Below are 247,100 nucleotides of genomic sequence, written 5' to 3' on the forward strand. Positions count from 1 at the left end.
CACAATGGTAGAATTTAGTAGTTCTGACAGTGAACACATGTCCCACAAGGCCTAAGATATGTCCTTATCTAGCCCTTTACAGAAAGTTTGTTAATCTCTAGCCTAGCCGCCCATTTGTCTAGCTAGAAGTTGATACTTCTACCCTATGGACTGTAGCCCACAAGGCTCCCCTATCCATGGAATTCTCCAGGCAAGAATACTGGAGTGGGTTGCCATCGCTGTCTCCAGGGAAACTTCCTGACCCAAGGATTGAACCCATGTTTCCCACTTTGCAGGTGGATTCTTTATCATATGAGCCACCTGGGAAGTCCCATTACAATGGGAGTGGAGCACAATGAGTATTGTTATTTTTAAGCTTATTATAAAATTTCTCAAAAAGTTACAAAAAGAAGTAGAGAGAGAAAAAAAATGAACCCAATTTACCTGCCGTCTAGCTATAAGGATGGATATTAGAGGATGTATTGGTCCCCCGGTGGCTCAGTAGTAAAGAATCTGCCTGCTGAGAAAGAGAGGCAGGTTCAATCCCTGGGTTGGGAAGATCCCCTAGAGAAGGAAATGGCAACCCGCTCCAGTATTCTTGCCTGAGAAATCCTACGGACAGAGGAGCCTGGAGGGCTACAGTCCGTGGGGTCGCAAAAGAGTTGGACATGGCTTAGAAACTAAACAAAAGCTTCCTAGTTTCCTAGCTGTAACAAGCTACCACAGCTGGATAGCTTAGTGCAACAGGAATTTATTGTCTCACAGTCTGGAGGCCAGAAGTCTGATATCAAGGTGTCAGCAAGACCTCAGTCCCTCTGAAGATGCTGTTTCAGGCTTCTCTTAGCTTCTGATAGCCTCAGGGATTTCTTGGATTGTAGACAATCATCTTCTCCCTGTGTCTCTTCACATTGTCTTTCTTTTGCGTATGTCTATCTCTGTGTCCAGATTTACATGGACACCCAGTTGTGTTGCCTTAGGGCTCACTCTAACCATCTAGTTTCAACTAGATTACCTCTACTAAGACTGTATTTCCATATAAGGTCACACTTTGAGGTGCTGGGGAGTATGACTTCAACATATCTTTTTTGAAAGGGGACACAATTCAACTCAGAACAGAAGAAGGGATAGCAGTCTCTGACGGAGACTTTATCAGCATCTTCTAAACCAAACTGATGTCCTATGCCATGTCCTTGAAAAGTCTGGGAGGAAAAAAGACAAAAGAAAAAGTTTGGGAAAGAGTGCACACAATACACAGCTTCCTGAAGATCCATCACATGCATTTCCTAAGCACTGAGAAGTCTTATTGAAAAACCGGTTTAACTCAAAACTTCCCAAATTATCTAACTATCAAACCCTACAGTTGCAGCTTTGGAAAGAAGTGAATGACAGATGAAAAGAAAAGCACAGAGCTGGAAACATGAGAAAATCATTAAATGATGATTAGATCATTAGAGGATACAGATTAGAGGAGTCCTTCCTTGCTGACTCAGAAGGTAAAGAATATGCCTACAATGCAGGAGCCCTGGGTTCAGTCCCTGGTCAGGAAGATCCCCTGGAGAAGGGATGGCTACCCATTCCAGTATTCTTGCCTGGCGAATTCCATGGACAGAAAAGTCTGGCAGGCTACAGTTCATGGGGTCGCAAAGAGTTGCACACGACTGAGCAACTAACACACTCAGTGACAACGAGGAGTTTAGAATGAAAAGAAAATTTCATAAAATTAGCTGCTGCCTGTTCAATGGACAGGAACTCTGATATGTATTCTGTCTTTTACTCTTGAATAGGCGTGCAGGGTACCACCTTTGCAGATCTTGCTCCAATTCTATAGGAAAATATTATGTGCCCTTTAAGCAATACAGCTCCATAGGTTTGGAAGGAATCCTGACTCCCAATTTTAGAGAAAAATTTTCTCCCAAAATTTTCTATTGTAGCTATCTTGGTCTCCAAGGGGAAGACCTCTCTGAGTGGGAAAGGCAAGAGAAATTCAGAGATATAATAATCCAGTTGTTAGACATTTCATCCCTCCATAGTTTAGGGTCAAGTCAGTTCTCCCGCAAATTCCATTTCTGAGTCCATATGTGTTTACCACAAGGTATTCTTGTATTGGGTTGGCCAAAAAGTTCATTTGGATTTTTCCATATGATGTTACAGAAAAATCCAGATGAATTTTTGCCCAATCCAATATGTGCATATGGGCAGCGGTATATGTAATCTACAAAGCCCTGCAAAGGTTGAAAAACAACTTCTATCTGGGCATTGGTACGGGGTGAGGGGGCAGGTAGGGGAGAAGGACATTCCAAAGGTGTGTGACAGGCAAAACTGGAGGTTGGAAAGAGACAGAAATGAAATGACATATTAGTAACCAGTTTCTGCAAAGGCAATCTTGGTGATTCAGTCTTCAGCGTCCATGGCCAGAGGATCAGGGAGTCATGAGTCAGGTAACCTGTGAACTGCTGTGTGTTTCGTTCGCTCAGGGAAGCGTCACCCTAGAGGCAATGATGAGTCTCATGCTGTATAATGAGAAGAATATTCATGTCCACATCCTCAGGGCTCCCTATGCAGGTGAGGACATCAGAGTTTGATGGTTTGTGGAGATGGCCCAGATGGAAGAATGGGTCTCAGGTATAGCATGTATAACACCAACAGTGAACCCTAATGTAGCCAATGGACTTTGAATGATTATGATGTGTCATTGTAGATTCATCAATTGTAACAAAAGTACAATCTGGTGGAGGAAGTTAATAATGGAGGAGGTTGTATCTGCATGGGGGCACAGGGTATATGGGAACCCTCCATACTTTCTGTTCGGATTTTCTAAATTGAATCTAAAACTACTCTAAAAAATTAAGTCTGTAGAAAAAAATTGCTGTAGCTTTTGAGATTTCCAATGTCTAGGCCACACCCCAGATCAATTAAATCAGGACATACAAGGTTGCAATCTAGATATCAATAAAGTTTTCATACAAATTTATATACAATTTTTCATACAACCCATGTAATCCCAATGTATGGTCAAGACTGAGATTTACTGCCCTCAGTTCAGTTCAGTTGCTCAGTCGTGTCCGACTCTTTGTGACCCCATGAATCACAGCACACCAGGCTTCCCTGTCCATCACCAACTCCCAGAGTTCACCCAAAGTCTTGTCCATCGAGTCGGTGATGCCATCCAGCCATCTCATCCTCTGTCGTCCCCTTCTCCTCCTGCTCCAATCTCTCCCAGCATCAGAGTCTTTTCCAATAAGTCAACTCTTCGCATGAGGTGGCCAAAGTATTGGAGTTTCAGCTTTAGCATCAGTCCTTCCAATGAACACCCAGGACTGATCTCCTTTAGAATGGACTGGTTGGATCTCCTTGCAGTCCAAGGGACTCTCAAGAGTCTTTTCCAACACCACAGTTCAAAAGCATCAATTCTTCGGTGCTCAGCTTTCTTCACAGTCCAACTCTCACATCCATACATGACCACTGGAAAAACCATAGCCTTGACTAGACAGACCTTTGCTGGCAAAGTAATGTCTCTGCTTTTGAATATGCTGTCTAGGTTGGTCATAACTTTCCTTCCAAGGAGTAAGCGTCTTTTAATTTCATGGCTGCAGTCACCATCTGCAGTGATTTTGGAGCCCCCCAAAAATAAAGTCTGACACTGTTTCTACCATTTCCCCATCTATTTCCCATGAAGTGGTGGGACCAGACGACTGCCCTAGGAAGTGATAATTTCACAGCAGTGAATCTCAGATCTGGATGTCAGTTAGACTCACCAGCACTTAAAAAATATGTAGATATACTCACTCCCTGAAATTCTGATTCAGTTGGTCTAGGATGAGTCCTGGGCACTACTGTTTTTTAAAAAGCTCTTCGACTGATTCCAATATGCAGCCAAGGTTGATCTGCAGCAAGAAGGGCAACTTCCTGAACATATGCTTTAAACTCTCCAGTCCTGTCCCCAAGGGAGACATCACCAATCAGTGCCAGTGAGCCCAGACATGGCCTTAGCATCCTTCTCTACTCAGCTCATCAGGCAGTCACCAACAATGGATCAGAATAGCCAATGGAATCCCCTTTGGCAGCTCTGTGGGAAAGATTTACTCCCTCTCCAAGCAGAGCCAACAAAGCCATCTCTGGTTTGGAGATCAATTCTGCCTCCATCTCCATAACTTGGAAAGTCTGACACTTTCATAGAAGAACTCGCTAAGGCTGTGACTCCGTGACAGCTATTCGGGCTTTAGAACAATGTTGTACCTTCATACTGTGCCTATGGTCTTCAGATCTCAAGGACTTTTCTGCAAACATTAACTCATTTGTTTGAAAAGCTGTGGTACTGTAAAGACTAATGAGATAATGTTTATGAAACACTCCTGTGTTCCCAAGATGAAAGGCAGCATGTAAAAGATTCATGTAAAAGATTCAGAGGCCACTGAAAACTTTCCCAGGAACTGGCAGTTTTTTTGCTTTGCTGTGAATATTGTTTAAGGCCAGGAGAGGGGCCACACCACTGTTCTTTGGAGAAGGCTCAGTGATGTGGGAGGGATAACAGCAAGAACAGCTTGGTAGAACCCCAAGCTTTGTCACCTTCTAGTTTTGTTACCTTAAGCAAGTTTCTTAATGCCTCTACCCTCATACGTCCAGTGGGAGTGATGATGCCTAATATGTGTGAGAATGCTGGCTTGGACCCTCATGTCAGCTTTTATAAGGAGCTTAGAAGGCGCCTTGGGCTGGTGTGGAAGAGCCGTATGTGCAGTACATTTTCTCATCACAAAGGGGAAATGTACAGGACAGTGCTGAATAAGAATCCAGAAAAGAGGGACTTCCCTGGTGTTCCGGTGGCTAAGACTCCATACTCCCAATGCAGGGGGGGTGGGGGGTGCGTTCAGTCCCTGGTCAGGGAACTAGATACATGATGTAACTAAGGGTTCCCATGCTATAACTAAAGACCCCATATGCCTCAACTAAGATTCAGCATAGCCAAATAAATAAATGAGAAAGTGAGGGTGTTAGTCACTCAGTCATGTCTGACTCCTTGTGATCCCATGGACAAGCCCACCAGGCTCCTCTGTCCATGGAATTCTCCAGGAAAGAATACTGGAGTGGGTAGTCAATCCCTTCTCCAGGGCATCTTCCTGACCAAGGGATCGAACCTGCATCTCTTACATCTCCGACATTCTATCATTAAAAAAAAAAGATCATTAGGCACTATGTGTAAGTGTATGTCAGTTGCTCAGTTGTATCGGACTGTTTGTGACCCTATGGACTAGCCCACCATGCTCCTCTGTCCATGGGATTCTCCAGGCAAGAATACTGAAGTGTGGTGCCATTCCCTTCTACAGGGGATCTTCTGGACCCAGGGATCGAACCCACATGTCCTGCATTGTAGGCAGATACTTAATCGTCTGAGCCACCAGGGAAGCTCAAATAAATAAATACTTTTTAAAAAATCAGAAAAAAATTCCCTTGACTAACATGAGAATTGTGAGAATTTATGTCTTTTAGAATTTTCCCATGTAGATCTATAATTAAGAACAAAATCTATGCTGAGTCCAGCTTGGCCCTAGCAATCATACTGATCTCTCTAGTGAAAATAAAACCTCTCAACGCGTAGCCACTACACAGAAAGCTGAATAATGGGAATGAATAAGAAAGCTTTCATTTCTCCAATATATTCAGAGAAACTCCTGCCTTAAAAAAGCAGACAACATGTTTTATCAGTTCTAAGATGCACATTTGATTATACTATAACATACCTGAGCTTGGAGCCTATCTTACAAGTGAAGGTAAATCATAATATAACAGCTATTCTTTCCTTTCCTTCTTTTTTTTTCTAAAGAAAAAATTTTTTTTTGATGTGGACCGTTTTTAAAGTCTTTATTGATTTTGTTACAATGCTGCTTCTGTATTATGTTTTGGTTTTTTGGCTTCGAGGAGTGTAGGATCTTAGCTCTCCAACCAGAGACTGAACCCACACCTCCTGCATTAGAAGCCTAAGTCTTAACCACTGGAAGTCCCTCCTTCCTTTCTTAATGGTTCATTGAATAAATGTGGCATCATGAAATCAACCTTAGAATCTAAGATTGAATCACCTTAGGGTCAGTGAAACATGACAGTAATAATCCCTCAGGGCTGTTAGAGGCTTAAGTGGGGGTATTATTGGAAAACACCTGTATTTATTATTAACTGCTGCGTTGAAGATTACACCCAAATTTAGTAGCTTAAAGCCATAAACATTGTCTTTTCTTCATGGGGGTCAAGAATGCAGGAGCAGGTTAGCTCCAGCTCTAGCTCAGGATCCTTCTTGAGGCTGGGGTTACAATGTCATCTGGGTCCACTGTCATCCAAGGCTCGACTCGGGGTGGAGAATCCACTTTTGAGATCACATGGCCCTGGGCAGGAAGCTTCAGTCTCTTGCAATGTGGCCCTCTCCACTGAGCTGCTGGCACCAAGGCAACTGGTTTCTCCTAGAATGAGTTATCTGAGAGAAAGAGAGAGAGAGACCAGGATGGAAAGATGGGAACTGCAGAAGTCACACGCCATCTCTTCTGCCATATTCTATTGGTCACAGGCCCTCCCTGGTGTAAGAGGGGAGAGCATGGAAGGCAGGGATCCCTGGAGCCATCTTGGAGACTGGCTACCACAACACCCAACACATGGAGTGATGAAAAGGAAATAAGGAAAAAAAAAATTAGGTTTTCTCCCTTGTACAGCATTTTCCTTTTTACTTCATATGAGTTTTGTTGGAAGAGATTGAGTCTTCCAATCTCTTGATTGATTGGTACTACTTTAGGTTGTATCACCGTCAAACTTATAGTTTCAGTTTATTCAGCATATAGCTATAGTGGCAAATGGGATGAAGGTGAAAGGATGTTGAAAAGAACGTTTTTTTTGGTTATTTGGTATATCTGGAGGTGAGAATCTTTCCTTCTGGCTTCCAGGTGCAAAATGGAGACTCTTATGATTTCAGTAATCTCTCTCTTGAAAGAAATGTGTCCAACCTCTAGGGGCTAGTCACCCAAGAGAACTCGGGCACCCTGGTTCTTCTGACCTTTGTAGAGCAGTGGTTTGGCACCAGATGGGAGCTCTAAATACAGCAAGAGCTCATAGGACCTCAGACCTAGGCTCCTCTGGTTGAGCATAAGGGGATCAGCTAAGCAAATCACCGTCAGTTGGCATAGTGCAAAGAATAAATATGTGCATTATAAAATTCTGGAGCCATTTAACCCTGATTTTCACAGTATTCTTAGAAAAAAGAAGCCTGGTTGCTATAAGATGAATTTATGACATCCCTGGATATTATCCCACATATCCTGAGTATATGATTCTCAAAGTGTGGTACTAACCCAGGATCATCAGCATCACTTGGAAACTGGTTTGAAATGCAAAGCCTCAGTCCTCACTCCATATCTAGTGAACCACAGCCCACATGAAAATGGAGCCCAATGAGCCATCTGTGTTTTACTGAACCCTCTAGGTGATTCTGATGCTCATTTAAGCTTGAGAACCATGCCCTGGAAAGCTTGAAGAGCACTGCCCACTGTAAAACCCTCTTCCTTGGTGTAAGACATATTATTTCTTCAATACCACACCCCACTCACCAAATACACACACATAAAGGCAAAACTAAATTTTAGTATATGGGGATGCACTTGGGTGATAAAACTATAAGGAAAACTAAGAACATGATTACTATAAAGTCAGGATAATGGCTCTTTTTAGGGAGGAGGGAAGGACAAGCGGGCTGTGCAGGAAAAGGCAAAGGGAGGGCTCCGGATGTGGTGTTATCCATTTGAAGGAGAGTGGGAACACCCATTGTGTGTCTAGCTGGGCTTCAGGAAGACAGACAACACAAACATGATGGCTGGGGATCTGATACACATACATACCTGTTCCCAGCACAGAAGAGCTAGACAGCTCTCCTCATAAAGCTAGAGTCTCCAGCAAATGAAACCCAGTATATTTTGACAAAATATGGGGTGTTTTCCAATTCTCTGGACACCAGTTAGGGGTCAAATAATTAAATACAATTCTGATACTAACTCTCTGGAGTTAATTCCACAGATTTAAGGGTTTGGTCCCCCAAGACTGCCCCTACTTCAGATGCCAGTTGCAAGTCTTGGCCACTCACACTTCTGACCAAATGGCTATAGTTTGGAGGTTCTCACCACCCCCTTCTTAAGCTTGATAATTTGCTAAAATGACTCAGAGAACTTGAGGAAACACAATGTTTGCTAATTTACTATTAAGATATAACTCAGCAACAGCCAAATGAGAGAGATGCTTAGGGCAAGGCCCAGGAAGACAGACACAGTTTCACTCCATCTCCGGCTGGACCACCCTCCCCAGCACCTTGCTGTGCTCACCAGCCTAGAAGCTCATCAAATCTTATTGTTCTAGAGCTTTTATAAAGCTGCATCTCCAGCCTTCCTTCCACTTCCCAGAGGCTAGTGGGTGGGGTGGGGCTAAACCTTCTAACCCTCTAATCGCTGGGTTTTTCTGGTGACCAGCCCCATCCTGAGGCTCTCTAGGGGCGTTACCCTAAGTCACTGCATCAGCACAAACTCAGGTCTGGCCAAAAGGGGTTAATTATGAATAACAAAAACATTCCTATCACTCAGGAAATTCCAAGGGTTTTAGGAGCTCCGTGCCAGAAACTGGAGACAAAGGCCAAATATATTTCTTATTATACAGCACAGAGGAAAAATCTGAAAGGGGAAATATGTTAAATGTGACAGAAACTGGACTGGGAAGTCAGTGAGTTCAAGAGACTCCAGGCCTCACCCAGGGCTGTCTACACATCATGTCCTCTTCCTCTCTCCCATCTTCCATCTCTGCATCACATGCCCTGCTGCCTTCATTTCTCTCGTTGCAGATGACCCTCCTCCATGCAGTAGTGTGTGGGCAGAACGCATGGTGTCACATAATTTCCTGAATTAAATGATTTATCATCCCAGCTTAGGGACGCCAGAGGAAAGCATCATCTCTTCCAGTGTCCATAAATAAAATTCCAGGGAGGGGCCATATTTGCCTTGCTTGGGCCACAAAACCAACTTGCTGTGGCCCTGGAGTTTGGGTATCTTGACTGGTGTAGAAGGAAAATAAAAATGAAACGAATATTTCCAAGAGAACACTCTAAAATAGAGCCAGAAGGCCGTTGAAAAGGTCTGACGTATACCGTCTCAGCCTGGATGGAATTTGACCTTTTGACCATGCATTGTCCTACTCCAGATACTTATCAGACCCTTACTCTAACATAACTCATGGTAGCCTGTCTACTTATCAAACTCCTACCCTAAAATTATTTTCTGACGTGCGTTAGAGTGGATCACAATCTTCACTGGGCAACTTTAACCACCTTGTGGCTTTTGTCTTTTTAAGCGTTTGACCTTTTCTTTTCCCCAGAACACTCTTTAGATTTATTTGAATCTGTGTCTTCTGAATTATAATTCTTAAGGCTTCATATAAGGCTCTCTATTCTTTGTGGCCTCAGTACTGGGCATGGATCATACAAGTGGGTGATTAGGCGTGGCTGGGACTGGCCAAACCCACTAGGATCACATGGAATGCTAGAGGGCAGTTCCCCAAGGAAAGAGAAGAGGAATTCCAGGTGGCCAAGACAATCATACATGTTTGCTGTAAGTTTTGATGGAAACCACACATGGGGGTATTTTGTACCTGGGATAGAGAGAGGGACAAAGTAGGGAGGAGAGTGAGGTTATTCTGAAGATAGGCTACAGTTTGAACTCATCAGTCCCTGGAAAAAAGACATGTGTGTTCAGTGGAGGGATGCAGAAAACTAGAACAGATGCCTTGAGGTCTGCCTTGCCCATCTACCTTGAGTCATTTCTACCTCTCATCAAATGTCTAAGAAAATCCTTGACCTTCCCAGCCAGGAGTATTCTCCAGAAATGGAGATGCAGTGTTGTGTGGCGGAAAGAGCTCTGGACTAGAAGTCAGGGCCCTCCGTCCCTGACTTGATTGAGTTCACTCCCTTCTCAATAAATACGTCATTAGATCAGATCAGATTGCATGCTGCAACCCATGGGGTCACAAAGAGACGGACATGACTTAGAGACTGAACAACAACAATAAGACCAGATCATAGTTAAGCAGAGTATTGTGAAAACGGGGACAGATCTGGGACTGGGGAGAAATAGAAGGATGAAACACCCCCAAGGGGCTGGATACACTGACTATCACAATGTTATTGTATTACAAATCTATAACTTCATTGAAAAATAAAAATGATAGAAATATATTTTGTATTATTTTATTTTAGCCCCATTAAAGGAAATGATCTTCTCTTGTATCTCTTCACTTCTTTAGTGAGAAAACTACAACCTACTTTTCCCTGTGTACCAGGATGAAAATACCTTGTGGACTCCTGGGGAGAGTTTTCCTTTAAGAGAATACATATCATTTATGCCACACGAGACACGTAAATGAAGGGTGAATAGCCCAGACTGCCTAGGGAAAGGCAGTATTGAGAGCGCCTTTGTTTGGGAAGTCGGGAGTCAGGAGGATAGATGGTAGAAAATACGCTGCCACCTTCGCCCTTGGCCATTGCCGCAGAAAGGTTGGGAGGGAGCTCTGTGAACAATAGAATGTATTTCGACTCAGAGCTTCAGGAGCCAACTCCTGGTGTACAGAAGCTAAAAGAACTTGGTTGAAAGGGCAGCCACGCTGGAGTCCACAGGAGAACTGAGTGCTGAGGGAGGTCACTGACCTCTGTGAAGAGCCCCCGTGGCGCTTTTAGGGACCAGCATCCTAAGGGCTCCTTACAGAGAGGAAGCATTTTAAGGTGAACCAACTTGTCTTCGACAGCGACACCGTGTGGCTGAGAGAAGTAAAGACAGCACTGGGTCAAACGCCTTTTCTCGGGTTGAGGCTGCCTGGCCAACCTGCGTTCAAACTTAAATAGTTGGAGAGGGAGCGCTTCAAAAGGGAGACAGTGACCTCATTTCTAGGCCACAGGGAGCTACAGGGATTTTTTCAGAATTGCTATTTTGAGTTGTTGGAGCAATTCGTTTTGGTTACATATATTCTGAAACAAATGTTATAAATAGACTAACATTTCTGAAAATCTATAACCACATCATTTGACTTTTGTAGGTTCTGCTGGAGTCCTGAGCATCACGCTCCAGGCCACTGGACACAAGCTTTGTTTCACTTCCTCTTTCACCAAATGATAAGCCGACTTGTTTTCTGAAAAGGGGGAACAGGGAAGAGGGGGAGGACTCAGTTTTTTTACTTTCAAATGGGACTCCTCTGGGATTATTACATTTTCCTCTAAGGTAACTTTAGCTCAAGGGTCTACATACTTAAATGGAACTGTTTAATATTTTAAGAATTTCCTGCGAAAGTTACTCATGCTACTCACTGTAGATTTCCTGTTGAAGAAATGTTTCTTTTTTTTTTTTTTCTAATTGAACACCACAGCGTTGATTTCTCAAATCACTTATAGATTTATTAGGAATATGTGTTTGTGCTCAGTTGCTTCAGTCATCTCCAACTCTTTGTGACCCTGTGGACTGTAGCTTGCCAAGCTCCTCTGTACATGGGATTCTCCAGGCAAGAATACTGGAATGGGTTGCCATGCCTTCCTCCAGGGGGTCTTCCCAGCCCAGGGGTAGATCTGGTGACTCCTTCATTGCAGGTGAATACTTTACCCACTGAGTCACCTGGGAAGCCCCCTTATTAGGAATAGGACTGTGTAAATTAGTCAACTGGGTATAGACCACATGGCTTGGAGTGTCATACACTCAAACAATAGGGAGTGTATGAGCCCCACCATCTATCAGGTGAGGCTGGGCATTGAAGCCCTGAATTGGTAGCGAACAAAGCATAGCGTCTCTTGGCTGGAGACAAGCACAGGAAGAGGAGAGAGGAGGAAGATCCCAGTCAGTCTCAGCTGCCATTTAATTAATAAGTGGCATAGAATTAATAACCAAATATAGAACCAGCCCATGAAATCAGTCATTCACATGGTGGGCAGTGTTGTTCTGAAGTTAGGTGTGTTGAGTGCTAGATTTGAATCTCTCAGTTCCATCACTTAGCAGCTGTGTGATCCTGGGCATGTCACTGAGCCCTAAGTACCTCAGTTTCCTTGCCTGAGAATTGGAGATAATACTCACATCTAAGGAGGTTTTAATCAGATAATACTGGCAAAGTGCAATGTTGAGCAGAAGTGCTCTGTAAATTGAGCTTGATTGTAATAATGATAGTGACTCAAAAATTTGTAGACCAATCAGATCACCCATGTATTTTTGTTGTGTTCAAATCAAGAGTTGATCCATTTCATAAAGAGTTGTGGGTTTAAACCAGATTAGATTCACCATGTTTCTCTAACTCTTTGGATCTTGACCAAATACAGACTACATATCAGACTCATCGGGGGAGTTTTGAAACTATAGATGCCCAGATTTCAAATCAGAGTTTGATGCTGTTGGTCTGGATTGTGTGTTGGGTTTCAGGATTTTCGATCATGAATTAATGTGCAGCCAAACTTGGAACCCACTGGTCTAACTGAATATGAAGAGTGAGCAAATTTGAGTATGAAGAGTGAGCAGATTTGTCCTTTGTTCCCTGGCAACCAGGGAAGTTGCTAATGGCTTTCTCCTTATATATCCACATTTGTGCTAGAAGTTGTCTTGGAAACAAGCAGTGGGAGAGAGCGCTAAAATCTGTCACTAAAAATTGACCGAGGGCCCAATAATTCTAACTTCCTGAGGCACTCGTGAGTTCTTTAAGTACTCAGGCATGTGTCTTAGCCAGCAGTTCTGGGATGCCTGGAACAGCTGGAGTCAGAAAGATGGATACGAGGAGCAGCTCTGCCACAACTCAGTCAAGGGAGTGTGTGCAAGTCCATCTGCCTATGCCATCTCAGTTTGGTTATCTGTGTGTGTTTATGGAGGTGAAAACGTTCTTCCTGCAAACCTCACAGAGCTGTTCTTAGGTCACCGAGATTATGTCGAGAAAACATTTTGCAAACGGTAAAATACTATATGAATGAAATCCAATACCCAGTAGAGATTAGACATTGCATTTTTTTAGACAACAAAAAAATCCCCTGCAAATTATGGTTTTTGTTATTTAGAGCAAAGTTTTCCACTGCCCTGTAGCAAAGTTGTGATAGAGACCATTTTACATAGCGATTCTATATGCAAAGATTCACAAAAGCAATACTGCAATGCACTTTATTTTCTATTCTAATCAGTAACTTATCATGATAAACCTTCTGCAAAACACTATCTAGGAGGTGGGGGCTATGGTTCAGCTGCAAAGAATCAGCCTGACAATGCAAGAGGTGCAAGTTTGATTCCAGGAAGAAGGAAAGATCCCCTTGAGAAGGAAATGGCCACACGCTCCAGTATTCTTGCCTGGGAAATCCTGTGGACAGAGGAGCCTGATGGGCTGCAGTCATGGGGTGGCAAAGATTTGAACACGACTGAGCGACTGATCAGAAACATGATTAGGAATTAGGCCTATCTGGTAAAAATGACTCCCTTTTTTGCAGAAAAAGAATTACTGTAATGAGTTTTTGTTATGCAAATATAAAGCACAAAGTCCATGCAGTTTTACTGAGGATGAAGTCATGGGCATTCAAATGAAGGGTTTTAATTTGTTATGTAAATCTAGGGGTTTTTTTTTGTTGTTGTTTTGTTTGTTCTTTTGGGATTTGGGTTTGTTTATTTTAGCAGAATTATTTCTTTCCAGGTTATGGTGACTCTTGAAAGCATTTCTTTTGTTAAACAACAAAATGTAGTGGAATAAGTTTTAAAGATCTTATTGGTTCATCAATTAATGAATCTGGCAGTATCCTATCTAGCAGATAGAAAGGAGCTCCAATTAATTGTACAATTCAAGGTGGGGGTGGTTATAGACCAACATGAGCTGGAACAAGAAAGTTACACTAGGCAAAAGCAGATTGGTTATTGCAAGGCTATTTCCTTACACAGAGCAAAGAGAAGCCTTGCTTAGAGCCACGTCAGGTACCTTGTGCTGAGTAGAACACTGATTAGTTGATGTAAACCTTCCTTTTCTGGGAGAGCCCAGCCTGGAAACCTAGCTGAAAGTCCTGATTTCCTGACATGGAAGCAAGCTTCAGCGAGGGCCCAATCTGGTTACTTCAGCACTTTCCTAAATCTGATTCAGACTGCCTAGCATGTGTACATTATTGCGTGTTCTTAAGGGGTTATGTGTGTTGTGTTATGAACACCTAGATGCAGAGGTGGAGCTTGTCTGTAGGGACCATGGAGGAAAGCTGCTAGCTGATTTCTTATCTCACACTGCAGAAGAAGGGTTATATGGAAAAGGCAACTGCCCATCTAAGGAAAGGTTAAAGGTATATTGAGAAGCTGGCTAGAGCATGTTAGGGGAAGCGCACTGATTGAAACCGCCCACCCTGGCCAGGCACCATAGTAACCATTTGCATGAGTTGTTTTATGACAAGAGATCCTGATAAGGAATATGGAACTAATAAACCACCACCAACCGGAAGGGTTCGGGAAAGGTCTAAAGGAGACACCGCATGTCCATCCACTTCCCAGAATCCCTCTCGCTAGCATCCATCTTGGCTGAGCGATGCGTGAGCCACCAGGAAAGACTGAATTAGAATGATTGGCCAAAGACCACCTGGAAACTAATCCCATCACCATAAAACCCGACATTGCAAACCACGCGGCAGAGCAGTTCTCCTGGGTTCCCTTACCCTACTGCTCTCCATCTGGGTGCCCTTTCTCAATAAAATCTCTTGCTCTGTCAGCACATGTGTCTCCTCAGACAATTCATTTCCGAGTGTTAGACAAGAGCCCAGTTTCGGGCCCTGGAAGGGGTCCACCTTCCTGCAACACACAGACTCCATCTAGAGTCACATTGCCTTGTTTGAATCCCAGTTTTAATTCTTACCAACTGTGTGACTTCAGTCAAAAAATTAACCTCTCTGTGCCTCTTTCCTTTTTCATTAACTAGAGATAATAAAAGTACATAAAAGTCATTAACTTGTTATAAGAATTAAATTAGTTAATATTTATAAAATGCCTAAAACAGCCAGAACATTGTAAGTACCTTATAAGTGTTAAATAAACTTTTTCATATGAAAATTTTTTTATTTGGGAAATTAACAATGAAATAACCAGTTAGAGAGTCCACATTCCACAGAAGGCTAGAGCTGAGTTTTGTTATGTAAATATGTACCAGAAGGTGAGCTGTTTGATTTATTGGTAAGAAGAAAATATGGCAAACGATAAGAATAACAAATAAGCAGCTTGTTGGATAATGGGCTTTGCACAATGCCATTTAATTAATACATTCATTCATTCATTAAAAAATTTTTATTAAGAACCAGCTATGCGCCAAGCATAGTGAAAGGCACTAGATATACTACATTTGTCTAGGATGGGTGTGAATCCTGCCCTGTGGGCTCCAAGAGGAGACGTGAAGGATGAGATGGTGCCCAGGAGCCAGGACAGGTAAGGACAGAGCTTTAGCAAGGATAGGACCTGGGAGCAGGACACACTTGAGTTTTTATTAATAGCAGCTGAAAGGCAATTTGGGTGGTTGATAGTGGAGGCAAGAAGATGGCCAGCAGGGGATGATTCTCTGGGCATGTTTCACTTGATGTCTCTAAGGCACTAGACCTATTGAATCTTGACATTGACTCCCCTTGATTTTCATGTTGCTTCTACCCCCTTGGTTTTCTCCCTTCTTATACTGGGGTGACTGCAGCCATGAAATTAAAAGATGCTTACTCCTTGGAAGGAAAGTTATGACCAACCTAGATAGCATATTGAAAAGCAGAGATATTACTTTGCCAACAAAGGTCCGTCTACTCAAGGCTATGGTTTTTCCAGTGGTCATGTATGGATGTGAGAGTTGGACTGTGAAGAAAGCTGAGCGCCAAAGAATTGATGCTTGTGAACTGTGTGTTGGAGAAGATTCTTGAGAGTCCCTTGGACTGCAAGGAGATCCAACCAGTCCATTCTGAAGGAAATCAGTCCTGGGTGTTCATTGGAAAGACTGATGTTGAAGCTGAAACTCCAATACTTTGGCCACCTGATGCGAAGAGCTGACTCATTGGAAAAGACCCTGATGCTGGGAAAGATTGAAAACAGGAGAAGGGGACGACAGAGGATGAGATGGTTGGATGGCATCACCGACTCGATGGACATGGGTTTGGGTGGACTCCCGGAGTTGGTGATGGACAGGGAGGCCTGGCATGCTGCAGTTCATGGGGTGGCAAAGAGTCAGACACGACTGAGCGACTGAACTGAGAACCTCAGACTGTGACCTTATTTGGAAATAGGATCTTTACAGATGTAATTGGTTAAAATGGTTAGTTAGATGGATTAGGATAAACCTTAATACAATGACTAGTGTTCTTATGGGCTTCCCTTATAGCTCAGTTGGTAAAGAATCCGCCTGCAGTGCGAGAGACCTGGATTCCATCCCTGGTTTAGGAACATCCCCTGGAGAAGGAAAAGGCTACCCACTCCAGTGTTCTGGCCTGGAGAATCCCACGGACTGTATAGTCTATGGGTCACAAAGAGTCGGACATGACTGAGTGATTTTCAGTTTCACTTTTCAGTGTTCTTATAGGAAGGCCATGTGAAGACAGAAAGATGAAGGCCATGTGATGACAGAAGCGGAGACTGAAAGGATTCAGCTCAAGCCAAGGAATGCCAGTGATCGGCCAGCAACCACCAAAGCTGGATGATTCAGCATAGAATAGATTCAGCTTCAGAAACTCCAAGGAACCAAACCTGCTGGCACTTTGATTTGGACCTCTAGACTCCTAAACTGTAAGACAATAGATTTCTGCTGTTCTAAGCCACCCAGTTTGTGCTGAGTTGTTATGGTGGCCTTAGGAGACTCTTACGCATCTCTTCAACTGTGCATTCTCAGTCCTTTTCTTGTTTTCCTCTTCCTGTGCATACTCTTGGGTGTGATGCAGGGTTTCCATTCTTGTTGATCTGCTTTCTTTACACCCTTTCCTTGGCTCCTGTTGACAAACAGCTTTACTACCAACTCACGGCAAATAGGAAAGAAGTCTGGGAGTCAGCTTGGATACTTTCCTCTATTTCAACTCCCACAGGCCCCAAAAGTAGGCTCTTGTCAAACACTCAGAAATGAATTGTCTGAGGAGACACATGTGCTGAAAAAGCAAGGGATTTTATTGGGAAAGGGTGCCCAGGTGGAGAGCAGTAGAGCAAGGGAACCCAGGAGAACTGCTCTGCCACCTGGCTCACAAGGTTTTATGGTGATGGGATTAGTTTCCGGGTTGTCTTTGGCCAATTATTCTAATTCAGAGTACTTCCTGGTGGTGCACACATTACTCAGCCAAGATGGACGCCAACAAGAAGGATTCTGGGAGGTGTTTGGGCATGTGGTGTCACCCTTTGACCTTTCCTGAACTCTTCCAGTTGGTGGTTCCATGTTTCTTACCAGGACCTCCTGTCATAAAACAGCTCATGCCAATGGTAACCATGGTGCCTGGCCTGGATGAGCAGTTTCAGTCAATCTGCTTCCCCTAACAATTCCACTAGTCATCAGGTACATGTACACTGAACTTTTACAAAAATTCATTTTCAAGAGTAATGGGGAATAACATTTGCATATGATTTTTTAAAATATATCATGAATAGATGATATTGTTGTAGCCATGCATTCTGGGAAACAAACTCACTCAGAAGGACAATGCAGATAGTGGTGTGCAGTTTATTACACCGGTGGGCCCAAGGCAGAGTCTCCTCTTAGCCAAGGACCCCGACAAGCATTTGTGAAAACCTTCTATACCCCATGTGTACGTGTCTGAACCCACCAACCCAATTTCCTTGAGACTTACATAAAACAAAGGAATGGTAAATACAATCACAATAACCCCATCATTCATGTGTTATGTGTTCAAACAGTTAATAATCAAAAGCCTGCGGTTACATTCCGATAGATACAGAAAGAATTTATGACCTGTCCGGAGGCAGGGGTGATTAGAGTATGTTTTCTCTTAGGCCATGAGTAACCTGCATGTGAGCTTCAGGATTCCCCTGTCCAGAGGGGGTCTTATCCTTCTATTGTAGTTTCCATAGGCTCTAAGCACAGAGTTCAGAGTCCATTAGAGAGGTGGCCAAGCATGATTAGCATGAACAGGCCGAAGATGGAGTCCAGCTCTGTCTGTTTTGTCCTTCAATATCTGTTAATCTCATACCCCTAATTTGTCCCACTCTCTGTTCCTCTCCCCTTTGATAACCACAGATTTGCTTTTCATATATTAATGTTGTAAATCAATTAAACTTCAATTAAAAAATATATGACTAGATAGACGTACAGACCAATGGAAAAGGCTAAACATCTCAAAATAAACCCAAGTATATATGGAAATTTAGTAAATGATTAAGGGAGTCACTAGGGAAAATATTAACATTAACTTTAAAAAAATGCTGTAGGGACAACTGAACTACCACTTCAAAAATGATAAACTAGATATCTATCTTACACCATGAAAGTGTGAAAAGTGTTAGTTGCTCCGTTCAGTTCAGTTGCTCAGTCGTGTCCAACTCTTTGTGACCCCATGGCCTGCAACACGCCAAGCTTCCCTGTCCATCACTAACTCCCAGAGCTTACTCAAACTCGTGTCCATTGAGTCAGTGATGCCATCCAACCACCTCATCCTCTGTTGACCCCTTCTGCTCCCACCTTCAATCTTTCCCAGCATCAGGGTTTCTTTTGCATCAGGTGGCCGAAGTATTAGAGCTTCAGCTTCAATATTAGTCCTTCCAATGAATATTCAGGACTGATTTCCTTTAGGATGGACTGATTGGATCTCCTTGCTGTCCAAGGGACTCTCAAGAGTCTTCTCCAACACCACAGTTCAAAAGCATCGGTTCTTTGGCACTCAGCTTTCTCTATAGTCCAACTCTCACATCCATACATGACTTCTGGAAAAACCATAGCTTTGACTAGATCGAACTTTGTTGGCATAGTAATGTCTCTGCTTTTTAATATGCTGTCTAGGTTGGTCATAACTTTTCTTCCAAGGAGTAAGCATCTTTTAATTTTGTGACTGCAGTCACCATGACAACTTGACAGCTAATCTTGAACAAATTCCTTAACCTCTTTGTGCCTCAGTTTTTTCCAGTATAAAAACTGGGTCTAATAAGAGTAACTGCTCTGGGAAAGGTTAGCTGATTTAGTATAGTTAAAGTATTTGGAATGATGACTGGCATACTACTATCATCAACAGCATTATTATTTTACAATATGAAATTCAGTATAATGCATTAAAGAAATTTTGCAATGCCCCTCTGCCAAACCAAACAGTAGCAAGACGTGCATTGAAACGTAAATTTCTCTTTCACATCTGAGCCTGATCAACCAGTTTTCCTCCCCAGGTACAATTGTTACCAGCTGTGGCATTTATGAATTTATTACCTTTTAGTCCCAAATCCCCCCTTCATTTCTCTGCTGTGATAATGAAACATCTTTCCCTTGCCAGCTGACACAGTGTTAAACTTTGCCAGTAGAGGACGCTGAGAGACTCTGGAGGACAAATAGGCTTCTTTTCCTGGTTCTAGTGGGCTTTCTGGTCTTGCTCCTGTGGTGCTAGGCTAGTCCCAACAATGGATCTCATCCAGCAAGTTCCGTGGGCACCCCAGTCGGCTTCCCCTGGGCCATCTCAGAGACACTTCTGTAAAACAGCTTCCTGGCAGCTTTCCGGTGAGTCCAGTCGTGGCCCAGGCAGTTTCCCATCAAGTTCCACAGCTCTTGCCACAAGGCAGTTTCCAGTTGAATTTCATCAGCTCTCCCACCCTACCCCCTGGCAAGTGATTTCTTTCCCACCAGCCTCAGCCTCCAGGTTTCCCAGTTGAGGAATTCCCCACTTGTCAGCCTGGCCTATGACCTGAAGTTTGTCAACTGTGAACTAGTTCAAGCAATCCAGCAATCTAGCAAAATACTCCACCATCAGTGGAGCTGCCCCTTCTCCAAGGAGGTCTGTGTCCAATGAAGCTCACTCTTCCAAGTTCACCCCTTTCTTGGGTACCCTTTCTCAGCCCTAGTGTGTGTTAGTGACACAGTCATGTCTTACTCTTTGTGACCCTATGGACTGTAGCCTGCCAGGCTCCTCAATCCATGAAATTCTCCAGGCAAGAATACTGGAGTGGGTAGCCATTTCCTTCTCCAGGGGTTCAAACCTGGGTCTCCTGCATTGCAGGCAGATTCTTTTCCATCTGAGCCACAGTTTTTTTGTTTTCTGTTTTTTTTAAATCAAAGTACAGTTGATTTACAATGCTATATTAGTTGTAGGCATACAACACAGCAACTCCATATTTTTATGCATTATATTCCATTTAAAGTTATTATGGGGACTTCCCTGGTGGTCCAGTGGTTAAGACTTCATGCTCCCAATGCAGGGGGCACAGGTTCAATCCCTGGTCAGGGAACTAAGATCCCACAGGCCGCATGGCATGGCCCCAAAAAAAGTTTTAAAAAGTTGTTTTAAAATAATGGTTACATTCCCTGTGCTATTCATTAATCCTTGTATATTATTTATTTTATACATAATAGTTTGTACTTCTTAATCACTTCCGTCTATCTTGCCCCTCCCCAACTTGTAATCACTAGTTTGCTCTCTATAGCCATGGGTCTGTTTATTACTTGTTATATCCATTCGTTTCTTACTTTAGATTTCACATATAAGTGAAATATAAAACATTTGTCTTTTTCTGACTTACTTAATTATGAATAATAACCTCCAGATCCATCCATATTGCTGCAAAGATAAAAATTTCATTCTTTTTTATGACTGCATAATATTTCATTAATATTTCATATATATATATATATATATATATATATATCACATCTTGTCTCTTCATCTGCTGATGGACACTTGGGTTGCTTACATAGTCTGACAGTTGCACATAATGCTGCTATGAACATTGGGGTACATACTTTTTTTCGAATTAGTGTTTTCATTTTCTTTGGACCTCTACCGAGGAATGGAATTGCTGAATCAAATGGTAGATCAGTTTTTATTTTTTTTAGGAACTTCTATACCATTTCATGGTGGCTACAGCAATCTACATTCCCACCAACAGTGAACTAGGGTTCCCTTTTCTCCATATCATCATCAACATTTGTTACCTGTGATCTTTGTGGTGATAGCCATTACAACAGAGATGATATCTGATTGTGGATCTGATATGCATTTCTCTGATGATTAGTGATGTTGAGCATTTTTTCATGTGCCTGCTGGCCATCAGTATGTCTTCTTTATTGCTTTTTATATAGTTCAACCTCATATATATGTGGTGGTTTGCCATTCCCTCCAGTGGATCACATTTTGTCAGAACTCTCTGCTATGACCCGTCTGTCTTGGGTGGCCCTCCATGGCATGGCTCATAGCTTCATTGAGTTACACAAGCCCCTTCACCCCAACAAGGCAGTGATCCTTGAAGGGGACTAAATATTAAACAAACAAACAAACTAAAATCATGGCATATGGCCCCATTACTGTGTGGCAAATAGAAGGGGATATGTGGAAGTAATGACAGATTTCCTCTTCTTGGGCTCCAAAATCACTGCAGACGGTGACTGCAGCCATGAAATCAGAAGATTGTTTCTTGGCCGGAAAGCGATGACAAACCTAGACAGTATGCTAAAACGCAGAGACATTACTCTGCTGACAAAGGTCTGTATAGTCAAAGCTAAGGTCTTCCCAGTGGTCACATATGGTTATGAGAGCTGAACCATAAAGAAGGCACAATGCCAAACAATTGCTGCCTTTGAACTGTGGTGCTGGAGAAGACTCCTGAAAGTCCCTTGTTGGACAGCTAGGAGATCAAAACAGTCAATCTTAAGAGAGATCAACCCTGAATATTCACTAGAAGGACTGATGCTGAAGCTGAAGCTCCAGTATTTGGTCATCTGATGTGAACAGACAATTCACTGGAATAGCCACTGATGCTGGGAAAGATTGAGGGCATAAGGAGAAGAGAGTGTCAGAAGATGAGATGGTTGGATGGCATCAGCAATGCAATGAACATGAACTTAGGCAAGCTCTGGGAGATCCTGGATGCCATCCAACCATCTCATCCTCTGTCATCCCCTTTTCCTCCTGCCTTCAGTCTTTCCCAGCATCAGGGTCTTTCCCAATGAGTCAGTTCTTCACATCGGGTATTTTATATATTAACCCCTTATCAGACATATCATTTGCAAATATCTCCTCCAATTCAGTAGGTTTTCTTTCTATTTTGTCGGTAGTTTCCTTCACTCTTGAGATAGCTTTTAAATTTAATTACGTCCTATTTGCTTTTCTTTGCTTTTGTTTCCCTTGCCTGAGGTGACAGATCAAAAAACAAACAAACAAAGCATTGCTGCCGTGATCCTAGCAAGCGAAGCCAGCACCCCGGGTACTTTTCCACTTACTGCCTCCATGCTATGAGCAAACTCTTCAAGAGTGGCGTCTTGGCTTCTTACAGCCCTAAGGCAAACTCCACAGCTAAGTCCTCTCAGTGTTGGAAGCCCGAGAGTTTTCTTCAGAATTCTCTTACATTTAGTAAGTTATTCATCATTTTCCACATTAAAGCTTCACTACTCAAATTATTGTGCAATTTCTGTCTCCTGAATGGATCGTGACAGATAAAACAGATCCTTGTCATGGTCTTCCAGAGATATCCTACACCTATATAGTATATGCAGATAGATAGGTATCTAGATAGATAGATAGATCATATCTTTTTGTTATATAAATAGTAATGTAACGTACTGTGTTTTTCTAACTCAGACATCATTGCATATCAGCACATATAGATTTATCTCACTTTAACAGTTGTATAGTATTCCATTATTATATAGACTGCCATTATATGGCAAGAATTATGCCATAATTTATTTAACCAGTTTCCTACTGGTAGGGAGTGAGATCATTTCCAGTCCTTTCTCTTTACAAATAGTATTCTTACTTGATTGGTCCATATGCCCATGTGCAAGCATATCTTACCTGAAAAATCACTTCTTGGAAAAGATTCTACCTTCTTAAATTCTCTCCAAACTATCTCCATGCCCACTTCTGTCACTGTATTATAGGCATTTTTCATTTTAAAATTAATATTTAGTACTTTTATTAATTAGAAGTAATAAAGCATTTTGATACATTTTAATTGTTTAAAGAACATAAAATCAGTGAAAAACAAATTCCAAGGAAAAGTATCATCAGATGCTTTGAGACAGTCATGGGCATGCATGTTTATATATACAGAACTTTCTCTGTGTGTTCCCAGAACATAAACTTCTCAAGAATCCATTATATGCTTTTAAAAGTTAGTAACACTTTCCTCAGACTTGTGCCAAATTGGCCACTAAAGTAATAACATAAGAATGGATGAAATTATTTTAATACGTTCTGAAATACTCCTCAATGTAACTCAGTTCAGCATTTCATTCTTGCAGCAGTTAACTGGCTATATCAGGTACTGCTTCTTTTATTAGTATTTATGTTTTCTTGACCATTGAAATATATCTTGCTTTTCTTTCCTTTATTCTCTATTCAGTCATTCCTCAAGTCTTATTATTCTTTTTCTCTTTTTTCTTAAAGTGGAGTATGTTGAGATATGATTTCTATATAATGAAGCTCACACTTTATAGGTACACAGCTTTGATAAATGTATACAACTGTGTAATCTCCACCACAATGAAAATGCTATATAAAGTATTTCTATCATCCAGAAAGTTCTATGTGCCTCTTTATAATCAACTCCTCCCTCCACACCAGCCCCTTAAAAACAATGATCTTATTTCTATGCCGATAGCTTTGTGTTTTTCAGGATGTCCTATCAATGGAATCATCCAGCATGTAGTCTGGCTTCTGTCATCTAACATAATGCTTTTAAGAGTCCTCCAAGTTGCTGTGGTATCAGTAGTTCACTCATCTTTATTGTATAGTATTCATTCATGGATGTAAAATTTATTTATTATCTGTTCACCAGTTGATGCTTCCAGGTTTTAGTGGTTATGAAAAAAGCTGCTCTAAACATCCCTAAACATATTTTCACTTTTCTTGAATAAATATCTCAGAGTGAGATTGTTGGGGTTATATGGTATGTGTACATTTAATTTTGTAAGACTCTGCCAAACTGTTTTCCAAGGTGGTTGTACCATTTTGCATTCCCATCAGCAAAAATGAGAGTTTCTGCTGCTCTGCATCCTCACCAGCATTTGGCCTTCTTTATTTCTGATGAAATTGCTGCAGTAGTTTCTGGAATGATCTCTTGGTTCATGCCTTCCAAACTCTGATTTATCCTTCAAATTGAAACCAGAACCAGTCTCTAAAATGTCCTTCACTCTTTGGTGACTTTGACTTTTTCAGGATAAGTCAAAGTCAGACTGACAACTTTCTCAGGCTCTCCAGACTGACATACAGCTTAGACTTTTCTAGCTCTGAGTTCCTTCTCACCAACCCCCTCCACCAACAACATCCATTGTGTCCTACCCGGACAGCTGGCCACACCCAAGCTCTACTGACTCCAAGTTATAGCATGGACCATGCTCTCTCCCGATTCAGTGCTTCTGTGCAGCCGAAGGCAATTGTTTGGGCAGAGCATTTATTCTCTATTTTGTATTCCCAAGATGAAAGTACCCTTTGAATTTTGGGTAGTGTTGGTATTTACTCAACTGTCTATCAGGGAACTATTTTTTTCAACTATTTTTCATGAAAACTTTCACAAATTCAGAAAGGTTAAAAACTAGTACAATGAACATCTAAATTCAGTTCAACAATTGTTGTCATTTTGTTACATTTGCTTCATTTGTCTGTCTGCATTGCATCCATTCTTCATCTCCCCATTCTTCTTCCACAAAGCCATTTCAGATTTTTGCTAAACCATTTGCTAAATATGTTTCAGGCATATCTGTCCCCTAAACACTAGAACAACCTACTTTATAACTATACCTCCACTATCTCCCCAAAAAGCTTAAAACCACTTTTAATATTGTCTAACATTATTTACATTGATATTTTCCCCATTGTCCCCAAAATGTATTTCATCATGTTTGTTTTCCAAATCAAGATCTCATCGAGCTTTATACATAGCATTTATCCACCAGTTAACATTTATCTTGGATTGGGTATCAGTTTGCCCTGCTACCTGCTTCTGTTAAGCTAGATGACTCAGTTCTGTCCCTGCCCCTCCAAGGAATATTCTATGAACTCCCAGCTCCATTCAGGCAGGTTCCTGTGAATTTCTGTACTTTCCAGAAGCTTTTGCGTAAATCTATTGGAGAGCCAAGATTTTGTATTACAAAGGTTTTGTTGAACTTTTCTATTTCTTCTACCAGACTCTGGGCAGAGCATCTTGAGGGCAAGGACTAGTGTTCTTTGCCTTGGTAGTCTCCCTGCTGTGTAGTATTTGCTCAATATCTATTCAAAGAATAAATGAGGGCCTGGGACTTCCCTGGCAGTCCAGTGGTTAAGACTTCACCTTCCAAAAGAGGATGGGGGTTTGATCCTTGATTGGGGAGCTAAGATCCCACATGCCTCATGGCCAAAAAATCAAAACATAAAACAGAAGCAACAAATTGTAAAAAATTCAATAAAGACTTTAAAAATGGTCCATTTTTAAAATGGTCTTTAAAAAAGACTTTAAAAAATCTTTTTTAAAAAAAGGAATAAATGACAGAATATGGTTTCTCTTCACTGTGAAGAGCTGGGGTAAATAAATGGACTCAGGGCTGGGAGCCAGGGAGAAGAGGGTAAAGGGAAGTACAACAAGGTTCTGAGAGGTCATTCCAAATACAGAATATTGCTTGGGGAGCTGTGGATAAAAATTGCGTTAATATATGCCTTCCTGTCTCTCAGGAGGCAATAGGCTTGATATTTATCATTAGTTGGTGATAAACATAGAATCTAGCAGCCCTATAGACATTTTGGACCAGATAATTGTAGAGAAAGAATTATAAACACCAAAATCAAGGGGACTGCATTCCAGTGGTCCATTTCTGTTTACACCGCTATTCAACTGCTGCTTTCCTGCTGTGCTTTTAAGGAAATAGCCATTCCCAGCGGGTCCCTATACTGGACTGGGACCAGAACTTTGTGCCCACGGTGAAATGAGGGAAATCCCAACGCATCTACTCTGAACTCCCAGAATGAACTTTCTTTCTGAATATTAGCCTTTTCTGCAGTTCAGCTTTTATCTTGGTGGCAGATTTTTCTCTTTGATAAACTTCTTTCAGATACTTCCTTCTTCTCCACTTCCCACCACCTGTGGGATTAATTCCAGGATCATATATTAATTCTGATTCCAGAGTGACTCAGAAACTGCACACCAAGACTATTTTAGGTGGAGTGTTTCCTCCTGAGTCACCCCATCCCTTCATAGCAGACATCCTGCGGATTTCCTCAGCTCCGCTGTTGAGAACAGGAAACCAAAGCCAAAAGTAGCCAGTAAGCACAGCAAACCAGTGATGCTTCCTGGTTCCTGGAGGACTAGCAAGAAAATCCTGATTTAGGAAGAATTCCTTGGCAAGAAAATTGGGATTTTGCTGGAGACACATGGCTTTAGGAAGGTTCTTTTAAAATAAGTCCAGATATTTTTTTAAGGAGACAGGTTAAGAATGAGCTCTCTTAGGAATGAAATTAAATAACTTTTTAAATTGTCCAGGGAGACTTCATTAGATGCTCTCATTAATGAGATAACCAAAGCCAAGAAGCTTATTCATCTCCCCTTTTCACAATTTTATCAAGTTTTTCATACCCTCTTCATTCACTCCTGTCAGTCTTCCAAATGGTGATGGATCCTACACCTCCCACCCCCAAAAAATATCTATAGCTATCTGTGACATGGAAGCATCATTAGAGACATCTTTTGGGGCTTGACTAAGACTGGGAAATAGTAGCCAGGCGCATTGCTTTTCCCTGACCCCATGTCCACAGACATCAGCAATCTATCCAGCCAAACTATCTGGCCTGTATGTTTCTCCCATTGAAACCAACGTGTCTTCAAAATAGCAATGTAGGCAGCCATTATGGAGGAATCCAAATATCCAAACTTGAAACCTATTTGTGGACTTCCCTGGTGGTTAAGAATCTGCCTGCCAATGCAGGGGACATGGATTCGATCCCTGGTCTGGGAAGATTCCACATGCTGTGGGGCAATTAAGCCCTTGCTCCACAACTAAATACATCACGTGCCTAGAGCCTGTGCTCTACTACAAGGAAAGCTGCCGCCATGAGAAGCTGACACACCACAACTGGAGAAAGGCTGCACACAGCAACAAAGACCCAGGGCAGCCAAATGTAAATAAGTAAACTTAAATAAAATCATTTTTTAAAAAAGAAGAAAATAATTTGCAATGAAGAAGAGGGGGTTTAATATATAGAGGTGTATCAGGTGAACATGGTGGGAGAGTCCAAAGATTATGTCTTAAGTCTTGGGCTTAACTTCTAGTTCCTGGGCAAAGTTTTAAAAATGTTTCTTAGACCCATTGTTTTACATGCAAAATGGAGTTAAGGCCTTCATCTCAGTATAACTGTAAGAATTCATTTTGTGATTGTTTTTAATGTATGTGAAAGCTTTTAGCACAGTGCCTAGGACAAAGATACTCAATGGATGTCAATTCATTATGATAATTTTGAGGGGGGCTCTGATTGGGAGCTCACCTTGCTGACACTAAAAATTCCTGGAAGCCACAGCACTGAAACAAGGTAGGAATGGTGCAAGGATTCCACTCTCCATAAATTTTATTGAAAGGTCTTCTTAGTCACTCCTCTCCAGGGCAAAATATTGGCAATAAGAACTTTTATGAAGTTTCAACTAAACCCTCTTAGAGCCTCACAAATAAGTCTGGTAAAACACCATTCTTTCTGGGTTTCTTGGTAACCAGTTACCCTCTTTAGAGATTATCCTGTTCTCCCCTTCATGTTCACCTTATTTCAGTGCCTGTTAGACTCTAAAACTAAAAGCCAAATCAAGCATTTTCATTTTTTTTCAACATTTTTGCTTAAAAGTTGATGGGAGAGAGATGGTTGACTATTGGCTGGAGAGACTGTAAATTAAATGCTAGATGATATTGCAGTCTTCTGCCCCACCTCAGTTCACTTCCCATCAAAGTTACTTTCTTTTGTTCCTTGAAGATTTTAGTACCAGGCTCACAGTCATTCTCTCCCAGACTGCCATTGTCATAAGCATTGATTTTAATATTCATTTCAAGGCATTAGTGCAATATCCAATCGTCTCCACTGCTTTCTTACAATTCTCTTGCTTTGGGTAAAGTAGCCACCCTACTTCAGCTACTCACTGCCATGGTCACAACTTGTATTAGTCTGCTAGAGATGCCATGACAAAATAGCACAGAATAGGTGGCTTAACCAACAGAAGTGCATTTTCTCACAGTAATGGAGACGAGAAGTCCAAGATCAAGATGTGGGCAGGCTTGGTTTCTCCTGAGACCTCTCTCCTTGGCTTGCAAATGACTATCCTCTTGTTGAATCCTCCTATGGTCTTTTCTCTGTGCACAGGCACTTCTGGTATCTCTCTGTGTGTTCAAATTTCTTCTTACAAGGATATTAGTCAGATTGGATTAAGGTCCACACTACCAGCCTCACTCTAACTAATGCCTTCTCTCCAAATATAGTCACGTTCTAAGGTTATGGGGCACCAACATATGAATTTCAAGGGAACACAGTTCAACCCAAAATACACCTCTAGACTTTGTCTTCACCAATTACTGAAACATCTTTTTTTAAAAGCTTTTCTTTATGGTAAAAGTCACATAATATAAAACATACTATTTTAACCATGTCTAACTATATAATTCAGTAGTAATAAATATATTCTTTTTGCTGAATACTGAAACATCTTAATTTCAAATTCTATCATCTCTTCATCTCAATCACTACCTTCTATCTTTTCAGCTCTTTATCTCTTTGCTACCCCAAACCAATAATTCTTCAACTCCACTAGGACACATAAATCCAGCCCTCTTTTTTCTCACTGTCGCTCTGATTCTTTCATGTCCTTACTTCCCTCCTTCCTTGGATTAGATTCCATAGTTGATCACTATAATCACTCTCATATATTTTCTTGATTCCTTTCCCCCGTTTCTCTCTCTCTTTATGATGTTTGCTTGGCAAAGTCCAAATCCTGGCTGATTCCAGCTTTCTTACTACTCTCTGCCCATGTCTTTGCAGTTGCACTGCCCTGGGAAAAGCACTTGACCATGTTTCTAGTCTCACTATAAACTCTTGACCTTAAGCGGGTCATCCATGCCTGTTGGCATCTGCCATCTCTCTCTAGACCTTTCACTATCTTGCTTTCCTAGGCAACAGTTTCATACCTTCTTCTCTCTCTAAAAACCTGTAATACCCTCTCCCCATCTTTATTCTCAGCCAATAAACCTGCTTCCAGTTTCACTGAAAAAACAGGAGCCCTCAGAAGCTCCCACACTTCCAATCCCATGTGTCCCATCTTACTTCTGTTACTGAGCATGAACTCCCTGGGCTGCTAGCTTAGGCCAGTTCCTCCATTTGTGCGTACACTCCTGCTGCTTCCCACTGACACAGGAACACTGCTCCAGGGACTTCCCTGGTGGTCCAGTGATGACGAATCTGTCTTGCAGTGCAGGGGACACAGTTCAATCCCTAGTCAGGGAACTAAGATCCTACATGCCGTGGAACAGCTAAGCCCATGCACCCCAACTACTGAGTCCACTCGCCGCATCTGGAGAGTCTATGCACCTCAGTGAAAGATCTCGCATGAGGCAACAAGGAGCCTGTCTTCCATGACTAAGACCTGATGCAGCCAAATAAATAAACTAAAAAAAATAAACACCACTCTATCAATTCTCCCATTTTTCTCTTGCACTCACCTCCCCTCCACCACTCCCAACAAAAAATTCCTATCAGTATACAAATGTGCTATAATTTTTCCCTTTAAACTTTTCCCCTTAACTCCCACTTTCCCTTTAGCTAAACTCTCCAAAAAGTGTTATCTCTTCTGTTTCCAATTTCTCTTTTCTTCTTCCCTCATGAACCTATTCCATTTGGACTCAACATCTGTCCTATCACTAAAGCTCCTCTTATCAAGCTCATTGATGACCTCCATGTTGCTAAATCCAATATCCATTTCTCAGTCCTCCCACATTACTTGCTCTATAGGTAGTCTTAACTCTTCTAACTGACTACTTCTTTCTCAACTTAGGAATTCAACTTCCAGGATAAGTTCCTGGTTCTTCTAACTCACTGGCCACTTCTCAGTCTCCTTTGCTGACTCCCCCTTCACATCCCCAAACTCAATTCTCTGGAATCCCCAAGACCTAGTCCTTGACCCTCTTTTCTAATATACATTCACCCCCAGAGTTTTGTGCCTTTAGATATTATCCATACACTGACAACTCTCATACTCCACCACAGACCTATTCCTTGAACTTCATGTTTGTGTATCCAATAGCCTGATTGGCATCTCCACTTGGATTCTAAGAAGTGTCTCAAAACTTGAGAAGTCTGGAACTAACCCTCTTCTCTTCCCCTGTTAATCCTGCTCAACCTGCTGTTTTGCTCATTTCAGTAAATGAGAGCTTCATTCTTCCTGTTTTTCTGGCCCCAAACCACATAGTCATCTTTGACTCCTCTCTTCTCTTCCAGCCAATGTCTCACCAAATACTGTTGGATCTATCTTCAAAATATAGACAGAACCCAGCCTTTTATCACCATCTCTGATACTACTATCATTGCTTGAACCACTGTCATTGGTGGGAACACTGGATTGGTGAAATGGCTTCAGAATTCATCTCTTTCTTTCACCCACACCCTTTATAACCTAATCATGACGCAACAGCTAGACTGAGCCTTTAAACATGTCAAGTCATTTTTCTATTCAAAACTAATCTCAGAGACCTGGTTAGAGGGTCAGAAATTTCAACCCCACCCTGCAGCCTCTGGGGAGGGGAAAGGGGCTGGAGACTGACATATCAACTAATTGCCAATGACTTAATAATGTCTATAGAATAAACATTATTAATGTTGAAAATTAACAGAGGAGCCTGGTGGGTTACAGTCCATAGAGTCACAAAGAGTTGGACACAACTGAAGCAACTTAGCTTGGATGCAATTTTGATATTGGGGGCTTCCCTGGTGGCTCAGTGGTAAAGAATCTGCCTGCCAAGCAGGAGACTTGAATTTCATCCCTGGGTTGGGAAGATGCCCTGGAGAAGGAAATGGAAACCCACTCCAGTATTCTCGCCTGGGAAATCCCATGGACAGAGGCGCCTGGTCGGCTACAGTCCATGGGGTCGTAAAAGAATGAGACATGACTTAGGGAAACAACAACAATATTATAGTTTAAGACAACTAGTTCCTGGGTTTGTTTTGTTTGAATCCAAACGTGGCTCCATGTAGCTCGACTTTTTTAAAAAGTATAAGTACAGTACAATTTTAAATATTTATATAAAATAAGTTTTTTTCTCTTGAATTAAAAGAAAATATGTTGCAGAGTATTAATACTTTCCAAAAGATAATAAATTAAACATAAATACTTCTGGGATCAACATTTTAAGGTTTCATGATACAAAACTCTTTGGGTATCAAGAAAAATAAATAAACAGACTTTACTTCTGATTTCTGTACCATTTTTCCCGTTATGTTCCTATAACTCCTGTTTTTATTATTAATGATAACTTGCATTTATTGTTTGCTGCTTCTCTATCATCTGACACTGTTTTGCACACACAATCTTGTTTAACCCACACATTTATCTTTGTGGGAAATGTACCATTTTTTAATTCTCATCTCACAGGTTAGGAAGTTGAGACTTAAGAAAGTTGTCAAGCAGTGTTCTGAGGTTACCAGCAGAAACAGTGGCAATGAGGTCAGGCAACCCTTGAGTTCTTTTCTTTCATTTTGCTTGGCTGCACCATGCAGCTTGTGAAATCTTAGTTCCTCAACCAGGGATTGAACCCAAGCCCTTGGCAGAGTCCTAACAATTGGAATTCCCAAACCTTGAATTCTTTAAACCACTGTCTACATTATATTTAACATATTAGAGCCAAGGTTCCTTCCCATAACCTTCTCCTTATCTCATCAGAATTAGAGGGGTCTGTGGGTCTTTACGGAGAAGGCAATGGCACTCCACTCCAGTACTCTTGCCTGGAGAATCCCATGGACAGAGGAGCCTGGTGGGCTACAGTCTATGGGGTCTCGAAGAGTTGGACAAGACTGAGCGACTTCACTTTCACTTTTCACTTTCATACATTGGAGAAGGAAATGGCAACCCACTGCAGTGTTCTCGCCTGGAGAATCCCAGGTATGGCAGAGCCTGGTGGGCTGCCATCTATGGGGTCGCACAGAGTCAGACACGACTGACGTGGCTTAGCAGCAGCAACAGTGGCTCATTAAATTTAGGGCAATAATTTGGAAGGGAGCGTTCCTCAATTCACTTCAGTCTTATTACTCATAAAATGATAATCAAATCACTCAACTTTTTTTTACTTCCTTTTCCTAAACAGTAAGAGATATGAATTTAATTCCTGTTATTATTTCTCAGAGAAGTAGAGACAAAGATGTGAACTCTTAAGAGGAAAGCTGTTCCAGTTTTCTACCAATAAACTCATCAACTGTAATGTTTCTTCAGCCACCGATTTGCCCCTTTCTTTGTCCTTTTTGTGTCCCCTGTAGCTTAAACAGTGCTTGGTGAATAGTGAGCATAGAGAAACAAAAAGAATACTAAAAAAAAGACAGATACATAGAGTCAAAATATTTGAGCAATTTGCACATCCCATGCCAGTATAAGATCCCTTGGTCGTTTCCTCGTGAAGCCCTGTCCTTTGCTTGGTATGAAACTTGCCAGACTCAGTTCCAACCCCCACCCCAACTTCCTTCTGCAAACACGCTCAGGGTTCCGTCTTGAGTGCTCTAACTCAGAGGAAAATGACTTATTTTAAAAAGCGGTAAAAGCATCGCATTCCTTTGGCACAGGATGAAGACCAGCTCAGCTCTTCAGCCAGTTGATCTTTGTCTATTGTTCTCCAAACAGTAAACCACTATTTCCACATCGACAAGATCCTGGGCTGCATTTCTGTCCGAGTCCTGGCTCCTCATGAATATGAACTGAAGGGCTCTGACCCAGAAAGTGGTAGGTAATCTCGAGAAAGAAAAAAAAAAGACAGGTATGGGGGAAAACAAAACAAAAAACAGGCTTGATGTAATTCTACACTCTTGAAATCTCCTGCAGGTTCTGAGCAGGGTAAAATGGGGTCTCGGAAATGTGGAAGCTGCCTGAGTAGTTTGCTGATTCCTCTTGCACTTTGGAGTATAATTGTGAACATATTATTGTATTTCCCCAATGGGCAAGCTTCCTATGCATCCAGCAATAAACTCACCAACTACGTCTGGTATTTTGAAGGAATCTGTTTCTCAGGTATCATGGTAAGTGTAACTTTGGAGAACTTGGGATTGCCGAAGGGGAGTTTTTACTAAGAATTGACTTGTTCCTAGTGAAAATGATGAATCATGGAAAAATCATTCTACAAGTCCTGGGTTTGGGATTTGGAAGATGGAAGGGGATAAAAAGGCAGGAAGTCAGTGAGGACTTGGAGGGTAGCTTTGTATTCAATAAACTGCTTATTTATATAGCTTCAGCAATGCAGGAAGTTAGTCCTATTAAAAGTTGATGGGACGTAGAAATATTATGTCCTTATGAAAGCTGTGGACACAATATTATGTCCTCATGAAAGTTGTATGTGAACTTATGCTATTGAATCTCCAGTAGCATTGCCCTTTTCCAGAATGGATTTTCTATTTACACTCAGGATTTCTCTAGCTTGGAGGGGTATTAAGACAATAGAAAAGGCATAAACTTGAAGATTCAGACAAATTTGAGTTTCAGCCTAAGCTCTGTGATTTGTATCATGAGACTTTAAAGCAAGCTACTCAGTGTCTTTGGGCCTCTGTGTCCTCATTTGAAGAATGTGAATGATGACATTTATTTTTGAGGGAAATTGTGGGGATTAAATAAAATCTCATGTACGAAGTGCCCAGGATAGAGACTGACATGTAGGCAGCCAGTGACTATCGTGATTATTAATACTGACTGAAGGATGGACCATACCATTATTAAATTGTCTGACATTATACCCCTAATGATAGTGGTGTTTTTGAAAACTAAATCAAGGTATCTACAGTAAAAATCCACGAATGAACGTTTTCCTGATGACTTTGTGCTGTTTAAAAACAAACTGATAAAAAATCATGTTGGCAATTCAGAGGAAAAGACATTTTTCCTGGTTGTATCATTTCTGAAAACTCCCACATGTGTGCTGTAACTTTCCTACACTAATAATAGCAGAAAAGAAAATCCACTGTAGTCTATCTCTACACTTTTGTGGGTGTTTAATTTTGTAATATTTGAACAGCTATGTTGAAAAATGGTTTCATTTAGTTACCGCTTTCACATTAAATTAATAAACTTTGAATTATTAATACCCAGTGCTACTGCACGTGCTATATGCTAGGTATATAATCGATGTTGATGGTGATACTATAAATAAATGTAACCCTTTGGGAGAAATTTTTGATATGATATATTAAGACCTATGAAAATGCTTATGTGTTTTGACTCAGTGATCCTAAATCTGAGAATTCATTCTGAGGAAATAATCCAAAATAAGGAAAGAAATGTATACACAGATGTTTGTGGCAGTACTATTTGCATGCGTGTGCTCAGTCACTTCCTCAACTGTGTCCGACTCTCCTCAACCCAACGGACTGTAGCCCGTCAGCATTATTTATAATAGCATAAAGCTAGAAGCATCATAGTATAGACATGGCCAAATAAATTATGGTCTATTAATTTCATAACTGGTGAAAGTTATGATTATGACCATGTAACAACATGGACATATTATTTTGTGTTAAGGAAAACAGATATAACAAAACTGTTAATACATTATGGTTGCAGCTATGTAAAATACACACATGTGGGAGTAAATAGTCAAAACATGAGAAAGTAGTAGAATTTTTGGTAATTTTCCTCCATTATTCTTGAGCCCTCTGTACTGCAGTTATACTTTACAACAAAAAGAGAAAGCAGTTTCTCTTTCAACACAGAACTTGCCTGTGTTTCTCCTTTGACACAGGGCTCTAGGGTTTAGGTTTAATTATTTCTAACAGTATTGTAATGAAGCTGATTTTGGCACCTAGTTTACTGTGTCTTATCTTGACATTCTTTCTCTCAATATATAATTGTAATAAACAGGAGATTTGCAAGGCATTATGAAAGTTAAACCAGAATCTCTTTGAAACGGTGATAACTAGCAGTGTTGAAAGGAGGGGAATGTAGGACTAACTTTTGCTTATAGTCCATGTAAAATTTAAAACTGTGAAAAGAACTTATTCTCTATTTTTTACTGTTTAGGACTTCTTGAAAAATACTCTTTCAAGAGCAAATCCTTTTAGGAGAAAAGAGAGGAATATAGATAAATAATTAAATACATAGGTAAATAAATGATGGGCTGAAGGAATTTGGAAACTGGGAATGCTCACTCCAAGCAGTAAAATAACAATGGTCTAACTCCACTGCAGGACTTAGTACTGAACAGTAGGAGAAAAGGGTAGGTGGAGAATTTGCCAGAAACAATTCACAACTCATACTTCGCCAAACCATCAACTGTAACATAAAGAAATCCATGTTCTTTCCAGAACTTAAATCTTTTGCCTAAGATATCAAGAGAGGGAAGTAGAATACACTGAATTCTCCCGGTTTGTTGATACAGGCAAAATACATTGGAAAGTTTGAATCTGAGATGATCTGAATGTACTTGCCTCTGGATTAAGAGATTTAGTTTCAGATTAACCATACCTTTCACCTGCCTTCTCAGAGGGCAGGAAGTGGAAAGAGGATGGAAAATGCCAAGGTCTGGAGGATGGTTTTCCTTTGTTCTACAACCGAGTCAGTAAGAAGTGTAGGTTTGCTACAGAGAATGGTCATCTCATGTCTATACTATTTATTCCTACTTAATCATTATTTCTTTAAATTTTTATTTATTTATTTTAAAAATGTTAGTTATTTATTTTTTACTGTGCTGGGTCTTCCTTGCTACGAGCATGCTTTCTCTACTTGTGGCAAGTGGGGGATACTCTCCTGTTGCAGTGCATAGGCTTCTCATAGTAATGGCTTCTCACGTTGAGACCCATGGCCTTAGTTGTCCTGGGTGATGTGGAATCTTGCTAAAGCCAGGATAAAACCCGTGTTCCCTTCATTGGCAGACAGATTCCCAACCATTAGACTACCAGGGCAGGCCAATCATTAGCCTTTCATAGTTTATAACCATGATAATAATAGCTAATATTTATCAGTCACTGGTTATAAATCAAGTACTCTATTCAAGATTTTACATGCAATACCTTATAATAACCTAAAGAGGTGAGTTCTCAGCACCATTTTATAGGAAAGGACTCTCAAGTTTACACAGCTATTAAGAGGAAGAGCTGGGATTTGAACCCAGATCTACGAGATCCCAGAGTCTATGCTCTGAAACACCGAGTTCTGGTTATGAGCTTGAATGCAAACTAGTATTTCATTTCTTATATTGTTTCTCTTCCTTACAATAGATGCTTGTAGTAGCAGCAGTTCTTCTTGTATTGGAGAATGACAACAACTATAAGTGTTGCCAGAGTGAAAACTGCAGCAAAAAATACATGGTAAGAGCAAATAGTATTTTGAGGATGGTTGAGTGGGCTCTGGCTTTCTTTCCTCTCACTCAGAAACACGAAAATACTGGCACTATCGTACCCTTTCCGTGATCCTTTCATTTCAGAGTCCAAGAGTTTACTTTCACAAAAATTCTCTTCCATTTTGCATACAGTTTTCCTCCACTTTTGTTCTGCTTATATTCTTCTAGAAATTCAAGATTTAAAGATACATGAAATTAGAATATAATACTACCTCTTCCTAACTGGGTTTCTGTGAGTCTATTTTTTCCCTTATCAAGTTTACAGAGGCTAATTTACAAACAGTGAAGTGAAGTGAAGTCGCTCAGTTGTGTCTGACTCTTTTGGACCCCATGGACTGTAGCCTACTGCACTCCTCCGTCCATGGGATTTTTCCAGGCAAGAGTACTGGAGTGGGGTGCCATTTCCTTCTCCAGAGGATCTTCCTGACCCAGGGATCGAACCCAGGTCTCCCGCACTGTAGGCAGACGCTTTACCTTCTGAGCCACAGGGAAGTCCGACAAACAGGAAATGGCTTCAATTAAAAGTGCAAAATTCCATGAGTTTTGACAGTGAACTCCACGCATGAAACTACCATCATAGTCAAGAGATGGAGCATTTCCACCATCCCCAAAAGATTAATCTTTGATCTGCTTTTTATCATTATAGATTAGTTTGTATTCTATATAAATGGAATCACAGAAAATTCGTCTTCTGTGTGTAGTTCCTTCCAAGTAGTGTGAAATTTATCCCTGTATATATTATGTACATTTTCAAATTGGAACTTTAAAAATAATTAAAATAGAATCAAGAGAGAATAATACAATCACATTTTCTAAGCTTATGCTCAACAAGTAGGTGTTCAGTTCACTTCAGTCGCTCAGTCGTGTCCGACTCTGCGGCGCCATGAATCCCACCACGCCAGGCCTCCCTGTCCATCACCAACTCCCGGAGTTCACCCAGACTCACGTCCATCGAGTCAGTGATGCCATCCAGCCATCAAATCCTCTGTTGTCCCCTTCTCCTCCTGCCCCCAATCCCTCCCAGCATCAGAGTCCTTTCCAATGAGTCAACTCTTCGCATGAGGTGGCCAAAGTACTGGAGTTTAGCTTTAGCATCATTCCTTCCAAAGAAATCCCAGGGCTGATCTCCTTGAGGTGTTGGGCTCCTGTATTTCCATCATTATCCAACTTCCCTTCCTCATGATCATTATCACTTATTCATATTTGCATAACACTTCACAGTGGGTTCACATTTACTCAGTGAATTATATTATTGCTATTCCTGTTTTACAGATGAGTCACTTGTGACTCAAAGAGAATATGATTCACTAACTAGGAGGAGCTTTACCAGAGGTCTTGGAGGCATTCTTTGCAACGGTGGTTCTACACAATGGCTGTGCACTACAATGATCTGGGAGCTTGGTCTTAGAATCCCACCCCCAGAGACCTTGACTTGGTTGGTTCCAGGTGCAATCAAATTTAAATGTGCAGCCAGGATTGTGTGGCTTGCTTTCCTTGACTGTTGCTTTTGAAAGATTGAATTAGTTGTGTAATTTACCACTGTGCCTCTTGTGGGGGAAGAGTTAGAAGACTGAAATATGTTCCCTCTGTGTGTCTATTTTTTTTAAGCAATTGACTCAAACAGCCCTCAGTAATTGCTGGTGTGATACTACAGAAAAGTTTTCAAAATTGTTTAGGTGAAACAATGGATTCAAGTAAATTTTAACTTACGATACTCAGGAAATTTCTAGAAAATAAATGTTTATACCATTAAGTATTTTAAAAAAAATCCATGTGTTCAGTTTGCCTTAACTCACTATTAGCATTTCCAGCACAAAGTGATGCTAGAAATATTGTAGCATTTTGATACTGTCTTATAATTGACATTGCATGAGACAACTGGCATCTCAGTGAGAAGAGCAGGAGGAAGGGAGAAAGAATTCCTTGGATTCCCTGCTTGGTTCTTTCAAAGTATGATCTAGAATAGGGATCCCAGCTGATGTACTCCCAGATGCCAAATATTTGATAGCAATGAAATATGTGACGCTGTAGACATTAGAGAAAATTTTCTATTTAAGGAGGAGAGGGAACCGCTACTCAGATCCAACCAATGGCTACCACTATATTGGTAGCCATATAATTCTCAGCTTTCAATAGGAAGTGGAAATACGGAGTTTTTAAGTAACACTTTACAATTACAAAATGTTGGCAATTAATTCTCGTTTAAATACACTGTGCAGGCCAGATTTGGGCCTGCACCAGTTTGTGACTTCTGAAGCTCTGGAGTGCAAATTTAGGTCAGCCAAGATTTATTTTGTAGAGGAGAAAGAAGTTTTCCTCAACCCTCTTAAAATCCCTGGTTGGGTATGAGAATTAAACTGATGACATATTAACATGAGAAAAGCATACAAACTATGTTGAATTTTTACATGTATATGGTGATTTTCGTAAGAGAATGAAGACCCGAACGCATGACTAGAACACCAAGCTTCTAAACGTTTTAGACAAAGAAGTAATAAAATTGTGAAGAATGACTAAGACAGAGAGATTTGAGTTAGGATAGAGAAAGGTGAAGAAGTAACTAGGAAAAGAAACGTTTATTAATACAGATTTCTTGACCCCAAATTTCAGACTCTGTAAGAATGTCTTGTTTCCTCCTGGTTCAGGGATGGTACCTCTCACCTGGGTGTTTTATGGGGAAGAGGAGTGAGAGGGTAGGGGAGGTCAGAGTGAACATTCTGCTTCTGTGGTTTCCTCAAACTCCTTCAGCTTAAGATATTAATGTGCCAAGGTGCCATATTTTGGGGTAGTGTGCCCTCAATCCCATTCTTCTTCTGTCTGAAACTTCCCTGAAGAAGTTTCACAGTCCAGAAAATGAGGGCATACATTGTCCAATAACCCAGTGAATCAGTCTCTCAGTCCTGGACATTCGCATGAAAGCAAACAAGCAAAAAGTTAACAGCTAGAATGAACTATAAACTCAGGTTTTGAGTCCCGAGGGTGGCTAGTTGAGAAGGTCTCTAACTGAGAAGTCTTCTAGTTGTTGAAACTCTAAGTCAGATGGAGTGAGAGCAGGGAAAGGTAATCTAACCGAGTTTTCTGCTTCGTAGCTTGAATGTCTCTGGAAAAGTCATCAGGTGTTCTGCTGAACTTTCTGAGAGGCTCACACAGCAACAGGAACAGATTGTCTAACATGAGCTATGGTGGTGTTTTCTCTAACATTTATATCAAGTTGCCTAGCTTTAGCTTGTCCAGTTTCAGAAAAGGGGAAGTTTTAGTTCTTAATGATTCCAAGTCAGAAGGGTGGAAGAAAAATTGGAAACATTAATCTGGGGAATTGTAGCCAGATATTGAAAGAAACTAATAGAATTTAGGATCCAGTCCAGTGGATCCTAAGACAATGAATAAGACTAGAATCTGATATCCACAAAGTGTGTTATGATTTTCCAATGATTTTCCATATTTTTTTCCTATACAATAACCCTCATTTCTACCAGAAATAGCCAAAGACTAATTCATTTATGAAATAAATCTAGTTGCATTAAACTTGGCCTGATTATTTACATAAGTTCAGCAAGAATAGTGATGACCATATAGACTCTTTTAATGTCCTCTTTGCTGGAACTTTTCATAAGGAATCTCAGATGAGACTTTTCTAATCCTCTCCCCAGGCTAGAAAGACAAGCCAAGGATTGCCATCAGACTTTATGTAAAATTCCCATAGATTTCAGTTAATTTCTTTCTTCTTTAGGTCCCCCAAATATCCTGAGATTTCTGCACCTGCCAGGAAGTGACTTTCATTACCCACCTGGTAAAGCCGCTGGGAATCCTGTAAGCAAGGTACCAGGCCACTTTTTCCAAGGGACTTCATTGGCTCCATAAAGTCAACCTTAGTTCCTTAAAGTTGTCTGGTCGTATATAATTCCATGCATATTCTCAAATACGACATTCTAGTCAAAGCCTTGGTAATATAACCAATTTTTCCAATTGTGTCATGTTAAAGAAGAGCAGATTCTTATTGAACTTATGCAAATAATTATATTGCCAGAAAAATAAAAATAATCACTAAGAGTTTTCAAATTTTGGAGGGATCAGGTAGGAAGATAAAGTAATTATTTCATCTTTGTTCATAAAGGTATACTTTACAAAATTGCTCTAAGATATAGATAGCTGAAAAGAAAAGAGAAAACAGTTTCCTTAAATATGGAAAGCAAAACACTAAGGAACCAGCAGTGTTTTAAAGAGAAAGTAATAAAGAATTGTAACTCATCAGTTCCATGTACTTAATTTTTCTCCTGCATGATCTTGTGTTAACCATTTTATGAATCCATCAGTTTCTCTGTAAGAGTTTTGGAAAGTTTTACTCAGTTCAGTGATATGCTGTTAAAGTTATCACAAACCTGTACCTGTTAGCATTCTTTCTATGAATCTCCTTGAAAATAAATACTTCTGCAAAAGCATCAGAATAAAACAATGACTCTCTGTTAATGACAAAAGACTTTAAGATGGCCAAGGTTAAAGACTTAATGAGAGTTTTTGTGTGCTTAGTTAGTCATGTCCGACTCTTTGGGACCCTTTGGCCTGTAGCCCACCAGGCTCCTCCTTCCGTGGAACTTTTCAGGCAAGAATACTGGAGAGGGTTCTCATTTTCTCCTTCAGGGACTCTTTCTGGCCAAGGATTGAGCCCACGTCTCCTGTGTCTCCTGCATTGCAGATGAATTCTTTACCCATTGAGCCATCAGGGAAGCCCTAATGAGAGTTTAATATAATACAAAAGACAATAAATTTTGATTACTTCTGAGACATACAACATTTTAAGATAATAACTAGAATTATGACTGTTAACATTATACTGGGGCTTCCCAGGCAGCACTAGTGGTATAAGAAGACGCCTGGCAATGCAGGAGATTCAGGTTTGATCCTTGGGTTTGGAAGATCCCTTAGAGGAGGAAATGGTTATCCACTGTAGTATTCTTACCTGGGAAATCCCATGGAGAGAGGAGCCTGACAGGCTAGAGTCCACGGGATCACAAAGAGTCAGACATGACTGAGCACACACACACACATTATATTAGGACATACTTTTCTAGGAATGCCATATAATTTGTGGAACATTTATATTAGTAACATGCACCCTACAAATATAACCTAAAAAGGCTAAAATTCACTTCTTATTTGACAAAGCTTTCCATGTAATTTAATATATCAAGTAAACCTAATTATTCTCTCCCTCTCCTTCTCTCTCTCTTTTTAAGGAAAGAGAAAATATTACAGAGATGTTTCACTGGTCCTCTGGAAAATCCCAAATTTAGTTGGAGGTCAAAAAGACTTTAGAATTTGATTTGGGGGTAACTTTGTCAAAAATATCAAACATTAATAGGATCACAAGTAACTGTGAAACAATACTTGTGATCCATTTCACTAAAGATAAACAGTTTCAAAGGTAAATACAGAAAGTTACATAATTGTAAGACAGAATAGACAAATAAGCAAAAACCTTTGACTCTAAGTAATGAAGACTCTATTGTCTTAAATAATCAAAGATGTGGTAAAAACAACATGAAGCCCCGGAAATTATTTTGATAAAACACAAAATCTTTGCTTCTGGGTAGATTACACAAGAGGTTAAACACCTTTCATGATTTCTTATCAAGAGGATACCAACAGTCCAATAAAATTTGTGATAAGACCCCATTCTAGCTTTTCATCCATGTGCTTTTGACATTGAGGGCTTCCTAGGTGGCTCACTGGTGAAGAATCTGTTTGCCAAGCAGGAGACACAGGTTTCTGATCTCTGGCTTGGGAAGACCCTTTGGAGAAGAAAATGGCAACCCACTTCAGTATTCTTGCCTGGGAAATCCCATGGACAGGGGAGCCTTGTGGGCTACAGTTCGTGGGGTTGCAAACAGTCAGACATGACTTAGTGAAACAACAACTTTTCATGTTAAAGCCAGACTGACAGCATACAATTTCCTCTCTCTTTTTTCAACTCTATATTCAGCCAATTTGTCCTTTTTTCTCCTCTTCCGCTTTCTGAAACAACCAATTATTTTATTTGGAATTACTCTTTTCCCTTAACAAAAACTCATCTCTATAGCTCATACCTTTAATCAAAAGCACATCTTACTTTCCTTCCATACAGAGTCATTCCTTAATTACTTCTAGTAACTTTGACTGAGTAGGCTCTGGGAGTTGGTGATGGACAGGGAAGCCTGGTGTGCGGCAGTCCATGAGGTCGCAAAGAGTCAGACACAACTGAGTGACTGAACCGAACTTTAATTATATATGTTAATCAGAATTCTTAACCTTTAGAAATTTTCATTTCTAGTGTAAACTAAGAAGTAAGCAATTATGAACTGTTACATATCAACATTCTATTGATTGGAAAGTTTATGAATATATCATATTATTTCATAATTTCTGGAAGAATACATTTCCTCATAATATTAATACAGTTTTTCAATGTGGCACAAGACATGTTCACTAACAAGCTCAAATGATTTGCCTATTATCAGAGGACTGGGGTAACCCTGCTTAAATTTTTTCTTCTTTTTCTTAAGTGCAGAACTGTTCTGTTTCCAATCTTTTATAATGTCTTTTATAATTGTTCCTTATTTTTTATAATTTCTTCCAACATTTTGTGTTAGAAGAGGTTTGGGGATTGGTAGTTTGGTGAAATTTTGCTTTTACAGCTGCATTTCTGGTTTTGTAAAGACTCAGTTTGTAAGACAGACAATTGTATTTTCATTCCTTTAAGAACTGAGTTGTAGCCTGAATGACGGCAAGAGGCTGACCTGCCCATTAGACTACATTATCCTCAAGCTGTTTCCTTACATCGGGGAGAAGATTTCCAGCTATGATGCAAATGGAAATATCTCCATGTTCTAGATTTAGATCTGTGTGTGTTTGGAACATTTTCATAAATCATTCTACAAAGCCTTCCGCATGTTTTCTTTTCCTGTGAGTAGAGTGTTATTGTCACTTAGGAGAGAAAGCTTTTTTTAAAAGGTTTCTATCAGTCTCTGAATATCAACCTCCAATTCAGCCAACTTCTAACCATACAACTCTTTAAAAAGTGTTTCAAGTATTTAAACCAAAGGTATACTTATCAAGTGACTCAAAATTAGCACTTAACCATGGGCACAAATGTGAAAGTTGCTCAGTCGTGTCTGACTCTTTGGACTCCATGAATTATCGCCTGCCAGGATCCTCAGTCCATGGAATTCTCCAGGTCAGAATACTGCAGTGGGTAACCATTCCCTTGTCCAGGGGATCTTTCCAACCCAGGGATCGAACCCCAGTCTCAAGCATTGCAGGCAGATTTCTTTATCATCTGAGCCACCAGGGAAGCCCATGGGCACAAAAGATGTCCCTAAATAGGGTATAAGAGATACAGCCTTATTAAGATCCAAAACCTCTTCCAAAGATAGCTGTTGGGCTACACCCCACAGGCTTTCAAGCTTCAAGACAGATGAAAGCTCCTGGAGTCAGCAACTGAGACATTAGAGATTTAATGGATGGGAGCCCTTACACACTTGAAGCAAGGTCCTGGAGTGACAACCCCCAGCCCCATCCACGTGCAGTGGATGGCAGGCAGGGTATGGTGGCAGTCTTCACTCCCTGGGGTGGTGGTGGGGGCAGATTGCCAGCTATAGTGAATTTACTTCAGTTGGCTCATTAGTTACCAGGGAAACCATCAGAAGGGCACACCTCTCACTGGTCCTTTAATAAGAACAATCATTAACTGAGGCCTGAGGCAAGTATATAGGAGGGTCAGTCTTGTGAGTAAGGTGTAGGTGAAGCAGGCACTGGTTGAACAGGATATGTACAGACAGCAAAAGAGCGGCCATCTTGAGGGGCCTGACTATACAATAGCCAAAAGAAAAAAGATTCAGACAATCTCTCCAAAGAGCAGTTGGGAGGATGCTAGCCACAAATGGGGCACAACCACATTTCTGTATAGTCATCCTTACAGGGCTTACAATCTGACGTTTGGCTGTCTGCTAAAGCAAGAACTGACATTTGCATGCCCTGATGGGCAGAAAGCCAAGCCAAGTTTTGAGGACACAAAACAAGAGACAATCAGGAAAGCAATACCCATTTTTGGGAGGGAAAGGATCAATAACCAATTCAGGGACTTCCCTGTTAGTACAGTGGCTAAGACTTTGAGGTCCCAATGCAGGGAGCCTGGGTTTCATCCCTGGTCGGGGAACTAGATCCCACATCCTGCAATGAAGAGCAAGGATCCTGTGTGCCACAACTAATACCCAGCATGGCTAAATAAATAAATAAAAATAAATATTTTTTAAAAATAACCATTGAGTACCCCCAAACCAAATTGTAATCAGAGTCACAATCTCAAAAACTAATTCTTACAAATGCTTTTCTCCTGCCAGTCTGAATCTGGAAAGGAATGGATCTTTATCACCTTCGTCCAACTGGCCCACCCAGTTTCTTAGAGAGTTAAGAAACTAACTCAGCAAGAATTCTTCTGCCAGCTTATGTCAGAGGTCTAGGGTCTCTGACTGCAACCTCAGAATTGAGCAGGGTGTCCTCAGGAAATGGCACTCCATGGTGGTGACAGAAACTGTAAGAAAGAAAATGAAGTTTTCCTCCACATTTTTAGGGTCCCTAACTAGGTGTGAAAATTAAACTGACAAAGACAAGTTGAGAAAAGCATACAGATTTTATAGAATATATCCGTGTTTTGGTGAGACTTCCACAGGCGTCTACACAAAAGAATGAAGATCCAAAGATAAGAGCAGAGTAGGAAGCTTCTGTACCTTTTAGACAAAGAAACGACAATTAACTTGCAAAGAATTGGCAAGTCAGAGGGGTTTGGGCTAGGAGTACTAAATGGTGAAAAAGTAGCTTGGAAGGTAAGGTTTAGTTTAACAAGGTTTACACAGATTTCTTGGCCCCAAATTTCCAGTCTGGTGGTAGGAATGTCTTCCTTCCTCCTGGTGCAGTTAGGGTACTTTTCACATGGGAGTTTTATGACCCGTTTCAAGGAAGAAGGGTGGAAAGGTGGGGGAGATCAGATAGAGTGAACTTCCTGCTTCTGCCGTTTCCTCAAACTCCTTCAGCTTAAGATATTAATATGCCAAGATGCCATATATTGGAGCACCATGACTTGAACCCCATGAACTTCTTGGTTGCTATCATTTCCTCTGTGGAGTGTCATTTTCTGCCAACATTCTGTGGGTCATTATCTTTGGAAAACAAATCTTGGCCAGATAAGAGCACTTGAAATAATAGATAATATTTTGATTATATTGTTCACTTTTCAAATAATTTTCTCTATGCTTTAATTTTTGAACCAACCCTAGGGTGCTCTAACTATCTGCATCATCTACATTTTATAGAAAATGAAACTGTGACTCAGAGAGTCTTATTCCCACTTTATTTTGAAGCTACTTTGTTTGATTGTCCAATTGTATCCTCTCATTAGAGTGTAATCTATATATGTATACATATATATGTATTATGCTATGGCTGCAACTTCCCCAAATAAGAAAATTCTCCACTTATCCTTTTAGCAAACTGCTTAAGGCTACATTTGGTAAATAAAGAACTCAGTCTTTTGAAAACATCCTTCTTCCTTTTTCAAAGATGGCTTTGATGAATAGGTGATATTTTTTACAAAGTATAACAGAAATCTACTGAAAAAATAACTATTTTTTTCATCCTATGAGGTGGCAAAACTCTATTGTAATCAATACGAGAAACATAATTTAAAAGAGCTTTCATCCTATGTGAAGCCACCAAGGAGATCACTAATATCAAATAGGAAAACAAAGCATAATTGTTTTTTCTTTCTTTCATTTTTAAAATGCTTCTTTCTAATTTTCCATAATTATCATGTATCAATGTTCAGTTCAGTTCAGTCATTCAGTCGTGTCCGACTGTGAGACCCCATGGACCGCAGCATGCCAGGCCTCCCTGTCCATCACTCCCGGACTTTACCCAAACTCATGTCCATTGAGTCGGTGATGCTATCCAAACGCCTCATCCTCTGTCGTCCCCTTCTCTTCCTGCCCTCAATCTTTCCCAGCATTAGGGTCTTTTCAAATGGGTCAGCTCTTCACATCAGGTGGCCAAAGGATTGGAGTTTCAGCTTCAACATCAGTCCTTCCAATGAACACTCAGGACTGATCTCCTTTAGCATGGACTGGTTGGATCTCCTTGCAGTCCAAGAGACTCTCAAGAGTCTTCTCCAACACCACAGTTCAAAAGCATCAATTCTTCAGTGCTCAGCTTTCTTTATAGTCCAACTCTCACATCTATACACGACTACTGGAAAAACCATAGCCTTGACTAGATGGACCTTTGTTGGCAAAGTAATGTCTCTGCTTTTTAATATGCTGTCTAAGTTGGTCATTACTTTCCTTCCAAGGAGTAAGCGTCTTTTAATTTCATGGCTGCAATCACCATCTGCAGTGATTTGGGAGCCCAAAAAAATAAAGTCAGCCACTGTTTCCCCATCTATTTGCCATGAAGTGATGGGACCGGATGCCATGACCTTCGTTTTCTGAATGTTGAGCTTCAAGCCAACTTTTTCACTTTCCTCTTTCACTTTCATCAAAAGGCTCTTAAGTTCTTCTTCGCTTTCTGCCATAAGGGTGGTGTCATCTGCATATCTGAGGTTATTGATATCAATGTTACATTCATCTAACATCTAAATAATTCTAAACAAAGACATATAATTTGAGATAACTTTTGTTCCACAAATCACAGGTTTTTTCTTCTCATTTTTAATTATCTCAGCTTTTGAATTTATCAACTGGCTTCTGCATGTTTTTGTTTGGCCATCCTACTCTCACTTGAAATCAACATTTTAAAAACTAAATTAAATTTTCTCCCTAACCAAACTACATTTCTTGGCATCCCAGTTTCTGTCTCCTTTTCATTCAAGTCCCAAACTTTAGAATTTTTTTCAGCCCATTTCTAGCTACTCATTGCCTCTTTAATGTCTCTTTCCATCCAGTGCATGTCTTTGTCAACACGACTTGAAGTTTTCTCTACTTGGAATTCTTCTTTGGGGCTCACTCACTTCTGGTTGTTAGGCTACCCTTGTTATAAGAAGTTTCCAAAATAATTTATTGGCTCATGTCACTTTGTTGCCCCAAAGCTAATCCTATGTCTTGTTGGGAAAAGGGCTATTCCAGGTCTACGTTGTAAGTTACTTCAGTTGTGTCTGACTCTTTGTGACCGCATAATCTATAGCCCACCAGGTTCCTCTGTCCATGGGATTCTCCAGGCAAGAATACTGGAGTGCATAGCCATTCCCTTTTCCAGGGAATCTTCCAAACCCAGGGATCAAACTCACATCTCCTGTATTGGCAGGTGGATTCTTTACTAGTTCCAGGTCTAGGGATACCTTGTGCCAGAAAGCAAGGATAGGCTCAAGAATGACAGACATATGTCCAAGGGCACAGGGATTGACTTGAAGGGATGTTCCCACTGGTCATATTTGGGCCATATGAGCACCTAAAATAATAACAATTATGAGTTATAACAATGAATTAGAAAATCCATGAGTCCACAATAAAGCAGAAAGAGAGAGGCAGAGAAGAGAAACAAGAAATAGAAGTTCTTCTGTGCAGAAAAATGATAACTTACAAATGAGGAAAAATGATAGAATTAGAAAGCAGCATTGGGCTTCCCTGGTGGCTCAGATGATAAAGAATCTGTCTGCAATGCGGGAGACCTGGGTTTGATTCCTGGGTTGGTAAGGTCCCCTGGAGGAGGGCATGGCAACCCACTCCAGGATTCTTGCCTGGAAAATTCCCCATGGACAAAGAAGCCTGGCGGGCTATAGTCCATGGGGTCACAAAGAGTCAGACACAACGGAGCGATGAAGCACAGCACATAATACAACCACTGATTGTGATAATTGGCGATCAGTGAGTATGAGGATCAGTTCAGTTCAGTTGCTCAGTCGTGTCTGACTCTTTGTGACCCCATGAATCACAGCACGCCAGGTCTCCCTGTCCATCACCATCTCCCGGAGTTCACTCAAACTCATGTCCATCGAGTCGGTGATGCCATCCAGCCATCTCATCCTCTGTCGTCCCTTTTTCCTCCTGCCCCCAATCCCTCCCAGCATCAGAGTCTTTTCCAATGAGTCAACTCTTTGCATGAGGTGGCCAGAGTACTGGAGTTCCAGCTTTAGCATCAGTCCTTCCAAAGAAATCCGAGGGCTGATCTCCTTTAGAATGGACTGGTTGGATCTCCTTGCAGTCCAAGAGACTCTCAGGAGTCTTCTCCAACACCACAGTTCAAAAGCATCAGTTCTTCGGTTCTCAGCTTTCTTCACAGTCCAACTCTCGCATCCATACATGACCACTGGGAAAACCATAGCCTTAACTAGATGGACGTTTGTTGGCAAAGTAATGTCTCTGCTTTTCAATATGCTATCTAGGTTGGTCATAACTTTCCTTCCAAGGAGTAAGCGTCTTTTAATTTCATGGCTGCAGTCACCATCTGCAGTGATTTTGGAGCCCCCAAAAATAAAGTCTGACACTGTTTCCAATGTTTCCCCATCTATTTCCCATTAAGTGATGGAACCAGATGCCATGATCTTCGTTTTCTGAATGTTGAGCTTTAAGCCAACTTTTCACTCTCCTCTTTCACTCTCATCAAGAGGCTTTTTAGTTCCTCTTCACTTTCTGCCATAAGGGTTGTGTCATCTGCATATCTGAGGTTATTGATATTTCTCCTGGCAATCTTGATTCCAGCTTGTGCTTCTTCCAGTATGAGGATCAGTAGATGCCAAATCCATCCACTGAAATGTCTTTTGGGAACAAGATATGACAGTATCGAAGTATTAGCTTACAAATTACTTTCTAATTGAAAAGTAGAAAATATCCATTTATAGATCCAAAGGACACCACTTTAATCAAGAGATCAAATTTAGCATCATCAGTAGCAGTGAGAAGCTCATAATGGACACACACAGATCAAGTGTTCTTGCCAAAATGTTTCATTCAAGTCCAGTTGTGAGAAACAATCAGAAAATTCTTAGATGTGAGACTTTCTACAAGAAAACTGGCTGGGACTCTTAAAAAATAATTGAATATCCTAAAAGAAAAAAAGTCAGTATGAATAGTATAGATTAAAGGAAATTAAAGAGATGTAGCCTTGTGCATAAACCTTCATTGGCTCCTGTACAAAAAAGTGAAAACCAATTGCAGAGTAATAGAATATATTTCTTCTTGGAAGATAAGTACTGGTGTTTAGGGATGAGATATCTCAATACCTGCAAGCTATTTTCAAATGGTTAAGCAACAAAAATGTAATAAATGTATTTTTAAATTGATGTGTGTATAGATGTACATATACATAGAGAGAAGAAGGGAGGAAGAGCAAGCAAAAATGGTAGATGTCACAAGAGGTGAGTCCAAGTAAAGGGTAGTATATTTTCAACATCTGTGTAAACTTGAAAATTTTTTAATGAAAGGTTGTGGGAGGAGAGAAGCCACTTGCCCAGAAGGATGATGTCTGATCTCCTTGATCCAGCATCCAAGGCATCTTTTGCCTGGATCTCCTAAGCTGCATTTACTTTATAAGCTGGATCATGTCCTATTGACCCTGTTTTCTCAGTATCAGCACCACGCCCATTTGGTCTTCATAAACTCCCCTCTACTCCTCTGCAGGAATTCCTTCTTATTCTTTTTACTGGAGTATAATTGCTTTATAATGTTGTGTTGGTTTCTGCTATACAATGAAGTGAATGAGCTGTATATATATATACATATATCCCCTCCTTCTTGAGCCCCCCTCAGCACCCCCATCCCACCCTCTAGGTCATCACTGAGTACCAAGCTGAGCTCCCTGTGCTTTATAGCACATTCCCACTAGCTATCTGTTTTATATATGGAATATTACTCAGCCATAAAAAGAAACAAAATTAGGTCATTTGTAGAGATGTGGAATTCCCTTTTAGATCAGACCAATCTACTTAATCTCACAACTTAGCTTGTATAGATCTATCAGTAAACACTGCTCATTCTTTCTACTCAAATGAAAACACCCTGCTCCTCATCAATCCATTCTCACTTGAGTATAAACATGACCATATAGGCTAACACCTGCTATTTCCCTGCACATTCCTGTATGTGAAGATATTCAATTATGATCTTAAGAGAAATACAAGGATCATAACTTTTGATTCTTAGAGAATCCACCCTACCTAGAAAATAACATCTTCAATAACAAAGTATAGATTGATTGATACACATCCCTTAATTGTATTCATATATGAGTTTATCATTATTTTGATATCAAACTTCCAGGAAAAAAAAAGGAAGAAATTAATTTTCTCTGTGACATGCCAAGGAAAAAAATCATTTAAAAACTTATTTTTCAGGTCAAGTGGGTTTGGATTGAATGTTTCTATTTTTCTGTGGACATGGGTATTGCACAGACTTCAGTAGGCTTGGATGAGTAGGGGAAGGTTACCTACCTGATTATTTGCTTACAATATCCTCTTATCTCATTCTATGGCACTAACCTCCTTCTATGTTTAATTTAGACAGTGCTGTCGATGATCTTTTCTGCTCTTGGAATTGCTTTCTCTGGATACTGCCTGGTCATATCTGCTCTGGGCCTTCTTCAAGGTCCGTATTGCCGTACTCTTGATGGCTGGGAGTATGCCTTTGAAGGCACTGCAGGACGGTAAGGAATAATTCTCTGATTTGGGAGGATATCTGAAAGTCAGAAACACCTGACTTCATGCTCATACTCACTTTTCGTGATCACTTTGTGGTTCTGTGCATCTACCTTAGTCCAGAATTTTCTTAATAGTTTACTGATATTCTGACCAATTTGTTCCGACATAGTCATTGTTTATATACATATTTTTTCCTCCAGTCTTTTAATCCCACATGCATGACAGCATGTTGAGGCTGTCATTAGCATTTCCAGATGAAAGCCATGTTTCTACTCTACTGCAGAACAACTTCATGGTTATTGTGGTCTGGCAATTGCTGGAGCTTTGGGGATCTAAGTTGTTCTGAGAAATCAGTCTCGTTTTGTGGCCAAAGCACATTGGACATGTAGACTCTTACAGATGTAAAATGGCTTGGCTGGGATAGCATCACAGTGCCCTCAAATAGTGCCATCTGGAGCTATACCATCAGGAGCCACACAGAGATAGAACCAGGCAGAATGGGCAGCGAAGTGTGGTCTGAGATCCAAGGACAGAGTAGGTGCAAGAGTTTGTGGAAGCAGCCAGGAGCTTACTGAGTGTGTCGCAAAGAAGACTCCAACGGGTGGCCTTGCTCTGAAGGCTGGTAGTTCAGTCAGGTGCTGAGGGACCCAAGCCTGGATTACGGAATGCCTCATACTGGCATTGTACTGGACTTATAGGCCCTTCAGCTCGAGAAGAAGGGCCTGGACAGAGATACAGGGAGAGATCCACTGAATCTCTCCCTGTCTCATTCTGTGCTCAGAATTCTAACAGAATAAATGAAGGAGGGTCTGTACCTTTCCTTGGGGAAGTTACACCTTCTTCTCAATTCCCCATGACTGGCTCTATTGTTCAGTCTCATTCATGGGACTGCCCTGGTGGTCTAGTGATTAAGAATCCACCTGCCAATGCAGGAAGAGCCTTCCAATGGCAAGAACTAAAGAGCCTCTTTAGTTCTTGAAAGTGAAAGAAGTGAAAGAAGGCTTAAAACTCAACATTCATAAAATGAAGATCATGGTATCTGGTCCCAGCACTTTATGGCAAACAGATGGGGAAACAATGCAAACAGTGACAGACTTTATTTTCTTGGGCTCCAAAAGCACTGCAGCCATGAAATTAAAAGATTCTTGCTCCTTGGAAGAAAAGCTATGAGCAACCTAGACAGCATATTAAAAAGCAGAGACATTACTTTGCTGACAAAGGTCTGTCTAGTCAAAGCTATGGTTTTTCCAGTAGTCGTGTATGGATATGACAGATGGGCCAAAAAGAAAGCTGAGTGCTAAAGAATTGATACTTTTGAACTGTGTTGTTGGAGAAGACTCTTGAGAGTCCCTTGGACTGCAAGGAGATCAAATCAGTTGATCCTAAAGGAAATCAGTCCTGAATATTCGTTGGAAGGACTGATGCAGAAGCTGAAACTCCAATATTTTTGCCACCTGATGCAAAGAACTGACTCATTGGAAAAGACCATGATGCTGGGAAAGATTGAAGTTAGGAGGAGAAGGGGACAACAGAGGATGAGATGATTGGATGGCATCACTGACTTGATGGACATGAGTTTGAACAAGATCCAGAAGTTGGTGATGGACAGGAGTTGGGCACAACTGAGCGACTGAACTGAACTTTCAATGCAGAGGACATAGGTTGGATGCCTGGTCTAGGAACTAAGAGCCCACATGGGTGCATCCTGAGTCATGTCTGATTCTGTGCAATCTCATGTCCACCAGTCTCCTCTGTCCATGAGATTCTCCAGTCAAGAATACTGGAGTGTGTTGCCATGCCCTTCTCCAGTGTATCTTCCTGATCCAGGGATCAAACCCAAGTTTCTTGCATCTCCTGCATTGGCAGGTGGATTCTTTACCACTGTGCTATCTGGGAAGCCCAAGATCCCATATGCCCTGGGGCAACTAACTGACCAACTACTGAGCCAGTGCAGCCAAAAATAAAAGTAGATAAATAAATATTTTAAAAAGGAAAACAAAGCTCACATCCATTTCAGGCCTTACATACTCACCTCATCCTGCTGGACAGCACAGCGCTTCTGTGCACATAGCTGCTTTTATTCTAAAGCTTCCTCAAGACTCCACATGCTGTGAGCAGAGCTCTCCTTCAGGTCTGAGAACCTAGAAAATTATTTCAGGTTTTTTCTGAACACTTGAAGGAGACACTCCTTTGGGACTGAAGGGGCTAGGAAAGGGGGCCCTAATGTAGAAAGTCTCACTGGGTACAAAGATTCATTTTTTATGCCGTCAACCCTTAAAGTTTTCCCCACCACCAAACCAAATAAGGCTCCAATTTCAATGTGAAAGTTGCCCAAATCAGTTCTTTTTTTAATATGTATTTTTATTTTATGTATTTTTTGGTTGTGCCAGGTGTTAGTTGCGCCTCGCAGGATTCTTGATCTTCATCGTGGCATGTGGCATCACAAATGGGCCCCCTGAATTAGGAGCTCGGAGTCTTAGGACCACGAGGGAAGCTCCCCCCAGCCTAGCTATTCATATGTACATTTATTCAACAAATATTTATTAAGCACCTACTATGTCCAGGCCTTGGATTAGGTGCTAGAGAATCAAAAATAAATCACACAGGTTCACTTCCCTCTAGAAACTCACACAAACCTAACAGAACATTCTGCTGAGATGACAGCCTGAGAATGTACATTTCCCTTGGAGCACAGCGCTTCTATGCTTGTGACTCTGGGTTCAAGTCTTCCCATCTCCTGCTTACAAACTGAATGGCCTTAGACAAATGTCTAGATATCTCCGAAACTCTGTAAACTGGAGGTAATAATCATCTCTCAATTGAAAATTAAACAGAAGTAAAGCACAAATTAAATGTAATAATCTCTCAACATGCCAAGTTTTATTATTAAAATCATGGCTTTGCATAACCTTCTTTACCATGTGATGTCTTCCATCTGCTAGTGGCAGGCAAGTTCAGCCATTGGTTCAGCCTCTGGCATCCTGACCAGTGAGAATCCTGAATCAGTCTCATTCAACAAGCATTTGTTGATCTTTGCAATGTGCCAGGCACTGCCTTAGGCCTTAGATGTGCCCATTCAGAGATAGATAAATCACTACAGTCTTCTCATAGTACACCATTTAGTGAGGAACTAGATACACAGACAAAGCTACGGATATATTTATAACATAATGAAGTAAATGCTGTGTTAAACTGTGTATAGAGATTGTGGAGAGAATGAACATCAGGGCAAACTTCTCTGTTGCTTCCCAGACCCTGCTAGTGTACTCATGCCTCATTCTATTTATACAAGGAAAATAAATAGAACCATATCCTAGGATAAAAATAGAAATCTTGCAAGTCGTCTTCCTTTAAGGTATTGGATGATCTGTGCAAAGGATAGACTGGGAACAGTCTAGAGAAAGGATCTTGAAGTGATTATCTTTCCTGATGGCTGAGATTGAACTAGGATTAGGAGGGTGTATGAAATGGCTCTTGGGAAATGATCACAGGAAATTACATCTGCATCATGCTTTATAGATTCCAAAGCATTTCTACATTCTTCTCATCAAATATTCACAATAATCCTAGGGTTAGGTATTTTACACCCATTGTCCAGATCAAAGAGGTAAAGTTCCTAACCCTAGATCCTACAGATCCAGGAGTTCTGAGTCCATATTCAGTACTGTTTACCACTTCAGACATTCATTAGCAATATTAAGAAATTTTCAAGAGTGCCTCTGAATGTCCCAGAACATAGAGAAAAGGAAATGAAGACAGGGAAGAAGGAGAGTTACATGCCACTTGGCTGGCACCAAGGTTGCCTGAATGGCTGCTTTGGAAAAAATCATCTTGCTATTAACAAGATATTTACAAACAACTCTGCCCTGTAATGGAACTTGATTGTTTTTCTTCAGGGGATTTTTTTTTTTTTTTTGAAGCGATCTGTTTTTATTTCAATTTAGTTCAACAAAGAGAGTGTTACATTTGGAGAAATTCTAATGGCCATAACTGACCTGGAAGTGGGCAAAAGTCAGTCAGGATAATTCAACATGGTTTTAAGATTATCTTAAAGGAAGGTGGTTTAATCCTCAGAATCCTGTGCTTAGCTAGATGGATCAAACTGCTGGGTCTTTTGCATTTTCCCTTCATATGCTCAATTTTCTTAAAAGCTGCAGAACATACAGTGGACCCCAGACCAGCAGCATCACCGGAGAACTTAGAAACACAAAGTCTCCAGTCCCATCCAGACCTTCTGAATCTGAAGTTCTGGGCTGGGGCCCAGGAATCCGCATTTTCACAAGCCTTCCAGATAATTGATGTATGCTCAAATTTGGGCTTTTCCAATGGCTCAGCAAGAACCTGCCTGTAAAGCGGGAGACGCAAGAGACTCGGGCTCAGTCCCTGGGTTGGAAAGATCCCCTGGAGAAGGAAATGGCATCCACTCCAGTATTTTTGCCTGGGAAATCCCATAGACAGAGGAGCCTGGCAGGATACATTCCATGGGGTCACAAAGAGTAGGACATAACTGAGCACGCATGCATGCATGCTCAAATTTAAGAACCACTGTTATAAAGGGCTTTGGGACAGAGTATAGGAATAACTAGCATCATTTCTCTTTGCTGTTTTACCACCTGTTATTTTATATCCAATGCTAGCTCAGCCCTGTCCCTGAGAGCCCAGGCTAACTTCAGGTTCCTAGGAAATGGTCAATCTCTGCCTCTCTTGGTGTTGACATGTGCAGCTTCTCATTGCTGTTGAATTCTTCAGTATGCATCTTGCCTGCTAAGTGAATTAGAATTGTCTGAGGCAAGCATGTTCACAATAAACATAGCCCAGTGCTGTGTATACCACATGTTCAATATTTATATTTGAATAATTTGATAAATTAATATTGAATAATATTATGTATTAAATATATATATTAATTTCCCAAACGTATGAAAACTTACATCCTTCTTCCTTGGACCAAGTCTTTAAGCTTGGCCATGTGTCATGTTGACCAACTCCTTCTTCTCTCTCAGTTTCCTTACAGATTCCAGAGAATGGATTCAGTGCCTGGAACCCGCGCACGTAGTGGAATGGAACATCATCTTATTTTCTGTTCTCATAGCTCTCAGTGGACTTCAAGTGATTGTCTGCCTCATCAGAGTGGTTATTCAGTTGTCCAAGAGTCTCTGTGGAACCTATTCAGTCATCATCCAGGTACCAGACCCCCCCTGGCACCTGTACCTCCTCCTTTGTCCAGGATTCAATGTGTCTTGCTGGAAGACTTTTTGGAATTGCATCATTTTCCTTCCATTCCTACTGCCCTCATCTTTACTCAGCCTCTAATATCTCAATTTTTCCTTATATTCCAGTGTGTCTGTTGGCTTGTCTAAATGGACTGAACCAAAGGAATAATTATAAAATCATCTTCTGTGTACCATGGTGAAATGTTGCTCATTCAAATGTTTTGAATGAGCAACATTTCTATGTAGAAATAACTCAAAGCTCAAAGAAATCTGACCATTCATTAAGAATGTCCCTGTTCATAAAATTGTCGAAGGCTCACAACCTAATCCCAGTGAAGTAATTTCTCTTTTGAATGCTGCTACATTCAGCTATTCATAATAATCTTTCTTTATTATGGAGTTATTAGTGAGTGGTTTTGAAGAAGGGAAATATGTCTTTATCCTATTGAAATGACAGTACTTCTGTTTCATCTGCTAAAATATTAAAGTTAATTTAATTATGTTGAAACTGCTAAAACTATTCAGCAAGTTCAGACTAAAGAGAAATCAAGAATGAGACATCTTGCATATTGTTTAACAACATATAATGGTTAATACCTTTCCTAGTAATTTCAAATAGATATTTTCCTGTTCTATCACCTTTAGAATATATACTATAAGTTTAAGTTGCTACCTGGATTATGGATCATTAATCAAGTCAAGTTTACTCACTTTGTTTTTCTTTATTTTTTGTAGCCTGGAATCATTTGAATAAGGACAAGAATGTTTTTCTTCATCAAGATATGGCCATCTACCTATGTCTTCTGAATGGACTTGAGGGTCATTTTCAAATGATGTTTTTTTCCCTCCAGATGGTGTTTGCTGTCCTCACTGGAATGCCGTCCTTCCTTTTAAAATTTTTTTCAAAGCTATATGTGTCAGGATCTTCAGAAATGTTCATACCTTTTTGATCAAATAAAATAAAATAAATCCAACTTCAGTAAACTTCACTCTGAAAATAAATAAGAATACAAGATAAAACTTTATGCAAACACATATATTTGAACATTATTTAATATTCTGGAAAATTAGAAATACCCAGAAAATCAAACTTTATGGAAAGGATTAAATAAAGCATGGTACATTCCTTGTAATATGATATAAAATGATGTTTTAACGATAATGAGTACTGGGGCCTTCCCTGGTGGTCCAGTGGTTAAAACTCCAAGCTCCCAGGGCAGGGGGCAAGGGTTTGATGCCTGGTTGGAGAATTAGGAGCCCACACATTGCATGGGGCAGCCAAAAAAATCAAAAAATAAATAAAGCTTATGAGTTGTACTAGTGAAAAAGCAGGTTACAAATTTATATTTGCAGTATAAGCATAACTATCTAAAACAAACAAAACCAAACAATCAAAATATAGGATTAAAAACTGAATCTAGCTGGATTTACACAAAAATGTCAGCTGTGGTTGATTTGGGTCACAGGTGACCCTTCCTACTCTTCTATATTTTTCATGTTTTTTAATTACTTTTTACTATTCAAATACTATTTAAAAAACATATTTTTACTGTAAAAATTTTGCTATTTTCCCAAACTTTAAAGGAATATGCTTTTTCCAAATGTGTTCCAACCCTGACTATCTGTAAACATCACAGAATAACACTTGAGTCAATGTTCAGTGGGGAAAGTAGTGAGATAGATTAGCCAAAAAACAGTTGTACATAAACTTATACACTCTAACTAGGCCTTGGCCTTATTTTCTCACTCCTGGTGGTGACTATGGTGGGTACAAGAGGTAGACTTAAATGAATGAGCAGTTGAGGACACGCTCAGTGGTTTAGAGAAAGTGATGACTGACTAGTTGATACCTGTGTCATGGGAAGTTACCACTACTGTATTTTTTTTTTAATTTTTTAAGAAGTAAAACACTTATGAGCTTTCTACCTATACTTGATATAACCTCCTGGAGGACAGCAGTCATGTCTTATATTTTCCCATCATCCATAGGGCATAGCACAAAGTGGGCATAGGAGATACTTAATGTTTCACAGTCATGCCAGGCTCTTCTGCTCTCTGTGGCTGCTCCCCTGAGTATCTGTCTCCATCATAGGCCCACTGGGCCTTACCACTTCTGTCACTTCCCCATTGCCTTTCTCCATTGACACTGTCAATGTTGCTCTACCAGCACCTACTCTATGCCAAAGCTGTGCAACAGTAACTAGCAGTCTGGAGAATGGCTCTTTCCTTGGTGCCTGTTCAACCTCTTGTTCATTGTTCAGTCACCCAGTCATGTCTGACTCTTTGAGACACCATGGAAATAGCTATAGCTCAACCTATAGCTTCTTTTAAAGAAGGTGCCCTGTCCACAGCCTTTGCTGAAGCTAATGAGCATCCTAAAGCAAGGCATGTTGGATACCACATGATCCCCATGCCTGGGACCTAACTAACAGAACTGGGACCAGCACCCAAGTCATAGGCAACCTACTGTTACTCTAGTGGCAGATGATTTAGACTAAAGGCAAACACTGTCCAAATGAGATTGGTGGTTATTTTTCCTTGAAAATTTGAATTGCAAAACCAAAAATGAAGCAATGCAGACAATGCCATCAGGAAAATAATTAAAGATGAGGAAGGAAGCCAACATCAGAGAGCTTCTCTGATTACTTTATCATGCCCACAAGCTCGTCATATCCAGCAGTCTTGTTTTTCAGGTCTCTGAAAGACTCCTCTTAGAAGTGAACTTCTAGCAGGTCAGCACCACCAGATTTGTCAGTAAGACTCTCTCAGTCATGTTTAGATTCAGTATGGTACCACACATTGAGCGGACAGTGAGTTGATGTCAGCTGAATGACTTCCTAATATTCCCAATTGGGAGTATTCTCTAACAACAAGAAAGAAGAAAGAAAGTAGAAAGTGTTTGTTGCTCAGTCGTGTCCAACCCTTTGCGACCCATGGACTGTAGCCCACCAGGTTCCTCTGTCCATGGGATTTTCCAGGCAAGAATACTGGAGTGGATTGCCATTTCCTCCTCTAGGAGATCTTCCCAACCCAGGGATCAAACCCATATCTCCTGTGTCTCCTGCATTGCAGGCAGATTCTTTACCCACTGAGCCATCAGGTAATCCACAAGAAGGGCACAGTCAGTACAGTATTCTATCAGTAAACCAAATATTAACCAGCCATCCAAATTTTTTTTTTAATATTTAAAGAGTATATGCTAGGAATTCCCTAGTGGTCCAGTGGCTAGGACTCCACAGTTTCACTGCCTAGCCCGAGTTCAACCCCTGGTCAGAGAACTAAGATCCCACAAGCCAGGCAGTATGGCCAAAAACAAGTATATGCTGATGATGCAATTTTAAGTAAAACATCTGTATACAAATCTCTCTATGCAGTTTGAACCCAAATTTTCAAGTCACCACGTAACTACATGTAGACATGTACAAACATTCAGACACATAGAAAAAATACTTAAATGTTAATAATTAATAATTATCACCTAATGACAAGAATATGGGTTGTATTTCTTTTCTTCATATTGCTCATTACTTGAAGAATTAGAAAAAATAAATGTCATTTAAAAAACAACTGTCCTCTAATCCTTTCTGAAAAATCCATTTGAGGACCTTAAAATAGGAAAGAACTGGACATGAAACTGTGTATGATAACCTTTTCCTTACACTTTTAAGAAGGGACCTATTTCATTTTTTAAGTCTCAGGTTGAGTATTGCCAATTAATCCTAATGGGGAATGATTTCTATTTTGTTCATTTATGCTCTTATATTTATTATCTCTCTCTTATTTTCCTTGCTTCTTTCTCATTGTACTTTCTCTGACTTAAATTGAAAGCCTAGTTTATTAATTTTTAATTTTTCTTCTTTTTTTAAGCATGTAAGCATGTAAGTGGTCCCAGGACTTCCTTGATGATCCAGTGGTTAGGAATTCACCTGCCAAAGCAGAGGAAATGGATTCAGTTCCTGGTCCAGGAAGATTTTGTGAGGCAACTAAGCCCATGTGCCCCAGTTATTGAGCCTGTATGCTACAACTACTGGAGCCCACATGCTTTAGAGCCCGTGGTCTGCAACGAGAGGCCACTGCAGTGAAAAACCTGCATACTGCAACTAGAGAGTAAGCTCTACTCGCCACAACTAGAGAAAGCCTGTGTACAGTAACAAAGACCCAGCACAGTCAAAAATAAGTTAAAAAAAAAAAAAAGACTATAGTGGTCTCCTCTTATCTGCAGGAGATACACTCCAAGGCTGCCACTGGATGCCTGACACCATGGGTAATACTGAACCCTATACATCCTAACTTTTTTTCCTGCACCTATAAACCAACGATAGTTTAATTCACAAATTACACACAGTAAAAAATAAATAAATAAATAACAGCAATACCTAATAATAAAGTAGAACAATTATAACCACATGTTGTAATAAAAGTTTGTGAATGTGATCTCTCTCAAAATACCTTACTGAAGTGTACTTACCTTTCTACTGCTGCTGCTTATGAGACAATAAAATGACCACGTGATGCGATAAGGTGAATGATGAAGGGATTGTGACTTAGAGTTAGGCTACTACTAATCTTCTGACAGAGGATCATCTGTTTCCAGTTATCTGGATCATTGAGCCATGATAATATCAATAATGATCAGATGTGGGGAGTGGATGATGTCAATGGTTGGGGATCTCGAGCAGGACAGAGTAGGACCACGTAAGATTTCATCACACTGCTCAGAAGGCATGCAATTTAAAGCATATTTAATTAAATCTTTGAATTTTCCATTTAATATTTTCAGACCTCAGTTTAAAATGCAGAAGGTGAAACCATGGGCAAGGGTGGGACTAGTTTATTCATTTTTATTTAAGTACTACTTTGGCTGCATCTCACAAGCTTTGAAATGTTGTCTTTAACTTGTTATTAAGTTACAAATATTTTCTAATATTCTTTATAATTTCTTGCTCAAGCTATGAATGTACTTTAAAATTCCCAAATATATGAGTTTTTGTTATCTTTTGAGATTTCCACTCTATATGTATTTTGATCATAGAATGTGGCATACATGATTCTGATACTATGAACATTTTAAGGCTTGTTTTCTGGCTGAAATTTATAAGTGTTCTAATGTACTTAAATATTTTGTCTTCTTTAAAAACTGGGTATAGGATTCTATAAGTGTCCATCAGGTAAGCTGCTAATTTTGTTGTTCATATATTCAATACCTTTCCTTTTGTTTTCTTGATCTAGAGTTTCTATGAGGATTTAAATGAGTATTATATGTGTGTGTGTGTGTAGTAACTTTATCTATTATATATGTATGTTTATAGTATATAACATATGATATATTTATATATAAAACTATATCATATATATATATATATATATAAAAATAATGGTGTCTGACACATGGATGAGATTGACAAGTGGCCTAAACATCGTGGTTTAAAGATGTACTCTGGAGTGAGATAGCTCAGATTCAAATCTGGGCTCTGCCTTATTTGCTGGGTGACCCTGGTCAAGCTTACTTAACCTCTCTGTGTGTCAGGTTCTGAATCTGTAAAACAGGAATAATAATAGAGTTGTTGCAAAGACTGAGTTAGTACATATAAAGCTCTTAGAACCATGGTGACTTAAACCTGAATCCAAGTGCAGTTAGAGAAGACTTGAAATTGTTGGACTTGGAAATGCCACAAAAACAGCAGAAGGGACAAAGAGTAGAAGGAAGTCATGTTAGAGAGTCATACGAACAGCACAGGGTGCAGGGTTTGGGGAGAGAATGCAGGTAAAGGTAAGAGAAGGTATTGCTAGGCTAGACAGAGTGCAGGAGAGACCAGCTTTTCTTGCCCGCTCTGAGACTGTGAACATAAGAGCCATCGTACTCAGGTTCCTAAAACCCTAGCCTCTGGCCAATACACTTCCATCTCACTGAAAAACTGTAAGTTTAGTTCAGTTGCTCAGTCATGTCTGACTCTTTGTGACCCCAGGGACCGAAGCATGCCAAGGCTTCCCTGTCCATCACCAACTCTCAGAGCTTGCTTGAACTCAAATCCATTGAGTTGGCAATGCCAACCATTTCATCTTCTGTCGTCTCCTTCTTCTCCTGCCTTCAATCTTTCCCAGCATCAGCATCTTTTCCAATGAGTCAGTTCTCATTAGGTGGCCAAAGTATTGGAGTTTCAGCTTCAGCATGAGTCTGTCCAATGAATATTCAGGACTGATTTCCTTTAGGATAGACTGGTTTGATCTCCTTGCAGTCCAAGGGACTCTCAAAAGTTTTCTCCAACACCATAGTTCAAAAGCATCGATTCTTTGGTGCTCAGCTTTCTTTATGGTCCAACTCTCACATCCAAACATGTGATAGCTTATGGTGAACAATGTCAGATTTGTGATCTCCAAAGAAGAAGATTTAGCTTTGGTACAAGGGACCAGGCTTGATCACTCAAGAGCTTTTGTGTAGCAGGGTTTTCTTAAAGTGAAAAAGGGACAGAATTAACTTCTGACATAGACATCAGAAGGGGGATAGAGAGTGCCCCTCTGCTAGTCTTTAGCCAGATGTTTTCTATCTGTTAGAAAGCTATTAATCAGATAAGAGAGATACCTCAAGGCTGATGGAGTTTCACCAGGCCCTTCTCCTACAATATCCATTTTTGAGATAGGATGGCATGAGGTTTGTCATCCCCCAGCCATAAAACAGTTGATATGAATACTGTTGTTGAGCTATTATCAGCCCAAGGTTTGAGAAAAGTTAAGTTCTGGTGGAACCAGGTGTTATTATGGTTCCACAGAACCAAGAATTTTAAGAGAAACACAGAAAACACAGAAATTTAAGAGACACTTGCAGCCTATTTCCTCCATTTTGGAGACCCTTGGCCTTCCTGCCCGTTACCCACCTCATGTGACTACTAGAAAAACCATAGCTTTAACTAGACAGAATCTTGTTGGCAAAGTAATGTCTCAGCTTTTTAATATGATGTCTAGATTGGTCATAGCTTTTCTTCCAAGGAGCAAGCATCTTTTAATTTCATGGCTGCAGTCACCATCTGCAGTGATTTTGGAGCTCAAGAAAATTAAGTCTGTTACTGTTTCCCCTGTTTCCCCATCTATTTGCCATGAGTGATGGGACCAGATGCCAAATCTTAGTTTTCTAAATGTTGAGTTTTAAGCCAGCCTTTTCACTCTCCTCTTTCACTTTCATCAAGAGGCTCTTTAGTTCTTTGCTTTCTGCCATAAGGATGGTGTCATCTGTGTATCTGAGGTTATTGATATTTCTCCTGGCAACCTTGATTCCAGCTTGTGCTTCATCCAGCCTGACATTTTGCATGATATACTCTGCAAATAAGTTAAATAAGCAGGGTGACAATATACAACTTTGACCTACTCCTTTCCCAATTTGGAACCAGTCTGTTGTTCCATGTCCAATTCTAACTGTTGCTTCTTGACCTGCATACAGATTCCTCTGGAGGCAGGTAAGGTGGTTTGGTATTCCCATCTCTTGAAGAATTTTCCACAGTTTGTTGTGATCTACACAGTCAAAGGCTTTGGGGTAGTCAATAAAGTAGAAGTAGATGTTTTACTGGAACTCTCTTGCTTTTTCGATGTCCAACAAATGTTGGCAATTTTATCTCTGGTTCCTCTGCCTTTTCTAAATCCAACTTGAACATCTGGAAGGTCACAGTTCACATACTGTTGAAGCCTCACATGGAAAATTTTGAGCATTACTTTGCTAGCATGTGAGATGAGTACAATTGTGCGGTAATTTGAACATTCTTGGCATTGCCTTTCTTTGGGATTGGAATGAAAACCGACCTTTTTCACTCCTGTGGTCACTGCTGAATTTTCCAAATTTGGTGGCATATTGAGTGCAGCACTTTCACAGCATCATCTTTTAGGATTTGAAATAGCTCAACTGGAATTCCATCACCTCCACTAGCTTTGTTTCTAGTGATGCTTCCTAAGGCTCACTTGACTTTGCATCCCAGGATGGCTGGCTCTAGGTGAGTGATCACACCATCGTGGTTATATGGATCATGAAGATGTTTTTTGTACAGTTCTTCTGTGTATTCTTGACACCTCTTCTTAATATCTTCTGCTTCTGTTAGGTCCATACCATTTCTGTCCTTTATTGTGCCCATCTTTGCATGAAGTGTTCCCTTGGTAACTCTAATTTTCTTGAAAAGATCTCTAGTCTTTCCCATTCTGTTGTTTTCCTCTATTTCTTTGCACCGATCACTGAGGAAGGCTTTCTTATCCATCCTTGTTATTCTTTGGAACTCTGCGTTCAAATGGATATGTCTTTCCTTTTCTCCTTTGCCTTTAGTGTCTCTTCTTTTCTCAGCTATCTGTAAGCCCTCCTCAGACAACCATTTTGCCTTTTTGCATTTCTTTTTCTTGGGGATGGTCTTGACACTGCCTCCTGTACGATGTCACCAACCTCTGTCTATAGTTCTTCAGGCACTCTGTCTATCAGCTCTGATCCCTTGAATCTATTTGACACTTCTACTCTATAGTCATAAGGGATTTAATTTAGGTCATACCTAAATGGTCTAGTGGTTTTCCCTACTTTCTTCGATTTAAGTCTGAATTTGGCAATAAGGTAAGCCATAGTCAGCTCCCAGTCTTGTTTTTGCTGACTATATAGAGCTTCTCCATCTTTGGCTGCAAAGAATATAATCAATCTAATTTTTGTATTGACCATCTGTAGAGGACATCTTCTACAAGATGGCAGAGTAGAAGGACGTGTGCACATCTTCTCCTGTAAGAACTCCAAAATTACAACTCACTGCTAAAAAACCATCCACAGGAGAATGTTGTATCCCACCAAGAAAAGATACCCCACATCCAAGGACAAAGGAGAAGCCCCAGCAAGATGGTAGGAGGGGTGAAATCGTGTTTAGAATCAAACCCCATACCCACCAGAGACATTTGGAGGGCTCAAAGAAAACCTTGTGCACACCAGAAGACCCCACAGAGACTGAGCCAGACTTGCCTTTGAGTGTTTGAGTGTCATCAGTGGCCTGCCACAGGGGCAGGGGCTCTGGGTGCAGCCGACCTGGGTGTGGCATAAGTCCTTTTGGAGGAGGTCACCATTAACCCCACCATTGAGCTGCCAGAACTTACACAGGACTGGGGAAACAGACTCTTGGAGGACACAAACAAAACCTTGTGCATATCAGGACCCAGGAGAAAAGAGCAATGACCCCACAAAAGACTGACCCAGACTTGCCTGTGAGTGTCCAGGAGTCTCCAGCAGAGGCATGGGTTGGTGGTGACCTGCTGCAGGGTCAGGGGCAACTAAATGTGACAGTGGATAAATGGGACTTTTTGAAGGAGGTTGCCAGTGTCTTCATTCAGTTCAGTTCAGTTCAGTCGCTCCGTCTTGTCTGACTCTTTGTGACCCCATGAACTGCAGCATGCCAGGCCTCTCTGTCCATCACCAACTCCCGGAGTCCACCCAAACCCATGTCCATCAAGTCAGTGATGCCATCCAACCATCTCATCCTCTGTCATCCCCTTCTCCTCCTGCCCCCAATCTTTCCCAACATCAGGGTCTTTTCAAATGAGTCAGCTCTTCATATCAGGTGGCCAAAGGATTGGAGTTTCAGCCTCAACATCAGTCCTTCCAATGAACACCCAGGACTGATCTCCTTTAGCATGGACTGGTTGGATCTCCTTGCAGTCCAAGGGACTCTCAAGAGTCTTCTCCAACACCACAGTTCAAAAGCATCAGTTCTTCAGTGCTCAGCTTTCTTTATAGTCCAACTCTCACATCCATACATGACCACTGGAAAAACCAAAGCCTTAACTAGAAGGACCTTTGTTGACAAAGTAATGTCTCTGGTTTTTAATATGCTGTCTAGGTTGGTCATAACTATCCTTCCAAGGAGTAAGCATCTTTTAATTTCATGGCTGCAGTCACCATCTGCAGTGATTTGGGAGCCCCCAAAAATAAAGTCTGACACTGTTTCCCCATCTATTTGCCATGAAGTGATGGGACCGGATGCCACGATCTTAGTTTTCTGAATGTTGAGCTTTAAGCCAACTTTTTCACTCTCTTCTCTCACTTTCATCAAGAGGCTCTTTAGTTCTTCACTTTCTGCCATAAGGGTGATTGTCTTCATTACCTCCACCATAGTTTGTCTCAGGGCAAACAACAGGGAGGGAACACAGCCTCACCCATCAACAGAAAATTGGATTAAAGATTTACTGAGAATGGCCCCACTCACCAGAACAAGACCCAGTTTCCCTAGCAGTCAGTCTCTCCTATCAGGAAGCTTCCATAAGCCTCTTATCCTTATCAGAGGGCAGACAGAAGACAACCACAATCACAGAAAACGAATCAGACTGATCACATGGACCACAACCTTGTCTAACTCAATGACACTATGAGACATGCTGCGTAGGGCCATCTAAGATGGACAGGTCATGGTGGAGAGTTCTGACAAAATGTGGTCCATTGGAGAAGGGAATGGCAAACCACTTCAGTATTCTTGCCTTGAGAACCCCATAAACAGTATGAAAAGGCAAAAAGATATAATACTGAAAGATGAGTTCCCCAGGTCAGTAGGTGCCAATATGCTACTGGAGAAGAGTGGAGAAATAACTCCAGAAAGAATGAAGAGATGGAGCCAAAGAAAAATAATGCCTAGTTGCAGATGTGACTGGTGATGGAAGTAAGGTCCAACGCTGTAAAAAACAATATTGCATAGGAAGCTGGAATGTTAGGTCCATGAATCAAGGCAAGTTGGAAGTGGTCGAACAGGAGATGGCAAGAGTGAGCATCGACATTTTAGGAATCAGTAAACTAAAATGGCCTGGAATGGGTGAATTTAACTAAGACAACCATTATATCTAGTACTGTGGGCAAGAATCCCTTAGAAGAAATGGAGTAGCCATCATAGGCAACAAAGGAGTCTGAAATGCAGTACTTGGATGCAATGTCAAAAGCGACAGGATGATCTCTGTTTGTTTCCAAGGCAAACCATTCAATATCACAGTAATCCAAGTCTCTGCCTTGACCAGTAACACTGCAGAAGCTGAAGTTAAATGGTTCTATGAAGACCTACAAGACCTTCCAGAACTAACACCCCAAAAAGATGTTCTTGTCATTATAGGGGACTGGAATGCAAAAGTAGGAAGTCAAGAGATACCTGGAGTAACAGGCAAATTTGGCCTTGGAGTACAAAATGAAGTAGGGCAAAGGCTAACAGAGTTTTGCCAAGAGAACACAATGGTCATAGTAAAATACCCTCTTCCAACAACACAAGAATAACGATAAGGAGTAGAGGCAATTCAAGTTTAGTATTATGAAAACACTATTTATATTCAGCAAGACTCCAGCCAGTTCTGCTTCCTGCTTTGTGAGATGAAAATGGGAATTAGGGACAAGATTCCAGTCTTGGCAGGAAACCTAAGCAAAGAGTCAAGCTTGAGGGTGTGTAATGGGGCAGGTGGGGAGGTTTTGTAAACCTGGCCACCCAAGTAAGAGCCAACCCATGCCTGACCCAAGGAACACAAGCAATTCAAAATAAAAGACTTTTATGGGTTAATATGAAAACACACACATGCATACAAGTGCACACATGCAGACACACATCTAATTTCATTCCTGCCTAATATTACATTAGATTTACAATAAAGAGGTTTTTGTTTTTTTTTTTTTAAGACATAAGCCAACAAATATGGGGAAATTATGGGAGGAGACAACAGCAATAAAATTTTGGAAGCTATGAAGCATACTGATGAGATGTAACTGAAAAAACAACTCAAAAAACATGAAAATCCTGAGCTATCACTGGGGAAACTGAGAAAACCTGACTTATATCTTGAAATCTTCAAAATACTCCCAAGTGGATAGCACCAGATTCCTTTGAAACTGGGAGTAGAGGAAGACCTCTAAAACAAGAAGATTTGGGTGCATCCCTATGTTCCCTCTGCTCCCCAAACCACTGGGAAGGGGCAGACATCTTAAAGTATATTCTCTGGAAATGGTCAAACAGAGGGTCTCTGAACTGGAGAACCAGGTTCACCCGAGATAGGGCTACTACACCAAAATCAGAGATTAAGGGACTGGTACATCCTTAATGATGACTATGAAGGCACACCCATCTCCAAGCCCTCTCATCCCCCTAAGATCTTAGAACAGCAGCCATTATTTTGCTTTCCAAGCTGGAGTCTCTTTCCCAGGAGTCTGGCCAGTACAAGAGGAAAATATAGATACTTACTGTGATAGACTGAATAAGTGAAAAGCGAAAGTGTTAGTCGTTCAATTATATCCAGTTCTTTGCCACCCCTTGGACTGTAGCCCACCAAGCTTTTCTGCCATTTCCTTCTCCAATGCATCAAAGTGAAAAGTGAAAGTGAAGTCGCTCAGTTGTGTCTGACTCTTAGCGACCCCATGGACTGCAGCCCACCAGGCTCCTCCGTCCATGGGATTTTCCAGGCAAGAGTACTGGAGTGGATTGCCATTGGTAGTGTTTAAAGTTAAATGAAGAATAAACTCGAATATAAAAGCTCTGATTTTGCCCTGTATGTATGATGACTTCAATGTGCAAGATAAGTTTAATACTAGTGAAAACAACTTAAAAAAATTTCCCCTAGCATTTGTCAGGCCATACTTTGTAATTGATTTCAGCTTTGTACATGGAATAGCTTAGACTGAAATGCCAGGTGTATGTATTGACTTCAGTGTATGACCCTTAATTACTAAGCTATGAAATTAAAACTGTATTTAACTGACAGTCAGACAAAGAGCTTAATTTGTAGAGAAGTGTTCGTCTGTATAGTTGTATTAAGTGGGATTCATTATAAAGCTTCTGCATTTATTCTATTGCCTTAACTGTTACCTGAAAATGGCCTGCTGTATAATTTAATTTAGCCTGTGGTATCAGTGATAGAGATGATACCTTTCTAAAGAAGGGGTTTATCATAATATGCTGCTTCTTGAGGGCTTGCACTTGTAGAATTGCATTCCCTTCTGCTGTGCCATCTTTTATTAATATATATAACTATTGGTCCTGGTTACTTCCCCCCGACCTCTTCTCTTTGGACCACAGTAAGCCTTAGAGTAGTGACTTCTGGAACAGGGAAACTTAGAGGTTAGAGTGATGAGAACTTTACATGGAGAAGTAATTTGCATATATGAGATAGGAAGGTGTTTTTGTAGGTATGTTACAGGCTTACTTTAAACCATTTAACTTATGCTCCAGAGTAACTGTAACTTAATGTTGGTAGTATAGAAAATTATGATGAATAGCTTTAATTGTATGTTTAAAGTCATATGTTCACAAGCTTAAATATGGTATCAAAATTTAAGCAATTCTTGAAATTTATGAATGTTTCTTTAATATACTGATTACAAAGCAAAAAAAAAAAAAGTTTCACTGAAAGTCTTGGGAAATTCTAGTTCAAGGAAACCCCCAAGTACAGCATCCAGAGATTCACAATAATATTGAGATCTTGATCTCATATTCTCCAAAATTTGTCTGTGTAACCCAGATCTAGTCCTATAGTTCTCTCCATGTTGCTTCAGATATTTGAGCTCTGGTGGTAGTAGAGTTTATAACTTGTCACTCTAGACACTAGGGTTTATATATTTGAGCAATGCTCTTCCCCCAAGGCTCAGTGGGTAAAGAATCTGCCTGCAATGCAGGAGACACAGGAGACATGGGTTCTATCCCTGAGTTGAGAAGATCCTCTGGAGAAGGAAACAGCAACCCACTCCAGTAGTCTTGCTTGAAAAATCCCATGGACGGAGGAACCTGGCGGGTCTTCATTCCATGGGGTCGCACAGAGTCAGACACGACTGAAGCAACTAAATCCACACAGAGACACGTTTGGAGAAATTTATTTTTATCTGTAGACCAACTTGGAGGCCTGAGAGCTTCAGAAAGCAACTTCTGAACTCTCCCTCCACCCTTTTATCTTCATGAGACTCTGGTTTTCCACTTGCAGAACCACAGCATCTAACGTAGGGCACAGCAGAAGGTACTCATTGAAGTTGGAGATCTTTAAGGCTGGGAGCTGAGTTTTTTTTTCTGCAGATGAAGAATACAGAAACCTACTCATTGAATACTACTGAGTTCTCTTGGCCTCGGGGTACATAAAGTTATTATCAAAAGATCCAGGGGAGGGAAAAAAAACAAAACTAGAAATAAGCCTGGGAAATAAGCAAGATAGGACCCTCTGCCCTGGGTTACAGGATTAAGGCTTGCATTAAGTGATTTAAGAGGGTGTGGAAGGAAACAAGGCCTTGCTCTGGATTGAATGCAGTAAAGAAGTAGGGATAATTCTACCATTGGATGTCTTCATAAATCTTGTCTATGAGGCAAGAGGGTTAAAACCAAAGGTGTAGTTGGTAAAGAGGTAGCCTTCAGTTCCGGCCAGAATAAGGGAATGCTTGGTTACTGTTAAGGTTTGGACAATGTTCATGCTCCCTCGTGTGTGTTCAGACATGATTATGGAATGGTCCTGTTTTCATCTTGATCTGTCCTGGTCACCAGTGGTGTTGTCTGATATTGGTGCTCTAGAAATTACGTCCAACAGAACACCAGGCCTACCTGTGAATGCCAGGCCAATTCTGGATGTCAGGGGCTGCTTTTCTCTTTCTCATCAGCCCTCCATATCTTACCTCTATGCCCTTCTATGCCTTGTTTTGTGGACATCTGGTCCTTCATGGAGTCTAGACCATATTGTGAAAGCTTGCAATTTCTATAGTCTTAACCCAAAAAGGACACAGGGATTTATCTCAAATGCACCCATTTGTCCTGGCTCCTAGCTCTTCTACTTATAGAATTTCCTCTAATATCAATATCCTACTTGATAGTTTGCTACAGAGTAATCTAGATTACAAGGCAGAACATTTAGTAGTAAAACCATCCACCAGCCTTTAAGGCCTTCATTTAAATTTTAGCTTTAATATCGAGTTGGCCAAAAAGTTTGTTCAGAAACATCTTATGGAAAAACCCAAATGAGCTTTTTGGCTAACCCAAAACCTACTTGCTTTGGAAAGTTGTTTAAAGCACTCAAGTTTCAGTTTCCTCCTCTAGAAAAACACCTTAGTAAACTTCCCTTTCTGGATTGGCCGACACAATTAGAACCAGTGTTTAGAAGGCAGCTAAGGAAAATCTGATGGCCGTTTCAACAAATAATAATTATTGGTAAATGTAATAGAAAAAATAGAAATGGGTATGAAAGTTGCTGGCACATTCCTCTTGTTTTTAAACTCCTCATCTTGTCCCCACACCATTTATATTCCATTTGTTTGCCTTGTTGGAAGATATGGTTAGCATCATACATTCTGAGCAAAACTTAACATTTGTTGATATTAATAATACAGAAGTATGTGAAAGTGAAAGTCACTCAGTTGTGTCAGACTCTTTGAGACCCCATGGACTTAAATAGTCCATGGAATTCTCCAGGCCAGAATATTGGAGTGGGTAGCCTTTCCCTTCCCCAGGAGATCTTCCCACCCCAGGGATTGAACCCAGGTCTCCCGCATTGCAGGCAGATTCTTTACCAGCTGAGCCACAAGGGAAGCCCAAGAATACTGGAGTGGGTAGCCTATCCCTTCTCCAGCAGGTCTTCCCAACCCAGGAATTGAGCTGGGGTCTTCTGCATTGCAGGCAGATTCCTTACCAACTGAGCTAAATTATGAGGACAAGTAAGGTCACTTGAAATAAACATTTGACTTGGAATCCAGTGATTTATATTTGAATCCTGGCTCCATAACTGGGGAGTTTACATCCTGCAACTACATACCTGAACTTTTGAGCTGTCCATACCTCAACTGTGAAACAAGTATGAGGGGTGGAAGTTAGGGGACAGTGTTTTGAAGATTACATTGGGTAATTTTTTTTTTCTGTAAGGTATTTTAAATATTGTAAAGCTTTTTACAAACATAAAGTTCCATTATCATTGGGTCTTTATGCATAGTTTTATGTGCTCAGTTTATTTCTTTAACTTATTTTCAGCTATGAAAGAGGAAAACCAGAGGAGAATTCAAATTCTGTCCAAGGTGTTTGTGCTCACATGTTGGGACAAAATTCAGTGAAGCTTCTCTAAATCAGTCACATTATGTTCCTGGGCTACCAACCAAGAATATAGTCAAATAATGATGACTAACATCAAATCCTGCTGTGCCAAAAAACTGACCTACTGAGGGCTAAGCAGGAAGAGAAGGACAGGACTGCAAACATAATTTGCCTATGGGTGCGTGTGTGCTAAGTCACTTCAGTCACGTCTGACTCTCTGTGACCCTGTGGACTATAGCCAGCCAGGCTCCTCAGTCCATGGGATTCTCCAGGCAAGAATACTGCCATGCTCACCTCCAGAGGATCTTCCCGACCCAGGGATTGAACCTGCATCTCTTATTGGCAGGTGGGTTCTTTACTACTAGCTCCACCTGGGAAGCCAAATTTCCCTATGGATGCTGCTGCTGCTGCTAAGTCGCTTCAGTTGTGTCCGACTCTGTGCGACCCCATAGACGGCAGCCCAGCAGGCTCCCCCGTCCCTAGGATTCTCCAGGCAAGAACACTGGAGTGGGTTGCCATTTCCTTCTCCAATGCATGAAAGTGAAAAGTGAAAGGGAAGTCGCTCAGTCGTGTCCGACTCTTAGCAAAACCATGGACTGCAGCCTACCAGGCTCCTCCGTCCATGGGATTTTCCAGGTGAGAGTACTAGAGTGGGTTGCCATTGCCTTCTCCCTCTATGGATGAGCCATAAAGTATATTACCCAAGACAAAGTGTTCCCCACCCCAACTCCCAAAATGGAAGTCAGTTCTAGTCATTTGTTGAGAAGAAAACAAAGAAACAATGGACATTTACTAACATCATTTTCATTGTTTCAGGGGAGGATGCTAAGTTTCTTTAAATGCGTACACTGTGTCAGGCTGGAAGAGGAGTCCTGAAATTTAATTATTATAACCTTCATATTACAAGTAGGAAAGGATGGGAGTTCAGAAGGAGTGTGCACCTCATTCCCAATCACACATCTAGTAAACGGCAGAGTGGGAACTGGAGATAGATCTGTTTGAAGTGATGTCTTTGAACTTACTGGGGTAACTTACTGAGGGAAAAATATGCCAGCTCAATGGCTCTTCTATTATCTACATTCCAGACTAAAATTAATGTGCCTAAAAGAAAGAGAAAAGAAGTAATAGAAGGTAAAAGAACATCTGAAAGTCCTTTTAAGGGCATCTTGCCCCCTGCCTGATGGGTGGCCCCTTCTATGGCAACTAGTCTAAGACACAGTGGCAGGGAAGATTGTAAGGTTTTTCCATACACAGAGGAATATGCATGACTGCGGCATCCAACTGCTCCAACCAAGTTGGATCTCCTTACTGAGGCCAGAGAGCCCATCCCTAGCTCCTCTTTCATGAAACCCATCATCCATGACCTGGGTCCTCCCCCAACCCTGTTCAGCTGCTTCCCAAAGGGTGCTTGCTCTCCTGGGGCTGATTTCTCCACCCACCATGGTTCCTCCAGGCCTAGCTTTTCTGAATTTCTTCTAGTATCTGCTGGTGACATATAAATCTCCCAAAGCAGTGGTCTGTTTTCCTAGTTTCCTCTTAAAGCTAACCAGAACACTCACAAATGTGAAAAACTTAGTAATATGACAGCCTAGATGTCTTAGCCTTTGTAGAATTTAGTAATTGTTGCTTATAAGGAAGATACTTATATTTTCATTATTTTTCAATGAAAAAAGGATTAAAAATTGCAAATATTTTGTTGATTTTTAAAATCAAGTAATATGGAAATGTACTCTTCTCATAAAAAACATTTTTAATATAATAATCCTTTCTCTTCCTCTCAGAGCTGTATTTAGTTTATTACGTCCTTAAGTATGCATATTTATCTATATAAACAGCCAGAAAAAAATACTTTGATCTTGTGTATTATTAAAAAATAAATGAGGGGCTTCTGCACCCATGCAGAACAGCAGTTACTTCACCATCTTCTTACGTCCAATCACCTTTCCCCACGCCTCAGACCACTCTGCTTCTTTAACTCATAGGTATCCCAGCTTTGAGGAGACAGATGTGAGACCTGTTCTCCTCTTTCTGTAAAAATCTTTTCTTTGCCACAAACCTTGGCATCTCCGTGTTTGACTTGCTGCCCATTGGACAAATAAACCTGATTCAGTAACACAGTAAATTGAGAAAGAGAGGTATAGCTGTAGACTAGACTAAACTGGAGGTGATTCCTATCATGCAGAAATAGGTAACAATCTTGAGGGGCTAATGAATAATCTGTGTAGCCCATCTACTCAGTAATTCAAGCAAGCTCTTAATTGGTAAGGTGTATGGGGTCAAGAACCAGCATTCTCTATGTGTTGTGCAACATTTCACCTGAGCTGACTCGTGAAAACTAAATGCATTTGGAATGGAAATGACATATATGTAGACGTAGCACTTGATGAACTCTTATGCAACTCTGACTTATGTAAACAAACATAAATAAATAAATAAAGGAAGACTATGTGGATTATAAAAGGAAGGGAAACATAACTCAGTTAGCCTCTTCAGGTGCAAGGTTTGAAAATGAAGATCCTTTTTTCACTGACCTATCTGGTTTTTATTAGTTCTCTAGGTTGGACAATAGATAGGCACTATTACATAGGCATTGAAGAAACTACTTGGAACTATGCTCCTACTGGTAAAAACATGCTCAATGGAATGCCTTTTTCGGACGATCAGTAAGTGATACCTTCGCGTTGAAAAATTTGCTATCAGACACAAATGTTGGTAATTGTTATACACTGATAAAATGCTGCTGAAGAAGTTTCCATGATAGACTCTTTAAGGGCACATTTTGCTATTAGAACTGCTTGCTTTGAGTTTTTTAGTATAAGTGTAACATGGAAGCCAGCTATTAATATAAATCAGAAATTGCTCCTTCCTGGGATTCCTGCCACTCTTGCCTTCACGATACATATTTCAGGGATCATCTCTAATCCTGTATTTATCATCAATTTTGTATAAGTGGTTGTTGTTGCGGTTGTTCAGTCATGTTTGACTCTTTGTGACCCCATGGACTGCAGCACACCAGGCCTCTCTGTCCCTCATCACCTCCTGAAGTTGACCCAAGTTCATGTCCATTGCATTGGTGATGCCATCCAACTGTCTCATGCTCTGATGCCCTCTTCTTTTGCCTTCAGTCTTTCCCGCATCAGAGATGAGTATGAATGGTACTCAAGAGCTGAAACAACGCTTTTCCTTCTGGTATGGAGTCTATGGCAGAGATTGTAAAATTGCAGCTCTCTTCTTGATTTTTCTGTTCAGAAGATTGGGACAAAGAAATCTAAAGGTTATATGCGGGCTTCTGATTCACTGTTTGTCTGCCAAAATGCCCCCAATTCTACCAACAAATCCCTGAATCATTGAAATGTGTAAAGAATCTTAAATTGTAACATTGATCTAATGTTTGAGAGCTAAAGTAACCTCGAAGTAGGGTCAGAAACCTTCCTCCATACATGGTTCAGTACAAAGAATTTCTAAGTCATTAGAACCAAAATGCCATGCCTATGACTTGATACATATGCATTTCGTCTCTTCACCAGACTTTCCAGGCTTCTCCTTGCCTATGGTATTGTTTCTGACTCATTCTAGATTTTCACCAGTGTCTGGGTTTTCTCTGCAGAATTAGACTGGAAAGATTCTTACTCCTAGTTTCAGCTGATATGACATTGCTTTGTTTTCAGTCAAAATTTGTTAAAGTTCTTGCTTGTTTGTTTGTTTACAGAGAGTTTCAATCTGAAACATATCTCCAACCAAGCCGAGATAGGATAGGACCTGTTTATAAAAAGGCTTTGTATTTTGGGTACACGGATGATACATTTCAAACCACCATTGAAAAACCATCCTGGTTGGGATTTTTAGGTCCAATCATAAAAGCAGAGACTGGAGACCTCATTCATGTACATGTGAAAAATAATGCTTCCAGAAAGTACAGTTTCCATCCTCATGGACTCACCTACACTAAAGATAATGAAGGTAAGTGAGTTCCTGTTCCTTAGGTTCCTGAGTTTTTGTTAATGAAGAGTACAAACCTCAGGAAAAGCAAGGCAGTCATGAACTAAAGGAGTCGTTTGGGTGAATACAGATTTTTACTTCAGATGTCTCAAATTTTTATATCCCAGATTGTTCTTCAATTTCTCATTTGAAATTAATGAATGACAATCCCCCTCCCCCATTCAACTTCTGGGAAAGAAAACACACTTTTCTCTCATGTAAATAAATAAATACATAAGTTTGGAGGGTAGGAGACACTCATGAGCTAAGTGTTAAGTTGGCAGAACTACTGTCCTGCCATTTCATATCCATGTCCTGTCATCTCATTTTCTGGTGAATGAGGGTTAGCCTCTTAGAAAACATCAGTGTCAGGTGAAGTCACTATTTTCCAGACAGTATCTTCTCTCTTAAACATCCACACTCACAGCTGCTTGATGGTGTTGGGAAAAGGAAGGGAAGAGAATGCTAACACAAAATAGGGTTTTGTGTTCTACACGGAGCAGGTTGGTCTCAAAAGAGGATAAAGGACGAGAGGTTGGTCATGCTTCAAAGTCTCCTATTGAATGAGGGAATGTTATCCATACTTATTAGATTCCAGCCTCAAATGGTGGAGATCTGAGGCAAAATTCCAGGATAATAAAAAAGAAGAGGGCAAGGTCCCAGATTCAGAACAAAGGTAGTAGCTCAGGGTAATGTCGTCTATGCAGAAGACCACTTCCTGGCATCAGTGGGCAGCTTGTAGGTAACACAGATGCTCTTTTTTCTTTTTAAAAAACTTTTTATTTTGTGTTGGGGCATAGCCGGTTAACGTGTTGTAATAGTTTTAGGTGAACAGCGAAAGTACTCAGCCATATGTATACGTGTATCCGTCCTCCCCTAAATTCCCCTTCCATCCAGGCTGCCACATAATGTTGAGCAGAGGTCCCTGTGCTATGCACTGCATCCTTGTTAGTGATCCATTTTAAATATAGCAGTGTGTACAGTAATATGGATGCTCTTGATGCCCTCTGGAAGATGTAGTTCAGGTAAAGCCAGGTCATGGGGCTTACCAGGTGGCTCAATGGTAAAGAATCTGCCTGCCAAGCAGGAGACGTTGATCCCTGGGGTTGGATCCCTGGGTCAGGAAGATCCCCTGGAGGAGGAAATGGCAACCCACTCCAGTATTCTTGCCTGAAAAATCCCATGGACAGAGGAGCCTGGCGCACTGTAGTCCATGGGGTGGCAAAGAGTTGGACTCGACTGAGCGGCTAAACAACAACAGTAGCTTGGATGCTCTTGATGCCCTCATTCCCAAATCTGCTTTGCAATGAAGATGATACAGAGTGCAACTCAGGAACTTTCTGTATCTAAGACCTACACAGATGGTGCACAGTGAATATTTGTGGAATCTATTGATAAAGGTGATGATAGTTCATTCATAGGCTGCCTGATTCATTTCAATTTAAGTCTGGAAACTGGCCAAGCTGGGCATTCAGGTAGAAACCAACTAAGGGGAATCTAGGGAGACAGGAGGTAGGAGACAGGAAGGGGGAAACACAGACTTTCTAAAAATACAAATTAACACACTTTCATGGCTTAATGCAGAAAGCATGAGTCACGTTAAGAAAAATGTTGTCCACTGGTTGCCTTGACCACAGTGCAAGTTCCATTTTCTAGGCGCTCTCTATCCAGACAACACTACGGGCCTGCAAAAGGAAGACGACCATCTAGAGCCAGGGGCAGAATACACTTACACGTGGTTTGTAGAAGAAAATCAGGGGCCTGGTCCCAGTGACAGTAACTGCGTGACACGGATGTACCACTCCCATATAGACACTCTAAGAGATGTGTCTTCAGGACTTCTCGGACCAATTCTGACTTGTAAAAGAGGTAACATTTAAAAAATCTCACTGTAGCAAATAGAGCCAATTAGGATGTGTAGGGTCTGCCTCGCTCTCCTAGTGGAATTTTGCTAAAAAACTCTCTTCCGGTCTTGACCTTGATTCTCCAGTCAGAAAAGTAACGTTGCCATTTGGCCTCTGAGCACCAGATGGCGCGCTTGAGTCCAATGTCTCCATTCAAGTCCAATAGAGCAGGTTGGACACTGGCCGGTAGCCAAACCCAGTAATCTTCATCCTAGTCACCCTCACACAAAATTCCGCCACATTTCTCCTATAGAGAAGTGTTGAACCCACAGGGTGGGGGGAAATAGGGAGAAGAGAAACTGCCTGTTCCTTGCACGCTTAGTTCCTTAGGGTTCTGTCTATGGAGGTGAAAGGTTTACCTTTTATATTTTGAATATCAGAATCAGAATCACTAGGTTATTTCATAGCAAAAATAATTTTCGCAAAGAGTAAGTTTTGCCGTTGTTTTTGTTTTAGGAACCCTGGATGGAGATATGGAAAAATCTATCGATGAGTATTTCATTCTGGTGTTTTCTATAACTGATGAAAAACATAGCTGGTATATCGATGACAACATTCGTACATACACTGAAGCTGGTCAAGTTAATGCCAGTGATCCTGACTTCGAGGAGAGCAATGTCATGCGCTGTAAGATTATGAAGAAATTTCTCATTCCGTATATCCTATGGTTCTAACTTCTATGACTTTATTTTGTGATTTCTTTTCATTTAAGTTTGCTTTAATGAGTTTCTGTTTCCCAGTTCTTCATTCTGGGTCTGGCAGGCTATGTTTCAAGGAGTCGCAAAAAGTCAGACATGAACATGCCATTTTTGCTGTGAAAGAAAGTGAAAGTGAAAGTCCCTCAATCATGTCAGACTCCTTGTGAGCTCATGGACTATACAGTCCATGGAATTACTCCAGGCCAGAATACTGGAGTGTATAGCCTTTCCTTTCTCCAAGGAATCTTCCCAATCCAGGGATGAACCCAAGTCTCCTCCATTGTGGGCGGTTTCTTTACCCTCTGAGCCACAAGGGAAGCCCAAGAATACTGGAGTAGGTAGCCTATCCCTTCTCCAGCGGATCTTCCCAACCCAGGAATCCAACCGGGGTCTCCCACATTGCAGGCAGATTCCTTACCAACTGAGCTATCAGGGAAGCTCAGTGTTGCTATGAAGGCATCTAGAAAATCCTGCCGGTTTCCAAAGTGTCATAGCAAGTGAAGTTAGATAGATGCATTTTTTTCCCTAACATCTGATATTGATAAAAATAGATGGTGACGACAGAGAGATGTAATTTTTTACATATTCATTTGGCTGTGTCAGATCTCAGTTGCAGCAGATGGGATCTTTTGTTGTGGTGCACGGGACTTGGTAGTTGTGGCACCAGGGTTTCGTTGCTTCATGGCCTGTGGGATCTTAGTTTCTGACCAGGGACCAAACCCATGTCGCCTACATTGCAAGGTGGATTCTTAACCACTGGACTGCCAGGGAAGTCCCCAAATATTTAATTTTAGGGTAATAAAATATTATGGAAGAACAAAGACATAACTGAGCAGAACTTTTATGGAAATGTGCTTCTACACAGAACTTTTCAGAAAAGGTGCTCTTGTTATCTCAGCCACCCTCAGCTTTGTCTCCTTCTTCCACAGACTTAGCTTCTTTCTATTCTTTTCCCCTTTTCACTGCTTCCTACCTTGCAGCTTACTTTTCTTCCTCTTGCCTTTAAATTTGTGTTGTCCTCAGTTTTAATCACAGATAATGTTTATAGCCTCCTTTTGGGGAGAAACAAACCGAATCCTGTTGCAGATTATGCATGAGAACAATGATGGCACTGCCAGATTCATGTGATAAGGAAATGCATAGAATATATACCATGTGGCCTTGAGGCAACATGCTTGCTTGAAAGGTTAATTTACTTCTGCTTTCAGCAATAAATGGATACTTGTATGCAAATCTACCTGATCTCACCATGTGTGCAGAAGACAGGGTCAAGTGGTATTTCATCAGCATGGGTAGCCTGTTGGACATACACCCCATCTACTTCCATGGACAAACTCTGATATCTCAGAATCATAGAAAAGACACCATTACCGTCTTCCCTGCCTCCATGCATGATGCCTTCATGGTGGCCAAAGGTGTTGGAGAGTGGCTGCTGGACTGTCGGATACACGGTAGGGATTTATTCCTTTTACATAATACAGGGTCAGGGGACTCCCATAACAAACGCCTCATCTTCCAAATGGGGAAAGATGTCACCATCAGGCAGGTGACAGGATTGCCTTTTGCAAAGTCAGTAATACAGTCAGAACCAGAACTCAGGTCTCTGACACTTTTAACTTTATGGTAATAAGCACTTTTAGTCATATAGGATTATTTTTGTTGCTGTTTTTACCAAAAAAAGTATATATTTGTTATCCAGTGAGCCTTGAGTGTCTGACAGAGTTCATATAATTACTCTTCTATTTTAAATTGAGAAGACAACTTCCAAGAGGTTGAAACACTAATCCAAAACCCTGTGAGAGTCAGAAATTATATAGGTCCAAGTGTTATGTAAATTCTGAACCGGTACCCAGTAATGGTTTCCTGGTTTATTTCCCTCTTCAATCACACTTCATATTTAATAATAGAAAGGCCCATTGTGAAATTACTGATCTTCTCTATTCTTAAATCTGACTAAACTCTGCATGCAATCATGTAAAATGTTTTGTATTATTTTTCAGTCAGAAAACACAATTGTTACTTGAACTGAAGAGTTTAACTTTTCTCCCTTTTTTACAAAAATGGGATTTACTTCTCTGATCAAAACCTTTCTTATTTCTAAGTCCAATACTTTGGTTAGCACCATACTTCAATTAATTATTTAAACAACTACACAAAAAAAAACAAAAACAACAACTAAACAACACGTACTTATTGGGATTTCACGTGTGCTGTGTCCCTCCTTCCCAGGGTTGTGAGAAAAGGGAGACCCACACAATCAGATTTAGCATTCATCTTTGGAGAAATAGTTTAAGAATGTGCCATTAGTCCAACCCTACCCCACCACCATCCCAGTTCCTCTCCAGTGAATAATCCCTGTAAGCCATTTGTGTTTACACAAATGTGTATTTAGCTGTTTACTATGTATTTTCATACAATATACATGAACGCTTAGAAATAAAAATGCACAGGTACTGTTTTAAATAAGGAGATCACACCCCATATAATAGGTTTTATTTAACTATTAACTTTAAAAAAATAGGTTATTATTTGTATATAATAGGTTTTTCTATCTTCTGCTGCTTGCTTTCTTTACTCATCCTTATATCTCAAAATCTTTTCCATGACATTCCCTATACTTCTAAGCTACTCTTTTATTTTTTAAGTTTTATTTTTAAAATGTTTATCTTATAGTTGCTGTGTTACTTCTACTGTACAGCAAAGTGATTCAGCTATACATATACATACATATATATATATATATATATATATCCCTTCTTTTTTGGATTCCCTTCCCATTTAGGTCACCACAGAGCACTGAGTAGAGTTCCCTGTGCTATACAGTAGGTTCTCATTAGTTATCTATTTTACACATAGTATCAATAGTGTATATATGTCAGTCCCAATCTTCCCTCTCCCCTCCTTTCCCATTTAGTATCCATAGGTTTGTCTAGCTTACTTTTCTAAATGGCTGTATAGTTTTCTGTGTTTGTTTGAGATGTAGGCTAATTTATTTAACCATTCCGCTATTGATAGATATCTAAATTGCTTTCACTTTCTTGGTTCACTGTGTGTGTATGTGTGTGTTAGTCGCTCAGTCATGTCCGACTCTTTGTGACCCCATGGACTGCAGCCTGCTAAGTTCCTCTGTCCATGGAATTCTGCAGGCAAGAATATGTCCATGGAATTCTCCAGGCAAGAATCTTTTCCATGACATTCCCAAAATAAAGCTACTCCTTTATTTTGTGTTTTATTTTTTAAAATTTTATTGTATAGTTTATTTACAATGTTGTGTTAATTTTTACTGTACAGCAAAGTGATTCAGCTATACATATACATATATGTATATCCCCTCTTTTTTGGATTTCTTTCCCATTTAAGTCACTAACAGTGTTATAGCTAGCCACTTTTTATTTGTATCTTTTTATGTATGTGCAAATTTTTATCTTGCCTAACCGAAAGAAGCGAAAGTTTTTAATGGAAGTGTTCTTAATTTTAAAAAAGGCTGCCTAATCATCTTCCAAAAAGTCTGTACGAATTTACACTCCCACCTATGTTGCTCTTAAATCAAAACACAGGACTTATGCTCTTATGAAAACGTACCTGCCTTGGTTTTCTTCCTGCCTGCCAACTAGTTAATCTAGTAATTAATGGTAACAACTTCAGAACCATAAGGGAAGATACTTTTGATTAAACAGACTCAAATTCCTCTCAGTAGGCAGGTACCATATTCCTTAGGAGTTGGTCCAGTGCTGGTTATTAATCTCCACTAATATCCACTCCTCAACATTCACTTTGGCATCCTGAGTCTTATACTTGTTTCATACATTTCAGGATTCCTTAAATAAAATACCTCAAATTTCTGAAAAGAAAGGGAAGTTGCAATGTTGTTGGCTACAGTTTTAAAAAATATATATATGGACTAAGAAAAATGTTTTAATGTTTTCATAACATTCTCTACTTGGATTTACTATTTTTCAGAGAGTATGCAGGCTTTCTTCAATGTAAGGGATTGCCAAAAATCTCCAGCAGATGTTACGGGGACACAAGTTGTTCATTATTACATTGCTGCTAAAGAAATTTTTTGGGACTATGCGCCATCTGGCATAGATTTCTTCAGTGGAAATAGTTTAACAGAAGCTGGAAGGTAATATTCAGTGATTAAAATATTCATGGTTAAATAAAGATAATTGGACTTTTTCATAACCTAGCTATTCCTACAAGGACTTAAGCATTTTATAATAAAAAGATACTGATAAAATAAAGATGGTGTACACCTGTGGCGGATTCATGTTGATGTATGGCAAAACCAATACAATATTGTAAAGTAATTAGCCTCCAGTTAAAATAAATAAATTTAAATTTAAAAAAAAACAAAAAACAAAATAGAATGAAAATCTCCAAGGTCCCCAAATACTGGCATTCTTTGGCTTTTATGGAGTCTTACTGGATCTCTAATTTCAATTTTAATAATGCTGACGTGTTATACTGCAAGCAGTATGTCTAAACACACGCTGGTCCTGATAAATAATTAAATCTAGCATTTGGCAGCTGGAGGCTATTGAAAAAAAAATAAAGATGGGAAAATAATTATAATAATAATTGGAAAATATTCAGCCGAAGAATCTTTGCTATATAGCATTTTCCTCTAAATGCCTTAGAAGCCACTGCAAAGAAAAACATACTTCTCATCTTTTTCTTAGCATTAAATTTTAAAATGGATTTGTTTATAATTATAAGATACTTAAAAACATAGTGAATCATGTTGTCAATTGCAATTTTACAAAAATTAAAAAATATTCCTCACATGTAATTTGTACTTTCCTGCTAAGATCTGAGGGTATAGTCGATCATTTCTTGTGTCATCCTTAAATCATATTTTATATGTGTATGTATATATATATATATTTACTCAATAACACCTAAGAATTTATTACCAATTATTTCTTTGATAACCAAAAACTAAGACTAAAATACATTACTGTGGTATCAGCCTTTAGAAGTGCACAAAAAGTTTTGCTGTAGTCTGACTGCTAAATATATTTACCAACTTGAAAATTAGAGGAGTTGTAATTCTTTTGGTCTATTGAATGAAAGTTTTATGTCAGAAAATATTAAGTTCTATAACCACCAAAAAATAATATTCCCATAGTATTTATTTTTTTAATTTACTCATAGAAATTTTAAGAAAACTGAGAATGTTCTATCAAATGAATATTTTCTTACTTTAATATTTAAGAATATTTTCTTACTTTAACGCTCATCAACAAATTATTCAATCTGTGTAATGGAAATTTTGTGTTAATTATGAAAAGCCTATCAGGGCTTAGAACAAAAATTAGATTCAACTCTCATTTTATATTGACTAAAATAAGTATGAATTAATAGATTCTTTCAGCTCACATGATTCTTCTGGTTATGAAATTTGATGCTGTCTCAGCATTGCAAGCCATTATTTCCTCCTAGGAAACAATTGTCCTCATTTTACATTATTACAATAGAATTAAAAAGTTAAGAATGACATCTCTTATCTCAGTACTCTAGCATCTCAGCACAGTTGTTTTAAAAGCAATGTTTATTACTACCTGCCTTAAAAAAAATCAGTCTTAATGTTTTTAAAATTTTATTCCAAAAGAAAAATGTATAGATCAGACAGAGACTTGTATACATGCACAGACAAAAGACTGAAAAGATATCCATGGAAAATGTTGATAGTGATTATATAGAGATGGTAGAATTATGAGGATCTTAAATTTTTTGTTATATATATTTTTTATTTTCCAAATTCTCTACAATGAGCATGCATTATTTTTATAAATACATTGCTATTGTTCAGCCTCTGTCATGTCTGGCTCTTTGCAGTACATGGACTGCAGTGCACCAGGCTCCTCTGTCCTTCACTGTCTCCCAGAGTTTGTTCAAATTAAGGTCCATCGAGCCGGTGATGCCATACAACCATCTCATCCTCTGTTGTCCCCTTCTCCTCCCGCCTTCAATCTTTCCCAGCATCAGGGTCATTTCCAATGAGTCAGCTCTTCACATCAGATGGCCAAGTGGAGCTTCATCACCAATCCTTCCAATGAATATTCAAAGCAAAGGGTTGATTTCCTTTAGGACTAAAGGGTTTGACCTCCTTCCCATCCAAAAGTGAAAGTGAAAGTCGTTCAGTCGTGTCTGACTCTTTGCGACCCCATGGACTGTAGTCCATGGAATTCTCCAGGCCAGAATACTGAAGTGAGTAGCCTTTCCCTTCTCCAAGGGATCTTCCCAACCCAGGGATTGAACCCACGTCTCCCACACTGCAGGCAGATTCTTTACCAGCTGAGCCACAAAGCTCTAAAAAGTCTTTCAAGCACCATGATTCGAAAGCATCAATTCTTTTGTGCTCAGCCTTCTTTAGTCCAACTCTCACATCCATATATGACTACTGGAAAAACCATAGCTTTGACTATATGGATCTTTGTCGACAAAGCAATGTCTCTGCTTTTTAATGTACTGTCTAAATGTGTCATAGCTTTCTTTCCAAGGAGCAAGCATCTTTTAATTTCATGGCTGCAGTCACCATCCATAGTGATTTGGGAGCCCAAGAAAAGAAAATCTGTCACTACTTCCACTTTTTCCCCTTCTATTTGCCATGAAGTGATTCCATGATCTTAGTTTTTGAATGTTGAGTTTGAAGCCAGCTTTTTCACGCTCCTCTTTCACCCTCATCAAGGGGCTCTTTAGTTCCTCTTCACTTTCTGCCATTAGAGTGGTATCATCTACATATCAGAGGTTGTTGATATTTCTCTTAGCAGTCTTGATACCAGCTTGTGATTCATCCAGCCTGGCATTTCACATGATGTATTCTGCATAGAAGTTAAACAAGAAAAGGGTGACAATATACAGCCTTGATGTACTTCTTTCCCAATTTTGAACCTGTCAGTTGTTCCATGTATGGTTCTAACTGTTGTTTCTTGACATGCATACAGGTTTCTCAGGAGCCAAGTAAGATGGTCTAGTACTCACATCTCTTTAAGAATTTTCCAGTTTGTTGTGATCCACACAGTCCAAGGTATTAGAGTAGTCAACGAAGCAGATGTTTTTCTGGAATTCTCTTGCTTTCTCTATTTTCCAACTAATGTTGGCAATTTGATCTCTGGTTCCTCTGCCTCTTCAAACCCCAGCTAGTACCTCTGGAAGGTCTCAATTCAGGTACTACTGAAACCTAGCTTGAAGGATTTTGAGCATAACCTTGTTAGCATGTGGAATGAGTGCAATTGTATGGTAGTTTGAACATTCTTTGGCGTTGTCCTTTTTTGAGATTGGAGCAAAAACACCTTTGCCTGTCCTGTGGCCACTGCTGAGTTTTCCACAAATAGATTACAAGTACTAGATTACAAATACCTTAAAAGATGCATGTAGGTTCTTGCTTTCTTTTCACATGGTTATTGTAAGTGTAAAAGTTCTCTGTTTCTACTTTCTCTGCACAGTGAATCCCACTTCTATTTTGAACAAGGCCCAACCAGAATCGGAGGAACTTACAAAAAACTAGTTTACTTTGAATACACAGATGCTTCCTTCCAAACTCAGAAGGCAAAAGCAACACACCTTGGACTCCTTGGTAAAATTATTTCATAGCTTGTGGGATTATAAACACAATTTATACATATTCTGTGCCATCAAAAGAATACGCACCAACTCACAATTTTTGAGATTCCCTGGTGGTTCAAATGGTAAAGAGCCTGCCTGCAATGCGGGAGACCAGTATCAATCCCTGGGTTGGTAAGATCCCCTGGAGAAGGAAATGGCATCCTACTCCCATATTCTTGCCTGGAGAGTCCCATGGACAGAGGAGTCTGGCGGGATTCATCCAATTTGAAACTACATTTTTTTTTTTGTCCCTGCAAATCCATGTGAGTTTCTAAGATACTGAATCACCTAGACTTCTTTTCATTGGACACATTTCTGGTTTATGGCATCATCCCTTCAGTTTGTTCCTAGAAGAACCTCACCCAAGTAACACAACCTGACAATGACATTTATGAACACCAAGGACAACTCCTAACTCTGTTGGTTTCCAGGCCCTGTCATTAAGGCAGAAGTGGGGCAGATCATCCAGGTCACTTTCTATAACAATGCTTCCCTGCCGCTCAGCATTCATCCCCATGGATTGCTTTACAACAAGAACAACGAGGGCTCCTTCTACAGAACACCGGGAGGAGGCAAGTACCACAGCTCAACCCAGGCGCAAGCAAGGCAGACAGCAATACAGTGGCAAGAAAATCAGACTCCTCCTAAAATCCTTGGGCCGCTTACTTTTCACATCATCACAGATCTGTGTACTTACGGTGGCAGAGGGGGTCCTTTGGCCCTGTTCAGCTGTCACCCAAGGTACCACAGTGTGAGCAGGACACAGTTCTTGATCTCAGAGATCTCACAAGCTAGACTAGGGTACTTTGGGTCTTAGGTCCTATTTCACAAATGTTTCTTTCTTACTAGGTACCCCGTCGCCCTCCTCGTATGTAAATCCTGGTGCAACATTCGTTTATACATGGGAAGTTCCAATAGATGTGGGACCCACTTCCACAGACCCCAACTGCCTGACCTGGTCATACTTCTCCTCAGTAGATTTTAAAACAGACATCAACAGCGGCCTTATAGGGCCTCTTCTTGTGTGCAGAAATGGAAGTCTTGGAGAGGATGGCAAACAGGTTAAGTGATGGGACCTATGTCTGGGTATGCCTTGGTGAGAGGTGGCCTGAAACGGATCTTCAGGGGAAAGGCAGTGTGCAGTGAGCACCTTCAACTTCTGTGTGCTGGTGTCTCTCAGTTTTACTATTTCCTCAGCTTCAGACCTGTGTCTTCTCATGCCCAGTGAACTCTGGGCATGTTCCAAACACCTTTAATTCTGCTGGACTGTTCTGTTACTTTTTTAAGATTTTTTTTTTTTTATGTGGACCATTTTAAAAGTCTTTATTGAATTTCTTGCAGTATTGCTTCTTGTTTTTTATGTTTTGGTGTTTTGGCCACGAGGCATGTGGGATCTTAGCTCCCCTGCTGCTGCTAAGTCGAGTCAGTCAAGTCCGACTCTGTGCAACCCCATAGACAGCAGCCCAACAGGCTCCTCTGTCCCTGGGAATCTCCAGGCAAGAATACTGGAGTCGGTTGCCATTTCCTTCTCCAATGCTTCAAAGTGAAAAGTGAAAGTGAAGTCGCTCAGTCGTGTGGGACTCTTGGCGACCTCATGGACTGTAGCCTACCAGGCTCCTCCATCCATGGGATTCTCCAGACAAGAGTACTGGAGTGGGGTGCCATTGCCTTCTCCGCTTAGCTCCCCTACCAAGGATCAAAACCACATCCCCTGTATTGAAAGGCAAAGTACCAACCACTGGACCACCAGGGAAGTCCCCACTTGACTGTTTTAACTCTTTGTCTCCCTCTAGACAGCCACTGCGTGTCCCACCCCTCTCTGAGTCATCTCTTTTTCCTCTATCCTGTGTTTTAGAGAAGGACACCACCAGGCCCAGGACTTCGATCAACAATCCTTGTTTCTCACCTCCAGCATTGGTCACTGGCTCTCTGATCCCATTGCCTTATTTGAGGCAGCATCATCTCTTTCTGAATTCCTGTAACCTCCTAACTCCTATCCCTGCTTCCATTCTGCTTCAGTATAGCTCCACATTCCTCCCTTTCTAATCAGATTATAGCACTCTCAACCCTAAAAATCACCCTACAGTCTGTTGGCTCAGAAGGCAACATATCAGACCCCATGGATCCTTCCAGATCCATGCTCCCCCACCCCACCCCCACCACCCGCCCTCCAACCCTGCACACTCCATTCTGGTCTTACTGCAAAGTTAGCCTGTTAGTCCTGAGTAAGGATGGCTAGTTCACATCTCTTTGATTTTGCCCTTCTTCTCTCTGTCTGGAATGGACTTTCCTCACGGTTTTACCTGCTAAAAGGGGAGACTTTTTAATAAAAACTCAGACTGAGAGTCCCTTCATTTTCTTCAAACTATATTCCGCAACTAAAGTTAGTTCAAGTTCCTGCAGGTTATTGCAGTTCCTTCTGTAGGTTTCTGTCAGAGCACTGTGCTCAGTCACTTCAGTTGTGTCTGACTCTTTGTGACCCCATGGACCATAACCCGCCAGGCTCTTCTGTCCATGGGATTTTTCAGGCAAGAATACTGGCATGGGTTGACATTTCCTTCTCCAGGGGATTTTCCTGACCACGGGACTGACCCTGTGTCTCCTGTATTGGCAGGCAGATTCTTTATCACTGAGCCACCTGGGAAGCCCTGTTAGAGCACGTCCCCAGGCAGTTATTTTTACTGGCCTGTCTCTCCCACTAGACTCTAAGTGCCTTGAAACCATAGATAAGGTTTTATTAAATTTTTGGTAACAAACCCAGTCCTTCTGTGGCATGTAGTAGGTGCTCAATAAATGCTTAATGAGTGAATTTCCCTTGTTCTTTACTCACAAGTGAAGTAATATCCAAGTTCTTTTGTAATTCATGTATTGGAAAGCCTTATAAGGGCTTCCCAGCTGGCTCAGTTGGTAAAGAATCCTCCTGCAATACCGGAGACACAGGTTTGATTCCTGAGTTGGGAAGATGCCCTGAAAAAGGAAATAGCAACCCACTCTACCATTTCTGCCTGGGAAATCCTATGGAAAAGACAGCCTGGTGGGCAACAGTCTGTAGGGTCACAAAACAGTCAGACACAATTTAGCAACTAAAGAACAACAACAAAAAAGCCTTATAAATCCCCAGTGTAAATATATAAAATTGAGTGTATATTTTATTTTAAAATATGGCTATGTATTTATCAGATCAGATCAGTCGCTCAGTCGTGTCCTACTCTTTGCGACCCCATGAATCGCAGCGCGCCAGGCCTCCCTGTCCATCACCAACTCCTGGAGTTCACTGAGACTCATGTCCATTGAGTCAGTGATGCCATCCAGCCATCTCATCCTCTGTTGTCCCCTTCTCCTCTTGCCCCCAATCCCTCCCAGCATCAGAGTCTTTTCCAATGAGTCAATTCTTCACATGAGGTGGCCAAAGTACTGGAGTTTCAGCTTTAGCATCATTTCTTCCAAAGAAATCCCAGGGCTGATCTCCTTCAGAATGGACTGGTTGGATCTCCTTGCAGTCCAAGGGACTCTCAAGAGTCTTCTCCAACACCTCAGTTCAAAATTATATAGCCTCATATTTTTACAGTACATATAATTTTTCTATTTTATCCAAAAATATAAATATATACATATATTTCTTCAGAAACCCTAAAATACAGACTTTCTAGAATTGAAAACATTTTATTTAACTTACTTTTTACAAAGCTTCCAAGATAAGCCACTATAAACATCTGTGATTATAGTGTTTAGTTTTATGGAGTTAAGATATAGGGGGTCCCTAGAGTAAGAGCTTTACATGAAAACAGTGGTAGAGATTTCTCCCAACTTCTTAGTTCTGCGATAATTCTATTCACTGGGATTCATACATTTGTATAAAAAGTCCATAAGTGGGGAAGTTAATTGATCAGTTTTTCCAAGAACATACAAATCCCATTGCATGGGAAAATCCTATACGAGGGCCAACCATTTGACTAGACTTTGGATATGTACTATGCATATTTTGTGTCTGTTTATTTTTTCTGTTCTCATCCACAGAAAGGAATAGACAAAGAATTTTACCTACTTGCCACAATATTTGATGAAAATCGAAGTTATCTCTTAGATAAAAATATCAGGATATTTACCACAGAGCCTGAAAATGTGGATACAGAGGATCCAAACTTCCAAGAGTCTAACAAGATGTATTGTAAGAGAACACTTAACTTAAATGTATTAAGCAGTTTAATTTCACTAGGCCTAAAGAATTACAGATTTTTTAAGAGAAACATATTTTCCCCTCAATGGTTGGCTAATATGTTTCATGTTTTCTTTAAATATAATTTCCCAATAAAAATAGTGCCTACTTGGGTGATTATGTTACATTCTATCAAATGTTTACCAATGCTTTTTTGGTGTAATATATTATTTTAGCTATTACTAAATATGATACAGAAAAGACATATTTCTCTATTGCCAAAGTAATGGAGTGGATAGGTGGGGTGTTTCTTGAGTTGGTTGGTTGGTTTCTGAAGACTTTAAAGTGTGGAGGGAAAAAAGAATGGTCTAGAATCTGGAGACTTGGACTCTGGTCTCAACATTTTCATTCATTAGCTTCATGACAGTGAACAAGTCTCTCTGACCTTAGTTTCATCAAATCTAAAAAAAGGGGGTTGGCTTGCGTAATCTTGATATCTTACATGAATGAACTGCTTAATGAATAGTCCTTGGTTGAGTCCAAGAGATGTCAAGTACCAATAAATTAAACAATCTTTTCTTTGTCACAATATCTTGCAGCGATAAATGGATACATGTATGGAAATCTGCCTGGACTAGATATGTGCTTGGGAGACAATGTTTCATGGCATGTTCTTAGTGTGGGATCAAGTCAAGACTTACATGGGATATATTTTTCAGGAAATACCTTCACTTCCTTAGGATCAAGGGATGACACCATAGTTGTGAATCCCCATAACTCCCAAACACTTCTTATGACCCCTGATTCCACAGGTAAGTTGTGGATCTTCTCCATCAGCCTGAAATATGCCCAAACTATGAAAAAGCAATGTCTTTATATGCACTGAATATTGTTTGTACAGGAAAAAAGGAAGCTATCCAAATAATGTTTAAGAATACTTTTGCCCTGCTCCATTTAATTTATAGGAGTGTTAGTATATCATTTTCCCATACACAAAAATCCTCTCAGCCCTTTCCATTTTTCCTCTTCCCAGGTATCAGGCTCTAAATCAACCCATACTTTTCAAAAGCAACGAATATGCTCTGAAGCATTTTAATTTGCTTTCATTCTATTATCTGCTGCATTTCTTACTCTTCTGTCCATTTGTTTCCCAGGTCTTCCTCCTTCATCAACCTTTCCCTTCTTTTTTACCCGTCTCTTTTTCGCCTTCCTTTCTTATCCCTCTCCTTGCTAGTTTTGCTCCCTTGGGAAATATTTTTACTTCAACGAGGTTGACTACTTCTGGCAGTTTTTTAAAAGCACCTTGTATAGAAAATTGTTAAGGGAATCAGAGGAGCCTCCCCTTTCCTCTGAATCTAATACCCTCATTTATAAAACAGGGATTGTAATAATTTACAATCCATAAAAAGCAATAAACACAATCATATGAGATAGATGCAATGTAGTGAAGGGCCTGGTATATGTTAGACTTAAAATTTTAGTATTTTCTTTCATCCCACCTTAACAAAAAATAAAATAAACAAGCAAACAAAACTCTTTTTGGTCAAAAAGTACTGACACCAGTTGAATACTGGCTATACAATAAACAAGTGAAAGTGAAAGTCGCTCAGTCGTGTCTGACTCTTTGCGACCCCATGGACTATACTATACAGTCCATGGAATTCTCTAGGCCAGAAAACTGGAGTGGGTGGCCTTTCCCTTCTCCAGGGGATCTTCCCAACCCAGGGATCAAACCCAGGTCTCCTGCATTGCAGGCAGATTTTTTACCAGCTGAGCCACAAGGGAAGCCCAAGAATACTGGAGTGGGTAGCCTATCCCTTCTCCAGTGGATCTTCCCGACCCAGGAATCGAACCGGGGTCTCCTACATTGCAGGCAGATTCTTTACCAACTGAGCTATGCGGGAAGCACTGCAATAAACAAATTACTCTATAAATACCATGGATTTGTGTCTTAACTCTTTGTGATATCACAAATTCATCTGACTATATATTTACATTTCAAAATTTTTTATTCTACTTTCCAAACAAACAGTGCTGGTGATTATGAGTAATCAGAAGATTACTCAGCCATTTAAAAAAAAAAAGAAATATTGCCATTTGCAGCAACAATGATGGACTTTATTATACTAAGTGAAGTAAGTCAGACAAAGGAAGACAGATATCGTGTGATATCGCTTATATGTGGATTCTAAAAAAACGATACAAGTGAACTTCTTTACAAAATAGAAGTAGACTCATAGACATAGAAAACAAATTCATGTTTATCAAAGAGGAAAGGGGGATAAACACACAGTACTATGTATAAAATAGATAAACAACAAGACCTACTTACAGCACAGGGAACTATATGCAGTATCTTGTAATAACCTATAATGGAAAAGATTCTGAAAGATATACATACATATTACTGAATCACTTTATTGTATGGCAGAAACATTGCAAATCAACTACACTTTAAAAATAATATTTTAAAAAGATTATCCAAAAAGAAGTAATCACAAGAAGAAAAGAAAGGTCTTTCTTCACTACTTTCTCTTCTCTGCTGTAGTCATTCACCTAGTAGCAAGTTATCACCCATTCCCCTCCCACTTCTTCCTCTCCTTTCCTCTGTAGATGTTTCCCTGGTCTTAAAAAAAAAAAAAAAAGTAGTCTGCTTTTTTTCCTCTTTCCTAAACAGTATCCACCACAGTAAACACACGGCAGTGTAATGATAAGTAACAATAACCACAGAAATATGTACAGAGTTGAAAGAGAATGCTGATGTTGATGAAGGTGATATAAATATTAATAGAAACAAAGTCAGAACACGAAGGGCATACAATTACCAAAATAAAAGGCAACTGGAATTTAGGTGGAATTTTCTGGTCTGATCCATGCTGGAGTTTGTTGTTGTTGAGGTGATTTGTTTTCATTGTGGTCATTGTTTTGGGTTCTTATTCAGTTCAGTTCAGTTCAGTTCAGTCGCTCAGTCGTGTCCGACTCTTTGCGACCCCAAGAATGGCAGCACGCCAGGCCTCCCTGTCCATCACCAGCTCCCAGAGTTCACTCAGACTCACATCCATCGAGTCAGTGATGCCATCCAGCCATCTCATCCTCCGTCGTCCCCTTCTCCTCCTGCCCCCAATCCCTCCCAGCATCAGAGTCTTTTCCAATGAGTCAACTCTCTGCATGAGGTGGCCAAAGTACTGGAGTTTCAGCTTTAGCATCATTCCTTCCAAAGAAATCCGAGGGCTGATCTTCAGAATGGACTGGTTGGATCTCCTTGCAGTCCAAGGGACTCTCAGGAGTCTTCTCCAACACCACAGTTCAAAAGCATCAATTCTTTGGCGCTCAGCTTTCTTCACAGTCCAACTCTCACATCCACATATGACCACTGGGAAAACCATAGCCTTGACTAGATGGACCTTTGTTTGCAAAGTAATGTCTCTGCCTTTGAATATGTTATCTAGTTTGGTCATAACTTTCCTTCCAAGGAGTAAGCGTCTTTTAATTTCATGGCTGCAGTCACCATCTGCAGTGATTTTGGAGCCCAAAAAATAAAGTCTGACACTGTTTCCACTGTTTCCCCATCTATTTCCCATGAAGTGATGGGACCAGATGCCATGATCCTCGTTTTCTGAATGTTGAGCTTTAAGCCAACCTTTTCACTCTCCTCTTTTACTTTCATCAAGAGACTTTTTAGTTCCTCTTCACTTTGTGCCATAACGGTGGTGTCATCTGCATATCTGAGGTTATTGATATTTCTCCTGGCAATCTTGATTCCAGCTTGTGTTTCTTCCAGTCCAGCGTTTCTCATGATGTACTCTGCATATTATTCTGATTTCCTTCAACTTCCTTTCACTACCTCCACACTACCTCTGTGCTCCAACCATCATCATCCCTTGTGGGTTATTGTAATAGCCTTCTAACAAGTCTCCTTCCTTCCTCCCTTGCCCACTCTGGTCTATTCTCAGCACAACTGCCAGAATGTTCTATGTCACTCATAGACTCAGAGTTAAAGCTACAGATTTTTCAATGGCCCACAGGGCCTATGTGACTTTGTCCTCCATTCCCCACCAATCCTGTCTCCTAGTACCCTCAGCCTTGCTCACACTACTCCAGACCCCCAGGCTTCTTAGATGGCCTTCAAACACACCAAGCAGACCCTCAGGCAGGGAATTTTGCTTTCTATTTCCTCTTGCTGGATTGCCCTTCCTCTGGATCCACCATCTACCTCTTGTGAATCTTTGCCCAAATGTCACTCACCCATCAAGACTTACCCTGATCATCCTATAAAATATTGTTCATTGCCCTCTCCCTCCACATATTCATCCAGAATTCTCAATACTCCTTACACTGTCCTACATTTTCCTTAATCCATAGCACTTACCACCTTCCAACCCACATCAACATTACTTACTAGGTTGGTTGTCTGTCTCTACAACACCCTGCAATATAAACCTCAAGGGCAAGAATGTTTACCTATTTTATTCATTAATGTTTCCTAAGTGCCCAGAAATATGCCTGGCATAAAGAAGATACTCAATAAATACTTGTCAAATTAGTGAAAGAATGAATGAACCATCTTATAGTATTTCTCTGGGGGATGTATATCTTATAGATGACTTAGAGAAAAGAAATCTGAATGCAATGCCTTAAGTATTCTTTTCTTATTCCCCTCTAGGCATTTTTGATGTGGTTTGTATGACCTCAGAGCACTATATTGGAGGCATGAAACATAAATACCAAGTAAGGAAGTGTTCAGAGCCAAACCCAGATCAAACACAGTACCAGGAGGCGAAGATTATTTATATCGCAGCTGAGGAAATTGTGTGGGATTATTCTCCGAGCAGGGAGTGGGAGAGAGAACTGCATCGTCTCCAAGGACATAAGTATGGCAGTGACTTCCACCTCTAATTGGGCAGGGTTTATTCTGTAGTCCTCCACCCTTTCCCTTCAGTCTTGTGTGTGTGTGTGTGTTTGTGGTGTGTGCCTTTTTTTGTGTGTGGTATGTGTATGGCATGTGTAGTTTAGGACACATTTAATTAAAATAACTTCAAAATGTGTGTGTGATGTCTTCAGTTATAAATACTTCTAATCTTTCCAAATATTAACATAATTCTTCTTTGCTGTTTCCTCTTGTCTCTCTTTTCATTTCTTGTCTTCTCTCTTCCTTATGTATTTTACTACCCAATCTCACCACTTTAGGTATAATAAGTATAATTTCAGCTACATTTAACATTTGGAATCAGTCAGAATTTTTTTGTCTTCATTTGTTTCTGGCTATTGCTATTCTTCTTTGAACCTCAAATTGAAGACACTAATTTTTCTTTTTGTATAAAATTTGATATGTCTCTGATTTTTCTCTCTTACTATTTATTCATTTGATCAAAACTGAATTTCATTCTAAAAACATGTTTTAAGGTACAGGATGAATATCCAACAATCTTACCAAAATAAATATATTTTTTTAATGAAATTAATTTCTAAGGTAATCAGTCAGTCAGTCAGTTCAGTCGCTCAGTCGTGTCCAACTCTTTTCGACCCCATGAATCGCAGCATGCCAGGCCTCCCTGTCCATCACCAACTCCCGGAGTTTACCCAAACTCATGTCCATCGAGTCAGTGATGCCATCCAGCCATCTCATTCTCTGTCGTCCCTTCTCCTCCTGCCCCCAATCCCTCCCAGCATCAGGGTCTTTTCCAATGAGTCAACTCTTCGCATGAGGTGGCCAAATACTGAGTTCAGCTTTAGCATCATTCCTTCCAATGAACACCCGGACTGATCTCCTTAGATGGACTGGTTGGATCTCCTTGCAGTCCAAGGGACTCTCAAGAGTCTTCTCCAACACCACAGTTCAAAAACATCAATTCTTCGGCGCTCAGCTTTCTTCACAGTCCAACTCTCACATCCATACATGACCACAGGAAAAACCATAGCCTTGACTAGACGGACCTTTGTTGGCAAAGTAATGTCTCTGCTTGTCCATGGGGTTGCACAGAGTTGGACACGACTGAAGTGATTTAGTAGCAGCAGGTTGGTCATAACTTTCCTTCCAAGGAGTAAGCGTCTTTTAATTTCATGGCTGCAATCACCATGTGTAGTGATTTTGGAGCCCAAAAAAATAAAGTCTGACACTGTTTCCACTGTTTCCCCATCTATTTCCCATGAAGTGATGGGACCAGATGCCATGATCTTAGCTTTCTGAATGTTGAGCTTTAAGCCAACCTTTTCCTCTCCTCTTTCACTCTCATCAAGAGGCTTTTAGTTCCTCTTCACTTTCTGCCATAAGAGTGCTGTCATCTGCATACCTGAGGTTATTGATATTTCTCCCGGCAATCTTGATTCCAGCTTGTGCTTCTTCCAGCCCAGCGTTTCTCACGATGTACTCTGCATGTAAGTTAAATAAGCAGGGTGACAATATACAGCCTTGACAGACTCCTTTTCCTATTTGGAACCAGTCTGTTGTTCCATGTCCAGTTCTAACTGTTGCTCCTGATCTGCATATAGGTTTCTCAAGAGACAAGTCAGGTGGTCTGGTATTCCCATCTCTTTCAGAATTTTCCACAGTTTATTGTGATCCACACAGTCAAAGGCTTTGGCATAGCCAGTAAAGCAGAAATAGATGTTTTTCTGGAACTCTCTGCTTTTTCGATGATCCAGTGGATGTTGGCAATTTGATCTCTGGTTCCTCTACCTTTTCTAAACCAGCTTGAACATCTGGAAGTTCACGGTTCATGTAATAGACTCTAGATATTAATAAATTTCATTATTCCAATAAGTTCTTCCATACGAGAATTTGTCTAATTTAATGGTTAAATTAATTAACTGTATTTTTTTGTTTTTATTTTCTCAAAGCGAAACAAACATATACTTGGATAGAGTTGAGACATATCTTGGGTCCAAATACAAGAAGGTCGTATACCGCCAATATGATGACATCACATTCACAAATCAAACAGTACGAAATGAAGATGAAATACATCTGGATATACTAGGTATTGATACACTAGAAGATTGGTTTGGGGTTTGTCATCTTGTCCTCAACCACTGGAAATTGTTGTCTACATAAGGATATTGTCAACTTCTACCTCAATGGAGAAAAGTGCCTATAATTCTAACTTTAATTTGTTTGCTGGTAGACACTTTTATTGGGAAAAGAAAAGTGATTCAAATATATCATAGACAATGAATACGGTTAGTTTCAGATTATCTGGCTTCTTGCACACAGAATCCCAAGATTCTGGGAGGGACCTTAGAAATAACATTTAAAGATAATTTCTTTGAAGTTAAAACAAATCCCAGAAACCCTCATATAGTTAGGAGTGGGCCTTCTTTGTTTAAATTTAAGTGTTAAAACAGTTAATTGCTCAAGATTTAATTTCCTCTTCTGTCTAGGAGTGAGAAAAATATAGCCCACCTTTGACAGATCAGCTAAAAAACTAGTAAGTGGCTCCCAGGCACCCACATGTAACATTTCTATAAGTCACACAGCATTTCCATAAGTCACACAATGTATTCACTTGTTATGTCAAATGGCATGTCCATACATTGCATAATATTTCCAGAGGTCACAAGGCATATCCATACGTCCAGATCTTATTTCTGTCTTGATATCTGTGTGTCTATTGGAGGCCATGTTCTGGCATGGCACCCTGAGAAGATGGATGTGCATGCTGACAAGGAGGAATTTTTACTTTTCTTGGCTCCGCGTCAGCCTCTTGGGCTTTGCAACCCCTGGAGGGAGGTCTGTGGTATTCAGTTTCCAGTGCTTTTGAATGGACCCTTCAAAAAAAGTAACAGTATTATATTTGTTTTCTCTAGGATTCTGGCCAAATGCACTAAGATAAATAACACAATATGACCCTCTAGATTCCTTTATTTACACACACACACACACACAAACCCCACTTTTTAGAAAAGGAAAAGCAAGCATAGTGTTTGAGATGGTAGAATTGCCATGGGCGGCAAAGAGGTGCTTTACTTCATTAGTATCTAGTATCTACCATGTCTCTTCGGGGTTCTGATATTAATAGTTATAGCACGTGTTTAAGGAGAGTTCTGTCTGCTTTATTGTTGTTTAGTCACTAACTGGTGTCAGACTCTTTGCAACCCCATGGACTGTGGCCCCCCAGGCTCCTCTGTCCATGGGATTTCCCAGGCAAGAATACTGTAGTGGGTTTCCATTTCCCCCTCCAGGGGATCATCCCAACCCAGGGATCAAACCTGCATCTCCTTCATTGGCAGGTGGGTTCTTTACCACTGAGCCATCAGGGAAGCCTTAGTTCATCTCAAAACCATCTCTGTTTCAGAATTTTTAGAGCCACAAATTCTATCTGCCTTCAAATAGAAGTTTTATAATGAATTATATACCTCCAGCTTTTAGCATGGGATAAAAAAGAGAGTAAAATGAAGGGTCAATTTGTGAGAGATAATAGCCCTGGGTCAATGAAAACACCTTGCAGTTTCTCCCAGTCTTCCACTAGGGTAAAGGGGGGTGGCTGCAGAACAAAAGGTTTAAATGGTGAGGTTGGTCAAGAAAGAAAATGTTCCATTTCTAAATTGTGTGTTTTCATAGGCATTAACTAATGCTCATTGAAGTAAGTTTTCTAGAACTGGAGCTTATAAAAATTCTAGATGATTTAAATTTTCCAGGCAAAAACCATGTGTCATAAAACAGCAATGGTCCATTTGTTAAATGTGTTTGTGTTTCATTTGGCTGCATGTTAAGGAATATAATAAGTCACTGTGTATATCTTAAGGGGGCAGATGACTCATAATTTAAAATAAATAACAACTATCCATCCATTTTTCTTTTTGTATTTCCTAGGTCCTATAATATTTCTCAGCCCTGGTGAGAAAATCTATGTTGTCTTCAAAAATAAAGCCTCAAGACCATATTCTATTCATGCTCATGGAGTGAAAACAGACAACCCCACTGTTGTTGCAACACAGCCAGGTACCTGCTTTGGGAGAAAGAAAAGTCCCAAAGCTTTTATGCAGGACTGTGAGGATAACATCTGCTCTTTTTTCCCCCTTTTTTGTTTGTTTCTTTCTTTTGTGAAATACCTACTATATTCCATGCCTATTTCTTTATTGAGGTATAGTAACTGATTTACAATATTATACTAGTTTTGGATGTACAACATAGTGATTCAAAATTTTTATAAATTATACTCTATTTGTTATAAAATACTGGCTTTATTCCCTATGCTGTACAATATATCCTTATAGCTTATTTATTTTATAGATAGTGGTTTGTACCTCTTAATCCCCTGCTTCTATCTCGCCTTTCCTCACTTTTCTGTCCCCAGTGGTAACCACTAGTTTGTCCTCTATATCTATGACTGTTTCTTTTCTGTTATATTCACTAGTGCTTTATTTTTAGATTCTACATATAAGTGATAGTATAGTATTTGTCTTTATGTAGTTGACATTCCATTAAACATAATACCCTCCAGGTCCATCTGTGTAGTTGCAAATGGCAAAATTTCATTCTTTGTAATGGCTGAGAGAAGTGAAGTCGCTCAGTCGTGTCTGACTCTTTGCGACCCCATGGACTGTAGCCTACCAGGCTCCTCCCTCCATGGGATTCTCCAGGCAAGAGTACTGGAGTGGGTTGCCATTTTCCTTCTCCAGGGGATCTTCCCAACCCAGGGATTGAACCTGGGTCTCCCGCATTCTAGGCAGATGCTTTAACCTCTGAGCCACCAGGGACTCAATGGCTGAGTAGTGATATATATATATATATTCATCTCCTTCATCTATTCATCTGTTGAAGGACACTTAGGTTGCTTCCATATCTTGGCTATTATAAATAATGCTGCTATGAACACTGGGGTCCATGCATCTTTTCAAATTAGTGTTTTCATTTTCTTTGGATGTATATCCTTAAGTGGAATTGCTGGATCATATAGTAGTTCTGTTTTTAGTTTTTGAGGAACCTTCATACTGTTGTCCATAATGGGTTGTTCCAACTTACAAACAAAATCAAAGTTAGCAGAAGAAAAGAAAACATTAAGATCAGAGCACAGATAAATGAAATAGAGATTTTAAGAGTAATATAAAAGATCAATGAAACTAAGAGTTAGCTCTTCAAAAAGATAAAATTGATAAACATTTAGTCAGATTCATCAAAAAAAAAAGAGAGAGAGTGCAAGTAAATAAAATAAAAAATGAAAGAGAACTTACAACTGACACCACAGCAATACAAATTATCATAAGAGATTACTACAAACAATTATATGCTAATAAAATAGACATCCTAGAATAAATAGATAAATTCCTAGAAATATGCAATCTTCTGAGATTGCATCAGGAAGAAAAATTGAAAACATGAAATGAAACTGAATCTGTTGAAAAAACAACAAAGTCCAGCACCAGATGGCTTAATGGCTGAATTCTACCTAACTTTTAGAAAAGAGTTAACACCTATCCTTCTCAAACTCTTTCAAAAAATTGCAGATGAAAGAATGCTTCCAAACTTATTCTATGAGGCCAGCATCACCCTGATACCAAGACCAAACAAAGATACCACAAAAAAAGAAAATTACAGGCCAATATCACTGATAAACATAGATACAAAAATCCTCAAGAAAATACTAGCAAACTAAATCCAATGATACAATAAAAGGATCATATACCATGATCAAGTAGGATTTATCCCAGGGATGCATGCTAAGTCACTTCAGTTGTGTCCGACTCTTTGCGACCCCATGGACCCCATGGACCGTAGCCTGCCAGCCTCTTCCATCCATGGGATTCTGCAGGCAAGAATGCTGGAATGGGTTTCCATTTCCATCTCCAAAGGATCTTCCTGACCCAGGGATCAAACCTGCATCTCTTATGTTTCCTACATTGGCAGATGTGTTCTTTACCACTAGCGTCACCTGGGATAGTTCGTTCCACAAGTCAATCAATGTGATACATCACATCAACAAATCATCAACAAATTGAAGATTAAAAGGATATGATCATCTCAATAGATGCAGAAAAAGCTTTTGAAAAATTAAACAACTATTTATGATAAAAAGTCTCAACAAATTGAGTACAGAGGGAACATACCTCAACATAATAAAGGCCATATATGACAAGACCACAGCTAACATCAAACTCAACAGTGAAAAGCTAAAAGTGTTTCCTCTATGATCAGAAGCAAGACAAGGATGCCCACTCTCACCAGTTTTATTCAACATAGTATTCAAAGTCCTAGTCACAGCAATCAAACTAGAAAAAGAAATAAAAGGAATCCAAAACTGGAAAAGAAGAAGTGAAACTCTTACTGTTTGCAGATGACATGATACTGTACACTGAAAATCCTAAAGCCACCACCAAAAAACTCCTTGGGCTCATCAACGAATCTGATAAAGTTGAAGGATACAAAATTAATGTACAGAAATTTATTGCATTTATATACACTAACAACAAGATATCAGAAAGAGAAATTAATGAATAAATTAAGAAATTAATCCCATTCACAATCACACCAAAAGAATAAACTACCTAGAAACAAACCAACCAAAAGAGGTAAAAGACTTGTACTCAGAAAGTACAGAAAGCTCTTGTACGCTGAGAAAAAAATTTGAAGACAACACAAACAGATGGAAAGATATTCCATTCCTAGAATGAAAAGAAACTATCCCACCAAAAATAAACAAACACGGCCAAGTAACTGCTTTGGGGAAAAGAAAAGCCCCAAAGCTTTTATGCAAGACTGTGGGGCTAATGTTCTTTCTTAAATAGGATTATAGTTCCAGGTGAGAGACATTAGTGGACTAGGAAGGAGAGGGGGCAACAGAGGATGAGATGGTTGGATGACAACACTGACTCACTGGACATGAGTTTGAGCAAATTCTGGGAGATGGTGAAGCACAGGGAAGCCTGGAGTGCTGCAGTCCATGGGGTCCCAAAGAGTTGAACCTGACTTAGCAATTGAACAACAGCAAGAAGGGCCTGAAGAACAAGTTTGAGAGAGAAGTTGCTTTTGCAAATGAAGTTTGCTTCCAGGATAGGGCACCATGTGTATACAATTTGTGTGCAGCTCTCCCACCTCTTTACCTGTCCAGTTGTCAGGTATTTATGCTGTGTTCAATGTCTGCAACTCAAGTGCCAAAGTAGGAGTTGAGTACAAGGTGCAGTGTGTGAGGGAGGAGGCAAGGGAAAGAGTTGAGCAGCTAAGAAAAAGGGAGAAACCTCATGTGCTAATCATCGTGACATCACCCTGTACAGCATGCCACTCAGCATTCTAAACTCAAAGGAAATGAATGCTTTTTAATAAAAATGCCCAGGAGGGAGACCCTAAAATGAAGATTTGTGTGCAGACAGTGGTCTTGGGATAAACAACTTTGGGGGAATAAAAAAAGAAAGAAGCAAAATTGGACAGGGAAAAAAGGTTTAACAGAGATGTAACCTCAACAGAAGTCACAGCCACAACTCTGAGAAATGTCAAAGATTGGGTAGCCTGAAGCAACTTAGCAGAAGCAGCAGCAGCTCTCCTGAGTTGGGGTAAGAGAACTGACACCTTTGTATCCCTGCTCAGTCATTGGATGCAGGCATGGGGGACATGGCTGTTGATACCTGGTGGAGTATATTTCAAGGGGGATATAAAAGAGGCATCCAGAATGTCCTCTTGGAGAAAGAAATGGCAACCCACTCTAGTATTCCTGGCTAGAGAATCCTATGGGCGGAGTAGCCTGGTGGGCTGCTGTCCATAGGGTCGCACAGGGTCGGACACGACTGAAGTGACTTAACATGCATGCATGCATTGGAGAAGGAAATGGCAACTCACTACAGTATTCTTGTCTGGAGAATCCCAGGGAGAGGGGAGCCTGGTGGGCCGCCGTCTATGGGGTCGCACAGAGTCAGACACGACTGAAGCGACTTAGCAGCAGCAGCAGCAGAATGTCCTCTAAAGGTGCCCATAACAATAAGTAGTTCTGGGAATTAAGGGTATCAAAGAAAGAGTCAAATTCAGAAGAAAAAAAAAAGATTTGTGGGGCAGAAAGACTAAAGATAGACTTTGATGATAGGTGGAACATTCCCTTTTGATTTTAAAAGTAGACAGTCCTACCATGGGACCAAGATGAATCTCCTGCCAAGGGAGTTTGCAAGTCAGCACTTTGTTCTGATTAGCCAGGAAAGGATCACATTACATGCATTTCACTAACACTTCTGAGTACCTGCTGTGTCCCTGGACCTGTGCAGTGTGCTGGAAGGAGAGGGCTAATACTAAGATGATTGTTCAAGATTTGGAACTGGGGAGGCTGAGGATGGGGTTGGTTAGTAGAGAAGGAAGACTATGTCACAGGTGCTTGGAAACACCTCTGGAAGGGAGAGATGTAGAATGATACAGCAAGGGGTGAGGGTGGGGACCAAAAGAACTTTCCTGCAAGAGTCAAGAAGATTCAAATTAATGCAAACAGCCTTGGGGTCGGGAGGGGAAGGAGGTGCATGTGATCTTCAGATTGGAAGGTTCGGAGCTGTGATTCAAAACAATTCTGTCACATTTCAAAGACTGAGTTATCTTCACGACAGTAAGTATTTGTTGAACAAGTGAATTAGATTTAACAATTGATATTTTTCAATGGCAGAATCACTATAAAGGTTTTTTTTTAGTTTACTTGTTTATTTTTGGCTGTGCTGGGCTTTCTCTAGTATCAGTGAACAGGGGCTACTCTCTAGTTGCGGTGCGCGGGCTTCTCATTGCGATGGTTTCTCTTGTTGCTCTAGAGCTCTAGAGCACTGGCTCAGTATTTGTGGCACATGGACTTTGCTGTCCCTTGGCACATGGGATCTTCCTAGACCAGGGACTGAACCCATGTTCCCTACATTGGCAGGCAAATTCTTTACTGCTGAGTCATCAGAGAAGCCCCCATTATAAAGTTTTGATCCTGTAATGCTGAGAATCTAACAACCAACCCTGACAGTGACATCAACCTTGCCCTGTGGGTCAGATGACATAACACCAAGGGCTTCCCTTCACCATCTTGTCTAATCCCTAAATTCCCATTTTATGTGCATGAGGAAAAGCAAAGTGAAGTAAAAGTGTTAGGCGCTCAGTCATGTTCAACTCTCTGTGACCCCATATGGACTGTAGCCTGTCAAGCTTCTCTGCCCCTGGGATCATCCAGGCAAGGACACTGGAGTTGGTTGCATCCTCCTCCAGGGGATCTTCCTGACTGAGCATGAAGAAACAGAAGTCTAAACCATGTAAACACATTGACTAAGATCACAAAGCCAGAAGCTGTGGAGCCAGGAGTGAAAACGAGGACTATGCTGTTTAATATCTGTATAGCTTTAGGGTTTGTTCATTTTCTGGTTTTCCATAAAGAAATGCGATTTAAAAGATTCTGTTTAAACCCATTGCATTTACCTATTTCAGGAGAGATCCGAACATACGTTTGGCAGGTTCCTGAAAGATCTGGTCCTACCTCAAATGACTTTGAGTGCATACCTTGGTTTTACTATTCGACCGTGGACATGGTTAAGGTAAGCTTCAAATTCTAGTTTTTATACTTAGAAATTACGACAAAAGCAAGGTTTTATTTTTCTTTAAAACCTCAGTTTTATGTAAACTTTCTAAATACTGCTTAGGTTTTAATTCTATACAAGTTTGCATTTTTCAAGAGCAAAAAATTATTACATTATGATTACTTAGATTTAGGATATTTTCCAACATGTTACTGTGGATTGAAGTACATATATATATATGGAATATATATATATGGGATAAACACATATATATGTATAATTATATGATAATACCCTCTTCTTTGTTTCATTGAATAAGATTTAGTTTCCAGAAAATTAAGGATGAAGTTTTAAAATTCTGTAATTAGTTACAAATTAATGGACACACAGTATTTATCTTTTAAAAACTCTCAACTTGAGGTCCAGTTCATTTGTATTAAAAAAAAAAAGAGCTCATTTTCTGGCCTTTTAGTTATTTTTGGCCTGCTTTCCACCAAAACCAAGAGCAGACACAGACATTCAACCCCAAAAGAAAATAAATACAAACGAACCAGGAATCCCAACTGAAAGTGGCTGCAAGAACAAATGTATCATTCGTGGGGGAGGATCCATGACCTTTAGACAACCAACTCCAATGCAAGGGAATTCTAATTAAAACCGAAGTTCTGTTTTTTAATTAAAATTTCAAAGATAAAGCTAAATCTACTCAGGAATGTATCTAAAATCCCTTTCAAGAGTTTGTTGTTCACTTTGGACCTCAACTCTAATGAGTGAGATGATGATTTTTTTTTTCCAATCAAGAATTTAGCAAGTTATTTGTGGAAATTCTGATTTGAAAAAAAAGAAAAAAGGAAGAGAATTTAGCAAGTCAAATATTGTTCCTTATGCTCAGAGTTAGAACCCTAATCATTCAAAACTCAGGATCTAACCTCACTCAAACAAAAACTTGTTCCCACTCTTTTCCTTGTCTGGGGGAGTTTTTTAGCTGTGGACACAGTTCATCATCTTGCTTTGTCTCTCCAGGATCTTAATAGTGGACTGGTAGGTCCTTTGATTGTATGTCGAAAAGACACCAAAGAAAACATAGTTCACCGTGTTCTCCTCTTCCTGATTTTTGATGAGAATGAATCCTGGTACACTGAAGAAAACATCAATACCTATGCTCAAGAACCAAACCAAGTAGACAGGAATGATATTACTTTTAAACGAAGCAACAGAATGCATGGTAATGTCCATTCACTAACTCACTGACTGGCGCCTACAGGTGGTTCTGCCCAAAGGGAACAGATAAAGGTTTGCATCTGTCACTCTCAGCACAGTCTAAAGAACGCAATCCATAGAGCTGGGGTGCAGATCACATAGACTAGGGGCCAGCAAACTTTTTCCATCAGGGCCTGGATAGTAAAGACTTTAGACTTGTAGACCATAGCGTTTCTGCCTTGAACTCTTCTACTCAACCCTTGTGACACCAAAACACTCACATGTAAGTGAGTATTTACACGCAAATGTAAGTGGCTTCAAGTCAGTAAAACTGCACTGGAAATAGTATTTCACACAATTTTCACATCAGGAAATATTTTTTTTAATTTTGTTCAACTGTTTAGAAGTTTAAAAACCAGTCTTTGCTCATGAGCAGTAAAGGACAGTGAGTGAGCTGGAGCTGGCACTCAGGCTGTAGACCACTGTCCTAGCAGCGTGGTGAATTCTAATGTCCCTGGAGCCCTGAGGACAATGTAAAACTGAGGATATCAGCTAACATTCCTTGAAGGTCTAACTACATGCTCTAAAGCACTGTCTGAGGCCTTGAGGAGATACAAAAGCCATAAGGTGGATCATCTCTCAAGTTGTTCAGCGTGTTTCCACAGTAAAAGGCTGACTCAAAGGGATGCTGTGACAGCATTATAAATAGCACTGTGTTTTAAATTCTTATTTGGGAGGTCAAGAAAGGTTTCATGAAGGTGAGGAGAACTTTGAGTATTTAAAGATGCCTAGGAGCCTCTCTAGTGGAAAACGAAGGGAATGACCTTCCGGGTGGATGGAAGAAGGTAAGCTAGGTCACAGAGCACCTGGAAAGAAAAAGCCATCAGTGTGGGGAATGAATACCCTGTTAAGAATTTAAACTTGATCTAAACCAGGGTTTCTCAAAGTTGACACTATTGACATTTTTGGTTGGATAACTCCTTGTGGGGGAGCTGTCCTGTGCATTGTAGGATGTTTAGCAGAGCCATACTCCCAACCCCCTAGATGCCAGTAGCCCTTCTGCTCAGGTTGTGAGAACTAAAAAAATGTCTCCAGACACTGCCTCCCTTAGAGGAGAAGATCCTGTTGAGAACCACTATGCTAAAGGTTTCAAGAGCAGTGAGCTAGAGAACAATAGAAATAGATGTATGTGTTTCGAACAATTCTGGCATTTGTGCTCCAAGTGTGGCCCGTGAACCAGTAGTAGTGGCAGCCCTTCAGAGTTTGTTAGAAATGCAGTATTTCAGCCTTCACACACCCAGTGGATCACAATCTGCATTTTAACAAGATTCCCAGCCATGCACACACTAAAGTTTGAGAAGCACTGATCTAAAGCAGTGTGTCAGTGTCTCCTAGTTTTTTCCTGTTACTTCCCTCCATCAGCTAAAAGCATTAGAGCTCAACCTCCACAGATAAATGGTTATTAATTACATATGATATGTGTGTGCCCGTGTGCTCAGTCGTGTCTGACTCTTTGCGACCCCATGGACTGTAGCCCACCAGGCTCTTCTCTCCATGGGATTTCCCAGGCAAGAATACTTAAGTGGGTTGCCATTTCCTCTTTCAGGGGCTCTTCTTGACCCAGAGATGGAACCCATGTCTCTTGTGTTTTCTGCACTGGCAGGAGGATTCTTTTACCACTGAGCCACCTGGGAAGCCCAAAGAAAGGGCTTCCTGAATTAATTATATATTTGTGTCACTGTGATAATATATTCCATGTATTTCCAAAGACAGACACAAAATAGAAAAGGAAAAAGAAGGATATATAGTTTTTTATCTTAATATTTTCTTCCTATTACCCATTGGAAGCCATATCTGGTGAGGATTAAAGCGGGGGCAAGACAAGACCTCAGGCAAATGGCCATTCCTGGAGAAGGAAATGGCAACCCACTCCAGTATTCTTGCAGGGAGAATCCCATGGACAGAGGAGCCTGGCGGGCTACAGTCCATGGGGTCGCAAAGAGTCAGACAAGACAACTTAGTGACTGAACAACAAATGGCCATTCCAGTCATACTCATGACAGGTCATGAAGGAAATGGGATCACACTGCTAATGTTCTGAGCCTATTGAGATAATTTCAAGTATGCTTTAAATTTATAGACCTATTCAAGTATCCACTAACTTAAGTATCCTTAGTTGTGAATTATTCTAGAACAACCCACTTATGTTAAAGTCAGTGCCTCATTTCCTCGGGCAAGGAAAAACTCTCCAGCATCAGACACACCCATGAAAGGGTGGCTTGGTCATGTTTAACAGCGTCCTTAGGCTAGCTTGAAAACCCTCATGGCCTCTGAACACATCATGGTGCTTTCTATAAGGTGTTTTTTAAAAAACATTATTTCAAATCCTGGTCGAATATAACAAACTGTGTCCCCCTCTCCACCCACAGCAATTAACGGAAGAATGTTTGCAAATAACCAAGGCCTGGTATTTCACGTGGGGAGTGAAGTGAATTGGTATCTGATTGGCATAGGGGATGAGTCTGGCCTGCACACAGTTCACTTTCACGGCCACAGCTTTGTCTTCACGGTAAGAGGCCTGGGCAGCTCCTCTTAATTACTAAAGTACCTTGTTATTGGAGTAGCATAGAAAGATAACAGGATAAGAAAGGAAATGACCACACCAGAACGCAAGTTCATTACATACAATCTGCAGTATGTCTGATGCAATAGTTATACATTTAGCTCTTTGTATCCTACAGACATTTGATGAATGCTTCTGAATACATGAATTGCACTTCTTCCTCTATTCTGATGTTTCTCAATAAGTAAATAAAACATCTATAATTATCTTAATTTTACCCCTCTTTCCCAACTTATCTTTTTAATTTTCAAACTCTCAGTCACATAAAATAAAAATACCTTGAACACGCCTATATATTTTTGCTGCATTTGCTTTCTCTCTGTTTTTTTTTTTTTCTGAATCCAACTGAAAGTAAATTGCAAACATCATGACTATTCACTCCTAAATACTAAAGCAGGTGTATCCTAAGAATGAAGACAATCCTGCCTCAACCACAATAATATTATCATACCCTTTAAATTAACATTCATTGATAATATAATCTAACGTACAGTCCATTCAAATATCACTAGTTGGCCCCAAAATGCTAGTTGTAATGGCTTTTCTTTTAATCCCAGATCTAACCATTTATACTTAGCATTTGGTTGTCATTGTCATGGTGGTTTTAGTCACTAAGTCGTGTCTGAGTCTTGCGACCCCATGGACTATAGCCCACCAGGTTCCTCTGTCCATGGGATTTCCCAGGCAAGAATACTGGAGTGGGGTGCCATTTTCTTTTCCAGGGGATCTTCACAATGCAGGAATCAAACCCAGGTTTCCTGCATTGCAGGCAAATTCTTTACCAACTGAATATCTTTCCTAAAATCAGGATACCATATGACGTTTATTTCCCTGATCTTTCATGATCTTTCATTTTTGAAGAGTCCAGGCCAGTTTTGTAGAATGTGCCATATTCTGTATTGTTCTGATCATTTCCTTGTGATTGGATCCATGTCAAACCCCTTGGCAAGAACACTACCTAGGGGATGCTGTGTATTTCTCGTATATAACATCAAGAGGTACACAGTGTCAACAGGTCCTAATACTGTGAAGGTTAAAGTTTGATAAGTTTCTGAAGGTGATGGGTACCATTCTCCCCATTTTGAAAGTATCATTTTCCTATTGTAACTAATAAGTAATCTGTGAGGTGATTTTTATGTGGTTTATTACAACAGTTTTTCATCTTACAGTTTAAAAAGTATCCATTGATGATCCTTGCCTGACTCAGTTTTTCTAATGGGGATTCCAAATGGTGACTTTCCAATTCTACCATTCTTTTAACATTTGCTATAAAATTAAAATATGGAACTAGGTGTGAAGTGGCTTTACAGTTCCTTTATTTTATTATTATTATATTGCCATCTTTTTCTACTTTATGATTTCTTAGTTTCCTTATAGCTTCTGTCTGGTTTGCTTCCCATCCCTCCACCTGTCATACTTCTTTACAGTTGTTTTTCCTGACCATTCTTGCTGGCTATTTCTCTAGTTTATTATAAGTATTTTCAATTTTATCCTTCCTCTGTCTCCAAGTTAGTATCATTTATTTACGTAGAGAGCTTTCTCTTTATTTCCTCATCCTAATCCCTTATATAAATGTTAATGTGCAATGCAGGATCAATTATATTTTTTGCATTCGACACCTCAAACTTCCAATCTAACCGCTTGGCATGATACAGTCTATCTTTTACACATTTATAGAAGTTTCACATAAAGCTTTCCTGAATTCTAGATGCATTCCGTTCATAGTTTCTTTAATGCTTTGGGTCTATCATAGAAATAAATTATTATGTACAACTTAATTTAGACAAAGTTTTATTTGTGTGTTGCTTTCTTTCCTTTAATAAAAAAAATTATTCCCTGTAAATTTTTTTTGCTTAAAAAACTAATTTTATTATAGGGAATTTTATATAATAAAGTACACAGAATAATATAATGAATCTCTTTATCCATTGCCCAGGTCCAGCAGTCTTGACATTTCCATGCTTCCATCTACACTCCTCATATTTGTTAAGGAAAAACCTAGGGTTGTTGTTAAGTTCTTAGATGTTTATATTAGACTTTAAAAATTAGAATGCTGCTGCTGCTGCTAAGCCACCTCAGTCGTGTCCAACTCTGTGCGACCCCATAGACGGCAGCCCACCAGGCTTCCCCATCCCTGGGATTCTCCAGGCAAGAACACTGGAGTGGGTTGCCATTTCCTTCTCCAATGCATGAAAGTGAAACGTGAAAGTGAAGTTGCTCAGTCGTGTTTAACTCTTAGCGACCCCATGGACTGCAGCCTATCAGGCTCCACCGTCCACGGGATTTTCCAGGCAAGAGTAGTAGAGTGGGTCACCACTGCCTTCTCCAAAAAATTAGAATAAAAGAGATTAAAACCCAGATATAGTTTTTTACAGTGTACTTATTGTTCAGTTCAGCAATGCCTGTGATATTCCTATAACCATGCCAAGTGCTATGTGGAGATGAAATCAGAGTTATCTTTCAGGAGCTATATTTACATAATTGATCACAGTATAAGGTGTCAAATTAAGTGGAATTTATGGCAACACTTCTATAGTGGTGATTATAGCTAACCTTTGAGTTTTTATGTGCTAGATGATATGCTTAGTGTTTTGCATGGATTTTTCATTGAACCCACACAACTTTCCCATGAAAGACGTACTATTTTATCACCATTTTACAGGGAAGTGAAGGATGGACAAGATAAAGAACTTTCCTACAAGCAAGAAGTGTTAAACTTAGGATTTTAACCCCTGGTTCTCACTCCAGAGCCCCTCACTCAACCTCTTCACAAAACTGCCTTCCTTTAGAATGATCCAGTTTGTACCATGCAGACGAGTACCACCAGTTATCAACTCTAGCCGCCCATTCTAAATTTATCGCAGATGGATACAAGAAGTCTTTCCCTTCTCTTGAGGCTGAATTTATCTTTACTTAAAAAAAATTTTTTTATTGGAGGATAATTGCTTTATAATGTGTTGGCTTCTCCCATACAACAACAGGAATCAGTCATAATTATATACAGAGTGAGATAAGTCAGAAAGAAAAAAACAAGTATATATTAACACACGTATATATGGAATCTAGAAAAATGGTACTAAGGCTGAATTTAATTACTCCAGCAATGATCCAGCTACTGGAATCTACTCTCTGGGACATCTAGGGACAGCAGAGCAGCCCTCTGGGGTTACTAACTGGGTCTTGGGACAAACCAGCCAGTCCCCTCCTATTCCCTAAGGCTATGATTTCCTTCGTATACATTTCCAGGTATATATGGTACATTTCCCAGTACCTTGTGCACGCCTTGAAGTGAAAATGTGCTCAGTTGTGTCTGACTCTTTGCGACCCCATGGACTGTAGCCTACCAGGCTCCTGTCCATGGGATTTTCCAGGCAACAGTACTAGAGTGGATTGCCATTTCCTTCTCCAGGGGATCTTTCTGACCCAGGGATTGAACCCAGGTCTCCCGCATTGTAGATAGATGCTTTACGGCCTGACATTGTCAATTCATTTAAATTGTTTCTTAAATTTTCTGACATCTTAGAAACGTATCTAATGTCATCCTTATTATTGTCACCTTTGATGCAAAATTAATTTCCCTAAATAGCAATGACTTAAGGCCCCACTCTGCCTCTAGTGGGAAATAGTTCAGCCTTCCTCCTCTCTACCTTCCAGTTTCTCCAGAGAGTCTTAACAGCCTAAATTTCTTCTAGTCATTTACAACTCTCACTTCCTGCATCTGCTCAGCTTCCTGCCTTCTCCCCTAACTCCTGTGGCTGGTATTTTCTCATCTCTCTGAGCAGCTCCAAATTGGAATACACCCCCATTACTTAAGATTTACCTGTGCAAGTATAAAATCAAGGACATTGTGGGTCATAGAGTTCAAGTGAAATTTTGGGGGTAAGTTAGAGGGGTTTTATTATTATTATTACACAGTGAAAGTGTTATTGTTGTTATCAGTTGACATTAAATGTCGCTGTTTTTAATTTTCCTTCCACCATGAACCTTTGGCTCTCTTGCTTTTTACTGTCACTCTCAACACTTCTTTCTCTGCATTCTTCCTCTCTTGACTCTCTTCTCTCTTCTCTTCAAATTATTCTGGACCCCATCATGAGCTGCACTCTCCAACACATCCCCCACCCTCCAAACACCTCCCATCTATCAATATGATGCAGAGAAATTCAATCCCTCTTACTCTTTTTCTAATCCATCCAAGCCAGGCCTTGCACTTCATTTATCAAAATCAAAGTAGCCTACAGACGAGATAGTCTGCTAAACCTCAGGTTTTCTGTTTAGGGGAGAAATTAGCCATTAAGCCCTCAGCCTTCAGGCTCAACCCCAGAGAGCAGAGATGTGGCTCCTCTCTTTCCTGAAACTGTGAGTTTTCCTGATTAGTCACATCTTGAGAAATGGTCATTTTCATGTCACCAACATCCCTAGTTACAGTTAGAACATTTGGGATTTGTGAAACTGATGTTCTCTGAAACCTATAGCACTCTGTATGAGACTCTGACAAGGTATCTAAAACCTGTACTCACACAAGCACCCTTTTAGAGCGAGATGTTTTTCCTGTGGCCTTTCGCTAAAAAGCCCTGGGACTTCCTTCGCCAAACTCTCAATTGTATTCAGAGGAGAGGTTCAGTGGCACCTAATGCTTTCTAATCATCATCTGATAAAGTACATACAAGAGAGGAGTTATAGCAAACGGTAAGTTGGGTAAACCAGGAACAAGTGAAGGGCAGGGAAACCTGGTGTCCTTGGGGCTGCAGTCCTTGGGGCTGCAGAGTCGGACATGCTTTAGAGGCTGAACGACAACAAAAGGTGTAAATGACAGATATCTCTTAAAAGCTATTTAATTGTGTTTTGCCTTTTTTGTTGAGGACATGGGAGCGTTTCGCTCTGATGTGTATGACCTTCCTCCTGGGAGCTATCAAACTGTAAAAATGTATCCAAAAGATGTTGGAATATGGTTATTTCATTGCCATGTCAACGTTCACATCGGGGCAGGAATGGAAAGCGTTTACACTGTAATCGAGTGAAAAGGTATGTGAAATTCATTAGAAGTGCTGATATTTAAATAAATTCATATAAAAGTGTTTATATAAGTATATCTGATCTACTGAATATTTACATTTACAGTAATCAAAGATTACTGTTTTGATGTGACCAAGATAATCTAGCTTATTTTCTTTATAAATTTAGGTAAATTGTGTCTAATCTGATAAAAGATATTTTAGAGTTAAATGTAATTTCTAGATTCCTATAGTATCTGCATCCAGATTTGAACAGATAGTTCATGAAGATGAAATACAAGTGACTACTGAACCTATAAAGATATATAAACTTGCTTATAATCAGATCACTTAAAATTGTATTTAGACAACAATAAGATACTTTTGAATAAGAAAGCAATCTATTTGGCAAGGTTTTTTTTCACTGATAGTATCAATAACAGTGTGGTGAGAGGGTAATTGCACATACTTTGGTGGGAGTGTATACTGTTTTCACAGTTCTGGTAAGAAACTATTGATAAGTAACAATTCTAATAATTTCATTTTCACATTCAAGTGACATTTTATTTTCTCTCATTTCCATCTCCCCCTTCTCCGATACATTTTATTAGCAACTTTTTATGAAAATAGTGTCTTTGTTACTGAGATTTTTATCAGTTCCTTGGTTACTTAGACTATTCATGAAATCATTATCCTTTGGTCTTTTGACAGAATGATTCTAACATTTTGACTCAGTAATTTTACATGACAGTTGATCTCAGAAAATTATCAGCAATACTGAAAAATATTTGTCACTATGTAATTTTATGCTGGTGGAAAACTGAAAATTAGGAAATGATCTATTATAAGTTTTGCTACATTTATTATCTGAAGTATTATCCCATTTTAAAAATCATGCCTTAAAATTTTAATGGGAAAATACTTATAATACAATACTAAGTGGTTAAAACCAGTCTACAAAATAGTATTTGAAATATAATCCAAATTTTATATATATATATATATATATATAATAGATATATGTACATTAACAGAAATGTTAATGGTCACTTTCTCTAGGTGGTGAAATTCTGAGTGAGGTTTATTTTCTTCTTGTATGCTTCTACTTCTGCTTTTACTTTTAAAAGCAGATTACTTTTAAAATCAGGAACACTATTGAACATATATGTCATACACTATTTAAAATATGCTGTGCCACTCTTGAGTTCTTTGGGATCCTCTTTGAATTTAAGGACCACATTTCTTACAAAACCAAAGATGTATTAGCTCCAAATATAATTTTTACCTACAATAAAATATTAACATCAAGAATAATATTAACACAGTAATAGTAATTATTACTCTTATTCCTGTAATCATTCATATTCATTCTTTTTTAATTGAAGTATTGTTGATTTACAATGTTGTGGTAGTTTCAGGTATATAGCAAAGTGATTCAGATATACATATATTTAATACATATATATTATATATATATAATATACATATATTCTTTTTCAGATACTTTTCCCTTATAGGTTATTACAAAATATTGAATATAGTTCTCTGTTATACAGTAGGTCCTTGTTGGTTACCTATTTTATTTTATTTTTATTTTGGCTATATTGCACGGCTTATGGGATCTTAGTTCCCTGACTAGGCATCGAACTCATGTCCCCTGCAGTGGAAGTGCTGAGTCTTAAACACTGGACCACCAGGGAAGTCCCAGTAATGTATTTTATGTATAGTAGTGTATATATGTTAATTCCAAACTCCCAACATATTCATCCTTAATAAACGATATTTTGGTGTGCTGTCCAAGAAACAAACTCCCCACTTTTAACGTGGTTTCTCTGGGAAACTAGGTTTTTGTGTTACAAATACTCTAAAGCAAAACTTGGTTGGGTCTTCAGGTCTTTCTGTCCACATGGCAGAGTGACAGTGATGTTGCTATTGATTTGGTGAGTAAACTTTTCTTGCAAAAGCACTGGTAGTCATTTTAAGGATGTTCTTAAGACTTATTCAAACTTAATATTTTTTCCTTAAATTTATGTAACCATTTTAGTTTAACATTCCACCCTGAAACTGTGTGAAACTTTCTTTTCTATAGCACAAATATCTGCCTGCTATGAATGTTGACAAGTCCGGGAGCAGAGTTAAAGTTGATGAAGAAGAAAAACTTTAGGAATGAAGGAGTATAGGAGGGGCTGTCTAAAGATGTTCATGGCAATGTGCCAGGAAAACTAGCTACAAATAAAAGTTTTCTTGGTAAACTTTGTGTATGAGCTGCTTCATCTTTCTGTCCATGGAATAGCATCTGTAGGGCTGTAACAAGGCTTTTAATAAATAGCAGTGGAAGTGGGCAAGCGAGACAAAAAGGGTAGGTGCAAATAAAAGTCTAGCTCAGGTAGAAAAAAAAACTGTTGCCTCATGGTTGCAAGATGGTTGCTATAACTCCATACATTACTTCTAGGTTGAAGACAGAGAAGAAGGAAAACTAACCACACCTTTTCCTTTTATCAACAAAGCAAAAATCTTCCAAGGAGACCCAGCCAATTTCTGCTTATATCTCATTGGTCAAACAGCTATTATCTGGCTACTCTTCACTACAAAAAAGGCTGGAAACAAGCCTTTGTAGCCTCTATAATGTAAATAACAGGGAAAAGGAATTAGAAATTTCTTGTGGTTTGGCTAACAAGTCTCTGCCTTAGAAAATAAGTAAGAATATTTGCAAGCAGGAATTAGTTAAACAAAAGCATTCAACATGAGAATTGAAACCAAAATCACTTTTCATTCTTTTCACTTTTTTGCCTCTGAATTTCATAAGTAAGGCATGAATACATGGAATATTATCAAGTAAATCCAAGACATGATATCATTTCACCACAAAATACTCCAATATGTGTCTCCAGAAGACGACTTTAAAAATTAATATACTAATAAAGTGATTGTAACATGAAACAAAATTGACAATATTATTTTACTCTTTGATATTGAAACTAATAAGAACATGTAAAGCTTAGAGGCAACTAGAACCCCCCACTCACCCCAAGAAACATCCAAGACTCAGAGTTTTTAAAAGTTTTGCTGATAAAACTAGAATATTCTTTAAGAAATTGCAAAAAGTATTGACCAGATCTCACCAAGAATAATCCCTAATTCATGCACTCATTCATTTATTTAAGAGCATAATCTTAGATTTGGGGATTCAGAGATGGACAGGAATCATAGTCTATTAAAATCAACCCTGATTTAATGGACATGTGGAGTGTGATTTAGTGACTGGAGTTGAGTGGAAGAGTAAATGTCTGCATGCGTTTTTTTTTTTTTTTTTTAAGTTGGCTGTGCCAGATCTTAGTTGTGGCATTCAGGATCTTCAATCTTTGTTGTGGCATGTGAACTCTTAGTTGCAGGATGTGCGATCAAGTTACCTGACCAGGAGTCGAACCCAGACACCCAGCATTGGGAGGGCAGAGTCTTAGCTACTTGACCACCAGGGAAGTCTCTGCAATGCAGTCTTAACAGGGAAGAGTCAAAGACTGAGAATGTGTCAGTGGGCTGTGTCTCCTGTACAGTTATTGGAAGGTGCTTCTTATTCTAACAATTAGTACCTAACCGTATCTAAACAGAAACACTGTTAGTACAAAAGAAAAATTTTAAATTAAAAAACTAAAGGAACATGCTTTAAGAAAATACACTTGGGAACTTCCTGAAGGTCCAATGGTTAAGACTTGGCACTTTCACTGCCATGGGTTTGATCACTGGTTGAGCAAACAAGATCCTGCAAGCCACGTGCTAAAGCCAAAAAAAGGAAATATACCTTTTTGCTCAAATTCTATATTTACTAAGACAACTTTTCTGAGTAAGTCTATTTTCTGAGTATAAATATAAATATTTTCTGAGTAAGTCTATAAACAAAGTTTTTCAGAGGCCAATAATATATGCCCATCTTGCTTTACTTTTCAATGTATAAATTACTATATTGATATATTCTCCAAGTTTGTTTAAAATCAATTAGCCCTCTGAACCTGGTCATCTTTATGTAAACCGACAAAAAGAAGGTTCTGAATCCATCAACTGCCAATCAAAACCCTGAACAGAATTCTTCCAAAGGGCAGAGCAACTTGGAGGCCCAGCCTGACACAGTCTGGAGCCAGGCTCTCATGCCCTTAGGTCCACTGTGCAGCTCTGGGAGGCAGGCCTGTAATTGCATTCCAGCTACGCCACTCACTAGCCATGGAATCTTGGGCAAAGTATAAAATCTCTCTCATCCATAGTTTCTTTATCTTTAAAATGAAGATATTCTTGATGTTTAAAAAAAAGAGAAAGAGAATAGGCCCCAAATTGACTCACATATGCTAAGCCCTATGTCACCAAACTGGGACTTAATACTGAAAATAAAAGCATTGGCTTCTCCCAAGAATGGAACTTTAATCCAGTTGATCTGGAATTACCTGGTTAGCACTACTTGCAATTCAGTTCTAAAAGGCTTTGAAACCATGGTGCTGGAGAAGGCACCCGGAGTTTGAGCAAGCTCTGGGGGTTGGTGATAGACAGGGAAGCCTGGCACGCTTGCAAAAAGTCAGACACAACTGAGCGACTGAACTTGACTGACTGATGGCTGATTCATGTTGGTGTACAACAGAAACCAACACAATATTGTAAAGCAATTATCCTCCAATTAAAAATTAATAAATTTTCTTAAAAAAAAAAAAAAAGAAAGACACCCCTGCCCCTGTTGGTTTTGAAGATGGGAGGGGGCCATTAGCCAAGGACTGTGGGCAGCCTCTAGAAACTGGAACAGACTGGAAATAGCTTCTCCCCTAGAACTTCCTAAAAGAAACAGGCCCACTGATACCTTGATTTTAGTCCAGTGACACATATGTCAGATTTTCAGCATACAGAACTGTAAGATAATAAATGTATATGTTTAAAGTCACTAAGTTTATGGCCATTTGTGACGCAGCAATAAAAAACTTTTACACATCTATCTAATTGGTTGCTGTGAAAATTAAATGAGATAAAATGTATAAGGCTTTTTTACACTGTGTTGGCATACAGTAACCATCTAATAATTATGAGTAGACTATAGGCTTCCCGGGTGGCTCAGTGGTAAAGAATCCACCTTCATACAGGAGACAGGGTTCAATCCCTGGGTCAGGAAGATTCCCTGGAGAAGGAAATGGCAACCCACTCCAGCATTCTTGCTTGGAAAATCCCATGGACAGAAGAGCCTGTTGGTTTACAGTCCATGGGTTTGCAGAAGAGTCAGACATGACTTAGTGACTAAACAACAACATTATTAGAGTTAACATTCATTCATTCTTTCAATATTTATTAAGCTATGTATCAAGCACCATGCTAGGTTCTTGAGATTCAATATAAAACAGAGCATAGTTGTACCAAGGAAGCCATCTGAGGAGACAGTCACATAAACAGACCATTCTGATACAAAACATGTACAAATTATGTTTTTAAATTTTAATATTTTATGATGTGTGACATCTTCGGGGGAACTTGCTAGCTGGGGAGGGACTGCTGCTTCCAGAACTAGTTATTTCCTTGAAATTGTAACAACTTGTTGTGAGCCAGACTTTTATATACAAAAACCCCTCAATCCCAAGTCCATATCCCTAGTTGCCTCCTTGTGGTTCTCTTTCATTGTTAATAAATGAAATCCTTTGCTTTCTATATTATTCAAGGGAGAGAAAGAACAAGGATGAAAGAACAATTGAAAACCTTATGCCATTAAAGAAAAAAATCCCCTTTCCCTTAATGCTGTAGACATCAATACCATAGATAAGAGTTTTTGCTAGATTAGAGTTTTGGCTTTCTCTCTTCCCCTGCCTATGACCCCTTAACCTGACAGAAGGTGATGAGTGAGACCTTGATCCACTAATGGGCACCCAAAGGAGATGAAGTCATCAAGGACCTATCTGCCGATCATTCCCTAAGCAGTCCTGAATTGATCCATGGCAGAGAAGAGGTTAGGCCGTGCTCGCCCTGCACTGAGTCAGTCAGGGACTCACTATCAAAGTTCTGCATGTGACCCACTCACTGATGAAATTCCAGAGTCATGCAATTTCCTGTGAAAAAGACAACACTGTGGGGAGTCTGACTGGTCAAGGCCAGAATGACCTGCTATTTATATTCACTGTCTCCTGCTGTCACAGTGGTGGTTGCTTTGTTAATAATTCTGGAGACATAGGGTAGAGGTTAAGAGCCAGTTCTCACGAGTCAGCAAGAGACAAATTAGAGGACTTCCCTGTGGTCCAGTGGTTAAGAACTGCCTGCCAATGCAGGGGGCGTGGACATGGGTTCAATCTCTGGTTCAGGAAGATTCTACATGCCGAGGGGCAGCTAAGCCCACACACCACAACTATTGAAACTGCGGTAGAGCCCAAGAACCACAGCTACTGAGCCTGCACTCCCTAGAGCCTGTGTTCCCCAAGAGAAGCCCCATCAATGGGAAGCTGCACACTGCAGCTAGAGAGTAGCCCCTGTTCCCTGCAACTAGAGAAAGCCAGTGCACAGCAACAAAGACCCAGCACAGCCAAAAATAATTAATTATTTTTTTAAAAAGAAACAAATTAGAGTATAAGCATGAAGATGGTTGGATGTCATCACCGACCCGATGGACATGAGTTTGAGCAAGCTCCGAGAGCTGGTGATGGACAGGGAAGCCTGGCATGCTGCAGCCCATGGAGTCGCAAAGAGTTGGACACGAATGAGCCACTGAACTGAATGAATAGTGGAGGTAACAAAAAGACTGCGTCTTGCCAGCCAGATACAGCTGGAGCGATATTCTGTAGCCATTCAGAATTTTGATTGCTAAATGCAGAGAAGAACCACCCAGTCCAGAAGTCTTTCTGTTGACAAGAAAAAAAATTGTGGAAAATAATGAAGAGTTGTGATATGTGGGGATTCCCTGGTGTTCAAGTGGTTAGGACCCTGGACTTTCACTGTTGAAGGCTTGGATTCAATCCCTGGTTGGGGAACTGAGATCCCACAAGCTGAGGCCTTCGCTCCCCCTACTCGCAAAAAAACCCCCAAATTTATATATAACTCTACTTGGGTTACTAAATGGTTAACTCGGGAATACAGTAATTAATTATAACAAGCTACAAAGTTATACCTTGGGGTTCTGAGGTAAAAATCTGACAGGGACTTCCCTGGTAGTCCAGTGGTTATTTAAGACTTGGCCTTCCAATACAGAGGTTGTGGGAAAACATAAAACAGAAACAATATTATAACAAATTCAATAAAGACATAAAAAAAATCTAAAAAAAAAAAAAAACCTTCTGACATACACAGCTAAGAGAATGGCTGTTTGATCCAGTTTAGAGTTCTCTCTTCTGTTTTTCAAAAATGCCCTAGGTCAGCTAAATCTCTCCTGTTGGTTCCTCTGCCTTCTTGCATCATCCTAGTCTATGCCGAGTGCAGAAATTCTCAATTGCAACATTATTCAAAGTTCACCCTTGAGTACCAACTCTGGAATCACTGTAAGGAGGTTCTTTAGGGTTAACTGCCCACAACTGGCTACTTACTAGGGCCCAGTGACCTCGCCTCTTACTGAGACAGCCCTGAGGTTCACAGCCGTCTCCCCACTTCCTGAAAGCAGCTACTTGCGTTTTAACTGGAAGGTCAACTGTCTCAAAACAGGACAGAAATATGACTTCCTGACCCTTCCTGTATTACACCATAAAATGTTTACTTGCACTGGTCAAGGGTGTTACTGTTTAACCGTTTCATTTCATCACAGTTATGAGTGCTATGGGCTTCCCTGGGGGGCTCAGAGGGTAAAGAATCTGCCTGCCATGCAGGAGACCTGGGTTTGATCCCTGGGTTGGGAAGATCCCCTGGAGAAGAGAATGGCTACCCACTCCAGTATTCTTGCCTGGAGAATCCCTTGGACAGAGGAGCATGTCGGGTTATAGTCCATGGATTCACAGAGTCAGACACGGCTGAGCGACTAACACTTGATAAGTTCTATCAGGATATATTCTGGAGCCTTCAGCTCAGTAACTATCTGAGCATGAGTAGAGGGGGAGGGTAGAAGTTTCTGGAAGAAGTGACTTCAGGACTTGTGCGGTGCTCTGAGCACCATCCTTCCATCCTACAAGGCTGAGTTTGAACATAGAGTAGAAAATGAGTAAGAAGAAAATGCCTGGAAACTCAGATGAAAGGGAACGAAATGGGCTCACCTAAACTGGAAGGTATCTTGAAACTAAAAAATGAGACAGGCAGCTCCAAATAATCAGTGAATCCATCTGCTACAGGATAATTTACTCACTGAGTAGGATTAGGTGCACAATGACCCAGAAGCATTTACAGCTGCACTCCACATCACTGAGGGGCCATTGAGGCAATTTTATAGTTAACCTAGAATATGGAAGGGCTTCCTTGGTGGCTCACACAGTAAAGAATCTGCCTACAATTCAGGAGACCCAGGTTCAATCCTTGGGTTGGGAAAATCCCCTGGATAAGGGAATGGTTACCTCTCCAGTATTCTTGCCTGGGAAATCCATGGACAGAAGAGCCTGGTGGGCTACAGTCCATGGGGTCACAAAGAGTCAGACATGACTGAGTGGCTAAGCATGCATGCATGCATGCATGCATGCATGCAACTGGTCTCATGGTTCACCAGGAATATGTCAGAAAAGGTCTTCATCATTGGAGGCTAACAGAGTACCGAGGCCACCTGGACCTAACAGTCATTTAACAATATCTATTAGCTACAAAGCCCTTGATGATAGAGAAGTGATTTCCCATGTACTACAGTCCTGGGTAGGGTCAGTGGAAGGACAGGAGGAACTGTATGAGACCAAGATGGCATCAGTTATGTCAGCAGCCATACACTCCACCCTCAATATTGTGATGGGTCAACAATCCTATCATTATTCTTGTTGAGAGACCCTAGGGTCAGATACCAGAGGTGGCTTGTGCCCCAAACCCACAGTAACAATATGAGCAGCAGCAAGAACAAAAAATTCCTACTGATGATAAAAGAATACTAAGAACTATGCTTCCTCATTTAGCTAGAGAGAAGTAAGCCAACAATAAAAGCATCAGCAAAGGGAACTGACTGATGGTACATGTTTCAGTTCCTTGCTGGAACCAGATGCATGTTTGCATCTTTGAAAGTTTGCAACTTGAAGGTTCATATGTAGGAGACTTACTGTATTTTATAAAAAAAACAACCTCAGGCATCACTTTAGTCTTACCAGTACACATCATTCCCAAGAACTTTAGTGACTCTCCTGGTCCTTGCACCTTGTCAGCATTTGCCTCCCATCCCCTTGCTTTTAAATATCCCTGAGGTGATGCAGCAGCTTGAGAAGAGACAGCAAGCCTTCATGGGTTAATGTGATGTCATCAATGTAATGACAGAGAGAGAAAGAGGGAGGGAGAGCCCATTTCTCCAAGTCCCAAGCCAAATCCCATGACATATAGTAGGGCTGTGCAGATAACCTTGGGCTAAGACAGTAGAAGTGCATTGCCTCCCTTCCCACATTAAGACTAACTGGTCCTGATACCCCTTATCTAAGAGAATACTGAAAAGGGCATTAGACTGTGGGACTTCCCTGTAGCTCAAATGGTAAAGAATCTGCCTGCAATGTAGGAGACCAGGGCTCAGTCCCTGGGTTGGGAAGATCCTCTGGAGAATGACATGACAATCCACTCCAGTATTCTTAGAGAATCCATGGACAGAGAAGCCTGGCGGGCTACAGTCTGTGGGGTCGCAAAGAGCTGGACACGACTGAGCAACTAACACACAGTTGTAGACTCAGTGATTTGTCTTGAGAGAAAAGGAGATTTGTGTCCAAGAGTTCAGCTGTATTTGGAACTGCTGCATAAATACGGGGTGTTATTGTGTTTAATTCTCTACAGTCTATTGTCATGAGCCAGGTGCCATTTGTTTTTTTCCACTGGCAACATAGGCTTTGTGCAGTCTTATAACCCTTACCTTCTCTAATACTATGATGGTAGCCCATATTCCGTCCTGTCCCGCTGGTAGGCGATACTATTTTATTGTCACCACTCTCCTAGGGATGGACAACTCTACAGGGTCCCATTTAGTGTTATCCACCACTACACACTTGACAGCATGGATTCATAAGCAGAACTTGCTGGTGGTGATTGTGAAGTCCAGGTCTTATAGGACATCTATACCCAATAACATATCCAGGTATGGGTATTACGGATGTGAGAGTTGGTCTATAAAGAAAGCTGAGCGCCAAAGAATTGATGCTTTTGAACTGTGGTGTTGGAGAGGACTCTTGAGAGTACCTTGGACTGCAAGGACATCAAACCAGTCAATCCTAAAGGAAATCAGCCCTGAATATTCATTGGAAGGACTGATGCTGAAGCTAAAGCTCCAATACTTTGGCCACTTGATGCAAAGAACTGACTCATTGGAAAAGACCCTGATGCTGGGAAAGATCGAAGGCATGAGGAGAAGGGGACGACAGAGGATGAGATGGTTGGATGGCATCACTGACTCAATGGACATAAGTTTGAACAAGCTCCAAGAGTTGGTGATGGACAGGGAAGCTTGGCATGCTGCAGTCTGTGGGGTTGCAAAGAGTTGGACGTGACTGAGCAACTGAACTGAACTGAACTGAACTGAACTGATGAGTGAAATATAAACCAGAAAGGGATGGGGAGGCAATCTTCCAATTTGTAAATACAAGTTCATATGTTTCATCCATACCGTTCAGCCTCCATATCCATCAGTGGGTCATATTGCCCCTTGGAACTTGGATGGATTCCCATAAATCTGGGTGCACTGGGCACAGATATCTCTTAAGCCAGAGTGGTCTTCCTATTGGTGCGAGACTGATAAATAGTTCAACATGGGGCCTCCACAGTTATGTATCTGTGGCCCTATGGCCCACACTAAGGAGCAGCTTTTACCCCAGCCCTGATCCCCAGAACTGAGAGTATCAACCCCTATTCTTCATCTTCCCGAAGTGACAGAGTGCAGGCTTGTGCCTCTTCCTCTTGCTGTCAGTAGAATAAACGGTTTTTCTTTGAATAACACTTTCCATAAGGTTAAAAAGACCCCATAAGATTGTTTATATTCTTTTCAGGGGTCCTGATTAATACAAGGTCTTGCCATAACTGTTTGTAGGAAATTCTAGTCGAGCCCCCTTTAATTTCCTCACTTTTGTTGTTGTTTTTTCTCTCTCTTTGGCTTTATCTACCTGTTTATTTGAGCTTCCCTGGTGGCTCAACAGTAAAGAATCCACCTGCAATGCAGGAGATGGGGATTCAATCCCTGGGTTAAGAAGATCCCCTGGAGGAGGGCATGCAACCCACTCCAGTATTCTTGCCTGGAGAATCCCCTGGACAGAGGAGCCTGGTGGGCTGAGGTCCATGGCGTCACAAAGAGTTGAACATGACTGAAGCGACTAAGCATGGCACCTGTTCATTTCCCTCGTGCCAGATCTTTTCAGTCTCACTTAATTCAGCTGTCATAGCCACCATAGTCTGAATGGGTTGATGAACCATCCCAGTCAAAACTGAAACTAAGGTCCCTATCTCAGGTCAGCAACCAAGCTCCTGGAGTGGACTGCAGGATATTATCCTTCATACCTGCTACAAATAACTCCTCAACAGGTCTTGGAAATTAGGAGCATAGATAGCATGCTTCATTCCTGATTCCCTCACTGTTTCTTGTAAATCTTGCAAAGATGCCATCCTAAGGGTGGGTACAGTATGCCTCACTCATTTGGCTAAGCCAGACAAATGCTTGCATGTACCAATTCAATCAAGTTAGCTAGGCCACCTTGGCCACATACAAACATTGCCAGAGGCTGCACTATAACTGTGGTAATTTTAGACATCTTAGACATTTCTGACCCATTTAACATGATGCCATCTCCCCAAGTATCCCAAAATGGAGACCCCAGGCTGCCACTCCTTCTCTACTATTTTGGTTAAACCTGACAGTTAATTCTATTAACTCAGGAGAGGAATATGCTGGTACTGCTGTTTTGGAGTTTGTGAGGGTCTCCTCTCAATTATCTCCTGGTTCCCTAGTGGCCTGTGTTTCAGCTTGTATCAGAGGCCGTGCTTCTTCTTCCTCCTCTATAATTATGTCCTCATCTTCTGACAAGTCTTTATCCCAAAGATCACACCTCTAGGTCCCAGTTCTGCTGTGAAATAAGAGTCCTCACCTTTGAGCCTACTGCCCTGCATTTTAGCTATCTTACCTGCCATCACTTCAGTATGCTCTTCCTGTTGTATTTTCTTTGATATGAAGTCAGAAGTGGTAAAACATGGGTTTCCCTGGTGGCTCAGTGGTAAAGAATCTGCCCACTGATGCAGGAGACACGGGTTTGATCCCTTGTCTGGGAAGAGCCCTTATGCCATGACGCAGCTAAGACGGGTGCCACAACTGTTGAGCCTGTGTTCTAGAGCCCAGGAGCTGCAACTACTGAGCCCATGCACTGCAACCAGTAAAGCCCACATGCCCTAGAGCCTGCACTCCACAACGAGAGGGTAGCCCCTGTTTGCCACAACGAGAGAGAGTCCACATGCAGCACACTGAGACTCAGCACAGTCAAAAACAAATAAATCAATAAAATTATTTTTTAAAAAAAGAAGTGGCAGAACACGCCCTCTAGTCATCCCCCTCTAACACCAAAATCTCTTTAGTTTTCTCTAGTTTCCTGCTGAACTGTAATTCCTTTTCTGTGCTAATCCTTATAGGATATAACAAAGGCCATGCAATAGCTAAAATAGTTTGCTCACTTTCTTTTTTTATCCACTTTCCCTTTCCCACCATTGCAGTTAATATATCTAGGAAGCGCTTTGACATTTTCCAGGTGTCCTGAACTCACACAGTAGCCCGAAGGGTCCCATGAACGTAGCTAGGTCACCCCACACAGAAGAGATGGTGGGTTTACCCCACCGCACCTGGCTTTCCCCCAGCATGGCCCATTCCTGTCTCATTTTCAGTCTCCTGGCTGGCTCACCAATTGTTGGGGCATGGAGGGGACAAAAAGTGCCCATGAACTGAGAAGGTATCGTGACACCAGAAAATGAGGCAGGCAGCTCCACATAATCACTGGATTCATTTATTATAGGGTAACTTACTCAGAGGGTAGGATGGAGGACAAAGAGAGAGAGATCCAGAATTCACAGCTGCTTTCTGCACCACCCAGGGACTATTGGGACAATTCTACAGTTAACCTAGGGCATCAGGGTAAGTGCTTGGAGACAGAAGGCACAGTCCTAAGGCAAGAGTTATGAATGTGTAACTAGTCTCATGGACACTGGGAATACATCATGGAGGTCTTCATCACTGTTTGGAAGCTAATAGAGCATAGATGCCACCTGGACCTAATAATCATTAAACACCCATTAACTACAAAGCCTGTGATGACAGATATGTGATTTCCCACATAGTACAGTCCTGAATAGGGTCAGTGGATGGACAACAGGAACTGTACAGTTCCCAAAGGGCATCATTTACACCATCAGCCATACACTGGCTCATACAGGGGCTTCATGCCAATTAAAAAGCACCCTCTCTAGGAGAATGAACTGCTAAAAGAAGTTCCCTCTGTGTGGACCATTGGGAAAAAGGAGCATTTCTGGGCACCAAGCTTTAAAAAGAACAACAGCATCTTGCAAGACACAGGGTTTGGCCAGTGGAGTCTGGGCAAGATGTTAGCCCCATTCAGGTCCCCTCAGCAGGCATGAGGGCACAATTGCTTAAGGTGACTCTAGAAGGAGGTCTTGGGACATTCTGGGCACGGTGACTCAATTTTCTGTATCAGGACAATTAGTTAAGATTATTGCTAGAACATTATTGCTAGGTGAAAGGAACATCTCCACTCCGCGACCTAACGGGTCATTTTAAGTAATATGATCAACAGCCCTCTGAGACTGATTTAAAGATGAGGAAAATGAGGCTGGGGTCAAGTATATGTCTTGCCTGGGGTCATATGGTGTCATCAGATTTTTATCTTCATACTGCTATTTTCCTCGGCATTTATTAGCCTCATTCATTGCTGCTAATATGTACTAGATATTTCACCCTTCATTTGTATATCATTGGTCTCTCCCCAGTAGAATATAAGTTGACAAGCATAGGGATTCGTGTCTGTTTTATTCCCTGCTATACCCCCACAGTGCTTAGAACAGTGTCTGGCACACAGGGGGTTCATTCAGCAATACTTACTAAATGAATGCATTGTTTGAACATTGGGGTACTTCCTCCTGTACCAACTATTTCTAAAATCCCCATTCAGTAAATACTTATGTAATGCATTGAAGTATTCTAGAGAAAAAGCTCCCATCATCATAAAATGTGCACTGTCATCAGGATTTTCTTCACCTAAAAAATAAAAAGTCTTTCACGCCAAAATTCATGTCCACATCAAAGAGAGAAATTCCAGGTTAATAAACTAGGTCTTGGGCTTCCCTGTTGGCTCAGGGGTAAAGAATCCACCTACCAATGCAGGAGGCATGGGCTCCATCTCTGGTCTGGGAAGATCCCACATACTGTGGAGCAACTAAGTCCATGTGCCATAACTACTGAGCCTAAGTTCTAGAGCCTGGGAGCCGCAACTACTGAAGCCCACCCACCCTAAAGCCTCTGCTCCACAAGGAGAAAAGCCACTCAATGAGAGGCCCACGCACCGTAACTAGAGTAGCCCCTGCTCACTGCAACTAGAGAAAAGCCCATGCAGCAACGAAGACCAAGCACAGCCAAAAATATGCAAATAAATAAAATAAACGAGGGCTCTGTCCATTTACTAAGGGCAACTTTTGCCTTTAAAGACAGGTTTATTTGTTTCTGATTTTTTCAATAACTAAAACAGTGTCTTCAACTCCCATTATCCTCTGCTAATTATTTTTACATAGTGATACACAAGAATCTGATTAACTCTCTATGTAGATGTGTTTGGAGCTTACAAAATAAGTAAAAGTTTCCAAATAAATTGTTATTTGGGGGTACTTAAATTTGGCATGCTAAATATCATGTTTTGTGTCTTGAATATGTAACTAGGTTATTGTTAGACTTTTCCAAAGTAAAGAGCTGCTTATTTTGATTCATTTTGCATAATTTTCATCCCAATGTATTAAAAGTTCACTGTGTGCAGGGCATTTTATTGTAGCATATTGTTGGAAGAACAAAGGGAACATTAAGACATGATCTCTGCCTTCCTGGAATTTACACAATGAATTGTAGAAACACAGACTTATGCACACTCCAGCGCCTCCAACAATAACTGTTGACTTTTTATTTGTAATTAGAGAACCCAGGCAGTGGAAAACTAGGTTTTTCCTGGGTTTACGAGAACTGAACCAAAGTGGAAAATGTTATTTGCTTTAACGAAATAATTCCATCTTATGCAACATAACATTCTGTCAATCAAGCAAATAAAGAAAGAAAGCCTTATTTATAAAGTTGCCTGCTTCTGATTTCATTCCATTGCTTCTTGGGCTCCAAGAGGGGAAAAAAAAATGAAGATTTTCTTGCTCTGTATTTTTCTACTTTTATGTGATACCTCAGCCTGGGCGAAAGATAAGCATTATTACATTGGAATTATTGAAACAGCTTGGAACTATGCCTCTGACCACGGGGAAAAGAAACTTATTTCGGTTGACACGTAAGTCATTGCTTTTTCTTCTTTATAAACCAAACCTAAATTATCAATTAAAAAATAAAGCCAATAAGATGAAATATTTCTTTAATTTGTTATATACAAAAACTGGAAAATATGGACTTGAAACTCTGGACACTAATAAATCTCTAATTCCTGGGATTTTGTTTGTTTTTTGGGATGCTGCCTTATTCCTTCCCACTTGGTCCTGAGGAACTGTGTGGGTTTCTTTTAACCCCTTCTGGTCGTTACATCTCCCATCATGGTTCAGTCTTTTTGTCTGTTTATGCAGAAGTTCTTTCATCCAAAGAATGACTGCATAAAAATTTCTGTTTACTATTCCATTTCTGATTATTAGAGGTAAAAATTAAAGGCTTTTTTAATCCTTAAAAAAAATATTTATTTTATATATCAAATACAATCTTAATATGACTCCACCTAATACTTGTTGGATGACTCTGGACAGATAATTACATTCATCTTTCTCAGACTCAGCATCCTAATCTGTTGACAAAGACAATAAGAATACTTCATAGGGCTGTTTAACGAGTGGTGCCTGGAAAGCTCTTCTTACAGTGCTCGGCACATCATTCATGTGCAAAAAAGCTCTATGTAACTTACAGGTTTTCTTTACGGTTTTCTTTCTTAAAGGTTTTCTTTGTTTCAGTTGAAAAGCCCCTTATTTCAAGCAAAGTTCATCACACAAAAAAACAGGTTCTCCTTGAAGATTTTTGTAATGGAAGATGATCTATATGAAGGTCATCACTTTTAATAATGTTAATTAAACATTTAACACCAAATTAAAATTTGTTACTCAAACCCATATTCATTACATTTAAAGATGTATTTTCGGAGAAGGCAATGGCACCCCACTCCAGTACTCTTGCCTGGAAAATCCCGTGGACGGAGGAGCCTGGTGGGCTGCAGTCCAAGGGGTCGCTAAGAGTCGGACACGACTGAGCGACTTCACTTTCACTTTTCACTTTCATGCATTGGAGGAGGAAATGGCAACCCACTCCAGTGTTCTTGCCTGGAGAATCCCAGGGACGGCGGGGCCTGGTGGGCTGCCGTCTATGGGGTCGCACAGAGTTGAACACGACTGAAGCGACTTAGCAGCAGCAGCAGCAGCAAAGATGTATTTTAATGGTGAAAGTGTATTTTAATGGTGATAAATGTGTTTTAATACTGATACTTAAAAATGCAAGTTAATGGTGACAAATGAACCCAATGACCATTTGCTGCTAACACTGTATCTTTAAAAAATAGCTTAAAAGGTATGCCAAATTTCATAATGTTGACTCTGTTGATGGGTATACATTATTCTCATTAATTTTATGTATGTTTAAAGTTTTTCAAAGTAAAAAAAATAAATAAATGCATAGATGATAATACCTAATTGCTAAGTTATTAATTTAGTAATAATCAGTGAGGAATGTTTCTGACCTAAGAATAACTGTTTGTAAATAAAACTAGTATATTTTGCAATTATGTTTTTAAAATATTCACTTATTTGACTTTGCTGGGTCTTAGTTGCAGCATGTGGGATCTAGTTCCCTAACCAGGGATCGAACCTGGGACCCTGCATTGGGATCACAGAGTCTTAACCACTGGACCACTAGGGAGGTCCCTGCAATTATTTTTATAAGCTTGGTTTTGAGCTAGTGTTCTCTTCTTTTGGAGATGGCATATTCTTAGGCTTCACAAGAACCATTATTTTGTATGACTTCAGCATTTTCCCTAACTAAACAATTATACACGTTTTTTAATAGGAAATCTAGATACATTTTTTGAAAAGGTCAGATACATTAGGAAAAAAAATACTGTCATACAGTCCTACTCCATGCCCTCACCCATCCTGCTGCCATTATTCATGGTCAAAAATCCAATCAGTTTGATTGCACATCAACCAAGTGCTAGACATTGCCCTGACCATACTTTAACAAAGTCTCTAATTCTAGACATTTAGAAAAGAAAAGGGCTTCGGTAAGAATTTTTTTGCAGGGAGGGAAGAGAATTTTTTTATTTTTAAACAGCCTAGCATCCTGCGTATGCCGGGGAGGTTATACAACATTGGCTCGATCATCTCCTGCTTCAACAACAGCCTACAGTTGTGCAAACTATAGCTGACACTGCTCACTCTGTCTGTGATATTTTTTAATATATCTGAACAGCAAATATTAACTAGATCTTCAGCAATTTTGCCAATACTATGCTAACATTTGCATCAGATTTGCAGAATGTCCAGCTGCTAATACATTCAGCCTTCTATAACAAAATACACCAGACAGGATAGCTTAGCAACAACAGAAATCCCTTTCTCACAGCTCAAGAGGCCAGGAAGTTCAAGGTGCCAACATGGTCATGTTCTAGTAAGATCTCTCTTCTGGGTTCATAGCCTTTTCACTGTGTCCTCACTTGGTGGAAGGGACTAAGAATGTCTTCGGAGCCTCTTACTCCATTTATGAGAGCCCCACCCTCATGACCTAACCACCTCCAAAGACCTCATCTCCTAATACCATCACATTAGGGATTAGGATTTCAATATATAGTGGGGGATAGGACATAAATATGCCAAAGGATGATGTGATATAACCAGATACAATTATTGACACTCATTGTGTGAAGGCTAAAAAGGAGTGCAGATATATAGGCTGAGAAACAGGTTGAAAGAGGTCAAGATGGTTGTTAGGCAGAGAATTAGGTTTAAGCTGCTGTTGACCTTGAAGATCCGGAACAAGGAAGAGGAAAGTATGTATTGAGATGGCAGAAACTCCATCTGCTAAACTCACTGGTGATCACTAGTACCTAGAATTTGGAAACACTAAAATATTTTTTAATTAATGAAAATGAATGTATAAAAGGTGTGTAGGAAGCTAGACAAAATTATAGGCTGTGTTGTCAAAATTTCCCCTTGTTTCTAATGTAGAGAGATATACACCATAGAATAAATCAGAAGATAGAATGAAATAAGAAAAGTCAGTTTATGGAGTTATACATCAGTTAGTGGAACAGGAAACATTGGCAGATAGAAAGGAAAAAATGTGTGGATTCTTTTAATTAGGAAAATAAGAGTTCACTTCTTTTTATTCTATCAGAAGTATTTCTTTCTAGTGGGGTAAGTTCAGTTTGGTTGCTCAGTCGTATCCGACTCTTTGCAACCCCATGGACTGCAGCATGCTAGGTTTCCCTATACATCACCAACTCCCGGAGTTTACTCAAACTCATGTTCATCAAGTCCGTGATGCCATCCAACCAACTCGTCCTCTGTCATCCCCTTTTCCTCCTGCCTTCAATCTTTCCTAGCATCAGAGTCTTTTCAAATGAGTCAGCTCTTCGCATCAGGTGGACAAAGGATTGGAGTTTCAGCTTCAGCATCTGTCCTTCCAATGACTATTCAGGACTGATTCCCTTTAGGATAGACTGGCTGGATCTCCTTGCAATCCAAGGGACTCTCAAGAGTCTTCTCCAACACCACAGTTCAAAAGCATCAATTCTTTGGCACTCAGCTTTCTTTATAGTCCAACTGTCACATCCATACATAACTACTGGAAAAACCATAGCTTTGACTAGATGGACCTTTGTTGGCAAAGTAATGTCTTTGCTTTTTAATATGCTATCTAGGTTGGTCATAGCTTTTCTATGGGGTAAGGTAGAAAGTAATTTCCTTATATTTATCAGTGCCTCATCTATCACTTTAACACATCAATAAACTGTTAAAGATCTGTGAAATATACCTTCTGTTCCTAAGTTGAAGTGAAAATTAGAGTATTAATCGCTTTAGTAGTGCCCGACTCTTTGTGACCCCATGGACTATTATGGCCTGCCAGCCTCCTCTGTCCATGGAATAAGTTATTTGTATTTAAGGGCTTCTCTGGTGGCTAAGACAGTAAAGAATCCACCTGCAATGAGAGAGACCTGGGTTTGATTTCTGGGTTGGGGCATGGCAACCCACTCCAATATTCTTGCGTGGAGAATCCCCATGGACAGAGGAGCCTGGCAGGCTATGGTCCATGGGGTCACAAAGAGCCAGACACGACTAAACAACTAAGCACAAGAATAAAAAGGGCTTCCCTGGTGGCTCAGTTTGTGAGGAATCTGCTTGCAATGCAAGAGACTGTCTGCAGTGCAGGAGACCCAGGTTCGATTCCTGGGTCAGAAAGATCCCTGAAGAAGGAAATGGCAACCCACTCCAGTATTCTTGCCTGGGAAATCTCATGGACAGAGAAGCCTGGCAGGCTACAATCCATGGGGTCGCAAGAGTGAGACACAGCTTAGCGACTAAACTACCACCACTACCAAGAATAAAAGACATACATATAAAAACAATTAGCAGATGCAATACTGTGATCTGGGCCCATGGTAGACACTAATTAAATGTTTATTGAAAAAATAAATAGATAAATGTTTATTGATTTTGTTAGCTACATAGTAGCAATAAGTAAAACGGTCCAGTTTTCTTCAGATTACTTCTTTCTCCTGGTGACCTTAGGAAGCTAGAAGTAAGTGAAAACTTCCTTAAACAGAAGAACTATCACAAAACCCTTTTACACTAACTTCATAGGCTCTTATTCAGGCTTGGTGATTTTAAATACAGTTCTTGCAAACATTGTTAAACCTAGTTTTCCAGCCCATTGTAGGTTTGAAAAATAAATCAGAAATACTACAGTGAAGTCATATACATAAGCAGACTCATTGACCAAGAAAAAAATGAAAGCCCAAATTTTGACCAAATAGAAAACAAGATAACAACATTGCACTCTATGATATAATCATAAGTATTATAATAGTGAGTGATCAGGGTACCATAACCATTCAGTAAATGTTTATATTTACTATTATCATCATAACAGAAGTTGAATTTTTCCCAGTACATGATGGTTAAAAAAACAAGGATGCAAAGAAAACATTTTAAAGAAAAAAAACTTGCGCAAAGGCATTTTTTACCCCTTCCAAAATGGTCTTAAATTTTTAAATGATTCTTAAAGAGGTAAAATTATGAGCTAAAGTTATCTGGAAGTCATTTATGATGCCTTATACTCCGAGGCTGCCAAATAAAAAATAGTAAGCAAAATCTGGTGTGGTATAAACATTTCACATAAGACCGTCCACGTGCAGAAGCTAATGAAGTAACTATACCATTTCACACTTTTTGAGCTCTACAATTTATTATCACAGTTGCTATTTTTCCCCAAGAACATATCCAAAAGAGGGCTAACACCTAGATAGAATTTTCATGCTGTGCTAGTGAAGCCAGGCTAGTTAGAACCTATAGCTCACTGAAGTGTGCGCTGTATAAACCCAGGTTGAGTCTTTGCCTACCAAAGTAGTCTTTGCCTACTTTTGGACTTTTCTTTGTGATTCCTGTGTGTAGTAGGCAGAGTTTTTTTAATTGCCCCCAAAGACATCCTAAACCTAAAATTCTAGAACCAGTGAATCTGATGATCTATCACTCCCATGGTTTACGTTATATTCAAGGATACAGTTGACTTTAGGGACATGATCTGGGTGGGCCTAGTCTAAAGCAGAGAATTCTCTAGCAGAAGAGGAGGAAGTCAGAGAGATTCAAAGAGGTTTGAGGGGGATTCAACAAACTGTTGCTGACTTGGAGATGGAAGAAATCACTTTGGAAGGAATACAAGTGGCCTTAAAGAACTGGGAGAAGTCTTCAGCTGTGAGCTAGCAAAGAAGCAGGAATTTCAGTCCTATAACCATAATGAACTGAATTCTGCCAATAACCTGAGTGAGCTTGGCAGTGGACTTCTCCACAGAGCCTCCAGACAAGTACTCGGACAAGCCAACACCTTGATGTCAGCTGTGATAACCTGAGGAGAGAATCCAGTCATGCCATGCCAGACTGCTGATCCATGGAACCGTGAAATTAATAAATAGGTGCTGTTTAAAGCTGCTTTGTGATCATTTGTTATGCAGCAATAGAAAACTAATATACTGTGTCTCAATTAGTAAAGCCAAGAATCCAGAGACTTTTCACATACATTACCCACACTTTAGTAAATCATGTCTAAACATAAACCAAGACCTCCTTGAGTGCATTCTGAATTTATGGGAGGGAATAGCATTATTACTGTTTTACTAAGGCAGTGTAAAAATTGTTTTAATTACCCTACCATTAAAAACTCACTTCTGGGTCTGAGCTTACCAGAAATTAGAGGAATTGCTATAGGATTATAGGGCTTCCCTGCTGGCTCAGATGGTAAAGAATTTGCCTGCAATGCAGGAGACCCAAGTTCGGTCCCCTGGAGAAGGAAATGGCTACCCATTCCAGTATTCTTTTCCTGGGAAATCCCATGGTCAGAGGAGCCTGGAAGGCTATAGTCCACGGGGTCACAAAGAGTCAGACATGAATGATCGACTAACACTTTCACTTTCACTATAGAATTATAAGAACTGGGGAAGCTAAAAAAGTAGAATGTGATTACTGAGAGGGAGACATATCTATTGAAATGAAGTAAAACAACATATCACAATTTCCAACAGAAAGAACAACAATTAATGTGAATCATTTGTTCCAGTCAAAGAACAACCATAATAGATCCCTTTGACTGGATGTCTGACTGGCAAACTTCCTGCAAGCTTCCAGTAACTGACCCTTTGTCCCCAAAGCTGTGCTCTTGATGTTAAATAGACAGTCCCTAATGACCCTTTGATGTGTCTTTGGAGACACAGCATAAACAAACAGACCTCCCCCAAGTTATCGCATTATGTGAAATATTTACCAATTTGCTTAAGACTTAATTTTGTTTCAGAAAAAAAGACAAGATGGGAAACACATTTTGCACATTGCTATGTGTATACAAGAAATCCAAATGTTAAAATTTCTGAATAGGTTATAAATTCAGATCAGTTATTTTTATAGTATTTTTCACCACCTCCCCCCACCTCCAAAAAAATCTTTGTATACACAAAAAGAATCCCAAAGCTTAGGCAATACTCCCCTTATTTCAGGAAATAATGAATACAGGAGAATTTCAGCGCAATGAAAGCATTTTGAGAAAGTCCGCTGCAGTTTATTGAAATGAAATGTGACATATTCCTTAATTAGATTCAGAGGCACATTCAGGAAATATAAATACACATTGTATCTAAAGGAAGCCTCAAGAATTTGAGGGCTATTTTTAAACTTTGGCTTTATTTAAAATGTGGATCAGGCTTCCCTGGTGGCTCAGTGGTAAAGAATCCACCTGCCAATCCTGGAGATGAACGTTCAATCCCTGGGTCAGGAAGATCCCTTTAAGAAGGAAATGGCAACCCACTCCAGTATTCTTGCCTGGAGAACCCCACGGACAGAGAAGCCTGGCAGGCTACAGTCTGTGGGATCGCAGAAGAGTCAGACATGACTTAGTAAATAAAACAGCAAGATGGGAATCAACAGTGCATGGTGAAACACAGATTAGAATCTCTATTTAAATATCATTGAAGGTGAATCTCTTAGATTCATAGACACTGGTGAAAACTTTCCGCTAGTCTTAGACAGGTCTGTGTGAGACTGAGTGGCCCAGGTTCTGATGTGACCCGAGAGGAATTCCATCTTTGAGCTATAAGCTTTCCAGCTGCCATTGTGTGCTTGACTGAACTGCCCTCTTCCTGACCTCCTCTCAGCAAAGTGGACTGGATGAATCTGTCTTTAATCTCAGTGGCCTTCAGGGCTTTGGAATTTTGCTGCTGTTACAACATCTATTCATTAAGATTACTCCTGTCTGTACTAATGTGGCAGTTTAGGGGGAAGAAGTCACACCCCTTCTCATTGTTTTTTCATGTATTTTAATGTGCTTAAAGTCTCTCAGAGCTTTTCTCAATATTTTTTTTTTTGGTTTGTTTTAACAAAATGGAAATTGCAACAATTAGAAAATGAAAACAAATATGACGAATAATGGCTTAATCATGGATTTGCTGTATTGGTTATAAAAGATGTAACTTTATTTTTCTAACTTCCAATTTGGCCCTTCTCCCACCACGATAGGGGAAAGAGACTCCCATCTCACTCATTTTTTCAGTGAACAAGTTGAGAATCCCAGGGCTTAAACAATCCAGCTTGACAACTATAAGGTGCTCATTGTAAAAGCTCTCTGGTCAATCCAGAGCACGGGGCTCTGCTATTTTCAACATCTGTTCCTGCTGCCCAAATGCAGCTCAGAGACCCTTCTTACTGGTCCCCTCACTCAAGCTCAATTTGGTACCTCCATGCCACCATGCCAGGAGAGATTTGGCCACGACCGGAACCAGCCACCTTTCTGTCTCAAGGCATCCAGGAATCCCACTGTCCCTGGGATTGGGCCGCTTTCTCCCCCTGCATCTGGAGCCTCCCCTACTTGGGTTGCCCATGAGCACAGAGAGGCATCAGAACACATGGGGGTTATTTGTTAGTAAATGCAGATGCCTAAACTCCACCCCAGCAGCACAGAAGCAGAATCAATGGGGCTGGAGCCTAGGAACTTGCATTTATCAAGGTCCTCAGTAGATTCCTATACATGTGAAAATTAAGAAACATTGGGCCAGAGCCTTAGATTTAAAAAATAAAAACAGGCCTTTAAACTCTGCAACAGACAAAGATCAGCATTCCCACACAAGCTCTGCTCTCATCTGGAAAAAAAAATAAAAAGGAAAAATATTCTTCACTCTTTCTGATGAGCTTACCACTGAGAAAACAAGCCTAAATTTATTCCTTAGTCAGGTTATACAGCCTCACAAGGGTTGAGTGGAAAATAGTAAGGCACCAAAAGTCACTGAGATCAAAGCAGGCAACACACACACACACACACACACACACACGCACACAAACCATAGATCATTAGCCAGAATGTTAGCATTTTTTATTCTCGTGGAGGAGACCTCAAGTGTGGAAGGGCTGCCAAAGCCCAGGTTTTAAGTGGGTTCTCCTGAACGACTAGAAGCCACTGCCCACAGGTAGATTCCACTGACCTATCCCGGCTTCCGTCAAAGACAATAACTTAAGAATCAGTTCAAAAGTTTGAATATCAAGCTCAATTTCTTTCTTTTCCTTTCTTTTCTTCTTTTTTTTTTTTTTCCTGGCTACTATTCACTTTGCTGATATTTTCAGGAAAGTTTTAAGCAACTATTAATCAGGCACTAACCAGAATATAAACTTTCAATGTTCAAGTACTTTTGCTAGCAAGGGATTAAAAAAACCACAGGGGTAATTTGAAATCAAAGGTAATTAAAAAACCCATATACATTATATGCATCAAGTCCAACTTTGATTTAGTTTTGCTAAAAGAAATTAAAACAATAGCATTACCTTAGCATTATTAGCTTTGCTTTAGGAAAACAAATATATACACACAATTTGACATCTCACACATCCAGATTGATTGCTTGTAAACTCAAGTTTTCTTCATGACTGAAAGAGGTGCACAAGAAGTGAGAAATGTCTTAGCTCTATTTTAATAAATTTATATATTTATATATATTCATAAGGTCTCTGTGCTTTAACATTAAAATCTTGTAAGAAATACTCTGGTAAGATGTATTATATTTTTATGGAGCATTCACACATGGTTGTCTGCCATATAGCTAATGTAGGACACCTCACATTATTAAAATAACATGGCTAAATGCCAGCTCTTCTCTTCGTTTTTTGGAAGCATCCTTACAACAACGGCAAACATTTAATATCATATGGTTATTCGTTTCTCTTTCATTATAATGTTATCCCTGGAAATGATGGCTTCTACTAAGGTTGTCTTCTTTTCCTTTGCAGGGAACATTCCAATATCTATCTTCAAAATGGCCCCAATAGAATTGGAAGCGTTTACAAGAAGGCTGTGTATCTTCAGTACACAGATGAAAACTTCAGGACTGTTATAGAAAAACCTGTCTGGTTAGGGTTTTTAGGCCCTATTATCAAAGCTGAAACTGGAGATAAAGTTTATGTACATCTGAAAAACTTTGCCTCTAGGCCTTATACATTTCATGCACATGGAATGACTTACTATAAGGAGCATGAAGGTCAGTTCAACTCAAAATCTTGCTGGAATCCTCTCTTCCTTTTCAGTAGCGCCATTTTTTAACTTCCAAGATTATGGACTTTCCTCCTGGATAAGACCTGTAATAATGTTCTTTAGCTCTGAACTATTTTATGAATAAGTGTTTTGGTTCATCCTAATAATGCTGTGCTCCTCTTGGTTATGCTTGCTTATGTAGAGTGTGAATGTGAAGGATTTCTGGAGTCAAAGAGAGCTGGACTTCCTTCCCAGTGCCCTACACCTTTCCAGATAAATAGTCAAACTAAGAGAAATAGTGCACATTAAAGCCTGGAAAAGACAAAAATCCTGAAGGAAGAAACAGGACTCAAGATGGGGATTGTCTTATCTCTAAAGTTCCTACATGTGAACTTACTGTAACAATTGTCACCTTCCATCCTAACTTTGTCCCAGCTAAGGCAGCACAGTCATCTCACACAGTAACCAGATAGTGCACATGGCTGGATGATCCTGGAGTCATACCTGAGACACAATTAACCAAAAGGTCACTTAACTATAGGACTTGGAATCCTTAAAGACGGTACGGGAAGAACAAAGATTATATTTGGTGCTTGTGATCTCATTCTTAGTAGATGGTGATGGTGATGATGGTGATGATGATGATGGAGACGAAGATGATGACAGGAGATGATGTTTTATTGTGGTTAAATGCAAGGACTTCAAAATTAACAGACCCGTATTTCAGCGCAGCATTGGCTTCTACTTGGCTGAATGACCTTGGACAAGTTACTTAAATTCTCTATGCTTCAGTTTTCTCATCTATAAAATAGGAACAGTGAGAGTATATAATAAGAGTTCTATAAATGTCAGTTATAAAAAAAATGCTGAGGCCATGCTACAGTTCATGGGAATTATAAGGATCAAGCTTGGAAATTAGACTAAAATTCACCTTAACTAATTATTGGCTTTGTATTTAAAAGAGGGATTGCTTTACAAGGTCAATGTTTTGATCTTTTATATATTTATGTGTTTTTGTAAACAAAATAATTATATTCATAGCATAAAAGTTTACTGCCATCTTATTTTTTACAATTTCATGTCATATTAGGATATAAATAATTTTTACGGATGATCATTGTATTGTGGCTGTGTTAGACGAAAAAAGAGTACTTAGCTTTCAGAGACACATACTCAGTTATTTATAAATGAAATGACATGAGTCAGGGGCTCACTTTAGAATAATTCACTGATGATGGGGATTAGAGTGGGTGAGAGTATAGATGAAACAAGATTGGCCTTGAGTTGATCACTGGTAAAGCTGAGATTTTGGGCACATGGAAATTTATCATATTATTCTCTTAATTTTTGCATATGTTTGGAAAAATACAAAATTAAAGTAAAAATTAAAACAATTTCATGGTTATTTCATAGGCAAAAATCTGATATCATACAAGAAACTTCAAATTATAGCAGAGGGTAGCCATTTTGCTCTTACTTCCATACCATAACCCCAGGGCAAAAACATTTTTTTGTTTTTGTTTTTTAAATACAGTTGTATGGCATTTTAACATGACCCTAATTCTGAACTCTCAGAAAAAGTGTTTTTTTTTTAAATTGCAAACCCATAGTCACTATGGGGCTTCCCAGGGGGCGCAGTGGTAAAGAAGTTACTTGCCAATGAAGGAGATGGGAAGATTCTCTGGAGAAGGTAATGGCGACTCACTCCAGTATTCTTGCCTGGAGAATTCCATGGACAGAGGAGCCTGGCAGGCAAGCTATACAGTCCATGGGGTCTCAAAGAGTCAGACATGACTGAGCACCCAAAGTCACAATGCTCCTAATTCATCTATTACTGCTTCTTGAAGACTCAGTTCAGTTCAGTTCAGTTGCTCAGTCGTGTCCAACTCTTTGCAACCCCATGGACTGCAGCACGCCAGCCTCCCTGTCCATCACCAACTCCTGGAGTTCACTCAGACTCACGTCCATCAAGTCAGTGATGCCATCCAGCCATCTCATCCTCTGTCGTCCCCTTCTCCTCCTGCCCCCAATCCCTCACAGCATCAGAGTCTTTTCCAATGAGTCAACTCTTTGCATCAGGTGGCCAAGGTATTGGAGTTTCAGCTTTAGCATCATTTCTTCCAAAGAACACCCAGGACTGATCTCCTTTAGAATGGACTGGTTGGATCTCCTTGCAGTCCAAGGGACTCTCAAGAGTCTTCCCCACTCAGTCAAGTATAAAAAATGACATTTTCTATGAAACTTCCAGACCTTGTTGCCATTAGCTTCTTATTCTTCTGTGCTCAAGTAGAATATCACTGCATTCCCAAGGGGATACATACCAGATATTGAATAAATGTTTGCTGAATGAATTAACAGACCATCTATTTTTTTCTTTTAAGTTCAAGCACTTTCAAATTCAACCTGTCATTTCATTGCATGTCGTTTCCTAGGGGCCATTTATCCTGATAACACCACAGATTTTCAAAAAGCAGATGACAAAGTGCAGCCAGGTGAACAGTGCATGTACATACTGCATGCCAACCCCGAACAAGGTCCTGGTCAGGAAGACAGCAACTGCGTGACCCGGATTTACCATTCCCACATTGATGCTCCAAAAGACATTGCCTCAGGACTCATTGGGCCTTTAATACACTGCAAAAAAGGTACATTTTCTCATTATTAGTCTCAATAAATTACCAAAGACAGTAGACAGGGAGGTTTATTCTTTAAATATACATTAAGTCTTCTGTGTTATGACTGAGTAGGGAAGGTAGAGGGGCGGTGAGTCTAGAAAAAAAGGAAGGGAAGGGTAGGAAAGGGTAAGGAGAAAAAAGGGTGCATGAAGCAACATTTAGGTTACTGAACATAAATTCCCTAACTATTTCCAAGTCTATAAAACAGGAATGACTGGTCCAGATTTCTGGTCTGTTCGGAAAATAAATACTAAAATTGTTTAAAGCTATATGAATCACATGCTAAAATTCATGCTAAAAATTAAAGTCTACTGAAATAGTAATTTTCACTTCAGATTCTCTGGATGAAGAAAAAGAAAAAAATATTGACAAAGAATTTGTGGTAATGTTTTCTGTGGTGGATGAAAATCTCAGCTGGTACCTAGAAGAAAACATTAAAACCTACTGCTCTGAACCAGAGAAGGTTGAAAAAGATAATGAAGACTTCCAGGAGAGTAACAGAATGTATTGTAAGATTACACAGGATCTGTTAACTTTATCTTATTTTTCTCAGTCCATGAATTATGCTAACCTTATTCCCTTACATGAATAAGTAGTGTATTCTAATCTATGCCCTTGGTAACAAAGCATACTGGGTATGCAAATAGATATTCAGCTAAACAGGTCCAATCAGAACTCTAAGCCAGGTAAAGCCAGATACATCAAACTATTTCAAAACTAATAAGGATAAATCAATATCAGTTATGGTTAAATATATATGTGTGTTATATCTACATATTTTTTATTCTCCCGACTCCTAAAAATTAAAGCAGCCTAAAATTATTAAATTATATTTTAAAGCATTGCACTATAGTTAAGAAAATAGTTCAAACCATTAAGTCTAAAAGATTTCTTTTACATACATATTATCCTTCACTACCACCCCCAACTTTGTATCATTTTCCCCTACATTTTAGCTCACTTTATTTCTTCTAAAAATGCTTTCTTTACTGCCTAGGCTTCTCCTTAATTCTCAGACACAAAATAATGGGTTTAGTAAGATAATCTATCACTTAGAATTTGCACAAAATTGCAAATCCCTTAATACCTACTAGACCAATAAGTGTAGATTTTTGTTTGTGTTTAGCTTCTCAAAAATAGCTCTTAGAAACTGAGAATGCAATAATAACTGTACTATCAAAGCAGAAAAATAAACAAATTAAACACGGGACAGATTTTTGTTTCCAACTTCTGCTTATTTCTGGCTGGAAGATCCTCTTTCCATACTTTATTCCAGCCTCTGTTCTGTGCTAAGCAAAATAGACGTTAGAGACTCAAACATCCAGCCTGGCTAAGCCTGGTTTGGTATCCCTGTTGCATTTGGTTCACTCACAGTACTTCCCAGAACTGATTTCTGCTTAAACTAAGACCTCCCAGTTTGAACAGTGACTCTCAGTTTTTTAGAAGAATCTCGGGCCATCCTGCTTTTGACCTTTTATTTTAGAAGAATCTTGGGCCATCCTGCTTTTGACCTTTAAGACTTTTTCCTCCTTCACATTTCTTCCAATTTTGTCTTTCAAGTTAAAAAAAAAAAAAAAAGCTTACTTTGTGTTCTTATTGAAAGAGCAATTCACATCACTGTAGAAAATTGGAAAGGTTCTGATAAATAAGCAAGAAAACTTTGACATCATCCATACTGCCACTACCAACATGATGCATATGGTTGATTCATAAATAAGCATGTCTTTTTTCTATTTACTATATATGTGTGTGCGTTTATATGTATGTATGAGTGCACACATTTGTATTTGCAAATATACACTTGAACATACCAAGGTGTATAGTTTATAACAAGGACAGCGAATAGGTTTCATCTTCAGTGTTCATGTGCTAATACTGTGTTGACAAAAAACCTGAGGCTGAATTCAGGTCCAAAATGAAGAGTGCTGTGATTGATTAATAATGTCTGATGTGGGTACAGAAGGGAAGAATAGTGACGTGTGTGCCAGGTATTTTCAATCTCAAATTGATTTTATTTTTGTAGCCGTAACTATCAATATTCCAGGCACCAATATATGTTAGTCACAGTCTCTCCTCTTGACTTACAGCTGTGAATGGATATGCTTTTGGAAGTCTCCCAGGACTCTCCATGTGTGCTAAGGACCGAGTGAAATGGTATCTTTTTGGTATGGGTAATGAAATTGATGTGCACGCAGCTTTCTTCCATGGGCAAGTGTTGACTAGCAAGAACTACCGTGTTGATACAATCAATCTCTTTCCCGCTACCCTCTTTGATGCTCTTATGGTGGCTCAGAACCCTGGACAATGGATGCTTAGCTGTCAGAATCTAAACCATCTGAAAGGTAAGGCATCTATACCTGAAATTAACTGTCAGTTGAGAAAAGAGACATGTCTCAGTTACAATATTAATGGGTTGACTATTGGAAATTAGAATCTAAAAGCTAAATATCTTTGGAATGATCTGAACTTTGAACTGTTAATTTTATTCCTCTGAAAGTATGGATCATAATGTAATTTTTTTAAAAAGACAAAGACTGGAGCAATTATAAAGTAATTAAAGCTGAAAATACATTAATTTTTGGAAAACAAAAATTGGTCCTGAAGTATAGTCTTACCGTAAAAGTATAATACTGCTTATAACTACTCAGATTTGTAAAATATACAATATTTTAAACACCAGAAGATGTGTATATTGGTGCTGAAAAGTAACTTGTGTTTTGACTTGATTCTGTTAAATACAACCAACTTTGTTCTTTATGAGTCCAGCTATTCCTTGTTTTTACATGCTAACTCTCTTTTCCATCTCTTTAATATAAGGAAAAGAAATATCCCCAGTTCTTGGAAAATATTAGTTTGTAATATTGGTTTCCTGAAGAAACTAGGTCTAATGTGGGTCTTTGAGTAGGTTACTTTGAACTTCAAATATAATCTCATTCATCAAAGGTGACCTTGGCTGCAGCAGGCCCAGCACAGCAGGTGCATAACCATTTTATCCAAGGGAGCGATACAAATACATGATCACTCTATTCCTCCTCCTCTATTCCATCACATCCCTTAAAATATGGCAAAGCTTCTCTTCACCACTTACTTTTTCTCATGAAAGCATTATCTATTTCAATGCTGACTCACTGATAACATAAAAGAGTGAGGGATTCCTGGCAGTCCAGTGATTCTGACTCTGCCGTTTCACAACAGAGGGCAAGGCTGCAATCCCTGGCCAGGGAATTAAGATCCCACAAGCCACGTGACATAGCCAAAGAAACCCCAGTGAAATAAAATAGTGAAAGTGCTTTCTCCCCACACCACTTATCTATTAATGTGTCCTATTCTTTTTTCTCATCAAAAGATGGTCACAGTGAAATCCCACTGAAGTTCATTCCACATTTTTGAAAACACAAGTAATACCACTTCTCTGTGGCATATAGGCTTTTTTCCACTGCTTGAATTTTCCATGACTGATTCATTTGCAGCTGTTTACTCGTTCATAGTATTGTTTGTAGCTGTCTATTTCTTCAGTTTCTGTCTGTTGTTTCACTGGCAGCATTGATAAGGCAATAGGAGAGAGAACAATGGCTTCATTAAACAGTGGCGCCTCTGTGTGGTTTTCAGCTGGTTTGCAGGCCTTTTTCTGGGTACAAGACTGTAAGAAGTCTTCATCTAAGGACAATATCCATGGCAAAAATGTTAGACACTACTACATCGCTGCTGAAGAAGTCATCTGGAACTATGCACCCTCCGGTATAGACGCCTTCACCAAAGAAAATTTAAGAGCACCGGGAAGGTAATTCAGAAAAAAAATGATATTATTTCAAAATATGACTCCTCCTCAAAAAATCATAAAAGGCTATTCAGCAATTAAAATTTTAACTGATACTTGAAGTTAACTAGACTTCTAAGTAATTATTGAGGTGTTTGGTAGTGAGTCCAAGTTGGAGAAATAGGACTTCTGAGTCCATGAAAAAGAATAGAAATGTTGTCAGATTCTCAAGAAAATCCTCAGAAAATGTTGAAAACAAGATTGATTCATTAGCTTTCCATTCTTGAAACCAGCCTTGTATAATCTAGCAGCATTGGGTATATTCACAAGGTTGTATAATTATCAGCACTGTGACTCCCAGAGCTTTTTCATCATTTCAAGTAGAAATTATGTTCAACAGGTCAATAGCTGAGCTCTACCCAAGCTTGTGACTTCTGAAGCGGAGATTTAAGTCCCTGCTACACTGACAGCCAGATATAATGACTCCCTAAACTGTATCTCCAGCCCAGAAGGCTCTTATAAATGGCAGATTTTCATTCTGAACTTCTTAGTGGACACCTCACTCGGATGAGGCCCTCTCCAAATCAGTATGTCCAAGCCTGAACCCTCTGACTTCCCCACAATTCTGAGCTTTCTCCTCTACACGAATGGTACTGCCATTCATCCATCACTCAAATCCCAATGCCTGAGCATTACCCTTGACTCCTTCCCTCCTTCACCAATCCCTCCTTCTCTCATCAAATGCTGCCTCATTATATCCTAAATATTTTGGGAAATTTGTTTGCATCTCTCTAACCTCTTTGCTAGTACCTCTGAAGTCATTACTACCCTCATTGAGATTTTAAGAGAAGCCTACTGACTTGGCTCCCTACCACGGTCTTCCAACCACTTAAGGAATCCTCCTAAAACACTAATCCTTTAAAAAATTTTTACCATGCAGTGTGGCACATGGGACCTTATAGTTTCCTTACCAGGGATCAAACCCACACACCCTGCATTGGAAGCACAGAGTCTTAAGCCCTGGACCACCAGGGACATCCTGTAAAACACTAATCCTTACTGCTTACATGTTTCAAAGCCTTGAGATGTACTGAAACTTTAACTAGGTCCTCCCACCCATCCCCCATTTCTCTAAGCCTCCTTCTCCAATCCTCTGTCTTACCCTGCATGCTATGGTCCTGCCCTATGTTATAAGACATGCTATGCTCACTCGTCTCTGAGCCTTCCCACAGGCTGTTCCCTCTTTGTAAACACCTCCCCCATTCTCCCCACCACACGTACTCCATCTTTTTAACGCCACTTCTCCTCTAGCTAGTTCTTAAAATCTCTTCCTTTGGAAAGCCTTTGAGGCCTCTCCCCACTCTCCATAACTCCAGGAGAAATGTTTCATAACACCCTGTGCTTGTTACATGTTGTTATATTGAACAGTCTGTAGTCTGTCTTCTGGGACAGATGCAAAGTCCATGTGGACAATGATGGGTCCATTTGCTTATGGGTATGTCATCATCATATGGCAGGGTTCCTGGCAAAGAGCAGCTGTTCAGTACATTTGTCTGTACAGGAGAAGAGATAAAAAGGGCAGCTTTGTCAGGTCAAATGCCTTTCTGAGATTTAATTTCTTCATCTGTAAAATGAAGAGACTGGGGAGGGAGTGATTAAGATGGCAGAAGAGTAGTACCTGGAGCTCACTTCCTCCCACAAATACATCCAAACTATGTCAAGATGTGGAACGATTTTCACAGAACATCTACCGAATATTGGCAGAGGACCTCAGACTTCTGAAATGGCAAGAAAATCTCCACATGACTGGGTAGGACAAATGAAGAAAAAAGAGAGAGAGAGAAAGGAATTGGGACAGGATCTGTGCCCTCAGAGGGAGCTGTGAGAGAAGAAAGTTTCCTGCACCCTGGAAGTCCCCTCACTGGCGGGACAGAGGGGGAGCTTCACCTCACAGGAGAGCGCAACAACCAGTTTGCAGAAGGAAAAATGGAGAGAGGCCTGCCTGCACAGACAGTCAATACCAAGGCCCTGAGCTCCCCAGCCTGAGATGCCTGATGCAGATGGGGGCTGGGTGCTGAAGCTCAGGCTTCAGAGGTCAGACCCAGGGAGAGAACTAGGGTGGGATGTGCCGGAGACAGCCTGAAGGGGCTGGAGTGTGAGTGACTGAGAGTGTAGAGCGCCATTGTTGGGGGCTGTGAGAGGGGAGGGGTGGGACCCCCAGAGGAGCATCTTTCCTTGCATGCTCTCAGGCAATGGGACATATCACAGGATCCCAGGAGTGCTGGCAGGCCACTGCATCTGCACACCCTCCTCAAGGGGATAATGGGGGCACGCCCTGAGCAAAGAGGTGGAAGGCATCCAAACTCAAAGCAGCCCTTGGGCCAAAAAATATTAAACCCACACAAGCTACGCAGGAGCGCTTCCACATGTGTACAGCCTTCCATGACTACGGTAGATGACTGTTTCTCCTAAACTCAGAGTGAGGGAAATGTAAGTACAATGAAGAAGTAGAGGAACCACTTCCAATTAAAAGACCAAGAGAAATCACCTGAAGGAATAAAACAGACCACTTCAGTGTAACAGACACCAAGTTCAAAAACGTGGTCATGCAGCCATGAAAAGGAACGAATTTGAGTCAGTTCTAGTGAGGATGAACGTACAGCCTGTTACACAGAGTGAAGTAAGTCAGACAAATATTGTATATTAACACATACTTATGGAATCTAGAAAAAATGGTACTGATTAACCTATTTGCAGGGCAGGAATAGAGACTCATATATAGAGAACAGACTTCTGGACACAGCAGGGGAAGGAGAGGGTGGGATGAATTGAGAGAGTAGCATCAAAATATGTGCATTGCCATATGTAAAATGGATAGCTAATGGAAAGTTGCTGTATGACACAAGGAGCTCAACCTTGTGGTCTGAAACAGCCTAGAGGGGTGGGATGGGGTAGGAAGTGGGAGGGAGATTCACGAGGGAGGGAACACATGTATACTTATGGCTGATCCATGTTGATATATGGCAGAAAGAACCACCACATTGTAAAGCAATTATCCTCTAATCAAAAATAGACAAATTAAAAAAAAAAAGGATATCATGAAAATACTGAAGAAATTAAGAAAGACTATCAACAGAAATGCAGAGTACTGTAATATGGGGAGAATAATACCAATTTTGTTGCATCGTCATGTGAGTTTCAGACAATAAATGAACGTTTCTGAGTGCTAACATGCAATAAACAGTAGTTACTCTATTTTTAGACAGTTCATAATTTATTTAAAAGATTCTATTGTAGGACAAGTTATTATCTGTTAGGGGTCGACATGGGTCCTCTTGAGATTTTTTTTCACTTCACTTGAAAAAAAAATTAAATCTCTGTGCCATGAATCTCCACCCGCAGTCTTAACATTTTTCTACAGAATGCCTAGTACTATCTGCTTGTTTGAGTATTTGGCAAATCATGGGTAATAATTCTAAGCCTTGGTCAGAACTTTTCAATCAGTATCCCGTGTGACTACTGGGCTCTGTTCTGCTCTCAGCTCCAGAATTAAACCCTTTCTCTTTTGGCAGTGCTTCAGAGGCATTTTTTGAACAGGGTCCTACAAGAATCGGAGGGTCGTATAAAAAGCTGGTTTATCGTGAGTACACAGATGCCTCCTTCTCTAATCAAAAACAGAGAGGCCCTGAAGAGGAACATCTTGGCATCCTGGGTAAGTCTGCACTGAATACATAAATACTAGCGTACCCTTGGGCTTTCCCAGTGGCTCAGTGGTAAAGAATCTGCCTGCCCATGCAGGAGATGCAGGTTCTATCTCTGGGTTGGGAAGACCCTCTGGTGAAGGAAGTGGCAACCCACTCCAGTATTCTTGCTTGGGGAATCCAATGGACAGGGGAGCCTGGGAGGCTACAGTGCATGGGGCCACAAAGAGTCAGACACAACTTAGCAACTAAATGACAACAATGTACTCTTCCTCTAAACTACAACCAACTTAAGAGCAGAAGCTTCAGAACCTGAAGCATGATTTCTACAGACAAACTATTCATGGAGGAGCAAACATCAATAAAATGCAGTAGCCAATCACTTTCCCAATGTAAATTTACCCACAGTAAATGTTCAATATGAAAAGCCAGGCTGACTTCAATTGAGTGTCTTTTTTCTTTCTTCAAAGAGGTAAGGGGTGACTTTGTTTTAATAGACAGTGAAGCTATTAGCTTCTGCTTTTAGTTAAAGGTACATTCCCTTAGAAATAAAATCCAGCTGCTACTAATGAGACAGGTGGGTTTGTTTTAGAGCCTCCTTCTCCCCAGGCAGAACCCAGAGATCTTTTCTTGCGAAGGCACATGGGCAGAATAGCAAGCGCATGGATTCAGTCTGTCCTCACCTATTAGCCATGTGACCTTTGAAATACTCAACTCTCTGTGCCTGCCCCCTTTCTATAAAACGAGAATGATAGTAACAACAATAGTCCCTACCTCATAAAGCAGTCATAAGGATTAAATGAGTTAATTCACATAAATACTCAGGAGAACATATAGGAAACTCTCAATAAATATCATTTTATATATTACATAAAATACTTGTGTACTATGTATCTGTTTTTATTCTTTAGTAATAATATTAATTTTGGTGATGGAAAATACACAACAGTGTTGCTTTTCACAGCCAAGACAAATTTAACTTACCCCCTTTGGGTGGTCAATGTTTATGGCATTCTCTTAGAGGTCCGTCTAGTCAAGGCTATGGTTTTTCCAATGGTCATGTATGGATGTGAAAGTTAGACTGTGAAGAAAGCTGAGTGCCAAAGAATTGATGCTTTTGAACTGTGGTGTTGAAGAAGACTTTTGAGAGTCCCTTGGACTGCAAGGAGATCCAACCAGTCCATTCTAAAGGAGATCAGTCCTGGGTGTTCTTTGGAAGGACTGATGCTAAAGGTGAAACTCCTACTTTGGCCACCTGATGCAAAGAGTTGACTCATTGGAAAAGATCCTGATGCTGTGAGGGATTGGGGGCAGGAGGAGAAGGGGACAACAGAGGATGAGATGGCTGGATGGCATCACCAACTCTATGGACATGAGTTTGAGTGAACTCCGGGAGTTGGTTGATGGAAGGGAGGCCTGGCATGCTGCGATTTACGGGGTCTCCAAGAGTCAGACACGACTGAGCGACTGAACTGAATTGAACTGAACTTGGCTCTTGGGACCAAATAGCACACGTCTGGTCCACAGTAAACTAGGATGAGGAGATGCAGGTACTGAGTAGTTTTATAGATGTGTGAAGCTTGTGAACTGACTTGGTTAAACATGGTAACACATTTCATTACTTGAAGTTAACTCAAAAAACCCTTCTCATCTCTTTCCAGACTCCCCATGTCAAATTGATAACGGACTTTAAAAAAACCAAGCTTTCCATTTGCCACAATAAGCATGTTGCTTCCAGAGGTTCTTTTTAGAGTACAAGACAGAGAAATCAACAGTCTTATGTATTCTGTAGGTTAGATATCAGGTAGGATAATAATTCTCTCTTTATCCCCAGGTCCCATCATTTCTGCAGAGGTGGGAGATACCATCAGAGTCACCTTCCATAACAAAGCAGCACATCCCCTCAGTATTGAGCCCATTGGAGTGAGAGTCGATAAGAAAAATGAGGGCACATACTATTCACCAAGTGGAAGTGAGTACAACATTTGGTAATCAAGCAATAATGTTTATAACCCAGTGTGCTGGTCACCTCAGGAAAACGGCCCTGAAAAAACCAAAGTCAGGAACTTCTGAGGAATCTTCTCATATACCATCCTCAGGCACCATGCCAGGAAGCAAGTCAATCTCCTCTCCTACCATTTGCAGTTGGTTTGTAGAATTCTGTCCTATCTTAATCGGGTGATTATTGACAATACTGAAAGTAACTTACTTGGATTGTATCAATTACACATTTCCAGAGTTCTATTTGGGTAACTGCTAAATTTGAAAAAAATATTTTTATAGTTATAAGATTAGATGTACATTTTAGAATGTTTTAAAAATATAAAATTTGTAGCCAAACATAATATCGATAGTTCTATAGCCAACCACTATTATATTTTTGTATAAGTCCTTCACTCTTCCATCTGTGCACATAATATTTTGATATCATAGTATTTAAATATGAAAAAGTGAAAGTGTTAGTCACTCAGTCATGTCTGACTCTGTGACCCCATGGACTGTAGCCCTCCCTGACCCAAGCTCCTCTGTCCATGGGGTTTTCAAGGCAAGAATAATGGAGTGGGAAGCCATTCCCTTCTCCAGGGGGTCTTCCTGACCCAGGGATTAAACCCATGTCTCCTGCTTTGCAGGTGGAGTGTCTATAGTCTGAGCCAGCAGGGAAGCCCTAGTATATAAATATACTTATCGCTATAATTTTGTACCCAGGGTTTGGTTTCTTAACATTATAAATATTTTATAGGTATAATTTTAATGATACAAAATATTCCACTATATGGAAGTATTTAGGTATTTTTGTAGGTCAAGGCTAGCCAATGAAGACACTCTTCTGGGTCTTTGATTTCTTGTATCCTCACATGTAGGAAGGGGCTAGGGAGTTTTGTGGGATCTCTTTTGTAAGGGCAATAACCCCATTCAGAAAGGCTCTACTCTCATAACCTAATCACCTCTAACCTCAAATACTATCATATTGGACATTAGGATTCCCATATATGAATTTTGGAGAAACATAAACATTCAGACCATAGCAAGCACCAATCTCAGACAGAGGTGTAGAGAAGACTTCCTGGGGGAAATAATACTTATTTGTGACCTGACACCAGTGAACAAGTAGGATTCTAGTCTAATTTATAAAGGAGCACAAAAGTGGGTTGTCCTAGACTAAACCCAGTCTACTCCATGGCTCAAATGACCACATCAGAAAGCAAACTTAACCTCCCCCATGTGACCTTTCTTATAGGTGGGCCTCCTCCTTCAGGCTCCCATGTGGCACCCAAAGGAACATTCACCTATGAGTGGACTGTCCCCAGGGAAGTGGGACCCACCTACAAGGATCCTGTCTGTCTAGCTAAGATGTATTATTCTGCTGTGGATCCCACCAAAGATATATTTACTGGGCTTATCGGGCCAATGAAAATATGCCGGCATGGAACTTTACTTGCAAATGGGAGACTGGTAAGTCCAATGAGGGAAAATGAAAATGATTTTCAAATCCCTTTGAATTATCATTATTATAAGGAAGATTCTGCGGTTTGAGGCAGTGAGGGTTCCACGTGCATGCATGCATGCTCAGTAGCTTTAGTCATGTCTGGCTCTTTGTGACCCCAAGGACTGTAGCTCACCAGGCTCCTCTGTCCATGGGATTCTCCAGGCAAGAATACTGGAGTGGGTTGCCGTACTCTCCAGGGGTTCTTCTCTACCCAGGGATCAAACCTACATCTCCTGCATTGGCAGCAGATTCTTTACCACTGAGCCTCCAGGGAAGCCCAAGGGTTCCACACATAATATTTGTTACAATTTTTTCTTAGGCTTATATCTATCTGTATTGTGTGGAGACTCTCTGACTAACAGGATTGCTTCAAAATGAGTTGGAAACAAGATTTTCCTTGGAATCCAAAGTCTTTTATGATACAATTCAACACACACATTTTAAAAAATCACCTAAGTGTCTGTCTACAATGCAGGAGACCTGGGTTCGATCCCTGGGTTGGGAAGATCCCCTGGAGAAGGAAATGGCAATCCACTCCAGGACTGTTGCCTGGAAAATCCCATGGGCAGAGGAGCCTGGTAGGCTACAGTCCATGGTGTCGCAAAGAGTCGGACATGACTGAGCGACTTCACTAAGACTAATGATAATAAGTCAGTTAAGATTCACTGAGGAAAATATTGCTTTAAATATTTTTTATATTTGTCTGAAGGAGACTGGCATATTACTATTTAGTTATACTGCTAATTAACCTTCAATTATTTATATAACATGTAAGAAATAACACTGCTCACACATCCATAAATATTTTTTAGAAATGGGAAAATGACCCTCTGATCTAGAAATAGAAATACTTAATCTAACCATTGTTTTTATCTCTAAAATAAATATTGCAATATAAATCTTTAAAAGAGAAAGATTCCTTTGAAAATGCATTCAATACAATTACCACACCTTAAAGCATCAAAAAACATACATTTTTATTTGGTTTTGCTTAAAATAAAACATTTCAGACTCTCAGTTTATGTTTAATTATATTCCATACATTATGACTTATAGTATTCTCATAGACATTACTTATTAAATTCTTAGAAATTCATTTTTGTTTCTTCTTTGATCTAAGAGTTACTTGAACCAAATATGATCTTTTACTTTTTAAACTCTTTGTCCTTTATGAGTAATTTTCAGTTTTATTGCCTTATAATTAGGAAACATGACTTGTAAACTTTTCTCTGTTTTCAGAGAAGTTTATTATCTGAAGAAACTACAGAGAAGTTTTCTCTGTAGGTCAGCATGTAAGAGATTATAGCAGCTCCCTTCTGGAATCCTGACACATCTGAAAATGTCACTTTGTTGTTCTTTGCTTGGTGTCAAGTTTTTCTATCATAATCTTTTCCCCTCAAAACAGTACTTGCTACTCCATCTTACTCTGACATTTATTGTTCTAGAGAAGCCTAATGTTCATAACTTTTAAAATGGATTATTCTAGAAATTTGTCTATCTCTGAAATCCAAAAATTTTAGCAGGATATTTTTAGGTATAGGTCTATATTACTAATTTTGTCTTGCTTTCAGTGAAGTTTTTGGATCTGAGTAGTCTTTCCCTTTTATAGTGGTGAACATTTCCACTATTATTTATTACTATTAGGTAATAACTTCTCTCAAATAATTACTATGTGCATATTTTTCATCTTTAAATCTTTTCTTCTGACTTACAGGAGCTTTCTTAAGACCATCTGCATCACTATTAATAATTCAGTTTTTTTACAGGGTCTAATCTTAGATTTTTAAAGTTTGATAATCATGTTTTTTTCATCTGCAAAAATGATCTCAGGGAAAAGATATGCCATTAATCCCTCAAGTTTTCTCTTCTTTAAGGAAGTACTTGTTCTTGGGGACTCATATGCTTTGGTTCCCCAGTCCAATTGCCTTCTGATCAACTACTGAATTATTACAGATAGCATTTCCACTTCCTTACTTTTCACCAGGGACAGGGAGGGGAGGGGAGAATGTCTAGAATGTGTGAATTGTTGCTCCAAATCACTTGCAGGCTACTTCTTCTCTTAAGATGTATCTGCTTCCACCTGCTCTGTCTTACAGGAATTTTTCAAGCTTTCATGACTATGGATAACACGTTCTCTAATTTATAGCACAAGTACATATCACCCCTCCCCTTTTTAACAATTTTGAGAGGCAAGTTCAAGTGGAATGAAGAGTGTCAGAACTTTTAGGTGCAGAAAGAGGCTTAGATTATTGTGTTGAACTAAAAATCCACTACGCAGGTATCAGTCAGCAATGTGGATGGACCTCAATAGAGACTGTCATACAGAGTGATGCAAGTCAGAAAGAGAAAAACAAGTATCATATATTAAGCATATATGTGTAACCTAGAAAAATGGTACAGATGAACTATTTGAAAAGGAGAAAGAAAGACACAGATGTACCGACATCAAAGAGGGGAAGGGAGATGGGATGAACTGGGAGACAGGGATTGACATATATACGTTACTATGTATAAAATAGATAACCAATGAGAACTTATTATATAGCACAGGAAACTCTATTCAATGCTCTGTGGGGACTTAAACCGGAAGGAACTCACAAAAAGGGGGTGATATATGTATCTGTATGGCTTGTTTACTTTGCTGTTCAGCAGAAACTAACACAACATTGTAAAGCAACTATACTCCAATACAAATAAAAAAAACTCTGGTGGTCAACAGGAGTATTTTGTGAGTTCCATTTACAAAGTGGAGTGGAAACTTCAGTTCTTGTCCTTCTTTTAGCAGGTTTATCCATAAATAGTATTGTGTATATGGAAGTGTTTCTGCTTTACTCATTCTGTCTTCACCTCATTGTTCTTTATTTTGATTTTCAGAAAGACGTAGACAAGGAGTTCTATTTGTTTCCTACAGTGTTTGATGAGAATGAGAGTTTACTCCTGGATGATAATATTAAAATGTTTACAACAGCACCTGATCAGGTGGACAAGGAAAATGAAGATTTTCAGGAATCTAATAAGATGCACTGTAAGTACTGCATCATCCACCAATATCAGGCTATTTCAGCACTGCACATGTAATGCTTTTAATTAAGCTGATACTAATAGCTTTGCCCACTGATTGCTTTAATAAATGATTAAATACCATAGTGCTCTAAGGGTAATACTGTTAATTATTTGACATATCAGCCAACTGAATCTTAGTTTCACTTAACTCAGAATAATAAAACATATAATATATGCCAATTAGATCAGTTCAGTTGCTCAGTCATGTCCAACTCTTTGCAACCCCATGGACTGCAGCATGTGAGGCCTCCCTGTCCATCACCAACTCCCAGAGTTTACCCAAACTCATGTCCATTGAGTCGGTGATGCCATCCAATCATCTCATTCTCTGTTGTCCCCTTCTCCTCCTGCCTTCAATCTTTCCCAGCATCAGGGTCTTTTCAAATGAGTCAGCTCTTCGCATCAGGTGGACAAAGTATTGAAGTTTCAGCTTCAGCATCAGTCCTTCCAATGAACACCCAGGACTGATCTCCTTTAGGATGGACTGGTTGGATCTCCTTGCAGTCCAAGGGACTCTCAAGAGTCTTCTCCAACACCACAGTTCAAAAGCATCAATTCTCTGGCACTCAGCTTTCTTTACAGTCCAACTCTCACATCCATACCTGACTCCTGGAAAAACCACAGCTTTGACTAGATGGACCTTTGTTGGCAAAGTAATGTCTCTGCTTTTTAAAGTGCTGTCTAGGTTGGTCATAACTTTTCTTCCAATAACATTCATAGTCCTTAAAATGTAGTCCCTAGGTCAGCTGTTTCAGCATCACCCAGGACTTGTTAGAAATCCAGATTCTTGGACTCCAACCCCAACCTACTGAATCAGAAACTTTAGGTGTAGGGCTTGAAACCTGTGTTTAACAAATCCTCTCTGTTATTCTGATGTATGCTTAAATTTGAGAGTTACTGGATTAGATACTTTTCTTACCTGTGGCTTAATAAAGACAGGCTTCTTTTATGGTTTCTACTCTGAATAAACTTAAACGATTCTCATCTTTGACTACCCATAAGAATCCCCTGAGAGTTAAAAAAAAAAAAAACCCAAAAACTATTAAAACTGATTGTGCTCAGCACAATCTACAGATATTTTTATTTCACTGAAACAGCATCAGATTTACTTTTTAGCTCCCAGTATAATTCTAAAATGCAGTTAAAGTTTAGAGATAGTAAACTCTATCTCTATTGTTTAAAATGTCCACACCACTAATGCACAACATGTGAAAATCATTGTAACTAGAAGAAAAAAAAAGTAAATTTGTATTACAAACTGAATTCCTCCTCTTTGAACTCCTTTTTATGGTAAGTCATGTCCGATTCTTTGTGACCCCATGGATTGTAGCCAGCCAGGCTCCTCTGTCCCTGGGATTTCCCAGGCAAGAATACTGGTGTGGGTTGCCATTTCCTCCTCCAGGAGATCTTCCTAACTCAGGGATCGAATCTGTGTCCCCTACATCTGCACTGGGAGGTGGATTCTTTACCGCTGTGCCACCTGGGAAGCCCAACACAAACTGACATTGTTTTCCAAATTGGATTGATAATAGTCACACTACCCATAACAATCTTTATTTTGCATTTTGGAGGAGTCAAGAATATTATCTATTAAAAAGAGCAATGAGAGGAAACTTCCTGCACATACTCTTCCCTGTTATTCAAGATGAATCAGAGAATTTTCCATCCAGGGCAACAAACACATTCGCAGTCTACAGCACCTAGGAAGAATTGTTATTATTCATCCATTTGGGTGCTCACAAATATGGCCCTTGGGAGAACTGAAAAATGACTCACTGAGAACAGTGAGATTCCCAGGGCCCAGAATTTTAAGAACCCAGCATTCATGAGACTTCCCTGGTAGTCCAGTGGTTAAGAATCCTCCTTGCAATGCAGAGGACATGGGTTCTACGCCTGATTGCAAAACTAAGATCCCACATGCTGCAGAGCAACTAAACTCTCGCACTACAAGTGCTGAGCCCATGCACCTCAGCTAGAAAGCCCATGTGCCACAACTAGAGTCTGTGGGCTGCATTGAAAGATCCTGCATGACACAATGAACAGTCTGTAACTAAGACCCTACACAGCCAAATAAATATTTAAAAAAAGAAGAAGAACCATGCATTCAGTTCTATGTCTTCCACCCAGGGCTTGCCTGGAAGTGTTGAGTTCAGCAGGAAGTTCTAGAGACGTTGACATGTAAAGGGGTGGGCAGGCCTAAATGGGTCTTTTAAAAATTAAATAAACCCAGTTGGCTCTGGAAAGTCTGAGAGGTTGTCATGAAGTAGGACATATGATTAAATCAGTTTCAAAATATCATTTTCCAACTTTTATAGCCATGAATGGATTCATGTACGGGAATCAGCCTGGTCTCAGTATGTGCCAAGGAGATTCGGTCATGTGGTACTTATTCAGTGCTGGAAATGAGGTCGATATACATGGGATATACTTCTCAGGAAACACTTTTCTGTCAAGAGGAGAAAGGAGAGACACAGCAAACCTCTTCCCTCAAACAAGTTTGAGTCTCTTCATGAAGCCAGATACTGCAGGTGAATTCCGTTAATGTCAAGGCAAATTTCTGTTGGGTCTACTTGTGTGGTTTTGGTTCAAAATGCTGTGTTGGATGTTAGCTCATCCCTTCCCCAAGCCTCCTAACTACCCTTTCTTTACTTGATTACTGTCAACTAAGTATTTGCCAGGTAGGTCCATTTTCTGTTTTTGTGGTGGGGAGAGAAGGGAGTGACAAAAGAGGACTGAGGTTTCTCCCACTGGTGCTCAGTCACTCAGTCGTATCTGACTCTGTGACCCCATGAGCTGGAGCCCACCAGGCTCCTCTGTCCATGGGAGTCTCCAGGCAAGAATGCGGGAGTGGATAGACATTCACTTCTCCGGGGATCTTCCCCACCCAGGGGTCGAACGGGTGTATCTTATGTCTAACCTGCACTGGCAGGCGGGTTCTTTACCACTAGCAACACCTGGGAAGCCCATTTCCACCCAGTCAAACCCTCAAGATGGTCTCCTTTTCAATTATGTGCCTTTAAAGATAGCTGGCAAATCAGACTAGAAAGGAAATGTGTCCCATAAAGGCTCTGCATCTAAACTCTGTGTCATGTCTCTGTATCCTACGTGTGTGTGCGTGCTCAGTCGTGTCCAGCTCTTTGCAACCCCATGGACCATAGCGTGTAAGGCTCCTCTGTCCATGGGATTTCACAGGCAAGAATATTGGAGTGGGTCGCCATTTCCTTCTTCAGGGAATCTTCCCAGCCCAGGATCAAACCTGCCTCTTGTGCATTGGAGAGGAAAGGCCACCACTGCACCACCGGGGAAGCCATCCTAGATGTAGTGTTGGCTTATTGCTGCTGCTGCTACTTCTGCTGAGTCACTTCAGTCGTGTCCGACTCTGTGCGACCCCATAGACGGCAGCCCACCAGGCTCCCCTGTCCCTGGGATTCTCCAGGCAAGAACACGGGAGTGGGTTGCCATTTCCTTCTCCAATGCATGAAAGTGAAAAGTGAAAGTGAAGTCACTCTAGGGAGGGCCAAAAGGAAAACACAGGGGTGAAGGGTCAGATTCATAAGAAATGTTATTCTTTCAAATAAGAAGTTGGAGACTATGGAGTCAGAGAGAAGCTGGGAGTGTTTTGTTTTTATGGGGTTAGGTGGGATAACTAAGAAACTGAAAGGATAAGCCTCAAGAAGGAAAAGTATAGAAAAGAAATTAGGTATGCTCCTTTCCATACAATCTGGCATATGTAGTCTATGTCCTGAAATGTGACTAATTCCTAATTCTTGTTGATGGGGCAATGGGTCTTAAACGTAGAGGGCAGGTTGAGCAAGTTTTGGTGAGGCCATTCATTCAAGACAACTGGATTTGAAAGACCAGACGTTCTCTTCCTTCATCCCTCTTTTGGCCAAATATCAAAATATGCAAGGAAATTGGGATGTGAAGTTGGATTTCTGCTTTCTTGACTCATGGGTTTGTGTTATGTCCCTTCCCATTTCTATCTTAAAATGACAAAATCTCCTCAAACTTGTGCTGCAAGATGATACAGCTTATAACAAATTTTCTATTTTAAATATTTCTGGAAAATTTCTTCTTGGAATTACTGAAAAATGTTACTCGAAGCACTGATATCCTGGAGTCAGTCATTAGGCCCTCGCCCTCAGCCTACTGTGAGCAGGTTTAGGTGTGTTTGTGAAAAGATGGGGTATTGTTAGTAGCAAACAGGTTGCAGAAAGCCCATTAATCTTAGTAGAAGACTCTTCTACTAAGAACGTTGTATGATCAGCCTTGTTGGCTTATTAGTCGTCTACAATTGAATATCCTATATTAGAACTATAGATATGCAAATTCAGAGATACGGATAGAAGTGTCTCTGAATGAATAAAATAAAAAACTAAAACAAAAGAGAATTTTACCCAAACATGAAAATATGCTAACTTGCCTCAGGCTTTATTTGGTTCATCAAATGCCACTAAAATGCAAGACAGGTCCTATGTCACCTTTTCCTTTATTAGACAAATGTAAATACAACATTTAACAAAAGAGATAAAGGTGTCTGCTTTCATGGAGCTGAAATTCTAATGCAGGGAGACAGACAATAAGCAAGTATATTAACATACACACACACATACACACACATATATATATTAAGTGGTTATAAGTACTAAGAAGAAAAATAGGGCAGGGGAAGGAGCTGATGACAGATGAGGGAAAGTGGTCAAAAATACTCACAGGAGGTGACATGCCTTTTTATTTACCATTCCAGGGACTTTTGATGTGGAATGCCTCACAACTGATCACTACACAGGTGGCATGAAACAAAAGTACACTGTGAGCCAGTGCAGCCAGAGGTCCGAAGATTTATACCTCTACCTGGGAGAAAGGACCTACTACATCGCAGCGGTGGAGGTGGAATGGGATTATTCCCCAAGTAGGAAATGGGAAAAGGAGCTGCATCATTTACAGGAACAAAAGTAATTCTCTAGACTCTGACTCCCAATTATTTTTTAGCTCTTTCTTTCAGAGAAGTAAGAATTATGCTAAGTTAAGAAGCAATGAACAATTGCATTACACAATAACAACAAAACAGCAACAAAATGCTTTCTAAGGGCCCTTCCTCATTCATTTCTGCTTCTCTCAGCTATCTCTCAGAAAAATTTCCATTGATCTCCTTTGATTCTTTGTAGTCATTCATCTTACTCTCTTTTCTGTTAGACTGTCTTCTCATACCTGCATACTCCTGTCATTGTTTTCAAACTTAAACCAAAATTAATGCCTACATTCAGAGCTAAAATAATTTTCTTTACTAACCATTTGTTGCTTATGTTTCTTCCAAAGATTTTATTATGAGTCTAGTAATCAGTTACTTCATATTTTTCAAACTATTATGTATGGAAGCATATTTTAAATTCTTGAGGGCACTAGAGCAGATATGGTCTCTGCCCTACAAGAACTTACAGGAAAATATGGTTCAAAACTACCAATAACATGCACACTATGAAAATATAAAAGTGAGTTCAGTGAATAAGTGTAAATAAAGGCTGGTTATTGGAGCTTCAGAAACAATACATTTAGAGACACATCACCTGACACTTCTACGTATAGCTCTTCTATACTTTGCCAAGTACTCTCCCCTTTACCATCTCTCATCAGGCACTAACCCTTGGGGGATATGATTTAAGAGATTGGGGTGGAACGTGTTCAGAGCTGAGGTGTACAACATGACTGGTAACTTGCAGCTAAATGATGCCTAGCTGGTTAGTTTGATTGCCATGAGAAGTATGATTTCTTGGGGGATGTTTGTTGTTTGTTTTTATTTGGCTGCCCTGGGTCTTAGTTGCGGCATGCAAGATCTTTCAGTTGTGGCATATGGGATCTAGTTCCCTGGATAGGGATTGAACCTGGGCTCCCTACTTTGGAAGCATGGAGTCTTAGCCACTGGACCACCAGGGAAGTCCAAGAGTATGATTTGTGATGGAAGGGAGTAGATAGCTATTTCATTGATTAAGGTATCACTGTCAAAATATACAGTCATTAGGAGTCAGTGAAAGCTTCAGATCAAGGGAATGGCTGGATAAAAGGGCCACTCAGTTCCTATAGTCTAAAAATACTACAGTAACCAGAGAACACTTCACTGATGAAATCTGGACTCATAACATTTCAGAGCCATAAAGTAACCTTAGAGACAACCTCACTGAATACCTCATTTTAGAGGTGAAGAAATGGAGGCTCCAACAGGCAATGAGTAGCTGGAGGTCATTTTAGCTGGTGACAGTCAGGGCCAGGACTCCTAGGGCTCCACTGCTAGCTAGGTGTAAAGACTAGCTACACTTTCTACCACACCTGTTTTTTGTGGGGCTATTTTGTTTTTTATTTTACTATTGTTTTTTATTGGAGACACTTGTTTATTGCTAGTCTTCTTCTTTCTTGTTCAAATGGGACAGTGATATTAAAAACTAGCATAATGAAAACTATTTTTATTCAAAATTTAAAACTCAACTTTCACTTTTCTTAAGCCAAATACTAACCTTAATTGTATGTGTGTGTGTTTAGTCTTTCAAATGCATTTTTAGATAAGGAAGAATTTTACATAGGCTCCAAGTACAAGAAAGTTGTGTATCGGCAATTCACTGACAGCACATTTCAAGTTCCTGTGGAGAGAAAAGGTGAAGAAGAACACCTGGGGATTCTAGGTACTGTCCTAGCTCCAGTTTATCAGGTGTGGGTTGGTGATATGGTGCTCTGTGTGGTGAGTCAGTCCCTGTCTATGGGCTTAATGTTCTTAGTTCATATATTAATGTCATTCATAAAATGAATTTTTTATTTACTCATTTATAAAAATAAAAAACAGAAGCTACTTAATACAATGAGAAGCCTATACTTAATAAAAATATTGCATAAGAAAATATTACAAAAAAAGAAAATATTACTTATTTCTGTCAGAAACAATGGCATTATATCCCATTTACTAATAGAATTATATATATTTGGTGTTTATCAAATTGATGCCTGTAGTTTTGATGGAATTGCTAGAGATCCCTTTCTACCGAGATTCTTAACCAAATTCTCCATTTTTCTAGTCCACCAAAAATAAATCATAGCTATTTACTTTTAAAATTAACAAGTAAATGATTAACCTCAAGAAGAAATATACATATAAACAAGCAAATAAGGAAAAGGAAAAAAGTGTTATGATGCACACAGCCAGGGGAAAGTTGCCTTCAATTTTTCAGGAATCACTTTAGGACCGAAAGTCTAAGAACTTCTCCAACACTGGTCTTGGGAATATTCTTGAAAACTGTCAAGTGCAGGGGAAGCTACTCCGAAACCCACTAACAGAATTCCCTGGACTTTCTTATCCTCAGTCCCAGGAGTAAGACACCCAAGGAAGAGTGGCATTGTTGTTGGGTCACAGAAATTTTTTGTCAGGAGAGAAGCTAAAATTGGCTAGAAGGCAGGAATGGGATGGCTACCCCACCCATCCTTTCAAAGGCAGCACTGTCTTTAATTCACAGGAAGGGCTAGAAGTTCTGATGATGAGAAATGACTCCCGGCCAGGGTAGGATCACAGCTGATGGCTATGATTAGGCCACTATCCTGCAGGAAATTTCAGGCTAAAACCTCCCCTAGGACCCTTGATTAGAGATACACCCATAGTCTCTATCTTTAGAGACAGCCATAACTAGTGTTTTTATCCTGAATCGTCAGGGACCAGGTATCAATCCAAGAGTACAACTGCATGAAGCCGGAGGGGAAAAACAAAAACAACATCCTTAATGACTTAAAAAAAGTTACCTGAGTTAGAGCTTCCAATCTGATGGGTATATAAGCCAGTCTTCCTTTTCACTTTTCCCAGGTCCACAACTTCATGCGAATGTTGGAGACAAAGTTAATATTATCTTTAAAAACATGGCCACAAGGCCCTATTCCATACATGCCCATGGGGTGAAAACAGAGAGTTCTACAGTGACTCCCACTGCACCAGGTATTCATGGTAGGGGGAGGGATATGTTTTAGTAGACTTTACAGCTTTCCACAAACAACTCCTATCCAGATGAGTGCGTCTTGAGGGAGTGAAGGAGGTGGTAAGAGGGCACAAAGGCAGTTGCATCTGTGTGAATGTATACACATACCAAAAGTTTAAAAATCCACAGAATTGTAAGGAAAAGAATCTGATGGTTTTGAACACATACTCAAGGTTGCATCAGCAGAGATGATCTCTGCAGGCTCAGCTAGAATACATCCTGGACAGCACCTACCACGTGGCTGACTGTTTCCATGCCTCTATCCAAAGACAGGGTCCTAAGGGCAGAGGCTGCCATTTGGAACTTTAAATCTTAGTCCAATATCTGGCTTACTAAATGTCTCTTTAATTCAGAGTTAAAAACTGCAATCGATTAAATATATAAATATGCATTTTCTTTAATAAGCACTATAACTTTCTTCTATTCATTCGAAAGTTGGCTTCAAGGAAAGGGCCATTTCTCAGTAACTTAGCAGTTCTCAAATTTATCAAGTGATAAAAAATACTCTCTAGAGTTGGTCTTGTCAATACAAGGAAACAGAAATAAAAAGCTCTGCCCACATGATCCTCATATTCTTCCAAGATAAACAGCAAATAAATATAGATATAATATCAAGTCGTAGAAAGTGCTATGAAAAAGATTAAGATGGATGAGAGACAGTAAATAACAAGGGCACTATTTTAGGTGAGGGGGGGCAGGGGGGTTGGTCAAGAGGTCTTTGAGGAGGGGCCACTGGTAAAGACACATAAACAATGAGAAGTAATGAGTCACAGGGAGTTGGAGACAGAGAGCATTCTAGGTCCTGAGATGGAAGTAGACTTGGTGTGTCTGAGGAACAGCGTGGAGGCCAGAGGCCAGGGCAGAGTAAACAGGGGCAGAATGTGAGGAGATGGGATCCAGGCAGGGCAGGGAGCCAGGTGCAGGAGGAGCGAGGGGGACCTCAGAGGCCGTGGTTACAATGTTGTATTTCATTCTGAAATCCCATGTGAGGGTTTAGGTTGAAGAGTGATGATCTGATGAATAGTTTTTAAAGGACTGGTCTGGCTAGTATGTGAATAAGTGACCATAGGGGATAAGGGTAGAAATCAAGGGTTGGTTAGGGGACCATCCCGGAGAAGGCACTGGCACCCCACTCCAGTACTCTTGCCTGGAAAATCCCATGGATGGAGGAGCCTGGTAGGCTGCAGTCCACGGGGTCACTGAAGGTTGGACACGACTGAGCGATTTCACTTTCATGCATTGGAGAAGGAAATGGCAACCCACTCCAGTGTTCTCACCTGGAGAATCCCAGGGACGGGGGAGCCTGGTGGGCTGCCGTCTATGGGGTCGCAGAGTCAGACACGACTGAAGTGACTTAGCAGTAGGAGCAGGGGACCATCCCAATAATTTGGGTAAAAAATTAGTTGGACCCAAGTAGAAGCAGTTGAAGTGGTTAGTTGTATTCTGGGTCTATCAGGTTGGCCAAAAATTTCATTCAGGTTTTTCTGTAATATCTTACAGAATGCCTGGCTAACCCAATATTTTAAAGGTGATGTTAAAAGGACCTGCTGAAAGAGTGGTAATTAGGGAATGTTAGGAAAGGTGGAGTCCAGGAAAGCCCAAGGTTTGAGCATTGACCATTTATGGCAGAGCAAGTTGGGGCAGGGAAGGAAGAAGAGAATAAAATGCTATTTTCTGGCTTATGAGAATAGGAGTTTAATGAAAAGACAATATGTTCAGGTAATGAATCTATGCTTTATATTCTCAGTGAAATGTTCTGCTTACAAAAGGGTGAGGACACAGGAGCAGGTAAAATGGAGGACTTGACTAAAAAGGAAAAAAAGTCTGCCATATCCTCTAACATTATCCCTATGTCCTGCTTGATTCCCTAGTAAAGGTTTGTCAGATTCCAGTTAACTAAACTCTGACAGCAGGAATATATAATGGTGAGATCTGGATAAATATAGTGGACAGTAAGTGGCCATGGCTGCAAGTCAGGGTCTTGTGAGCAGTTGTGCAGGAAGCCCTGCAGTGACTGGCAGCAAAGATCAGGTTGGAGAGGGGCCCAGAGCAAATGGAAGATGGTAAAGATGTTGGTAAGATAGGAGGGTGGAGCAACTGGCTGTCTTCAAAGTGTGAAGGTCCAGGGTGTGGTCATGTCCTGTGTGTGGCACAGTTGGAACGGAACAGTGTATGGTATGACAGAAGGGGGCAGACAAGAGAGGTCACCGACAGGTCAGTGACCCATGAGATCAAGAGGTCTGCTGACTCCTTGCCAGAAACTGAAATCACTGATGATAACGGTGATAAAAGAGAAAAGGCAGGTGGTGGTGAAACTGAAGGAGTTACACAAGGGCAGTCCAGAAACACAGACACAGAGAAGACGGTAGGGAAGAGGTTAGCACTCTTATTTGAGAGCTGAAAAGAGAAAAGTGTATTAGAAAAACACAGTAACGTGGAAACTTACATTACCATATGTAAAATAGATAGCCAACGGGAATTTGCTGTTTGGCTCAGGAAACTCAAACAGGGGCTCTACGTCAACCTAGAGGGGTGGGATGGGCAGGGAGATGGGAGGGAGTTTCAAAAGGGAGGGGATATATGTATACCTATGGCTGATTCATGTTGAGGTTTGACAGAAAGCAGCAAAATTCTGTAAAGCAATTATCCTTCAATAAGAAAATAAATAAATTTAAAATACAGACTCCAGATGAAGGAAAGTTCTGTTGCAAAGTTTTTACAAATTTTGATATTGAAATTCTCATCTCTTAGCTTTGTGATGTGGCTTCTGTGTCAAGGCTAGTTAATTCACAACCAACAAAGATGATATTAAAGTGTGTCTTACAGGTGTTTTTAAAACTAAATTCTTTATTTTTCAAATTCAAACAGAATTTATTTAGAAAAATTATTTTTTAATTGTTAGTTTCATTATCCTTTAGGTCAGAGGTGTAACAATTTTCTTTTTAATATTCTTCTCATCATTGGAGACATTGAAACTTCTGCCTATTTTCTGAGAAGCCATAAATAGTAACAGAGAGTCACAGGTCTTGGCATTGGGATGCCTGTGATCTAAGTTGTACTTTTTGCTATTTATTACCTCTATATCTTAGAGCAAATATCTTGTGTGCTCCTGACTTTCATCATCTTTGAGATAATGAAGGTTATTATGTTTCCTTCTAGTAAAACTAAATTCTTGTAAACAACTTTGAATACTTCTACTTTTTTAAATGAATTACTTTGTGACATTCCCAGTTTCTGGGTCACTGTTTTTCAAGGCTTTGATAACAACTTGAAATACATGTATCAAGCACATATCAAATGTAACCAGATACGTTAACACTTGATTAATTTAGGTGAAACTCGCACTTACATATGGAAAATCCCAGAAAGATCTGGAGCTGGAAGGGATGATTCTCCTTGTATTCCATGGGTTTACTATTCAACTGTGGATCGGGTTAAGGTAAACTTTAAATCATTTGTGTTTTGTGCAGACTCCCAAAATAGACACACAATTGAAGGAAGATGAGGTTAGGGTTTTCCTGTGGTCCAATTCTATGTTAAAAATCACAGGAAAGTAAGCTGCTCTGCAATTCATTTCAGCTTTTCTTTTTTATGGTTTAAGGTTATACATTTACAGTTATAAATGTATCAACCTTATAACTGCTGATTAAGGATATCACAGAATTAAATATTAATACAGTATCTTATTTCCCTTTTGATATGTAAATATATTAAACTCAAAGAACTGAGGTATATGATTTCAGAGTTCTATTATTACATGGTAATAAAAGTGCTGATGTCAACATTCAATCAGCATAGCTAAAGCTGCTCTTTGATTAAATATTTTGAAGCCAAAAAGCCCTCAACAACTAAAAATCAGAACATGTACCAAGACTCTTTTGCTGAATTAAGCCTCTAGTCCAAATCTCTCTTCTGAGTTCCAGACCTGTCTATATACCTGCCTATTGAACACCTTTACCAGCATGTTCCACGGGCACAGAAACTCGGCAACTCTACAACAGAACCTGAGGTCTTCATCCAGCTCTTTCTTCTTGTATTCTCAGTTGTGATAAATAGCACAAGAAACAAACCTAGTCATTTGTTCAAGCTAGAACCCTGGATATAGAATATCTAACTCTTACCCTTGGCTCACCTAAGCAATTTGCTCACCAGCACAGAGCTCTGTCCATTCCTTCTTATCTGCACAGATTAGGTGCTATTAATTTTCCTCAACTACTGCAGTGGCCTCCTGGTCTCCAGTCTTTTCCCCATCCAAGCCTTCCTTCACTCTACCACTAGGATCACTGGTTTAAAATGTAAATATACTGCCACTCCATGTTCAATTTTTCAATGGCTACTTATGACCCACAAGACAAAATCTAAAATGCCTAACATAGTACAGCTCAAAGGCCATTTAAGATCAAATCTGCATTACTGAAGCCCAGTCAAACCAAACTTCTTGTAGTTTAAGTCCATTACAATCTTCCCCATGTTCATTATCATTTTATGTACCTCCACTGCAGAAAGTGGGTCATTTCTTCTATTCATCTGTTTTCCCTACTAGATTGAGTTCCTGAAGGCAGGGGATTTGTTTCCTGTCTGGCTTTTAATGACTGGCATAGTGCCTAGGTTATGGAATAGGCAAACGAGCACTGTTCATTTGGGGTTGTATTCAACTGCTGCTCATTACTTGAGCCAATATTTGGCCTTTGCAACACATTTCTGTTACTTGCACCATCAACCACACAGCCTACCTATGACTCACCCTTGTTCCAATTTACTCCAAGTGGAAAGTTACTGACTTGACTGAACCACATTGGGCAAAGTCTACTAGTTATATCAGTCTCTGACTTAAGTAGTAGATTTACTACTTCAAGTAGTACTTACTTTAAGTGCTACTTAAAATCCTGAGGTCACGGGGGATAAGGTCCCAGTTCTCTGAAATCCCAACCTGTATCTCAAAGACAACTAAGTTTTTGCTTGGTTTCAGGATCTCTTTAGTGGATTAATTGGCCCACTGATTGTTTGTCGGAAGCACTATTTGAAAGTATTCAATCCCATAAAGAAACTGGAATTTTCCCTTCTGTTTCTTGTTTTTGATGAGAATGAATCTTGGTACTTAGATGACAATATCAAAACATACTCTGATCACCCTGAGAAAGTAGACAAAGCCAATGAGGAATTCATGGAAAGCAATAAAATGCATGGTATGGTACATTATTCTAAAACTTACTTTTTTGCTTTTCTTCTTTCAAATAAAATTACTTGGGAAACTATTCATTTGTTTTATTTTATAATAAACCACTTCTGCCACACTTGCATGTGAAAGAATTCTATTCAAAGCAAAAAGGGGGCTATATTCAAAATCATCAATCAACTTCTCTCGCAACTCCAAAGTCTCACTCCTTCTTACACTCAAACCTAAGAAGACTTTTGGTGCTAAGTGACTAGAAAAGCAGTGTGGTGTTATTGATCTTAAAGTACCCATTTCCCTTATCTGTAGTGAAATAAGTTCTATTACGTAAAAAAAGATCCCATATATTAACCAAATGGGGTTTCCCAAGTGGCACTAGTGGTAAACAATCCACCTGCCAATGTAGAAGACGTAAGAGACTTGGGTTTGATCCCTGGGTCATGAAGATCCCCTGGAGGAGGGCATGGCAACCCACTTCAGTATTCCCGCCTGGAGAATCCTATGGACAGAGGAGCCTGGCAGGCTATGGTCCATAGGGTTGCAAAGAGTTGGACATGACTGAAGCAACTTAGCACAGCACAGCACATTAACCTCAAAAACCTCTTTTCTGTGAAATAGCTGTTGGTTTTAAATATCCTGGAAGGCAATAAAAACGTGTATTTTTCCCCAGCTATTAATGGAAGAATGTTTGGGAACCTGCAAGGCCTCACGATGCATGTGGGAGATGAAGTCAACTGGTATCTGATGGGAATGGGCAATGAAGTAGACTTGCACTCAGTACATTTCCATGGCCACAGCTTCCAATACCAGGTAAGGGCCAACCACAGTCGTTATTCCTGCTCTATTTGAAAATGCTTTAATGCAAATGAAGGCTATATTTCCTCAGACTTATGAAAAGTTTAAGGTTTCAACAGACAAATTATTTTCAAAGAGTGTGGCACACAGCTATTTCAATTGGCATTCCCAACCTTTGTTACACCTTGGGCTTTCCCTTGGATTTAGTTTTTACTGGCTTTTCTTAGAGTTCTGCTCACATATCTATGGACAAGGTATTGGAATAGAATCATTAGCAGAGCGGGTAGGAATGTTCACGTAATGATGGATTAGAGAGTAGAAACAACAGACTTTATTATAACCTTTGCCTGTTCTAAGTTCTGGATTGTAAATAGCCTGAAATGAACAAGATCAGCAGTTTGGTGTCCAACAATTGATTGGTTCCCAGGTCTCAATCCCACTTTGACTTCTCACCCAGCACTGGTTTCAGCAGGAATATACAATCCTTTTGGAAACGCTTTTGTCTTACCTTTGAGTTAATGTAGAAAATTCAGAAGCTACCACAAAGCACAGTACAGAACCATTTTATTACCGCTTTTTGTTTTATTCCTTAGCAGACTTTCAGTTCCATCCCTGTAGAAATACCAAGTACTCTGTCAAGACTCTACCTGAACTGCTCCCAGTCTTGGCTTCTCCACTGGCCTCCTTTCCTACTCCCCTCACTACCCACCAGTCTTAAAGTTTCACAGTCAGTCAGCTCATCTAGGATAGGTTTAGCAAGAGTGATATTAAGACTGAAATGAGGTCATGGCTAAATTCCTTGTGTAACTCCAGTGCTCTGATAAAAAGACAGAACAGTGAGGTGTTACTGACTGCTGAATTCACTTTTATCACATCTTTCCTTCACATCCATTTATTGGTCCATTGTGCCAAGGGTTTAACAAAGATCACATATCTTTGTATTACGCACAGAAATACGCTGGGTCTCTTTCTTTTTTTAATGGATTTAGTCATTTTTCTAATATCCCTGAATTGGCCAATGAAAGATTATTTGAATGAACTCTCTCGTATAATAAAGATTATATACAATATTGGTCATTTTTCTAATTAAGCACAGGGGCGTTTATACTTCTGATGTATTTGACCTCTTCCCTGGGACATACCAAACCTTAGAAATGACTCCAAAAACACCTGGAATCTGGTTACTCCACTGCCATGTGACCGACCACATTCATGCCGGAATGGAAACTACTTACACCGTTCTACCAAACGAAGGTGAGTATTCACTTAGTGATTCTAGAAGGCATATGTCATGAATATAATTAAGATGCACAACTTCGTCTGTATACTTGCTCCCAAATGAAACATTTGTGAATTTGCTACCCTGATTTCTTCTTTCTCTACCTCCAAGCAGGATTCTTTTTTTTTTTTTTTTTTACTGTTAAATGCTGTGGGACACTGCTTATCTTCTGATAGCTGGTACTGATACAGCACCAATAGTTTCTTGAGTAATACAAATTGACACCAATTTGATGCAGTGTAATCCACAGTCCTAAAACTGACATGTGTAAGAGAGTAGTTGTGATTTAACAAAAGGCACATTTAAAATTTAATGTCTTTTTAAATAGAAAACACTTTTTTTTCTAGGTAGTAACTGGTACAGGAAAAAGCCCCCCACCAACCTCATATAACAAATATAATTTCAAATAGTCAATCAGGCAGAACAGAGTCTTTCTGTGCTTCTGTGGGAAGGGGAGGCATTACTGATTATTGTTTGACAATGACTGTCTTAGTCCATTCAGGCTAAGTTTTGTTGTAACAAAAACCGGTTAACAAAACTCAGTCCATTTTGTTGTAACAAAATACCAGACTGGGTAGCTTATACACTGTTGTGTCTGGTAGCTTATACATTGTTGTTCAGTCGCCCAGTTGTGTCCGACTCTGCAATCCCATGGACTGCAGCATGCCAAACCTCCCTGTCCCTCAGCATCTCCCAGAGTTTGCCCAAGTTTGCCCAAGTTCATGTTACAAAAATTTATTTTCACCGTTCTGGAGTCTGTTAACCCGAGATCAGGGTGTCAACACAGCTGTGTGAGGGTCCTTTTCTGGGTTAAAGATTCACTATATCTTCAAATGGCAGAAGGGACAAGCTAGCTCTCTAAGGGCATCTTTCATAAGGGCACTATTCCCATTCACCAGGGCTCCAACCTCATGACCTAACCACTTCCCAAAGACTTTATCATCTTGGGCATTAGGCTTTCAACATATGAATGGGTGGGGGGAGGATACACAAATATTAGACCATAGCAATGATCCAGGAAAAAAAAAATGTAAATTCCCTGCTCTGCCCATCCCAGCAAGAACACTCCCTCCTGTGTAAGCACATGCATACAATAAAATCACAGAAAAACAAATAGCCCTTTAACGGATAAACACTAAATACCAAAGAAATGTATTACATAAAGAGTAAATTCCTGCTACCTACAAGGGATCAATGTCCAAAATATACAAATAGTTCATATAGCTTAATATCAAAAACCAAACAACCCAATCCAAAAAATGGGCAGAAGATCTAAATAGACATTTCTCCAAAGAAGATATACAGACAGCCAACAAGCACATGAAAAGATGCTCGATATCACTAATTATTAGAGAAGTGCAAAACAAAACTATAATGAGACATCACCTCATACCGGTCAGAATGGCCATCATCAAAAAAATCCTCAAATAATAAATGCTGGAGAGGGTGTGGATAAAAAGGAACTATCCTACATTTTTTATGGGAATATAAATTGGTGCAGGTGCTATGGAGAACAGTATGGAGGTTCCTTGAAAAACTAAAATAGAGCTACCACATGACCCTGTAATTCCACTCCTGGGCATATATCCATAGAAAACCATGATCCAGAAGGTTACATGCACCCCAGTGTTCACTGTAGCACTGTTTACAATAGCCAAGACATGGAACCAACCTAAATGTCCATTGACAGAGGAATGGATAAAGAAGATGTGGTACATACACACACACGGGAATATTACTCAGCCATAAAAAAGAAATAATCTCATTTAAAGCAACATGGATGGACCTAGAGATAATCATATTAAGTCAGAGAAAGACAAATATCATGATATCACTTATGTGTGGAATATAAAAAAATGATACAAATGAACTTAAAAAACAGAAACAGACCCACAGACATAGAAAACAAATTTATGGTTACCAAAGGGGAAGTGAGGGGGCAGGAGATAAATTAGGAGTTTGGGATTAACATATACACAATACTATATACAAAATATGTAAACAAGGACCTATTATATAGCAGAGGTCCTATACTGTACTTAATATAAAAACCCATCATGGAAAAGAATCTGAAAAAAATATATACGTATATATATATCTGAATCACTTTGCTACTCACCTAAAATAAAATATTTTTCCACTTTAAAAGTTGAGATTAGAAAAAAGGAAAATTCCTGCTTTATGGTTGCAGGCTTTGGTGTTTCCTGAGTCTTCTGAGTTCAAAACTGTTGGAATTGGCAACAGCAAATCCAATGAGGGGAAATGATGTAGAGAAAACAACTCCTTGTACTTCCCCATCAAACTGGCATAAAAGTGAACACATAAATGAAAGAAAATATAGAAGTAAATATATTTCAAATACTAAAAATCACTGAAAGATTACTCACTGGTATAAATGAAGTTTTCTGTTCCTGTTCCTACACAAAGACCTCATTATATGAAAAACTATTTCCATTAAAACCCTTTATTACAAAGTGTGGTACTGAGAGCATCAGAACACCAAAGATCCAGACAAACACCACTGCATGTAATGCCAGTAACTGCTGAACAGGGCAGAGTCAGAGATGAGAAAGAAAACCTTTCTTTAGACGGTTTAAAGAAAATTAGCACACATGGAAACCACAGGAAAGGATGACCCTGCTTAGGGAAATAATCCAGAGTGAAGGAATACCGAGGCAGGCATTCTGGAAATTCAAGTATGCAAATGCCTGATATGCAGAGAAAGCTGCTATAGGCTAAGTCTACACAACAGAGACAAGGAAGAGAGTCCTCTTGTAGGATAAGCCCAGGAGGAGACGAGGGAGGTGACTTTGCTTGGTTAGGAAAAGGGAAACTGTTTTAAAAAGTCCTGCTAAAAACTGTGGAACAAACAGCAAATGTGAAGGCAAAACATGAGTTGGAAAAAAAGATTAAAGAGAAATTTGGCTTTTCAAAGATTGAAAGAAGCAATTATGAACAAAAAAGATAGTTTGAATTATTCACAGAAAAATGGGGAGCCACATTTGTCAGTCTGAATTATCTTTAAATGAAAGTCTGATAAAGCTTTGGCCAAGTCTACCTTGATTCTAAATCTTAGGAGAATTTCAGCCTCCCATGACACAGACAAGGGAGAAAATCAAGTTATAGTGAAATTTTTCAGTAATATGCACAGGGAGACAGACAATTTCCTCCACAAGGAAAAAATATCATTGGAAAAGAACTGTGGATATCCTGTCATGCTTAAAGTAATGCCTCATTTCCTCTACCTGAAGAAACATAATAAAGACCTCCCCTAATAAATACAAACAGTACTTTGTTTAAACTGACACTGCCACAACAGCCAGATAACCTCTCGAAGCTGTCTGAGGAGAAAAGCTTATTTGGTTTTAAGTTCCTGATACATAGGGAGTGTATATTCTGTACTTCTAGGAGATGCCCAAATCCAGTTCAGTGCTCTGCTTGGCAAATATCTAACCACATACTAACTCAATAAAAAGGAATTTTTGACTTATTTGGACACCATGTCAGACTTACAGAAAAGTTGCAAGGGCAGTACAAAAAAAATCCCTGTATATTTTTAACCCAGATTCCCCAAATGTTAAGTTTGCCCAGCATCATCTATTTTCTCATCCTTTCTCCTATCTCCCTAACCACAAAGACTACAGATACTATACATACATATACTCCTATTTCCTGAAAACAAGACAGTTCATATCAACACAGTATACCTACCAAAATCAGGACCCTTTTCGCATTTCCGCAATTATTCTACTCATGTTCCTCATAGAAAAAGAAATTCCTATTCATGTGCTATGTTTGGCTGACATGTCTTCTTGTCTCCTTGGTCTAGAGCAGTTCCTTGGTCTTTGCCTTTTACCACTTTGACATTTTTAAAAAATACAGGGCAGTCACTTTGTAGAATGTCCTTCAGTTTTGGTTTGTCTAAGGTTTTCTCAGACTTCCCACGTGGCTCGGTGGTAAAGAGTACACCTGCAATGCAGGAGATGCAGGTTCAATCCCTGGGTTGGGAAGATCCCCTAGAGAAGGAAATGGCAACCCACTCCAGTATTCCTGCCTGGAGAATCCCATGGACAGAGGAGGTTGGCGGGCTACAGTCCATGGGGTCGCAAAGGGTCAGGCAAGACTCAGCGACTAAACGACAAGGTTTCCTCATGATCAGATTCAGGTTATTCATTGTGTTTTTCTCAGCACGTCATGAGATGCAAGATGCTGATCTGCTCAGTTACTGGTTGTGTTCATTTTGAGCATTTGATTAAGGACACGTCTGCCAGGTTTCTCTACTATAAAGTGACTATTTTTCCCTTTATAATTAATAAGGTTCTTATGGGAAGGAAAGTTAATTTTTCTTTCAATAAAGCAGTACTAGAATGAGAGGCAGAGAAGGCAACGGCACCCCACTCCAGTACTCTTGCCTGGAAAATCCCATGGACGGAGGAGCCTGGTAGGCTGCAGTCCATGGGACTGCTAGGAGTCAGACACGACTGAGCGACTTCACTTTCACTTTAATGCATTGGAGAAGGAAACGGCAACCCCACTCCAGTATTCTTGCCTGGAGAATCCCAGGGACGGGGAGCCTGGTGGGCTGCTGTCTATGGGGTCGCACAGTCGGACACGACTGAAGCGACTTAGCAGCAGCAGCAGAATGAGAGGTGCGTTTTAAACATATAAAGAGCAGAAAAATATAAATGAATCAAGAATAATTAAACAACATAACCTTTAAAAATTGGAATACACTTAAAGCACCATGTGCTAATCTTTTTAACTGCATGATAGACGCTCTTTTTAATAATGGTCTTAAAATTTCTTTTTCTATAGAGATCAAGTCTGGATGAAAGAAATAAATTGGTGATAAGTGGAAAAAAAAGAAAAAACAATGATCTGTAACAATGTATGTGAAAGTGTTGAATAGAAGGCTTACTTTGGAATGGCTATACGCGTTAAAAAAAAAGACTGAAAATACACATGTTGTACATTTGTGCAGAAAACTGTCACACTGTTTCATATCTAAAGATCAATAGACTGTATTTTGACACAACTGACTCGAATACATCTGGTAATATAACTGATTAATATAAGTGATTCATATCACCACCATTAGGTAGGGCTTTACAAAACTGTATTACAAAAAAAATCTATGACTAGATGTTGTCCTGGACAGTCCTTAAAGGATCACTATTAAAGATTCAATGATTTCAATAAAAATAAATAAGATTCAATGAAATGTTTCCAAAATTTGGCTTCTCATTAATCCTTCTAATGTACTATTGACTTCATTCCTAATGGACCAGTGGAGAGAGGGGCACAGATGTAGAGGAAGTAAAATAAAAAATCAAACAAGACAAAATAAAATAATAAAATTTCAAAACAGTGAGACCAACATTGAACTTCTAATCTACAAAACTATAAGATAATTTTGTGTTGTTTTAAGCCACTAAGCTTGTGATGATTTGTTACAGCAGCCATAAAAAATCAATAAGATACTCTTCTAAGATGTGCCATTTATTTCATGTCATGCGTGCTAAGTTGCTTTAGTTGTGTCTAACTCTTTGCGACCCTGTGGACTGTAGCCCATCAGGCTGCTCTGTCCATGGGTTTTCCCAGGCAAGAATACTGGAGTGGATTGCCATTTCCTTCTCCAGAGGATCTTTTCGACCCAGGGATTGAACCAGCATCTTTTAGGTCTCTTGCATTGGCAAGTGGGTTCTTTACCACTAGAAGCTATTATATATCAATTATATATCTGGGAAGCTATTATATATCAATGATACCTAAATAAAGCTGTTAAAGGAGTTTCCCTGGTGGCTCAGAAGTTAAAGAATATGCCTGCAATGTACAAGAGTTGGGTTAGATCCCTGGGTCAGGAAGATCCCCTGGAGAAGGGAATGGCTACCCACTCCAGTATTCTTGACTGGACAATTCCATGGACAGAGGAACCTGGTGGGTTACAGTCCATGGAGTCGCAAAAGTTGGACACAAATGAACAACTAACACTTTCAAAGCTGTTAAAATTTTTTATTTTTTTTAGTTAAAAAAATTTTTAAATAAAATAAAACAAGATTTAAAATGTCTTAAAAATAAAATATTTATTTAAACATTTAAAAATAAAATGTTCCCTATCTGAATTTTGTGAACCCTTGAAGTCAAAAGGATGTTAATCTGGAACTGGAAAAAGACAGAGTTGAGAAATAATCTATAAATTAAATTCTGGTAAAAACAAACACTGCCATCATGAGAAAAGTTTTCATAATATAGTTGTAGAAACACCAAGTGAGTAGCATTTTCGCCCAGTCTTAACTAAAGTCAAGCACACAATCAGTGAGCTGAACTTGGACTCAAAATTGTTTAATAAGAAGCTAAAAAAAGAAGACACAGGTCTTTATATTTCTTTATTTTTCACATACACTCTAGCTAAAAGAGCAAGAGTACACATCAACAAAAAATGGAAACAAAACTTTGACTGAAAGACATGCATTCAACAAATTACATAAGTAGCCAGACAAGAAGAAAGTCAGCTTTGTAAACTTTTATTTCATTTGATTCAGAGAAACTCAGCATGAGCTTTGAAAGTAACAAGAAAATAAAGTTTGATATCTTTTACCGTGGGAAAACAATAAAATCTTTCTCAAGGAAAATTATTGTTTTTAAAAGTGACACAGTAGAAAAATCTGGAAAAATCAAGAAGGTTGAGTTCTGGACTGCTTGGAATGACATTCTTTTGAATACACTTACAAACTGTTTTGTGTTCCTGGGACGAAAAAGACTGTCGTGGCTCCAACCACAGTAAACTGACGTTTCTTGGTATAAAAGTCAGCCTCTACCTTTAAAAATATATGCTTTCTTTGAGGGAATTCCAATGTCTTGTAGCTTTTTTTACATTCTGGACAATTAAATGGACTCAGGTCATAAATTATGAAATTAGTAATAACACTGAGGTAAGTAGACTGAAAGCATTTGCAGTATATGTACATATTCAATATAAAAATCCTTTATATATATAGTTTATATGGCATTCAGCTTTTCAAAATTCAGTGTCATGTGCCATTGTGGTACACTTCAAATGATACTTTCAAGTCAATGATTTCTTTCGACTGCAGTAAAGAAGATACGGCAAGAAAAACGCTGCAGTGCCATCTTCTGGGAGGACGTTTAAGAAATCCCTTAGTTCTAGTTCCACAGCAACAACTGACAGTGTTTCTGTTTGTAAGAAAGAATATCTGAGTTAGAACTGAGATTCTGCCTTTCACCCAACTCTCTTACCACTCAACCAGTGAGAAGCTAATTCAGGTGGCAAAATGTTATAACTATGGTAAGAGAGAGGGAAAAAAAACAGTCTTTTAAATCTAAAAATGCTTTACAGTTCTAACAATTTACTCTCTCTAGAATCATTTATAGGAAAATACAATCAACTGAACACTGTTTTTAATGTTAAGACTATACTGCAGCTCCTTTATAGACTGTCTGTGTGGTGCTAGTGGTAAAGAACCTGTCTGCCAGTGCAGGAGACTCAAGAGACATGGGTTCGATCCCTGGGTTGGGAAGATCCGCTGGAGTAGGAAATGGCAACCCACCACAGTATTCTTGCCTGGGAAATTCCATGGACAGAGGAGCCTGGCGGGCTACAGTCCATGGGGTCACAAAGAGTCAGACACGACTAAGCATGCATGCATGCACACACGCGTACGTACACACGCGCACACACACACACACACACACACACGGCATTAACTGTTAGATGAAAGTGAAAGTGAAAGTCAAGCTGCTCAGTTGTGTCCCACTCTTTGTGACCTCATGGACTATAGCCTACCAGGCTCCTTTGTCCATGGAATTTTCCAGGCAAGAGTACTGGACTGGGTTGCCATTTCCTTCTCCAGGGGATTGTGCCCACCCAGGGATCGAACCCAGGTCTCCCGCATTGTGGGTAGGAACTTTACCGTTTGAGCTATGTGGGAAGCCCTAACTGTTAGATGCCATTTTCCTAAATCTGTTCCTCTCTATTGGGATTTTCATGTTTATAAGCATAAATCTGTTTTCAAGACTATTTACTTTTTTTCTCAAACTGCAAAATGTGTTATAATGAATATTAAATATTAAGGAAATTGGTAAACATTTTTACAAAGGTAACTAATTTTACGACTCTATTTTTCTTGATACACGCCCTCTGCTGGGAAGAAAAGGGAATGACATTTAAGAACAATGTTTCTAAACCTTCTGCAGTGCCATTCTCTGTTTGATTTTTATATGCCTACCACTTACCCTATTTGCAGAGTAACTGAAATATAAAAATTTCTGCTCAGGTATGTGTGGGTCCATTCAAAGCCAGCTGTCCAATATACACAAGCTAAATCACCCCTTACACAAAGGAATGACATGCTCTTGTTGCTAAAAAGTTAGTGAATGGTATGACAGGAACATGTGAAAAAGATCCCTGGCTCTGGAATCAAGGCAGACTTGGGCAGGGATCACTCTTCGACTTACGCCCTGGGTGACTTTGAGAAGGTCACACTCCTGAGTCTCAGATTCCTCATCTATCATGCAGTGGTACCACCTACTAGCTTCCGGAGTCCTTAGAGAATTATTTTAAAGACAATGATGCAATCTGACATACTGACATGAAATAGAATCTTAATAAACAATTACTAACTTGCAAAACTCATGAATTATCAACACTTTCCTATTAAACTAGTTGATTTGGTCTAAATGTGGAACCTGTAAGAATAACCTACATATATAAAAACTGATTTGGGAACCACTGTAATTATAGAGCCAACAAAAATCTTGCCACTGCCCTATTCTCCTCTTCTGCCAATTAGTGAGGGGCTTATGCAGGTTAGGACTTCCTGGGTGGCTCAGATGGTAAAGAATCAGCCTGCAGTACAGGAGACCTGGGTTCGATCCCTGGGTTGGGAAGATTCCCCTGGAGGATGGCATGGCAACCCACTCCAGTATTTTTTGGGGGGCTTCCCTGGTGGCTCAGACGGTAAAGTGTCTGCCTACAATGCGAGAGACCCAGGTTTGATCCCTGGGTCGGGAAGATCCCCTGGAGAAGGAAATGGCACCCCACTCCAGTACTCTTGCCTGGAAAATCCCATGGACTGATAAGCCTGGTAGGCTACAGTCCATGGGGTCACAAAGAGCTGGACACGACTGAGCGACTTCACTTTTCACTTCACTTATACAGGTTACAAGAACAAGGTCAATATCATAAATCCGTACAGTACTTTAAATCCTCCAGTGTGTCTAGAAAATGTGTGTTGAATGTTGAAAATGGTTATCTCTGGCTAGTAGAATTTAAAATGACTTTTTAAACTTCATAGTTTACTACAGTGCTAGAACTTTTACTAAGAAGTACAGTTCACTGACTCAAAAATAGTAATAAGTATTTCCTTGAAACAAATTAAGCCAATCACTAACCCCATTTTTAGTGGCTCTGTTTTAGTGCAATGGTTCTCAACAACTACAGTTTTACCCCACCCCCAGGGACATCTGGTAATGGCTGGAGACATTTCTATTTCACCTGGGCAAGTGTTACTGGTATTTAGGGGGTAGAGGCCAGGGATGCTGGTAACATCCTAAAATGCACAGGAGATACCTACACACAAATTATCTGGTCCAAGATGTCAGTACTGACAAGGCTGAGAAATGCTGCATTAGAAAGCAAGAAATCCAAGCTAAGTATATTGGTGGTGGTTTATTATATTAAACTTTATATATATTACATTTATATTAAACATTTATTATATTATATTAATAATAGTATATTATTAATATATAAATCCATGATCTCCATCTCAACCATACCATCTTGCGATTTTTGCCTAGTATTTTACTCCATAGTCAGTCTTGAACTTCTCATTAGTCCCAAGCACTTAAAAAACTGGTTTGCTTCAGGCTTACTCAGTAAGTAGAAGGCTTGGAACTCACCTCCAATTCTAACTCCAATCCTGGTCTCTTCTAGATATACCACAGGTGCCAACATAAAGACAACCCCCTCCTCCCCAGTAAAAATGGACTTGAGGTTATTCAGGTATCTTCCCTTCAAATAAGTATCTAGTTAGAGACTCTTCCTATGGGGAAGCACATTGCTGGCAAGGAAAGTGTAACATGAAAAATGTTAAAACATGATTCCAGCTCTGAAGGTATTACAATCTGATAAAGGTAAATTGCACACAGCACTTAGTTCTGTGAGCCACACATACACTATATGCACATGTGTGTGAACACACACATATTAAAGATACAGAAAAATGAACATGGGGAGGAATGACTATGCGTAAGTTACGGGTAGAGAGTTTGTGAATGTGGATCAGAAAAGGAAGAAGGAAGAGTCTTGCCTAAGATAATGACACTACTGGGGTACGAAGATGTGAGGTATCTGCTCCAGAAAGAGATCCACCAACAAGAATAATCAGCTCAAAATTATGTGATAAATCTGATGCAGATGGGACTGGGCAATCAAACACCTGACACTGCTACCCTCCAAAAATGAAAATATCACACAGACAGATGGGTAGGACAAGTAGCATAAACATTCCTCATCTTCCCAGTCACAAACATACACCTTTAATTAAATGAGGATCTCCAGAAACCACCATCCAATGGCCACTAGCTTTGCCTAACACTTAAAGTCAGTGACCTCAGCTGGAAAATACAATTCCCACACTGTCAACTTCTAATATTTTAGGCACATTGGTATCAATAGAACCATACCTTTGTCATCAAGCCAACCATTAACAAGTGATATTAACACATAAGAGAAGAGAAACAAGACCATATAGCTATCAATATTTATAAATGACTACAAATTATAAAAATTCAAACAGTAACTACCTTTGCTATACAATACTGTGTAATTTAGAGATACTAAGCTTCTAAATCTTTGAGAAACTTGTCATTCCTCAGTACTTGCTTATAATTACAACTAATAATAAATAATCTTAATTTCCGCATGAAGTAAATTAAGCACCCAGATCATTAAAACAAAATGGACTTGTCTTAATGGCTATTCCAATTCTTAAAATACTGAGGCTGTGAGTTTCTCTATGATAAACTGTTAAGTGTTTGAAAAAATTAACTTAGAGGAATCAGCTCTAGAGCTCAAAGTGAAGTGAAGTGAAGTCTCTCAGTCGTGTCCAAGTCTTTGCGAACCGCATGGACTGTAGCCTACCAGGCTCCTCAGTCCATGGAAACTTCCCAGGCAAGAGTACTGGAGTGGGTTGCCATTTCCTTCTCCAGGTATCTTCCCGACCCAGGGATCACACCCGGGTCTCGTGCACTGCAGGCAGACGCTTTACCGTCTAAGCCACCAGGGAAGCCCAGGGAAGAGCTAAAAAAGATACATGAATATCAAATGTGGTGAAAGGGAAGCATATGAACATTAAAGGTAAGCTCTCCAGGTAATTCTCAGACCCTCAAGCTCAGACCCTCTTCACCATACTTGAGAATCACATAAAATACATGAGAAAGCAAGGTTTCAGCAAATTACGGAAATGAAGACTCTCAAATTTATAATCAAGCAAAAAAGATTATTTTACCTTTTAGTGATGATAAGTAAAGTTGATATTTCTCTCCACCACATTTTATTCTCTGACAAAGTTCAGGCAGCAGTTTTTTCCACCACAAAGTCTATCTTGGGAAAAAATGAGTACTTTTAAAGTTTGATGCATTTTATACTCAGATTTCTAACAGGAAGAAAAAGATTGTGCAAGGAAGCACAGGGGAAAAATACATCAACTTGGTTAAGGCAAAGACTTTGTTCAAAGTCTTCTGCTTAAACTATAACGTAAGTCAGATTTTTACCTTGAAAATCTTAACAATATGTATACTGTACATATATATGTATACCACTATAAAATCAAAAACTCTTCTAATCTTAAAGACCAGATAACCCACAAAGGATTTTCTCATCATTCATTATGTTTTCAAAATCTTCAGGTAATAGGGGACTTCGTCTCCAAACAACAGATTTTTAGTGAAGATAACATACCAGCACAATACATGTTAACAGCCTCTAATAGTACTCAAAACATGTAACCTATTAAACATACATGCTCTTCTGACCCACATAGTCCTGTGAGGTTGGACTGGCATAATCTGTCCCCATTTTGCAGAGAAGGCAACAAAATTATCATTTGATTATCAGAGATAAAGACTAAAAAACATAATCTGAAAAGCATACCCGATTCTCTTCTTTCAGCTCATGATTAGCATACGGGATGACTGCCTCCGGGCATCTCTCTAACAGCCTGTCTATGCACTGGTCATACTCTTTCAAACGCGTATGACACAGAACATGGACACTGAGGCCAGCAACAGTATCTTCTGAGAGTGGCTCCAAGAATGGAACGATGGAAGCTATGTCAAATGAAGGACCACATATAAGAGACTATGAACAGAAAAGTGAAATGTTATGGAATGAGGCACCCAAAAAACTAAAGCACAACATACCAGAACACAATTTTTTAAAAAAAATCTCACTTGTCAAAAAAAGAAAAAAACATGCAATTTTAGAGCACATGCTTGCTTTGAGTGGACTGCGTACTTAAATGAATGGGAAAGCTTTAAGACTTTATCTCAAGGACATAATCAACATGGTGGTCAAGATTTATGTCCAATGATGTTTAACTCAAGAATATCCATAATACTGAAAAACTAGAAGAAATCTAAACATTCATCAAGAAGTGATGAGTAAATAAATTATGGTACATTCAAATGATGGAATATTTTGTAGCTATCAAAACTGTTTTCAAAGGCAGTTAAGGACAAAATGCTGCTCATGATCAAATCAGTTAAAATAAATACAAAATTATATTCAAAGCATGATCAATTTTGTAAAATCTACATAGGTACATGCCTTTGGAAGAACATCAAAATTTGAAATAGAAACCAGTTCACTGCAGAGAAGGACAACGTCCACTTTTGCTTTCTTTTTCACACTTTCCAAGGTTTCTATAATACGCATGCACCATATAAAAACCAAAAATAAAATTTAACACTTAAGAAACCTAAGCAAACTAAGAACTAATAATCTGTATCAATACCATTTGCTGCAAGCTAAATGACTTAGAGCAGCTGTTATTTCAGTATTCAGAACATGACCAACATTTTACTTTTAAGCATTTAAACTACTAATATTAATACTACTTTTGATTATACCACCAAAATAATCTCCGCTTCCCCTTTATTCTGGATAAAAATGAAATGGTCATATCCTGATTTTCTCCTTCTTTTATCCTTTTTACTACAGCATCTTCTCAGACTCACAGGAGAATGTGGAACATGAACTATCCATTTACAGTCAGCATTATGATTTTACTCCAAATATCTATCAAAGAATGGCTAGGAGAATAAGGTTGGTCTGTTTCCTTCCTGCAATATTCACTTTCATCTCAATAATTTTCTGACAGTAACGTAGCAAATATGAAATAAGATGATTAAAGTGAAATGAGTCAAAGCTTGGTACAAAATGGGTTACCCAGGAACTTTTAGATATTGAATCCATATCATCAAGAAGTTTAAAAATAAGAAACACCAGACACAGAATTCCCTGGAGGTCTAGTGGTGCGTCCACTGAGGGGACACAGGTTTGATTCCTGGTTGGGGAATTAAGATCCTGCAACTGCAAGATGTGGCCAAAAAACAAAAAACCACCAGACAACCAGACATGTATCACCGGATAAAAAATGGCCCACAGGTTACTACGACTCTTTAAAATATTCAATGTTGTCTGCTCCTCACCAGTGTGCTCCTTTTTCCCTCCCCAATATTGGAAATGGACTCTCTACCCTCAACACAGGCACTATTTATTCCCTTTTCTGATCTCCTTGGGACTGGAATTTACAGAATTCTCTACACAATCACACCTGTGGCTCCAAGAGGAGGGAAATGGCAAAAAGGTGAGGGGAGGGGACCAGGACAATTCTGGTAAAAGGCAGGCATTTACTAGCTACCGTGTTCTAAACACAGTAGTGCTTTTTTTTTTTTTTGATAGATTTATAGATTGTTTTTATATTAATTTTTGCACAAATATACTATTACAATGTTTTTTGAGGACAAGAGACAGAGACATATTAAATCTGTGTGGTGGTGGTGAGCTGGTGGGTAGAGGGAAGTCAGACAATTTTGAAAAAGCTCTTTAGGTGATTCTGAACCTCCTCATTCCGAGGCAAGAAGAGACGAGATCTTTTTGTTTCTTGATAGTTCTTTTTTTCTAAATGACAAGATTGATTGATTAACCCAGATAATTTAGAAAAGAGTTAGAGTTAGGAAAAGGATTTAGAAAAATTTAGGCTAACAACCTTCTATCCTGTATCAGTAAAGACTCCCTTTTAAATACTTTAAAATGGATTCTAAAGGTCAATGAATTATACTTTTTCAAGCATAGATTTTAACTATGCTTTGAAGCTTTATAGGGGATACTTAATAGCACATATTATGACTTTAAATATATAATTAACACATATAATCTAGGAGGGCAAGGTCTTGCCTGCCTCATTCAATGCTATACATCAATCACATGTTTATGATCTAGGAATATTTGTGGAATGAACACATCTGAGATTTAGCCCTCAGCAGCCTCTGTATCATAAGGGTACTAGAGATAAGAATCTGCAAGAATCTTCTTTGGTAATTTTTTTAAAAGCGTAAGTAATTCTCTATCTGGAGACATCATAGGCTGACTAGAGGCTAAGACTAAGCAATACGGTCTCTTGAGTTTCCCTTCCTGACCTCCACTCCCAATTTGACATTTTGGTTTCGAAAAGCAGTAACTACACTTACACCAAGTTCCCAGCATAAATCAGGGGTTGCAAAAAGCCTAACGAGGCCAAACCAGATGACGAAAATGTACAGAGGCAGCTGGGTATAAGGAAAATGGACGCCAGAAACTCCGCCTCTGGACCAGGGAGACTGGAGACGAGCATGGCAGCCAGGACTGCGCGAGCCCTGCGTAAGGAGGGAATCCACGAGGGGCTCCAGCCCACAGGCCTCAGGCAGTGAGGGCCCAGGAGTACAGCTGAATCAAAGTGCTGCTGAGTTTTTCAAAGAGAAACTTGAAACGCAACACTTCTTCATTTGAAATCTCAACTTTCACGTTAGCAGTTACACTGGGCAGACCAAACACAACAGATGTGAGCATTATGTTCTGTCCTCAGGCCACTGACTCCATCAAATACAATCCCGTACACTTGCAGCCCAGCCCCACCCACCAAGTCAGATGTGGACTTCATTTCTCACTTTCAGTCAAAACACTGTCGAGGTCAGAATTCTTGCAGCATGGGCTACATTCTCTTGATCATATTTCTTACTTTAAAAAAAATCTGGGGCACATGTGTGCCCGTGGCTGATCTGTGTCAATGTGTGGCAGGGGCCGCCACAGGGTTGTGAAGTGACTCTCCTCCAATTAAAATAAATTAATTAATTACAAAAAAAAATCTGGGACTTCCCTGGTGGTCCAGTGGCTAAGCTCCAAGCTCCCAGTGCAGGAGCCTGAGTCAAACCCTGGTTAGGGAACTAGATCCCACATGCCACAAGAAGACTGAAGATACCACGTGCTGCAACTAAGATCCATGTAGCCCAATATATAAATTAATAAATATTTGGGGAAAAAAATCCTTTAAGGAACCAGATGAGCTGGCCACTTTAATCTATTTCCTATAAGATAGATAGGAGTGCTTGGCTTGGGCTAGAGGCCTAAACTGTATGAGTGAACGCTAAAATTTTAAAAATTAATTAATTAAATTAAAAAAAAAAAGTGAATCACAATGAAAACACCACGAAGCATTTGCCATACTTTCATTTCACAAAGCATTTTCAAGCACATCCTGAAAATGAGGCAAGACTGTCACAGGACTCGGTGAAGCTCCTCACCCACCCACCAGCAACAAAACCAGCCTTCCCGTCAGCAGTTTCAGGCAGAAGCAGCAGGAATTCCCTGCAGGGCTGCTGAGGATGCCTCACTGTAGATTCTGTCACCCAAACTATACACTCTCAGTTAACAGGACAACCGGGAGCGTACCAAATTTAACTCCTATACTATATTATAATATACAAATTGATAAGAAAAAGAAGCATCTTTATTTACCTGTAATTTTGAAAGGTCTTCCATATAATTTTTGTCGACTAAGGATTCGGATGAGATTAAGACATTAACCCATGGATTGATTAAGCCATAATGACTACAGGTATTTATCTAAAATGTAAAAGAAATTTATTATAAACAAAGTACAATAAAACAAGGTTTTCTTCATCTATCCCACAAAAAGCAAGCAGTCTCCAACTTTCTGCTGTGTCTCAAAATTAGTTATACATTTTCTTGGGAATGGGAGGAAAGTCTGAGAATGTATTCCCCTGGGAAATGTTTCAGCCTTGCTGCTTCTTAATGAACAAATCTTTACTAAATATTTCCTAATATTTTAACTTTCAAAAGGGTGCAAAGAGACAGTGTCTAACAAAAAGGGTAATACTTCTTTTAAGCTAATTACATTAAAAAAAAAGTTAATAAGGGCCTGACATGGTGGTCCAGTGGTTAAGACTCCGTGCTTCCACTGCAGGGAGCACAGGTTCAATCCATGATCAGGCAAGTTCTGCATGCCATGCAGTGTCGCCAAAAAAACCCAAAAAAGTTAACAGTAACATTGAAAATGATTTTTATTTCTACTACTTTCCTTGGGAGGCAAAACCTCTTCCATAAGTTCTGAAGAGAATTCCCATAAAGACTCCCTTATTCAAGAAAATCCACATTAGCCTTGCATCCATAAGGGGTAAAGGGACTCCCTGGGGTGAGGAGACCAGGAAGCCTAAGAGCAGAGTTGTCAGAGCGGCTCAGACTGCAAAAGAGCTCTAGACTGTGCAGCTGACAGGAAGTGGGAGTCTAGGGAGGAAGTCTCTCTCCCACAGGCCTTCTGCAGTTCCTCTCCCAGCAGGGAGGTCGGCAGGTGTCTCTTCTCTCATGTTCTATTTCATGACCATCACCTACGGGAGTGCAGATGGGTTTCGGGGAAAGCCCTATTCCCCACACTTTGGCTACTGAGGCACCACTACAAGGAAGTAATAAAGAAGTGGTAGGAGGCGCTCCTTAGAATATAAAATTTCAAATGTGGATGTCACTTACAGGCAAATTACAGGTGTGTTTTTAACTCCTGCTTAAAGAAAGAATCTGGTAGAACTTCCCTGGTGGTATAGTGGATACAGATCAGCCTGCAATGCAGTGGACATGGGTTTGATCTCCAGTCCAGGAAGATTCCACATATCATGGAGCAACTAAGTCCATGCACCACAACTATTGAGCCTGCGCTCTAGAGCACGTGCTCCGCAACAAGAGGTGCCACTGCAGTGAGAATCCCCTATAGTGCAACAAGAAAGCAGCCCGTGCTTTCCGCAATTAGAGCAAATACGCACACAGCAATGAAGATCCAGTGAGACCAAAAATAAAATTAAATAAATAACAAAATTTAAGAGTCTGGTAATATTACGTTTGATGTTATACTGTTAAAAATAAGTGTAATTATCATAATGTGTATAAAGTTTGATTCACTGTAGTACTCCATTATCTTACCAGGTCCTCTGATGTTCTCAATGGTGTGGTGTCAGGAGGCTGCCTCTTTGATAATCTCCAGATGTACTGTGATGTGAGCTTGAAAAAAAGTTCCTGAAGCACCACATCTGGGAGACAGGCTACCAGCTGAGCTTCCCAAAAGTCCACTAAGAGCTGAGGGATCGTGTCTCCATCTTTACCACAAAGCACCTTGAGAACAGTGAAACAAGCCCCTATGGCTCAGATAAATATAGCACTGATCAAGTTACAGCTGGTCTGAAAAGCACTCCATCACACGGGCCATGTGTTCAACAATTTATCCACTAGCATTAGTGACGTGGAAAAAGCCAATTTAAACATTTCAACATACTCCAGGTTGCATGAACAGAATTTTTCAAGAAACATTTTTTTAACCTGTACTTTTTTAAGTGGTTATGTGTAAGTCTGGTATTTCAATAAACAATGAAAACTTGCTTGTCTTATTCTATTCCTCACTTCCCACCAACTTCATCAGGCCATCCAAAATAACATGTTCAAAGGGACAAACCTTAAAGAAGGAATCTGCTTCTTCTATTCCAATTTTGTTGTTCTTCTGTAAGGCCAGGACTGAAGCAACAAGCAATCCAGGCTGAGTCTCCTTCAAGTGAACTGCAAACTCAGTTGGAACAATCTGTCCTTTCCTCTGCTGAATCAATAGCCGAGGTTCCAGAATGAAGCCACATACCAACTTCATCTTCAGATTAAAAAAACAAAATTTAGGAACAGAATATACATTGCATTCATCTTGGAAATACATGCTACTGCATTCAAGAATCACTGATAAGCCATTAACAATTTATTGTAATCTCAGTTTTTAATTACAAAGACAATTCTAAGGACATCATTAATAACCGTCTTCTAGAAGTTATTATTACATAGTTAAGCATCAAAGTGTCAAATATTATAGACAGCTTTAAATTTAGGTCTACCTAGGATTCTTCAAAATTATGAAAATTCATCTTCCTAGAATTCTACTCTTCAAAGTAGAGGACATCTCAGTGTTGACTTGCTCTCCTCACCATAACAAAATGTGCCATTTGTACAGCAATAAAGAACTTCTGCTCTTCCTGGTTACACCCGAGAGATAAGTACTCAACTAATGTCACTTCTTCATTTCTTCCTCGACTGATTAACTTCTTTGGCTCATGTCCCTACATGGCCACTCTTCCAGGGGGAAGCCACCTTTTCTTTGATACACCATTCAAATGCCCAGTCTTTCACAGTCATTTGTGATCTTCCCAAGGGCAGGCTATTTCTGCAACTGCTGGACACCTAAGGCTCAAGGTTAACATCCCACTTGCTGTACCTGAATATACACCACTGTTCTGTTTTTAGGGACACACCCCACACCTCCTCAAGCCAGGTCACACTGTCAGCTTAGGGCAGAGCCCATATGCTCTTCATTACCAAGCACTGTACTCTGAATAAATCTGACACTAAGTTGAAAAGTCTTTGGATACCCCTAGCTACCATTTATCATTTATTATTCTTTCTCATTTCCAAATCCAAAGCCCAAGCACTCCCACTTTGGGTCACTTCCTTTTAATATAATATTAAGTCTATTTTCCTTTACCACTAAGGAAAAATGAGCTACACAGAAGCCAGAAAAAAGATAAACACCTCAGGACCACTGGGTCCTACGTTAGCTGGCTATTAATACTAGGTATGGCGCCATACCTCTGAATGGCTTTTCATTTCATTCCTGTGCATGTCAAGATCTCCCATTTTCAAAGCCATTGCTGCCTTGGCCAATGTCACTAAAACTGATGAAAATCCAGAAGTATCCAGCTTCCTTAAATATTTTATGGCAGTTAAAGGATCAATATTCTTCATAGAAGGACTACAGAGAATATGTGGCAGTTGCTTCGGCTCAGCCGCATAAAACATCTGAACTACTTTTGCTGATAATTCCTTTGGTGAGCAAAGTGAGAAATAAAAGGTCAGTCAGCCAATAGAAAGCAACAAAATCTGCAAAAAAAAAAGGGTAAAAAAGCAAGATACAACATTCCAATTAATATAAAATTTCGCACTATGTTTTGATTTAAAAAGAGAGTTGATAATAGCATGGGAGATCTGAGGTGACCTAACGTGATCTCTTTGTACCAAGTTGTGGTCAGTATTTCTAATACTAACAGGTGTTCAGAAGACAACAAATACTGGATTAAATTCCACTCCAAAGTCCGTTATACAAAATTACTACTTAGTACAAAATATATTTAATATACAAAAATAATATTTATAGAAGAAAATTTCATTTCTCTTAAAACCTTAAAATATTTGGAATCACAATACCCAATTCTGCATATTTGTATTCAACTATTTAAAAATACATGAAAGGGAGGACGTCCCTGGTGGTACAGCAGATAAGAATCCACCTGCCAATTCAGGGGACACAGGTTCAATCCCCGGTCTGGGAAGATCCCACATGCTGTGGAGCAACTAAAAGCTCACGCACCACAACTACTAAAGCCCATGCTCTGGAGACCAAGAGCTGCAACTGACGCCCGGGCACCCAAGAGCCTGTGCTCCACGAGAGAAACCACCACCATGAGAAGGCCATGTACCACAACAAAGGGTAGCCTCTGTACAGTGCAACGAGAGAAAGCCTGCACAGGAACAAAGACCCAGAACAACCGAAAAATAAAAAATACATGAGGGGCTAAAAACAATCCTTAAAAACGTCTGAAGGTTGCTGGGCCAGGATTTTATAAAAAAGTTTTAGACACTTGGAGAGAGGAGCAACTAGGGTTTTGTAAAGGGCTGTGGATGAGAAGAAGGCAGGCAAGGCCCAGGTTCTCTGCCATTCTTCTAAAGACATGCCACTGTCACATGGGCAGGTCACTCAACCACAGTGGCCCGCATCTCCCTGTCTATGTAATGAGAAAGTGTGAGAAGATGATTCTAAGTTCTTTTTCAAGCTGTAATTCTATGAGTATTATTAATGAAGAAAAAGTGCACCCTAGTTACCTTTTTTAGAAAAAAAAGACTATACTACCAATGAAAATACTTGGAACTTAATTTTTAAAACAGAATTGCATAAAAAGCTAAAGTGAAAAGTTAAAAATACTAGATCTAACTAAGCAGGAAGTTGTATTCACTTCACTTAATTCTTCATCCAGGTTTTCATAAAGTGAATGATTAATGTAGAAGATTAATCCCCGCTCGTATTTCTGTGATCCATCCTCTACTGCCCAGTCCACTCGGTTCAAAACTTCCGCCATAGACAAACCAGACATCTTATAGTATGGCAAGGCAAGGTGGGAATGCTGGGTTTCAAGCCTAAAGGGAAGGAAGTGGGAAAAACAAAACCCTCAGATTTGTCAATTTTAGGTTTGGATGTCTAACACATTTGATAATAAACCAGATCATGCTTTCCAGAAGACACAAATACTTTTCTGTGGCCAATAAGAGCTGGAACAAATTCCTAAGTTTTGTTCTGCAAAGTCATTCTAATTAATGTAGCTTCTTTTTGCTTACTTATAATAAAATCAGAGAAACAAGTGAATTTTAATATTCATAATGCAGCTCTACAAGAATGGTGTTTATAAGCAGGAAAGTGTTAGTTGCTCAGTCACGTCCAACTCTGTGTGACCTCATGGACTATAGCCTCCAGGCTCCTCTGTCCATGAAATTCTCCAGGCAAGAATACTGGAGTGGGTAGCCATTTCCTTCTCCAGGGCATCTTCCTGACCCAGGGACTGAACCTGGGTCTCCTACACTACAGGCAGATTCTTTACCATCTGAGCCACCAGGGGAAGACCATAAGTAGGAAAAGCCTTTCATTAATTTATAATGACTCCCGTGGTTCAAGTAAGCCTTTAAAACAATTATATTAAAAAAAAATTGTAAAGATCATTCTCAAAAATAGAAATCATTATTCTTCCTAGTGTCCTTTTCTGACATTATAAAACCATTGATTACTACGATTAAAACCACAGACTGTCCAACTAGGATCTCTCCCTCAAAGCTAACAGGCAATAGATGAGTAATACAGTTGTCTCAGGTATTTTAACTGGTCATGCCCTACCACCTCCCAAAGGCCTGAAAAGAAACTTCAAATTTCTAAATTAACTGATGGGAGACACAAACACTGCTCATCTAATAAACTGTAAGTCCTTGAGTAGGAACAGGTCATGTTTATCTCTCTAAGCTTAGCACGGTACCTGGCACACAGGATGTGCTCAACAAGTGCTGAGGAATAAATGAATAAATAAATCACAGCCCCTCATGTGTCCTCCCATTTGTCAGGTAACTGCCGGAAGTGGAAAAGTTGGTAAGTTACACCTGAAGCTCAGGTGGCTTCTTTAGCGAGCTTCCAAGCAGCATCACCAACCTGCTATAGCAGTCGCCAAGGTGTCCACAGCTTTCTTTAAATGCTTCTAAAAGCTCTGCCTTTTCTCCAGGTTCCAGCTGACTGGCATCCATCAGGGCCGCTCTCACTAATAGGTGAGCCTCACTGAGAAGGTGGATGCAACTCTGGGTTTTTGCAGTCTTGTAGGCGTTACTGTAGTCTACCTAACACACAAAGAAGGCAAGCAGTTCATGATGCTGAAGACATCGCCCCAAAGTTTCCCAGGTCTGCAAGTTATTTATAAAGTTACTATCTGAACACATTAAATCCTAAGAAATAAAAAGTGGTTATTTACCATTCTGATAAGGCTTAGCTAAAGTGGCTTTCTTTTCCCCCACAACCAGTTTATGGTATGAGCCAGTTTATAAACATACAACAGTATGAGCCAGTTTATCACATACATGATTGTAAATACTCTGTTACACAACGCTAACCATCAGAGAAAGCACCATTAGTACTATAATACTAATGATACTGTTAACTCAGCAATAATTTGATCACAATTTGATACAGCTAATGAACATATCTGAAAGACCTAACTATTTTTAAAGTTCTATGATTTAAATCCTTCTCAAATTTAGATTAAGCATCCTTCCTTTATCTTAGTTTCAATTGGTGAATTTAGATTCTGCTGCATCTAATTCTATAACTCAGTGGGCTTATACAAATTTTCACTAGCTAATCTGAGTCAATCAGTATTTTTAGACTCCAATAGGCAAATCATCTGGATGATGTCTAAGACTTTCAATTAAATAAGACTGAAAACACAGGACAAAGCTGATAAATTATCAGCATTAAAATGCCAGGGACAAATCAGGCAAAACCTTCACCTGATGACCAAAATGAACATTACTGGTGAAGGACAAATGAATATTCTGCACCTCCCCATGTGAAACTCTGAGAAAGATACAACATCATCTACATAGAGTTCTGGCCCAAATCTTTGTGACCCATGGACTGCAGCCCGCCTGGCTCCTCTATCTGGAATTCTCCAGGCAAGAATATTGGAGGAGGTAACCATTCCCTTCTCCAGGGACGCCCCCGACCCAAGAATCAAAGCTGGGTCTCCTGCATGGCAGGCAGATTCTTTACTGTCTGAGTCACCAGGGAACCCAGCCAAGAACACATAACCTCAATCTAATCATGAGAAAAGAAAAAAAATGAAATGAAATGAAAAAATAAATGTTTAAAAGGTAGAGGAGGAGAAATATTTTTCAAAACTATCTGTTATAAAACAAAGAGTGAAATCTAAAAATGCAACAATATAGTGAAAAAACAAAAAAGAAACAGTCTTACAGATACAGAGAACAAACTGGTGGTTACCAGTGGGGGAAGGAAAAGATAAAGGAGTAAGAGTAAGAGGTACAAACTACTACATATAAAATGAATAAGCTACAAGAATATTCTGGACCACACAGGGAATATAGCCAACATTTTATAATAATTATAAATAGGCTATAACCTTTAAAATTGTGAATCACTATGTTTAGACCTGTAACTTACAATACTGGACATTAACTATACTTCAACAACAACAAAAAGAAAACAAGAAAAGTTTTTTTAATAAAACAAAGGCTATGAACATATTTTGGATGAAAGGAAGCTAAAGAGACATGACAGTTAAATACATTACTTGATTCCTAGACTGGATCCTGGACCAGAGGATGGGGGAAATGCTACTAGGCTATTACTGGATCAATCAACAAAAATGGAATATGAACCATAGACCAAAGTATTGTGTCATTGTTAAATTTACTGAAAGACATGTGTGTGCTATAATTGTATAAGCAAGTATCTAAATTCTTAGGAAACATGCATTGAAATATTTAGGGGCATTGGGCTAGGATGTATGCAATATACGTTCCAATGGATCAGAAGAAAATATGCAGGCATGATTGTGCATTTAGAAAGTACAAGAGTGCAAAAAGGGAGAGAGCGGCTTCAGAATGAAGTTGAACATCTCTTTCTGGTCACTGGTTTCCAGAAGCTCATTGAAGTGGATGATGAACAAAAATTTTGTACCTTCTATGAGAAGCTTATGGCCACAGAAGTTGCTGCTGAGGCTCTGGGTGAAGAATGGAAGGGCTATGTGGTCCCAGTCAGTGCTGGGAACGATAAACAGGGTTTTCCCACGAAGCAAGGTGTCTTGACCCATGGCTGGGTCTGTCTAAGGGGCATTTCTGTTACAGACGAAGGAGGACTGGAGAAAGAAAGTGCAAGTCTGATGGGGTTGCATGGTTGACGCTAACCTGAGTGTTCTCAATTAGGTCATTGTAAAAAAAAGGGGGAAAGGATATTCTTGGACTCCCTGATACTACTGTGCCTCATCGCCTGGGGACCAAAAGAGCTAGAAGAACTCAAAAACTTTTCAGTCTCTCCTAAGAAAATGAAGTCCGCCAGGATGTTGTAAGAAAGCCGCTGAACAAAGAAGGTAAGGAACCTAGGACCAGAGCACTCAAGTTCATTGTCCTGTTACTCCATGTGTTCTGCAGCACAAACGTGGATGTGCTGCTCCAAAGGAACTGTACTAAGAAATATAAGGAAGAGGCTGCAGGATATCCTAAACTTTTGGCCAAGAGAATGAAGAAGGCCAAAGAAAAACATCAGCAACAGACTGTCAAGAGACAGAGGCTGGGCTTCCCAGGTGGCTCAATGGAAAAGAATTCACTTGCCAACACAGGAGACATGGGTTCGATCCCTGATCCAGGAAGATCCCACATGCTACAGGACAACCAAGCCTGTGCACCACAACTACTGAGCCTGTGCTCGAGCCCATGTTCTGCATGGGCTTCCACGCCGCCAGCTACTGAGGCCTGCGTGCCCTAGAGCCCATGCTCCAGAACAAGAGAAGCCACCGCAATGAGAAGCCCTTGCAGCCCAACTAGAGAGCAGCCCCTGCTCGCTGCAACTAGAGAAAAGCCCGCACAGCATCAAAGACCCAGCACAGCCAAAAATAAAAATAAATAAAAATATTTGAAAAGAGAGAGAGAAAGAGATGGAGGCTGTCCTCTCTGAGAACTTTTACTTCTGAGTCTGAATCCAGTCAAAAATGAGATGTTCTAAGAGTCACAAATAAATAAGATCAGACATCAAAAACAAAAAAAAGAGAGAGAGAGAGACAGAAGCATAGCGGGTATAATGTTGACTATGTTGACTACGGGTAAATCTATGTGGGGAATATACTGTTTTTATTTGTACTATTCTTATTCTTGCAACTTTTCTGTCGATTTGAAATTATTTCAAAATAGTTTATAAAAATCATCAGGGATAAGTAGACAGCTGTCACTCTTAGAAAAGGAATAAAGATCCCCACAGGACAATACCACAAGTGCTGTGGTGCACTAGGACCATCTGTTAATATTTCAAAGAAGTGTGAGACACAGACATACGATCTGAGATTTCTTTCCGCTCCATTTCATGATTCTCTTGCCAGGGTTCAAAGTAAAGGTCGAAGGCCATTTATGTTTAGACTGGCTAATCAATTCCCATAGGAGAGTGAGTATGAATAAGGGAGTCTTATTTTAGTGATGGGAATTTCTCTTAGATCCTCAAATGTCATGAGCTGTGAAAACAAGAAGGTGAAGATATACAGTCCTCTGTAAGAGCCTTGAAGCTGGCTGGTTGTGGCATTCTGACTGTGTGATACTTAGAATCAATTTCTAACCATCAATTAGACTCTCAATTTCTACAAAGTAGAAGTCTGAAAGGAATACCATTTCTTTGTACAGTTGCACCGGTGAGATCGTATTCACAATATACAAATTCCACCCAGCTTCAGCTACAGGAGGTGTCTTGGGATTAACACTGGTACCTTTTCTAGAACTAAAAGCAAAACAAAGGACAAGAATTGTAAGACAAGACATATTATTAATAAAAGGCAATTTTAAATGGTAAATACCAGATACCTAAAATATTGTAACTCTGATACCATTTTCATGTAGTATTTTCTTTGGTGATTTATGCGGGAGACCCAGGTTCAATCCCTGGTTTGGGAAGATCTCCTGGAGAAAGAAATGGCAACCCACTCCAGTATTCTTGCCTGGAAAATCCCACGGACGGAGGAACCTGGTAGGCTATAGTCCATGGGGTCGCAAAGAGTTGGACATGACTAAGCGACTTCACTTTCACTTTGGTGATTTAACTACACAGTAGATTTTTAGAGAACATTAGTGTATAACACTATGTAGGCCTAACAGCAGTTAACGTTCTACACTCACGTGGACTGGTCAACCAACCACTTCCAATTCATTCCACAAGTATTCTTAAGTGGGCAATAAGCTCAAAGAGCAGGCAAGACCTCTCAAAAAGAACACAGACTTGGCTGTGAAAATCCCTGCGACCTGGCTCTCTCCAGCACGTAGCCTTGGTGAGGCCAGGGCTGCTGGGAAAATGTAAAACACAGAACTGTAAGTCAACTTAAAGCACTATCTTATTTCCAGCTTTCACTGTATGAAGCATTTTCTGCAGTATGCAGTCTTTTTTAAAATGCCAAGTTTTGGCCAAATGAATTTTCAAATACATTAAAATTTTTAAACCATTTAAAAAATATAATACTTTTAAGACATCAAATGTATAAGATTGCAAGTTATTTTTCCTCTTGCCAGAAAGCTTTTAGGATCAGTCAATTTTAGACCACTTTGTGCACACTCTAAGTGACCAGTTACCCATGGCAACCTGGTTATTTCTGCGGGTGGAACAAAGCACAGACACAAATAATTCAAAAATGCAAAAACTACAGTGTTTGATTTGAAATACACTGTATGTTCCTTGCCCCCTGCCCCCAACAGATTTCTCTCCTACTTAAAATTTCCATAGAGGAATGTTCAAATTAGATTGCATTCCCTACCACTAAGTTCACAGTATAGGAAACACAGACTAGAAGCATAACCACTTTGGAGTTAACCATTTTATCCCAAACAATGTGAAAGCAGAGAACTGAAGTTAGAATTAACCTCAGATTAGAAGAATGCACTTTTATTTTAAGGTAGATTAACATAGAATTTATACATCACAAATGTGCTTTCAGGTAAGAAATGCATTAGTTAATTTCTTTTCAAGTTGAAATACCAGAAAAAAAAAAAACTTTGGATAAAAATATTGCCACTGAAAGGTCAAGGAAGAAAAATAATAAAGAGCTTTGTAGTTTGGATTAGCCTAAGGGGCTCAATCTCGCTCATTAATAACACAGAAAAACATATCCTTTAAATTCTTATTATATAATACCACAGATTTTTACTGAAACAGTTCTATAATTTATTTTCTTCTAAAAGCTCACAGTCAATTACAAAGGATATTATAGAGAACATTAAAACCTTCTTTTCTTACTCTGGAAAAAGAACACCTAGAAAACCCATCTGATCATTCAAATTTTTGATTTAAAAAAAAGATTAGTGAAGATGTACACAAAATATACCAGTAACACAATTCATTCCAGAAACTTTGGCAAGGATGTCTGGGGGTGAAGGGCATGCTTACAGAAACCTCTTGGGTGACTCTCTTCTCTCCGGAACGGTTTCAGGGTCTGCCTTGGTCAGAAGTACAACGTGGTTTTTAAAGTGACAGATGGCTTTCAAGCCTATGAAAAGCTGTATTCTTAAAGCACAGACATCCATACTGATAGGTGGGCAAGCCTAATAAGGAAAAATTCACAAATTTAGCCAAGGAATGAAGTACATGAACTTCAAAAACTTCCAAAATCAATCTATTGGATACAATCTCTCCTTTCCTGTCTCTCTCCGCTACTCGAATAATCCAAATTCCTATTCTTATCAGAGCAAGAGGCTATCTTATCTAAACTATATAAGTGAATATCTCATTCATGTGTTCACCAAAGAGCTCCATAGTATGTGTTGACATTGACTTGAAGAAAGCAGAGAGCCTCCAGGAACCCTGCCCTGAGCTGGTTACTGCCACCCAGGGAATTCCCCACTAACAGTGGGCTGGCTCAGGTGGTACCTTCAAATGGGCTTTTAGTCAAAATCAGACACTATAAAAGGGCAGTCTACTGCTCGTAAAATACATAAAAAGGTTTCTTAGTGGATGGGTGTGTGTAGAAATACAGGCACATTCAGATGGCCCCTGTTAGCTCTGCAGGTATGAACACTGCCTAGAATGGCTAACAGGCTGGAGGTTTGCCAGGCAACTGGAGGAAACCCTGGACCAGCAGACAGGCTCCTGTCCTTGTAAGGAAACATTCACCCAAGCAGAATGGATAAGAAGCTAACTGAGGAGCTCTTTCTGGGACTCACAAAATGAGGCTGCCAGGTCTCCCTGGCTCCTCCATTAATGGTGTTTCGATTCCGAAGTCATCTTCCTTGTCCCTTTTGTACAAAGTGCACGGGGATAACCCTCCATCTATTTTTGTCATTCCTATGAATAGTTAAGGTGGCCTTGGTGATGCTGAGCCAGAGTCTCAGGGGAAAGGGAAATAAAGATAGCATGCCTTATGGCCCTCTCTCTGAGGCTGTGAAACCTTTCTCAGACACCACAGCTTCCAAAGCCTGAGTCAGCAAGGGAGCAAAATGACGGCGTGCTCATTCAGGGGCATCTAGGATTTCAGGGTGGTGGAACTGCAGGGAAGGGGGAGCCAGGAGGTGTGACCTGTCCTTCCCTCTGCCACCTTCAAGGACTAGCCTCAGGGGCAGCATCCTCTACTAGCTGCCCATCTCCCCTCTTTTCTCCCGTTCTCTGTGTTTCTTCCTTCTGGTTTTATGAGACTATGAGAAGGCCTGGAATTGAGATTTATTTTCAAATGCAGATTGATGCTGCCTCAATGTGTTATGTACCCCTCACTCCACCATCACTACCTACACAAGCCTCGGTCTTCCTGACGTTTAAAACAAAACACAACGCAAGATGGGGTGGAGAGAGAGGAAGAAAGAGACAAAGAGGCTGTCACCTTGCCATGGGTACTAGGGACATAGCCATTATTTTTAAAATAATCTCTTGAAAAGGCTATGTGTATATCTTAAACACAGACAGAAGGTCATGGGAAAGCTGTGATTCTGGTTTCCCAAGAGGCTGAAGGTAGGCAGTAAGCCTGTCAGCAGCAGAAAGTGACAGGCAGCCCACAGAAGAAAAGAAAACTTGGATGTGATTTCCAGAAAAAGGCAGCACACAATTTGGGTAACAGTGAGAGTGGAAAAGTGTCTCAGACACATTAAGCACTACACACCATCATCACTGGACACTCATTTTTCCAGAAAAAGGTGTTCTGGGTGCCAGATGGACAATAATGTGTGAACAGAGGCCATCATGATTAGGGGTTCCCTGAAGCATGGATACGCACAACAAACACCCATCTCAGAGGTGAAACTGCACATTATGGACATGGTGCAAATCATCAGTGTATTTCTGAGAGCAGAAATTCAGGGTCGGAAAACGGAGAATTGCATCATAAAATTGTCTATTTGGTGGTCAAAAGCTTTTAGAGACTAAGCAGATTACTTCTCACTAAAAACGAGGTTACTGACCTAGAATATCAATTAACACGAGATCAAAACTATGGAAGTACAGAACACTTGTTGAAGGCTTTGTAAAATGACAAAAGAATTATCAGTATATCCGATAATGGTATAAATAAATCATCTGAATGCACTGCATTCACTTCTGTGCTCTTAGATACACAGATTTCTGAACTGTTTTCATAGCTCTATACAACTGCCACCAATACTTCTGATCAAAATGAATAAAACTGTAGTATACTATAGTTGTGATGTGCCCTCTCTGAAGTTACACTATACATATTCTTTACCAAATTTTAAAAACATGCATTCTGTCTAAATTCTGAATGACGTTTTCAAAGCAATCTTAAAAATTACCATCTAAACGACAAACTGCAAAATGCTTACCATTTTACATCCCAAAGCTCTAACTGAACAAACAAGACTTTACTGTCCGCCCAGCTTAGACGCAAAGAGCGTCAATTTGCAAGCACTCATGTTTGATCTTTAGGTTGCACTGTCATTAGCCAGCTCTGACCTTCAGGGTGGTGTCCACATACGGGTCCTCCTCCCTCGCGGCCGCCGCGCTGCACCGCACTGTGTAACACTGCAGGTTGTTACTGAGGAAGAGGAGAAAGCCCACTGAGCAAAGCGGAGGCCAGGAACCAACACGCCCACTGCGGGAGGATGTCACAGGACCGCAGTGCAATGAGGCGGGTGGCGGAACACCCCAGTACTCATCAAACGCTGACAAGTTAGGCTGCTTCTGAACAAGGAGATTACCGCAGAAATCCTATGGAGTGCTTTTTTTAAACACATAACTGGTCCCCACTGCATCCCTACCAAATCACAATCTCTGGGGGTTGAATCTGTGTTGTGCTTAGTCACTCAGTCGCACAGACTCTTTGTGACCCCATGGACTGTAGCCCACTAGGCTCCTCTGTCCATGGAATTCTCCAGCCAAGAAAACTGGAGTGGGTTGCCATGCCCTCCTCCAAGGGATCTTCCCAACCCAGGTATCCCTCTCTGTAAGTGGATTCCTTTCCATCTGAGCCACCAAGGAAGCCCATGGGGGCTGAATCTAGACACGTGTATTTCTACAAAGCTCCTGGTGTGACACACACTCCTAGTTAAGAACCATGGATCTGGGTCAATACCCTTATTTTATTTACAAAATGATGGCTCGGGAACCTGCCCAAAATTCAGACAGGTGACTATCAAAGCCAAGGTTAGAACCCAAGTTTCCCGATTTATTATTATCTCAGGATGAAATCGGAGAAGGCACTGGCACCCCACTCCAGTACTCTTGCCTGGAAAATCCCATGGACAGAGGAGCCTGGAAGGCTGCAGTCCATGGGGTCGCTAAGAGTCGGGCACGACTGAGCGACTTCACTTTCACTTTTCACTTTCATGCATTGGAGAAGGAAATGGCAACCCACTCCAGTATTCTTGCCTGGAGAATCCCAGGGACAGAGAAGCCTAGTGGGCTGCTGTCTATGGGGTCACACAGAGTTGGACACGACTGAAGCGACTTAGCAGCAGCAGCAGCAGCAGCAGGATGAAATGGAGCCTGGGTTGTGCTGAGCAACACATTTAGATTACGCAAACTCTCTGAAGGAATCTTCAGAATCATGTAGTCCAGAAGCTTGTTTTTAAAGACTAGAGCCTACAAAGTACATGGTTGGTCCAATTCCTCTTTGGAGAATGGAAATCAAATCAGACCCAGGTCTCTTCATTCTTCATACTCCTCTTTTCACAACTCCAGGCTACATTCTGCACAGCAAAGCAACCTGGAGACTTCACAGTAAGTGCCTGTGTCCAAAAACCTTGATAGGTTTCCTTCTGATATTTCCTAAGCACCTCGAACTCCAATATCTAAACCAAACTTTTCTCCTGCCCCACATCACACCAGCCTCCATTCTTTCAGAAAAGTAGGCTTGGGACTCCCCTGGGCAGCCAGTGATTAAGACTTCCACTTTTCAATGCAGGGGGTGCAGGTTTGATCTCTGGTCAGGGAGCTAAGATCTCACAAGCCTTATAGCCAAAAAAACAAAACATAAACAGAAGCAATACTATAACAAATTCAATAAAGACTTTAAAAATGATACACATCCCCCCTCCCTGCAAAAAAAATCTAAAAAAAAAAAAGAAAGCAGGTTCAAAACTGATGGGTTTTCTCATGTCTCCTCCATCCCCAGTATCCCACCAGAAATCAAGTCCTGTAATTCTCTCCTCTCCGTGCTTCCTTCTCTTTTCACTGCTACTGCTCTGCCCAAATACAATCCCTCACTATCCTCACTGAACTGTCCCAACAGCTCATTAGTATGTTCAAGCCATCCTCCACTGTGGCCACCATCCATTTTCCTAAAGTAATGCTCTATTCATATACTTTTCTTTGATCAAAATCTAAAAAAATTCCTTAATTTCCAAAGCCCCAAGTTCCCTCTCAGGCACTATTTTCCCCACTTTTCTTTGTTTCAGCAACTTTATATTTATAGGACATTACTACACAACCCTTTGGAAACTGAAAAGACCAGAGACCTCTACACTGTTCCCCATGCCAGAGAGTAGGAAGAGAGGGAAGCACGCCCACGGGGAGTGGGTGTCAGAATCTTCAGCTGGGTCCTGTGCTGGTGTGAAATACACCACAGCACCTGCTGGAGATTCTGATATTACCACTCAGTTGGGAAAAATAAAAAGAAGCACTGTCCTATGCAATTACTTATCAGAAACTCCAACAAACCTGGACATAGCTTTGCTTGTAGCTTCCCCTCTATCTGGAATGCCCTCCACTTTCAGTCTCTATCTGTCAAATCTAACTAGCTTTCGGGCCTCACTTTCAACACAGAAACTTTGCCCGGGTGACTTGGCCAGAAGTAACTTCCCTCTTCCCATAGCCTACAACACGTCCATGTGGTCTCAGGACATTTTTCACAAATCTCCTAGTGTTTGTGTCCCTTGTACGTGTCTTTCATCCTCTCTTACGTTGCTGTTTGCATAAACAGAGGCTGTGCCTTATTCATGGTTGGTTGGCCAGAGGGCTCAATGCAGTGCCTTGCCTAGAACCTGAATTCAAAAAAACAGGAAATCAAACCACAAGCATTACTAGCTGCTGAGATAAAAGGAAATGAGATTATATTTAGGAACCCAGTTTACATGCCAGCTTACTAGGAGGATAAGGCAACTCAGAAGACACTCACCACTGATTAGCCACATGACCCTGACCAACCCCAACCTCTGGACTCTCTCCCCATCTACACTACTCAGAGGGTAGAATCAGGAAGGCTTTCTGGACCCTTTACAGTCCTAAACCATATCAATGAACTCAACTCACATAGAAAAGATATGACAGCAGTGAAAAAAAAAATTTAGGAAATCTAAAACTAAAAAGATGCCCTAAAACTAAAAAGATCTTGACTGTTGTCAAGAGCCCCCACTGACTTTTCATTAGAATTCCCTACGAACATCTTCCCTCATGAAGAACCTTACCCGTTCTTAGAAAGATTCCGATCCAGTTTAAGAAAACAAAACAAAGGCAAAACCAGAATTTAAATCTCTGATGTTGAAAAGGCAGTTATGAGCCATTATTTAAAAAATAAATTAATTAAATAAACCCCAGGTGTATATCATTAATTTATAGTGCTATCCACTGGTTCACATACTTTTCATTTAAAGATTTAGAAAGCACCTCAGGAATTGAGAGAAATAAGTGACTCAAAAGCCAGCAAGGGACTGGAACATACCTTGTGATGACATGCAGAAACTGCGGGGTAAGCACCGCCTGCTGAGATTTCTCGGGATATTGGTAAACCGACAATAATTCAACAGATTTGACAATCATGTACAGGTAGCCCACATGAGGTAATGAGAAAAAACAAAAGAGGCTCAGCAACACTTTTTCCTGAGATGAATTTTTTCTATCAGAAGTAAGAGACCCTGCATGCAAAAAACAAACAAACAAACAAACCATGAAACCAGTAAATAAAAGGAATCAATATTTTGACTTTTCTGTGCAAAAACATCTATAAACAGATAACCAAAGAGTTGCTGAGGTGCTTATATAAGAATGCCAGTAAAAAAATGAAAAAAGAGTGATATAATTAGAATATCAACATTTTGAAAACCCTAATAAATTAACAGATCGAGGTAATCATCATCGACAGTCATTAACATCACAAAAAAGAGCCAACCTGATACAACGTACTTCCAAGAGAACTCAAGACTATTTGCATTATCAAAAAAAAAAAAAAGATCATCACCATCATCTGATCAAGATTTAGACCAGCACTGTCAATAGAAATAAAATGTGAGCCATATATGTGAGGCAAAGTTTTCTAGCAATTGCTCATTAAAAAATAAAAACAGGCAAGATTTATAAAATAGATTAACCCAACATATCCAAAATATTATCATTTTGATACATAATCAATAAAAAATTAACAAGAAAGTTTACATTCTTTTTTGTTGTACTAAGTCTTTAAGACCTAGTGTGAATTTTACACTTAAAGCATATCTTAATTTAGACTAGTCACACTTCAAGGTGCTCAACAGCAACACTGACAAATGGATACCACACTGAACAGTACAGCTTTAGATCACAGAGAAGTATAGGAGATACAAGGAGCATGTTAAATGACACTGTGGGGAGTCAGTCAGCAAAATTCAGATGGTGGGAAATTCTGTACTAATAGTCCAGTTTCCTGCTAACGAACCCGCAAAGAGAAACGAGAGAGGAAGGCAGAGCCTATAGAGCAGAGAGACAAAAGACATAGGAGCCAATTGCAGGTATAGAACCTTACTTGGAATCTGATAAATTGCAGAAAAAAATATTTAGACAATCAGGGAAATTTGAGTAACTGATGGGTATTGGATGATATCAAGTAATTTCTTAAAAATGTGAAATGACATTTGGGGTTTTTGTTTAAATAAAAGAATTCCTTTCCTTTAGAAACATATGCCGAAATGTTCATAAATGAAAAGGTATAAACTCTGGGATTTGCATCAAAACAATCCGACACAGGGCAGGGGGTGATTACAAGGCAACACTGTTGAAGCTGTGTGATGGGAACCTTGGGGGTCACTGTACTGTTTTTCTATATCTGTGTGCCTGAAACTTTTCATAATCAAAGTTTTTTAAAAAAAAAATATAGCTCTGATTGATGCCCTTCAAGTACACATTAATAACAGAAGAATGTATAAAAGAGATAACTAATGAGAATCTACAAAAAAAAAAAAGGAAGAAAATCCAATTACTACACTCTCCACAATTGGCCTAAAACAACTGATCCAGTTTCTACTTCCTCTTCTTTCATACACACATCTGTGCTCTAATCATACAGAGAGCTGCTCACTTATCTCCAAACATACATGATCTTTCACCTTGCACATGTTGGCTTCCCTGAGGTAGTATCTTACCAGAATCTCCATCTTTAAAAAAAAAAAATTTTTTTTTTATCTTCTAAAAATTTTACTCATCCATCAGGGCCCAGCTGACATGGGCACTGCCCAACCCCTCATCTGTCCACTAAGGAAACACCCATCAAGAACCTACAACATGCCACTGTTCTGGGTTCCGGGGATACCACAGCGCACAAGACAGAGTAACTGCATTCATTCTAGTGAGGGGTCTGGGGTGGAGAATAAACTCTGCAGTGTGCAGGGAGGGAACAGTTTAAACTGAGAAGTGGGAAGTACTCTGCGGCGAGGTGGTAACTTGAGCTGTGAGCTGAAGACACTACTCTTGCAAGCTATGAGGGAAGTACTATGTTCTGAGCACTGGAAGAGTAAATCATAGATCTTAGACACGAGTGAGCTTGGTGTAACCTAGCAGCAGACAAAAGCCACATGGATGGAGAAATGTAAGAGGGTGAGCAGGACAGAAAGAGCTCAGGGTCAGGGTAATGCAGCCCATGGAAAGGATCTGGGGTTTTGTTCCAGGTGCTGCAGGAAACCCCTGGATAAAAGCTAACCCTCTAAGGTGGCTGTGGGCCCCTGTCTCCCGCCTTGTGTTACAGCTCCCTCTCCCTGGCTTCTTTCAGTTCCTCAAGCAAAGACTCTCCATTGGCCACAACCAAACCTGTCCACCAATCAGCCCCATTCATTCTACAGATCCTCTTTCTCAGGAAGCCTTCCCTGACCCCCAGTGAGGTCAGGATCCTTTGTTATACATGCTCAAGGCAGGGTTCTTCTCTCACAGAGCACTCCCATCAGTGTGTAATTGTATACTCCTTCTAATGTTCATTCCATTCATGCCTGCTTCCCCCCACAAGACAGTAAGCTCCAAGAGTGCAACTACTTTGCCTACTTTTGCTCATTACAGGAGCCCTAGTATTCAGCACAAGACCCAAGACAGTAGGTACTCAATACATGTTCACTGCAAGAAAGAAAAAAAATAAATGTATAAGTTTAATCAGAGTAATATTTATACCTTTCCCTAGCCATCACCTAAACATGTGAAGCAGGCCAGCACTAAGTACAGAATTCAATAATGATTCTTAATCTGGGTTGCCCATTATATTTCTGTGGAGGTTTTATTTTATTTTTTCTGTGGAGGTTTTAAAAAACACTGATGCCCTGGGACTTTCCTGGTGGTCCAATGGTTAAGACTCTGTGCTTCCACTGCAGGGGGCACAGGTTCCATCCCTAGTCAGGGAACTAAGATCCCACATGCCATGCAGTGGGATTTAAAATTTAATTTTAAATTAAACTATCTTTTAAAAAGTTAAAAAAATATATATATACTGATGCTCAGGCATCAGTTGACCAATTAAGTCAGAATCTCCAGCATGGGGAGTTCCCTGGCCATCCAGTGGTTAAGATTCTATGCTCCCAGGGAAGGGGGCATGGGTTTGATCTCTGATTGGGGAACTAAGATTCCCATATGCTGCAAAGCATGGTCTAAAAAAAAAGACTCTCCAGTATGGTGAGACTGGGCATCAGTGTTTTAAAAAGCATCCAAGTAAGGCCAATGTGCAGCGAGGCTGAAAACCATTGCTCTTAAGTGAATTTCCATCCAGCCCACATTTTCCCATTTGGCTCACAAAGCCATCATTAGCAGCTCTGCCAAATGACCCAGCTGGAACCCAGATGAACCTCAGCTGTAACAGGGCCCTGATTTTCTTTTGGGGGCCTACTGACCATTTCAAAAAGAGAAGTGGGTTTTGTCAGTCATTTCCTCTCCATGGCTTCTCCTGGCAGACATGATTTCCATTTTGTGGACTCACTGTTATTTGCTAAGGAATCTGTCTAAGGCCACAGGGAAACTCAGAAAAACCATTACTCACATTGGACTCCCCACTCTGCCCAGTGCCCTTCCAGCTCACCGTACTGCAGCACTCTCATACTTACCTGTTTGGTAAATGGGTAGAAGCTGAAGTGAATGCAACCTGACGTCATCAGACAAGAGACAGGAAGAAATATCAGGAGCGAAACGTCTGTGAATTTAAAGAGAGACAGAGGAGAGAAGATCTAATTTCCATTGCATTAAGCAGGTAAATATATATTAACTTCTGGTGAATAAAAAGCTATCTATTACCTATAGAGCAGGTGCCGAACGTGGAAATACTTTATTTTTTCATCAGCTAATCCCGTTGACTCCAGTGTAACAGATATTCCTGACTGTTTGCTTTTTTCACCAAGAAGTTCCATGGGCTTTTGGCAGATAACAAAATCATCTGACTCAAGCTGTGAAGTTTCATTACTGATGCCTTAAAAAATAAAATTGAAGAAAATTATGTACTAACTCCAAGTAATTTTCGAATGCCAATTAGATTTCACCACATCCCCCCACCAATTAAATATAGTATTTATGCACACACATCCCATGTATTTATAAGGCGCTATGGTTTTGAAATGTCTTAGCACTTGCTCATTCCTTCCTCACAACTGACAAAGTAAACAGGACATGATCATCATACCCACTTTATATATAAGGAAACAGAAACTCAGAGATGGTACTCCTAACCCAAGGTCATTCGACTAGTAAATATGAGGACTGGAACTAGAAACTGCTCCTCTATCAATAGATGTTTCATTATTTTTAATGACAAATATATGTTGAAATACATTTATATGCTACAGAATACATCACATGTTACAGAATACATCACATGCTACAGGAGAAGATACGGACAGCCAGATCATAAACCCAAGTCCCATGTATCAGGAACATCTATTTGTGTGAAAGTCGCTCAGTCGTGTCCAACTCTTTGCGACCCCATGAACTATACAGCCTGCCACGCTCCTCTGTCCATGGAATTCTCCAGGCCAGAATACTGGATTGGCTTGCCATTTCCTTCTCCAGGGATCTTCCCAATCCAGGGATCGAACCCAGGTCACCCGCATTGCAGGTGGATTCTTAACCATCTGAGCCATCAGGGAAGCAACCACACCATAAATAATGTGGCTTGTCAATATACATACTAGAGCCTTTCAGAGATTGCCAGAAATAAAGGTTTTTCTCTATACCCCAAACAAGAAAGTAAGCTAAATTCATTATTTACCTTCTGCCTGTTTCGTGGAATTGGTGGTCTTATGTGGATGGTGGTTAACACTCTCTCTGTTTTTGGGATCTGACTCCAGTTTTACAATTAAGACTTCTAACTCTGACATGACAGCGACATATCCAACACAAAAAGAAATTTCAGCAGGGGTGATGTTATCTATGTGGATAACTAAAGAACGTTCAAAGTCCAAAATTGAGAATTCTTCATTAATGATCTGATACTTCAAACTAAATAAGACTAAATTATTGGTGCAGCCAACAAGAAGGTCTCCTTTCACAGGGCAGCAGGAAATGCACAGGGGGGCCTCAGAAAGTGGCATTTCCACAATAGACATCTGGTCTCTGAAGGTTTCACTGAAGGGTGCCTCCACGTCATGTCCAACCATCCGGATACACACTCGGGAGTTTTCAGTCCTTTTACTTCTCCAGTTCACATAAGCACGCAGGAATGTAGCTTTGTTCTTCTCTTCAATTGCTACCAAATAATCTCCTGAGAAGGAAATAAGATTACACTTAGAATTTCTAATTAGAAACCACAACTTACCTTGCATCATGAAAAGGAACTAAAACAGAATCCTAATGTGAATGGTTGAATTAAAGATTGACAGAACAAAAAGCTCAACACTTTGCCCATTTGATGGGAAGAGCCGACTCACTGGAAAAGACCCTGATGCTGGGAAAGACTGAGGGCAGGAGGAGAAGGGGGTGACTGAGGATGAGATGGTTGGATGGCATCATCAATTCAATGGACATGAGTTTAAGCAAACTCCGGAAGATGGTGAAGGACAAGGAAGCCTGGTGTGCAGCAGGCCATGGAGTTGCAGAGTCAGACACAACTTGGTGACTGAGCAACAAGAGAACAGAACTCTAGGTAACAGGATCTTGGGTGTATTTTTAACTCACAATAGGCATTTATTTAGGTTCTGAAATACAATCTCACCCCATTTTAACGTCTTCTTATTTAGTTGCTAAGTCGTGCCCAACTCCTTTGCAACCCCACAGACTGTACCCCACTAGGCTCCTCCATCCATGGGATTTCCCAGGCAAGAATACTAGAGTGGGTTGCCATTTCTCCAGGGAATCTTCCCTACCCAGCTATCGAATCTATGTCTCCTGCATTGCAGGCGGTTCTTTACCACTGAGCCACCTGGGAAGCAGTTAATATCTTAAGATGACCTATTAAATATTCATGTAGCTTACAGAGAAATTCTATGACTTATGTCTATGATAGCTCTACAAGTTATTGTAGCTCTGAATTTACAGCTCAAACAAAGCTCTCCTGACATAAAGAGTTTGATCTCAGAGTGATGCTAAAATTAGGTATAAGGAACTCTGAAGAAATCAGTGGAATATATACTGCTACCTCTCCCATCCCCACAAGTCATATTTTCATGTCAACTCTGAGAAATAGCTAAAGCCACACATACCAAGTAAAATTTCAATCCAAGCCAGTTTTCCCTTAATTGTTGATTTTCTTGGATTTTCTAAATTACAAAGTAATTTTGGAATTGTTGTTTATTGTGAGAAGTCAAAGCAATGAAGAGATACAAAATGAAAAGCAGAATGATCTCTCCCCTGCAGTCCAATCCATGAGGAGCCAGTGTTAATACACACAGCTTGGTATGTGTCCTTCTAAACCTTTCTTTCATAGAAACATAGATCACAGAGTGGTAGTTTGTCATTCCTGCTTTTAACTAAATGGAATCACATTAAACATATTTAACAATCTGCAACTTAAAAAAATTACCTCAATGGAGAAGGAAATGGCAACCCACTCCAGTACTCTTGCCTTGAAAATCCCATGGGTGGAGGAGCTTGGTGCAGGCTACTATCCATGGGGTCGCAAAGAGTTGGGCACGACTGAGCGACTTCACTTTCACTTTAAAACCATAAATGTAATTGGTTTTCCTACCTTTTCATGCCAATTTATTCCATTAAAAATAGAATGAAATATGAAAAAAAAAAAAAATTACCTCAAGAGGGAGGGGATACATGTATAATTATGGCTGATTCACATTGTTATATGGTAGAAAGCAACACGACATTGTAAAAATTTAAAAAATAAAAAATAATAAAATGATTTTTTTAAATTACCAATTTATTACCAAGATTTCCATATTTTTCCCTCCAGGGCAGATACATGGATATCTAACATCCTTTTCAATATCTGCAAAATATCCTGTATATACCTGGGTCATAATTTATTCAGCAGTCCCCCTACATTTAAGTACTGGGTTGACCAAAAACTTTGTTCGGGTTTTTCTATATTGTCTTACAGAAAACCCCAAACGATCCTTCTGGCCAAGCCCAAATTTCCAGCTTTTTTGTTTTTGCCACTGTAATTTATGCTGTAATAAATAGGCCTATACCTACATATTTACTTGAAAGTAAAAGTGAAAGTTGCTCAGTCATGTCCGACTCTTTGTGACCCCATGGACTATACTATAAAGTCCATGGAATTCTCTAGGCCAGAATACTGGAGTGGGTAGCCTTTTCCTTCTCCAGGGGATCTTCCCAACCCAGGATCAAACCCAGGTATCCCACATTGCAGGCCGATTTTTTACCAGCTGAGCCACAAGGGAAGCCCAAGAATACTGGAGTGTTAATTTCAATGGTGTAGATTTTCAAAAGTAAGACAATCAGTCAAAGCGTCAGTACATTTTAAAATTTAATAGATATTGCCAGATTACAATCACAATTACATATTACAGATTCAAATTTCCACCAGTGCTGCTTAAACAGCCCTGTTCCCCCACATCCTCACCAGCACTGACTCAATATGATGGAGGAAACAGGGACCCTCATGGATGTAAATATCATTTATATTTTCCAGACCACTTATAAAGCGGTTATATGTTTATACAGCCATGTACAGTTTCTCTTCTACAAGTTATCCACTTTTTTTTTTTAAATTATGTTGGTTTGTTTTTCTTATCAAGGAATAGCAGCTCTCTGGGTAAAAAGGATATTAATCTTTTGCTGGCCATGAAAAGCAAATCACTTTTGGTAGTCTGTAGTTTGACTTTTGACTGCTATAGTTTGACTTTGTCTGATATCTTTTACCATATGGAACCAGATATGTATCTTTTCCGTCTTGGCTTCTGTGTTTCCTGACTTGTTTAAACAGTCTCTTGCATCTGTCAAATTACATAAACACACTCTTACATATTCTATTTGGGGGGTGGGTAAATTAAATTTTTAATCTTTAGAACTTTCTGGGTTGGAGGGGAGAAGTCAAGGTTCTTTCAAATAGAGAATTCACTAAATGCTAGACATTATTATGTAAACAAGCCCTTCTCCAATGAACTGACACTGAAATGCTGTGGTTAGCACAACTGCTTCCCACATACAGATGCAGCAAGCAAGCGGGGGCAGCCGTTTTCTGAAGACACTCAGTGGGCTGGCCAGGCTCCTCTCCTCTGGACTGAGCCAGGCTTCAAGACAGGCAAACCTTCTCCTGATGCTGGTTCCTTTGATGCCACAGATGTGAATCCTGCATCTGTTTTCTCCCCAGAGATCCTGGTTGTGGTTTAGTCACTAAGTTGTGTCTGACCCTTTTGAGATCCCATGGACGGTAGTTCACCGTGCTCCTCTGTCCATGGGATTTCTCCAGGCAAGAATATTGGAGTGGGTTGCCATTTTCCTCGTCAAGAAATCTAGGTGGAATACCTAACTATACCCTGTGGGTTCCATACACTGGCTCACTCTGTTCCAGAGAAGGTCTGATGGAGTTGAGAGCAGAAGATACCATGTGGCCTCCATCTTCCTTAAACTCTCCCAGTAAATACATTAAACAAAAAAATTTTTTATTGTGGTAAAATACACATAACATAAAATTTACCACTTTCACTATTTTTAAGTGTACAATTCATGGCATTAGATACATTCACATTGTTATGCAGCCATTACCACCATCTTGAAAACTTTTTCATCTTCTCCCAAACTCTGAATCCACCAACAATAACTCTACATTCCCACCCTCTGTACATGTATGTCTTTTACTATTTACATAATACAATAAAGCATCAATGCTGAAGAGCATGGGTTATGTGCAAATACATAAATATGAACTATTTGTACACATCTGCAGATCTAACTCAGAACTCAGGTACATAAAATTGAAAGCAAAACTAATTGTGTGTAGAGTAAAAGTGAAAACCAGGACTGAACATCAGAACATCAGAAGTAGTGCCTTGTGAACACAGACTTGGGCGACCACCATTCCACTTCTGTCTCCATGAATTTGACTATTCTAAGGTACCTCCTAAGTAGAATCACACAATATTTGTCCTTTTGTGTCAGGTTTATTTCACTTAGTGTAATGTCTTCAAAGTTCATTTGTATTGTACACATATCAGAATTTCATCCCTTTTTAAGGCTGTATGGATACACTGCATTTTGTTTATCTGTCGATGAATACTTGGGCTGCTTCCACCTCTTGGCTCTGAAAAATGCTATGTATACTGGTGTACAAATGTGTGCACAAGCCCCTGCTTTCAGTTAATCTGTGTATATACCCAAAAGTGAAATTCCTGGAGAAGTATACAGTACCAGTATTCTGGCCTTGAGAATTCCATGGACCAAGGAGCCTGGCAGGCTATAGGCCGTGGGGTTGCCAAGAGTCCGACACAACTGAGTGACTTTCACATGTGGAAATTCTATGAATTTTTTCAGGAACCATCATACTGTTTTCTACAGCAGCTCTATCATTTTACTCTCTCACCAGGAATGTACAAAGGTTCCAATTTCTCCACATCCTCATCAACACTTATTATTTCTATTTGTTTTGATAATGACCATTGTAATGGGTATGAAATGGTATCTCTTCATGGTTTTGATTTGCATTTCCATGATGATTAGTGATGTTGAGCATCTTGTCCTGTGCTTGTTGGCAACTTAGATAAGTATCTATTCAAACTCTTTGCCAATTTTCAAATTGGGTTGTTTGTTGTTTGCTGAGTTATGAGAGTTCTTCTGAATACTAATCCCTTATTGGGTATAAGCTTTGCAAATATGTTCTGCCTTTTCTGCAGACTGCTTTTTCAAATCAGTTCATAGTGTCCTTTGATGCACAAAATTTTTTAATTTTGATGACAGCCAAATTTTCCATTTTTTCTTTGTTGTCAGTGCTTTGGTGTCATATTTAAGTTACTAGTTACTTAATGAACTCTAAAACTAAGAATATTTGTTTAGTTATAATAAAACGTTTTATACACTTTATTTTATTTTAGAAAAATATGTGTTTTTCATACATCTACAAATATATGCCTATTACTGGTAAAGTCTATATAATCAACATTTTATATGTAATTTGCAAACTATAGATAGTACCTATGCTGGAGAAGGCAATGGCACCCCACTCCAGTACTCTTGCCTGGAAAATCTCATGGACGGAGGAGCCTGGTAAGCTGCAGTCCATGGGTTCGCTAAGAGTCGGACACGACTGAGCGACTCCACTTTCACTTTTCACTTCCATGCATTGGAGAAGGAAATGGCAACCCACTCCAGTGTTCTTGCCTAGAGAATCCTGGGGACAGGGGAGCCTGGTGGGCTGCAGTCTCTGGGGTCGCACAGAGTCGGACACAACTGAAGCAAATTAGCAGCAGCAGCAGCAGCATGCTATCTTATGTTTTCAAATTAATAACTTGTTTTATAAACAATGAACTAGAACTTGCTAAGTGTGTCTTCCTGATAAGCCTTATAAACAGACCTTTAGAGTTTTCTCAGTTAATCCTCACAACCCTTCAAGGCAAAATCCACTTCTCCATTTTATAGATCAGGAACCTGAGACTCAAATAAGCTAAGTAAAGTAAAGTCACTCAGTTGTGTCTGACTCTTTGCGACCTCATGGACTATACAGTCCATGGAATTCTCCAGGCCAGAATACTGGAATGGGTAGCCTTCCCTTCCTCCAGGGGATCTTCCCAATGCAGGGATGGAACCCAGGTCTCCCATATTGCAGGCAGATTCTTTACTAGCTGAGCCACAGGGGAAGGCCTCAAATAAGCTAAGTATCTTGCTTAGGCAACACAGCCAACAAATGATGGCACTTGGGCATAAATCTGGATCTGGTTAGTTCCAAAGTCAATGGTCATTCCATGCATCTCTCAGAATGTTAGAAAGGAGATATAAGTCTAGAGGATTCTAGCCCTTCGTAAGAGAAAGGAATTAAACTTTTCAAAGCATTATGTGCTCAGGGCTTTATTTTACTTATTTTATGACAGCTTCTGTCTTTATTAAGTAAATTTAAAAACCAGTATTCTATTTATTCTCAAGCTGAGAGTGATGATTAAAAAAAAAAAAAGTAAACTTTTCCTTTTATGCTTCAAGATCATAACCCTGGTTAACACTAATCCGTAAACTAAAAGGCTGCACTCCTATGACAAAACAATTATCAGAAGGAAGAATAATATATGATGAATCAAAATATGTTTTATGACTTAAAAATTTGAGGGAGGGTAGGGCTTTGTTGTTCAGTCACTAAGTCCTGTCTGGTCCAACCCTTTGCGATCCCATGGACTATAGCATGCCAAGCTTCCCTGTCCTTCAGTATCTTCCAGAGTTTGCTCAAACTCATGTCCATGGAATCAGTGATGCTATCTAACCATCTCCATCCACAGTAGGGCCTGCTGCTACTGCTGCTGCTAAGTCGCTTCAGTCATGTCCGACTCTTAGTGACCCCATGGACTGCAGCCCACCAGGCTCCCCCGTCCCTGGGATTCTCCAGGCAAGAACACTGGAGTGGGTTGCCATTTCCTTCTCCAACAGTAGGGCCTAGGGGGAGATAATAGACATTCTTGGGGCTCTTTCATGCACTTGTGCTATGTGGTCTTGTTCTCTCTGCCCCACAGCTCCAGACATCCCATAAACAAGTGTCCAGCACCAGAAGTCCCTACACAGCACTCAACTCTGGCCACAGAGATCTTTCTTCCTTGAGAGCAATGAGTTTCCCAATCTCTTCTTTCTCCCTTCACACACAAAACCTAACATAATTTCAATTACTGATGATGATATTAGGGGCTCATCCTTCAAAATTTCAACCTACATTCTACCACCTCCAATCTTTATGAACGGAGCTTGGCATCCTGCTAATTAGAGACAAAAAGAAATTGAAAATGTTTTCTTCTTGTGTAAGAATCTGCAAAGCATTTATAGTGAATAGAAACTGCTGATCTAAGATTCACTTACTTTTTGATGGGGTGAGAGTAGGGGAGACACTGGGCTTAGAGCAAGAATCCCCAAGTCCAAGCCAGTGTTAGTGGGAGAAAAGAGGCCAAAAGGAAATAGCTGAGATGTGTAAGAGGAGTTATCAGCATATCAGCATATCTAGCAGTCCTCTACCTACATTTTGGAAGCTGCACCCAAGCATTAAGTTCAAGCTAAAGGAAAAAGCTGAGATATGTAAGAGGAGTTATCTGGATATCAGCATATCTAGCAGCCCTCTACCTACGATTTCGAAGAAGCTGCACCCAAGCATAAAGTTCAAGCTGAAAGTTACCCTTGAGCTATCTGACTTATGCTAACACCATACCACATGACTCCCGAACTTTTTTTTAAGACAGTCAACGGAATTACAAAAACATCTTTGTTAACTTCAAGGCATGAGTACCACCATGCTATTCACTGCCTACAGCAGTCAATATGGCTCTAGGTCAGTGATTCTCAATCCTGACTAAACAGGAGACTCACCCAATGCTGAGCCACACCCCAGGAAACTATTACCGTTTCTCTGAGGTCCAGTAATCTTTTTAAGGTACCCTAGGTGATTCTTAAACATCAGTAGAGGCATCAAAGGATTCTCCAGAATCACCACTACTGACAGGCAAGAAAGCTAGAGGTTTACACAGTGCCAGTCACTTACAATTCTACATTAAATGTCCATTTGGAAGAATGGGGCCAATCATGTAAACAGTGGTTATCTGTCCCCCACGAGCACACATACACATACTAATGTTGAAACTCGTGAGCTTGCCACTCAAATAGAGCTCCTGAAGGTAAAGAATTCATAGGTCTAAAAAGGAGGTGGGGAAAACTACTAATATTGTGAAATGATTAGAAGAGCAATATCATTAAAAATACCAAAATCAGAGCCTTCTGCTGACAGAGAATTTACAGATCTAATTAAGTGTTTTTCAAACTGGTCTGTAGACCCGAAGGCCCCTATTGATGTCTAAACTATTCAAAAAGAAAAACTAGTAACAATATAATAAGTTGCTCATAAAGGCATCCAAAGTTTGGAGCTAGCTGTTTTTATGTAAATAATGACAGTAAATAAAAGGACTTTTCATTTTTTCTAACATGTAGCTTTACTCGACAAAATGAACAGTCAGATACCGCGTATGGTAGCCCCGCAGTTTTTTTGCTGACCCACAAAATTCCAAGGTCTAGAAACCACAGATCTAGTTTTCCACTTTCTTTTTTTTTTTTTTTTTTTAAACACAAACAGAGACCCAAAAGTTTCTATAAACTCACACATAGTCAGTTGTGGACAGAGAATTTAGACAGAGCTCTACTATCCTCCAGGTTCATGCTCTTCACTTTATTAGTAAATACCTCAGTCACAGGCTTTTCCATCTTAAATACTGCAATTTACACCCCTATTGAAAAGCACAATTCAAATTTTAAGTGTATTATCAGAAGTTAAAAGAATCCTATGGTGAATTCTTCTGTAAACTGAAGTATCTATTTCTACCTATTTGCATCTTTTCCTGGGGGTGGAGGGGCTTGCTCTTGGCATGCAGGATCTTAGTTCCTCACCAGGGATCAATCCACGCCTTCTGCAGTGGAAGTGAAGAGTCTTAACCACTGGACCACCAGGAAAATCCCAAAGTACCTATTTTTAAATGTTGGATATTTCTAAAATAGGGATATGCCCACTCAGTATCCCCTCGGTACTGCTTCACATTTCTAGTGGGAAAGGAGTAGTGGATGCTACTTTTCTGGGGGGAAAGGGGCCTAAGACCCGAGTTCTACTTACACAGATTTAAAAATCAGCAGGTCATGGGAGCTTTCAAAAATCGACAGGAAATAGATAAAGGACTGGCCATGAGTTGGCATAATTGCTGAAGATGGGATTAACTGGGGGTTCAGGATACCATTCTCCCTACTTTTGTATGTACTTATTTTCTATAATAAAAGAATCTTACTTGGTTTCTTTCGGTTTCAAGTGTCTGAGTTGAGTGGAATCCAGTCACCCAACCAAGGGCCTTTCCAGAGAGGACACCAGAAGAGCAAAAAAACCCAGCATTCCCCCGGCCCACCAGAGGTCTGCTCTCACCTGTGGTTGCCAGGACAACTGCACAGCTCTCACCTTCCTTTAGCCGCCGGACTGGGCGAGACCATCCTACAAGCAGTAAGTCCTTCCCTACCCAGAGCTGCTGGCGTCACTCGGTCCTCTAAGAAAGAGGCCCCAACGAGGGGCCGAGGCGCCCCTTCCCCCGCCACTACTTACCGGCCTCACTGTAGGCTAGGCGCAGCACCCTGCCCAGCGTGGAGAAGACGCACCTCGGCTGGCACAGCTCCTGGCCGACCACGGTGAACGCCTCCACTTTGCAGCCAGCCGCCACGAATAGCGTATCGCGTCCCCCGCCGCAGAAGCGCTCGGGCTCCAGCTTGCAGGGCACCACCTGCTGCGAGCCAAACGGGTGCAGGTTGTATAACTGCACCATCCTGGCGACCGGCTGCGGGCCTCCCAGCGGTGCCCGCTCCGGCCAACCAGCCCCGTCGGGCACCGGGAGACCCCGCGCGGTCCGTAGAGACTGGACCACTTCCGCGAGCGATTGCACGGAGCCGAGTCACGTGAGCACCAGGCGGACCAGCCGGCGGCGCCGATTCTTAAAGAGGCAGCTACACCTTGAGGGTGGAGCCGGAGGTGAGGACGCGGCCGCGGCTCGCTGGACCTCGGACCGCGCCTCCACGCCCAAGAGTTAGCGGGCACGGGAACCAGTATGTCTTTCCCTGAATGTTTTCATGATACTGCTTTGGGCCAGGCGAGATGTTTAGGCCCTTGAAGCCGTTTAAACACTTGATCATCTGTTGTACCCTTTTCTACTTGCTGCAGCCTGTGAGCTTCTGGAGAACAGGGCTGCAAAAACTGAAGTGGAGGGCACACAGCTCAACTTCGGGCTAAACTGAAGAGTTGCTCAGAAGCACTGGTCATTTCAGAATGGTTTAGTTGGAAAGAGGAATTCCTAGAACGTGCTTGGCAAAATAAATAAATATTTGCTGAAGAAGCGTGGATATCATCTAATGAACTCCAAATATTTGAAAAAGATTAGTTTGAGCCCAAAGAATAGAAGGACTAAGGATGTAACCCACTGGTTCTCACTCCAGTGCGCCCAAGACTCGGTTCAGTTCAGTCACTCAGTCGAGTCTCACTCTTTGTGACCCCATGGACTGCACCACGCCAGGCCTCCCTGTCCTGGAGTTTACTCAAACTCATGTCCATTGAGTTGGTGATGCCATACAACCATCTCATCCTCTGTTGTCCCCTTCTCCTCCCGCCTCCAATCTTTCCCAGTACCAGGGTCTTTTCCAATGAATCAGTTCTTCACATCAGGTGGCCAAAGTATTGGCATTTCAGCTTCATCATCAGTCCTTCCAATGAATATTCAGGACTGATTTCCTTTAGGATGGACTGGTTGGATCTCTTTGCAGTCCAAGAGTCTTCTCCAACAGCACAGTTCAAAACCATCAATTCTTCAATGCTCAGCTTTCTTTATGGTCCAACTCTCACATCCATACATGAATACTGGAAAAACCATAGCTTTGACTAGATGGACCTTTGTCGGCAAAGTAATGTCTTTGCTTTTTAATATGCTATGTAGGTTGGTCATAACTTTTCTTCCAAGGAGAAAGTTTCTTTTGATTTCATGGCTGCAGCCACTATCTGCAGTAATCTTGGAGCACAAAAAAATAAAGTGTGTCACTGTTTCCATTGTTTCCCCATCTATTTGCCATGAAGTGATGGGACCAGATGCCAAATCTTAGTTTTCTAAATGTTGAGTTTTAAGCCAGCCTTCTCACGCTCCTCTTTCACTTTCATCAAGAGGCTCTTTAGTTCTTTGCTTTTTGCCAGAAGGGTGGTGTCATCTGCATATCTGAGGTTATTGATATTTCTCCTGGCAATCTTGATTCCAGCTTGTGCTTCATTCAGCCCAGCATTTCGCATGATATACTCTGCATATAAGTTAAATAAGCAGGGTGACAATATGTAGCAGCCTTGATGTACTCCTTACCCTATTTGGAACCAGTCTGTTGTTCCATGTCCAGTTCTAACTGTTGCTTCCTGACCTGCATACAGATTTTTCAAGAGGCAGGTCAGGTGGTCTGGTATTCCCATCTCTTGAAGAATTTTCCACAGTTTGTTGTGATCCATGCAATCGAAGGCTTTGGCATAGTCAATAAAGCAGAAGTAGATGTTTTTGTGGAACTCTTACTTTTCAATGATCCAACAGATGTTGGCAATTTGATCTCTGGTTCCTCTGCCTTTTCTAAAACCAGCTTGAACATCTGGAAGGTCACAGTTCACAAACTGTTGAAACCTGGCTTGGAGAATTTTGAGCATTACTTTACTAGTATGTGAGATGAGTGCGATTGTGTGGTACTTTGAACATTCTTTGGCATTTCCTTTCTTTGGGATTAGAATGAAAACTGACCTTTTCCAGTCCTGTGGCCACTGCTGAGTTTTCCAAATTTGTTGGCGTATTGAGTGCAGCACTTTCACAGCATCATCTTTTAGGATTTGAAATAGCTCAACTGGAATTCCATCACCTCCACTAGCTTTGTTTGTAGTGATGCTTCCTAAGGCCCACTCGACTTTGCACTCCAAGATGTCTGGCTCTAGGTGAGTGATCATACCATCGTGATTATCTGGGTTGTGAAGATCTTTTTTGTATAGTTCTGTTTATTCTATCTAATCCGTATTCTGTATCTATTCCTGACATCTCAGTGTGGAGCTCGTGGTTGCAAATTAAAAAAACAACATGATTTAGATTAAGCAGGTATTGGAGCTATTCTTTCCAATTCATCGGGGGTGGGGGGGAATCTAAGTATGGATTGAGGGATGTTGTCTTACTTTTGGCATGCAGGTACAGGACTGAAAAGAAAAAGCAAAATTTCCTTTTGTCACCCTCATGACCTTTTTTCTTCTAAGAATTTACAAATTAGGTGCAATTGGACTAAAATGAATTAAATCCTACCTCCATTTCCTAAATCCTCTTGATGAATAAAGTTGTCCTCAGTAATAAACTCTGCTTCACCCAACCACTAGGAACTCAGTGAAATAACAGTTCACCAAACTCAGTGAGACCAGGAAGTGAACAAGGAGGTTTGCTCTGGTCAGCCAATTAGGGCTGAAAACTCATGGAAGGCTCTTATAGAAAATAACCAGCCTAACACAGCCCACAACTCATTCTTTTGGATACAATACTCATGCATACTCCTTCACAAATATTTGTCTTATGATCCTCTTTTCATTTTCTCCTGTAAGGCTGAAAATGATAATTTTAGTGCTAAATTAAAATTTTGAGACTAAAATTACAATTTTATTGTCATTTCACCTACATTAAAATATTTACTTAGGGGAGGGGACATACGTATACTTATGGCTAATTCATGCTGATGTATGACAGAAACCAATACGATATTGTAAAGCAATTATCCTTCAGTTAAAAATAAATAAATGTTTATTAGGGGTAAAGAAATGTAATTTGCTCAAAGTCTGGAACTCCAGTCCCTTCCAGAGACAGCCACTTTTCCCTTACACCTGTGTCTGGCTCATCTAAGATTCTTAGAGATCAGACATGCTAACAAAGGGAAGGTGGCAGTGTGCCGGGTTCTACATTTGTCCATAGCTCTAAACAGGGGCTGCCTATTTGCCCTCCTGTAACAAATGCAGAGATAACAGTGGGCATGCCATCATGGCTAGGTTAGTCTGCTAGGGCAGTCATAACAGAATAACCACAGAATGAATGGCTTAAACAACAACAAAAATTTTTCACAATTCTGGAGGCCTGAAGTCCAAGATCAAGGTACCAGCATAAATGGGTGAGAGTCCTCTTCGGTTTGCAGACTGCTGTTTGCTCTGTACTCTCTAGCTGGAAAGGGCTAGGGAGCACTGTAGGATCTCTTTTGTAAGAGCACTAATCAGAACCTGCAACCCACTGTCCATAAATCTTGTCTGGAGAATTCCATGGACAGAGGAGCCTGGCAGGCTACAGTCGGTGGGGTTGTAAAGAGTCAGACAGGACTGAGCAACTAACAGCTTATAGGATTTCTGTATGTTGCTCAGCATCATTAATCTTTAGAGAAATACACAACAAAAGCACCATTAGAGACCATGATACATTTACTATAGACTAAAAAGATGAGGATATAGAGAAATTGGTGTGGGTGTCAAATGGTACAATAGCTTTTGAAACAGTTTGGCAGTCTCTTAGAAAGCTAAACGTGTACCTACCATATGATCCAACCGTTCTACTCCTAGGTTTTTACCCAAAAGGACTGAATGCACATATCCTTAAAATCACTTGTACACACATTTTCATACACAATTAACATTATATGTAATAGTAAAAACCTGAAAAAAAACAATTATCCATCTTCAGATAAATCAGTTCATTTCAGTTGCTCAGTTGTGTCTGACTCTTTGCGACCCCATGTACTGCAACACTCCAGGCTTCAACTCCCAAAGCTTGTTCAGACCCATGTCCATCAAGTAAATGATGCCATCCAATCATCTCATCCTCTGCCGTCCCCTTCTCCTCCTGCCTTCAGTCTTTCCCAGCATCAGAGGCTTTTCCAATGAGTTAGTTCATTGGATCAGGTGGCCATAGTTAAGTGTCAGCGTCAGTCCTCCTACTGAACATTCAGGACTAATCTCCTTTAGGATGGACTGGTTGGATTTCCTTGCTGTCTAAGGGACTCTCAAGAGTATTCTGCAACAACACAGTTCAAAAGCATCAATTCTTCAATGCTCAGCTTTCTTTATAGTTCAACTCTCACATCCGTACATGAATACTGGAAAAACCATAGCTTTGACTAGATTGGCCTTTGTCGGCAAAGTAACATCTCTGCTTTTTAATATGCTGTCTAGGTTGGTCATAACTTTTCTTCCAAGGAGCAAAAGCATCTTTTAATTTCATGGCTGCAGTCACCATCTGCAGTGATTTTTGAGGCCAAGAAAATAAAGCGTGTCACTGTTTCTATTGTTTCCCCATCTATTTGCCATGAAGTGATGGGACCAGATGCCATGATCTTAGTTTTCTGAATGTTGAGTTTTAAGCCAGCTTTTTCACTGTACTCTTTTACTTTCATCAAGAGGCTTTTTAGTTCCTCTTCACTTTCTGCCATAAGGATGGTGTCATCTGCATAACTGAGGTTATTGATATTTCTTCCGGCAATCTTGATTCCAGCTTGTGCTTCATCCAGCCCAGCATTTTGCATGATGTACTCTGCATATAAGTTAAATAAGCAGGGTGACAATATGTAGCCTTGACGCACTCCTTTCCCAACAAGGAGCTAGTCCGTGGTTCCATGTCCAGTTCTCAATGTTGCTTCTTGACCTGCATACATATTTCTCAGGAGTCAGGTCAGGTGGTCTGGTATTCCCACCTCTTGAAGAAGTTTCCAGTTTGTTGTGATCCACACAGTCAAAGGCTTTAGCATAGTCAATGAAGCAGAAGTAGATGTTTTTCTGGAATTCTTTTGCTTTTTTCGATGATCCAACAGATGTTGGCAACTTGATCTCTGGTTCCTCTCCCTTTTCTAAATCCAGCTTAAACATCTGGAAGTTCTCAGTTCATATACTATTACAGCCTAGCTTGGAGAATTTTGAGCATTACTTTGCTAGCATGTGAAAGGAGTACAATTGTGCGGTAGTTTGAACATTCTTTGCATTGCCTTTCTTTGGGATTGGAATGAAAACTGACCTTTTCCAGTCCTGTGGCCACTGCTGAGTTTTCCAAATTTCCTGGCATATTGAGTGCAGCACTTTCACAGCATCATCTTTTAATCTTTGAAATAGCTCAGCTGGAATTCCATCACCTTCTCTAGCTTAGTTCGCAGTGATGCTTCCTAAGACCCACTTGATTTCACACTCCAGAATGTCTGGCTAGGTGAGTGATCACACCATCGTGGTTATCCGAGTCATAAGTTCTTCTGTGTGTTCTTGCCACTTCTCCTTAATATCTTCTGCTTCTGTTAGGTCTGTACTGTTTCTGTCCTTTATTGTGCCCATCTTTGCATGAAATGTTCCCTTGGTAGCTCTAATTTTCTTGAAGAGATCTCTAGTCTTTCCCATTCTATTGCTTTCCTCTGTTTCTTTGCATTGATCACTTAGGAAGGCTTTATTATCTCTCCTTGCTATTTGGAGCTCTGCATTCAGTGGATATTTGGCAGTGTGCTTGGCATGTGGTAGATGTCTCGCACATTCCTTTATTCTATTACATGTTGGTGTCTTAACTGTTATTTCTGATATTTTTCTGTGACCAAGACTCTTTCCCCCGATTTAGGCAGCAGAAACCAGGGAATTATATACTGACTGCCCTCAGGGAAATAATGAGAGAAGAACCAGAGAATCTAATTCATATCTTTTAAGTTTTAAAATTGTGGATGGATTTGTAGTACAAAAGGATGTGGGAAATTATGCCATCAGGTGGGACCAGTTGCCTCCCAAACCACTCTGACTGTTCAAAGTGTGCTAAACTGAGGTGAGAGAGAGGGTTTGAAGGGAAAAAGGAGTTAAAACCATGTATGTGTCCCTTTGAAGGGATACTGGCTCTACTCAAACCCACCTTCTACAGCATCACACAAGAGGGGCGCAGGAAAGGATGAAATAACAAAAATCTGAAACTCAAAGAATCTAAGAGCTAAGGAGTAGAAAACAACAACAAAATAAAGAGGTGGCAGGCAGAGATGCCAAAGGCCCTGCAGAAGTGGTTCTGAGGTGAGGATAGACAGACAATGGGATCTGAGCAGCCTCATGCCTCCATGTGTACCCCATGCCACCAAGGATAGTGGGGAGGTGATGGGGGCCATACTCAGCCCCTCTGGTTTCCCACAGTCCTGGACTGGAGGGAAAGGAAATAAGGATGGAAACAGCATCAGAAAAACCTCACAGCCACAAGGAGAGGAACTGACTGCGGAAAATCAATGGGGGAAAACAAACATCTTAGTAGATGGCAGCCTGAAGACTATATAGGGTAACTTTTCTTCTCTATGGGTTTGCTGAATGCAAGAGCAGTAATCTCAGCTGAAACCTTAGGACATGTATTATCTTAATAGAACCTTTGCTATTATTAGGAATTTTAGAAGCCTCAAGCAGGAGTGAGTTTCAGCTGTAGAGATCTTGGAAGATTGCTAGGGACTCACCAGGCATTCTTTGCCTCCACTGATGATCTGGCACTTAGACACCAGAATGGGCAAAGCTAGGGCATTCAGAGGTTGGCACCTGGACAATAAGGTGACATAAGATATTAATCTCTTACTCAAGTAAGTCTTACTACTCTTAGTGTTTAGATCAGCTTGATGGCTTCTACAGAAATGGAGAGTTGCTCTCAAAAATCACACCATGCCCAATTCACTGTTTTATATATAATAATGTATATCTATTAAGGGGCTTTCTGGTGGCTCAGATGGTAAAGAATCAGCCTGCAATGCAGGACACCCAGGTTTTATTCCTGGGTCAGGAAGATCCCCTGGAAAAAGGAATGGCAACCCACTCCAGTATTCTTGCCTGGAGAATTCCATGGACAGAGGAGCCTGGCAGGCTACAGTCCATGGGGTCACAAAGAGTCAGATATGACTGAGCAACTTTCACAACAACAACAAATCTATTAATCCTCAATTCCAAACGTGTCCCTCTCCCTTTTTGTCCTTTGGTAACCATAAGTTTGTTTTCTATGTCAGTATGTCTATTTCTGTTTTATAAGTAAATTCATTTGTATCATATTTTAGATTCCACATATAAGTGATCTCATATGATATTTGTCTTTCTCTTATTTACTTAGTATGATAATCTCCAGGTCCATCCACATTTCTGCAAATGGCATTATTTCATTCCTTTTTATGGCTGAGTAATATTTCACTGCACACTCACATAGGCAACACACACACACATACTGCATCTTCTTTATTCATCCATTTGTTGATGGACATTTAGCTTGCTTCCGTGTCCTGACTTTTATAAATAGTGCTGCTGCAAACATTGGGATGCATGTATCTTTGGAATTACAGTTTTCATATTTTCTGGATATATGCCCAGGAGCGGCATTGCTGGGTCATATGGTAGATCTATTTTTAGACTTTTAAGGAACTTCCATGTGTCATAGTGGCTGCACGATGTTTACATTCTCACCAACAGTATAGGAGGGTTTTCTTTCCTCCACACCCTCTCTGGCATCTATGATTTGTAGACTTTTTGAGGATGGCCATTCTGACCTGTATTAAGTGGTACCTCATTATAGTTTTGATTTGAATTTCTTGAATTAGTGACACTGAGCATCTTTTCACATGCTTCAGTATTTTTAAACATTCCAGTGTGCAACAAAGTTTGGGAACCACTGTCTTAACAGACTTCTCTGTCTTTTTTGATTAAGGGTACGGTATAAATCAAAACCTTTACCTAAGACATCATTTGATTTTTCTAAGTAATATGTATTAGGCTACTGAAAGTAACAGGGCTGTTTTTCAAGTGTGACTAACTGCTCTTCAGACAAATAGTCAACAGTGACCTCTGGTGGTGTGCTGAGAACCTAAAATAACAATCTAATTTTGTTCCTACCTGAATACTCTTGTTCTTTGTTCAGTCGCTCAGTCCTCTCTGACTCTTTGCCACCCCATGGACTGCAGCACGCCAGGCCTCCCTGTCCCTCACCATCTCCCGGAGTCCACTCAGATTCATTCCCATTGAGCCGGTGATGCCATACACCCATCTCATCCTCTGTTATCCCCTTCTCCCCCTGCCTTCAATCTTTCCCAGTATCAGGGTCTTTTCTAGTGAGTCAGCTCTTCACATCAGGTGGCCAAAATATTGGAGCCTCAACTTCAGCACCAGTCCTTCCAATGAATATTCAGGGTTGATTTCCTTTAGGATTGACTGGTTTGATAGCCTTGCTGTCCGAGGGACTCTCCAGAGTCTTCTCCAGCACCACAGTTCTAAGGCATCAGTTCTTCGGCACTCAGCCTTTTTTATTGTCCAGCTATCACATCCCTACATGAACACTGGAAAAACTTGTAGGTGAAGGAACTTTGTAGGTGAAGGACAAAGTAGGAATACTCTTAACACAGAGAAAAGGTGTCAATGACCTCTCTCCACTACTCCATGCGCCTCTATGACATACACATATTATCTAGAAAGAAAGTCAAGGCCTAGAGAGTACGTTGACCCAAGATCACACAAGAATCATTGATAGCTATGGAACTGAAACTTGACTGGTCTTTCAACTTCCCCTTCCTCTCAAGGGCACCCTCCCTCAGAATGATCTCATCTTTAAAACTTCCCAGTATGAGCACCACCAGTGTGCATCAATAGCTTCCAGATTCTATTTCTAGCCTGTAAGCATGACCTTGATTCTTGCAAATAACAAGTGGTCACATAACTGATATCAGCCAGAAGTGCCTGGAGTGATGATCTCTCTCTTCTATGCCCTCCAGTTTTGATTGCTCCTGTGGAGTAGGAGGCAAAGGGTGTGGGGCTGGTAAGGGAAGTCTGATGGACTGAGCCTTCTGGTTAAGGATAACCATTTTGCAAATAAAGAGAATAAGGTTCAATGAGAAATATTACCTACACCATCCATCTCATCATACTTCTTTCTCTCTGTCTTGACTCCAACACACTTCATATCAAGTGGGGAAATTAAGCCCATGAACTGTTCTCTTCAGGCAGGCTTCTGAAAGCCCCTGGCAAATCTGTAGCTCCAACACTAATGGGACATGAGAGATGTGGCATTCTCAATATAAAGTAATGAGGAGTGATGCTGGAGTACAAGGACAAAGTATGGAGTTGAACTGTCTGAAAGAGAAGCCGGGATATCAGTAGAGGCTGAAGATTTAGGGACTGCAGGGTGGGGGTGGGGTGGATCCTTACGCACAGACTGTTACAGTTGAATCCCTGAAGCAAAAATAGAGTGGGCAGACTTCCCTGTTGGTCCAGTGGTTAAGAATCTGTCTTGCAATCCAGCAGATGTGGGTTCCATCCCTGATCAGAGAACTAAGATCCCACAGGCCCAAGATCCCAGCATGCCACAACTAGGAAGGCTGCTCTTGCAACAAAGACCCAATGCAGCCAAAAAGAAAAAAAAAAAAACTTAAAAAAAATTAGGATGGAATTTGTGAGTGAAGATCAAGAGCAAGGGAGAATGGGAGTCTGGAGTTCCATCCAAGTAGTTTCTTTGGAGACTGAGAACAGCCAGTGGTGCCACTACCTTGACCTCTCCTTCCGGAACGGATGCCCAGTGGCCACCAACATGTAATGCCTAGGGAACTAGGACCCTGGGGAACCAAGAGACCTTTCAGGCCAGCATGAGTTGGAGGAAGACCGACCCCTTACTCTTGTAGCACCTGCCTCCACTAGGTAATAAGCAGTTTCAGGAGCTGCTGTGGCAAACCTCACCTCTTCTACTCCCTCTCCAATTTCCATTTCTCGGAACTTCTAATGCTGCCAGCATGATCTAACAAATTGTAACAAGACTAAAGGAGTCTTCATAAAAGGCATCCCAAAGAAGGTGGGGACTGCCTCGGTTTCCAAGGTAGAGGGAAAGATGCGTGTTGATCTTACCATTTTCATCCCCTATGAAAGAAAAACTTTCAAACTCTGAGTGAAGCCAGAGGCTTCTGTGAAATATAGTCCTGGATGAGGAAGATACATTCTCAAAATCATCTGGCTATGCTGCTGCTGCTGCTGTTGCTGCTAAATCGCTTCAGTCGTATCCGACTCTGTGGGACCCCATAGACGGCAGGCCACTAGGCTCCTCTGTCCCTGGGATTCTCCAGGAAGAATATTGGAGTGGGTTGCCATTTCCTTCTCCAATGCATGAAAGTGAAAAGTGAAAGTGAAGTTGCTCAGTCATGCCCAACTCTTCGAGACCCCAGGGACTGTAGCCTACCAGGCTCCCCGTCCATGGGATTTTCCAGGCAAGAGCAGTGGAGTGGGTTGCCATTTCCTTCTCCAGCTAGGTGCTAAAGAAACAAAAATATCTTCTCTCACAGCACTGACAGGTTAATGGAGAGAGACAATGACATTATATTGTTAGGTGGTGGTGAGTGCTATGGAGAAAAACATGGCCTGGGAAGAAGAGAAGAAAAAGCTTAAGGAAAAAAGACAGAAATGATCATTTATTGACCACCTTTGAATTACTGAATGTTCTACATAAGTCATTTCCCTGGAGCTTCACTACCCTTTCATTGTACCCTCCTTTCTTAAAAAAATTGTAACATCCCAATTTACATGTAAAGAAACTGAAGTTCCACAACACTAGAAACATGGCTGAAGCCATGATGTTAATTAATAGTGGGATGGCACTGACCTTCTTCACTTGTTGTGGGAACAAAGCCCACAGCAGATTTGTAAAGGAGACTGCCCACACTTGCCCTTCCTCAACTCACACTCCCACCTTCTCCAGGACCTGTAATGCCACACAGAATGTGCTCGACTCACCTCTCTCCCTTCATCTTTTGCTTGTTCTCACTCTCTGAAACTCTTATTTCACTCTGTGTTAATTCCATAAATGGATTCTCTTGCTAGCGTGGGAGAGTTTGGTGACTGTTAATCTCTGCTAATCCCATAAATTAATTTTTTCCATCAGACACTACTGAAGCGACTTAGCAGCAGTAGCAGCAGCATAATTTAATTAGTCACATCATCATTACCCAGGTTAGATATCTGAGGGGGACCCAGGGCTTCCCTGGTGGCTCAGATAGTAAAGACTGCTTGCAATGCAGGAAACCTGGGTCGGGAAGATCCCCTGGAGAAGGGGAAGGCTATCCACTCCAGTATTCTTGCCTGGAAAATCCCATACACAGAGGAGCCTGGTTCATGGGTTCTCCAAGAGTTGGACACGACTGAGCAACTAAGCACAAGCCTTTCAAAAGACAGCCTGTAGGAAAACGTTGCAGTCTCAGGTCAATAGAAGGGCTCCAGAGAACCTATGAGCCATCTATGAGCCATTAACAGAGTGTGTGAGCAGCTTCCTGTGAACAACAGCTAAAGCTTTGGTCAGTTTCCTAAAGCCTCCAGCGACTGTGCAAAAGTCAAATGTGTTGGTTGCTTGTTTCGATGAATCTTGAAATCTGGGGACATTACAGAGAAAATTTTAAGGAATTCTTCTTTGAGGACCTGAGTGTCCCAGACCTTCTGAAACATCCCTGGAATAAATTCATTCTGTTTTAAGGCCAGAATTCATACAACCATCTCACACCAATGACCAGAATGTCATCTCAGAAGTCTTCTGAATGTGACCTAATATGTCTGATCTTGATTCTATATTCATTTTAATATATCACATATATTTAACTATTTTGGGGAGCAAGTTTCTGCAGATTTTAACACCTATGGTCCCTTCACATTGAAGGCAGGAGGAGAAGGGGATGACAAAGAGTGAGATGGTTGGATGGCATCACTTACTCGATCGACATGAGTTTGAGCAAGCTCTAGGAGTCGGTGATGGACAGGGAAGCCTGGCATGTTGCAGTCCATGGGGTCGCAAAGAGTCAGGCACAACTGAGCAACTGAACTGAACTTTCTATGTGCTCTCAGTGGAAGTCAAGTAAATTACATTTGCAGACGCTCTGATGGTCACATAATATTTAATCATAATGTAAAAAAAGAAAAAAAACACACAGTGCCCCAGGGAAAAATATAGTGGTCATAGGTTTCCATGGGGAATACTATCATATGAATTTTTAATCAATTGCATCCTTAAAAAAGAATAAAAGAAACTTGAGTACACTATAAATGTACAAGTCCTAGCTCTCAACCGGTTTGGCTGCAATGCCTGTCAGATTTACTCACCAGCTAGATCAATCCACTACATGAACAACGTGGTTGGCGCAATGCTGTCATCCCATTGATTCAGTTTAGTTCAGTTCAGTCACTGAGTCGTGTCCGACTCTTTGGGACCCCATGAACCACAGCACTTCAGGCCTCCCTGTCCATCACCAATTCCCGGAGTTTACTCAAACTCATGTCCATCGAGTCAGTGATGCCATCCAACCATCTCATCCTTTGTTGTCCCCTTTTCCTCGTGCCCTCAATCTTTTCCAGCACCAGGGTCTTTTCCAATGAGTCAACTCTTCACATGAGGTGGCCAAAGTATTGGAGTTGCAGCTTTAGCATCAGTCCTTCCAATCAACACCCAGGACTGATCTCCTTTAGGATGGACTGGTTGTATCTCCTTGCAATCCAAGGGACTCTCAAGAGTCTTCTTCAATACCACAGTTGAAAAGCATCAATTCTTCGGCACTCAGCTTTCTTCATAGTCCAACTCTCACATCCATACATGACCACTGGAAAAACCATAGCCTTGACTAGACGGACCTTTGTTAGCAAAGTAATGTCTCTGCTTTTTAATATGCTGTCTACGTTGGTCATAACTTTCCTTCCAAGAAGTAAGCGTCTTTTAATTTCATGGCTGTGATCACCATCTGCAGTGATTTTAGAGCCCAGAAAAATAAAGTCAGCCACTGTTTCCACTGTTTCCCCATCTATCTGATTGATTTGACAGATTTGTTTAAGCAACTAATTGTCTAGGAAATTCCTTCTCCCCTATTTTGCAACTGCTTCTCTCTGTGTGTCCCCTCTGACAGTACTCACTTCCTGAGGAATACAGTGTACCCAAATATTAATTCACTCAACAAATATTTACTGTTTGGTCATCCATATGTTCTGGACATTGCCCTAGAGACTGGGGATATAGTGGTCAACAAAACAGACCAGGCTGCCAGCTTAGTGAAAATTAAAGTGTTTTGATCAGTTCACACTGCTGCCAGCGGGACACTGCCTTCCCACTTTTCCACATCCTAGCTGACCCTTGGTGTTATAAGTCTTTTGGAATTTGCAGTTTGATATAAGTGAAATGTTATGTTACTACTATTTTTTTTTTATGTTACTACTATTTCATTTCCATTTTACTGATTAGTAACAAGGTTTGGAAATTATTTGGCACCTAGTTTACCATTCTGTAAAATTTCAGTGCATATCCTTACCCCACATTTCCATTGGATTGTTTTTCTGATAGATTTGCAAGAGTTGGCTGTGTTTTGAATGCTAACTTAGATCTGGTGTCCAGAAGCAGATCCTGATATAAGGCTTCATGTACAGATGATATACTAAGAGAGCATTGTTTAAGAAAAGGATTTTTTAAGGAAGTGGATATTTAGAGGAGAAACTGGCGAGAGTCGGGGAAGCAGCATTGGAAAGTGGAAGAAATAGGAAATGTGCTGTCGGGCAATATCCCACAGAAGGTAGTCTCTGCCCGATCCCACAGTGGACTCTGGAATATGAGTTAAGGCCCACCTGTAATTGGACAAAGTCATGGCCTAGGATGTAAACTCCTATGCATTTCCAGCTCTCTTGTGTATGGGGGCTGCTGCTGCTGCTAAGTCACTTCAGTCGTGTCCGACTCTGTGCGACCCCATAGACGGCAGCCCACGAGGCTCCCCCATCCCTGGGATTCTCCAGGCAAGAATTCTGGAGTGGGTTGCCATTGCCTTCTCCAATGCATGAAAGTGAAGAGTGAAAGTGAAGTCGCTCAGTCGTGTCCAACTTCTAGCGACCCCATGGACTGCAGCCCACCAGGCTCCTCCGTCCATTGGATTTTCCAGGCAAGAGTACTGGAGTATGGGGGCAAAGTGATCCTAACGATCTAACTCGAGAGAGACGTCCAACTCCGCGCATGCGCACTGAGCTTTGGAGCCTGGCGCTTGATCACAAGAGGCAAGTACGTGAGGTCGCTCCCTGAGGCTTGGATCTGTGCAGCCTGCAGGCAGGCTGGCAGGCTTGTGGCATTCTTACTTCTTTCTCTGTCTCTTAATGGAGGCCTTATCTGACCTTCCTACAGTATAAGCTTATTTCCCCCAAAGCTCACAATCCGGAAAGAGCTAACAAGCAAACTGGCAAAACAATGTTAGTAAGGGCACGTGTTTTAATTGTTGCTCTGGACTGCAGTGCACGAGTTGGGAAGGTTTCCTGAAGCAGTTGAGGTTCTTGCAGAAACCTGAAGGACCTGTAGGCAAAAAGCTAGCAAAGCGTACGGCCTGGGCCAGGGTCTGTGGTGGAGGAATCACCCACAGGTCCAGAGACCAGATCGAAGGTAATCAACAGAGTTTCACCGTCTTGTAGAAAGAGAGATGAAATTAAGGGGAGAGGCATAGGGAAGAAGGACCACGTAAAGTGGCACTGAGCAGCTTGAACATTATCTGCACTGCAGCAAGGAGGCAGAGGCCTTACCTGTTCTGAATTAAATACTAGGAATATTGGGCACCACTGTGAAACAGATTGGAGGGGTGAAGTTGGGATTCAGGGATTCGTAGGAAGAAATGATAGTGATCTGGGCTAGAGTAGGAGCAATGGAAATAGAAGATGAAATTATGGGCTAGAAAAAGAATGGGTATTAATGTGTGAGGGATGATCAATTACTTTGTGCCTCCAAGGGTCTGAATCTGCCCATTTCAGGATAGGGAAATTCACATACGTTTACCTGAACATTTCATATACCTGAACATTTTCATACAATGATATAAATGAGGATATTTATAAATTATCTCATAGTAAAAATATACTGAAGAATGTTGTCGTTTAGTTGCTAAATCATGTCCAACTCTTTTGCAACCGCATGGAATGTAATCTGCCAGGCTCCTCTGTCCATGGGATTTTTCAGGAAGAATACTGGAGTGGGTTGCCATTTCCTTCGCTGGGGGAATCTTCCCAGCCCAGGGATCAAACCCAGATCTCCGGCATAGGCAGGCGAATTCTTTATCACCGAGCCACCTGTTCCTAGCCATAATAATAATTATACCCATTTGCAATGTCCTGATAAACAAACGTTCACACAGATGAACATGTTGTGTTAGACTAGGAAGAGCACAAAGAATCAAAGCTAGTTCCCAGCTCTAGGATCTAAGCTCCTCACCCTTCCCCTTACACATAGCAGGGTCTGTTCCTTTTCACTGTGTGTTCTTGAGTTTAGTTTTAAACCTCTCTTGGTTTAGCTTCCAAAAGGCAATTGCTTAGGGAGTGACTTTGTAATGAGGGTGTGACACTTTAAGCATGACTTGTAAATACTAAAGTCACTAATGTGTCTGTTCATGGTTGATGGCACCTGGAGCTCAGAGATGCTAGTTAGAGGAACTCAGCATGTCAGTTTAAGGAGAAGTAGAAAGAAGGGTTGAGATAACACAGCTTTCAACTTTTGGAAATGCAAATATAGAGGTGAGGGGGTGAGGTCAGGAGGTCAGGATTCACTTCCGGTGATTTAACCAGAATGAAAGTGTGGTGATGAAATTAACAAACCCAGTTTTCATCTAATCACAGAACTGATGTGGGCACGGAGGGACAAACTGGGAAATAACAGAAAAACCAAAAAGTTTTCTTCTCATCTCAGGCTCTCCCAGAGGCAGGATGGGGCCACAGCCAACGCTAGGCTGAACCAGTGGAGGGAAGAGCCCAGTTAAGCAGATTCTTGTTGGCCAGGCTGAGGAGAGGCTCCACAGGGCTAGTAGCACACGTCCTTGGCATGAGGAAAATAGAAGGGATCTAGTTTACCCATGGGGACAAAGAAGTGAAAACTAGACTAATGGTTTTATTCCAATCAACCATAAAGAAGAGTACAGAGGAGACCTCAGGTTGAACAGAGAGGAGGGAGCTTCCATTTTAGAGGCCCTAAATCTCTGGCTCTCTCTGGGCTGGCTCCCAGATGTGAGGTAACTAAAAGGAGCTTATAACATGGTAAATCCTGGCTTCTTGGCTTGGAGGAGAGGGTGGTAGACTCTGGGGACTGTATGAGGTTTTTAAGTTCCTGAGGGATTTCCTCTTGTAGAGGAATCTTCCCCAATAGAAAAGGCCTTCCTTACTGCTAGTGTCTCAGACCTATCCACGGGTTCAGGTTGTGTTGGGTGTGTTAGGGAAAGGAGGGATTGAGGCTGCATTGGGCAGTGGAGCGGGGAGGGGTGTCATTCAGCAGAACCTCCCATATAGCTAACGCTTGAGAAGCCCTTGTAGCCCTCTAACATTTATTTTTCTAAATTGTCCTTCTTCCCAGTGACTGATCAATAGGGCAGCCCAATCTGTTTTCCTCTGACAAACAAATGAGAATTGATTCAATCTGACAGTACTGTGGCCTCCACACATAAACTAGGTTGCCAGCTACTTGATACCTTCTATCTAGTAGAAGGCTCTGTCACATAGGAGGTGACCAGTAACTGTTTTTCAAATATCTAAATGAATAATTGAATACAAACATTATTCATTGCTATCTTAGCTAATGCAATAAAATAGAGGCCTGAGGGGGGAAACAAAAAGTTTCAAGAAAACAAGAGATACCAAGGAAACATTTCATGCAAAGATGGGCACAATAAGGGACAGATGGAATGGACCTAAGAAAAGCAGAAGATATTAAGAAGAGGTGGCAAGAATACACAGAAGAACTATACAAAAAAGATTTTCATGACCCAGATAACCACGATGGTGTGATCACTCACCCAGAGCCAGACATCTTGGAGTGCGAAGTCAAGTGGGCCTTAGGAAGCATCACTACAAACAAAGCTAATGGAGGTGATAGAATTCCAGTTGAGCTATTTCAAATCCTAAAAGATGATACTGTGAAAGTGCTGCACTCAATATGCCAGCAAATTTGGAAAACTCAGCAGTGGCCACAGGACTGGAAAAGGTCAGTTTTCATTCCAATCCCAAAGAAAGGAAATGCCAAAGAATGTTCAAATTACCACACAGTTGCACTCATCTCACACGCTAGTAAAGTAATGCTCAAAATTCTCCAAGCCAGGCTTCAACAGTTTGTGAACTGTGAACTTCCAGATGTTCAAGCTGGTTTTAGAAAAGGCAGAGGAACCAGAGATCAAATTGCCAACATCTGTTGGATCATAGAAAAAAGCAAGAGAGTTCCAGAAAAGCATCTCCTTCTGCTTTATTGACTTCGTCAAAGCCTTTGACTATGTGGATCACAACAAACTGTGGAAAATTCTTCAAGAGAATTCTTAAAGGGAATACCAGACCACCTGACCTGCCTCCTGAGAAATCTGTATGCAGGTCAAGAAGCAACAATTAGAACTGGACATGGAACAACAGACTGGTTCCAAACTGGGAAAGGAGTGCATCAAGGCTGTATATTGTCATCCTGCTTATTTAACTTACATGCAGAGTACATCATGAGAAATGCTGGACTGGATGAGCACAAGCTGGAATCAAGATTGCCAGGAGAAATATTAATATCCTCAGATACACAGTTGACACCACCCTTCTGGCAGAAAGCAAAGAAGAACTAAAGAGCCTCTTGATGAAAGTAAAAGAGGAGAGTGAAAAACCTGGCTTAAAACTCAACATTCAAAAAACTAAGATCATGGCATCAGGTCCCATCACTTCATGGTAAATAGATGGGGTAACAATGGAAACAGCAACAAACTTTATTTTCTTGGGCTCCAAAATCACTGCAGGTGGTGACTGCAGCCATGAAATTAAAAGATTCTTTTGCTCTTTGGAAGAAAAGCTATGACCAACCTAGACAGCATATTAGAAAGCAGAGACATTACTTTGTGGACAAAGTTATGGTTTTTCCAGTAGTCATGTATGGATGTGAGAGTTGGACCATAAAGAAAGCTGAGTACTGAAGAATTGATGCTTTTGAACTGTGCTGTTGGAGAAGACTCTGGAGAGTTCCTTGGACTGCTAGGAGATCCAATCAGTCCATCCTAAAGGAAATCAGTCCCAAATATTCATTTCAAGGACTGATGCTGAAGCTGAAACTCCAATACTTTGGCCACCTGATGTGAAGAACTGACTCATCAGAAAAGACCCTGATGCTGGGAAAGATTGAAGGCAGGAGGAGAACGGGAAGATAGAGGATGAGATGGTTGGATGGCATCACTTACTCAGTGGAGATGAGTTTGAGCAAACTTTGGGAGTTGGTGATGTACAGGGAAGCCTGGAGTGTTGTAGTCCGTGGGGTCGCAAAGAGTCAGACACAACTGAGCAACTGAACTGAGCTGAACTGAACTGGGGGGAAATAAAGGTATGTTCTTGCCTGGGGAGAAGAGACCTCTCTTAACTTTGACAAATCCTGTATGAATCATACTTTCACCATCCATTACGCCCACTGACTTAATATTTTTTGAATAGGCTTAGTGTAGCCTTTATTTCAGAGAAGGCAATGGTACCCCACTCCAGTACTCTTGCCTGGAAAATCCCATGGATGGAGGAGCCTGGTGGACTCCAGTCCATGGGGTCGCTAAGAGTCGGGCACGACTGAGCGACTTCACTTTCACTTTTCACTTTCATGCATTGGAGAAGGAAATGGCAACCCACTCCAATATTCTTGCCTAGAGAATCCCAGGGACAGAGGAGCCTAGTGGGCTGCCGTCTATGGGGTTGCACAGAGTCGGACACGACTGAAGCGACTTAGCAACAGCAACAGCAGCAGCCTTTATTTATTACTTCTTACTTTAGCATGTGTTCTCAGGTTTTCCTACCTCCAGCTTCAGAAGATAAAAATGTAGTAGCAGTCAGTGCCTATTTTAAGAGTCTTATAAATTTTCATTTAAAAGGCAAGTGGAATGAGTTTTAGATCCAGAGTCCCAAAACCACCCCACAACTTCCTCTCCCCGAAAAGATAATGTGAAACTTTAAAGTCAGAATACTTACTGCTAGATACACTGCTGCTGCTACTGCTGCTAAGTTGCACACCAGGCACTGCTGTCTATCACCATCTCCCGGAGTCTGCCCAAACTCATGTCCATTGAGTCAGTGATGCCATTCAACCATCTCATCCTCTGTCGTCCCCTTCTCCTTAAAGTGATTTCATAAATTATATCAAATGCAAGGAAAGTGTATTACTATATAGATTTAGTCAGCAAAATTACTGAGCACCCAGACTGTCTTTTAGTTATTGCAGGATGTAAACTGTGAACAACATAAAGTCCCTTTTTTGGTGGAGCTTATCTAGGGAAAGGAGACAGGAAGTAATCAAGAAAACAAAGTAATTCCAGTTAGTTGTAAGTTCTGAAGATGACACAGCAGGATAAGGTGACTGAGTAGGGACAAGCAAATCAAGTCCTGCTGTTTTGTAAATAACATTTGATTGAGAGACAGCCATTCCCACTCATTTAAGTACTGTCTATGGTTGCGTTTCTCTTATTGCGGCAGAGTGATGTAGGCAAAGGTGAACTTATTTACTCTATAGCCCTTTACAGAAAAAGTTTACTGACTCTTGGGAGAGAGAGTAACTGAGCAATGAGTACTTTAGATCAGAAAGTCAAGGAAGGCCTTTCTGAGGAGGTGATTTTGAGCTGAGACCTGAAACATAAGAACCCAGCAGGGAAAGGTCTGGGGGTCCACACAAAAGAAAGAGGAATTTCAGAAGCCTGGAGGCCTGAACAATCTTGGCAGTATGTATGCCATAAATGAAAAGAGGGTCGGTATTCCGAGAACATCAGGAGCCCAGGAAAACGTGGAATGATAAAAGATAAAAAAGAGAGAGGCAGGACTAGATAATGTACTCTGGGAGAATCTGGATTTCATTTTAAGGCAAAGATAATTTATTGGAACATTTTTAGCAGGTGGATGATGGGATATAATTGATGGTATAAAAAGATCTCTCTGGCTCCTGAATGGAGAATGCAACTAGGAGTAGGGTTAGATGAGGAAAACAGAAAATAGGAAGGAGTTCAGATAGACCATTGCAGTATTACAGTTCAGCTGAGAGAACAGTGACTTAGACACAGTGATAATAATAAAGATGGAGAAAATTAGGCAAATTTGTGTTATATTTTGGAAGTAGATCTAATAGGAGGGATAAAATGTGTGGTGTAAGAGCAAGGGAAGAATCGACAAGTTTTTTCAGCATGCTCTTTACTAAAATGGGGGAAACCAGAAGAATAAGCATGTTGAGGAAGGGGAGAGGTGGAATTAAGAGTCCTGTTTCAGGAAATTTGCTGGCTGACCACTGGTTAGGATTCTGTGCTTTCACTGCTGAGGGTCTGGATTCAATCCCTGGTTGGCAAGCTAAAATCCCACAAGCTGTGAGGCGTAGCCAAAAAAAAAAGAAGAGTCCTATTTCAGGTTTGTAAATTTAAGATGTCCATTATATATGATTCTGGAGCTCAGAGAAGAAGGTGGATTAGAGATACACATTTGGGAGTGATCAGTATACAGATAGTTCTCAGGTAGCTCAGCAGTAAAGAACTTGCCTGCCGATGCAGGAGACATGGGTTTGATCCTTGGGTCAGGAAGATCCCCTGGAGAAGGAAATGGCAACCCACTCCAGTATTCTTGCCTGGCTTCAGTCTATGGGTCACAAAGACTAGGACATGACTTAGCAACTGAGCACATATGCATATTCGTGACAATGATTCTTGCTGCTGCTGCTAAGTCGCTTCAGTCGTGTCCGACTCTGTGCGACCCCATAGACGGCCTCCTACCAGGCTCCTCTGTCCCTGGGATTCTCCAGGCAAGAACACTGGAGTGGGTTACCATTTCCTTCTCCAATGCATGAAAGCGAAAAGTGAAAGTGAAGTCGCTCAGTCGTGTCCGACTCTTAGGGACCTCATGGACTGCAGCCTACCAGGCTCCTCCGTCCATGGGATTTTCCAGGCAAGAGTACTGGAGTGGGGTGCCATCGCCTTCTCTTAACTGAGAATAATTTTGTCCCCCACGTGAAACAGACTTACCCGATTTACCACAGATTGGGACTTGAACCCATGTGGTTGTGCCCTGCCCCTTTCTTTCCTTCCTGTTACACAGGGACAACTTTGAAGTCAATATGAGAAAAAAAGCAAAGTGAAATGGCTTGAAAATTATCTCATGTATGATTCAGCCTCAGAACAATCTCATAAAACATCATTTTAAGGACGTGACATTTTTAAAGACTTTGCCAAAGTATGACATGTTTTAGTTTTCTGCTCCCACCTGAAATTTTTTACCTCATTTTTATAAACTGTTCATTTTTCAAGTACTTTCTAAAATACCTGGAGTTAAGAAAAACAGTTATGTGTCTTTAACTGAATTTAGTTCTATAGTGTGATGCCACATATCCACCCTCCTCCCCTTTTGGGGGGCATTTTTAAAACCTTTTGATTCTTGTGTGACTTTTTATCTCTCTTTGTATATTTTCAATTGTTAGATTAAATTGTATGATCTGGGGAAAACATTACACTAGTCTGGGAATCAGGAAATGAGGGTTTAGACCATAGGTCTTTTGGGATAATAAATCCTCAGTGATGATGAAGGAAAATGTGTCATTTTTTTGTGTTTGTTTTGGGACTTCCAACCACCTCAAGGATAGAAATCTGAAACAGCAATATGTGTAATGCTTTCCTTCCTCTTTGAAGGGGGATATTTTGTGAATAGGTAGCTATTTGTATATGATATAATCCTACTGGGACAACAGTATCCTAGCTATACAGTTGTATAATGGTAGGATTTTTAGTCTGATGTGGACTTTTATTTTTTGGTTTGCATGGTGTTTAATGTGAGGGGTGAAAGAAGAGTGAGGTAGCAAGGAAGTTATTAGCAAAAGAAAAGAAAGGATTATTTTTAGGCCCATCTTTCTTGGGTGTGGGCTTGGGTGGAGTGGGTAGGGAACCACAAGGGTTTTATCATGCAGATTGCCTGTTTCTCTGGAGGATTGAGAAGGCCAGGGTGACAGATAACTGGTGCTTGAGCGAAATTTCCAGACTGGTTGATTAAGATTACAATATGGGAGAGGTTAAAACTGCAGTTAAATCAGGTATTAAAACTAGGATTGGTATCATAGGTTTTTTTTAGCATGAGTGACACCATTTGGGGACTATGGTTTTCTTTTTCACAGACCAAAGCGATGCTTTCCTGAACCTGAGATGAGGATCCTGGGCAGGAGGCAAAGGCGGAGACAGATCACAGGGCAGGCCTAATGCTTTAGCCACTCTGGTCTTCCGGCACTTAGGAGCACAAACTGAGCCAAGGCCTAAAGGAGGAGGAAACAATTATCTCCTGGGAAAGGCCTCTGTAATCTGGAACACCACAGATTTCTCAGAGTGGGAGTTGAGAAAAGAATGTCTCCCGGTTCTTGATGAAACTTTTCAGTCTGTTTCAAGGACTTGCACCTGGGAAAAAGCACTGGTTTCTGGAAACAGTGTTATTCTGTTATTTAGGAACAACTTGCTGACGAACATCAGGAAATCACCCTCAATCAACTATATTCCTTGTTAAGTGCTAGAAGACTCATTAGATAATAACTCTACTACAACAATAACAGTAGTAAGAATGGGCTTTTAAGAGCAATTATTGAGTGTTTACTTCAAGGCAGGCACTTGATATTCATTGCAGTATTTAATTAAAAAGAATTTTATTTGGCATTCATTTTACCTTACTTCCTCTACCCTATCAGTTCTTGTTGTACTCACGTATCTGCCCCAGAATCTATAGGGGGTCCCAAATAAGTGTAAGAAAATTTGGTGGTAAATAAGTAAGTTACAAAAGACTATTTTCTATCATTTCCTCCGTCTTATTTGAAAAAATGGTTCAGAAATACTATTGTACAAATGTTGATTTCCTGATTTTGATAATTGTACTATGATTATGTATGTTGTAAAAGCAAATGGGGTAAGAGATATGAGGTAACTTTTTGTGCTAATTTCACAGCTTTTCTATAAGTCTAAAATTATTAAAATAGCAAGTTAAAAATTTTGATTTCTTTACAAGAATTTAGTTTATAGCTTTAATTATTTTCTTATTAAAAAAGCAATACATATTCAATATAGAGAACATTTCATATGCATATAGGCAAAAAGAAGAAAATGTAAATCCCCTAATTCAACCAAGAATTATCTGCCAAAAATACCTAGATGTAAATTCACTGAGATGTGTGTATATGGATGTATAGCATATACTAATTTCAATTACCGACTGTTCACGAAGACAAACTTTATAATTTTTTATTGAGTTTAATTTGTCTCACCCATCAGTTTGCCTAATGGAAGGTAATGATTTAGTCACTTCCAGGTACTTCAGTCATTTTAAGACTTTGTTGTTGTTTAGTCACTAAGTCATGTCTAACTCTTTTGTGACCCCGTGGACTGTAGCCTGCCAGGCTGCTTTGTCCATGGGATTTTCCAGGCTGGAAAATACTGGAGTGGGTTGCAATTTCCTTCTCCAGGGCATCGTCTCGACCCAGGGATCCAACACACGTCTCCTGCGTTGCAGGCGGATTCTTTACCGCTGAGCCACCAGGGAATCCTTAATACCAATTAAATTCAAGTTTCAAAATTCAGTTTTATTTCTTTTACCCTTTAGGGAACTTAATTTTGGGGCTTCATTCATTCGTCTTCTGCAGCCACCCACTGCTGGTATAATTTATCTCACCTCATCTTTAGGCACCAGTCTGCTGTTCTGCTTGCTAGAACCATGATCCTGGAGACTCATAAGAGACCCCTGTAGGATTTCCAGGACTGCCTTTGGGCCCCTTAACTGAGCCACCTCATTAGCATTAGCAATTACTCCTTTACTGTCGTGGCACGCTTCAGACCTCTGAGGCTCTCTCTAAGATCTGCAAAATCTTGAGGCTACTCTTTGGAAAACAAGGCAGAGTTTCCCTTTCTTATATTTTCAGGAACTTTGCTGTTTTTCACCCCTCCTTCTGTGGTGCTTTGTGACCACATGGACTGTAGCTTGCCAGGCCCATCTGTCCATGGAATTTTCCAAGCAAGAATACTGGTGGGACTTGCCATTTCCTCCTCCAGGGGATCTTCCCAACTCAGGGATTGAATCTGTGTTGGCAGGCAGATTCTTTACCACTACACCACACTGGAAAGCCCTCTGTGGTGCTGGACCCTAAAAGCTACTCAGAGATTTGCTCTGTGAACTCTTTCTACTACATCATTCCTGAAAATTCTGTTATACTGAATTTTTGTCCTTATCTTCTTTTGGATGAATGAATTAAAAAAACAAGTTTTTACAGCATCATATATTCTTTTGGTCACACTGCGTGGCACGCAGGATCTTAGTTTCTGTGCCTCCTGCATTAGAAGCACAGAGCCTTAACCACTGGACCACCAGGGAAGTCCTAGCTTTGTATATTCTTCTGGAATTCATTAGTTAATTACATAAACTTAGAAGTTTTTGTATTGAAGCCAGGCTTTTGAATAGTCAGACTCTTCTTTGGGGCTTCAAAATTCTATTTTGTTAAGAACCTGTGAAAGAACATTTTTAGCTTACTTTCTTGTTTGGAGTGTAGAGAAAAACCCTTATTTCTGGCAATCTCTGAAAGGCTCTAATATGCATATTGCCAAGCCACATTATTTATGATGTAGATGCTTCCCTGGTGGCTCAGACAATAAAGAATCCACCTGCAATGCAGGAGACCTGGGTTTGATCCCTAGGTTGGGAAGATCCCCTGGAGAAGGAAACGGCATTAAATGTTTTATGCAGGAGAAAGGCAATTGTGAAAATTGGATTATGACCTAGTTATTAGAAGACACCAAGGATTGATTTATTAATTTTGTTGGGTATGAGAATGGTCTTGTGGTTATGTATGCGAAGGTCATTATAGGCAGCGTGGGTTGGGAAGTGATAGGAGTGGGAAGTAGGGGACAGATTATAAAAAGCCACACATGCCATTCTTTGATTTCATGCCCATAGCATCAAACAGGGAAGTGACATGTTTAATTTGCATAGAGGGGGAAAGGATGAGCAGGCATGTTTGTAACTAGGAGGCAGACGATTAGAGGAATTTTTTATTCCTTCTCCTCCCTCAGCACCCATATCCAAATTTATTAGCAAACTTTCCTGGTCAGCTTAGCTTCATCACTTCCCCATTCCAAGGTATTATCATCTCTTACCTGGACACAATCATTTCCTGATTAACTAACCAGTCTCTCCATTTCTGTTCTTTTCCCCTATAATCCATTCTCCACAGAGCTGCCAGATTGAATTTTTTTAAGCCTAATTTAGATTGTCATTCTCCTGCATGAAACATTTAATGGCTATTACATTTAAAACAAAATATAAATGAGGGTCGGACACAGCTGAGCGACTTCACTTTCACTTTTCACTTTCATGCATTGGAGAAGGAAATGGCAACCCACTCCAGTGTTCTTGCTGGAGAATCCTAGGGACAGGGGAGCCTGGTGGGCTGCCATCTATGGGGTCACACAGAGTCGGACACGGCTGAAGTGACGCAGCAGCAGCAGCAGCAGCTACCGTAGACCTTAAATTTCTATATCATCTGGCTCTTATGTTGTTACCTCTTTGTGACACTCTCCTTACACATCAGTCCAACACACAAGCCATTGTACAGTTGCCATTCTATTTTTTAGCTACAAGTTCATTTTTCAGAAAACATTATCTTATGTGACAGTTATGAATTTATAAGTGTAGTAACATTTTAATCAAACTAGTACACACTGCACTTTTTAAACACTAAAATAATAATGATTAAGTGAAAGAGTGCTCAAGTTGAAGTTCAACTGCTAGATCTGAGATGTAAAATAGTGACATTATGGACAAAAATGTTGATTTAGCAAATTTTTACTTCATTCAATCCACATTCTTTAACCATGGTATGGTCACTGCTCACAGGTTTCAAGTCTTGAGAGGATCAGGTTTACCTGCATTGTGACATTTGAAATTTTATCTTTCAATCTGATGAGCATAACTTCCTCATTAACTTTATACACAAAACATCTTCAATTTGGGCATTTGGGGGCATATTTTCCAAGAACTTAGATCTGGCACACCCCAAATTGAACTATACTGCCATTTGCCTCCTAAGACTTCTAGAAGAAAGTAAATAACTGAAATAATTTGAGGGATTTCCTTGGCCATCCAGTGTTAAGACTGTGCTTCCACTGCAGGAACACGGGTTGGATCCCTGGTGGGGGAACTAAGATCCCACATGCCTTGTATTCGTGTGTGTGTGTGCTCAGTCATGTCCAACTCTCTGCAACCCCATGGACTGTAGTCCTCCAGGCTCTTCTGTCCTTGGTATTTTCCAGGCAAGAATACTGGAGTGGGTTGCCATGTCCTCATCCAGGGGATCTTCCTGACACAGGGATTGAACCCACATCCCTGAACTGGCAGGTGGATTCTTTACCACTGAGCTACCAGGGAAGCTCACATGCCCTGCATGTTCAGTAAAATGAAGTACTGAGTTGCTGCAAATTCTACTTCTCATTCTACATTGGGTTCATATTTACAGATTGTGATAGTTTAAGATAATAAACAAATGCCTCCTAAAAACCTGTTTCACTGACCACCTCTAAAACTCTGCTGTGTGTGCTAAGTCACTTCAGTCATGTCAGACTCTTTGCGACCCCATGGACTGAAGACCACCCAGGCTCCTCTGTCCATGGGATTCTCCAGGCAAGAACACTGGAGTCGGTTGCCATATCCTTCTCCAAATCCTCTGCTGATGGAAGTGTAAAATGGACCACTCTTTGAAGGGTGACGGTCAATAGTAATAACTTTCTCAAATATTTTTCCTTTTTAATCCTGCACTTGTCTTGACATTTACACCTAATCCGAAGGGCAGGTCATGCCAGCTTCTTACCCTGGTGCTGCTGCTGCACCAGTTAAAAGGGTGACAAGGCGCAGAGACCAGTCCGGCCAGTACCTGGGCTGCACCGGCCCACTCGCCCATCTATTCAAAGCTGAATTCTACCGAGTCTCCTCAGACTCTCAAAAGCTGGCTATTGGGCACGTGGGAGCTCTTCCTAGTTCCCTGAGGAAAATCAGCTTCTTCCCTTACTGCAGGGATTGTCACGTGCCTTCAAGGGAAGCAGGGATACTTCCAGCAGTCACCCACGAGCTTCTTTTGCTCTCATTGCGTTCTATGATTTTCCTCTAGTAGAAGTGAAAATTTTCCCTAAAAGAAAAAAAATGCGATAGCGAGAGAGAAATGGAAACTCCATAAATCTAAATTGAAATTAAACTCTCTGAACCCGGTGTGTCTCACTGATTCGCTCGTGGGGCTTAAAAGGCATATTTTGAGGGCAACTACCCGGATTCACCACAGAAAACGAAGTGAAGGATCTGGCTGGTAGGGTTCGTAAAGTGCGGAGCTTATTGACTGGAAGTCCCTACTACATGTCACATTCAGTTCAGTTCAGTCGCTCAGTCGTGTCCGACTCTTTGCGACCCCATGAATTGCAGCACGCCAGGCCTCTCTGTCTATCACCAGCTCCCGGAGTTCATTCAAACTCACGTCCATCGCGTCAGTGATGGCCATCAGATGAAGAGAAAATTAGGATGAGGATGAGGTAAGGCCTGAAAAATGGGGCCGAGGCTTATGGCTTGAGGAAAATAGCTGAAAGGGGAGTTGTCGCCCTCTGTTTGAGATGGCTAATCAGACGAACCGCGGA

General features: G+C 40.3%; 4 protein-coding genes, 2 non-coding genes and 1 pseudogene across 10 annotated transcripts; 4 read left to right on the top strand and 3 right to left on the bottom strand.

Moving 5' to 3' along the window:
- Positions 1–32,841: 32,841 nt before the first annotated feature.
- TM4SF18 (transmembrane 4 L six family member 18) lies at positions 32,842–57,528 on the top strand. The gene is made up of 6 exons (XM_061419072.1): positions 32,842–33,080; positions 33,180–33,373; positions 36,557–36,646; positions 51,194–51,336; positions 56,335–56,515; positions 57,280–57,528. The coding sequence occupies exons 2-6, from the start codon at positions 33,197–33,199 to the stop codon at positions 57,292–57,294; spliced, it is 606 nt and encodes a 201-aa protein (XP_061275056.1). The 5' UTR covers positions 32,842–33,080; positions 33,180–33,196; the 3' UTR covers positions 57,295–57,528.
- A 42,997-nt stretch (positions 57,529–100,525) lies between these two features.
- On the bottom strand, positions 100,526–100,597 carry TRNAS-AGA (transfer RNA serine (anticodon AGA)). The gene has a single exon. It is a non-coding gene; the product is annotated as a tRNA-Ser (tRNA).
- Positions 100,598–104,034: 3,437 nt separating this feature from the next.
- LOC133248814 (ceruloplasmin-like) lies at positions 104,035–116,972 on the top strand. The gene is made up of 6 exons (XM_061419122.1): positions 104,035–104,412; positions 105,261–105,367; positions 106,373–106,574; positions 108,979–109,118; positions 114,032–114,194; positions 116,253–116,972. Exons 1-5 carry the CDS (start codon positions 104,178–104,180, stop codon positions 114,188–114,190), a joined length of 843 nt encoding a protein of 280 aa, XP_061275106.1. The 5' UTR covers positions 104,035–104,177; the 3' UTR covers positions 114,191–114,194; positions 116,253–116,972.
- A 12,417-nt stretch (positions 116,973–129,389) lies between these two features.
- CP (ceruloplasmin) lies at positions 129,390–189,680 on the top strand. Of its 2 annotated transcripts, XM_061419080.1 has the most exons (20): positions 129,390–129,771; positions 139,502–139,749; positions 142,175–142,387; positions 142,753–142,926; positions 144,505–144,759; positions 146,027–146,198; positions 149,747–149,886; positions 151,710–151,847; positions 153,114–153,328; positions 156,237–156,387; positions 158,741–158,953; positions 161,173–161,380; positions 162,960–163,099; positions 164,263–164,391; positions 167,764–167,870; positions 169,401–169,617; positions 170,275–170,414; positions 171,491–171,653; positions 184,922–185,026; positions 189,233–189,680. In XM_061419080.1, exons 1-19 carry the CDS (start codon positions 129,626–129,628, stop codon positions 185,023–185,025), a joined length of 3,273 nt encoding a protein of 1,090 aa, XP_061275064.1. In that variant the 5' UTR covers positions 129,390–129,625; the 3' UTR covers position 185,026; positions 189,233–189,680. The 2 variants fall into 2 exon arrangements, with proteins under 2 accessions (XP_061275064.1, XP_061275070.1); XM_061419086.1 differs by lacking the exons at positions 184,922–185,026; positions 189,233–189,680 and adding an exon at positions 176,494–176,899 and having other exon boundaries at positions 129,391–129,771.
- TRNAG-CCC (transfer RNA glycine (anticodon CCC)) lies at positions 131,316–131,387 on the bottom strand. Its single transcript has one exon. It is a non-coding gene; the product is annotated as a tRNA-Gly (tRNA).
- Positions 178,052–219,337, bottom strand: HPS3 (HPS3 biogenesis of lysosomal organelles complex 2 subunit 1). 4 transcript variants are annotated; one of them, XM_061419093.1, is made up of 17 exons: positions 218,995–219,337; positions 209,542–210,033; positions 208,575–208,746; positions 208,388–208,473; positions 204,784–204,976; positions 201,579–201,660; positions 199,074–199,228; positions 197,312–197,420; positions 193,581–193,762; positions 192,346–192,526; positions 190,925–191,158; positions 189,756–189,941; positions 189,230–189,418; positions 187,757–187,864; positions 183,854–184,060; positions 183,210–183,300; positions 178,052–178,872 (listed from the first exon to the last, which is right to left on the bottom strand). In XM_061419093.1, the coding sequence occupies exons 1-17, from the start codon at positions 219,209–219,211 to the stop codon at positions 178,745–178,747; spliced, it is 3,012 nt and encodes a 1,003-aa protein (XP_061275077.1). In that variant the 5' UTR covers positions 219,212–219,337; the 3' UTR covers positions 178,052–178,744. The 4 variants fall into 4 exon arrangements, with proteins under 4 accessions (XP_061275077.1, XP_061275090.1, XP_061275084.1 ...); XM_061419100.1 differs by lacking the exon at positions 178,052–178,872 and having other exon boundaries at positions 183,211–183,304; XM_061419106.1 differs by lacking the exons at positions 199,074–199,228; positions 201,579–201,660.
- LOC133248825 (small ribosomal subunit protein eS6-like) lies at positions 195,545–196,889 on the top strand (annotated as a pseudogene).
- Positions 219,338–247,100: the final 27,763 nt, after the last annotated feature.

This window comes from Bos javanicus, chromosome 1 (genome assembly GCF_032452875.1).
Source record: "Bos javanicus breed banteng chromosome 1, ARS-OSU_banteng_1.0, whole genome shotgun sequence".
Taxonomy (NCBI): Eukaryota; Metazoa; Chordata; class Mammalia; order Artiodactyla; family Bovidae; genus Bos; species Bos javanicus.

Excerpts from the sequence above, each read along its gene's own strand:
- TM4SF18 (XM_061419072.1), top strand. The coding sequence starts at position 33,197 with ATGGGGTCTCGGAAATGTGGAAGCTGCCTGAGTAGTTTGCTGATTCCT. Across the intron at positions 33,374-36,556 it reads TCTGTTTCTCAGGTATCATG|ATGCTTGTAGTAGCAGCAGT; the intron begins GTAAGTGTAACT and ends TCCTTACAATAG. Across the intron at positions 36,647-51,193 it reads ACTGCAGCAAAAAATACATG|ACAGTGCTGTCGATGATCTT; the intron begins GTAAGAGCAAAT and ends TGTTTAATTTAG.
- LOC133248814 (XM_061419122.1), top strand. The coding sequence starts at position 104,178 with ATGTCACAGGTGCTTGGAAACACCTCTGGAAGGGAGAGATGTAGAATG. Across the intron at positions 104,413-105,260 it reads ACTGAGTTATCTTCACGACA|GAGAGATCCGAACATACGTT; the intron begins GTAAGTATTTGT and ends TACCTATTTCAG. Across the intron at positions 105,368-106,372 it reads CGACCGTGGACATGGTTAAG|GATCTTAATAGTGGACTGGT; the intron begins GTAAGCTTCAAA and ends TTGTCTCTCCAG.
- CP (XM_061419080.1), top strand. The coding sequence starts at position 129,626 with ATGAAGATTTTCTTGCTCTGTATTTTTCTACTTTTATGTGATACCTCA. Across the intron at positions 129,772-139,501 it reads AAACTTATTTCGGTTGACAC|GGAACATTCCAATATCTATC; the intron begins GTAAGTCATTGC and ends TTTCCTTTGCAG. Across the intron at positions 156,388-158,740 it reads GGAATCTAATAAGATGCACT|CCATGAATGGATTCATGTAC; the intron begins GTAAGTACTGCA and ends CAACTTTTATAG.
- HPS3 (XM_061419093.1), bottom strand. The coding sequence starts at position 219,211 with ATGGTGCAGTTATACAACCTGCACCCGTTTGGCTCGCAGCAGGTGGTG. Across the intron at positions 199,229-201,578 it reads ATGTGGACACCACCCTGAAG|GCTTGCCCACCTATCAGTAT; the intron begins GTCAGAGCTGGC and ends TTTCCTTATTAG. Across the intron at positions 192,527-193,580 it reads CTTGGCGACTGCTATAGCAG|GCTTGAAACCCAGCATTCCC; the intron begins GTTGGTGATGCT and ends CCTTCCCTTTAG.